The sequence below is a fragment of the Candoia aspera genome, chromosome 5 (assembly GCF_035149785.1).
Source record: "Candoia aspera isolate rCanAsp1 chromosome 5, rCanAsp1.hap2, whole genome shotgun sequence".
NCBI classification, from domain to species: Eukaryota; Metazoa; Chordata; class Lepidosauria; order Squamata; family Boidae; genus Candoia; species Candoia aspera.
In genome coordinates, this window is record NC_086157.1 from 2,783,975 (window position 1) to 3,072,332 (window position 288,358).

Below are 288,358 nucleotides of genomic sequence, written 5' to 3' on the forward strand. Positions count from 1 at the left end.
TATTCTTATTATTCCTTGGTTATGGGTTTGGAGCAGTTAAATTTCCAAATGTCTGTACTTAGTCCACTAAAAGCATTGCAGAATGAAAGTTTCCTGTGAATTATTAACACATTTGGACAGAGGCGGATAGGAACAGAGAAGATCTCCAGGTTTCATTTTTATTAAAAGTGGCTGGCTGGAGGCAGAACCTGGAATTTCCTGCATGGAAATCAGACCATGACCTACCACTGAGCCTTCTGCTTTAAATCTTCAACGATCAATTCTGTATTCCTGAACCTGACAGCCTTCCACCTGTCTTATGAACACAGATGTATTTTTGGCTGCTCTCTGGGAGGGACAATAGCAAAATTTAACTTCCATTCAAGCATTTCCATGCTGGAGGAACACTGGGGATTTTTCTTGCAGCAGAGATATTCTGAGACTTGGAGATAAACTCTAAATAGCATGTAATTAGGCACCAATGCTATCTGATCTAGGCTGCTAAAATCCAGAAGAGCACTAGATAGCAGAAACACAATCTCTTTGCTTCCATCTAGTGGTCACCTGGATCTGTATACAGGTAGTCCTCGCTTAACAGCCATTTGTTTAGTGATGGTTCAGACTTAAGATGGTGCTGAAAAAACAACTTACAACTGGCCCTCACACTTATGACCATCACAGCATCCTCGCGGTCACATGATCACAATTTGGGCATTTGGCAATTGGTTCACATTTATGACCATTGCAGCATCCCGTGGCCACATGATTGCAACCAAACTTCCATTCCCAATTATGGCCGTTAAGCAAGAACTATCTGTAGCCCAGATACAATCATCCCACTGTGAATACTCATTCATGTTTCCTCCCTTGAGTTATTTACAATTTATAAAAATAATAAAGGCAGAATAAAAAATCTAAAATAAACAAAACAAAACAAAACAAAACACAAGGAATGGCTGCCTGGTGATTAAAAAGGAAGAACTAGAGGTGGAAAAATATAGAAGGCCAGCCAGGTTTCTCCCTTGTGTGAGAGAAAGCAACTTGGAGAGTGATTTGAACACAAAGCAGGCCAATGAAAAGGATTAACTTTCCCCACTTTTCTTCCAGTGGTCTTCCATTTTCCGTTTGGGAAACAAGAAATAAAGAAAGCTAGTGACAAAATTATTGTGGCCAAGCGTCCCACCCTATCCTACCTTGCGCTGAAACAAACAGGTCAGAGGCAACCATCAAAGCTTCAATGAGCCTCTCTTAAAACATGGGCAGTTGTTGTGGAATATGCAAATTCCAAACAAGTACATAATCCATGTCTCTTTATTTAATGAGAAGGAAGAATGATAGCCTGCCCTGTCTTCCTGCCTCCTGTGCGGTAAAACTCTGCTTCGAAATGATTTCTAATAGCCAGCACCGCTTCATATTTAATAGAATTCAGCGATGCCAATCTATTAAAGGATATTGCAAATTTTATATTTATACTGACTTAGAAATGAAAACATATTGAATTGAGTAGGATCTTCTTCTGGGAAAATGGATACAGACTACAGTTTGACAGAACTGCTTGCAGTTTTGCAAGCTAATAATTTGAGCCTATTTAAGTAACACTTGTATTTTTATAGAATGGATAAGCAGTGGGATTAGGACTGAGCTCAGCCCTGTTCAGTTGTGCTAGGCCATTCTCTATCTATATCACACATTAAAACGAGATGCTCTGCTATGTCATCCTAAGTTCCTCGGAAGAATTTTATTTTGTCCTGTACCAAGAAGCCATAAATCTCAACATTCTTCATTGGATGGGCATGATGGACATTGGGATCAGAATCAGGATGGTAACTGAGGAAAACAGAATTCTTGATTAGAAATTACAACGACCCTCATCTAAACCTACCAGATCTTCACTGCCATCTAGTGGTCAGCTAGATTTTTGCAGCATAGAAATGGTAGGTCTGTCTAATCTGCAATGAAATTCTTGTGACCTTTCATGCAACTGCCAGGACAATTCCACACAGGTCTACTCAAAAGCTGCATTGAATTCAAATAGCATTTGGGTTGTGCATACAAGGTTACAACCTCACATTAAATAGAAACTGGTTTAGAATTTGCCAGTTAAGTAAAGATCATGAAATACCATGGAATAATTGCATGATATTAAAACAGTACAGAAAATTAGTCAGTCCTAGAAAGCAACAAACATAAAACAGTTTTAAAAAGCAGCAGATACTGTCCGTTGAAATATATGTTGAAATAAATGTATGGAAGAGCTTATTTTGATTTTGGATCCCGCTGTTAACAGCTGTAATACTTCGCATACATTTCTGAATCATCATTTCCCCTTTCCAATTCCAACAGTGGGGACTGCAGAATGCTTTTGCTACTTGAGCCCCATTATTTCAGCTTGCTTTTAGTCTACCTGATATTGTCCCATGAAAGTCAACAATGGTAGCTGAATTGCTTTATTTGAAGTACACTTGGGAGAAGCCTAAGCTGATTTCTATTTGATTGGGAAGGCCTCCCTGTTCCTAAGCAAACTGTTTGACAAAGTCATAAGCAGATGATGCTCTGTTCCCTAAAAGCAACAACAGACAGAAACATCTCAACCTTTAAATGCTCAGCAGGACTTTCTTTGGGGGGAATTAAAACTTGGAATGACACATCATCCAACTGAGGTCTTTCTCCCAGGATCCTCCATTTGGGAAAAGAGAACTGTTCCTCCTTGGACAAGTACTTGGAGGAAATTTTAAACCCCTGCCCCTCTGTTAGCCATAGTCCCTGTGTGAATTCACATTAGAGGCTGGAACTTGAGTCACAAAGGAATGGGGGAGAAAAAGATATCCCCAAAAAGCCATTTTCAACATGGTGTGCTCCTGACGACTTTAGCAAGGAGACTCCATGGCTGTGCATGGCAATTAAAAACACCCAATGATAATATAGAACAGATAAATAAGGAATTGGACAGTTTTCAAACAGAGAATGGGGTGAGGAAGATTAAACTGCTTGCCTGAAACATTTCTGGCACTGGCACCTCAGTAACACAATGATGTTGGGAAAATGAGCAACCTTGCTTTGTTAACCTTCACAGAAAACCTTTGGCCAAGGTTGAGTTCTTGCAGTTACATTATTTGGCAAGAATTGCATTATATTTAAAAGAGGTAGACTGGAAATATAGCCCTGTTGTGATGCATTCAGATTAGGGTTTACTCTTCTCCTTCTCCTTCTCCTTCTCCTTCTCCTTCTCCTTCTCCTTCTCCTTCTCCTTCTCCTTCTCCTTCTCCTTCTTCTTCTTCTTCTTCTTCTTCTTCTTCTTCTTCTTCTTCTTCTTCTTCTTCTTCTTCTTCTTCAATGTTTTGGAGATCTAAGTTTATTTTCTCAGGCAGAGAGCCTTTCACTCAGAAAAGGAATGGCAGTGTATGTGTTTGTGTATTTATTTATTTTCCTTGGCCATATGTAAAACAACCATATTTTTTTACCACTGATGCATCTAAGTCCATCTGCTGCATTGTGGGAAGTGGAACAGCAACTTAAAGTGGTTAGGGAATTTGCTGGAAAGAAAATAGTGGATTTAAAAAAAAACCATAGCTTTTACTAGAACATTCCCCTTGCTTTAGAAAATGTTTTAAAATTTAATATGTCTATTTTTACTTTTCCCTTTTTTGTGACATCCTTTCCCTCTATTCTCATTAAGCTTATAACTTAATCCTATCATTTTCATAATATGGTCTGATCGTCGTGTATTTTAACTGAACAGTGTTGGACAAAGTAATAACCATAGGCAGGAATTTGTTTGTGGAGAAGATCCATGTAAGACCCACTTTGTAGTAAATGTGGGTATCTGGCTGCCTTTGCATCTTTACAAGAAATTCCAAAAATGATCTGCAAGCATGCTTGATGGATATAATTCTTGAATCCTTTCCTATCATCACCCTCATCGGAAGGGACCATTTACGGACTGTAAAAATGCATGTAAATAAATGCCTTTAAAGACTTAAAATTCTGCATGCTTGAACATCATGGGGATCTATGCAGAATGAAAAGCTCACATCCTCTTGATACATCTGAGCTAAGCTAAAGCAAACAGCATTTTTTGCCTCTAATTAATCTTCACATTTTCACATTTTCATAATATCTTCTCTCATTATGCAGATTTATGCCATTAATTATTAATAGTGCAAATAAAGCAAACTCAGAGAAATTATGAGCCCACCGCTGGTTTGACATCAGGGTTAGATGGGCCAGAACTACCATTAAAACCAAATCCAAATCATGTGATCATGCCAGGAAGCTTCTGCTAGTGTGTGTGAACTATTGCATCCACTGTATATTAAAGTTTTGGGAAAGAAGCAAAAAAGGAAGCTGTAAAACACGGGGAGGGGAGGGGAAGGGCAGGTGGCATCAGGTTGATGATGATGTCCTCATGCAAGTGACATCATTTTGGTTTCTACCAGTCAACTATGCTCTGGAATGAATGGAAAACCATATATGGTAAAGGTGAGCTTCTCTCTTCTTCTTCTTTAAAAATGACCAAGAATGCTGAGGATGCGACTGCAGAGGAATCAGGATGGATTCTGTCTTCTCTACAAAACAGGACTGCACTGAGTCATTCTGGCCTGAGGCCAGTTGGCACTGCTGCTTACTCCTATTACTAATGCTAGTGTTTCAGTGGCAATTATCATGTAATATTTATCAAAATTACAGCATGAAAGCAATTTCATACTGAGTTGATTACCACCTGGACTCTGCTGCCACAGATTGGTTAAGCAGCAGATAAGCAAGGCTTGAAGAAATGAGGAAGAAAGTCCTTTTCCCACACTGGAAGCACTTCTGAGTGCATGATTACACCAGGATAAGGGGGGTGGGGGGAACTGTCATGGGAAATCTCAATAGATACTGTATGTGCAGTGGATATGCAATATTATTGTCCCAGCATTGAGCTAGGAATGCCATAAATAAATGCAATAAGCAGTTGGATATTTGGGCTGTTGTGACTTATTATGGCATCATATTAAATCAAGCTCCTATAGGATCAATTCCATTTAGGATGGATGCGTTCCCTTCAAATGGAGAAATCCCAGGGGCCTGTGTTCTTGCCTCAGTTAACATAACGGCACAGATCAAAGGTCCATATTTCTCCCCATACATAAATTCAACAGGCACGGGAACTTCCTTGGTATTTGCTGTTTCCCTCCCCGGTGAATTTCCGTCTGGCCAAGCCATGTGACACATAGTGCTTTCTTCTTTTTGCAGCAAGTGAGTCCCGGCATAAATTCTACAGGTGAAAGCTAAATCTTCAGCATAAATAACATCTCACAGACTCACAGCAAAAAGGTGAACACTAAATAAATTGTAAACACTGACTGGATTGATAGAAAGAAACTGACAACAGCTAAGCAGGATTGGACCTGGTTAGTGCTTGGACAGGAGAAAGCCAGAAACCCCTGGCTAAACTGGAAAGCTGAAAAAATATCCCAGAAGAAGTGGGACCACTCCTAGTGGTGCTGCTAAGAGAATAATATGGGTATGTTCACATAGTCCCTCGGAATTAAACTTGACTCTAGAGAAACTTCATCTTTATCTAGCTCTTAAAGCACAGTCATTACTATTCATGCCAAGTTCTCTTATTCAGTTTTTGGTTGGGCAATTTAAAGAGGGATCTGGATTGGTCTTGCCCCAGCGCAGGCATCTTTGAAAAAAAAAACAAAACAAAACAAAACAAAACTAGTGTGTGGGGGAAAAAAAAAACATTGAGAGAACTTCACATCCGATCCCCCAAATGATGTGGCTTGATAGCCTTATGCATTTTGTCATGCACATTACCATAGGAAGATATACAGTATATCACTTTCATTTTCTGTGCTTAGCACTGTAGTCTTGGAGGAAGGACAAATATCGCTCCCAGAAGTTCTGATCTACTCTACTTGTACAGCATAAATAGCCTGAGGAGGTTCATCGATACCTGATCACCCATAAGTTTGGTTCATGCGATTTTTCTCTTTGGGAAAGTCACAGGGAGAAATTGTTCCAGCGACACCTCCATGCAACCAGGCAGTCATGCAGAATGCTGACCCATAACACTGAGTCTTGTGATATGGACAGGAAAGGAAGCAGTGGGCTTGCCGCTCCAGCAAAAGATGGATATTATTAACTGGGGTAAGACATGGATGAGCGTTTGGTGAATGGCAACTGAATGTGGGAACTGAGTCCATTAAACAGCAATAGCTCTGAAGAGAAATGGACGCTTTGGGCAGTGATGAACCATTTATGCCTTAAATTCATCATGTCGCAGTAAAAACTATATACAAGTGGGCCAACATTAAAGAAAATAATACAGACGTGGATTCCTTGGCCTTTCTCTCCCACTTTCTGGAGCTTTCATACCTGATATCTATTATAGCATATAAGATGAGATAGAGATAGAGATGATAGAGATAGATAGATGATAGATAGAGATAGAGATAGAGATAGATAGATAGATAGAGAGAGAGAGAGAGAGAGAGAGAGAGATGATACTGATTATCACATTACATTTATCTTCTCACACTGATGGCAGACAGTATTAATTAGGACAGGCATACTTAAAGGAAATAGCATAAAAAGAAAACATTTTAGACAGATTGTCTAAAGTAATTGCAAAGATTGCAAAGCAATCCTGAATTGCTTAAAAAAACAGCATTAGCCCTACAGTATATTCCTTTGTCATGTTTATTTCTTTTTACATAATGCAGGAACTGACTTCTCAAGGGAAATATGAGAAGTGAAGGTTTATTTTGTTTTGGTTTTGCAGTGATCCCCAATCCCTTACTTTTCTCACCATCTAGGTTTTTTAATTTAAAAATATGAAAACTGATCTTACTGAAAGTTTAATTCCTCCTTACCCACCTTTTTTGCGGAACGGTAAAAGCAAAAGATCAAAGCTTAATCTCAGAGTCTGTGAAGAGAAAGAGATTGCAATCCATTCAACTTTGAACTTACCTGGTTAGCCTAAACAATAACAAGAAATAAAACATGATAGAGGAACTCCCCCATCCCTTTCCCAGGCTTTTCACAACAAACAACTTCTAGGATTCATTCTTTTGGATAGCATTCCCCAGCTTGGGAAGATGGGGACAACATCTCTCAGAACTGTCAACAAGTATGGTGAAGGTAAAGATCCTACTCTTCAGTAAGAGTTGCATTACATTGTGTGCAGCTTTGGAGTTATATCAGATTCCATCTCTTCACATCACTCTGACCTCAAGTTTAATTTTGAATCATAGTCCTGGAATAAGCCATTTCAACCATTAAATCCAACTTAATTAGTTTGGGAATCAGTCCTGCTCTCTACATCCAGTGAAGAGAAGCCCACCACGTCTCTGGATTATTTGTTCTGGGTACATTGCTCTGTTAAGTTGCCCTTATCTTACAAAGTTTTTCCGAACATTCAACCAGAATCTGACTTTTCCTAATTTAAGACCATTATGCTGTTTCCTGTATTCTGTATTGACAGACAACAGATTGTGTTATTTTCTATGTGACACCACTTCAGGTACTTCAAACTATAGCATCTTTTCTCAGTGTCCTTTCTGAAAGCTAAAGATCCCTCAGTCTGATTCTGTGCCATCCATCCATCCATATTCTCATTTCCATAACAGCCTCCTGGTTCAGTCATAATGATATGAATCCAATAAACCATGGTTTTGAGGAGCACAGTATACTCCCTTCTTCTGGGCCTGACTTCATTATCCTTATCTGTAAATCATGGCTGGTTGTGATGTCCCACGGAAACCAAGATATTAAATGGATCCGGCAAATTAGAGCCAAATTAGAGCCAGTTTGGTCTAGTGGTTAAGGCAATGGTCTAGAAACCAGGAGACCATGAGTTCTAGTCCTGCCTTAGGCATGAAAGCTGGCTGGGTGACCTTGGGCCAGTCACTCTCTCTCAGCTCAACTCACCACAAAGGGTTGTTGTTGTGGGGAAAATAGGAGGAGGAAGGAGTATTTGGTATGTTCGCTGCCTCGAGTTATGTATTTATTAAATAAATAAATAAAGGCGGGATAGAAAATAAATAAAGAAATAAAATTGCAAACTCAAGGTTAGGCTTCTATATAGATCATTTGTCCAAGCTGCGAGGACATTTCTTGTGCTTCATCCTCCTGGATGAAGATTTTTGCCTGTAGGGACATTCAAATGATTCTGTCTGTCCCGCCCTTACAAGTACATCTGTGGTGTCCTTGATTCACAGAATGCCTGGTAAAGATGGGCTAACAAAGTTTCCCTTGCATCAGCTTTCACCTGACCTGCTAAACTCTTCAGTACTTCCTTGCTTGGGCTTTCTGAAAGGGAAATTTGACAACCATTCCAAAATATAATCATCTCTGCTTCAGTCTTCCAGTGGGGAGAGCCTTCACTCATGGGACTATATAGAATCATCAGCATAGCATAACCAATAAGGGGAATTAATCAGAAACTAAGTCCTGGGGGAAGAACTATAGGACTCGCTAACAAAATCTAGTTACTAATGACTCAGGGGGAATCAAAGCTTTTGACAGCAGAGCTCAATAGCTATGTCAGTCAAGCTACAAGATATCCTTTTTATTAGTCAAGGTTGTTGTTTCTTAAAAAAGGAAAGTTGACTTTTGTTAAAAAGCAATGTGCTGTTACATGTTCTCTTATTGACCATTCTCATGACCATGTTGATGGTGAAAGGCTAGATGGAAACTAACTCAGATTGAAAAGAAAATGATTTTTTTTCCTCCATTAGACAGACAAAATACCTGGGAAGAGTAGGCTAAATCCTGTCCTCTGGATTTCTAGATGAAACTCAGCTCTATGACAAATAGAGATGTAAATTATTTTCATTCCGGATCCAGCTGGGAGCCATTTTTTTGTTTTTTGTTTTGTTTTGTTTTGTTTTTCACTCCCAACAGATCTATGGTAGGACAAATACTTGCAGGAATAAAATCCAACTAGTATTCACATTTTCATCCGGAAATAAAAAACTTCCCTTTGGAAAATAATCTCTTCTTCCTTCTCCTTAATGAAAAAACTCTTTACTTCTTGCTGTATTTTTTAGTCTACTGACCTATGAGCAGAGATTATCTTATTTCTGGTATGTTTTATTTGCTGTACAGAATCTCATTGACCAATGAATGAGATAAAAATACTAACCACATCAGTTGGTTTGCAGCATGCATCCATCTGCATTATAGTTTTGGACTTCCTGCAGATGTCCCCATTGTTTAAGGTGAGATAGGGCATTTCCAGAGAGAATAGAAAAAAATGCCATTGCTCTCATTGATGAAAAAGGAAAATTCTCAATAATACTGCTAGGATCATTTCTTTTCAATGTTATTTGTACATAAGTTGATGTAGGGATAGCAGTGAACTGGCCAAACTTGTGGACAGTATCACACTATTCAGGGTGGAGAAAACCTAAAGTGAATATGAGAAACTCCTGAAGCATCTCTTTAGGCTGGGTGAGCAGTCAACTCAGTGATAAGTGCAGTTGTGTAAACTGATGGACACTGAGACAAAATACTCCAACTTCACATGTGTCTTGAAGGGGTCTGGGCTGTGTGAAACAAATCAGGAAAAAGATCTTGTGGTCATGAAAAGCTCAATGAAGATGTAGAATCAGTATGAAAAGTCTGATCTGATGCCAAGGGTCTTTAGGAAAGGGACTGAAGGCAGAACTGCCAACATTATAATGCACTTCCATGGGTACGGCCACATCTGGAATACTGTATACAGTTTTGACCATCACATTTGAAAAAGGATGAAATACAACTGGTAAAATACAGAAGAGGGCAGCCCCGAAGATCAGGCTACTTGAATACCTTCCTTATGCAAAAAGACTGAAATGTTTGAGACCAGGCTTGGAAAAAAAAGCAACTGAGTGGAGGACATGTAGAGGATGGATAAAATTAGCTTTGGCCTGAGAAAATGGACAGGGAGAAATTTTCTCCTCTTTTGGGTACAAAAGTCATCCTGTGAAGTTGACAGACATAAGTCTGGGACTAGCTCACAGGTTCCTATGGAATTGGTTTTCTAAGAAATTAATATGGATGCAAAAATGTTGTGCAAGCTGCAAATGGTCTGACTGTAAAAATAAAATAAGAAAAATTATTGATTGCTCTCATGAAACAGTTTATTTGGTCATTGGAAATCTTGGTGGCCGTGGTTCTTGGGCTTTGTCTATTGAGATACAGCCAATAGAATGAAGAATGATTGGCGTTCCAGAATCTAAACATGATGTATATGTCTGCATGTGTTCCTGTATGTGCACATGTACATAACTAAATTTGGAAGCATCACCAACAGTTAAACTTATGGATATGCAATGTAACTGCTAAATGACATTGTGAAAGAGCATAATAATTCTATGTTAATTAAGATGCATTTCTGTGTTAATAAAAGTTGTATCTCAGATTGGGCCTGTGTGAAGTACTTTTGCAGCTAAACCACAAGGTCCCAGCTATCTTTGTGTAGCAGTTTGGCATTACTAAAGAATCAGGTACATAAAAGCCCCATTTTCAGATAAAGGCCACCTAGAGTTTCCATGCCAACAGAGATTATAGAAGCCTTAAATGCTTCTTAGATGTGCACAGGAATAGAGGGTCATGTCCTTTAAGGCCATCCAACCCAGACTGGTTTCTTTATATGATCAAAACAAGAATAGTAGAGCCATGTAGTGCTTCCACATCTGTTGTAGTGTTTTTTTTTTTTTTTTTTTAAGTGTGATACTAGGCAGTTGATATTTACAGTATATTTACACATCTTAGGCAGTAGAAAACTCAGTCTAACACTTTTTTAAAAAAAGATGCAAGGTTATGATACCTAAATTAATTGCTTCTTCAGTTATTTAGAATGAGATTTTTGTTGTTTATCTAGTCGCTTCCAACTCTTCGTGACTTCATGGACCAGTCCATGCCAGAGCTTCCTGTCGGTTGTCGCCACCCCCAGCTCCCCCAGGGACGAGTCCGTCACCTCTAGAATATCATCCATCCACCTTGCCCTTGGTCGGCCCCTCTTCCTTTTGCCCTCTACTCTCCCTAGCATCAGCATCTTATCCAGGGTGTCCTCTCTTCTCGTTATGTGGCCGAAGTATTTCAGTTTTGCCTGAGATACATAATGGCAAAAGAGGAGGTACTATATGTAGGGGCCGGTTGCCTAGATAGCCACTCAAAATTACTTCCAGATAGTGAGGCTTTATTGTATCAGTGAAACACCAGATGCAAAAAGCATGTAGTGTCCTATGTGCTACCATGGAAGCATGACCATGAGTAAGGGAGGTGCATTGTCCAAGGCAACATGTGTGAGTTTCCTTGCATATGTTTTGACCACAACTTAGATAAGTCTTATGGTCTACATGTGGTTACTGAAGGACTAGAGATAATGTTTTGACATGTTCCCATGGGACTGTAAAAGTCACCTGAGAGTGACAGTCTTAACCACACATACATCTGCAGAATTTAAGGCAGCTAATTAGTAGCATATATATGCAGAATGATACCATCGGAAGATGAGACCCCCAGGTCGGAAGATGGTCAAAATGCTACTGGGGAGGAACAGAGGATGAGCTCAACTAGCCCCAGACGTGATGATGCAGCTAGCTCAAAGCCGAAAGGACGGCTAGTGGCCGACGGTGCTGGTGGGGAACGGCGAATCCGATGTTCTAAGGATCAACACACTATTGGAACCTGGAATGTAAGATCTATGAGCCAGGGCAAATTGGATGTGGTTATTGGTGAGATGTCAAGATTAAAGATAGACATTCTGGGCGTCAGTGAACTGAAATGGACTGGAATGGGCCACTTCACATCAAATGACCACCAGATCTACTACTGCGGACAAGAGGACCACAGAAGAAATGGAGTAGCCTTCATAATTAATAGTAAAGTGGCTAAAGCAGTGCTTGGATACAACCCAAAAAACGACAGAATGATCTCAATTCGAATTCAGGGTAAGCCATCTAACATCACAGTGATCCAAATATACGCCCCAACCACAAATGCTGAAGAAGCTGAAGTAGAGCAGTTCTATGAGGATCTGCAGCACCTACTGGACAACACGCCTAAAAGAGATGTTATTTTCATCACAGGAGACTGGAATGCTAAGGTGGGCAGTCAAATGACACCTCGAATTACAGGTAAGTATGGCCTGGGAGAACAAAACGAAGCAGGACACAGGCTGATAGAATTTTGCCAAGACAATTCACTCTGCATAACAAACACTCTCTTCCAACAACCTAAGAGACGGCTTTATACATGGACTTCACCAGATGGACAACACCGAAATCAGATTGATTACATCCTTTGCAGCCAAAGGTGGCGGACATCTGTACAGTCGGTAAAAACAAGGCCTGGAGCTGACTGTAGTTCAGATCACGAACTTCTTCTTGCACAATTTAGGATCAGACTAAAGAGATTAGGGAAGACCCACAGATCAGCTAGATATGAGCTCACTAATATTCCTAAGGAATATGCAGTGGAGGTGAATAATAGATTTAAGGGACTGGACTTAGTAGATAGGGTCCCGGAAGAACTCTGGACAGAAGTTGGCAGCATTGTTCAGGAGGCGGCAACAAAATACATCCCAAAGAAAGAGAAAACCAAGAAGGCAAAATGGCTGTCTGCTGAGACACTAGAAGTAGTCCAAGAAAGAAGGAAAGCAAAAGGCAACAGTGATAGGGGGAGATATGCCCAATTAAATGCAAAATTCCAGAGGTTAGCCAGAAGAGATAAGGAATTATTTTTAAACAAGCAATGCACAGAAGTGGAAGAAGACAATAGAATAGGAAGGACAAGAGACCTCTTCCAGAAAATTAGAAACATTGGAGGTAAATTCCAGGCAAAAATGGGTATGATCAAAAACAAAGATGGCAAGGACCTAACAGAAGAAGAAGAGATCAAGAAAAGGTGTCAAGAATATACAGAAAACCTGTATAGGAAGGATAACAATATCGGGGATAGCTTTGACAGTGTGGTCGGTGAGCTAGAGCCAGACATCCTGAAGAGTGAGGTTGAGTGGGCCTTAAGAAGCATTGCTAATAACAAGGCAACAGGAGATGACGGCATCCCAGCTGAACTGTTCAAAATCTTGCAAGATGATGCTGTCAAGGTAATGCATGCTATATGCCAGCAAATTTGGAAAACACAAAAATGGCCATCAGACTGGAAAAAATCAACTTATATCCCCATACCAAAAAAGGGAAACACTAAAGAATGTTCAAACTATCGAACAGTGGCACTCATTTCACATGCCAGTAAGGTAATGCTCAAAATCCTGCAAGGTAGAATTCAGCAGTTCATGGAGCGAGAATTGCCAGATGTACAAGCTGGGTTTAGAAAAGGCAGAGGAACTAGAGACCAAATTGCCAATATCCGCTGGATAATGGAAAAAGCCAGGGAGTTTCAGAAAAACATCTATTTCTGTTTTATTGACTATTCTAAAGCCTTTGACTGTGTGGACCATAACAAATTGTGGCAAGTTCTTAGCGGTATGGGGATACCAAGTCATCTTGTATGCCTCCTGAAGAATCTGTATAACGACCAAGTAGCAACAGTAAGAACAGACCACGGAACAACAGACTGGTTTAAGATTGGGAAAGGAGTACGGCAGGGCTGTATACTCTCACCCTACCTATTCAACTTGTATGCAGAACACATCATGCGACAAGCTGGCCTTGAGGAATCCAAGGCTGGAGTTAAAATCACTGGAAGAAACATTAACAATCTCAGATATGCAGATGATACCACTTTGATGGCTGAAAGTGAAGAGGAACTGAGGAGCCTTATGATGAAGGTGAAAGAAGAAAGTGCAAAAGCTGGTTTGCAGCTAAACCTCAAAAAAACCAAGATTATGGGAACCAGCTTGATTGATAACTGGCAAATAGAGGGAGAAAATGTAGAAGCAGTGAAAGACTTTGTATTCCTAGGTGCAAAGATGCTGACTGCAGTCAGGAAATCAGAAGACGCTTAATCCTGGGGAGAAGAGCAATGACAAATCTCGATAAAATAGTTAAGAGCAGAGACATCACACTGACAACAAAGGCCCGCATAGTTAAAGCAATGGTGTTCCCTGTAGTAACATATGGCTGCGAGAGCTGGACCATAAGGATGGCTGAGCGAAGGAAGATCGATGCTTTTGAACTGTGGTGTTGGAGGAAAATTCTGAGAGTGCCTTGGACTGCAAGAAGATCCAACCAGTCCATCCTCCAGGAAATAAAGCCAGACTGCTCACTTGAGGGAATGATATTAAAGGCAAAACTGAAATACTTTGGCCACATAATGAGAAGACAGGACACCCTGGAGAAGATGCTGATGCTAGGGAGAGTGGAAGGCAAAAGGAAGAGGGGCCGACCAAGGGCAAGATGGATGGATGATATTCTAGAGGTGACGGACTCATCCCTGGGGGAGCTGGGGGTGTTGACGACCGACAGGAAGCTCTGGCGTGGGCTGGTCCATGAAGTCACAAAGAGTCGGAAGCGACTAAACGAATAAACAACAACATATGCAGAATGAATCTATGTAGAAGGCGGCTGCCATTTTCTTCATGCACTTGGACTGGAAAGTATTTGTCCAAGCCAACTAATGCATACTAAATATGTAAGTTCTAAATATGTACTTCTCTTCTGCAGATAATATTTTTACTGGGAGAAGTTAATGTCCAATGTGAAAATATTTCTTTAAAAAATGTAGGAGACCCATCAAAAGCTGCCTAGTCCAGCTTCTTTAAGTCCAGCACTTTCAAACATGCCAAGTGAGACAAAAAACAATTGGCAGGCTACCTCTTAATGCTGTACAGAACTAGTTTTTCCTTTGGTGTTACTCATGACAGTATATTTCATGCCCCACAATCCCACCTTGTTTTGTCTGTTTGTTTTCTCTTTCTTTTAAGACTCAGCTTGCTAATGCTCAGATGACTTCTATGACTATATGTTATTTGTTATTGTACTCGATTAATTTCCATCTAAAGTTTACCAGGCATTAACTGCATAATGTCTGGAAATGTGAGCAATGTTTACAAGTGTGCCTGGTGAATTCCTATGTCAATATGTCTTCATGTCATTCATCAAGCTCTCTGCCTGAATAATTTCAATATCCTGCAGCCCTTATTTCTATGAAGGAAAAGAAACAAAGTAGAAGACCTGGATGAATTTGTTACACTAAGCAATGGTACACAACCACAGCCCGTTCTGGGTTTTGGAGCTCCATGAGGTCCCCACAAGTATGTTTCCAAAATTCAGTGTCAGCTGGCATCTGATAAGCTTAATACACATATTGGATGTGGACATAGGGAGAAACAGCTGCTGAAGATGCCACCCTGGCATGTCTGAAGATGTCACTGCATTAAGTGCAGTATGTCCTATATTTCCTGTATTCTTCAGCCATTGGACTGGGGTGGGGAGGGGAACACTAAATCAAAAATAAATAAATAAACAATAATTAACAAAAAAAAACCCAGATCTTTTTCCTGCTTCAAAGCAACTTACTTTGATACGTAATGATAAAGGAATCACATTATATTACATGCAATGTAAGTCACTGTGCTTGCTCAGTGAAAGATTTGAAAATCTTTAAAGGGTTTAAAATATTCTGGTTCATTATTCTGTCTGAGTGCAGTCAATGAATAGTTCTGTGTCATAATTAACTGGACAAGGAAGCTAACACAAATGTGCCTGCTCATTTCCATTGACTTCTCATTCAAGTACTGTAATTTGCAAACCCATCTATGCTTTGTTAAGTGTTAGGCATACCATCCAAACATAGGTTCAAGGATAAATCCAACTGGAGCTCATCTGGGAATATAGTCATGCCTTGTTTTATATTCAGTTATAATCATGTTCCCAGGTCACCTATACAGTAGGTAGCAGCAGATCTAGTTATAAATAAACTGTAGAATTGTTTGCAAGTTGTACCAACTGAAAGAGAAGATAAAAGCCACAGGCAGATACATTCATGTTGACCAGTTGTTCTGATTTCATATGATTTGTGAATGTAGTAATGTAGTCTTTTTTTTTTTTTCCCCCTGGAGGTATCAGGTCTAAAACTGTACTCATTCCAAATGTTTGGCATTCTTGGTCTTCAACAGGAGGGTATTTCAAGAGGGCCATTATATTGCCAAGAAAAGGGAAAGTTTGTTCTGACAAGCTGGTCTGGAAGCAGTTAATCAAGTCCCCAAGGATACAAGCATTTCTGATATATTAATTTATTGTAGGAAAACTAAAGTCACCATTATGAAAGAATCCCAGTATCCTCTGTGCATCAAATGCAAGCCCTAAAATCAATTATTTAATACTTATGTCTGTTCTCCAGTCCACAAAATGTAATGGACTTGAAGGCATTCTCTTTAGGCTGAAGAAATGGTTTCTCTTCATTTAGCAGTGGACTGATCTGGTATCGGGCTGCTTGTTTGTGACTGTGTGACAACTTGCTCTCACAGCAGACAATCTTTGGTCAAGGGATAAGACTTGATAAGTGTATGGCTGTTTCTCAGAGAGACATATTAAATGGGTCAGCCAGAGGTATCATCTGTCTGATCTAGTCTGAGCTCAGAAAGTAAGCAAAGTCGATTGTTTAGACAGTCAACAAGGCCTTCCATTTTAGAATGCCTTGTGATTCCTGATCCTGTTATGGGTACAGATGGTGAGCAGGAGGGGGCCCCTATCCAGGGGGGAAAACACATGCATAGTTCAGAGGCTTTGAACTGTCCTTCGAAGAAACCCAGAACAGACCCACCTTGACTTTTGGGGTTTATCTGTCTGGGTTTTCCCACGCTCCTTCAGTTTGGTAGGATTTTCTGTCTACTATAGTCGTTTAATAAACACTAGAGACTTTCTCCTCATCTCAGCATGGTCTTTGCTTAAGCCAGGACAGATCCCTTATGTAAATCCTTAACAAGTGAGTTATTTAATAACGTTATAGCTTTATACCTTGGCTAGTTGCTATTTCTTCCTTGTTCCTCTGTGGTTTATTCCACATTTTGGAAGGATTAAATCAATTCACCACCAGATGGCTCCCCAGAAGCTGCATTGATATCTCTTCCTTATCATGTCTTGAAGCAAAGACATTGATTATCTTTTGGAAGTCTGGAGTACTACTGGGCAGCTTCTGGATTAGAGTCTTGTCTGATAAAATAATAGCTATTTTTACATTAAAGCCCTGAGGATCTCTTTGAAAGGCAATTTGGTTACTTTAATTTCTGTACCCCATAAAAGGCTGTTATCTAGTTTCTGCTTCTGTTCAACTTCCTTTTTTTTTTCTCTGAGAGACAAAGACTGACTCAGAGAATTCAAACTGATTTTGAGTTTTAAGCTTCCTGCTTTTAAAGGCTAAAGCAGCTTATCCTGTCAAGATTTTCCCATTTTTAAAGTGTGAGGAATTTGAATGTCATTGGAGTTTGTTTAAAGCTTTTGATATACAGGAGAAGGAATTATGTCTGTGGATGATGTTGGGGATAATATGAAATCATACTGGATATACACAGTACCTTGCTTATAAACTGTGCACAACTTTCATTGCCCCCCTTTTGGCACTATTTGGTTTCTTATCTTTCCGGCTGTTCAGGATTATACAATGAGAACAAAATACAACAAATCAATTTTTTTATACCTTTATTCCTATAACTAGGACTGCCCTAAACAAGTTTTTCACTCAGCCTGAGGCTTAGTAGCAAAATAATGCCTCACTCACATAAGTCAGAGTGTGTCATACTCAAGACCAGACAAGCTATGTTGGCACCTGAGAGGCACCTCAGTGAAAATTAAATAAAAAACTAAATCACTGACAAGTTGCTGTTCTTTCGTGACACGTAAGGTCACCTTCCTAAAGCAGGTGTTTAATTTTGCAAATTCTAGGGCTAACTTGACTCATCATATTAAGATACAGCATCTGTCAGATCCACATAGTTTTCTTGGCAAAAGCATGCATATGGTTTTCCACTGCCTTCTTCTGGAATGTTGATTCACCTTCCCAGGCTAGTCTTTAGCTATGGGAATTGAGGGTGACCTCCCATCTACATGCTAACCAGCTTCAGCCCTGGTGTTTTTTGGGGGGATGGGGGGGGTGGGGGAGAGATTTGCCAAAGTCAGTAGACTCTGACACCTTTGATGTCTCTTGTTGCATTATCATTAGTCAAAACCAGCAATGCAAGTTTGGACACACGAAGAGAGAAAAATTCTTAAGAGGTACATGGTAACTAACAGACAGAAATAGTAAATGAGATGCCATTCACAAGTGGTTACCCAAAATCAGAAAGAGGGACTGACGGAGAATAGACAACTGTGTCAACTTCAATTTCTTATATTTCAAAGCTTAAATTAATTTTGCATGCATTTTACTAAGCAATTGTGCCCCAAAGTACAGTACATGCACATTTTTGCATATTTTTCCCACATCATTTTGTTTTGTTTTAATTGAAATAGCTCATTACAAAATTCAGAAAAGTGAGAATTTAGAGAGACAGCTATATTTGAGATTGCATTTCTGATTGAAAATGTATATTGAAATTTGAGCTGATTAATTTTTTCTCTGATCCTTGGAGGTACTGTACATACACAATGAAAATCAATCTGTAAAAAGGAAGGGGGGGGGAACATAATATTTTTCACTCCTTCTAAAGCCTTAATGCTGCAAATACATTTTAGACCAACTGTGAATGGAGAAATCAAGATGTTATTGTAGAAGCTATGATAGTCATGAAAATGACAAGAAAGGCAAATTTATTTCCCTCTCATTAGGTTCTAATTTTACATACATGTAAGAGTGAGAAAACTTGCTGTGATAATTAATGCAGAAAGAGTAGGATTTGTGTTTTCATATTATTAAATTGTTGGCTATTTTTAATCATTATTATCATTATTCAGTTCTTCTACTATACATGTTTGTGAACTTTTCATGCAATCCATGGGTCTGATGAAACTCATTAGATTCTGTCCTATGTACAAGAATTGTCCTTTGTGACAGATGTAGAAGTTCAGAAGTTTTTAAATATGTGTTGGGGAGGAGGACAAGGGAGAAGGAGCACGAGAAGATGTGTTGGAAAATCATATTCATGGGTCCATTGTTACAAAATGGAGAGGCTCCACTTTCTGAACTGGAGAACATTCCAGTGTGTTGTTTTAACTGAGCCTGTTACTCTACCCCAGAAGAGCATCACAGTGCTTTTTGTGGTATTAGTTTGCAAGCAGAATGTATTGGAAGCAAGCAGATTCCTATGATTCTCACTAACCCTCCATTCTACCTTGGGCAACTTCCTTGCCTAGCAAAATTCAGATAAGTTCAGAATTTCCTGACTGACTATCCTTGCCCAAAAGCTTATTGATCTCTCCACAACTCCTTTTTTGTTTTCATGTAGTATGCAATCAGACATGTAGAGCTTTAGATAGATATTTTAACTCACTCAGTTTCATTTTGGTGCTAGCAACCGATCCTGAATCTTATCAGCAATCTGGACACCAAAAGATGCTCATCTGAACAACATTATTATAATTCTGGGGAATCTTGGTACATTAGTGGAATATTTTTTTTTTTAATTTTCCTACAATTAATGATAGGTGGTGGTGGTGGTGATGATGATGATGATGATGATGGTGGTGGTGGTGATGATGATGATGATGATGGACACTGGTAAACAAAATACTTAGCTAACTTTCTTCCAGACACCTCCTTAAATCCCTTAAGTAGGGAATGACTACAGGTGGTCTCCTCAGAAGTTGTTAGTGGGTGTTGATGTTCAACCTAACATCAACACCCACTAAGTCACATTGCTCAGCACAACATTTTTTCTCCTTACTTATTTATTTAGCATAAAGATTTATCTTCCTTGGGCATCAGGTGCTCATTTTATTGTTTCAGTTTTGCATCTATGATTTTTGTTCAGAATGTGGGGCTCAGCCCCAAGGAATATTTATCACCAAGGTAGCAGAAAAGAATGTATTTTTCTTTCTTTTCTTTTTTTTAAATAGTCTTTATTAAATTAGTTACACAAATAATACAAACATAAAATGACAAATCAACAATAAACATAAAATGCAAAAACAAGAGAAAGAAAAAAGGAAAGGAGAAAGAAGAAAGAGAAGAGGTTTAAAAGAAAGGAAATGGGTTTCCAACTCCATAAGTAATACATTTTTATACCTTAACTAAATAATTTCTTTTCACAATTTGAAGAATGCCTTTTTCTTTCTGAGGTCATGCAGATGTTTTTATTTAAGTGGATTAAAAAGAACAACATTGCACATATGCAGAATACAGCTTTGCTTTATTTTACTGTAGAACCTGGCTTCTCCTCTGGCAATTAAGCAAAGGTAGTAACAACAATTGATTTTAATCCATTATAATTAGATTTAAATTTGCATTTATAGAATTAAATGGAATTAAATCAAATTTAGGTTTTGCCCCAGTCCCATCCGCTCCATTTGGGAATGCTGTTGCATGCAAGACTTTCAAAGGCCTAACAGACAACTTGGAGAAAAAAAAAAAGTTTCGTACCTCTGGCCTAAATTGAGCTGTACTTCTGCTCTAGACTTCAGGAGTATAAGCAGAGGAAAAGCTGATTGTTTCTGCAGAATGGGCTGAAGTAAATGAGGAGGGGGAAAAATAACTGCTTTTGTATTCTCCACAACCTATAGAACATTTAGAAGACTTGGATTGCAGACATATCCTCTTAGGCTAGACCAGAATCCACTTTTGAGAGCCACTCGGGCATGGCATCTTTCTGTGTGTCAAAATTAGAAGCAACTGGGTCCATTCCCTACTTTTTTCCCAAGTTTTTGACCGTGCTTAAATCTATGTACAATATCATCCATAAGTTTGCAATCATGGGATCACATACAATAATACAATTGTGAAAGACTGGTAATGAATGACATCTTTTGATCTGTGTCTCTCTTTGTCTGTCTCTCATCAGTCTATTCATAAAGTTATTTCAGTTATATAACACAGTTCCAGGAACCCATGTCCCTGAGAATATTTAGCTTCAAAGTACATCATTCAGCAGAGAAAGTCTTCTGAACACCACCGAAAAGGCATTCATAAATTTCAGCCATTCCTCTAATTCCCAGCACCCAGGTAAGGAATTGTAAGTCATTATATTTGATTTGAGACATGAGGGAATGCTCATTAACAGTGCTGTCTTAATGAAATGAATCTACAGAGTCTTTATTAGTGACAGCTTTGGTGGCATTCTGATGGTAGAATGCAAGGTCAAAAACATACTGTACAGTCTATAGAAGTCAGAATAAATATAGACTGGTTGTGACAACATTCTTTGCAATATAATGATTGCTCTTATCTCATCTCCAAATGTTGAACATCTCATTTTAGTGGCTTCCCATTCTGTTTGCAGAACTATTCTGGATTTCACTTCATCTTTTATCCAAACTGCTGCATCTGCTTCTAATGACCAATCACTAAATCTGTCATTAAATTTCACTGTGAAGAAGTGTCAGTAGCTTCCTTACCCCAATAACACTTTTAAATGCATGATGACTGTCATAAAGTCCCTAGCATCCTGGATTCCACCCACATAGCCTTATAGCACCCACCCAGATGGTTGTCCAGCCTCTGCTTGGAGAAAGGGAAGTCCTTCACCAAACTCTGAACATATAGACAAAAGATCAAGCAACTTGCAATTGTTTTTGCCTGAAAAAGATATTTTTCATGGAAAAATGGACACAGTACTCAGCAAACAGAAGAGGGATATTTCCGTCATTCAAAGATGGGGCTTTTATCTAGTGCACTTCCTTAAATGAATTTCTAATGTTGATCATAGGAAAACAGCAATATTTTCCTTCATTTTGTTCTGGGCTTACCAAAGAACCTGTGCATTTTTCAGTGTGGACATGGTGGAAACAAGGGTGGTTTACAAGGGAAGAAAGATATGGAGAGATATAGTGAATGCCAGTGGTGTAAACTATGTTTCTTTTTTGTCACCTTATGCCTTTGACTTATTATCCCTTACCACTTTTCTATGCTCTGCATAATGCTGCTAATCACAGAAGATAATAGCATGATTGGTATGTCTGCATCTCTGAAAACAAACCTGAGTGACAGAATGTATATTATATATATATATATATATATAAATGGGACAGTCAAATAAATTGGGTTTATTTGCTTGCATAATCTAAATAATAATAATAATAATAATAATAATAATAACAACAACAACAACAACAACAACAACATGTGGGATCTATTTCAGTCCAACTGATTTGAGCCTCCACCACGTCTTCTATTCTTTTTACAACTCTTCCTGTTACATAGCAGCATCAGACCTCTTCCATCAGATTGTCCTACCTCCTTTTTGTAAAGATGTATGTATGTATATATTCTTTCCCTGATGGAGAAATCATGAGCTTTTGAAAGCTTGCCCTCACTATTGTATATATGTATGTGGTGCTCCGACATACTGTGTGATTTTTAAAATTGTTGTTGTTGTTCTTACATATTTCACACTGCATATAAGAATACAAATTAATTAAATAAATGAATAAATTGTAAATTTGTGGGTATTAAATAAAGAGTTAACTAGTACTAAATTATATACAGTACATGGGTAAAATAAATTGTTGCGTTTCCCCAATCCTACACAAATACAACTCAGAAAGATATGGTGATTTAAACTCTTTAGCTGTGAGCTCAGAAACAGTGTAGTGCTTATCAGCAAGTCCCATCGTTGATCAATTTCCTGGTTGAGAAACAGATTTATGGCTCACCTCTGCTTGACCTGTGGCAAATAACAGTAGAAAAACTTTTCTTACAAAATAGGCAGACAGGCAACTCAACATGAAATTTAATTAGTTTAACAGGTAGATTAAAATTCAGGAACTCAAAGAATAAAAATGCATAGGGGGAAAAAAGGAGGAGGTGTTGTTCTTGTATATGGCCTATTAAATGAAAGATACCTGTACAGTTTCTACCACAATATGCTCTTCAGTGCCACAGTATGACATTGATTTGATTCTGTAGATTGGTGCAGGTGAAAATATCTACTCCCTCGATATAGGGAGATGTGGAAATGAAGCAACTTTTAAGGATGCATTACTGAAAATAAGTCCCCCTCCTGAAGTGTCCATCAACTGCACAGGTGGGTCCCACATGATAAACATTTTATCAATAACACCTCTATCTGACTTCCTGTTATACACCATATCCAGTCTTTTGCTGACCACAACTTCAGAAGAGACGGAAAACATTTTACACAGCAGCTATGGGAAAGTTCAAGCCCTACAGTAGGTTATTTCTGTACAAAGCTTCCTGTCAAATTCAGTGATATATCACAACTTCTGGACATAATTAAAAGTGTGTTGTTTTTGTTGTTGTTGTTAGAATAAAAAATGAAGCCCTGGAAAAACCTGAGAAGGAAAGGGAGGAAGGGAAAGATTCATTGCAAGGGAAATGGCCTTCTTCAATGGTAAACAACAGTATGTCTTATTCAAGGAATTTTTGACATGTTTGGACTTACATTTCTCCTTGGAGTATCAGTTAAAAGTGAACCACATGTGATTTCCTCATCTTCTTCATTTTAATCAAGGTCAGTAAGGGCCTATATAGAAACACTACATACATACATACATACTTACATACATACAGTACATACTCAGTCTGTGCTAGTCAAGGGCTGTAATTGAGATACTGCAGTTTCAGCCTACAGTATGTGCCTGCATGAACAACATAGTAGCCACAGATTCTACTATAAAACTCTCTATTCAGAGTAACACATTTGTGGAAATAAGTTTTGGGTGTCTGGCTAACTTGTTCCTTGAGCCTTGAGAGACTACCTTGCTGTACTGATTATTTTGGCTTCTGGGTCAACTGATTATTCTTCTGTGCATATTTTTGGCTGAGAGTAATCTCTTTTTGGGAATAATACCTTGGATGATGCTTTTTGATTCCAAACTCTAATGCTACCCTAGCTGTACAGTACCCAAACATGGTGAATTTGTTTCAGCTTCTGAGCAGAAAGTCCCTCCAGCAATTATGGAGGATAGATCAGTGGGTGACTTGTGCCACATAAGAAAGGAGACATGAAACCAGGTTCTAAATCAACAGGATACACTTCTGAGTGCACATGATCAAGTTCATTCCTCAAATCTCACAGTCTGCACTGTTTAGCACAGGACCTGTAGATTCCTGTAAACTTTGCTTGGTCGTTCTCTTCTGAAACACTGAGATATATTTATTTACACATTCATATAAGGTGGCAAAATATTCAGAATGGTTTTAGATGCAGGAGTAAATGGCACCCAGATGCTGATGTGTCATGTGGAAACTACAATAAACTGCTCATAGTAATTGGGTTCACTCTAAGTATGGAACTTGCATTATCCTGGGAAGGACTATGAATAACATTGGTTGTTTCGGCATACTGATTTACTCATATGAAATTGGTGGAGCTGAAGAAGATACTTCAGAATATATAGGCACACTAAATCAGCATGCAAAATGTTATATTAACAATAATAAGTCATATTTCAAACTACTGTATATTCTTCCTCCCTCCCATTCTCTCTCTCTCAATATATGTACCCTGCCTTGCAAGAAAAGTATAGTGCCTTATTTAAGCATATCAACATCTCTGCATAATGTGAACTCATTATTTTGGAAGGAAGTATAAAATTCCCTTGCATGCTCTTTTCCACCATTTTGAAACTTTCCATCTTGCTTCAGATACAGCCAAGGAAAGTACAAAAGTGCTTGGTCCTTAAAAAAAATAATAATTCCCTATCCTTCCAGAGCAGAGTGATCATTATCACCACAAGTTTAACCAAGTTATTCCATTTCCTCAGGAAATTTTAGCTGCAAGAGGAAGGAGGGAGGGAAAGGAAGAGTGAAAGAGCAAAAGAGAAAGGAAGGAAGGAAGGGAGGAAGGGAGGAAGGGAGGGAGGGAGGGAGGGAGGGAGGAAGGAAGGAAGGAAGGAAGGAAGGAAGGAAGGAAGGAAGGAAGGAAGGAAGGAAGGAAAAAAAGAAGCTGCAGGCTTCCCATCTATAATTATATTATTAAATGACAATAGTATGCAAATAACAAATGAAAAGAAACAATAGGTAACAGTGTTTAGGCTTTATTAATCTAGAACCAGAGTTTCCAGCTCATAAAAACGAATACTTCTCTTTTATCAGGCACTTGTCAGACCTTTCCTGGAATACTTGCCAGGTTGTACAGTAGGTGCTGCATTTTGAGATTTTTTTACTGAAGCTGGAATAGGTTCACAGGAGTATAAAAAGTGATGGATTTTCTTCAAACATCCAAAGGGCAGCATTCTTTTGTACCTTAGGGGTCTGAAGAAGATTTGCTGGTCTTAAGTTACAAGATTTAAGAATCTGACTGAACATGAAGAGGAACTAAGCATTAACAAGCTGTTTGATAATTAAACCAATTACTAGAGAGGGCAAGGCTTAGCTTTTCAAACACAGACATCTGTCCCACATGTGCTAACTTTGATTTCTCTGAATTAAGTGAAGGTTGATTAGATGATACAGAGGTCAGTCTATCAGGTCTGGCTTTGCAAAACTCCTGAAGACCATTGACTGTAAAATGCTGAGCAATTGGCTTACAGGCAGACCTTGCCTTGTTTAGCGAGAGTTCACAGTTATGACAGTGATGAAAAAGGAACTCTGTGACCAATCTTGCATCTACGACTTTTGCAGCTCTGTAGAGCAAAGCTGACGTAAGATTGTAAGCCCAGTTGCGGTTTCACTTAATGACTGCTTTGCTTGATGACTGAGTTGCTGGTCCCAGTTTGGTGGCTTGAGGATTATTATCTTTGTGGCTGGTGTTTGGCCATTAATAGAAGATTAATGTGGGTATGTAAATGGATGTTCAGGTGTAGCAAACACATCCTCTGAGATAGTAGAATATATCCACCAATTCCCTCAAGGGTCTGAAGCTCATGGTACACAGGCCAAATCAACAGTTTTCCCGAGCCTCTTTTTGTAACCCTGGAACTCTTAAGTTACAATGCTAAAATGCAAGAGCAGAAACTGGGGTCTAATGTTAGGTTTCAAAACAGGCACATTATCCCCACAAAGGGATGTCATTGCACGACACATGACTCTCTTTTTCATAAAAGTTTCATGCTTTTTTTGTTGCATAAATAAATCAAGAAGAGCCCCAACTTTTCTCAGAAGTGTATAGGAAATAAGTTCATTTTAGAATAATCTGTTTTAGAACAACCCATTATATTACATGTTTTGTACACATTTTTATTACAGTCTGCATTACTGACCCAGATTTCTCACCAAACAACTATGTTATTGTATGAGTGAATTCCGAACAGGTTACCTTTCCTCACAAGTTTATTTTATTTTCTAAACTTGTATAAAAACATTTTATATATTACTTGCATACTCCCTTTCTTTTTAAATAAATATTGTCCAACTGACCCAGATTTCTCACTCAACAATAACAAATGTAACAATGAAGTAATCCTGTAGTAAATGCAATTTTAAAAAAAAAGGTGTTTGAATATTTCCCAAACATCCACCACAGTGGAAGAGCAATTATAATGACTGGCTCAATCTATTATTATTTTTTAATTATTTTTTGGAGTTCACTCTGTTTGCAATTTTTCTTCTCTGAGGGGTGGGGGGATCGGAATACAAGTACTAATATCAATAGAGAGAGGAGAGGAATGATTAGTTTTTGTGCCATAACAAGTTCTCTCTTTACCTATGTGAATTGACTTATAGAATGTGATTAAAAGAAAACCCATTCTGGAGTGGTTTCTTAGCTTCTTTTATGTCCTCTGCCTAATACAAGTGCCCTTAACAATTAATTAATCATGCTTTTACTTTATGAAGTAATGATTACATCTCTTTTTCTAGCACTTCTACTCTGCAGTTGACCCCAGCAATTTCATCCCACAATAGATTTTTTCATCTCATCATCCATTTTTTTTTTTTAATGTAAGTTCTATTTTGGCATAATACATCAATTAAATGCAGAGTTCAGATTTTCACCTTCAGGTTTTCCATAAGATGCTGGTAGTTTGTGACATTTTTTTTCTCCAATTTAAGTACTTCTTTAAAAAATCCATTTTTTAAAAAAAATCAAAAAGTGATAAGAATATGAAACCAAGAGATCCATGTCTGATTGAATCAAGACTGATGCCGAATAAAAATACTTCATTGCCAATGCTAAGGCAAAGATTTTTCAAGCTTCAGTTCAAAACTGCCTGCTGCAGCAGAGCCAGATTGGACCTTAAGAACAGGGCCTGGTGGTGAATTCATTGCCTTGGGAATGAATCCAGTGCTGCCCATTCATTGTTGAGTCAGTCACACTGCAGTGACACATGCAGCTGAGGCTGATTTACAGATTCAACAGAGAGCAATCCAAGCATCTGAAGGTGTAAAATTGATTTTGGCACTTCACTCATTGGTGAGGTCACAATATTTGATATTATTCCTGTGTAAAAACTCATTGGGAGCAAAACAAAGAAACAAAGTGCTAGCATAGTAGGACACATTCTACAACAGGCCGTCCTTCCTCATGGACTAGTATATTACATGTGCAGTAGACTTTATTTTAAAAGGTGGGGGTGTTAAAAATGTGACTGCCTATTGCAGAAAGAGTTATCTTTTCCTTTTCTTGTAATAATATCCTATCAAAAATAGACACTTGGTCTGGGATATCATATTTTCTAAGCCACCTGAGTAAAGAAAAAAAATGGCTGTGTTGCAGATAGGTATTATATCCATGCTTCTTCATGCAGAAGGCATCTTTTGGAGACCAATTCTGAGCTGTACAGTTGTAACAGAATGCTGCTCAGATAGAAACTTTCCAGATTGTTCTTCAATTCAGCATTGTCAATTTCATCCAGGTTTTCCACAGAAGCTGGAATATCACTCTTAGGAGAGACATTTCCATCACTTTTAGAGTCTTCAGTTCCATCCACAACATCCCCAATCAGATGGCACATTTTAGACCACATATTTCCACAATGCTCTGAATGTCTTGCATAATAACTTGGCAGGAATCAGAAAAATCTGCTTAATACCTTCTTTAATATCTCGGTGAAAGTCAGAGAAAGCCTGGTTAAGATCCTCCATGTCTGAGGCAGTAAATTATGGTGCCCATTACATACTTACCTGGCAGAGGTGAAATGTAATGGAAAATTTCTGAACTGAGTTAAGATCACAGACAGTTCCCCAGAGAAAGTAATGGAAGGAAAGTAAAAGCTGAAGATTTTCAAGGTTGCAAAATTCAATGGGAAGATTCAATGGGTAGGAAAAATGCAAAGATCTTCAAAATTAGCACAAAAATAATAACAGGGAGACAATAACAAACTCTCAACCCTCCTTAGTATTGGATGGAAAGCAAAATCCAAAGCTTTAAAGAAAAAAAAAATCACAAAAATAACAATAAGCACCAAGAGAGATTGTTTCTCCTTAATGTAGGAAGCCTCTCTTAAGCATTTCTCTTAGGGTAGAAATACTTAAAAAAAATAAATTGGGTGCTTTAGAAATGGGGTGGCTGGACTTAATGTCCCTTTAAGGCTGCAGAGCAGCTTGGAAATGGTGATATACCAGCCTCCTGGTGAAGTCTTACTGGTCGATCACAGATGCTGTTTACGATCTCCTGGCTGCAATTCACTGTCCAGAGGACAAATGAGTCAATTCCGAGCATTTTCCTCAGTCTGGAAAAACACTCCTGGGCTTCAGGAGGAACCAGCCTGAGCCTGAAAAAAACTGCCACGATGCCAGCTCTGCCTGTGGAGCTCGCAGATTCAGCTGTTCAGACTGCCATGTTCCCACCGGAAGTATTGTTCTTAAGATCTTTCTTAAACACTTGCTGTGATCTGTCCCTGATAAAGCCCAGTTCAGAAAGAATTCCATAAATTAGGGGCATTACAAAAAAGTAATTTTATACTGTTAGGAACTTTTGTTGTTGTTGTTGTTGTTGTTGCTAATTTCATTTCATTTCATTTTCAGTCTTCCTAGAGCTGGATGAACAGAATGGGGATTCCCAAGAATCTGACACCTCATAATATGTAGCTGATGAGCTGAGCTTGTCCTGGATATTATGCAAGCCAGAATTCACATGGCAAATCATGCTTATTTACCAATAAGGAGATGTGGAAGGGAGAGATGTGGTATAGAACAATGCTCAACCACAAGAGGCATAATTAATCTCAGTAAATCCTGAAAGTTTGTTTGAGAAGAATAGAAATGACATAACTTAATTAAAAACCAAATACCATGCATCAGTTACAAGGCAAAGATATTATGTAATTAACAAGTAAAAGAATACAGAAAAACAAAACAAAACAAAACAAAAAATCCCTTCTTACACATAAGACCCGGCTGCTTCCAAGGATGGTCTGCAGAGCAGAGTTTTGGAGATCGCTAGAATAAAATAATATTTTAACTGTTTATATCTGGTAGGCTAAAAGATAACCCATGAGCAAACCAGAAGCCATTCTGACCTGATATGGATAGCAACCTTCATGCCTTGGCTGTTGGAAACCAGGCCGCAGCATATAACCTATGGTGCATTGGTCAGTGCTGAATGATCTATGAGTCCATCCTTTGTTTCTGACAGTACTTTCAGAAGTGTTGATGTTGTAGAACACTGCCACAATTTGGACTATTGATATGGATTATTATCCAATGGACTGGATGGAAGGTTCATTTAATCTGGCATCTTTTTTCCAAAGTAGATGGTTAGGAGATATCTTCTGTCAGGGATCCAGCAACATCATGCCTCTACCCAGGTTCAAATGTCAGGATGCTTTTTGGAAAGGAATTTGCAACTGGGCAAAAGAAGCACTTAATGCATGGTTTCTCCATCATGGTTAACTCTGGGTGTCTTTGATTCAGCTAACAGACAGCATGAGAAATCTGGAAATCAAATTCAGAAACTGCAGGGTGCCAAATGATGAACAACAACAACAACAACAACAACCCTGAGGCATAGTTCTGATTCAGAAGTCACCTCTCTGCAATTTTGCTCATGCAGTCAACCCTTAAAGTGATGACAATACAATACTAGAGATAAATGTAATGGTTAGAGGCCTGGGAACTTAATATTCAAGTCCATAATCAAGGAAGCTCACCAGAGGATTTTGTCCTAAACATCATCTCTGCAAGCAACTTGTCTCACAGACCTTTTGTGAGGATAATATTAGAGGACAGAATAAAATGTCTCTTGTCTGGAGCAAGGTGTGACAGAAAGCTACTATAAATAACTGAATTAATTAGCCAATGAATGAATGGATTCCTTGAGCCCTAATCTCCAACTCTGCTGGAAATCTAGAATTTAACTAATGTTTTGAAATAACAATAATCATGTTGCTGTACAGATAAAATCTGCTTTCTGGTCCAGTGGAATTAAGGAGGAAACCTACTAAGAACAAAGGAGGCAAGACATATAATTTGAACTGTAGAAAAATAATAGTTCTTACAGTCCAGTCTTACCTTTTTTATAGTTTTCCCAGAGAACTAGGATGAGAAATTTTAGAATAGCATCTATGCTAATTGCAATATTTTGGCTTAATGTTATAAATCAGCTAGATGAATGGTGGGCTGAGAAGGAAAGCTGCTCAGTGGCCAAGGATGGTTTACATGTCTTCATTACAGAGTATTTGTATTTTTCTTTTATTGTTCTCACTAAATTCTCAAGGAGAATAAACTCCAGGGGACTGAGACAAATGTCTGAAGAGGGCTTTTGTTTTGACAAATGCAGTTTATTTTCCAAAGCACAGAAGCTAATACACAAAATAAGATCGTTTCACTTTTTTAAAGCAGAGTGCACTTTTGGAACAAGACTTGTAAAGTCCTGCTGAAGTACAAGCTGAAATCTCCACTGGTTCAAATGTCTTACATTAGTGATTCAACTAATGGAAAATAGCTTAAGAGAATAGCCTTTGGGGAAAAGTTTTAAGGGGTCTTTGGGGCAGAGGGCTTTTCAATGCTGTGATGGGCTTTTACTGAGTCAAATGTTACGGCCATTTTCCCTTGAAGGCAAACATGCTCAATGAACTGCTTATCTGCAAAGTCTGTTGAAATTAGGCTGAGGACGTAAGATGGGTTTAGCAAGAAAGGCATGAAGCTGAACTCTGCACAGCCTTTTCTTCTCAACTGCCTCAATATTCCCACTTGGACTTTGTTTCATTTCAGTGTTTCCTTCTAAAAACCTGCATTTAGTGGTTTTGCAACAAATAGCTGATACTGACAATGGTTTACAATCCAGTTAACAACAAGAACAAAACAGTAAAAGATCCACCATCAAAAATGACCAAAACCGAACATTGCTATAAGCATTTGCTTCAGAACCAGCCCAGCACCTAGAAAGGCTAAGCAGGTTCAGACATGGATGAATACTTGGATGGGAGAATGTCTGGACATTCCATGACTGTAGCCTAGATTGAGAAGTTTATTTAAAAAAAAAAAATCATGGAAGAATGCACTGACAAACCACTTACATAGCAAGTCCGAGAAAATTATATTGAGATGTCCAAGTAATCACCCAGAGCGGACTCAAAGGTGATTTTACTTTAATCTGAAAAAGCAGTCACTTTAAACCCTTGAAGAACCAGTTGTTCAACTTGGAAGGGACTTCGAAGAGAAGGGATACAATAGATTATATCCTGCCTTGGTAACATAATACTTTCTAGGGCCTCTCCTAATGATCACAAGACACAGGTGAAGTCAGTCCTTCAAATATTAAGAATCCCAAGTGTCTTGGACTTACAGAACTAGCCATCTTGGACTGATCTCTAAAGGGAAGCAAGCTCACATCTCAATTGGAGGTCAGTAGGATTAGGACTCTTTGCTAAAAAGAAAATTATACAGATGTATAATTGTTACAAGGAAAAATATACAGATGTATTTGTGAAGTCAATGGAATTCACGCCAACCTGAAGAACACTTGACTTTTTACAGCAAAGGTTTAGTACCAAGAATTTGTTGATGTCAGAACTTCTCTCTCCATTTATATGCAAAATATATGTGTGCTGATTATCTAAAAATATTTTCCCCTTTGCTTCCAGAAGTGCTGCACAGTTCTCCCTGTTTTTTCTCCTCTCTCTTCTCCAGAGTGATAACTCTTCTTGCTAACTTGCAATATATAACAGCATGAAGCACAGCATGTCATGGGAAGATTTGGAAAGATGCATATTTAGCTACTTTGACTTCTTGCAGGATTTTGCTACATGGGTCTTTGAGGAGATGTTAGAATTTGTCAGGAGGAAGTAAGCATGCCTACTTTTTAAGAATGTAATAGCCAACATTAAAAAACAAAGTATTCTGAACTTGCACAAATCAGCACTTAGGGTCATTTGACTTTGGTTAAATTATGAACTGGATTTTTTTTCCTTAAATCCACCACAGTTCATTCGGAATAATATACCAGAGTGCCACGGGGAATAACCTGTGTACATTCTCCGATGGCAAATGGTAACTTTCTTTTATTCATCTTTCATTTCACTGGCTAGTTTTTTTTAAATTTTGCATGCTGTAGCAGTTTTAGGCATAACTTCAATAATATTCACCATTTGCTGATGCAGCATTAAAAACTTTCACGAAATGGGGAAAAAATACACCAAACAAAAACAAAATCTCACTTACTTTCAAACTATCCTACTGTAATTGCCTCTAGTTCGTCTTTATTTTCCTCTTGTCTCCCTCTTGTGCTATGATTGTTCTTTCTTTTAATTCACTGAAATGGGCTCCTAAAAATGAGGATGTTCTCCTCGTTTGCCCTTTTCTTTTAAAGAAGTCCTCTTGCATGTTCGTTCACCTGTAGCCGTGTGTAGCATTTGCTTCATCTTTCCGGCGATGAGCACCTGTACCTTCAGGTGTAATGTGACCATGTAACACTGGTCAGGAGACTGCACAATGTCTCATAATCAGGTGGTCATCCTTAATGGAAGAACTCCTTGCTATTGCAAGTTCATAACTGCAGAAACTAAGAAAAGAAAAAGGAAAGGAAAGGCCATCTCCTATCCTGCCTTAAGATTTTATGGCAGAACTATTTTACCAATAGCAAGGGGAAAAAATGAGAAGAGAACCATATATTCTTGTATGATGTGATAGGCTCTGTAAATATAGGGCAAAGATTTAGACTGAGCTGCAGAATGTACATGTCTTGCTAGGTACAACTGCCTGCCCCCGATACTGTCATCTACCCCAAAGGCTACAGTAGGAACAACTGGTGATGATCTGATCAGAAGGGCCATTCTGAATTCAGGACAGATGTATTGATCACTGAATCCTATCATCCCTCTCTAGATACAGTGCTTTGTGGGAGGGAAAATATGGGGAGTGAAAAACAAAGCCTGAGTGCTATATTTTCACACTGCATTACATCCCAAGCTGTGTATCATGGCTTCACAGCGAAGTTTGAATCAGAGAGCTGATTTCCAATTTTAGTGAGTAAGAATCTATCTCCCAATCAGTACAATCCATGCCAGGTTTGGACTTTGCCTCAAGTCAGAGCTTAGTCCTAGTATGTAACTGGAAGCAAGGAGGAGGCGTTTTTCATGCAGCATGGATTAGGCTGGAGTACATAACGACCAATTTGGGAAACATCCTGAGCGAAGATTCTCTAAGATGCATTTGAGCTCATACTGGGATGGCAATTGTGTGCAGACTGAGCAAGGAATGCCAACTCTTCAAGAAGGCTGAAGGATGCAACTGGAAATTAGCAGGAGTCCTCCACAATACATAAAATCCTTCATGTTAGAGACATCCTGGGGCACCCTGAGAAATAGGCAGATTTTAACTTGTTTTTTGTTGCAGTGTGAATGTAGAGAAGTATAAAGTAAGTTAGGGCCAATTTTCATAACGCTATACTTTATTTGTAATTAATGTTGTGCCAAAATTAGCAACATTCCCTTTAAAAAAAGCATATTTCTATAATCTCCTTATTCCTTCTGCTTGCCTCAGTATTTTAATTTCCAATGGTCTGATTAGAGGACAAAATAATGAGAAAACACATGGTTGTCAGAAATCTGCTTACCCCAGGCATGCAAGTGATAGTGTTGTGCAGAAAAGTTGATACTTAGAATTAATGCCCTTCCTTCCTTCCTTCCTTCCTTCCTTCCTTCCTTCCTTCCTTCCTTCCTTCCTTCCTTCCTTCCTTCCTTCTCATAGAATTGAAGTCTTAGAAGGGGCCAATTAGTCCAAACCCTATTCCATACAGGAATGAAATGGCTGATCAGGTTTTGCTTGAATGCTGCAAGCCCACCTCTCTGTAATTGGTTCCAATGTTGAACTGCTCTGTTAAGAAACTGAGTTGAAATCTGCATTCCTTGAACTTAAATTACTATCTTTCTTGCACTCTGGATTAATACAAAGGTTCTTGGCCTTCTTCTGTGAAATATCCCTTCAGGAACATCAAAAGTGCTCTCATATCAACTTCAGTTTTCTCAAAGTGAAACATCCTTAGATTCTTCTACCTGTTTTCATAGAACTTAGCTTCTACTTCCCTGATCATCCCAGCTGCCTATCTTTGAAGCTAGTTTCAGCTTGTCTTAATTCTTAAGCATCATGGAATCATACGAAACACCTCAGAAAATTTTCCAGTTAGGCATAAACTTCCCCAGTTAATTTTCCATACTTCCTGCAACAGTTGCTGTGCATCTTCAAAACACAGATGATAAATGAGATTTCAAGCAGATGAAGCCTATTAGGCGAAACTCCCAAAGCGTACAAATGCTTCTTTCTTTCTTTGTGACAATCTAATATTAAGGATACCAAGTGGTTGTCTTAATTAGCAACCAAACAGACCTGAAGTTGTTGGGATAATTAGCTTACTTTAGACCAACAGAAGCTGATGTATGTAACACAACTAAAATACTTGAAAGTGAACATCCAAAGTATCAAGAAAGGTGAGGAAGAAACAAAAACAAGTCTTTATTGATGTCTCAAAATTGACAGAATAAATTGAAAGCTAACCATTCCAAATCCAAGTTAATTTTCCTAGATTTATGCGGAAGCTAAACAGGGCTGGGTCTGCCTAGTACTAGGATGCAAGATTATCAAAGGATTCTGGAGTGGTAAGCAGAAAGGTAGAAAAGGAAATCCTGAAAAAAAAACAATAGCCTATCACAACTACCAGGAAGGAAGGAATGACTGAATATTTCATTGAAGTCTTACATCAGAATATAAATGAAAATTTGAGAGCCAGTTTGGTCTAGTGGTTAAGGCTCTGGGCTAGAAACTAGGAGACTGAGAGTTCTAGTCCCGCCTTAGGCGTGAAAGCCAGCTGGGTGACCGTGGGTCAGTCACTTCCACTCAGCCTAAGAGCCAATCAGGTGTAGTAGGAGAGTTCTAGTCCCACCTTAGGCATGAAAGCCAGCTGGGTGACCTTGGGCCAGTCCCTTTTTCTCAGCCCAACTCACCTCACAGGGTTGTTGTTGTGGGAAAACAGGAGGAGGAAGAAGTATTAGGTATGTTCACTGCCTTGAGTTATTTATATAAAAAATAATAAAGGCGGGATAAAACTTAATTAATTAAATACATAAAAATACAATCTATAAAGCAGAATTAATGGGGAAAAATGATAATACTAATAAAATACAAAAACAACATCTCACCCACAGCAAGATGTATGGAGACAATCACAGCAGCAATTGGAAGACTGCACCATTGCAAGACCTGAAGACTGTACCATTAGAATAACTGAAGGAGCAAGTTGGGGACAGACCATCCTGCCTCAAGGAGGTCTATCTATGTGGTTGCTAAGAGTTGACACTGACTTGATGGTCTGTCATCAATCAGTATCCTTAGTCTTTAGAAAACTTAACTCAAGCTTCACAGAATTAATTCAAATCAATCTTGTGAAGTAGCCAGAAATTCTTTGGGCATCACCATTCCATAAAGCCCCCTTCCCTCTTCTTTCTGATTATGTGTTCTGGAACAGAAAACACACAGTCCAGGCTGAAACTTTAACAAACAAATCACCAAATAAGATGCTGGGGGGGGGGGATGATGCAAATGGGGGCAGCATTGTGGACAGAACTCACATACTGATTTTTGCACTCAGGGGTCAGGTAAATTAGTAGATAAATGGGAAGAAATTCTACTCAGCTGTATTGAAAGGTACTCCTGGGTGAAAAAAAAAATGGGATGAGGCCACCCAACTCCCAGAGAATAGCTGTAAATTGTTTTAGGCCTATCTTCAGAAACTCTGCACTTTGCCACCCAGGTATATTTACCATAACAAATAAGTGACCATATATTCCATCTCTGATTGATGCTAACAGTCTTTATCCTTTGTCGAAATAGCTCACGGCCCTCTGTAGAAACCCTTAAAACAAACTACAGCTACTAAGTTGGGTGGCCTAGAAATTTGACAACTAAACAAATAATGCTTTGAATTAGAGTTTTCTCTTTTCTCTGTATTTGAGTGTGGAAAAGTTGTTTTCTGAAAAGGTTACTATGTGCCATGTATGCAGAATGTCTCAGTACCTAGAGCAGCCTTTCTGGAGGCACCCTGGAGGAACCCTTGAAATATTTTTCAGGCCTCGGGGAACCCCTGAACATTCAGGCTCAAAAACAGGCCAGAAGTTAGAAAATTATTGTATTAATTTCATGTGCTGGCCTGTACAGTATCTATGCATTAACAGTGTTCTTAAAATAAACACAAAGAATGAAACTTACCTCTTTCATGTGAAGTTGCCTGAATTTCAAATATTTTTTTCAAATAAATTGTGATCTCCCAGGGAACCCCCAGTGATTGCTCACAGAACCCTAGGATTCCACAGAACTCTGGTTGATAAATCCTGATCTAGAAGTTCAGTTTGGTATAGAACATTGAGCAGAATTAAATGTTGCCTTGGTCTACCTCCCTGAAGAATGTGATAACTTGAAAATTTTCCCTTGCTACTGACTTCTCTGAGTGCACAAATACTGTACACAGTTAGAATTGACCTTTAATTGTCCCAACACAGAGAGACCAGCCATTCTGCATATATGTCAAAATGTGTTTTGGCCTTTCCCACAAGGATTTTTTTTTTAAAAAAAATAACAAATCTAATTATGTTTCTCTTTTCCATTATTAAAATACCATCTATGGTACACTGTTGGGACCTTATGGCTAGTAAATTAGCTAGATTAAGATGACACAACTCCAGATGTAACACATCCTTTAATTGTGCACAATTAAACCCAATGCAACAGAGCAGAATTTCAGTAGTGATTCAGTTTATTTTAAGAGGAATAGAAGTTTTTGAACCAGGATACTGTGAAGAAAATTAAGCTATATATAGTGAGACGTATCTCTGGTCACATCCTTGAATTACTGTAGTGTTACTGCACTAGCAGTAGCTTTCTGTTATCCTGCTGTAGAGAGCTTCATTGACTGCAGCTAATGCAGATGTGAAGGATAACATTCAATATGCCATGCTTATAGCAGGGGTGGGGAACATGCGGCTCTCCAGATGTTCAAAATTACTCTCCTACCATCCCTCTCATTGCCCATGCTGTCTTGAAATGAGGAAGGTTGTAATTCAGTGACATCTGGAAGATTATAGTTCCTATTCCTGGGCTAGATGTTGGATATACTAGCAAATAACCATGAGGCTCTGAAGCTTGTTGATTGGTAAATTCTACAATCTCTAGGATGATACATCTAGAAAATGAAAATCTCCTGAACAGATTTCAGAACCTGTGCTACTATTGCAGCACTTATTACTATGGTGTCGGATCTAAAGCAGTTATTTTTTTTTTAATAAAGCAATGAGAACAGGAAAATCCAAAAGTGGATGCACTTGAGAAGACTTTCCCTCTTCATATAGTCATGAATGACTATTCCTGTTTCTAGTAGAGGTACCTGATATGCCAATTGCAAATCCCAAGTTATTTGTGGAGTTTGGTCAAGGCAATGGAGTAGTTATCTAACACTGTTTTTTTATTATTATTTATATATATATATATATAAGGTTTGTACTTCAGCAGTTTAGGGGATTGTTCTCAAAGTCTGAGCAATGGCTAAAGATTCCATAAGCTTTCACAGAACTCTTAATTGTGTCTAGCTGCCTAGTGCAACAAAGAAAAGGTAGAGTCATCAGTGGAGAAAGGATAAAGGTGGAAAGACGAAGGAGCAACATAAATTGATTGATTGATTGATTGATTGATTACATGCCATCCAGTTGTTGTCAACTCTTAGCAACTGCATCTGTCCCTTACTTGGTCTTCCAGGTCTTCCAATGGTGCAACCATTGCTGCTGAGTCCATCCACCTTGCTGCTGGTCATCCTCTTCTCTTTCCTTCCACTTTCCCTGCATTACAGCTTTCTCCAGAGAGCTAGGTCTTTGTGTAGACAGGAAGAAAATACAGAAACTGTCCTAAATTGCTAGGACTGCAATGTAGCAAGGCTTCTTGATGGCCCTCATAAGTTGGGGCAAGTGCTTGAAGGAAAATGTACAGATCTATTGAGAGAGGATGGACAAGATAAAGATGACAGTTGTGCCAAGATAGAGGAGGACAGTTGTGGAAGATACAACCCTGGGCAGACTTCCTGTTGAAGCCTATATTGCTATCCAATTATGGAGATGCTGAACTTTAAAGTAAGGAAAAACATTCTAAAATAATAACTAATTCTTAAGTGTATTCAAGGTCATTGGAGTTAAAGAAAGACGATTACCAAGACTGCTATCAACGACCACATAAAAACTGTGTGGGTCTAGAAAACACCACAAGCAAATGTGGTTTTACTCACACTTCCTATGCACATTTTATATGTGCACTTTTCACAGTTAGGGGGATTGAAAAGGGTTAGGCAAATACGTCTTTTTTTTCTAATCCACCAAATGCCCTTAATCTTTATGTTCAATACTATCATGCTCCGTTTCCTTATTTATCTTGTTTTCTTTAAAGCTATGTTCAAATATATATGTGTATTTTCTTTGGAAATTTGCATTTACGTGTTCATTTTGACCACTGTAAATTGCACATCTGCCGGTCTGATTTCTATCAAAGTTGCCTGTATTGGCTGGAGTGGTGAGAATCCAGTCAATTTCTAATGACTTCATCAGAAACGTAACAGAAAACATTGCTGGATCAAGATAAGTTTTTGCTGAATGTGTAGAACCAGTGTATCTGACATGGTTCAATAAGTGCATCTGTAAGTTTAGTTTTCAACAAATCACAATTAGTTTTCTCTCTCTATTTGTGTGGGAAATATAGAAGAGCTATCTAAAAAAAAAAAAACATTGTATCTACTCTGTGATCCTTGAAAGACTAAATGAGATCAATGGGCAATTAACTAGCTATCACTTTACATTGCCCAGTGACCAGTTTGCTTTTCAGCTGTTTTGGCTAAGTTTGAGTGTAATGGAATCACATACTTGGGAATATCCCTTTAAGCATATGCAGAATTCCTCTGCTGTTACTATACTCATGAGGTCATCAGAAATCTTTGATGTATGTGTGACATACAATCTCTGTAGGCAGAGGACTTTCTCTTATTAGTCTACATAGGATCAGAGATTTTAGTCCCATGATGGACATTTGCTGGCTATTGCTGGCTCTCAAAACAGTTTGAAGTAGCTCATGCATATGTGGAGACATGGCTTACACACAATACTATTATTCAGAATTTAAAACTCTGTGTTTTAAGAGCTAAAAGTAGTTGAAAATAGAGTGTTTTTGATGCTGCTATTGATTTTTGTTTGTTTGTTTGTTTTCATACTACAAAAGTTCTGTTTTGTTCATTTGCGGTTTGCCCTTAAAGTTAAACGAGCTGAGTCCACAAACTGGCTTAGTCATGAAGTTAAAGATCTCTTTGGATGTAATAATGCTTGCTTGTTGAAGGGGTACAGTAATGCATAGCAAACTTTTAAATATATAATTAATCATGTCTTCTGACCCTTAAGCTAAGCAACTTATATAGCCATGATCTCTTTTATTTCTGTGTGGGGGAAAAATATATATATTTCAGAGTTACAAACTTTCACCCAGAACCTGAACATTGTGTTTTGGTTGTATTTTGATCTGTAGCAATCTGCAGGTGCTGTGTTTTTATATTCAATTTTTTGTATTATTAAAAGCACAGATATAGAGGATTAATTTAATGTATTAAAATGAATGTAATCAGCCAACAGGTGTAGAATCACAAAACATAATAAAATATAGAAGAAAATGATACAAAAAAAGCAAAGTAATATTAAAAGACTGAAAAATGTAGTTGGTCAGAATGACTGAATGATCTGAATGATGAAATTAGATTGCATCAAAAAATTGAAAATTAAAATCATTGGAGCTGATCCTTATACTGGCACTGATTCTGCAATATTTTAGTGCTACACCAAATTTTGTGACAACTGTGTACTGTATGCATTGTTTTACATCTTCCTTCGAAGTCAGGAAGGCAGGAGATATTTTACTGAGCCATTTCAACCATGGAAAAAACATTGCCAAAATAGAGGGCACTAGAGGGCACTGAGCAGAAAATACTGATACTGTTAGATATAACCTAATAGAAATTTAGACATTATTATAGGATCCATGAAAAGGTAGTTATTTAAAATGATACAGTAATGGGTGAGTCTTCCAGGCCTTCAAAAATCTGAGAACAATCTATTTGGTTTCTCGCTCTTTTCTGGCACAGATATTATTATTATTATTATTATTATTATTATTATTATTATTATTATTATTATTATTCACAATAATGTGAAATCACAGCTGCAAGTTCTTTAGCTGGTGATGGCCTTCATTCACATCAAGGTCTTCCCAAGAACCTAGGATGTCATAATGTATCGGCGTTGTACAGTATCTGTGCCGATCCAATCAGTGTGGCCTTTTGTTATTGACAGATGGAAATTTTGTCAATGCACAGATTTTCTAAGTGCCATCCAAGGCTTTTTGGTATGGCACCTAATGTGCTGATAATCACTGGGACCACCATGGCCGGTTTATACCATAATCTTTCAACTTTGATTTTCAGATCTTGATACTTTGTGATCTTCTCCAATTCTTTGTCTGCTATTCTATTATCCTCTAGTATTGCCACATCAGTTACCCACACTTTCTTGTTTTCAACCACAGTTAAATCTGGTGTGTAATGTACCAAGAGTGTATATTTGGAAAATATTTAACCTGCTCATTTTAGACAATTTTTTCAACTATATGTTCCCACCAATTTTTCATTACTGGCACATGATAATTTTTATAGATTTTCCAGTGAATCATTTTGGTGACTGTGTTATGTGGTTGTCTGTAGTCCGTTTGTGCGGTCTTCTTGCACAAGCTGAGTATATTGTATGATCTACTGTTCCTTCTGCTTCTTTGCACAATCTGCACATTGAATCATTTGATGGCTTTTCAATTCTGGCATTGATTGCATTAGTTCAAATAGCTTGCTCTTAAGCAGCCAAAATCAAGGCTTCAATTTCTTTTTTTTTAATGTTCCAGTTGTAAGACATTCCCAGGTTTTACCTTTATCCACTTTCCCCTCAATCTTTTGTAGAAATTGACCCTGTAATGCTTTTCCTTGCCAGCATTCTGTTCGTGTATTTATTACATTGTTTTTATATCCATGTTTTGTTTCCTGTATATTCAGTAAGTTCAAATTTTTAACTTGTATCAGTGCTTGTTCTTGGCTGTTTTTTAGATAACCAGCCAAACACAGCTTCCCTCCTCCTCCTCCTCCTCCTCCCATTTTATTCCACCTCTCACTCTCTTTTTATTTATGCACACACACACACACATACATACACACACACACATACATGTACACACATATACATACATACATACATACATACATACATACATATCTACTCAACATTCCCGCCTCCTACTTTTCCCACAATAACATCCTGTGAGGTGAGGTGGGCTGAAAGGGAGTGACTGGCCCAAGATCACCAGCCGGCTTTCATGCCCAAGGCGGGACTAGAACTCTCCTACTACGCCTGATTGGCTCTTGGGCTGAGGGAAAGTGACTGGCCCAAGGTCACCCAGCAGGCTTTACATGCCTCAGGCAGGACTAGAACTCTCAGTCTCCTGGTTTCTAGTCCAGCACCTTAACCACTAGACCAAACTGGCTCTCTGTGATATAGATGATTCTTATCAAGAACGAGCACACAACGTCTCTAGCCAATACTGCAAGCGTAGTTTTCTCAGATGATGTTACATGCTTGTGGAGGCTCAGAGCTACTTTGGGGTATTATTTGCCACTTCATTCACACAAGAAGAATCTCGCAAAGCAAAACTCCTGCCTTGAAACAATCTACACTCATCAGCTTCCCCTTGCTTTACGCACCTTCAGTGTTTCACTGGCATATTTTTCTGTGGCTCAGAGGCCTCGCTGCAATGAACCTTAATCAGCTTCCTTTTGTTGAGAGGCCTTTTCCTTACAATTTTCGACTCTTGGTGGAGCTTTTGTTTTATTTATAAGGCCTTGGTTTATATTGATACGCACAGGGTCCGCCTTTCCTCTGGTTTTTAATCACATGTAAAGCACTGGCAGGGCCAGGAGGGAGGGAGATCAACTGAAAAGTGTTTTGCTCAGCGTTGCAAGCATAAAACCATTTGTTTCTGCCATCTCCTCAAATATTTTTACAGTTGTGACAGTGTTGGTTCAGAGCTTCCATTTTTGTACTTCATGACAGTGAAACAGAAGTTGAAAATCATGGGAAAGGCCAGAAAAAGGAGGAATGATTTATCATTCAGTCAGTTAGTCCATAAGATTTGCCTAGACTTAATATATTTAGCAGAACAGTAAATATTCCAGTCAAAACATTATCACTGTGAAATGAATGCCACTAAATTCTGTTTCAACAATGTGAGCATTTACCAAAACTTGAGTCATACAGCCCTTGATGGTATTTTTTTTTAATAAAGACTTCTTTGAAATAAAAATATAGAAGTTATTATCCCTCTTCGTGATATCGCTCAGGATCCTGCCATGTGAGGTGTTGAATCACTCCATCATCATCATCATCATCATCATCATCATCATCATCATCATCATCATCTATTTTTACTAAATCAGTAAAAAGCTCCTACATTTCTCAGTGACCTGAGGAAGAGCAAGCATCTGGTCTGTATACCCCTGCCTTGATATAAAGACACACTTCCCAATTTTGCTCATTTTTTTCATCTTGCATCCTTTTGAAAATCGTTTTTTTTTTTAATCTGTTTAAAAGTACATGAACAGGAATATAACTCCATTATCACGCAGAGCCAAATGGCCTTGATTTTTGCACACCTGCACATTTTTAGCTTCTAGACTTGGGTACACTCAAAAAGCCTGATTAGCTAAAAGACTAGAAGCTAAGAATATGCAGATGTGTAGAAATCTGGGAATTTGGCTATTCACTGGGGGGGAGAAGAATTAACTCTAGGACTGATACAAAACAGGGGTAAAACAGAACAAGTAGGGGAATACAGGTAAGCATTAATCCAGCACTAGCATACAATAATGTACATGAGAGGATTTGATCAATTAGTCACTTGGATAATCTTGCCAAGAAAGTAGGTTTGTACTGCTAGGGGAAAGTGTTAGAATTTGAGACCTGAGGATGGATGAGAGGAGGGAAAATACTGTATTTGTTTCGTTATGTATTAATTTAGTCAACATCTGTACTGCTTCTCATACAGAGAAAAGATATCACAAGTGGAAAAAAAGTGATGCCCCCTGTTTCAAAGACAGAAAGCCTTGGTAAAGAATGAGATTATCATCTGTGGTGTAAAACACATACCATAGTTAGTGCTTATGGAATGCTGGAAGCATTCTTCAACACTTCATGACACCACAAAGAAGGACCACTTCAGACTAATTGCCAGACAGGAAACAGTAAGGCCTCTTCCGTTGGTCTCCCTGGTCCTAATTCAATGCCCAAACCACAGCACAACATTTTCTTATTAAAAAAATCTATAGAAAAGAAGAAATGATATATTTATCAAGACCATCTCCGCAGACAATAGTCATATTGAATTGTTATGTTATATTAAATGGTGGTATTTATCTATGAGATTTACATCCTTACTTTATTAAGTCTGGTCAAAGAGTGTAATACAACTATTTGATTTGATCCTGCCTTTATTGAAGGTGGTAAATGTTCCCTTGTCTTATTTTCTCCACAATAACAAGTCAAATCTGGCTCCCTTCCATGTCTGAGGGAAGATTCAAACTCATGGTCTCCATGTTCCTAGTCTGGGACCTTATGTGGGCAGGTTCGAGGTAGGTCAGACCAAGAAACAGGCATGGCAGGGATTCCAGTAATGTTCTTTATAGTTCTAGGGTAGAATAACAGCATCTTGAAAGCCTGTTAGAGTTTCTTTCTGTCCCCTCTTACACCAAACAAAATCAAGGGGAGGTTGTTTTGATTTTCTTTCTCACATGTTCCTCTTTCTCAGGATGGAGCCATCTTGTCTAAAAGTCCCTCCTTGGTGATCCACTTAATATTTAGCCAGGTCTACATTCCTTCACACCTTAACCCCTACACCAGACTAACTCTCTGTATGATATTATTATTATTATTATTATTATTATTATTATTATTATTATTATTTCCTATATGAAGTTACAAAAGGAAAGTTAATTGAGGTGAGAAGTGTAAGGTTTAAAACATGCACAAACATACCAATTATATAGTTTGAGGTCTTCATTTCTTACAGAAAAGAATATGTGCATTAATAGTTGCGTAGTCTGAGTTGTGTTTCTGAGAGATTGTCTTATTTGATTAAAAGAAAAGGAAGATGGAAGAAGTATCTCACCGTAATTAATCTTTTTCACTTGTATTTTCTATTTAGAAAATGTTGAAGGTACTGCTGATCAGAAATCCCATTTATTAGGGGACCTTTACATTCAGTATACTGTTACAGCTAAGGGGAAAAAAATATGTATATACAATATGTATATATGTATGTATGTATGTATGTATGGGAGAGAGAGAGAGAGAGTCTGACCAGATATCATTTTGTAAGGTTTATATTTGAATATTCAGTTAGAAAAAAAAATAAAGATAATAGTGTTTACCGGGTGAGAAAAGGAAATATGGTACAGGTGGCAAAGGAAAAAAAAAATCTAATTTTCCAATAACTCAGATAGATTTTTGTCATTGGATGAGAGAAAACTATTTGCTGATATGACTCTCACTAGTTTGAGCTTGGCCTTGGAAATAGCAAAGGTTCCTTACAAAGAGATAATTAGGAAATATATTAATTCTGAATAAGAAGCTAATGGATCAATTTTCTTGTCTTTAGATTTAGACCTATAAAGCATGTCTGGGCTAAGGAGCAATGTTTGTTGGGGGCTCAGTCTTTTAATCAAAGTTGCCTCAAGCTTTTCTTGAATCAGTTTTTCTGCTGAGTAGGTCAGGATCAAGTGCTTGCCCTTGTCACCCATATAAAACAGTGCCCAGATACTATAGAATATTAAGTTCTTCTTCTCCCACATGGAGAAGCACGCCTAAGTTGTTTGATCTTCTTCTCCCTCTATGTTTTCTTTCCTTCATTGCTTCTGTGCTAGATTTTCTTTTCCTAGTTTTTGAGAGGGATAAAGTTCATTTGGCCCCTCAAGGTTATTTCAATTGCAACAGTTTTTAGTAGACCCAGTTCACACATTCAATCTGGACTAAGGCTCAGGATACCTTGGGTGCACCAGTCATTGATGCTCACCAGATGACTTTGGGTCTTTCAGCTCAACATACCTCATAGGCTTGCTGTACTAAATATATTCCTACCCTGTGTCCCTTATGGATGGAAGTGTTCCTATGCCAGGACTCAGCATCCTCAGACATGTCCTTCCAGATGCATGTCTAATTTTTTTCTCTTCCACTTCCTTCTGGAGGAAGGTGGGAGGAGGTGCCCTGGGTTGCAATTTTTCAATGGGAAACATCAGAACCTAGCCTAAAACTCGGTCTACAAGCAACCCTGTTCTTCTGCTGTCACCATGGTGATAATTGTATTTCTACTTGTTGCAAGCCACTTTGAATCTTCCATCACCAGAAAGGCAAGATACAAATTTAATAAGCAAACATGTTTTTGATGACTCTGTTCTAACTCATCTTGTGTATAGTCCCAACTTTAAAAAACAAAACAAAACAAAAACTTTATTCAAAATGTTTTTGAATCAGTGCATCACCTGTCTTTTCTTGGTCAATCCTTGTGACCTTGCTACCTACACACTGTCTTGCCTAAATTCTTTGCAGACTGATCTGACTCAGATAAGGACCTTCTTTGGCATCATGTGATTTGAAGATTCCTAGTAGTATCTTTTTATTTCAGTTTGCATTTAGCATTCATTCTGTGGACTGTTTGTGGAATTCTGGTCATTGATCGCAATACATTTTGTCTCAAGGGGGAACCACAACTTTAATACTGGTACAATTATGGACAAGATAGGCTGATGATGAGATGAAAATGTCATGGTATTATGAGCTTCTGCCATGGTTAGTTGTAAGTGGGGAAAAGCCAATAGTCAGTTAACAAAAATGAAGTGACTTCATAAAATATGCAAAGACTTTAACCATGTTTTGGGGACTATCCCCATAGAACAACTAGCACAGGCCTCCAGATCAGGCAGTCTTCTCCAAAAGAACATTCTCCAGGTGTGCTTCCAGCCCAACACCCAGAATTCCTTACTGGTTGGGAATTCTGGGCACTGGGGTCCCAAAATATCTGGGATAAGTTTGGGAAAGCTAACCAAGGGCAAATAAATGGTCACTTATTGATATATATCTTGAAAATCATCAATAATAGTGAAAAGCTACCCAAATAATTCAACATTTCTGATTGGACAACAAATTTTACCATCTCAAAGAAATAATGAATCTGAAATATACTATTTAGTTTTGGGTAGATTCTATATCTCTTTCATCCTAGAATACTACCATCTGCTACCTTACTCACCTGCATTAAAAATCAGCAAATTGGGGTTGGAAATTCATCTGACAAGCTGAAAAAGGGCTGATTTAGGCTGTATGTTTGCAGATTCAACAGCTGTAAAATGGAGTGTCAGTTCACAAAGGAATACATATTTTTAATTATGTATGGGCATGAATACATATTTAGTGAAGCAGGTCCAAAGAGTCTCATTCTTATCCATCTTGCAAAATGATACTCATCTACAGTAGCATCCTAGAATCTAGGAGAATTTACAATTGAAATTCAAATCCTAATAATGTTAAAACGTTAAGAGTGAAAATGCTTAGAGTGGCAATACAAATGAGCACAGATAACGAAAATAAATGGTGTGAATTAGAGTTAAATTAACAGTTGAGGTTACAATTGGAGATCAAAACTAGACTGCTGGGTTATTAATCTTCTGAGGCTAAAATGGGGGTTTCCTCCTTTCCCCCACAAAGTTCTGGGTTAAGTATGTTGTTGCTGTTTATTCATTTAGTCGCTTCCGACTCTTCGTGAATTCATGGACCAGCCCACGCCAGAGCTTCCTGTCGGTTGTCAACACCCCCAGCTCCCCCAGGGACGAGTCCATCACCTCTATAATATCATCCATCTATCTTGCCCTTGGTCAGCCCCTCTTCCTTTTGCCCTCCACTCTCCCTGGCATCAGCACCTTCTCCAGGGTGTCCTGATTTCTCATGATATGGCCAAAGTATTTCAGTTTTGCCTTTAATATCGTTCCCTCAAGTGAGCAGTCTGGCTTTATTTCCTGGAGGATGGACTGGTTTGATTTTCTTGCAGTCCAAGGCACTCTCAGAATTTCCCTCCAACACCACAGTTCAAAAGCATCAATCTTCCTTCTCTCAGCCTTCCTTATGGTCCAGCTCTCGCAGCCATATGTCACTATGGGGAACACAATTGCTTTAACTATGCAGACCTTTGTTGTCAGTGTGAGGTCTCTGCTCTTAACTATTCTATCCAGATTGGTCATTGCTCTTCTCCCAAGGATTAAGCGTCTTCTGATTTCCTGACTGCAGTCAGCATCTGCAGTAATCTTCGCACCTAGAAATACAAAGTCTTTCACTGCTTCTACATTTTCTCCCTCTAGTTGCCAGTTATCAATCAAGCTGGTTGCCATAATCTTGGTTTTTTTGAGGTTTAGCTGCAAGCCAGCTTTTGCACTTTCTTCTTTCACCTTCATCATAAGGCTCCTCAGTTCCTCTTCGCTTTCAGCCATCAAAGTGGTATCATCTGCATATCTGAGATTGTTAATGTTTCTTCCAGCAATTTTAACTCCAGCCTTGGATTCCTCAAGCCCAGCATGTCGCATGATGTGTTCTGCATACAAGTTGAATAGGTAGGGTGAGAGTATACAGCCCTGCCGTACCCCTTTCCCAATCTTAAGCCAGTCCGTTGTTCCGTGGTCTGTTCTTACTGTTGCTACTTGGTCATTATACAGATTCTTCAGGAGGCATAAAAGATGACTTGGTATCCCCATACCGCTAAGAACTTGCCACAATTTGTTATGGTCCACACAGTCAAAGGCTTTAGAATAGTCAATAAAACAGAAATAGATGATTTTCTTAAACTCCCTGGCTTTTTCCATGATCCAGAGGATATTGGCAATTTGGTCCCTAGTTCCTCTGCCTTTTCTAAACCCAGCTTGTACATCTGGCAATTCTCGCTCCATAATTTGCTGAAGTCTACCTTGCAGGGTCTTGAGCATTACCTTACTGGCATGTGAAATGAGTGCCACTGTTCGATAGTTTGAACATTCTTTTGTGTTCCCCTTTTTTTGGTATGGGGATATAAGTTGATTTTTTTCCAATCTGATGGCCATTCCTGTGTTTTCCAAATTTGCTGGCATATAGCATGCATCACCTTGACAGCATCATCTTGCAAGATTTTGAACAGTTCAGCTGGGATGCCATCATCTCCTGCTGCCTTGTTATTAGCAATGCTTCTTAAGGCCCGTTCAACCTCACTCTTCAGGATGTCTGGCTCTAGCTCACTGACCACACCATCAAAGCTATCCCCAATATTGTTATCCTTCCTATACAGGTCTTCTGTATATTCTTGCCACCTTTTCTTGATCTCTTCTTCTTCTGTCAGGTCCTTGCCATCTTTGTTTTTGATCATGCCCTTTTTTGCCTGGAATTTACCTCTGATGTTTCTAATATTCTGGAAGAGGTCTCTTGTCCTTCCTATTCTATTGTCTTCTTCCACTTCCGCGCATTGCTTGTTTAAAAATAATTCCTTATCTCTTCTAGCTAACCTCTGGAATTTAGCATTTAATTGGGCATATCTCCCCCTATCGCTGTTGCCTTTTGCTTTCCTTCTTTCCTGGGCTACTTCTAGTGTCTCAGCAGACAGCCATTTTGCCTTCTTGGTTTTCTCTTTCTTTGGGATGTATTTTGTTGCCGCCTCCTGAACAATGTTGCGACTTCTGTCCATAGTTCTTCTGGGACCCTATCTACTAAGTCCAGTCCCTTAAATCTATTCTTCACCTCCACTGCATATTCCTTAGGAATATTAGTGAGCTCATATCTAGCTGATCTGTGCGTCTTCCCTAATCTCTTTAGTCTGATCCTAAATTGTGCAAGAAGAAGTTCGTGATCTGAACTACAGTCAGCTCCAGGTCTTGTTTTTACTGACTGTATAGTCCACCACCTTTGGCTGCAAAGGATGTAGTCAATCTGATTTCGGTGTTGTCCATCTGGTGAAGTCCATGTATAAAGCCATCTCTTAGGTTGTTGGAAGAGAGTGTTTGTTATGCAGAGTGAATTGTCTTGGCAAAATTCTATCAGCCTATGTCCTGCTTCGTTTTGTTCTCCCAGGCCATGCTTACCTGTAATTCCAGGTGTCATTTGACTGCCCACCTTAGCATTCCAGTCTCCTGTGATGAAAATAACATCTTTTTTAGGCATGTTGTCCAGTAGGTGCTGCAGATCCTCATAGAACTGCTCTACTTCAGCTTCTTTGGCATCTGTGGTTGGGGCATATATTTGGATCACTGTGATGTTAGATGGCTTGCCCTGAATTCGAATTGAGATCATTCTATCATTTTTTGGATTGTATCCAAGCCCTGCTTTAGCCACTTTACTATTAATTATGAAGGCTACTCCATTTCCTCTGTGGTCCTCTTGTCCACAGTAGTAGATCTGGTGGTCATTTGATGTGAAGTGGCCCATTCCAGTCCATTCCAGTTCACTGATGCCCAAAATATCTATCATTCATCTTGACATCTCACCAATAACCACATCCAATTTGCCCTGGCTCATAGATCTTACATTCCAGGTTCCAGTGGTGTGTTGATCCTTAGAACATCGGATTCGCCGTTCACCACCAGCACCGTCGGCCGCTAGCCGTCCTTTCGGCTTTGAGCTAGCTGCGTCATCACGTCTGGGGCTAGTTGAGCTCATCCTCTGTTCCTCCCCAGTAGCATTTTGACCATCTTCCGACCTGGGGGTCTCATCTTCCGATGGTATACCGACATATCTCTGGTTGTACTGATCCATTTAGTTTTCACGGCAAGAATACTGGGGTGGGTTGCCATTACCTTCCCCAGGGATCGCATTTAGTCTGACCTCTCTGTCATGACCTTCCCGTCTTGGGTGGCCCTTCACGTTTAGCTCATGGCATCATTGAGGTGCTCAAGCTCCAGCACCACGGCAAGGTAACGATCCTTTGCTGAAGGGGTTAAGTATAGCTTTAAGGAATTCAAACGTTTGCAAAAAGATTAGTATATGTGCCACAGGAACACATTCCAAATATTTATCCAATACGTTCATGACTAACATTTCTAACTCAGAAGCATAAAAATGGAGAATATGTTGATTCAGAAATCCAGGTAATACAATATGCAATCAGGAGTAGAACTGTTGTGTGTGATAGTTAATAAAATATCTATTTATGATTCATTCCTAAAGGATACATTATCTGCATTCCTACCTTGCCTTTCCCATTGAAAAAGTTCAATATAGAAGAATATGCTCTGGCTTCCTGGCCATTTTGGTAGGGATTTGGGGCAGCTTTTCAAGTTTTTCAACATTCTTGTATGTACCATATTCTATTCCACTGATTTGTCTCTAACTGGAGTTAGAGATTTCAATAAGCTGTTCATCGTGATCCAAATGTTCTTTTCCTGGCCTTCTTTTTGCTTTTTTCCCCCCTGGATTGTACTTTCCAGGAATTTCCTTGGAACAAACTTTAAACTGACTGCTTATATGTCCCTGGATCCCTTTTACGACTAACTAGCATTGTTGATTTTAGAGTATAAGATGGATCTTTGTGTTTTTATTCCTCTCTCTCTCACTATCTCAAATGTTTGCCTCAACATTGGTTGGGTAATGCTTTCTAACAGTTTCCCACAACCTACACTTATAAATATTAATGTATTAGCACTCTTATTAGTATGTGTGAGATAATGAATATTAATGACTACTTTATTCATGCAAAAGTAAGGGGAACACAGGATGAGATGAACACAGACATTTTTATTAGGACAAATAAGATAGAGCATATCAACACAGCCATTCATAGGTGATACAACTACTGACATTCTTCAGCTCAGTTTATAAATAATATTCAATTGTTTTACTGCTAATTACCTCCTTCGGACCAAAACCGTAACATGATTTATTAAAGATACGAACATCTTTTTGTTCAAGTGCCCTAACCAGAGTGTGATTAAGCCAAATATTTGACAACTGTTAGTAAATGAATGAACAATTGTATTAATCTTATGAAACTCCATTTCTGTGTCACTACAATTTCCCAGTCCCATTAGCATTCATTATATTCCTAAGAAAAAGGTTTGGTATTATCAGTCTAACAATCTGATATTAACTGTGTTTGCTTAGAAGTGAATTCTAGTGCTTTCCAGATACTTCTCTGGAAGCCCCATATAAATTTCAGTATATGGCATCTGTTGACCACAACTCCACCAGACTTACATATATGAAAGGGCCCTTCATGCTCTTAGCAACTTCATGCTTTCATTAAATCACCATCATCATCATCATCATCATCTGGAAAAGTTCTGCCACACTTTGCTGAAATGGCGATTCCTGAATAGTCTTCAAGGGCAGACCCACATGAAGCTTATTCCACTAGTCAAGATGGGAGGTAACTGGATGTGGGTAACTGTCCCTGCGTCAGACCAGGTGCAGCCACAGTTGTACAAGTTTGCCTCCTACCCCAGCTTCTACTGACAAATTCAGTGGCAGATGGGGGTCAAAGACTCTGTAACTGTTCTTTCAGAGAGAGTTTAACCCCATAAAAAAACAGGCTTCACTCAGTTGTTGAATCTATTATTATGTTTAAGCAGCCTTCCCGGGTATGGATTGTTTCCTCAGAATTAAGTGGTACAGAGCAATAGAATTCAGTGTTACATGTTTATAAATCAAGGTCTGTGGTTTATTGTAGCATTGAGACCAAGCTAATTATGATTTATTCAGAATGGTTGAACCAGAATCATGAAAGAAACCATGGCTTAGTGCAATGTTACATCTACAAGATCTGGGTTGCATAAATCTGGATGACCACCAGACAGAAAGACGTAAATAAACAGAATAAAGATACAGAAAACTTTGCTGGGTCTTTGCTGTCATTTAGTAGTGATCTGGATTTTTGCAGCTCAGATCTAGTAGCCTTAATTATTGTGTAGCTAGCTGTTCAGAACAAAATACATCGGAAAAAAAATCAGTTGATATACTGTACATGCAACTGTGAAACAGCTCTGAATTCTCCAGAATTCAGTGAGAAATCTGATCAAATATGGTATAAAAAGTACCCCCCACTTGCTGACAAGATTCATGTTTCATGTGAAAAACTTCCACTATATTTTAAAAATACACTTCCATACATTATCAAATCAATGCCCATATTTAACCTCTTTTGTAAAACCAACAAATACATGACTAAACAAATACAGGTGTTTCTGTATTTATCTTTTGAAAGTGTAGCATTTTTTTAACAAGGATTGTATTGTATTATGGAAGAAATTGAATTTGGAAATCTGCTTATATATCAGGGCATAAGATGCAGGCAGGAACAGCATTGTCATGAGTGCCGTTGAGCTAAAGTCATCAGCGCAATGGCACTCATGACAATGACAAGGAAATAAGTGAAGGGGCACAAGTTAAGTAGCCATCAACCCACAACGACTAACGGCTAACAAACAATAGCTAAACGAATCACGGAGCCACCCAAGCCATCAGCGGCAATACAACGGGGATCGCCCAGCTGAAAGCAATCAGCAGAAGAATGGAAACCTGAGGATGGGCGATCCTGGAAACCCTCAACCAATGGCAGGGCAATGCATGGGACAAAGGGGGGTGACGTGACCGTGAGCGAGGGGGCGCTGACCGGCGCGGGGTATTTAAACCCCGCACCGGCGCGCTCCTGTCACTCTCAGCTTTTTTCTACCAACGTTGTACCTACCCTGAAATAAACCAGAACCTGATTTGCAAACCAGCGTCTGAACGTTATTCAGAGGTAGGCAGCGCATGACATAAAGCTGAGAGTCATAAACTCAGCCTCGCCGAGCCCCACCGGACGACAACGAGCCGCGGGAGGAGTAGACGGCGAGAAGACCAGCAAGATGAGGCCGGAACGGCGCGGGCAAGGAGGGCGAGCCGCGCGGCAAGAGACAGAGGAGGACCGACCGAGGCCAGAGGCACCGCGGACTCCCGGAGCCATGGACGCCCACCCCACCCGACCCGAGCCTCAGCTCCAACCCCAAGGGGAGATGGCGACGGAGGCAACCCGACCGCGGGAGGGAGCAGCACGACTTCCGAAACCAGCGGAGGACCCCGCGCCCCACATCGCACCCCAGCAACGGGCGTGGAGCGACAGCCCCACGGTGCTCAACACGGAGGAGGACGACGGAGACACCCATCAGACGGAGGAGGAAGCGGACCCGCGGCGGAGGGACGATGAATCCCACCGGCAACCCACCCCCGAGGACGCGCCAACGGAACCGGCCCCAGCGGCGGCGCGGGCTGTGGACGAGGAGGCACGAGCTGAACTCGCGGCCATGCGGGCTCAGCTGACGGAACTCCGGACCATGCTCCAGGCGCTTATGCCCCCCGCGCCACCCAACGACGTCCCCGCACAAGCCCACACCCCGAGCGAAGCACCGAACCCACACGGGCCAGCGGAGAGCCAGCAGACGGCACAGGCGGCCGACACCACACCCCGGGAAGCGAGAGGCGGGGCCGTGCAAAACGCCCGGGCCCCAAAGGACTTCCCCATCTTCTTCGATGGGACCCCCTCAAAACTCTCGTTTTTCGTTACCAACGCTAGGGAGTTCATGGGGAGGCACGGACACTCCTATGACTCCGAGGCCGACAAGATCGCCGCCGTGGCGATCAAACTCCAAGACAGGGCGGCGGACTGGTACGTCCAACTGTACGAGTCCAGCTCCCCCGCCCTCGCCACCTTCCCTGCTTTCATCAAAGAGATGAAAAACTACTTCGAAGACCCCCTAGCTAAAGTACGGGCGAAAAGCGCACTCCAGAGACTTAAACAGGGCACACGCACGGTCCCTGACTACGCCCTGGAGTTCAAAGCCCTCGCGGGAAAGGTCTGCGACTGGTCTGAGACCACCCTGCTAGAAATCTTCAAAAGGGGGCTCAACCGCGACGTTCTCCAATGGGCCCTCTACCGCGACGACCCAGAAACGTTACACGGGTGGATCCACCTCGCGGGGAAAGCCGAACACGCGCACCGCACCTTCCTTATGACAACCACGGAAGACACAAACTACGTCGGGAAAAAGGTACCCGCACCACACGGGGGGATGGCCGGCCCCATATACCCAAAAAAGAAGTTCAACCGGGAGCCCTGCGGGAGGTGTGGCAAATTAGGGCACAAGACGGCGGATTGCTTCGCCAACCGACCGCCGACCAGCGCGCCCAAGCCCGCCCCGAAAATTAGCCCCAAACCACCCAACCCGGGGCCGCCCCCTCACCGCCGAATGACCGTGGCCACAGCGACACCGGAAGAGGGCTGGGACGCTTACTGGGGAGAAGAGGACAATACCGACCCCGACCAGCCAGCGGGAAATGCTCCCCGCTTGCCCTGAGACGCGTGGCGTGCAGGCGGTGGGACAGCAACGCGGACCACCTCAACGAAACGACAAAAGCTCCGTAATATTGGCAGCAATTCAACTCTCTGCCGGCAACGGAGCCACCACGGCCGCGGCACTAGTGGACTCGGGGTGCTCAAAAAACCTCATCCACCCCGACCTAGTCGCCAAACTCGACCTCCGCTGCTTCCCCCTCCCCACGCCGCTGGCATTCCATCAGCTGGACGGCTCTACAGCGGGAGGGAAACCAGCCACGCTACAAACCGAGCCGGTCACCCTGCAAATGGGCACTCACACCGAGCGCACATCGTTCGTAGTCACGCCCATCGGACGGCCCATTGCAGTCCTGGGGATGCCATGGCTCGCGAAAAACAACCCGCGGATCAACTGGGCGACCCGCACCTTCACATTCGGCGACGGCGAGTATCGAGCACCAGTACCAGCTGGCAAAAGCAACCCCACGGTAGGACGAGCGGAGGCGACCACACAAGACAACGCCGCTACCACAGCAGACCTACCAGAACAATACGCCGACTTCTCCGAGGTCTTCGGAGAGGCAGAGGCAGACCAACTACCCCCCCACCGCAAGACGGATTGCCGGATCGACCTACTGCCCGACGTCCCCCTACCTAGACCAAAGATCTATTCGATGACCCCGAAGGAGATGGCAACCCTCCGGGAGTTCATCGATAAAAACCTAGACAGGGGATTCATAGAGCCAGCATGCTCACCGGTCGGAGCCCCCGTCTTATTCCGGGAGAAGAAAGACGGGACCCTACGGCTCTGCACCGACTACCGGGGCCTAAACACGGCTTCCCTGTCCAACAAATACCCCTTACCCCTGGTGAAGGACATGCTCGCCCACCTGTCCACGGGCAAAGTCTTTTCCAAATTGGACCTTCGCGAGGCGTACTATCGCATCCGAATCAGAGAGGGGGACGAATGGAAGACGGCGTTTAACTGCCCCCTAGGCGCTTTCCAGTACAAGGTACTGCCCTTCGGACTCGCGGGGGCCCCTGGGGTGTTCATGCAGCTCATCAATGAGGTACTGCATGAACATCTGTTTAAAGGGGTCCTGGTCTACATCGACGACGTCCTCATTTACACAAAAACACATGAGGAACACGTAACCTTAGTCAGGCAAGTCCTCGACAAGCTCAGAAGGGCGCAGCTCTATGCAAAGCCTACAAAGTGCGAGTTTCACAAAGAGCGCCTAGACTATTTGGGGTATCGAATCTCCGGGGACGGCATCGAAATGGACCCCGCAAAAGTCGAAGCGGTGCTAAACTGGGAGCGGCCCCGCAACAGACGGCAACTACAGAGCTTCCTGGGATTCGCGAATTTCTACAGGTCCTTCGCCCGGGGGTTCGCTGAGATAGCCCTCCCCTTAACGGACCTCCTCAAAACCAAAGGGGTGGGGGACACCCGACGCGCCAAGAACCCAGGCACAGTGCTGAATTGGACTCCCGCGTGCCAGACCGCATTCGACAAGCTGAAAGCGCTGTTCACGACGGAGCCAATCCTCGCGCACCCGGACCCAGAACGGCCGTTCGTGGTCCAAGCCGACGCCTCAGACTTCTCCCTGGGAGCCATCCTGCTACAAAAAGACTCCACGGGGCTCCTGAAACCATGCGCCTACCTGTCAAGGAAGTTCTCCGAGACAGAGAGGCGATGGCACGTCTGGGAGAAAGAAGCCTTCGCGGTGAAATCGGCACTAGAGACATGGCGTCACCTACTCGAGGGAGCCACCCAACCATTCGAGGTCTGGACGGACCACCGGAACCTCGAGGCCCTACGAACGCCTAGACGCCTTAGCCCAAAACAGGTCCGATGGGCCCAATTCTTCAGCCGCTTTGATTTCCAGCTGAAGTTCATGCCGGGCAAGAAGAACTTCCTGGCCGACGCCCTCTCCCGGCTGCCCCAAGACGAAGAGCCCGCCCCAGACACCATTGGGACGGTCCTATCCGCCTCGCAACTGGGGATGGCCGTGACCACCCGAAGCGGCGCACGGAGGCAGCTCGATGCTACGGCGCAGCCGACGGCGGGACAACCGGCGACGGAAAGAAGCCAACCGCAACTACCAGGGGGAATGCGCACGGACCTCGCCGCCGCCCTCAAAACCGACCCCTGGTTCCTGGCAAACCCCGACAAGGTAACGATGGCGCAAGACCTGGCATGGGGGGAAGGCAGAATCTACGTCCCGGACTCGCAACGCCAGGCGATCTTGCATAGGTCACACGACGCCAAGCAAGCGGGACACTTTGGGTTCCTCAAGACCCTACACCTAACACGGCGCCAATTCTGGTGGCCCGCGCTCAGGCGAGACGTAAAAACCTACGTGGCGTCCTGCCCAACGTGCGCTAGGGCCAAACGGGCACCAGGCAAACCCGCGGGGCTATTGCAACGGGTGGCAGAACCCTCCCGCCCATGGGAGGAAATCTCTATGGATTTTATAGTGGACCTCCCACCCAGCCAGAAGAAAACGGCCATTTGGGTGGTGAAGGACTACTTCTCAAAGCAGGCCCACTTCATCCCCTGCATGTCGGTCCCATCCTCACAACAACTAGCCAAACTCTTCCTCATCCATGTGTACAGGCTACACGGATGTCCCGCACGTGTGGTGACCGACAGGGGCACACAGTTCACCTCCAAATTCTGGCGGGCCTTCCTGAAGCTGACGGGGACCCAACAGGCCCTATCTACGGCTTGGCATCCGCAGACGGACGGAGCCACTGAGGTTCTTAATGCCACCTTAGAGCAATTTATACGATCATATACGAACTACCACCAAGACGACTGGGCTGAACTGCTCCCGTTCGCCGAAGTCGCATACAACAACGCCGTCCACACGAGCACGGGGAAAACCCCGTTCGAAGTAGTCTCGGGGCGCGACTTCGTCCCCATACCGGAGCTACCTCAACCCCCGGAACCCCAGGTGGACGCCAGCGACTGGGGACGGAAGATCGCGGAAGCATGGCCAGTAATCACGGCGGCGCTGAAGGAGGCACAGGCTGCTTACAAAGAGCAGGCCGACAAGCACCGGCGCCAACAACCGACGTTCCAGGCGGGGGATATGGCCTATCTCTCCACCAAGTTCCTAAAGTCAACCCAACCCTCGAAAAAACTGGGGCCTAAGTACATCGGGCCGTTCCGAGTCACGCAAATAGTGAACCCGGTAGCAATACGCCTGGACCTGCCACACAACCTCCGGAGACTCCACCCGGTGTTCCATACCAGCCTCCTAAAACCGGCAACCACCTCCCGATGGCACCCAAGCACGCCACAGCCCGCACCGCTAATGATCGACGGGCAACACCACTTCGAGATCAGGGACATCCTCGACTCCCGAAAGCAACGAGGAACTCTACACTATCTGGTCAGGTGGAAACACTTCCCCCACCCGGAATGGGTGGCGGCGCACAACGTTAACGCGCCTGACCTGACCAGAGCATTTCACCGGGCATACCCCGACAAACCGCAATCAAGGTCAGCTAAACCAACCCCCCCCCCGCAGGCCCCCCCCGCCTCCCGTGCCCCAAGGGAAAGGGCCCCCCCCAAGCCCGCGACTTGGGTGGACCTTCCCCCCCCGGGACTCACTCCCCCCGCCCCGGGCCCACGGGGTGGTGACAAACGATCGCCAGCACCCTCCCCCCGCCCCCCGGCCGCGGGGGAGTGGCAAGCAAGTCAACAGGGCAACCTGGGGGCAACGCCCAGGAGACACAACAAAGGCGACGCACTCTAAATAAGAAAAGAAGGGCCCTACCTGGAGCTGAGCAGCACCCGACCAGCCACGCCTCTCGCCTCGCCGAACTGAGCCAAACAAACAGGGTGTGGTTGGAGCATGCGCACGCCAGGTCAGAACCCGAGCATGCGCACCATGGACACACCCTGGGAAGGCACGTGGTAGAGGGAGGAGCAAAGGGAGGGGCGACAACTACTCCGGCGGGAACTTTGAAAAAAAAAAAAAAAAAAAATGTGGCGTTTTGACAGCTCCACGGGGAAAACCAAGAAAACCGGGGGAGAACACTATTCGAAAAGGGGGCAGTATGTCATGAGTGCCGTTGAGCTAAAGTCATCAGCGCAATGGCACTCATGACAATGACAAGGAAATAAGTGAAGGGGCACAAGTTAAGTAGCCATCAACCCACAACGACTAACGGCTAACAAACAATAGCTAAACGAATCACGGAGCCACCCAAGCCATCAGCGGCAATACAACGGGGATCGCCCAGCTGAAAGCAATCAGCAGAAGAATGGAAACCTGAGGATGGGCGATCCTGGAAACCCTCAACCAATGGCAGGGCAACGCATGGGACAAAGGGGGGTGACGTGACCGTGAGCGAGGGGGCGCTGACCGGCGCGGGGTATTTAAACCCCGCACCGGCGCGCTCCTGTCACTCTCAGCTTTTTTCTACCAACGTTGTACCTACCCTGAAATAAACCAGAACCTGATTTGCAAACCAGCGTCTGAATGTTATTCAGAGGTAGGCAGCGCATGACAAGCATACACTGAACGGCACAACTAAGTAGCTGGCTTTGTGTACAGGAACATCTGCACAGCGTATGCACTGGACCCTCCCAAGTCTAGATGGGAGACTCCATAGAAGGTCATGGAGAATAACAGAACTAAGATCCTGTGGGACGTTCAGATCCAGATGGACAGGCAGATACTGGCCAATTAGCCAGACATTGTGGTAGTAGAGAAGGACCAGAAGACAGCGGTGGTGATAGACATAGCAGTGCCAAGTGACAGCAGCATCAGGAAGAAGGAGTATGAGAAGCTGGAGAAGTACCAGGGCCTGAAGGAGGAACTAGAGACGATGTGGAAAGTGAAGGCCAAAGTGGTCCCGGTGGTGGAAGGGGCACTCGGGGCTGTGACCCCCAAGCTGGGAGAGGGGCTCCAACAGACCCCAAGAACAGCATCAGAGCTCTCTGTCCAGAAGAGTGCAGTGCTAGGAACAGCCAAGATCCTGCACAGAACCTTCAAACTCGCAGGCCTCTGGCAGAGGACCTGAGGTTAAAGAAGACACATACTACCCACAGGGGTAAGAAGGGAATTATATATATGTATGTGTTTGTGTGTATTCCCATAAGTAGGAAGTGTAATGTGGAATGAAGCATATGGATAGAAAACTTAAACCAAGAATACTGTCTTTGGCATCTGCCTTAACCAGCAGCCAAACTGCTGAAGCTATTCAGTCTAAGAGTTTCTTTCCTCTTTCATCCCTTCCAGGGGCATCTACAGAGTGGGTCAAAATTGATGAGATGGAAGATGGAGCATTGACAATGTGTGCATATTCAAAAGAGGTGAGGCTTGCATGGTGACACCACATCTGCCATCTTGCCTCTCTAAATTTGAAATTTTCTTATTTACCTTCCCTTTTCCCTGCCTAAGGGACGCGGTGGCACTGCGGGTTAAACCGCTGAGCTGTCGATCGGAAGGTCGGCGGTTCGAAACCGCGCGGCAGGGTGAGCTCCCGTTGCTAGCCCCAGCTCCTGCTCACTTAGCAGTTCGAAAACATGCAAATGTGAGTAGATCAATAGGTACTGCTTCAGCGGGAAGGTAACGGCGTTCCGTGAGTCATGCTGGCCACATGACCCGGAAGTGTCTATGACAATGCCGGCTCCAAGGCTTAGAAATGGAGATGAGCACTGCCCCCTAGAGTCAGATTCGACTGGACTTTACATCGAGGGAAATCTTTACCTTTACCTTTCCCTGCCTGCATAACTTTGTTTTCCCAATCATGCCCATAGATGATAAGAACTTTCCAAAATTATTTAGGAATTTCTTAGAAAAAAAAATCAAATGGACAGATTTGTTTATCTGACAGAAGGGTGGATTTTTCCTTTTTCTTTAAAAAAAAAAAGTTCATAATCTTTAACAATAACATAGCAAGCTATAGAATATGGCCTCTATGTCAGTTATAATTACAGAGATAGAATCTGCTAAGTAGATGAGAAAGATTTTAATAGCCTGCTCACTGTCCATTGACAAAATATTTGCTTTGTTTGCACTTATGTTTCTACAAATCATTGTTTTTAATATTAAAATAGAGGTTTAAAAAGGATAAAAGTAGAGAGAAGAAATAGATAATTAACTCCCCTGTGCTAGCATTGAGGCAATCAAAATGGTGATGAATTGGCTTTTGATTAATAATAGAAAGCATTAAAGTGGACAGTACCTCCCAGGAATGAATTTCATCTAACATTTCTGAGTAAACATTATTGGAAAGTCTTGGCCATGGGAAAAGGAAATGTAGGATAATATGGTACTATATTAAATGCCTGTGTAAAACTTGCCTTTTTCATTCTCCATCAAATTGTAGAAAAAACAATAGCTCGGCAATGCTAAGAGTCTAGCAAAAATGGCAGCTGTACAGTTAGATGCTGCATTTTACAGAATGGGTTCTTGGAAGAAGTAACAACTCATGATTTGCATGGATATCTAACTGTAGAAAAAGTTTACAATCCACTTCCCATTGGTGATCTTGTAGATAAGTCTAAGAAGAGATGGATCAAAGGTAAATTTTAGGGTAGGCAAGATGCAAACACATTTTGTTGTTGTTGTTTATTCATTCAGTTGCTTCCGACTCTTTGTGACTTCATGGACCAGACCATGCCAGAGCTTCTTGTCAGTCGTCAAGACTCCCAGCTCCCCCAGGGACGAGTCCGTCACCTCTAGAATATCAGCCATCCACCTTGCCCTTGGTCGGCCCCTCTTCCTTTTGCCCTCCACTCTCCCTAGCATCAGCATCTTCTCCAGGGTGTCCTGTCTTCTCATTATGTGGCCAAAGTATTTCAGTTTTGCCTTTAATATCATTCCCTCAAGTGAGCAGTCTTCAGCAAAGGATCGTTACCTTGTCGTGGTGCTGGAGCTTGAGCACCTCAATGATGCCATGAGCTAAACCGTGAAGGGCCACCCAAGACGGGAAGGTCATGACAGAGAGGTCAGACTAAACGCGATCCCTGAGGAAGGTAATGGCAACCCACCTCAGTATTCTTGCCGTGAAAACTAAATGGATCAGTACAACCAGAGATATGTCGGTATACCATCGGAAGATGAGACCCCCAGGTCGGAAGATGGTCAAAATGCTACTGGGGAGGAACAGAGGATGAGCTCAACTAGCCCCAGACGTGATGACGCAGCTAGCTCAAAGCCGAAAGGACGGCTAGCGGCCGACGGTGCTGGTGGTGAACGGCGAATCCGATGTTCTAAGGATCAACACACCATCGGAACCTGGAATGTAAGATCTATGAGCCAGGGCAAATTGGATGTGGTTATTGGTGAGATGTCAAGATTAAAGATAGACATTCTGGGCGTCAGTGAACTGAAATGGACTGGAATGGGCCACTTCACATCAAATGACCACCAGATCTACTACTGCGGACAAGAGGACCACAGAAGAAATGGAGTAGCCTTCATAATTAATAGTAAAGTGGCTAAAGCAGTGCTTGGATACAACCCAAAAAACGACAGAATGATCTCAATTCGAATTCAGGGCAAGCCATCTAACATCACAGTGATCCAAATATACGCCCCAACCACAAATGCTGAAGAAGCTGAAGTAGAGCAGTTCTATGAGGATCTGCAGCACCTACTGGACAACACGCCTAAAAGAGATGTTATTTTCATCACAGGAGACTGGAATGCTAAGGTGGGCAGTCAAATGACACCTGGAATTACAGGTAAGTATGGCCTGGGAGAACAAAACGAAGCAGGACACAGGCTGATAGAATTTTGCCAAGACAATTCACTCTGCATAACAAACACTCTCTTCCAACAACCTAAGAGACGGCTTTATACATGGACTTCACCAGATGGACAACACCGAAATCAGATTGATTACATCCTTTGCAGGCAAAGGTGGCGGACATCTGTACAGTCAGTAAAAACAAGGCCTGGAGCTGACTGTAGTTCAGATCACGAACTTCTTCTTGCACAATTTAGGATCAGACTAAAGAGATTAGGGAAGACCCACAGATCAGCTAGATATGAGCTCACTAATATTCCTAAGGAATATGCAGTGGAGGTGAAGAATAGATTTAAGGGACTGGACTTAGTAGATAGGGTCCCGGAAGAACTCTGGACAGAAGTTGGCAGCATTGTTCAGGAGGCGGCAACAAAATACATCCCAAAGAAAGAGAAAACCAAGAAGGCAAAATGGCTGTCTGCTGAGACACTAGAAGTAACCCAAGAAAGAAGGAGAGCAAAAGGCAACAGTGATAGGGGGAGATATGCCCAATTAAATGCAAAATTCCAGAGGTTAGCCAGAAGAGATAAGGAATTATTTTTAAACAAGCAATGCGCGGAAGTGGAAGAAGACAATAGAATAGGAAGGACAAGAGACCTCTTCCAGAAAATTAGAAACATTGGAGGTAAATTCCAGGCCAAAATGGGTATGATCAAAAACAAAGATGGCAAGGACCTAACAGAAGAAGAAGAGATCAAGAAAAGGTGGCAAGAATATACAGAAAACCTGTATAGGAAGGATAACAATATCGGGGATAGCTTTGACGGTGTGGTCAGTGAGCTAGAGCCAGACATCCTGAAGAGTGAGGTTGAGTGGGCCTTAAGAAGCATTGCTAATAACAAGGCAACAGGAGACGACGGCATCCCAGCTGAACTGTTCAAAATCTTGCAAGATGATGCTGTCAAGGTAATGCATGCTATATGCCAGCAAATTTGGAAAACACAAGAATGGCCATCAGACTGGAAAAAATCAACTTATATCCCCATACCAAAAAAGGGAAACACTAAAGAATGTTCAAACTATCGAACAGTGGCACTCATTTCACATGCCAGTAAGGTAATGCTCAAGATCCTGCAAGGTAGACTTCAGCAGTTCATGGAGCGAGAATTGCCAGATGTACAAGCTGGGTTTAGAAAAGGCAGAGGAACTAGAGACCAAATTGCCAATATCCGCTGGATAATGGAAAAAGCCAGGGAGTTTCAGAAAAACATCTATTTCTGTTTTATTGACTATTCTAAAGCCTTTGACTGTGTGGACCATAACAAATTGTGGCAAGTTCTTAGTGGTATGGGGATACCAAGTCATCTTGTATGCCTCCTGAAGAATCTGTATAACGACCAAGTAGCAACAGTAAGAACAGACCACGGAACAACAGACTGGTTTAAGATTGGGAAAGGAGTACGACAGGGCTGTATCCTCTCACCCTACCTATTCAACTTGTATGCAGAACACATCATGCGACAAGCTGGCCTTGAGGAATCCAAGGCTGGAGTTAAAATCTCTGGAAGAAACATTAACAATCTCAGATATGCAGATGATACCACTTTGATGGCTGAAAGTGAAGAGGAACTGAGGAGCCTTATGATGAAGGTGAAAGAAGAAAGTGCAAAAGCTGGCTTGCAGCTAAACCTCAAAAAAACCAAGATTATGGCAACCAGCTTGATTGATAACTGGCAAATAGAGGGAGAAAATGTAGAAGCAGTGAAAGACTTTGTATTCCTAGGTGCAAAGATTACTGCAGATGCTGACTGCAGTCAGGAAATCAGAAGACGCTTAATCCTTGGAAGAAGAGCAATGACAAATCTCGATAAAATAGTTAAGAGCAGAGACATCACACTGACAACAAAGGCCCGCATAGTTAAAGCAATGGTGTTCCCTGTAGTAACATATGGCTGCGAGAGCTGGACCATAAGGAAGGCTGAGCGAAGGAAGATCGATGCTTTTGAACTGTGGTGTTGGAGGAAAATTCTGAGAGTGCCTTGGACTGCAAGAAGATCCAACCAGTCCATCCTCCAGGAAATAAAGCCAGACTGCTCACTTGAGGGAATGATATTAAAGGCAAAACTGAAATACTTTGGCCACATAATGAGAAGACAGGACACCCTGGAGAAGATGCTGATGCTAGGGAGAGTGGAAGGCAAAAGGAAGAGGGGTCGACCAAGGGCACGATGGATGGATGATATTCTAGAGGTGACGGACTCGTCCCTGGGGGAGCTGGGGGTGTTGACGACCGACAGGAAGCTCTGGCGTGGGCTGGTCCATGAAGTCACGAAGAGTCGGAAGCGACTAAACGAATAAACAAACAAAAAACAAGTGAGCAGTCTGGCTTTATTTCCAGGAGGACGGACTGGTTTGATCTTCTTGCAGTCCAAGGCACTCTCAGAATTTTCCTCCAACACCACAGTTCCAAAGCATCGATCTTCCTTCGCTCAGCCTTCCTTATGGTCCAGCTCTCGCGGCCATATGTTACTACGGGGAACACCATTGCTTTAACTATGCGGACCTTTGTTGTCAGTGTGAGGTCTCTGCTCTCGACTATTTTATCGAGATTTGTCATTGCTCTTCTCCCAAGGATTAAGCGTCTTCTGATTTCCTGACTGCAGTCAGCATCTGCAGTAATCTTCGCACCTAGAAATACAAAGACTTTCACTTCTTCTACATTTTCTCCCTCTATTTGCCAGTTATCAATCAAGCTGGTTGCCATAATCTTGTTTTTTTTTTTTTTTTGAGGTTTAGCTGCAAGCCAGCTTTTGCACTTTCTTCTTTCACCTTCATCATAAGGCTCCTCAGTTCCTCTTCGCTTTCAGCCATCAAAGTGGTATTATCTGCATATCTGAGATTGTTAATGTTTCCTCCAGAGATTTTAACTCCAGCCTTGGATTCCTCAAGCCCAGCACGTTGCATGATGTGTTCCGTGTACAAGTTGAATAGGTAGGGTGAGAGTATACAGCCCTGCCGTACTCCTTTCCCGATCTTAAACCAGTCTGTTGTTCCGTGGTCTGTTGTTACTGTTGCTATTTGGTCGTTATACAGATTCTTCAGGAGGCAGACAAGATGACTTGGTATCCCCATACCACTAAGAACTTGCCACAATTTGTTGTGGTCCACACAGTCAAAGGCTTTAGAATACTCAATAAAACAGAAATAGATGTTTTTCTGAAACTCCCTGGCTTTTTCCATTATCCAGCGGATATTGGCAATTTGGTCCCTAGTTCCTCTGCCTTTTCTAAACCCAGCTGGTGCATCTGGCAATTCTCGCTCCATGAATTGCTGAAGTCTACCTTGCAGGATCTTGAGCATTACCTTACTGGCATGTGAAATGAGTGCCACTGTTCGATAGTTTGAACATTCTTTAGTGTTTCCCTTTTTTGGTATGGGGATATAAGCTGATTTTTTCCAGTCAGATGGCCATTCTTGTGTACAAACACATTTATGTTGTTCTAAATAGAATTGTTCAGGGAAGGGTCCAAAGTATCTCTCCCCCCCCCCCTTTTTTTTTTTTTGGTTATATTTCATTTTTCATTTCTCACAAAAGAAACAATACATGAAATAGTTCTGGCTTTGGGACACAAATATTGATCTTGTCTTATAACAAAATATTTAACTCCATAATATTTCCCACAATATTTCTTGGGGCTCCAGAAAGAGAAGTTTAGTCTTATTTTGGAGGAAAAAAAGTTATTTATCTTTCACAGATGTATTCATTTTTTTTTTTTTTAATGTATTCTTATCATACAAGGTTCACTTGAGGGGAGGGGGAGGGAAGCATGACAAAAATCTAAGGGACCATTCACAAATAGACACACAGACACAAACCAAACACATACCACTGTATTTTATTGCAAGTTTAGGGAAAAAAAATACACAAAAATACAAAAAACCAAGCACCACAATTACAAAAAATAAACAATAAAGAAAAATAAAAGAAGGAAAAAAACATGAGTAATGATAAACAATAATAAACAAAACAGAAAAAAGATTAAAAAACTATAGTAAAGGTAAAGGTTTCCCTTGACATTAAGTCCAGCCGTGTCCAACTCTCGGGGACGGTGCTCATCTCCGTTTCAAAGCCGAAGAACCGGCATTTGTCTGTAGACACTTCCGTGGTCATGTGGCCAACATGACTACACGGAATGCCGTTACCTGCCTGCCAAAGCGGTACCTATTAATCGACTCACATTTGCATGTTTTCGACTGCTAGGTTGGCAGGAGCTGGGACTGACAACAGGCGCTCACCTCGTCAAGCGGATTCGAACTGCCGACCTTCCGATCGAAGAGCTCAGCAGCTCAGAGGTTTAACCCGCAGCACCACCGTGTCCCTCTCATAAAAAAAAAAAGAAATGTAGACAGTCTAAATATATCACCTATATATGAAAAAATTAAACAACATAGGAAGACTTCAAATGTAAAAGAGAATAAGATCTAAGGGATCATTCCTCAGCTTTTTCTTTGTAATGGTGATTTAATGTTAAAGTAAGTACATGATCTATTTATTTTTTTTTACATGTTATCTGCAAGGGAAACCTCACTTGGTTAATTGGAATCCTTTTTCTTCCTCATCTTTCTTTGAGTCAAGCAATATTCTTGTTTCTACCTGCAAGCAAAGCTGTATCCCATCTATTCTGAGCTCTCCACACATTATATGTATGGTCCAATTGTCTCTAGATGTAATAACCATTGGCCTGAGTCAAAAACATCCACCCTCTTTCATGGCCCCATTTACAAGCCACAAAAATGGGTGAGATTTTCAGTAATTGCTCCAAGAGAAATTTTACACATGTCAAAAATCATCAAGACAAATGGTAGCAATATCAGCCTTTGCCCCCTTCCTTTTAAAAAATGTGTTGGCCAGTACCTCAAGAAGCATCACAAGTTGCTGCCTTCTTACTGTTTTACTCCTTCCCAATAACAGGATGCAGACCATCGACCATGCCACTGAGTTAGTGAATATCAAGAAGACTTGGAAGGACTCACTGTTAAAAGTATATTTCAAAAAAATGGAAAATTTGGTTTAATATTACATATGAAGAACTCAAATCTGAAGTCAGCTTGCATGTTTAGTGAACTTATAGTTGGTCGTGAAAAAGTAAAAATGATTGATAGTTTGGTTGGCTTCAGTTCAGGGATAGATCAATATTGACAAAGTAATGGGGAAGTAAAGAGGACAGTAATCCTAAAGAAAAAGGCAATGATGAATTTAGACAAGTTTATGAATGGTAAGGTTATTCCCATGACAACAAATTCTTAAATCATTTTTTTCCCCCAATTGCTCATTGCTGGAAACTGGACACCAGGAAGGAAAAAGAGAAACAATATTGATGCCTTTGAATTATGGATTTGGAGATGGGATTTCAAAGATTGTTCTTATATACCGTATGTATTTTTTCCAATAAAGTTAAAACAAATTACTAGATTATAGCTGTTTATCTGGAAATAAGTCTGACCAAACTCAGTGGGACTTACTTTTTGGACATATATATATATCAATGTGTTATATCATACATAAGTTATTTCTAGTCAGTCCACCTTGTACATACAACTCCCAGGAGCCTTGGACAACATGGGCAATAATCATGGATTATAGGAGCTGTAATCTAAAAACATCAATAAGGATTGCCTTTTTATATAATTTAACATTTCAGTTCTTTTCTGACTATATAGGGCATTCTGTTTTAACAATAAAGTTAACAATGTGAAAGATAGCTTCTGCCTTTTAGGATTGGCAGTAGTTAGCAGTAAAGGAGCCAGTAGTCAAAAAATATGCCACAGACTAATGCTTGATAGAAATTCAGATGCTGTGATGTGTCTCTACCCTCAATATAAAGAATCGTGCAAGCAGTGGTTTTCCTTGTGACAATTTATAGAAATGAAAATAGACTTTGAAGAAGCAGGATAGAAAGAGTATTGGTGCTTCTGAATTTTGTTGTTAGAGAAGACTCTCAAGAATATTATGAATAGCCAAGAAAACAAGCAAATGGATCATCAGATAAATCAACCAAGAGTTCTCACCTGAGACCCAAATGACCAGGCTCAAATTATCCTGCTTCAGACACATTATGCAAATTATCTGATGAAGGTTGTAATGCTGGGGAAAGGTGGAAGGAAAGAGAAGAAGAGGACAACTAGCTTCAAGATGGATAGACTCAGTTACAGAGGCGATGGGTGGACAGCTGGAAGACCTGAAAGACCAGGTTAGGGACAGATTGTCATGGGATGAATCTATCTGTGTGGTTGCTAGTAGTCAACACCACCTTGATGGCACATAATCAATCAGACATTCTCTTCATTTAGAATGCACTAGTATTATGAGTTGTAGCTGTTTTATCAGTCCTTCCTGTTACTTTGAATGTAGACACATTGATATTATTATATGTGATGGACGTATCAGTTCATTGTTGTTGTTTATTTGTTTAGTCAGTTCCAACTCTTCGTGACTTCATGGACCACCCACGCCAGAGCTTCCTGCCAGTTGTCAACACCCCCAGCTCCCCCAGGGACGAGTCCGTCACCTCTAGAATATCATCCATCCATCTTGCCCTTGGTCAGCCCCTCTTCCTTTTGCCTTCCACTCTCCCTAGCATCAGCATCTTCTCCAGGGTGTCCTGTCTTCTCATTATGTGGCCAAAGTACTTCAGTTTTGCCTTGAATATCATTCCCTCAAGTGAGCAATCTGGCTTTATTTCCTGGAGGATGGACTGGTTTGATCTTCTTGCAGTCCAAGGCACTCTCAGAATTTTATCAGTTCATAGGCCCCTTATGTTATATTGTGAAAGTATAATTAATTGTAAAATATTCTTTCATCAATTGTTTCATCCCAGGAATATGATAAATGGAAGTACTACTACCACTGGTTTGGACAATGTGTTGAAGTTTCATTTTTAAAGTAATCATCAGCTACTTTTCTGTAGAATTCACTTTTCCTTCCTTCCCCTAAAACTCCCAGTCATAGAATTGCTGGTAGAGATTTTGTTACTTTTGTGGAACATGCTATTTTTTTATTTTGCTTTCTACATTGGGGTACAATTCTTTAAAGACCAGAAAGAAAGAAAATTTAGAAAGAGTGAGTAAATTAAGGACTTCTAAAGCATTAGTGAGCAGGAAGACACAAAGATGTAACAAAGTAATGTTTTCAAATTACCATTATAATGGAGCTTAAAGTAGTTTCAGCAGGATGGCTGAAATATGTCAATAATGTAATGGATATAGGAGCAGTGGATGATTAACATGTATTTAAAGTTGTAAAATGCTTTTGGCAATATTTTCTTCAGGAGGCTGTTCCAAGAAAGGAGGAGGAGGAGGAGGAGGAGGAGGAGGAGGAGGAGGAGGAGGAGGAGGAGGAGGAGGAGGAGGAGGAGGAGGGGAGGAGGAGGAGGAGGAGGAGGAGGAGGAGGAGGAGGAGGAGGAGGAGGAGGAGGAACTATGCTATTGGATTACAAAAAGAAAGTTGGTCAAGGCAATTTTACAACTGGTTTTCTTCCAGTTTTCCCATCTTAAATGAAGAAATGATTTCAAACAAATGGCAAACAACCAACCTAACTGAGAGCCAGACCTGGTATTATCTTTGATGGGTCAGATGTGGTTTGGACCTGGGTAATTCTTAGATGAGTAACCACCAAGAAATGCTAGACTAAGGAGTAAAAAAGAAAAGAAAAAAAAAAAAATCCAGGGACAAGACACTTCCATCTTGTTGCTGAGAAGACTATGAAGACCCCAAGAAGTAAATATGGTTCAAAGGAGATTTTAACTTAAATGAGTACACACCATGTTCTTAAATAAGATGTCAAAGATTCCAGGTGGCCAGAGAGAGGGGCTTTAGGCCTTTACAGAAAGGTAACATTTAGACTGTTTACAGAGAAGGATGAGTTCTTCAAATAGTAAAAATTGCACAATGCAGGATGCCAAGCATGAGAAAATGCAAATTAGCTTAATTTGCATGATTATACAAAACTCACCTTTTTTTAGCTGAGAATTTTGATTAGCTTGGTGTAGAATGTCTTTACATAGTTTTAATATAGCCCTGCCTATAGTTAATATACTTTCAAAAATAAAAACAATAACAAGAAAAGGAGAAAGAAAACAGTGAACAATGCAACAAGTATATATATGTGAGGGATATATATACACACAAACATACACACACACACACACACACACACACAATGTATGTGTAAACCACCCAGAGTCCCTTTTGGGAGATGGGAGGTGATAAATTTGATAAATAAATAAATAGATAAATAAATAAATAAATAAATAAATAAAATGTGTGTGTGTGCGTATACACACACACACACACACATACACACACACAGTGAAAAATGGTCAGTCTTTTTTGAAACTATTATGTAAAACTCTATGTATCTCTGTCTCTCTATCTATCATCTCCCAGGCAGTCTACTGAACAACACTTTCTATAACATTATTAAAAGTTCCCTCCACTGTTTGGTAAGGAAGTATTTCAGACCAGTCTTCTTACTTTGGATTTTAAAGAATGTCCTACTACATTCAGAGTGTCTTGTACCAGAAGACATCTATGCATCTGCTCATAACATGAATTGCCAAGATAAGTTTAAGTGATCACCTTCCTTTCATTTTTAGTGTGCATTTTTTACTGATAGAGACTTCTCAATGCAAATTCCTCATAGCCACCCCCTTTTTTTACTTGTTTGTGTACACAACTCTAAGTAGTGTATCTTTTTTCAATGCCCTTATATAACCAAAATCCAGTGTGCACAGGACATCCAAAAACATTTCCAACAGAATTTATAATGGAATTATTTTGTATCCCTAATATACAAAATAAATCCTGCCAGCTTTACTTGGTCCTGAACACTAGGTCTTGAAACAATGTTTCTATTCAGGACAGAATTGTCCATATTATTAATCTTTTCATTCCCCTAAAATCACTCCATAATTCTCATTGAGGAGACTTGTTTTCATTGGGTTCTTATTTTGGAAAAGAGAGACAGGGAAATGGCTTCCCACATTCTGAAGAAGTGGAAGAAGGAGGTGCAGAAGGAGGAGAAGGAGGAGGAGAAATCATCTTGGGTTTCTCCCAAGTCTACCTTCTTCTTGGGTTTGGATATTGTCACTGTGGTTATCCCTACACAAGAATAGACACTCAGAGAGTATATTCAGAGGAGTATATACAGTACTAACATTCCCAAATTGGTGTCTTCCAGACAAGTTAAAGCACAATTTTCATCCTCTCCATCTAGGTTAGAGATGTAGGGAACTGTAGCCAAATATTTGGAGGATTCCAGACACAGGAAGACAAGCAGGATATTCATTACAATGTATTTACTTTTTCATTAAATTGTATTTATTTTTTAGAAAGACACAGCATTTGGAATCTGTTGAAATATGAACAATTCTGTGTATATCATGCATAGTAATAGCTATAGCTATATATATAATTTGATTAAAAGCCTCTGTTGCATCTGGCTTGGAACTCTACTTTCCCCATATAAATTGGCTTTTGAATGATATGGTGGGAAAATCTAATCAATATTTCTTTGTATCATCTAGCTTGAATTTTCTAGTTACGATCAGAGGGTTCTTTACTTACTTCTTATGCATCTGTATGCCTTCTTTGGAATTTTTGTTTTTGTTTTTGTTTGCTTTATTCCTTTGCTTTATTTCTGTTTTTGCTATTATTCCTCCTCCTCCTCTTCCTCCTCCTCCTGTTCTTCTTCTTCCTAACATTTCCCCACAGGTGCAGGATCTGCTTTTCTGATCAACCAGGTTCAACTGGATGCTTTTCATGTCCTGATTAATCGTGTCTACCACCTGTGCTTTGGTCTCCCATGCCAGCATTTGCCATCGGTGTTAAAATGGTAGGCGGTGCAGGCAACAGTGTGGGGTGCTGCTTGTAGAATATGGCCATACCATTGTGGGTGTTTTTCCCACATATTCTCTGTTACTGGTGCAACAGCCATCTGCTGCTGGACTGTATCATTGTCGATGTGGTTGAGAAGGGAGATGCCTAACAAGCAATGGAGCATGCTCATCTCTGTCGCATTTAAAGGGCACTCTGCACTTTTGGTGGTTGGCCAGCACTCAGCACCATACAGTGCTACTGGGTGGACCATCATTCTATATACTTTCAGTTTTAGGTGAATTGGCATGTGCCTATCGAACAGCACTCCAATGATCCCCTTCCACTGCAACCATGTTGCATTCACCCTCGCACACTCTTTCTCATAACTGTGTCTTAGCTGAGGAGATAAGAAACTTCCTCACCGTATGTCAAACGATATTCCTCTCTGATATATACCCTTCCAAAATAAATGATTGCAGTGGTATGAGCATTTTCAAGAAATAATCCCTCTGAAAGAAGGAAGTGAAGGTTCAGATTTACTTGTTTCTCACTCTCTGAGATTTAGTGTATAGACAAAGAAAGCCATTCTTTGTACAAACAATGATATTTATTCATTCATTCATTCATTCATTCATTCATTCATTCATTCATTCATTGGTCAGAGTGTTTTTAGAGGCCCAATTGCAGCAACACCTTCACTTCTCCAGCATACCAGCCTTTACATGTAGGTTTATTCATGGTTTTTGTTTCCATCACCCACAGGGTGCAGTAAAAGTTTCTCCTGATCAAGCCACCCTACTTTGACGAAACATATTTTTGCCATCCTTCTTGAGGTACAGGCCACCTTCTGCCAGCAGTTTTTCATCTACTGTAGATGTCTCTGGAGGCAGTCCCATATTGTTTCAATTGGATATCTACTTTATTTTTTTTCCAAACAATTAACAAGTACTAATAAATAGTTCTAGGCTAATAAATCCAAATACATTTGTTCATACATACTTACATAAATACATACTAGATCTGACCTTTTCATCTATTTCATACCTCAAAATACCCTATAGAAATGCATGCTTAGAAACTTAAATTATACAGCTAGGTCTAAAAAGAAAACAATTCCTAAAGTCCAAATTCTGTCTTCAGAACTTCCAATGAAATAGACCAGATTTCCATCAAGCAGAAGGATAGTTTTCAATTCTGTAATTGAACTTCATTTAGTTATTCATTATTTCCAGAATTCCACCACTTTTTTGCTTCCATGTTGCTCAGGTATCCCACCTAATTCTTTATTGTTGCAGCAAGTAGACTACCTGGTTCACTTGATTTGGGCTTGAAAGGTCTGGTTAGTTGGATGCGATACCACCACATGAAAGACTAGATTGGGAATTATTTTTTTAAAAATCCAGGAGAAAGCAATGGTAAATTTCTTCTACACTTCTGCTCCAAACCAAACTGAATGGACCTGTTCATGTAATCACCAGGGCTCATGCTGAACTCAGAAGCATCTTTACCTTTAATTCTTAACTGTTGTTTTCCTGATGATTTGTGTGTTTTGAATTACCAGTCAGAGAGCAAAGCAGTGCCTTGGGGGGAAGGGGTGTAGGTGATAAAGGGTTAAGGGATGGTTTGATTGATGGGTGATGGCTTTGCACAACTTCTTCGTTTCATTGTCTTTCTTTTTTCATATGTTTCTTCTCACCATGCAAAAGGCAGCCTACTAATCATAACCCATCAAGTTCAAAATATTTCTGCAAAACAGCAACAATCTGTCAAACTTGCTACATTTGGTTAGTGGAGACATTCACTTGGATGGGACATTCTTCATTTGCAGTTCTCTTGTTTGTTGTTATGTGTGCCTTATTTCTTCATTGTATTCCAGTTTAAATCTTTTGCTAGAATTAGTTGAGCTCTGAGTCTGCACTATAAGCTTCCTGGCGTGCCAATTAGAATCTAGTGTAGGTATGTGCCACCTCTCTCATAAATTATCTTCTGGGATCACTGCCAGCGAAGAGGCCATGCAAGTTATGTGACTATTTGCTAGTGTTCTTTATTGTAATGTGCTGCGCACAAATTATAAAAGAACAAAGAGGTCCTGAATTGAAATACTCACCGGCCCCCACATACCAACAGGCAAAGACCCTGTGAGTTATTCTTAGAAATTATTTTGCTGTATCCTGACTCTTGTGGCAAATTTTTGGAAGTAGGGGAAGAAGATAAAACTGTTCTTAAGGCATTTCAGTTTGCTTTATCATTTGTTAAATAATATGGGCAATTTGGCAGACAGCTAGGGAACAAGCGATACTGCTACATTCCAATGAGTTCCAAATTCTGACAGCTTTAAAAAGCAAAGAGGTTGTTTGTTTCTCACATTCAGCTAAAGACCTTTCTAAGCTGGAGGTGGGGTATAAAACGAGTTGATTTTCCCTCTTTCCTTTTTTAAAATCTTGCTGATATTTCATTGTTCCCCTATGCATTCAAAATGTAAATTAAGGCTTCGCAATAAATAGGAAGTGCAGAGAAGCCAAGTTTTCTCTTAAGTGTGTGGGGGTGGGGGATACGTGCTACATAGTGCTAACAATTAAGAAGAGAATATTAGTAATGTTTGGACGTCTCTACTTTTAAAGGTGGCTCACTGCCCCCAGTGAACCTTTCTAAGCAATTAACTTCAAGGTTTATCCACCTGTTTAGCCCTCTTTTCTTTATTCTATCATCTTTAGCTGTTAACACCCATTGTTTTCGTTGTTTTTGTCGTTGTTTTGTAAAGAAAATATCTTCTGTGAAACTTTATTAGGTAGAGAAGGAACCCACTTACAGTAAGTCTATAGGGCAGGGTTTCTCAGCCAGGGTTCCATGGCACCCTAGGGTTTCGTGAGAAGTCACTAGGATTTCCCTGGAAATCACAATTTATTTAAGAAATTATTTCAATTTGGGCAACTTCACATTGAAGAGGTAAGTTTCATTCTTTATTTTTAGTCTAAGAACACTTTTAGTGCATATACTGTATACAGGCCTACCCATGAAACAAATATAATACTTTTGTAACTTCTGGCCTATCTTTGAGCCTGAATGTGGAGGGGTTCCCCCAGGCCTGGAAAGTATGTCAAGGATTCCTCCAGGGTCAAAAGGTTGAGAAAGGCTGCTAGAGGGTGAATTCACCTTTTTTTGGCAGCACATTGGACAAACTAAGTCCAAAATAGTTTCTCCACTGTCATACTTAATGTCAACTACCAAGACTGTCCTAATACCCAGGCGTCAGTCACTAGAATGCCATGAAGTTCAAGGACATTTTAACTTATTAAGGGGAATGATAGGTAATATAACTACTTTCTCCCAAAATAAGAGGCAAATAAGCTCCTTTCCTGACCTTTTTGGGCAGTCTCCTTAGCTGCTGATTTTACAAAGGCATGATTCTTTGGACCCAGTTCAAATTGCCTTCATTTTCCATAATGCTGGTTGCTCAGTTCCTGATATTATCTCCTCCAAAATGTCTGTTCTCCTCTGTTCTAATGTCATTTCTCAGCTGCCCTTCATTCTGAGGTCTGGAGGATAATATTACAAGAAGGGGATGCTGGAACACTGTCCCCCTGGAAATTTAAAGTAGCAGAATTTTTTTTCTTTTCTTTTTGCCCAAGCTCATGCAGCACCTTACAAAAAAAAATGGACTGCTTGAATGAAGAATAGAAATGGGTTGTGTTCACATGAAGTCCAAGGCACTGCCCCCAAATCATTTTCAAAGTGTCCCGAGCCCTTATTTATTTAAACATTGCATATTTAAATATTATTTAAGGAGAAATGCAGAGTTTTGTTTTTCTGCCTCTGCTCTCTAGATCCTTTGGCTTTACAGTGCTTTATTCTTGGGGATTAGGAGGGCTGTATCTACTGTATTTGTTTATCTGGCTTCTGTCCAACCACAGATAATCATCTCCCTTAAATGTATACAAGCTAGGTATATTGTCCCAACAACTCTTTCACAATTGTTAAGACTGATGCATTGTACTGCAGCCATTTAAAAAGGGGAAAAAATGGGAACATGGTAAGTCATTATGCCAATGAAGGTAATAAACTTCTTGTGGTCATCCAAGTTATACATAATTTTTATTGATAATAATGATGGTGATGACAATGATGGCTGGGCAAGTACTATAGGGATTTTCATGGCACCTGGATTTTTACTCCAAACAGTTAAAAAGTATCTTATTTTTTCAAGAAAAATAATCTGAAAACATATGCCACATTGGAACCGAGGATGACACGAAAGGCAGTTTGAGAAGATTATAGACAGGCAGGAAAATAAAAAGGAAACATCAGAGATAAAAGAGGCCATGTGAAATACATTTTTCAGACGTACAACAGGTGTCAATGATATTGTAAGAAATAAGAATGAATAAAAGTGCATTTATAACCCAGTATAAAACACCACGCTGCATTAAAATTTCAGCACTTATAAATGATACAAGCATCTCAAAATCAATCAATATAAAACCAGATTTGAGGACAACATGCATATGGACCTGAATACATGCATATCTATTTCCTTTTGGATAAGATAACATTGTGAAAAACACAGGAAAGGAGTAAGATGTTCAGGCATGAGATGGGAAGGAGAAAAAGAAATATAGCCAAATCTAGTCTACTCCAACACTATTCAATAGAACTCTCCAAAATTTTCTCTCCCTGAAAACCATTTCTGTTTCCATTATGCTCCTATCCTGCTTGATATATTGACATCAGACTGTCCATCTCTCTTTTTTGATGGATCAGAATAACTCCATCCAACCACTACTTGTCAATTTTGACTTTTCTCTCAGCCTCTCATCCATTAAGTCAAGTTCTTGACCATCTAATCCTCTTACATTCCAAGTCCCAGTCTTCCATATGCTGTGGTCATCCCTCAATACTCAGCTCTGCTGTCCATCATGGCGTTAGTCAGGGTCAGGGTCAGGGTCAGGGTCAGGGTCAGGGTCAGGGTCAGGGTCAGGGTCAGGGTCAGGGTTTCACACATCCCATTTCAGTAAGATAAAGAAGGCACAGACTATGTTACTAGCTTCAGTCACAGTCATGTCACATGCAGCATGCCCCATTGATGAGAAGGGCAGTACTGGCATGTTATGACACGTTTTGATGAGTATGCCACAAACACAATCAATGCTCAGTGTCACCCTAGAGTGGCCACGGTATTCTGTGCAAGTCAGAACCTCTACACTAGAGGCTATCTTGCAACCCAACATATTGTCCTCTAATTTCAGCAACTAGGAAGCACATGCATTGTACACACACTCCATCTGGATACTTTGAGGTCAAATGGAGTGGGTGGCTGGGGAGAATTTATAGTTTATTTCACAGGCAACCTTGCTAGAATGGACTGCACTGCATAGTACGGTAGAAGAAAAGAAAAGTTCACATGTGATAGATTTGCTGCCTGTGGCATTCTGACATGTATGTTCACATGTATTACCTTCTCTAGCAAAAGCTGAAAACATGATTTAAGCTCCTGATTCCCTTGTCACCTTAGCCTTGAAATTGACTACAAAAGGCATTGCTTAGATATAATCTTATTGCTTAATTCTTATCACTCCTAACGGAGGATAATGCTAAATGTTCTGACAAGCACCTCATTGTCAGTAATTAGCCTAAACACATGACAAAATATTTGAAAACAATAATATGTAAATTAATTCCGAACTATTCTGTTTTTCTGTGTGGGCTGTCACATCTGCTTGTTCATCAGGCTATTTTCAGCAATGCTCGATGCAAGGCATGTGTTAAAGGTTTAATCTTAAATTAATATTTTTTAATGTATATTTAATATCCCCAGGGATCTCAAGGAATTGCAGTTCTGTTAACAGAAAGGTCTGTAGGCTACCTAATTAACTTCAATTTCTAAGATTCTTTAGGGGAAAATAAAATGATACAAAATAAAGCTAATACCAGTAGGTTCTTTCATATAACTACGCAGTGAAGATAAATGCATATCTATTAGGATAATGTGTACAGTGTGAAGAAGCTCTAAGTCACATTAAACCCACAAAAAAGTCTTTCAGGGTTTCTGTTTTCAAGGACTGACATAAATTTCTACAGAACCAAATTCATAAGGGATCTTTAAGACCTTGCAATACTTTTCAGTCCTTCACCAAATCTTTTAGAATAAGATCTGTGTTTGAGAGTTGTAGGACTACTACACATTTTTTCCTTAATCCACCAGAGTATTATGCTGAATTATTTTTGATAATCCTTGCTCCTCTGTCTGCACTCTCTTGCAGAATAGTTCACAGACAATATTCACAAATAGTAGCAATGGATTTGATAGTACGTATTTTGTGAATAAATTTTTGTGAGTAAATTAATGTGAAGATCTAAACCTTAGCCACAGTTGCTGGGATAATCACACAAATTAAACAAATGAAAAGAAGAGGGAAATATAATTGGATGCTGGGCAGGGATTTCCAGTTGTGGGGAATCTGGCTTTAAGACAAACACTAAACAGGAATTCAAATGGGTTCTGTTTATTTCATTTTTTCTGTGTTTATCAGTCCTAACAGCAAAGCCATTCAAATTTCACAAGAAAAGGCAACCGTTCAGGGTCCCTAAATTTCTTCAAACCAAGCTCTCTCTGCAACCATGTGATGTGATGTGATGGTCTTTGCTCTGAGTTCCTCATAGTCTGCTTGCCTGGGGTCTGTGTTAAGAATGTCTCTTCCTACAAACCAATCTACCTGCCCAGATGCAAGGTATTGCTCAATTTTTCACTTATCTGATGACCAAGCAAATCTGTGGGAAAGAACAAGGTTGGTGTCCACATTTAAGAAAGAACTGGAGGAACTGCTGCTACTGTGACTCTGCAGTAATGGCTCCCACCCTATTGGCATTTTGCAGAGCCGTGAAGACCCAGCTGATCACCCAGGCTTTTGACATGGGTGGTTGAAGCCCCTTCTGAATAGTTACGTGTTTTCATTGTTGTCCATTTTTGCCATCTGTTGGCTCTTTCAGTTGTATGGTTTGATTATTTTCTCTGTGTCTTTTTTTTTTTTTTTTAATTTGTGAACTGCTTGGAGCCATCAAGAATTAAGCTGTATACAAATTAAATAAATAAATAAGCAATGAAGCTGTTCTGCCCAAGGGTTTAGGTTTGTGCGCCTTTTGCTTTAATGTAGTAGATTTTGTTAGGTTTATTTTTCCCCCTCCCAAAATTATTGTGTTTTCATTGTGAGCTGAAATGTCCCCTGTGCAAGCACTGAGTCATGACTGACCCTTTGGAGGGATGCCGCTTTCACTACGTTTTCTCAGCAGACTATAGCAGGGTGGTTTGCCATTGCCTTATAGAGCCTTATTTTAAGTATTTATTAATTTTCTCTATCATTCACTCGTTAGAGTGAAGCACCATGAGAAACTGGGGAAGAAAAGATGCAATAGCTTTAAAGTATACCTAGATAAATAAACAGGGTGACAAATTAGAATCACCAGTTCAATAACTGAGCGCCCAGTAACTCATTCAATTTGCAACACAATCCAAGGTGATGTAAATCCAAGTCATGCTTCTCCTCTTACTGTAATGCATTGCACTTTGGGAAAGAGATGGGAATATGAGGAGATAGAGCTGCAAAAGTAGTAAAAATTCTTGCTTCGTGCTTTGTGAAGAAGTTTCTATTGGATGAAACTGTTTGCTTGCAATTACTCTCTCCTTCCTTCCTTCCTTCCTTCCTTCCTTCCTTCCTTCCTTCCTTCCTTCCTTCCTTCCTTCCTTCCTTCCATTTTTTCCCAACCTATGTCCATTTTGCAATTTGCACCATGGGAACCCCCAAAGATATGTTTTGCTGAGCCATGTCTTCAAGACCCTCCCAAATAGCTAACTTCACTTCAATGTACTTGTAACTCTGAAAGGTTAAGAATATTTGCAACCTTTTTGGAATGACCTGAATAAAAGCATGCATATAATGGGAGGTCTAGAAAGAGAAAAAGAATTACAAGCATTCTTGACAGTTGAGACTGCCTACAAAACTCATCTTAACAGGTAAAAGAGGCAAATGTGGATTTATTTAATTAGGGGGAAAAAAAACTCTATATATGAAGAATAATTGTTTCAAAGAGATACTTAATATAAGCATAAATTACTTTTCCTTCATGGAAAATTAAGTCCCCCCCCCCTTTCTATTAGCATTTCAATTGAAAATATTTCTACTCATTTCCCTCTTAATGGAAGTATATAAATAGCAATAGCCATTAAGTACTGCATTTTTTTCTAAAATATTTTATTATATTTGTTACATTAAGAACCTTAATAAAGTCTCAAAGGAGCAGCACAAACAGTGTACAAATGGAACAACTAATTTCAGTAATTTAATAGATATTGATTTTGCAAAGATTTGTGTTTATATCCATTAAAAGCCCTTAGATTATTGCTTTTAGAAAAATAATGGTTACTTTAAATAATAATGAAAAATTCCCAGAGGATTACAGTGGCATTTGTGGGAGAATTTTTCACAATGTGTAAAGTTTGGCACATTCTGAACCATATGGATGCTATAGAAAATGTAACTCTATTTTCTTGGCCTTTATGGAACAAGATCATTGCAGATCTCAACCTTTCAGATTTCACTGAAAAAAATTGTTATGATTTATTTGTTTATTTTACAGTCCAATATCAATCATAAAGACTAGCTGGGGGTTGGGTGGCATATTATTATTATTATTATTATTATTATTATTAGCAAATTACATCAAATATGGCAAATAATAGAAAAAAGAGTTAATCTACCATGCTCTTCAATGTGTTACACTTTGTTCTTTACTTTTTTATATATTTTTTTTCCAGGCACATAAAGCATGAGTGTGGCAAAATCTACAATTTTCACAATTTTGCATTACAATTGTCAATTAAAGGCTATGTAGAAAAATACATGCATTTAAGGAAAAGGAGTGTACAATTTATATATTAGAAAAGAAAGGTTTTGACAAAAATGTTCCTCTGCAAATAAGGTGCACGCAATATACGTGCAATTCTTTTTTTTTAATAATTTTTATTGCTTTTTAATTCATAACAAAAAACAAAACAATAATAATAATAATAATAAAGATACATACACTATCAAGAAGAAGAAGAAAAACATTAAAAAGTGCTATTACAAAAACGTGAAAAAAATACAACAAAGGCCAAAAAAAAAAAAAAAGACTTGGCATAGTACATCTTTTGTAACATAGTTACAATCAGGAATAAACTTGGTCTATTTAATGTTTGTTGATTTGTTAGACCTTGTGTCCTGCTTTTCTGGTTAGGGTATCTAACCAGAATCTGGTTAGGTACCCTATCTTATATGGGAATATATCTTTTTCACATTATTGGTCCTCTGGGGTAGGTTGGGCTGATAGCAACTGGCCCAAAGTCACCCCATAAGATTCCCTGTGGTTGAGCGGGACCTTGAACCTGAATTTACACAATCCTCTTCTGACAACTTAATCAGGACAGTGAACTGTCATTTGGATAAAAATAGAAGGGGGAAATCAAATTCCATATCTGCTTCTAGGAAAAGTAAGGAAAGACTTAATACTAGCATGATAGGAGGAAAAAAAAATCTGGCTCCTTTTACTTCATGAACAACAGAGAGAATATTTATTTTAGATTATCCCTTGTTATATTACAGAATGTGTGTCTGTATATATATATCCACTTCTGTATAACATATACCTCTGAGAAATGACAATCAAAGAAAGGAAGGTAAGAGGGCGGGGGGACCAGCATTAAAAAGGAGTGGATTGACTGAAATATTGGAAGGAGTCCCGGGAAGCTGAGGATAAGCTTTATTTAATAAAATATGAAAGTTTGAACAACACATTTATCATTTTAAGGAAGAAAAAGAGCTAAAAATACTATAGGGAGTGAAAGGAAAAAAATAACAGAATGAAGTTAAATATATTTGATGTGAAAAAAACAAAGTATAACCAGACTGAGGACTCCTTGGCTTTCTATTTTCCTCTGTCCTGTTTCATTCATCTTGTCTAGTAGAATTTGTGTCCTCCAGAAATTAACTGCAATGCAGCAATGAGGTTCCTAATGACATTCTCACTTCAGCTAACTCTCATTCTGCGTCTGCTGTAAGACATCTCTAATGTTTGGTAGAGACATTTCATAGATAATGGTGTAGGTGTTATTCAACATACTGCTGTAGATCCAATGTTTCAGTTCCATGTGGCCCAGTTTGAGAGTACAGTGGTTTCCAGTTGATTATAAAAAAAATATTACCTGCATACCCTTTTATTAGTACCAGGCAGGACATGAAACCCACCATTCATACTTAACCCAATACATTTCATCAGAAATATGCAGGAGATGGATACTTTCAAATCTGTAAAGGCCCTAAATATCCTAATCAAACTGTTCAAGATGACTTTCCTATTAATCATTCTGATAGGGGTGGGCGTGGGGACCCACACCCTTCATGAAAAGGCACCATTATTCCTTAAAACACTGAATATTCTTAAAATCCAGCCTTTGCAATCTTGTTAGCTTGGAACTTTTGCCCTACATTCCCTGTTAACTCTTTGCTTGAAAACAGCAAAGCCCATTATAATTAAAATACAGTATTGTTTTTTTCTAGGATGGAGACCAGATGGATATCACAGCCCACATTTGTTACTTTTATCCTTCCTTGTATCCACATCGGTTACTGCTATTACCAGAGCCTTTGGTCAATTGGCAGGTTTTCATTCATCTTCCAAAGCTCTCAGGAAAAACATATATATCCTCTGAAAAGATGCAAAAACCTGAAGCAATCTGCAAGCACATAAGGAGCACTTGGAGAGCTTCTTAATGATTGTGTATTATACATGCATGCGCACACATGCTCCCACTCACACAAACACTCAGCTTCTAAGATATATTTCTGAAGATAGCATCCTTGTCTGGCCTCTCCAAGTAGCCAAAATAGTTTTCTCCACCCCACAGCCATGTCACCTGTACATCAAACCAGTAAAGAAAGTTAGACTGAGGGATATTCTTGTACCTGAATGAACCGAACCTCACTGTTGAGCAGGTTTTGAAGTTTGGTGTTTCTGACTGGGTTCATCAACCCAGCCCTCAGAAGACACATTGCTCACTCTCTGTACCACTGTCTTGATATAAATAACAGTATTGTATTTAAACCTCAAGATACGCAGACTTCTAATTACTTTATTTTTCTTAAAGATAGACGTTACTTGACTTTCCAGGTTGCACCATAACTTGTCACTGTAAAGAGTTGTAGCATATTTTCAGCATGTGCTGTAGCCCACTGAGTAGGAATTAAATATGGATTCATTTGTAACATGAAGTGCATGAACTAAAATTATGTGATTTAATATGTTCCAGAAAGTGCAGCATCATACATCAAAGATAAATTCTCATGAAAAGTAATGTGAAAGGCCGATGTTTTGGCATAATACATATACATATACATGTGTATATATCTCCTTTTGAGGGAGATGGGTGGTGATAAAAATTTAATAAATATATATATATACATACATATACATATAAATATACATCACAAATATAATTAATCACTGAACAACCACAGGTTTCCATAAAATGAGCAAAGTTTTCTTGTTAGCTATATATTCCTGAATACCCAAAATGCTAAGTTTCAAAGATGGCTGAGCATCTCCTCTTTTCCTTACTAAATATCTTTGCTTCCTACCCTCTGCTATTATCAGAAATGGTCCTTTTGATCTGTAGCTGTTTGGGGAGGAAGAATTGTATGAAAATAAAATTCCCCAATCCACTTTCAGAATAATATTGGAAAGCTATTGGTTTCTGTTCAGTAGATTGACTACTTCCTACTGCTGTGCTGAATATCTGCTTTTCTTCATTCTACAATCTCTTTCATGGGATGACTCCTCTTCTTTTTTGTTTTTTTGTTTTTTTTTTCCTTCCATCTTTTTACTAAGTATTTGTTCATACTGTTTTGTAATTATTGAGGAATGGAACCTCTGAATTGGAAAATTGCTGCCAATGATGTCCCATGGAGGTCACAGCCTCCATGTCTGCCTTAATTAGAGCATGGAGAAGACAACATCAGAGCTAATACATTCTAGGACTAAAAGGCTACTTCAGACTTCCAAAACCTGGAGTGGGACTTTATGGAACTTCAGTTCAACTCCCCTTATTATGGACAAATGAATAGAAGGCAACAAAGAGAGAAGGTAAGAAGGTGAGGGCGTGTCAGGAAAATCAATGAAGACTCTCTGTAAAACTAGCATAACCTATTAAGACATTGCAAGTTAGGAGAGCAGTAATTCACACTTGGCAGACTATGAACTTCTGCATCTCCAATTATAACCTTTGTCAGCAGCCCCAGGAATGGACTGGAAACCATTTATACTTGTCAGAGCGGACTATTTGAGTAGTGAACAGGGGTCACTGCTTTTTAGGAGAAAGCAGATTGTGCTCACGGACAAACATGGGCATTTTGTAACCCTTTCTAAGCATTATAACTCTTTGTAAGCCTCCCCCATTTTACATACTGCTGCTCTATTTTCTATCAGATAATATAAATATTTCACCTTGGTGGTTCTTCCTTTTTCCTTGCACACAGATGGATAAACAGATACATGTCCCCATGCAATGTAAATTCTGTAGGGTCCTTAACTTTTTCACAGCCTGTTATTTCAAGAAGTTACTCCGGCTCATTTTATGTATTCCTCTCTAAAGTGCAATTTCCACACCAATCTCCTGACTCTCTTTTCATTGTCTCCAATAGAAAACGTTGAGAACTGTCTTGGGCATTGGATGAAGTGCAGTGGAAGTAGGCTGAAGTGATAAAACCCTGGACTTGACCATTTCAGACTGTAGCGGGTGCAGGAGACAGAAACAGACTTCTCTGCATTCCACATCGGAATGAAGCAGTTGCTTCTGCAGTGAACGCTCCAAATACCTCCTTTATCCAAAGAGTTGGTATGCTTGGAGCCCTATTACAGCGTTCTTCTACCCCTTCATTGTCCATAACTTGGAGAACTCATCTTAATTAAAAACTTATTTACAAAGAGTCAGAACAAAATGATGATTCATATTAGGGATGTCATTTGCATGTTTGTTACTCCAACAGTTAACTGATTGATTAAATAACGTCTATTAGAAAGACAACAGAAAGGCACAGGAATAATTGGGGAGGGGAGGGAAATATGGCAAGTACAGATGTCTCTCATTCCAGACAATCTCGTGAAAGCTGATTATTTATTCATAAATTTCATTGATGTTTATGCCTGAAATTACATCATGGCGTAGACTGGGAATTTTTTTCCTCTGCCATATCTCACCTCCGCTCCCTTATTAGTTATTTCTTCTTTAATTTAACAGCCAGACTGAGGGGGTGGGGGGACTTGGTCAATTATTTATAATCTTATGGTTGGTCCTGATAAATGTGACCTCTGTCAAGGTTCCGGTTATTTTATCCTGCAATTATTTCTTATGCAGACCAATTCACTTTCAAGCTGTATTTTCCTGGCCTATTCATGACTAAATTATTATTTAATGGTAGTAATGTGTTAATACTTGGAATATTTTGGAATCACCAATCTGAGGATTAGCCAGGAAGCTTTTCTTTGTTATCCATATTAAAAATGTTTCCATCATGATTTTGTTCATCTGTTTCTCTGAAGGGTATACTGACTAACCCAAAGCTGCTGCCGCCTCCTCCTCCTCCTCCTCCTCCTCCTCCATTCTTCTCCTCCTCCTCCTCCATTCTCCTCCTCCTCCTCTTCCTCCTCCTCTTCCTCCTCCTCCTCCTCCTCTTCCTCCTCCATTCTCCTCCTCCTCCATTCTCCTCCTCCTCCATTCTCCTCCTCCTCCTCCTCCATTCTTCTCCTCCTCTTCATCCTCCTCCATTCTTCTCCTCCTCCTCCTCCATTCTCCTCCTCCTCCTCTTCCTCCTCCTCCTCCATTCTCCTCCTCCTCCTCCTCCATTCTCCTCCTCCTCCTCCATTCTCCTCCTCCTCCTCCATTCTCCTCCATTCTTCTCCTCCTCCATTCTTCTCCTCCTCCATTCTCCTCCTCCTCCTCCTCCTCCATTCTTCTCCTCCTCCATTCTCCTCCTCCATTCTCCTCCTCCTCCTCCTCCTCTTCCTCCTCCTCTCCTCCCCATCTTATCTGCATCTATAAGCAAGCATGACTCCATAGAATTTGTGTGTGAAGAGAGAAGGAGAGCGGGAAACATATCTTCATATAGGTGTTAGACTAGTAACCCCACCAGTAACATAGCCTGGAAATGCCCCTGCAGACTAATGCCCTGGTCCACATTGTCCTTTGCCTTACCTGACAGTTTTGTCTATGTTCAAAAAGCTTTTGGGCTGGCCATTACTGAGAAATCATACCGTGTGCAGCATAGTAGTTCTCCAACACTTAGGGATATTGTCTGGGGTTCTAAGAAAAGGAGCAGCCCAGAATTTATTCTTCACAATATTGGGCATTCTGTACTCCTACTGCTTCTTCCGTCCATCTAATCTGACAAGATTTGGGCCATCAGTATGTTGATGCTATACTTATTCCATAAATACCTTATACAGCAAATATCCTATAAATGTGCTCAAGCACGATTGGTGCATTAGACACTTTCCATCCCATTTCCCACAGCAAGAGAGTTGTGCCCCCACCCAGAGTTTCCAGTAATCCAGTAATCTTCTCCTTTTGTTGTTTGGCCCCAACTGCCATTTAAATATTAATATAAATATTATTTTAATTGTTTCAATTAATTAATTATTTTTATTTTTATTTTATTTTATATAAATAGCTATGCATTATTTATCTGGAGAAATTAAAAGGGGTGAAACGCAGCAGCTCAAATTGTGAATACTGTCAAACCAGCAATTTCTACTAAGCACAATTTTCTTTCAGTTATAAAGCTAATGTTAGCAATAAAGCTAAAATATTCTTCATGGTTATTATAGCCACTATCCCCACCACCCCTGCACTTTTATCCAGTAACACAGATAATCCCTTTTTTTTTTCCCCTGCCATTCAGGGGCCTTAATATTAAGCCTTTGTAAGCATCCCAGCAATGGTTGGAAATTGTCACTTCTTGTGATCATCTTGTATATATTCTACTATGGTTAAGGATAACACACTACTGCAGGGTCAAGGAGGAAAAGACAGTCTTCTGGAGAAGAATGCCTATTGTCAGCTTCTCTTCAGGTTCCCACCACTGTGCAAGGAAACTGAAGGAGAGGCAGCACCCATAACTTCATGTAAGGTACTGTATGTTCGGGAGCACCATGGCCCTGTCTAGGTTTCCCTGTGGACTCAATGATCAACAGTAAGCAGCAAGTTTGTTTGTGTGACTGGAGGCATTGAGGTTACCCAGTGGGGAGGAAGGACACATGAGTTTGGAGAACAGTGAAGTCTGAGGTGTCCTTCTCTTAGACTTGTTATGAAATGATGAAAATCTTCACGCAATAAGAGGTATGGTAAGTACACTTTTGTTGATGTTTTACACTGCTATGTGACATCTGTTTTATTTGCCCATCTACTATGATTCCAGAGAGCAGGAACACAATAGGGACAAGACCTCATAGATGGAAGGGGTCCCACTTTCCCCGGCTCTAAAAGCAAAATATGAAATAATTTCCCATTTTTTTCAGTCATTATGTCTTCCCCTGTTGCCATCATAGAGCTCTTCTTTTCCAAGGATATTTGCATTGTGTAGTCAAGGGAGAGAGTGCTTAAAAGCTTTCATGACAAGAGACAGGTAGTCCCTACTACAGCTCAGCCAGACAATGAAGCTATTTTGCTTTCTGGGTATATCCTTTGAAAAGGCTGAATCAGTTAACTATGTTTGCCATGGCAATAAACTTTGGAGATAAAACTTATTTCTCCCCATCTCTCAATTCTCCCCACTGCCTAAGAGACGAAATGCTTGGGGGCTTCCTTATGGGTAGCTGATATATTTCTATTCCTTGTTTGCACCACGTTTATACTTATACATACTGATATATTGACCTGGGGTCTTCTCTCAAATAAAAAGCAACCAGCTCTCATCATTATTTATGCTACGGTAAGTTTTTAGGTGCAGTGTGGCCATGCAACCCTCCTCCAAACTGGGTTGCCCTGAACAAAAGCTGCACTTGATACAAATAACCAAAATTCAGACTCCCCCTCACCCTGAGCTGCTGGCTGTTTCCTTTTCAGAGTGTTCATTAACCATGATTCTAGGTGAAAAGGACCAGAAGACAGCAGTGGTAATAAGATGTAGCAGTGCCAAGTGACAGCAACATCAGGAAGAAGGAGAATGAGAAGCTGGAGAAGTACCAGGGCCTGATGGAGGAACTAGGGAAGATGTAGAAAGTGAAGGCCAAAGGGGTCCCAGGGGTGGGAGGGGCACTTGGGGCTGTGACCCCCAAGCTGGGAGAGTGGCTCCAATGGATCCCAGGAGCAACATCAGAGCTCTCTGTCCAGAAGAATGCAGTGCTAGGAACAGTCAAGATCCTGCACAGAGCCCTCAAACTCCCAGGCCTCTGGTGGAGGACCAGAGGTTGAGGAAGACACACACCACCCATAGGGGCCAGAAGGGAATTCTGACACACACACACACCACACTACAAAAAACCACACCTAGAGAGAGAGGGACACACACTATACTATATTCCTCATAAATACAAATTTATTGAATAAATTTCCTTCCCCGCCCCCTCTCCCCAAACTCAGGACTGCAAATTTGGAGGAAAATGATTTTGGTAGATTTGTTTAACTCCTATTTACAGATTTATCCTATTCCTAATCCATAAGAAACAATTATTGCAAAGCCTGAAAAATCTCTCAATTTTTCTTTCCATGTGCATACCCGTTATATAATAAATTTAATGGAGAATTGTCCTAAATAGACATGGGGTTGAATTTCAGTTGGATTAAGTAAAGTAAAGCATTTTCCCATTTTCCACATTCTATAATTACGTTCATTTAAACTTTCTATCTTATTCTCCCCCCCCCCCCCCGTCATATTCTTGTTTGACAACACTAGAGATCCTTTCACAAGGAAATAGATTCAGTCTGGGTTAAATAATAATGAAGCGAAATGTTCTTCATAACTTTTTAATATCAGCTTTTCTGTAATCAATTTAATTTTAATGACTGAAGTTACAGTTACATAAACTTAAGGCAACAATATGATTAGCTGAAATTTTAAGTAAATTACCCAGGCATTTGCAGCCACAAGACAACTGTGAAATAAGTTGATTTAACTAATTTTCAGTTGATTTAGCTCATCAGCTCTTTGAATATTTGCAAAGAAATGAAATTTGTTTATAAAACAGCAAGAACCATTTTTCTTTTTCTTCTACAGGTAGCTGGAATGGGAAAAGAAATGAATGCTTTCAAATGCTTCTCTTCCAGCCATAACTCTTGCTATCCAGCAACATTTTTTCTTTGGGTTTTCAAATTCCTAAAGGTTCCCAAAAGTTCCCTATTTCCCACTGAATAAACAAAAAGTTTAGGATTTTGAAGATGGTGAAGGTGTTCGAAACAAGCACTCTAAAATGGTCAGAAGGACAGCAAAAGTATTAGTGATTAGCTAGAAAAATGTTTCAGAAAGTGAAAATGAAGATGAAGGAGAAGAAGAGAAAGAGAATGGAAAACAACAGAGCAAAGGATTTATTAGCAGGGGAACTTCATCTGTGTAACTTTATTGCCTGGATATACATTAAAATCCTTCAAGTTTCTGTTTCTGATGAGACACCTAAGCATATTTTAATTTCAGTCTCCTTTTGATTAACTAGGTTGTTTCTATTTTCTTTTATATTTCCCAACCGTTGCATTTCAATTCTATTTTTGTTTGTTTGTTTGTGTGATTGTGATTCTTAATTAAATCTTATGAAATTCTTGATATTTATTTCTGCTTTTGTATGAATCCTTAGATGGGACGCGGTGGCGCTGCGGGTTAAACCGCTGAGCTGTCGATCGGAAGGTCGGCGGTTTGAAACCGCACGGCGGGGTGAGCTCCCGTTGCTCGTCCCAGCTCCTGCTCACCTAGCAGTTCGAAAACATGCAAATGTGAGTAGATTAATTGGTACTGCTTCGGCGGGAAGGTAACGGCGTTCCGAGTCGTCATGCTGGCCACATGACCCGGAAGTGTCTATGACAACGCCAGCTCCAAGGCTTAGAAACGGAGATGAGCACCGCCCCCTAGAGTCGGACACGACTGGACTTTACGTCAAGGGAAACCTTTACCTTTACCTTATGAATCCTACCTTTGCCTTTGTCCTTAAAAATAAGTTTTTAACATGAGCATCAATAAATACATACTGTACAATACATGCATTCCTTGCATATTTATTTATTTAATTAATTAATTAATTAATTAATTAATTTCTATCCTGATTTTATTATTTTTATAAATAACTCAAGGTGGTGAACGTACCTAATATCCCTTCCTCCTCCTATTTTCCCCACGACAGCAACCTTGTGAGGTGAGTTGGGCTGAGAGAGAAGGACTGGCCCAAGGTCACTGTCATGTTCCCTGTTGCAAGGCATTTGTGCATCACAACAGGGAACATGCACATTAGGTAAGAGGAAAGGATAAGCGTAATCCCTTAATCACTCACATATACCCCAAACACCCATATCCAGAAGGGAATCACAAACATAACAGAAAAGCCCCTAGACCAGAATTGGCACCCATCAAGAGATAGGGGGAACGCCTTCCCATTTCCCCAGGGGATGCACTCACTTATCCCTCAAGCACCCATATCCATAGAGGAATCTCCAACACAAGGGGAGCACCCTTCGGACCGGACTCAACACCCATCAGAGGATCGGGGGAACGCCATCCCATTTCCCCAGGGCACGCACCTGGTCCGGATGAAGGCAGGGAGACAAAGGAGATCGCCGGAATCTCCCATCAGCTGACGCATCACAGTCCCAAGCACCCATCCGGTCCTGGCTCGAGGGTGGAGAAGCACAACGTCCGCCACCGGGGTATAAACAGGACACCCTGTCAACACATAAGGATTCCTGTCTTTTTCTTTGCATGCGCTCCATTCTAATAAAGCCAGAAATCCTTAGACCCTCTAAGTGAGTCTGTGTTTTATTTAGAGCGTGGCTGCCCTGACAGTCACCCAGCTGGCTTTCATGCCTACTAATGCAAACTTGGTTTATGTTTTAAAAACATATGGAATTTCTAAAACTCCATTCACACTTTGCCTTAGAAGGTATTGTTGACGTTGATATAGAAATATATTGTTAACGTATTGTATCATAATGCAATGCATCATTTTATTGGAAATAATATATCACTGTTAGAAATAATATTTTATTGTATTTAATTCCTAATAAGTTGTCAAAAATGTTTAATGGTGTAATGAATGTCTGTTGGAAAAGTTTGCAGGGTGAAGGAACCTTTTATCATCTTTGGTGGACCTGTGAAAAGGCTAAAAAAAACTGGGACCAGATATGTATTACTAGTCAAAAGATTCTTAAAGTGAATATACAAAAAAAAAAAACCTAGAACTGTTTTTATTCCGTTTCATGGAGAAGGATCTGGGGAAACAACACAGAATTTTGCTTTTGTATATGATTACTGCCGCAAGGTTATTTTATGCACAATGATGGAAAGATCCACAGATACCTACAGTGGAAAAATGGATTGTTAAATTAATGGACCTGGCTCAAATGGCAAAGTTAACAGCTTTAATAAGAGATAATAATGCTTCTGGATTTGTCTCTATTTGGCATTTTTTAGATTACTTGCTTGTGTTGGGAAAAAATGAAGTTTTGATTGTGGGTTTTAATAATTAAAAGGTTTTTTTTTTAAATAAAATAATGTTAATATGGTTTAATTAATTGTAAGGGATTACATTTTTAATTGTATTTATATCTGAATTGGAGGAAATCAGAAGTCACTTTCTGGTTCTACTTCCCATCTATTTCTACCTTTTTATAGTGTTTTTTCTTCTTCTTTTTTCTTTAGTTCTAGTTTCTATCTTTACTGTACTATTTTGTATTTTAATTATACTTGGAAATATAATCACGTTCTTATAAACAAAGAAATATTTTATTGCAAAACCTGAAACTTAACAAAGGCAACTTATTTCACCTCAACAAAGAGATTTCAACAATGCAGAGACAGCATGACTTAGTTCCATAAAGGTGTACCCCCAACACCTCAGCGTACCCTCAGCTTTTACCCAGTGAGAGAAAGCTGCAAGGAAGCATCCCACCTTCTTCAGTGGCCAGCTGCCAGCTTTAAACCCAGAAGAGGCTTCCATGAAGATGCTGTGCAAGGAAGCATCTTGCAGTGTTGGGAAGTGCCAGAGGAATGTGAGGAGGGACTGCAAAGCAGCAGGTTATGAAGTGACCCAGTTGTTTTGCTCTGCTCATAGAAAGAAAGAGGCGGAATCGTGAAGCAGCTTTCAAGAGGTGCTTTGCCCACATCTGCACTGAAGCCAAGCATTCCTTGAAGATTTGCACAGCTCTATTGAAGAATATCAGATGTTTCATTAGGGGTACACTTTATCCTGGTTCCTGCTGCTGGCTGAGGAATTCTGGGAGTTGAAGTCCACAGTTCTTAAAGTTGTCAAGGTTGAGAAACACTGGGGTAGTCAAGGGGTCTGTCACATAAATACAAAGCTACAAAGGAAACTTAAAGAGATCTAGTGAGGAGAAGAAGATTAAAAAAAAACAAACTTGTTCTCATAAACAGTGTTATTCGTGCCTTCCTACTGCAAGGTAATTATTGTAAGATGTACCTCAGGCCCAAGTGACAATATCCATATCTGATAAAGTTTCCCTTTTAATCAAGTTTCTATTTTGCAGCTTCAGAAGGGCATTTTTTGTCATCTTTAAATCAGACATTCTAATTTTGGGTCATTTAAGGTAACTGTCATGCATTTTGATTTTTGAAAAATCCCTATCTGTACATAAAGAAAAATGTTCCATCCTCTTTCTGTCTGTCTCTCTCAGCCATTCATCAGTTTTTGCTTTTTTTTTTTAATTCATGCAGAATCGGTTGTAAATGTAAGGTTTCATACCCATGCAAAAACAGAACTCACGCAAAACAGAAATTGCCTATCTCCAAATTTAACTTCATTAAAAAAAAAAAAAAACTCATCAGCAATTACACTTCAGCTGTATTTTCTGTAAGTTTTTGTCAGCATTTTAAAAAAATAGCTGAACTCTCTTAGATTTGAAAGATAGTAAAAGTTGCAAATAATCTTTTTTTTTCCAATTTGTTTAGTATGTCACAAACAGTATTAACTTGCTGATGAAGGAAGATTACATTCTTCTCATAATTATCTAATCTATTCCCCAGATTTAACACAAAGAGCCTAATCTATTCCTAAGAGAATCAGAGGACTAATATGAAGCAGAAATAATTTTTGGAGGTCACATAACTATTTCCAATTGGAGCTTCTGATTTCTTGAAAAAGAAATCTTACAATGTTAGAAAGGAAGGGTACAATTATTACTAGTTCCATGGTTCCTTTTCCTCATTTGCTGATTATTTTAAAATGTGTGGATGTGAACTGGTTATAATAAACGTTTAGTCCTGATGGGAGGTCAAATCAGAATTGCAAATGGTTCACAGGAGACTGACTGCTGATCCATGGACATGTCTTGACAAACTTTCTAACTTGCTTCCTGTGTCCCCAAAATTATGTGGATAAAAAATAAATGCACCAGTTCTAAAAGCTGGAGAAACAAGGGCCCTTAATATGTAAAAAACAAACAAACAGTGTAGAAATTCAAACATCCAGTGTGGTAGGAGATAAGTAATGTGGAGAATAAAGAGAATGTTTTACAGCATATTAACTTGGCGATTTCTAGTCCATTCTATGGGTACTTCACAGGTACCCATCTATTTATAACAGAATGCTCCATGTCTCTGAATGCTTGCTGAATAAAAAAATAAGTAAGTAAGTAAGTAAGTAAGTAAGTAAGTAAGTAAGGAAGGAAGGAAGGAAGGAAGGAAGGAAGGAAGGAGATTATTTTCACATTGAACATAATAAAATAAAATAAAATAAAGCAGGACTTATAATTAACTAATAGTGCAATCATTTTATTAAAAAACAAAACAAAAATGGAATTATGGTTCATAAGTTATCCCAAATCTCTGCTGGACCCTGATGGGCCAATTTTCCACTAGCCAAATGCATTCTATGTAACTGTAATTCATTTAAATTCTAGATATCATTACTTTTTTGTAATTTTAGATGTTTTTATAGTTATATAATTTTAGTGTCTACTTTATAATTTAAATATAGACTGCACCGTGGATCTCATTCATAGATGTGAGGTTGTTTTATAAATGTATTTTAACTTTGTCTTAAATTTTATTTTGTTTCTTAACTATTAAGATAGATTTATATATATTCACTGAGCACTCTGCTTATACTGGTCTACAACTGAATTGAACTGAACTAAACTGAACTGAATCAAATTGAACTGTATTGAATTGAATCGAATTGAATCAAATTGAATATCACTAATAAGGAAGAAGAATGTGACCAGTGATTTATATCAGTGGACAAAATGCTCTGAGCAGAAAACATCTTGAGCCCAAAATATTGCCTTATGAACCCAAAACATTGTACCAAGTTCAGAAAAGCTGTTTTGTTCTCACTGGAAGTGTCCCAACACTGTCTTAACCATTTCAGAAATGTTCTAAGGTCAAAACAGCTGTGATTTCAGTTGGAATCACATCTTTTAAACTTGACACACTTCCATATGGTCAGGACAGTGACTGGAAACCTCTAGTGGAGTTGAAATGGGATGTTTGGGGTTTAGACCATTTCAGAAGCAGTACAATTTTCACATTTCTGCTAATTTACTGAAAATGAGGCTTCCTGGACTGGACTTCAGTGCATGGCACATTGTCTTATTGCTGATATCTACAAAAAACATTCCCTCTTTCTTTGTATCTCTCCAAAGAAGCTGCATATCAGGGTTTCTCAACCAGGGTTCCATGGCATCCTAGGGTTCCACAAGATGTCACTAGGGGTTCTCTGGGAGGTCACAATTTATTTAAAAGTTGTTTCAAATTTGGGCCACTTCACATTAAAGAGGTAAGTTTCATTCTTTATTTTAAGAACAGTGTTAATGCAGGTATACAGGCCTACCATGAAACAAATATAATAATTTGGTAATGTCTGGCCTATATTTGAGCCTGAATGTGCTGGGGTTCCCCCAGGCCTGGAAAATATTTCAAGGGTTCCTCCAGGGTCAAAAGGTTGAGAAAGGCTGGTCTAATCTAACATATTGGGGTTGACGTTTGGAAGAAAAGTCTTGATGATATTCACTAGCAATGATGGACTTTTCTCTGACCTCAGGAATACCACTGATCTGTAAAAATTATATAACATGCATGTGTGTTTTTGCCTGTTTCCAAAGGAAAACTGCTATAGAAAATTGTGTGGGGCATCAGGCTGACTTTTGAAGGATTGAGAGCATCTGAAACTGCTCCCGGTCCTGTTACCAGGATCACTGCCTGCTAAACAAATAGGGCAATTTGTTTGCTTATTAGGTGACAAAAGCTTCAAATTTTCCTAGGGAAAAAAGAATGATATTTTAAAAGATTAATTACATTCTTAAAAGGGGCTAGATGCAAGGAAAGAAAACCCATTAAGGCAAAGTACATTCAGTCTATATTAACAGGCACATCCTCTTATGTCCTGGAGTAGCCTTGGGCAGTTGGTGTAGCCTAATTGGGAAATAAGTCTTAATTTTAAGGTAAATTTGTTGTTTAGTGTGAAGCCCCTGGTGAGTGTTCTCTGCCAAAGCAGGTCCCAAGTCGTAAAAGATAAATGATTTGCAGACACATGCTAATTAATTTGTCATATATTAGTGCTAATGTTCTTCTGTGAAGCACAATGAGTTTTCATGAAGTACACTAGAAAAACAGCCAGGCTCTTCCTTGCTCTAATTCAAGCTCCCGGCAACTAATATTTATGCAGGGCCATAGAGGGCAGATCCAGATGATTGAGGAGATGAGAAAGAATAGCCACTCCGTGGCATTTGCTCTTCTCTTCTGCTAATGCTTAGTGTGACATCTCTTTACTAAGGAGTAAAACTTGTTGCTGTCATTTTGTGTGAAAAAGACAGCAAACAGAAAACACCTTTATGGCTGAGCATCTTTTGCTTTGGGTACCTCATTAAGGTAGCACAAAGTTAGTCCCGGTCTTAGTTGAGCATCTTCTTGGCCCATCTGCAGAATCCTTGTCTCTTCTTCATGTTAACAGTATGGACTATCTCCTTCCTATTCTGTGGTTAATTATAATCTTGCAGAGAATTTAAACATATCACTTTCCAAATATAAAGCTGTTTCAAGTTTGTCCTTGGACTTTCCAACCAATAAGATTTTTTTAGTCTAGAAAATTTTCCCCTGTCTTCATTTATCATGCGCACTTTAATAGCATCTCCTGTTGACCGGATCATCTGGACTGCCTACAGAAAGCCCTTTACTCTTTCCAGACCATTAATTTTACAAATTTTAATTGTGCACATTTCTGACAGCTTTAATTTTCCTGAAATCCTGGTATGATTTTATAATCAAGATGCAAAACTTCAAAGCAGAGCAGTACCTTGTCCTGGAAGTTTGACTGAAGAGAGACTTTTCAGACAAAGGTGGGCAGAGAAATATGGCATTACTAAGGCTTAGAAGTCTTCAAGCCAAAGGAACACCTATGAGGTGGAACTGCCCATTACAGGTGAGGCAGAAGTAAGTCTGTGGATCAAGGCAGAATTTATGGGGGAAACAGAGAGACTGCAGAATTGAGATTTATAGTTGGAAATAATGCTGTTTCACCATTCCTGTAAGACAAATGTATTTGATCCTGTCAACACAAGACGCTGTTCTAGTGTACATAACAAATTTGTATCTCCTCCTGCTGACAGCAAGCTGAACATGGTGATGTACACACCTCCAAATGACTTAGGAGATACTCCAGTCTTAATAAATAACCAATTATACTCAAGGTCTGCTCAAGTAGGTCACTTTCCCCATACCCTGTTTACCAGATTTCCTCCAGCCAGGTCAGGAGCACTGTTCTGCTTCAGAATCTAAATGCTGTAAACAGGATAGAGGTTACCACATTGTTGGAAGAGTTTGTAGGAATATAATCATTTAAAGCCTGCTGTTTGGTTCAAAACTTATCCCTTATAGGGCTGGTTTGTTTATTTCAATTATTTAAAATTGCCTTTCCGAAGACAAATTCTGCTTTCCAAGCAGCATTAACAATTATACATAAAATAGCTTGCTTATTCATCTGTATAGAGTGTCTAAACCAGTGTTTATCAACCTTAGCAACTTTAATAGTGTGGACTTCAACTCCCAGAATTCTCCAGACAACCCTGGTCTAAACCAAACCCAAGTTCATGGAGCCATATCAGTGAGGTAATGACCCCTGGTGGGAGGAAGGAGGGAGGGTGAAAGAGAGAGACCATAACAATCATCTCTAGACTCATGTACCAGTCAGTGGTCATTGTAAAGCAACTTGTCACATGTATAAAGGACTGAACCCCTTATCTTTTCTTACCACAGTCTGACCATCTAGCTCAACTGTGCATCATTCCAATCCATTTCCCTTCCTTGATTCTGTTACAAAGAGGGAGCTTCTTGCCTAAGGAAGAGCCCAGCTGCCAGACTTCTGAAATTTACCCTTCTCTGAATGTTCCCATACTGTTTCCCAAGTTACACAACCCAAACATTGAGGATATGGAAAAGACTGCATAAAAATTCAAGTTGTTGAGAAAATCATGGAGAAAAATGCATTCTGAGAAGAAAAATTGTTTGTAAACATGATGGATGTTGAAGACCAATGAAAACCTAAATGTGTACTTTAAGAGACAGTACATACTGTATATTAATATATATATATTAATAGAAACTAGTATTGAAATAGGATGAGCTGAATTTCTGAAAGAAGGGGGAAAACGTGAGGAATCAGCACTGATGGATTTTCCCAACCCTAGCCACAGTTTGATCCCATGGGTTCTCATAGGGTAGTTAGAAAACTGACAGAGAAATCCAATTTGAATGACATTTCCTAAAACCCTGTTTAAGTCAGGAACAACAGAGTTAAAATACGAACAAGGAGGATTTGCTGAGATTTTCTGTTGTTTTTTTTACCTTGTTTGAGGGGTTAAAAAGCCCTCTTCCATTACATGCAATGTGGGAGGGAATAAATTTAGACCAGGCCTGTTTGAAGGTATATTTTATTTATTTCCTTCTTTGTCCTGCATTTCATGAAGCAGGGACAGGGGAAGAGATGGATTTTTTGCAAGATTATGGAGTTCTAGTTTCTAGAATAGGCCATCTTGGGGCAAGGTAAACATAAAATCTTGTTCAAATCAAGACTGACTCTGTTGTCTTGCCCAATAAAGCAATATACTCAGTCTTTGATGTTAGAGGTCAACAATCAGAATACTACTTGGAGACACCTCCATGTGGTTTTCTTGGCAGCGATATAGAAGTGGTTTGCCACTGTCTTCTTCTGAGATGGCTTTCTGCAGTTTCTCCTGCTACTCTGCAGTTTCCCTCATCTAACCCTTGGAGTACTAAGCAGAGCCAAGCCTGCTTAGCTTCTGAGCCAAGACATGGATCAGCTGTGTCCAGAACTGGCAGAATCCAATATTTGTCTGCCACATCAGAGATCTTCTTGGCATGCTATATGGTTGTGGCATGTTACATCCTAACTGCATCTATTTCTCATGGAGAACAGTGTAGCATTAAAGAAAAATATTTAAACTATGACATACTGTCCTTCTAAATCAGTTAACTACTGCTGTTTTCTGTGTTTCTCATTGTTAAGGGCACCATTGTAGAAATTATTATTTTTTTATTTCTTAGCTAGTATTTTATTGTTTAATGAACATGTGGCTTAATGACAGTTGCCATAACAATGGAGGTTTTAAGACAGCTGTTAGTTTCAGCTTACATGCTGTTACTATTCACTGATCACTGGAGTTAATACCTTTCTTTTAAAAGGAGCTGTGATCACTCTTTATCAATCTTTAGCAACAAATATTTGAAGTGAGATTATTTTCACCACCCACATTCTTCTAAAGGTGACACACTGAATATTTATGGGCAATCACACCTTTTTTTATGTGTCCTCTGCTACTTTTTCACTTTAATTACAGGTTCAGAAGAAATACTTGATATGCATCTGGTTAGAGTTTTCTTTAGCCCATCCAATAACAAAAAACACACAGAAAGTGTTACACCTTTTCTTTTTCTCTTTTTTTCTGAAGAGTCTTCCCCTCAAAAGATTTGACTTTCAAATGAAATTTAGGCTACCATTCTAAACATATTTATTTTCAAAAGGAATGCCACCTTTTTTAAAATACCTCTAAAGCAACATTGAATTGGAGAATAATGCAGACTGTTTCCTGGTTCCACTGGGCAGCTTTTAAACTCTGTATCATATTCAGCTCCACTGTCTTAGGCCATCATCCAGTGGAGAAATCACTGTTATTCATTAGCACCCAATACAACATTTTGCAATTTATCAGTGGTCCATTTAGTGAGATCGTTGTTGTGATTCTTGTTGGTTAGTTGATGGATTCGTTTAATTCAGCTGACTTGGGTTTTTTTTTTTTAGGCATTAAAATGCTGAATTGGATTATTAGTAAAGTGACTGTTCTTATGAGGCACCACAACTTTAGCAGAAGGCATGGATAAAATACCATACAGAATTTGAAATAATCTGTCCACTGCTGATTTAGCAAAGGATTTTCCAACTCTTGACTTTTTTCTCTTAACTGCTATGATATACTAATTTCCCCAACAGTTCTGGTGTGTTTTCCTTGATGTATACCTGGTTTTCAAATTAATACATATGAATACATACAAAATGCAACCTATTGTGTCATCTACAGGAAAATCCCCTATAAATATGGCATTGTAAAAAAAAAAAAAAGTTTTCACATTTTCCAACCCTTTAAAAAATTACATAATCATACCAATGCATTGTATTTGAAGGAATATAGTAGATTTCCTCTTACTTCGCCTATAAAATTGAAAATAGTTACAAGAAGTCATCTGTTCTTCATTTCTTGTATCTTTGATCCTCAAGTTCCTTAAATGGGAAGGGAAGAAAAAAAAAGTGTGAACATTCAGTACTAATCTTAATAATGTAAATTGTATACAACACTTGATTCAAAGGATTGTGATCTAATTTTATTTTAAATATGAATTAATTTCCCCAGCCCTTGTCTCACATGCATAGTTTAGATCTCTCCTGTTAAAATATAAGGACATCAGGAGACTTTGCTGCCTGAGGCATAGCATTGAATTCTACGACATTGCTAGAGGCAAAACTGGAAAGCTTATGAAAATAACTCCCACATCATTTGCCACTGGTTATCCTGGCTACAGCCTGTGGGAGGTGAAATCTGAAATGCCTTGAATAGGATAAGAAATTGTATGCCCTTTGCACAAACTTAACTCTCTCTCTCTCTTGTTCAATGTATTTATTATTAAAGTATTGAAATACATTGAATATAAAAAGTAAATATGGAATGCAAAGAAAAGAGAAAAAAAGCCAGATGATACCAAACAGATTACTACATTTAAATTTTAAACAGAAAGCTATAGTGAAAAAACAAACAAAACAAAAAAAACTGGATTACACCTTCCCCTTCTCCACCATTTGTATTCACAACCACGGATCATAGTTTAGATATATGTGCCATCAAATCATTATCAACTCTTAGTGACCACATAGATAGACCTTCTCCATGATGATCTGTCCCTAACCTGGTCTTCCAGGTCTTCCAACGGTGCCCCCATCGCCCCTGTAACTGAGTGCCTCCACCTTGCTGCTAGTCATCCTCTTCTTCTCTTTCCATCCACCTTTCCCAGCATTAGAGCCTTCTCCAGAGAGCTGGGTCTTCACATAACATGTCCAAAGTAGCATAATTTGAGCCTGGTCCTTTGTGCCTCAAGGGAGAACTGTGGGTTGGTTGGTTTGATGGTCCATTTACTTGTTTTCCTGGCTGTCCACAGTCTTCTCAGGACTCTTCTCCAACACCAAAGTTCAAAAGCATCAATGCGCTTCCTGTCCTGCTTCTGCTTCAGTTCTTATCCCACTTCCTTATATATTTGAAGTATGCATCAAACCATAGTAATTGTTGTTTTTATTTAAGTCCTAAAAGTTGTATTCCAGATATCTAAATCTCTCTTGCTCTGTGATGATATACTGTATGTAAGGGAGCCATGCTTGCATGAACTTAATTAAACTTCTGTATATATTCTTTCAGTTTTGCCATTGAAACATGCTCTCTAATTTTAGTCTCCCGGTCTGATATCATAGGCAAGATTCCCTCCCCCACAAACTTGTGCTAGGTTTATTCTTGCTGCAGTCAACAGGTATCTTAGAAATTAACTGTCTCATAAAGTCAACCCTTGTGCATGGAAATGGGTCTGTAGATGTCAGACTGTGGACAGGAAAAGGAAGTGGGGTGAGGGACGGTGGAATTTTCCTCTGTAGTTCTTTACCTCAGCATTGCTAAGCCTTCTTCATTCACCCTTGAAAGTGAGTGGTGTTTCTGTTTTTTGTCTGGTTCTACATCTTTATTTTTGAACTGCCTTCCTTTTAAAATAATAGGAATGAAGGCATCTCCAGCACTACAGACGTTTGTGGCATCCTTAATATTAAGGCAATCTGCCTTAATGTATAATGAATAATACTGAAAACAAAGAAGCCACATGAAAAGGATAAGTTTGACAAGTCCTAATCTCTGCTTCCCAACTGAATGCGCTCTGTCATTTACTTTCTTTGCAACATTTATTTTTTGACTTTTTACAGTGATTATCCTTCAGATTCAAAGAGGCTTTATCATATATGGGGAATTGCATCAGTAAAGTTCCAAATAAGATCTGTTGTTTTCCAGTTTTGAAATGGAAAATGAAGGGTGACAGCTGCAGGTAAATGTCAATAAAGCAACAAGTGTTAAAGGAGTTAGCAGAATTCCATAAACGAAACAGAGTAAAAATGCACTTATTTTTCAGCTCTGATCATTACCTGCCATGGATAAAAGAAGCCCAATTCTTCATTTTCATTCAGGTTTTGTTTGTTTTTCTAATAATGTTTTAAGGAGTGAATCTGTGAGCCACTTGACAGAGATCAGAAATTAAACACAGCTGTCAATACTTATATGGGAAAGAAAATGGAAATATTTTAGTAGAAAGATCCATCAGAGAGGGAAAGAGAGAAGGAAGATTTCACACATTCACATCAATTCAGATAACCTTTTTCTGTGGATTGCTTCCCACTCTCCCAAAATGTAGCATACTCTTGCTTTATTGGACAGCTTACAAGACCAGTTGGCATCTCTTTTTTCCTGGTATAAAATCTACCAGTAGTGACTGAACACTCAAGATCTTCATGAGACACATTTATGGACACAATATTGAGGTTGTACCTGTTCACCTACATCCAGTTTCAGTCTATCTGCATAGCTACCCCTGCCTCATTTCTATGCATCTTGGAACCTTTGCAAGACTGGCTAGGTGCAAAAGTTCTCTCCAATCTTTACTCAAGCACAGGGAGGTTGGCATTAGGAACAAGGGATAGGGTCTTTTTTCTATTTTCCCACTGATTCTAAATAGATTCAACCAACATCAGCTCCCATGCAGCCTAAATCTTGATAGAAGATCCACTCATGAAGATCTTGAATAGCTATCTCTAGCTATTCCAGCTGTTTGACCTCCCAAGTTTAACTTCACTTCCAATCCCTGCAGCATCAGCTGGTACCCCTGGTCTCTGAATTAAGCAAACAAATTTACAAATTTACAGAACTATTTCTTAGTTTATTGTGTGGGGTTAAGACACTCTGGCTTTTCAGACGCTGCTGAAATTCAGTGTCCTGCACTGTTAGCAGGACTGTCTAGAGCAGCCTTTCTCAACCTTTTGACCCTGGAAGAACCCTTGAAATATTTTTCAGGCCTCAGGGAACCTACTGCATATGCAGATTCAAATATAAGCCAGAAGTTACAAAATTATTATCTTTGTTTCATGTGTAGGCCTGTATATACAGTATGCATTATCAGTGTTCTTAAACTAAAAAGAAAGAAACAATAAAGAAACTTACCTCTTTAATGTGAAGTTGCCCAAATTTGAAACAATTTTTGAATAAATCATGATCTCCCAGGGAACCCCTAGTGACCTGGTTGAGAAACCCTGGTCTAGAGCAGCAAATCTCCAGAACGGTCCACAATTCATGTGAAAATGCCATTCTAACTGAAATGTTGAGTTTCCTCTGCAAAGACCTTACAGACAATTCCTAAATTAAGGGTTTCATGGCTGGACCCCCATTTTTTTTTTTAATTTAAAGCACATAAAAATAAAATGCATGAAGAAAAATGATTGCCTGTCCAAATATGTATACACTGTATTTCAGGGATATTATAAACTCATTCCTGAAAGGCCTGGTGAAAAACAGAAGATTCTCTAGCAACATGGATAGGTGGAAAATGATTCCATCAGATTGATTGGTCACAGGTCAACACAGAAGAAGTTAAGGAAACGTCAATTTCACAAGCTGTACATTAAATTGCCTATTCTACTAAAACTGGTTAGAGACACAGTATGTATTAATACTTAGTATTAGTGTCACAGCTATCCCTTCCACACAGAGAAAGTAACAGAATGCAACTTATCCTCTTTTGTCTTATTTCAGGCTTTACTGGAATTTTCCTTCAAGACTCAATTCTGGTTTATGTTATGTTAGTAATCATATTGGAGCTAATGCCTTACTTCAGCATTACAAAATGTTCAGGAACAAGTGAACAGATACTGAAAAGGCCACAGGATAGAATTAGCTGAAGGGGAAAGTGAAGACAGATTCAGGACAGCAAGAAAAATCAAGCAATAAAATATCTGACAGAAAATTAGTTAATTATCAAGATTCATTTATTTAAAAGGACACGTTATAAAATTCTGGAGATTTTCATGAACGCAGTCTTGTGAGAAAGACGTTAATCTTGAAACATTTTGGAAAAAAGGCAATTCATGTTGCTGATATTGTTTGAATATCTTCCTCACCCCTCCAAAAATGCACAAACTTACATTCTGGTTGATGCCACCTTTCCCCCACTCATACACAAGCTTTTCCAATTTTGGGCCAAAAGGATGCTAAAAACAATGCATGCATATGGAGGAATATCTTGTTGCAATTGATTGATTGATTGATTGTTCATATTTGTATAGGCCCCATCTCACAAGAAAGTGACTCTGGGCAGCGTGCAACACTCAATTAAAATAATCAATAAATACATATAAAACAATCATTAAAACTATAAAAAAACTGTAAAAAACATACAAAACAGGAGAAGATGATGGTAGCCATAGTAAGGGGGCCATCACAAATATAATATAATATGGGCAGTGTGAGCACTCAAGTTTTTTCCTGTGTCCCAGGTATACAAGTTTGGATTGAAGTAAATATTGACACATAGGAATGATGAATCAATGCCAAGGACTTTAAGCAATCTAAATAAGCTTCTCTGTCAGAGCAGAGGATGGTCAAAATGTCAGCATCTCACACCCAATCCCTTTCATCTCCAGTGAGGAGGCCTTCAGATATCATGACAGGGAAAAATGAGGTATTAGCCAAGCCATAAAACCAGTACTAGCTTGTGTGTTCCAGTGGTCTGACTAGGCACAGAGGTGGTCGCTACATAACTTTTTTGAAATGTAAATGGCACAAAACATCTGGATCAAACTGGGATTTGCAATGAAGACAAAAAGTTTAAGCTAGGGCTCATCTAGGTTAGTGGAACACCATCATGGCTGAGTAGCACATCAAAGCTGCAGTCGGGAAAGTTGCTCGGGAAAGGACAAACCTTAATTTCATCTAAGTTAAATTACATTTAAACTTACATTAATCGGTATAGTCAGTATGATTAAGCCCCTTCTATATATTTGATGATTTCTCCTTCTTTCTCATTAAAAATGAACATCTGGCTGCAAGATCTTGATAGGCTTCACCCCAGAATTTGGAGAGTCAAATAAATATCTGAGGCTGTTCTAGAGTCAAAAACCAACAACCAAATAAATATGTAGCTGCCACTCACTTCTTTGGAGTAACTTGTAATTTGGGTCCACTAATTCCCTAGTATCTGCTCCAGGCCAGATTGCTGCGTTTAGTGTATATACAAAAAGGGATCAGAAAAGAAGCCCATGTGCTGAGCCCTTAAAACTTCACGTTCTTGGACCTTCGTATTTCCCTAATGAGGCAGAGTAATGCTAGGTTTCCGAAAGACATAATTCACACAACACACTGGGAAGTAAATCAGAGTGGCAACCATGGTGTAAAAGGTGTGGGGTTTTTCTCTCCTCCCTCTTTTGCTCACAATTAAAGACTGAAATGCAGTGCAATGCAGGGAAGCAGAAACACAGTACATTCTTACAAACCCACACTATATAAGACTTGCCTTGTTAAATATTTCTTAAGCAATTTTTAATTGACAACATATGTTGAACATCACATAGCAACATGCACAAAGCACTTTACATCTGTCATAGTCTCCTGAAGCTAATCCCTCTTTAATGTTCTGGCTGCCTTTAAATGCTGTAGGGCTTTGTTTCTGTTTACTGTCTACCCCAGGGAAGGGGGTAAGCGGGCTGTCAGCAGAAATGGGTCATTTTACAAAGATCTTAATTCTGTTAATCGCTGACTGCCTTTTTTTGGAAATCATCTGCAAAGGCGAACACTGTATTCTGGAAGAACAAGCCAGGGATTCAAATGCAATAAAGGGGGAAAGATCAGACCTGCTGATAATGATTCTTCTTCTCTTCAATAGCAGTAGGGCAGTGTGATGATTCTGTTTCTCGTTGATAAAAGTCAGTGACTTGAAATTTGCATGGGAAGCAGAATGAACACTCACACACACACACACACAGCATGATTGCACTGAGTTGCAACTTGAACAAATGGGAAATCTGGACATATAAAGAAATCTATTTTCCCCAAATTGAAACAGGTGAAAGCCAGAATCTGGAGTAATTGCATGTGCCCAATTTCAGCATCATGGGAATGCAATGGGGATCCATCTTGTTCCATTGATGGATTTATGTCTCCCTTTCAAACTGCCCTGATCTACCAATATTCTATGGTGATCAAGCAAAATCTATCAAAAAGGGATCTGGCCTCTTCCTGTGCAAGTGGTTAAGGAAAAAAAAATATTCTCCTTCTTTTTATTATTCAGCATCTCTAATTGTATGTGTTTGAGTAATTGGGAACTGGGACAGATTTGAAAAACACAGCTCATGAAAATTCTTCAGTGAAGATGGTGAAATGGAGATGTATGGAAGATGTAACCTCCTGGCTGTTGCCCTGATAGGCCAGCTTTTTTATGAGACTGTGGATAAATAAGCAAATATGAATAGGGAATGGATCATTAACTGGCATTCTGTCCATTACTCCCCATCATCTCTCTTCGTATTAAAGGCATTTCCCTGCATTGTGTTACACTGTTGGGTGATTAAGAATGGAAAACTCAGAACTGGGCGATGAAAGAAACAGAAAGAAATGTGCCACTAAAAGTGGTCATACCTTTCTGTTGCTTCCTTGTACCCTTTCAAAGATGATGGAGATGGAGATGGAGAGAAAGAGGAAGGCCATAATAATTTAGTTTACTGCAATATCAAGCATCCACATGATTGTCCTCCACTCTGAGAATGAAGTGCAGTCTGCTGCAACCATGCAGAATGTATCTCTCCCATGTGGGGGAGATGGGCAGTGATAAAAATATGATCAATCAATCAATCAATCAATCAAATAAATAAATGTATGGTTTGATCCAAGAGTGCCCAGTGGACTAGACAGTGTTGAGCCCAGGTTCTGAATGCAGAAAACTGAACTGAGCTTCCAGTTGTGTTGGCAGAACCAGCGCTGAAGTGTGACATTCCATTAGCACAGGAGAGAGCAAAGCTAAGGTTTTGTGGTTGCTGATTAAGCCCTCAAAGAGCTTAACAAGATGATAAAGTTCCTTGGCTGGCTACTCATAACAATGTTAGAGAGACCACTGTTACACCAAAAACAAAACAAAACAAAACAAAACAATTCCCTTCTCACGTCTATGGGTGGTGTGTGCATTCCTCAACCTTGGGTCCTCTGCCAGAGTTTGAGGGTTCTGCACAGGATCTCAGCTGTTCCTAGCACTGCACTCTTCTGGACAGAGAGATCTGAGGTTGCTTCTGGGATCGGTTGGAACCACTCTCCCAGCTTGGGAGTCACAGCCCCAAGTGTCCCTACCACCACAGGGACCACTTTGCCCTTCACTTTCCATATCCTTTCTAGTTCCTCCTTCAGGTCCTGGTACTTTTCCAGCTTCTCATACTCCTTTTTCCTGATATTGCTGTCACTTGCCACTGCTACATCTATCACCACCACTGTCTTCTGATCGTTGTCTACTATCACAATGTCTGGTTGACTGGCCAGTACCTGCCTGTCTGTTGGGATCTGGAAGTCCCACAGGATCTTAGCCTTGCCATTCTCCATGACCTTCTGTGGAATCTCCCATCTTGACTTGGGAGGGTTTAGCCCATACACTGTACAGATGTTCCTGTAAAGCCCTGTGTCTATGGATCTGGTGCTTAGTGCCTGTTCTTCTGCTGCTATGATCAATGCTTCTTTTAGTCCAGCCCTTTCCAGACACTGGTAGGATTTCCCAAGGTCAGCCACCTCAGCTATCTGTTGATGGTACATCCCATGCAGGGTATTGTCTTGCCATGGCACTTCCTCTGCTTGATCTTCCTTCCAAGTCTGCTGCTGCCTCAGGCATTCTCTCAACAGCTCATCTTTAGGTGCCATCTTACTGATGTACTCCTGGTGTGTGTGTGTGTGTGTGTGTATGTATGTATGTATGTGTATATATGTGAATTTTCAACACCAAACTTTACAAGCATCTCCAATGCAACAGAACATCACCCTTAAAATAAAATTTTGTGGTCTGGCTAATAACGTGACTATTAGAGCTTGGAAAAGATTTGATGGAGAAACTGTCAGCTAGAACTCTGAATATTTGATCTGAACATCTGTGAAAAGCTGATACAATTAACTCTCTGAACTGAATAGATCTCCAAGCTCAGTGATAATTCAATTCAAATCATATACCCCTGGATCAATTTGATTCTGGTTGGTTTGGATGCCTTTCATGCACACATGAGGTTCAGTGTCTGAATTTGTTGTGAATTAATCACCCCAGGTTCAAGCTATTTGGGTTGAATCAGTTCAGATTGAAAATGAATCAGTGATTCAAATTGGATTGGAGCCAGTTCAGACCATTTTCTACCGCCTGCTGCCCCTTGGAATATGGTCCATATGGAATATGGACGTGAGAGAATATGATCATGTTTTAACTACATCTCAGATAATGTTCATTTATAAGGCAGAGAATGAGATAGGAACTGATGAAGTGGGGAAAAAAATTAAGAAGCCTCATCCATCTTCCATAGAAGGATTTCAATTTAAAATGCAATTCCTTGTCCATATTTGTTGACATGGAGATTGCAGAAAACCATAGAGAATTTTGTACAATTTGGATATTAGATTCAGCTGGGAGATAAAGGCTAATGCAGTCTAAGAGTGTGCAAAACTCATGTACAGTATATTAATTTTTAATTTCCTTGTTAAGCTTTTTGATAAAGGTGCTGTCTCACAACCTAGGTTCCATCTCCTCCTCCTCCTCCTCCTCCTCCTCCTCCTCCTCCTCCTCTTTTGCATAAAACAGATTCTTTAATGAGACTGGTTAATGACATAACAGAGAATTTGCAGAAAGCGAGGGAAACCTGTAATTCCCAAAACATACTTTGGAGCTTGTAGAGACACAAACTTATTATCTGTTTGCAAGTGAATCTTTTCCTGCACCTGCACATCACCTGCAAAAGACATCCACAATATCTCAAGAAAAGACCTAAGGAATTGCAGACAGGAATTATGTTCCTGGACTTGGATGACATGAAGTATCTGTCTAGGGCCCATGTTTGCTGCTTCATACATTCTTTCTTGGAATTGAATGTGAAATAGAGTCATACCGAATAAGCAAAAGCGAAGCATCCCTAAGATTTCATTCTTCATTGCTGGGACAGCTAGTTGCAAGAATTAAATTACAACACATAGCATAACAATGTATCACCATGCTCAGGAAAACATCTTACCCAATTTGTATTAGAAGAAAACAGGCAAGTTGATCAACTTCCTTGCCTCCTATCACTGGTGTGGAGCATTTCAAATCCGTGGAGTAATATTTTGTGACGGATAGAACAGTTGCCATGAAAGCAAAGGAGAATTACTCATTCCCTCAGTTCCAGGCTTTGAACGATGCACACTAACATGTAGCATTATGGAGTCATTAATGCTAGCAGGTTGCTTCAAAAACATTAACAAAGGTAAGATGGCCTTGCCCTTTGCCTCGCAATACATTTTCACTTACTTGCACAATTAACTTTGTAGAACATCAGCCTTGGTACTAGGATACATTGATGACTTTAAAACTGTGCATCTTTGTAAACGAGCTGTTCATGCCTAGAAGCAATGTTTGGAAATGTACTTGTTTGAGTTTAAGTAAAGTCTAGGGCTGGAGACAATCACCTATGGTGAGTCAGTAAGGTTAAGGGTTAGAGAACTTTCCCGAGCAACCTGGCTTTTAGAAAACACTGCTTGAAGAGTGAGACTGTGAATCTCAAAGCATAAAACTGAGACTTATAGAGAGACTTCCCTGATGATTTTGATGGACTGTATAATAGGCTGCCTTTGAAATATGCTCAGAAATGTTTCAATACCAGAAGAGGGTTGTTATTCGTTTAGGTCCCTAAATGAGTGGCTCTAGAATTTCTTAAGGGTACCTATTCCAGTGTTTCCTCCCCCCTCACCCCAAGCAGAGAGATCAGTAACAGAGGATGCCCAGATGGACTATGGAGTCTAAATGGATGGATGATAGACAGACAGACATAATGTCTGAGTTTTGAACAAGGTTGTGAATGAAGAACATTTATCAGGAAAAGTTGTCAATAAAATAACTATGTATATAACATAAAACATGATAGAGAATTTAGACAATTGATACCCACCATTTTCAAAGAGTTCAGTTTGGGGTGTTTGTCTTTCAAGCAGCGTAAAAAAATCACAGCTTCTAAGCGCCTTAGAGACGTGAAGCGTGATAGCTGCCAAACCCTTCTGGTGACGTTTCTTATTTTGATTATTTTATTGTTGTACTGTTATTTTTCATTTCAAAAATTTATTTATATCAATGCTAGCAAATGGATGGTTCTTTTAGATGGGAAGGAGGTTATGACTTTTTCAAATAAATAATTAAATTATGCGAACACAAGCTGAAAAATAGATAATCTTTGTCAACGTTATGTATTTTTGAATTTTGTATATGCTATAATACTCCAGTTAACAATTGTCTTCAGACTTTGATGTGTTGCTTCTAAGAACACTAAGTTATGTAGCAATCATGGATCACCTTTGAATCTTTAGAACAAAAAAGTTAGTTTCCACAATGTAATGCAGTTGTGAAAAAAAAAAAAAAATCTATCCACACAGGTTAGAAAAGATGTTTAAAGATATCCAGTCAGAAACTTGCTCTTCCCCAATTAAAGATGAATGTGACTGGTTGAAAAATATCAACCTAGAACTGAGGCATTCAAGAAGGAAATGCATTGTTAGAGTATAGCTAAGTAAATAAAATATACTGTTTTCATTTCATGAATAACACTAACCCCATCAACGGTTTTTTACATAGTTTTCCTGAGAATGTAGTTTACTGGGGCTTTTTCCCCATTTAACCTTGATCAATTGTGATGGATTTTTTAAGCAGTATTCCCCATTCTTCTATATTTCAACCTTATAATAAGAAAGTTTGAATTTTCACCTCCATAGCACTTGTGAGAAAATATCTATATATGTTTACTTAAATATATATTTACTTATAAGTAAATAATTATAAATATACAGTAAGAAATGCTCTTATCATTGGTTATTTTTACATGACAAAGCTCAGATTCAGGTGTAGCTTGTAACAAGAAATCTACATATTATTTTGAGGAAAAAGAAGTCCATGTGGATGAAACCTTGGGGGTTAAACAAGCTTCTTTCAAAGTGGATCAACCCATTTGTTAAAGGGTAAAGGTTAATTTTCTTCTAATCAAAGGTCCTTAGTGCAATTATTTCTTATTTCAGGCATTAGGCAATAGGAAATTGTTTTACTCCATAACCTGCAGAACAAAATCTGAAAAGGTCACATCTGAAAAGATCATGAAACCATGAATATATTAGTGCCTGAGATGAGCATTAATTGCTTTAAACAAAGAACATTCCAGTAACAGTTATGAACAATTATGAAGGAGGAAGAGGAGGAGGAGGAGTAGAAAAAGGGAAAAGAGATGTGATATGGAGCTCACAGAATCAAAGTGAGATGATAGAGATGGATGATAGATAGATACAGTAGACAGACAGATGATAGATGATAGATAATAGATTGATATTCATTCATTTTCAAAAGGCAATTCTGTAAGCTTCTGGGAACAAAAAAAGTTTTTGGGACTCTAAAATTGACTTAAAGCTAACTAATTTAGAATATTAAATACAACACACAACGTGTGGATGGAGGTAAAAACAAATAGGAGCTGGAATTACAGTAAATGGCAATGATATAAGGAAAAAACATCAACCGTTCAATGAGGGCTAAAATATATGTGGAGATCATTGCTGGTCCTGATAAGACAAACAGCTTATCAACAGGGGGGTTCTGGCCCATGAAAACCTCTGCCAAAATGAATGGTCAGTCATTAATATGTGAGGAGCCTCAGTAGATTTCTGAGTTTTAAAACCCCAGAATCAAGCTACTGATGCATCACTTTTACATCCAACTCTGTGTATCCCAAAAGTCCTTTCAAAATCTGAGGCAAAAATCTCAGAAGACTGCCATTTTTCTCCAGTCCTGTCCTTCTCACTGGCTGTGGATTATTTCACCTATGCCTGCAGATCATGCTCTCCTGCTCCATCCCTCGTTTCTTTAACTGCTTATTTTGGTTTGCTGCCTTCTCAGTAGTTGGTCTATCCTTTCAAAACCAAAGGCTTCTACTGCACATCCCAGTTCTCAGCCAATCAGTGCTTATTGGTGGTTCCAGTGGTTGGGACTGCCCTTCATTCCCTTATGAGTGTTCCCAATCTTATTGCTTTCTTTGCTCCCCACATAGTCTTGGGAGGCCTAAAATGTTGCAGGAGTGCTGTCTTTCTTATCCGTCACTCCAGGCCCTGGGAAACAGCCCTTGACAGAAAAGCTGAAACAGTAATGGATGGTGCAGAGGAGGTGTTTGTATAAACACTGCAGATTGTGTTTCTCTCCACACATGGCAGTACAGAGGGAGATGGAACAGGAGTGTAAATAATGAGAGTGAACAAATTTAAAATCTTAGGAAGGACAGAGAAACTCCAGCCAAATGAACACAGAGCAAGCAAGAGACAAAAGTTGCTGAAAGTTAAAATTAAAAATCTCTATCAAAATGCACAGTAGATGCCCCTTTATTTATTTGTCTGTTTTTATCTGCAGGATTTCTAGGCTGCTGTGCTCCAAAATGGCTCTAAGGCAGAAAAGAAAAAAAGAAATAATATGTGGATGTTGCTGTGCAGTCAGTATATGTAAAGTTGAACCACAGAGGTCCAAATACTTGGAATTTAGAGGTACTTTAACTGTTGTCATATCCAATGTATTTATTCATTACCTTTTTATGTCTCTGAATCTGTAAGTCTCCTGGAAGTTTATAATGAGGTAAAACACATTTTACCTCACATAGACAATGACTCTTGGACTTCCAGGGAAGAAATAGCAGACGGAAGACAGCTCTCAGAAGTGGACCGGCTCTTTGATGATTCCTCTCTGGGCAAGGAGAGGACTTGAGATTGCCCACTAGGGCTCCAGACAGCTGCTCCTTGTGTGAGGAGACCGCAAGACAGCCATCTCCAGTGAGTTTAGAGCTCTGGGAGACGAGGGAAGAGCCATATTTCGTAAGCCTCCTGGAGTCACTGTGTGTGAGTTGGGTGGCCATACAAATTTGTTAAATAAATAAGTACATACATATATAAATAAAATCTTGCTCAAACCATGGTAGGCACCTTTGAAAGGACATTAACTTTATGTACCTCCATTTTGAATCACTTACAAAAATCGCTTCTTAACTGCTTTCCAGCTGTTGGGAACCTTTGGACCAGCAAATCTGAAAACACTGGGTGAGTTTCCTTCAATCCTTAGTGAAAGAAGTTTTAAAAACAAGTTTAAGGACTTAATCTTTTATTTATTTATTTTTAAATTATTAGTATTAAACAGCAAAAGGGTGATTAGAACTTTGATTTTGGAAAGTTACTAATGGACTAAGGATCCAGATGGATTTGAAATATGATTTTGGAATTAATTATAAGAATCCTTCCTGTGGGAAAATGCTTTTATTTTGAATTATTATTATTATTATTATTATTATTATTATTATTATTATTTAAATGATAGGATGGTACTTTGAATGTTGGGCACTAGAGGGAACCAGAAGAAACTAAAGACTATAATTAAAGGAGAAGAACACCTGCATTTTATTTACTAATAAAGAATGAAGCAAACTATTTTAATATTGGACATATTGAAGGATATTTTTGAAAAATGGACTCAGAAGTTAATATTAATAGTGTCAACAGAGACATCCACCCCTATGGAGAGACTGTGTTTAAAAGATGTTATGGAAGAGGAACAAGTTCTACCTGAGAAGATCAAGACTGAGTTGAAAGTGGATTTACAAATGACAGGCTACAAGAACGTCATGGAAAAATATATTACACTGGACATACAAAAGAAACCAGCTGATGTTTTAATAATTAAAAGGGATATAAAATCAACAGACCAAGAGAGTGAGCTGTGTAATTTTTCCTATATTGGATTTACAAAAGAAGCTTGTTAAAGTTTTGAAGAATTTTGTGGGAAGGGACAAAGAAGAAATGAAGAGAAATCAAGTTCTACGACATTATTTGAATGCACTAAAATTTAAGATTGTTAAGGAATATGAAGTTGGTTCTGACTTTCATACTGTTCAGTTTTCTGTCAGCAAACAGAAACTCTTTTTTTGTCTGTTTGTTTGTTTCCCTGTTCCTTTGCATTCAGGACAAACCTGGAGAAAATTTGCCGCAACAGTACTCCAGCTGAGGGAGCCTTCATGCTGGTGTTCTCCAACTGTTGCTGAAGTAACCCAAAAGTAGATCTGATGCCAAGTAAGTTAGTGCAATTGATATGCATGTTTTTATCTTGCAAATAGCCATCAAGAGGAAGCCTGAGAAATTGCAACCATGGAGGGAGGCTGCCCATAACTTCCTTCTGGCCAGGTTGCTGTTTAGTGTCAGGTCACCATGGAAACAATGCTGACTAGCATTGTTTCCATGGTGATCTTGCAGAGGAACAGCAATGCAACTGGAAGGGATTCAGAAGGCTGGGGAGAAAAGACTTTGGGTTTCTTCCAGATGCATTGCAGCACGTGATCAGCAGTATTGCCAGAACACGGTAGGGAGAGGAGCGAGCCTGGCCACCACTGAGGGTAGCTGTCAGTACTTCTTTTAACGTACACATAATCACAAGAAGGGAAAGAACCCTCAGTCTCCTCATTTGTTAAGAAAGCAGAAGATCCCTGCTCCCCAAATCCTGATAAAGTTCTCCCAATCTGAAGTAATTTGTTTTCAGCACTCCACAAACTGTGCCTAGGTGTGTGGTCTATGTGCACGAGAGAGAAAAGGTTGGAGAGAGAGACTTGAATGTAAATTCAACAAATCTTACATTTGAAGCAAGTAAGTGCATTAGTTCTATTACTAATTAACTGCCATTCTTTGTCCATTTTAATTCAATTTAACACCTGGAGTGGGATTCATGTACCTGCCAAGATCCTAATCCATGTACATGGTGTGTTAGTCTTACATGCAAGCTACAAACATGCACTGAAGTTCTGAAGAAAGTTATCTGTAAGGGTTTTATTATTTTTTTTTTCCCTCCAACAGCCAAATAGGCAAGAACCATGTGTGAAAAGAGCTTTGAATCTTACATGCCCCGCACCGTTTTCCTAGGGGTAGAACCCCAAACCATTTGAGCCTAAAGATCTCATAATTGAAGGCTTTAGATTTCCTGCTGATCCCCGCTCAGATGAAAATCTATTGCCGTTCTCTCCCTTGATATAATCGGGGTGTTAACATATTCCCAGTGAGACCCGTCTTTCTTTTTCTCCTGTGATAATTCTTATTGTTTCCAGTCTGCAATTTAAAAGGAAGAAAATTGATTTAATAGAATACAGCTTGGGGGGAAAGGAAAAAAAACAAAACAAAACAACACACTGTTTCTCCATTAAGAACGGGATTAAAAAGTGCAAAACTAAACTCGTCCACTACGTTTAGCAGTTATGTTACAAAGAAAGCTATTGTTGCTTCTTCAGCCTAGAAAATCTTTAGTGTGAGTATTAATGTGTCAATAGACTGTCTGCAGCGCTGGAGGTCTAGTTAGCATTTTTATTGTACTAGCATTTGCAGCAACAGACTTTTATTAATTACCAATTTAAATCCATTGGTTATTAGAACGGGTCACAAGTTAATGGATCATTTTGACATGAGCAGGGTGTTCTCTCTGTGTGTACTGTACATAGGTGTGTGTTTTCACCAAGATGCTTAAGCTTCATCAGGTTTTGCTGGTAGTAATTAAAATAAACATGTAGCATAACCTATTTATCATGGCAAGCCGGAAAGTGTAAGACACTTACGTGGCGTCACTTTTCATGAAAGGTAGTATCTGATGGCTGTTGTGATAACCTTTTCATTTCTCATAATCAAGAGAAACTGGTTATTTACCTGTTAGTAAGGAAGGAGAAATAATTTTCAGTGGGAAAGGCAACCTGAGTAGATATAATCACTAAATTCTTGCTGGTCACCATGGGAAATTCCACACAGTGTTAGATTCCATTTAAAATGTTGTTGGCAATTCCACCTCAAAGCATAGCTTTCTCCTGCATTTCCAATTCTGCTAAAATAGAAAACAGACTCAGTTTAAAAGGATTTCAAAAGGAGAAAGGCCACTGTGATCTAAAAGCCTGTGAAAGATCCACTATGTTCACTAAGAAGCTGGGAGACCTTTCTTCAAATCCATCTTCAGCCATGGATAGTCACTGATTAATTCTCATCTGAAAGTACTTCACAGAATTGATACCGTGGCAAGAAAGGAAGGGATATCATATACTGCATGTTGAATACCTGGGAAAAGGTGGGAAATGAATTGAATAATAAGTAAAATATAGTTCTGTGCTTTATTTCTTTACTTTAGGGTTATCCTGCTTTGCATTCAGGGGCTCAAGGCAGCCTACACAAAGCTCTGTCCTCTAATTTGATCCTCACAGAAATGTCCCTTTTGTGAGGAACAAATTAAAAATGGACATAACTTGGGCTGAGAGAAAGGACTGGTGAAAGTCACCCAGGGAGCTTCCATGACTAAGGGTGGACTAGCACTTTGGTTTCCCTCCACAAACACCTTCACCCTGGCTCTTATTGTGCTTAACTTAGAGTCATCACATTTTAACTCTGCTAGCAATCACTTTTCCAAGAATGCATCTAATACTCAAATATTCATTTCTATAACCAGGTAGTTACAAATGTTGACCCTTCAGGAGGCCCAAACGTGTGTGTGTGTGTGTAAATTTAAAGAATTGAACGTGAAACTCCTTAGAAGGGCTCTCCTTTAGTGTCTATTTATATGTAGTTAAACATAAGTTGCAACTTTTCTTTTTCAATTCAAAAAATACTAAAGTTACTAAGAAGAATACAGTATTTTGTGGGAAATATGTCCTACCTTACAGACTGCTGACAAATCAATTTAAAAGTGAAGCAAAGGTGTTCTTGGATACTTTCTGGCTATAACTCCAGAATAATATTGGTTCCTTTGCTGCCTGGATGTTAATTTAGGAATGCAAACATTTCAAATAAATAAATACATTCATAAATAAAGTGTTATTACTAAATTTATCATTATTTAATTATGCACTTATTAATAATGCATTAATAAAGCAATTAATGAAGAGTAATTGAAAGGTAAATACCTCTACTGCATCCATACTGGCAAGAAAATAAAAATGTTTTTTTTTTTTCCATTGCTTTCTTCCAAAGTATATTTTTAAAACTTCCTAACTTTGTCAAAGTTCCAGGTAACCTTCCACTCAATTATTAACCATGACCAACCTTCCTTAGTTTTGTTTATATAGATGGATACAGATATAGTTATACAAGGTTTTAATGCAAATAGAAGCCACAGATAACGAACTGAGCAATACAAATCTTTATTGCCTCAATATTGCCTCAATGTCTTGTTTTAATTTCCTCTGTATCACTGGATTATTCCTCTTTCTGGTTTTCTACCTTTCTTAGTCTGTTCTCTTGCTGTGCTACAATATTCTGCTATACTATTTTATTTTCACTTCACCAACTTATGAAACCTTTTTCTTGGAAGCACTGACTTTCTCATGAGCAGCTATTTACATCAAGGTGGTTTTCCTAATACACACACACACACACACACACACACACACACGCTATATTTTTGTTGTTGGCACTTCTGTCCAGCGTTCAACCTTAGCATAAACCACTTTATCATAGTAACATAAATCAGTCTTTCATAGTCACCAAATCTCTCAGAAATTGAGTTCTATGGAAACAGAAAAGGGGAAGAGAGAGAATAAGGGGGAACTATTTCTTCCCAAAGTGCACATTTTAATCATTTTTTTGGCTATTTTAAGTAGCTAAGATTAATTTCCTTTATGCACCCTAAGCTAAAAAGAAAGAAAACTGTCTTCTCTAAATAGATCACAAATCCAAGACAGGATGGGAAATTTAGGCCAACTATAGAGGGAGAATAAATCAAGGAAAGCAGACTGTAAGCAAAATCCTTTGTGCAGAGCACTGTTCTGTTTTCCTCACTATTTATTTTATATCAGGAAACAAAAGCACTAAACACATTCTTTATGAGCAAAACAAAGGGAAACATTAGCATGGGAGGGGAAAGTAAGTTTATTGGGTCATTATTTGTTTATTAAATATAAAAGCTATGTGCTTACAAATAATCTGTAAATGTAGTAGCTGTCCCTTCTTTCTTTAATCTTCAACCATTCATCTATTCTTTGAACCACTTATGACCTTGGGGAATTCCTGAAAAACTTCCTCCTTCTCATCTTCCGTTTTCACCAGGCCTCAAGTGGAGCAAAAATCTAAGCCAGGATGAATAAACCTGTGGAGATCACAGCTACATTTAAATGTTGGGAGAAGAAGGACACTACAGTGCAGGTAGAACCATATCACACATACTTGTAGGGCATTTTTCAGGTGGGAGAAATTTGTCTAGGCCTACTGTACCTGGTCTGCAAAAATGCAGGCAACTAGATGCAGCAAAGAGGTAGACTTTTCCTAACTTTTTTCAGCCCAAATATGTTAGGCCTCACTACTGTGCACCACAGTTTTCATCTGCTTCACTTCTCAGAATGGCAGAAAATGGTGCCCTGAGTTTTCAGCAGTTCGTGATCATGGGCTACAGAAAAGGAACTTAGAAGCTACATTAAGACTGCCTATCCCTGTCCTAAGTTATGCAGATTTCCATCTCAGCTTTAGTCTTGAGCAGCTTTATTGCTTGTTGGAGTCCTCAGTCCCACATTGGAATACTCTCTGCTCCTTTGCTCAGGAATGGAGCAAAATCTAAAGTTAGATCTCCTTTCTCCTTGTTCACATTTGTTAAGTATACTTCTTCCAGTGTCTTCTGGCTTTGAAAGTTCCATATAAGAATGCAGAGCTGTTACAAATTATTAAATCAGGATTTATCGAGGATATTTTTCTCGCACAGCATGTCCAAGACCCAGTCTGGCTGCTCTGACACAACACCAGTCTTCTTGGTGGCAATCACCTAGATGCATTCTAAGGTATTTCAGCCTTTCACCGAATGCCCTGACTTCAATAGATTTTGAACAGGCCAAATCATTATTTAAGCAGTGTGCCATAGATACCGACCTTCAAAATGATCTCAGCCAGGCTCCATTTTAGTTTATCCAAGAGCAACCAGGAACAAAGGGTTGTACCTGATCATTATTTGTTTCATTTCTGAAGAACAGTATCTCTGTCCATGAGGTGAAAAGAAAATGAAAACTGTGGGTCATGTATGGTTTTTTACAGAGTTACTCAGGCTATATACCTTTCCCCGGTTACAACAGACTATTGAGGGAGGACTGAGGGTGTCTACCTCAATCTGCTATCAGCTGATCTGAAGGTGGAGATCTCAGTTTGTGTAGCCAGGTTCTATACACTGGCTATGATGAAACATAATGATAGCGTCAACTGGGTTAGGTCCAAGTGCTGTCTTGCATTAATAGAATTTTACATGCATTCGGGTATATTATTTTAGCCATATTATGTTTCAGTTCTGATCTATCCATTTTATTATTATTTTATTCCTAAATTGCTCTGGTTTATGAGTGCAATAATAGGTTAAACTAAAGCCCCTTACTTTCTCATGTAATTTTTTTCCCAGACGTGTGGCCAAAAGAGGTGCAGCTCACTCAATTTTTCACTGGGGTTTCTGCACATCAGATCAAACCTTGATTACCTTCATAAGGCTAACAGTCAGAGAGTAGTAAAAGGTAAAAGTGGAAATCTATAAGGCTAAAAAGAAATGAGTACAAATGTTCAGATCTGTCATGTTCACTGTTTCAATGTGCATTGTACATTGTAACGTTTCACATGCCATGGCGCTGATGCGCGTTTCTGTTTGGGAGGGAGCTGCTGTGAGACCTTGTACCAAGCTCTGTATCTATATTCATTTCAATGGAATGTGTTTGGGTTATGTTCTCTGTTCAAGGACTTTTCCCGCAGACCATCAGAAGCAGTTAGGAGCACCTGGGATTGTGAGCTTGGGAAGATTCTACGGGGGGAGGGATCTCATTTGCACCGAGGGTTTTTAGTTTGCATTTGGTGCGCTTTTATCATTCTCAGCTTTCTCTGTGATCTTGCGTACTATTCTTTAATAAATCAGATATCTTTGAATTCCTGCTCATGAATCTGATAGTGTTCTAGAATAGGCATTCATTACACTCTGGACCTTGAACACAGAAACTGAGCCACGATGGACCTATGGCAACTTGCCACTTTTTACAATCCATGTAATCATCATTATCAGCTGGCCTACAGGAAAGAGGTGACAGGTTCCTCACTGTTATTAAGGGTCTTTGTAAAATGGCAATAGAAATCAGAAACATAGTCACTACAAGGGAGGTTAAGCAGGGAAAGATATATGAGTGAGGATGAGGGTGTGCATGCATATGCAAATGTCCTTCCTGGGCCTGAAATGGTGTCTTTGAACTCGGGATAAGTGCAGTACACCAAAATACCCATACAAGATGCTACACTGCCAGAAGAATTGATTGTTAATGACCCCACTCAACTTTCTTTGTGATCCTGCATACTATTCTTTAATAAATCAGATATCTTCGTGAATCTGCTTATGAGTCTGATGGTGTTTTAGAGTAGGCAGTTATTACAAGATCCAAGGAGAGATGGCGGGTGCATCCTGAGGCCCAGAACTGGGTGACTTGTTTATTTATATTTTCGAATTTTGTCTCCGCCCACTCACTTAAATATATCTGAACAATTGTCAGACAGGAGAAGCAACAGACAGACATTAAACAGTTATGTTTCTAAATGTTTCCAGAGTTGGTCCCTTGAATGAGGCTGAAAGCAACCCGTCACTAGGTAGCATAGCAATAGCAGGATCCCAGATGCTTATTTCCATGCGGAAAAGTTCAACTGATCTCTGAGGTCAGAACATGAGAAACTGTTACATTAGAGGCTACTTTCAAGTCAGCCTTGAGTTAGTTTTAATGAAATGCTTTCCCTCACAATAAAGCTTTTTTTTTAAAAAAAATGTGACTCCTATAAATGTTAATCATTATGATTTAAATCACAGAAGTTGTTCCAGTATTACTGAAAAACATGATTGAATTAATGTATTTTACTTTGGAAATTCACCAGAGATATATGAAAGCGCATTTGCATTTCATACTTGAGTGGTTCTTGGTTAACATCTTTCTTTTATTTCCTATTAAAATGTACTTGGTTGAGTACTTTCCCAAGCATTAATGCTAGTCAGTTTTAAATATAACCTTTCTGTAGAATATCAAGTTTATACACACATTTTTGTTTAATAAAATAATTTTGGTCCTCATTCAGAGAATATTAGGGACATGGCATGTTTTGTCTAGTGCTAAACTGAAGAAATGTGAACATGTATTTTTAATCAAAACGTCTGATTCTTTAAGATGATTTGGAAATATCAATATCTGCAGTCTGGGAAATTCGCTTTGCTCTGAAAAGTATGGGAAAGTTGGGGAGAGATCCCTTGTACCAAAACAATGGAGTTAACATTCCCATCTTGCTGACTGTGTTTTACTGTTGTCAGGAAAAACAAATACAGGACAATATATTGCTGTGCCCTGTTGCTTTAGATCTCGTAGCTCACCCATTCAAAATGAAAGTATCACAAATCACTTCATTGATCATCAATAACTCTGTTATGCTTAGCATTGTCTTATTCTCTGCACTGTTACCCAAATGATTAGTCTTGTGCATAAACTGAGAACCTTAATTGTGACAGGCGTTGATAGAAACAGAGAATGATAGAATGTGTTTGCTGCCACCATGGGGTGTCTATTGTGTTTTTTTATGGTTTTTAACTCTGTAAACAGCACGGAGTCACCATGTGTTGATTGGGTGGCCTTATAAATATGTTTAATAATAAATAAATAGAAAATAAAATAGTGCCTTGGAAGGCGACATGCACAGGTCTGTTATGTCGCACACAGAGCTTGAGACAAAGTAGATTTGGGTACCAGTAACTGTACTGGTCTAAGACCACAATAAACTATTGGTTGATTGGTGGTAGTAACTGAATGTTCCCAAAAGTCTTTTTAAACTGTTTTGCTTATCTAGAAGTTGGAGATTCTGAATAATGCTGCTAAAAGGATATTTAAAGGGGGGGGGACCTTTATTGGAATTTTTCTTAAATTTTAGGAGTGATGAAATATCTCTTTCACTCCTGAAGTCAATGGAAGTATTCACTAGCAAATATTTAATACTGTATTTGGCACAAATAAATCATGTCATTGATGTCGATACTGTAGCTATTTAGCAGGATTCAGTTTCTCCAGCCTGAGATCTTTGTGTCTCTTGTATATTTCAGGTATTCTATAGAGCTGGTCTCCAGTTGCCTTTAGGTACTACCTGTCTTAGAGGAAAGCTCCAGGCTAAGTCAGACAAATGCAATACTTGTTATAGCAGACTATGGATTAAATTAAATTACCATAAGGCAAAGTTGGTAGTTAAGTTCACCTCCAGGAAAATTTGGTTGAGAATTTGGAAGGTCTTCACCAGGTGGCTATCCTTTAGGAATTCAAGACAGAGGAAAGTACCCTGATAAGAAAAGAAAATGTTTCTAAAGTTGCTACCCTAATGTCTTATATATATTATTTTCTGTGAGCTGGATTTTCTCCATCATCAATTTCACCAGTCTTGTCTTGCCCCTTCCTTCCTTCCTTCCTTCCTTCCTTCCTTCCTTCCTTCCTTCCTTCCTTCCTTCCTTCCTTCCTTCCTCCCTCCCTCCCTCCCTCCCTCCCTCCCTTCCTCCCTTCCTTCCTTCTTCCTTCTTCCTTCTTCCTTCTTCCTTCTTCCTTCTTCCTTCTTCCTTCTTCCTTCTTCCTTTCTTTCATAGCTTGCAATTTCAGCTCTCAGCTTTCCCACCTTCTTCTGCAGCTATTTGCATCCTCTTCTGATGACCACTAAGATAAGCAGCATTCAGAAGGCACTGAAGTAGAGACCCCAGGAGTATCTGCAACCCTTCTACTGTATGTGAATAATAAAAGTGTCCAAAATACAAAGAAACTTAAATAGCACACTGAATGAGAGCAAATAATGAAGGGTAATAGATGAATTTCAGACTGGTACATGTAGTGAATGCAGGGAAATTTCTATCCACAGTGAAAGGTTTTCTCACTAGTTTGGGAGGAAAAAATCTAGAGAAGACCATGGCAAGCAGGTATCATCAATCTGAGCAAGAAAGTCCATGAAGAGCCTGTTCCATGGCTTTTAGTACTATAATGGTTCTACATGCTTTAGATCAGTAATTCTTCTATTATTCTAAACAAATAATTTAGCTCCGTTATATAAATTGTATCATACTATGTTTATGCCCCAAATTCTTAACTTTTAACTTACAGTTTTACTGGTATTGTTATATGCTTTTATAGCTTGTTTACTCTAATCGGTTGTGACTCTTTTGCTTTGTTTTTGCTGGTCAATGACTGAAATGAAATGACTGACTCCATGAAGAATCCTTCAAAGTGTCTGGATTCACAGTGTATTAAGCTATTATGTGGATTGTTTAGGACTTAATATGTTATGTAAATGTACACATTTGAGATCTGTAAGTAATTGTTTATAGTCTAACATGTACTGCAAACCCAGCTAATTGTGATTATTCAGTAAAATATGGTTAAATAAATGATATAGCATGAAAAAAGAAATGTTACCTGACCTGTCAGTCTGGGTAACAATGGTAGACAAATGAGGTCCAGGAAACGTGAACACTGAGGAGCCAACCATAAGTTGGGCTTTTCCTTTCAGGGGATTTGATAAGAAGGGAGGTCTGTTTCCCCTTTCATTTTTTCTTTTGGTCTGTGTGTTTTCTCCTTTGAGGCTGTCTGAAAGCAGAGAAGGGGAAAAGTCCCTGCAGTCACTAGCTGGATCTAGCAATTTATACAGCTAGCTGGATCTAGCAATTTATACAGCTAGCTTGGGTCAGTGAAATTGGTTGAGATATGAATTCTGTTTGAGAACTAAGATCTGGGTTGTGTGAATTTTGGGTGGGGTCTGTGTGTTTGTGTGTGTGTGTCCATGTGTCTATGTGGGAGACATCCATGTCTGAAGCTGCAGCCAAGCTTGAAGCTGATAGTGACTGAGTTCAACCTTTTCAGAAAGAAATTGTTCATTCCTTTTCTATTTTCTTTTCTTCTAGGTCTCTGACCATGTGATATAATAACAATTTAGCATTCTAATGAACCGGTGGTGCTGATTTTCAGAAAGTGGTGAGCTGACAGAAAGGGATCACTCGAAAGCCTTTAGCCTGTGTGGAATCACTGATATCAGGCAAAACTGAGCATATCCACTATTGTTCCAGTGAAGAAAAGGCTCTTTTTATAGTAAATAAATATGTTGACTATACTACAAAATTGAATCCCATTGCAACAATATAGGAAATGTCACTCTCACAATATTGCTATATTGCGACATTGCAGTACTGCGAGAAAATAAACACAGTAGAGCCACTGAGGAAAGACAGAGAATATGACTAAACAAGGGTATGAGCCTTCATTAGGGATTGTACCATGGCAATAAAAGTGTCAAACCACAATTATTTTTCCACCTGACTGTGGCTGCTGGTGGTCTGCTTCAGGATGGGTCAGAAAATAATCTTAAGGGCCCCTGTGAGGATGATTCCAGACATCAGCTGAACAAAATTGCTGGGATTCCACTAAGTTGGATTCCAGCTGAATAGATGCAGGAGAGTTGACAAGGATATGGTCCTACAAGATTACCTTAGATGAGCTGGAGTTGTTGGCAGAGGAAGTAGACAAGGATCTTAGAGTTGTTAGTTTGGACTCCTGCATTTTAGGCCCATGCCCCTCCTTATTGATCAAGGCCTCCCAGGAGTGGGTGGATTCAAATGTTGGCAAATTCATCCCTGAGGGAAGGGGTGGTTCTGCCCACACTTAGGGAGAGGTGGTGTTCCATCTGCTCCTCAAGCTACTGCAACTTCTGAATCAGCTAAAACAGTGCTTGTACATTTTACATAATTCACATTCATTGCGTGTGAATTATACAGATAGGTAAAATGGACAATGTACTGCATCTATCCTGTCCCTCCTTGGTCTCTTCCAGCTTCTGAAATTGATAAAATAATTAAATAATTGTATGATTCCACCAGAAACTGAGGTTATGATTCAGTCCCCAATCTCCCTGGTGGTAACACCAGACTATCTCATGATTATATAGCTTACTTCCTTTGGCAGTTGATTCACAGCTCCGTCTCAAGAGGGATCTTTTCAAGCATACTGTATGAGTTGCATGCAAGTAGACAAATGCATTAATATAGATCTGTGTTTCTCAACCTTTGGAACATTAAGATGGATGGACTTCCCCCGTCTGCTGGCTGGGGGAATTCTGGGAGTTGAAGTCCACCCATTTTAAAGTTCCTGAGGTTGAGAAACACTGATCTAGAATGTAATTTTTCAGAAAAGTAGATGACTGAATTTCAGATGATGAGAACAATTTTGGTGACTACCCACACTCTATCTTGGTATCAAAATGTTCCCAGGTTGCACTTAGGTATCTTCTAACTGTTTTTGGAGTAAACAAGCAAACAAAAAATTTGGTCTCTAATTTTTGAAAGGAAAACCCCCACTGTCATTCTGAATTCTTGAAGGTGCTTATAACAGAATCTCATCGACCTTTTTCTTTCTTCTCTCCCTTTGCTTTGCTTACTAACATGCCTGTTGAGAGGTTTTGAGAACTTGCAAGATATTCTGTGATCTTGCATTAATCTAATAAAAGTATTGCCTCAATATGGCTTCAAAGATCTTTTTGTGTTCATCAACATTATCCTTGCTGAAGTACTTGGATATCCAAAACAGACTCATCTACATTCTAATGGATAGAATTGTCAACAATATTGCTGTGATTGCATCAGCAGGAAAATATGTTCCATAATCAAGAAAATTGTTGCTGATCACAAGTCAGTTGATAGCCTCTTAAAACCTTCTATCCAGCATGGCTCCTTAGGTGCAGCTGAGTGAGAGAAATAATGTATGAACTTGTGTAATCATACTGACCCAGCGGTCATTCATGTATTTAATTCTTCACAGTGGTCATTTTGCTTATGAGCGACAGATAAAAAAGTGTCATCAGGAGAAATGAGAACTGCTGTCAGTGTATGGACATCTGAGGATGCCTTCTTTTCTTCTAATAGAATATTTTAGAATCTGAAGACTACTCCAAAATATTTTATTTATTAGTTTCTAGTCTAGCTATAGAAGTTTACAACTGACGTGAGCAGAACAATGAAGTGATAAGCACAGCTGACACTTGTATAAATATTTGGGGGCCACATGTTGGCTGTGATTTAAATAACCATTCTGATTTGGTCAGTTGATCTGGTGCAATTCACTCTTCATCTACCAGTAAATATTTCATGTTATCAACCTCCCATTCAGCAGACTTCATATGCAATTGTCAAAATCTGAATTCAAAATTTCAATCCAAATAACAGACAAAGGCTATCATTTCCAAATCAGCTAAATCGATGCTTGAGCATTTTACATAATCCACATACATTTACATACATTATGCAAATGAGGCAGAACTATTATGTGATTTACATAAAACCTACATAAATTATGCAAACATGGTGAACTGTTTAAACTCATATTTCACAGAAATATAACAGAACAGACTTTTCTCCAAGTGGTCCATGCCAATGAGGTTTTGATGCAATTCAGAAAATCAAGTCAATTCAATTTCTCATTTAGGAAACATAAAACAAAAAATAGAGCTGCATGTGCAAAATGAATTCATCAGTTTGGAAGAAGCAATTCAAAATGGCCATTCCATTTGGCAATTCAATGAAAGGCTTCAAATCACTCTGTCCCATCCCACTGGAGCATGACTCATGTTCTGTCTTCTGGTTACCCACTAAAAATAGGCTACAAAGTCTGTGCAGGCCCTTCAGCTTTATTCATGTGATAGTTAATAAGTTGAAGACTGGGAAGAAAATATCCTGAACTCATTTAGCAACCGAGTAGAGACTGGGATTTTCAGGGTGGTCCCTGCCCACAAAAACCTCATGAACCATCTTACCGTCTATGAGTTCATCTAATTCCCTTAGAAAGCCATGCGGGTTGGAAGACCGTCACTTGATGATATCTGCAGTGTTCCACAATTTAACTTTGTGCTATGCGAAGCTCTTCTTTAAACTGTTTTATATCTCTCAACTTCACTGGATGATCCTGAATTCTAACATTCTGAGAGGGGAGGAAGGAGCTCCTTGCCTGCTTCAGTTATTTTATTCACACTGTCCACATTCCCTTTCTTTGCTTTTCTCTTTGAAGCTAACAAGTCCCAAACATGGTAATTTTTTTTTTAATTTATTAGATTTATCGCCCACTTTTGGTACAGGAGCTCTAGCATACATGGCGTTCTCGCCTCTTTGACCCCACAGTAGCATCCCTGTGATGTGGATGGGGCTGAGAGAGAATGGGGTGGAGTAGAACCTGGGGGTCCGCATCCTCATCCAGCCCCTCCACCACTATATCCCATTGGCTCTCCGTGCTTTTTCCTTGTTAAGGAGTTGTGACAACAACTTTCCTGCCTCCCTTCCATGTCTGCGTTGTTTCATGTTAAAGGTTTTTATTTACACTGGTGAATCTTCAGCTTGTGCTTTGAGGGCACAAAATCACAACAGTCTGCAGCATGGCTACTTTTCTTTAAAGGCTAGCCATCACTGCCCAGCTGTGCATTTCATCTCTGATTTGCATAGCGGTGTGTTGATGGAAAGCCTAATATTCCAAACATCTTGGATGCTGATCCTCAGGGCAGCTCAGCCAGCAGAAATCCTAGGGACTAATAAAACCATTCCTGTTTGATGATTGGGCCATAAAGACTGCTGATATCTTTAATTATTTTTCAGATGGGAATTATTTCATATTCCCTCCTGTTTTATCGAGAATCTTCAGGGATCTGGTATCAACCTGTAATTCTGGATATTAAATGTAGTTCAAGTCTCTGATTCCTACTACTTTTATATTTCTTAAGACACTTAATGTCCCTAGGGGGGAATATTCAGTTTTATTTTGGCAAGCAGGAAAAGAAAGGAATGACTCATGATGTTCTGGAGAAAATCCAGGAATTTGCTGTCCTGGAAGAACCTTGGATAATCTTGCATAACTGTAAGCCTTAGATTTGTTTTTGTCCTGAACAAAGCTTGCTTGGACGCATGGCATCTTCCATTTCAGAGTATCTGTCTTAGAAGTTTTGGGTTACCTTATAAAGGCATCTTATGTTGATACAGTGTAATAATAAAAAAAAATTCTCAAGGATACCTGCAGGCACATGTTTCCTAACACTCTTTAATATTCCCAACCCTCACTTCAAAATAACTAAGTGGGCTTCTTTGCTGCCTTTCTGTCAAGAAACATTTACTCCTCAGAGTAGGGATTTGCCTCTTCCTCCCTTTTTTTGGTGGCCACTGAGATTTTGACAGTCCAGATATGTTAGCCCTAGGTCTATTCTGAAGTTCCCCTTAGGATCCCTCCCCCTGGCATGAACACATGGTGGTCCAGTTGAGAACAGGAACATCATTTCATGAGGACATCCAGATAACATCAACAATAAAAATCCAATTTATTAACAAAAGAAGAAGAAAAAACAAACAAACTAGTAAATAAATAATAATGTTATGACACAAAACAGGGCAAATGTTTTGTCCACAACTGGGTTAGTTTTATTTGTGTAATATACTGGGGATTTATTTTTATTTTTTTGGAAGACCTGAAGGTACATAAAACTGTTTAAGTAGTGCCATCCAGGAAAAGCTATATTATTTTGCATGCATAAACCCTTTCACTGACTAAAAGCAAACGATAATGCAAGCTAAATCATTGCCAGCCAGCTTGACTTCTTCCTTAGAATTCCCAGGACTGGGAATCAGGGCAAAGTCTTCCTGCATCTATTTGACTGAAGAAACAGTTGGCTAGTCTAATTAGTTGGTAGTTAGTGAGCGAGGTTCAACTCTGCTGCTTTCCTGGACAAATGCTTGCCCCCAGATCTGTCCTGCAATTTCTTTGATGCCTTTAATCTCCTTATCCACCATCTTCCTTTTCTTCTACTGCCCTCAACCTTGCCAAGCCGCATCTGTTTTGAACAATCCTATATAAGTCCACAAAGACTGCAGCCTTAACAAAAATGCTCTCCAGTGATTGGGTTGTTAAATGTCTTTTTCTCAGCTGTGTATCATTTTTACAGCTTTACGGAGGTCTTGCACTTGGATTTTGCCTTTTAATTGTTATTGCTGTAACTTAACACTAAAGTCTCTTAAATTATTCATCTTATGGGCATCATTATTTAGAAGCTTGACCTCTGCTTTTAGGTTGAGCAGTTTAAAATCCCAATTATCAACATTTGCACAACTGCTTTTCCTTTAAAGAAGTGAGTTCTTTGCTTGTACGTTTGATTATAAGATCTGAGCACAGAACTTGGTTTCAGATTAATTTCTTGTACTTTGGAATTCTTTGATATGTTCCATTCTGCCTCCTTAGAGTATTTTGAATTATTTTATGTCAATCAAACCTTACAGTCAAGTCTCTGAGTCAAGCTCAATGAACATATTTAATGAAGAATGTTTGACTCCGGTGATTACATGCATACAACAAAAAAAATTCTTCGTAGCATTTCATTCTTCAGGATTTTTTTCTTTTTAGTTTCCCAGTTATCCTGGCACTCACCAGGGCTAATTCTGCTTAACTCTAAAGCCCAGACAGGATAGCCAGGGACTATCATCTGTTGTGGCTTTCAGATCAAACAACAGATACATTTATATATTTATTCATTCATAATTAGATTTATATCCCACCTTTATGTTTGGTCAAATCGAGGGGATGGATATTCCCAATTCTCCCAACTCCTACTTTCCCCACAACAACAACAACCCTGTGAGGTGGGTTGGGTTGAGAGGGAGTGACTGGCCCAAAGTCACCAAGTTGGCTTCCACACCTAAGGCGGGACTAGAACTCAGAGTCTCCTGGTTTCTAGCCTGGAGTCTTAATCACTAGACCAGGCTGGCTCTCAGGCATGTTCTGTGTGTGCAATACACAAATACGATATTTTAAATATCAAGACGGATATCAAATTGGAGCAGAATTACATTAACAATTGTCATTTGTCCAAGTCATTGTCTCAAATATTTGAAATGATGAGAACATGGAATCCAAACTGCAGATAATTCATAAGGTTCTTACGCCATGCCACTAAGCTTCCCAGGCAGTTCCCAGGGATTCACCAAGCCATGACTGCTTTGGCATGACGGTAACATCATCTCCGTCACCAAATAAACTTCCTTCTGGCACAGTGTGAAAGAGCTTCTGGCTTTGTCCAAAATGAATGGAACTCTGTGAGGTGGTTTCTAAGAGTCCACTGTGAATGGCTGAAAAGACAAATTAATGTCTATATTTGAGTACAAAAGTTCTATCTTCCATATTCATTCCATCAACTTTTCTTAGGTAATCAAAGAGGAGATTGACTTCCAGATAGGAAACAATAACGCAGGACCAAAAACTGGCCTCCGTTTTCAGAAAGTAACTTATTCTTGCAAATGAGATACTACCACCCTCCAATATTGTATTTTTTTCAGAAGTTTTCAGTTAACATTTGAAATAAAATTCATGAGGGTTTTCCACCTTTCTTTAGGACGTGAAAAAGCCCAAGTTATGCTTGCTGGCTGACACAATGAAGAGGGAAGTTTGCTACCCAGGCAGCACCAAGAAGAATCACAAAGAAGATGGGGGATCTGAAGACTAAGTCTTGTGAAGAATGGTTAGAAGGGCTTTAGGGTATGTCTGCCCTAAAGACAAGAAAGCTAAGGGGAAATGCGATAGCAGTATTCCAACATCTGAAGGGCTGTCACAGAGCAGAAAGCATGGAATCGTTCTCCATAGAACCAACAGGAGCTTTACAGAGAGAGAGAGAGAGAGATCCAAACTCTAATTGAGGAATTTCCTGATTGTGAATGCTATTAAACAATGGAACAGCCTGCCTCTTGATTTGTGGATGCCCCATCACTGAAGGTTTTCAAACAAAGGTTGAACTGGCATTTGTCTGTGATGGTCTGGGGATTCCTGCCCTGGACAGGGGGGTGGTCTAGAAGACCTTTAAGTCCCTTCCAATTTCATGATTCTATGATTCTATGAGTGTTCCATGCTCAGGTGACCAAGAAACATTGGACAAGGGGCAGTGCAATGCTATTCAGACAAGCATGTTTTCTGGAGAGTGACAATGAGGATAGCCCAGCTATACTGCTGTGAGTGCACACCAGTGCTTTTTTTTTTTTTTTTAATCACACATAAGGTGGCCTCGAATGCACCATCAAGGTAGAATTCTGAATTCTACCATAATTCACTTTCTACATGCTCCTCTTTGCATCTGAATTCTTCACAATACTGGTAAATTATGGAATGCAAGGACCTCGTGTGGCCTAGGATCTAATTTTTTTTCCTACCTCTGGCCAAAATAGCAATAATCAGAATGCTAGACTGGAATGGACTCATCCATTGGTAGTTTCTTATGTTTTGTCTTTTGACCAATATAAAATTTGACCTGACTCCTTAGAGATGGTCTAGGAATATATGAGAATGTTCTTTGCATAATACAATAGGTAGGTAGGTAGGTAGGTAGGTAGGTAGATATACAGTAGATAGATATAAAAAATATGATAACTGGAGCTTGAAGGATGACACTGGCATTTTTTTAAAAAAGTAACAAAATAATTTGCTATAAAGTGCTAAAGAAATAATAATAAAAAAAGCTAAAGATTCATGTGGCTGGGAATCAGAGCATAATGCCATAAAGCAAGAGATGAAGAAATTCTGGAAGAAATGTTAAAGGGACTTAGATTTTTTTATTATTATTTCTGGGGGCAAACGAGGAAAAGGGAGAACTGGGGGGGGGGGGGGGAGGAAAACTCTTTATCCTACACAGCTTAATTTCTGTATTCAGAAGGAAAGTACTTAACATGTCAAGTAGTATTTAACTGCATTAGTAGTTCTGTCCTTTCCACCAAGGATTAGCAATCCCTCCTCATTCAGTGTGAATAGCAAACTGGAGAAATAAAATGAAACCAGCAGAGTAGAATTTGATTTGGCTGGATTTGTGCTTTTGATTACACGGCTTAATAAAAGACTGACCTATTAAAAAATGAGGGATGTGCAAATATATGGTTCCTCAGGATGCAAAACTCTGATGAGAACTGGAGCACTGAAGCCAGTTTTAAAATATTTCTAGAATCTGAATTTAGGAGCATGAAAGAGATGTGTTCTCACTGTCACTGATGAAATAATCACTGCTAGAGAGGGAATTCAGTGGGACTGATTCACTGATTGATTTTGCGTTCCATCCATTCCCAAAGACTTTAGCTGGCTAACAATGTAAGCATTTTACATACACACACACACACACAAACACACACATACACAGACCACCACCACCACCACCACCACCATCACCAAATACATATATTGAAAGATCAAGAAAAATACTGTTAAGAGCCCACAGATACAAACACCATGCCTTTGCAACTCCAGTTTCAAATTACAGGACACCCGCTTCCTGTGCAAGATAGAGCAGATAGATCTTCACAGGTCTGATTGAAACTCTACCAGGAGGGAGTTCCAAACAGTGGGGTTGTCTCCTGAGAATGCCTGCTCCCAAGGGCCCATCAGGTGACTCTCCTCTCCCTCCACCATTGACTGGAACTGAACCGACATTCTGCAGAACAGTGCCTCCCACTCCAACCTGCTGGAGATAGCCAAGAAGAAATCAGTTGATGGTATCAAAAGCTTCCAAGAGGTTGCAGGGGGTTTCACTTCCCCAATCCCAGTGTTTCCAAAGGTCTTCTACAAGGATAATGAATGCAGTTTCTATGCTATATCCTGGCCTGAACCCTGATTGCCAGGGAACCAAATAAAATACTTTGGGTTTTGTGCACCCTATTCCTCTTTAGACAAAGGTATTTGGGCAAATTACACAAAAGGTGACAAGCACAGAAGAGTTTGCTGAAGAGTCTTGATAAAGGGGGAAAATATGACATAATTTCTCCCCCTCAATCACCTCCACTTATATTTTAGCAATGCATTCTAAATTAAGATGTGTTGAAAGTGGAAATAAAGGAAGAGGTGGCCATTTTTAAAATGGATTAATGGATTTTCTTTCTAGGGTGCTGGAAAAATATGAATCTGGGGAAAAAAAGAAATAAACAATTTAAGTGTCGTGGATTTCAGAGTTTTATCACCAAACCAGGTTGCATGTTAACAATTCAGCTTTTCCATTTCTTATCTCTCTGACAAGGAAAACCAAGAATCAAGAACATCAGTTTTATAGCCTCTTATGCTAAAGAGGGTTTTAACAAGGGCTGGTAGAAGTTGTCATTGTCTGGACTCTTTGTTTATCAGCAGTATGGAACATAAATGGCTGGCAGTTGAGGGAAATATCCTGCAGCTGCAAGATTTCTGGCAGCGATCAGATTGGAAAGACTGACCATTTGGGGGGTCCAACTCAGGACCTGAATCCATGCCTGTTCTTTGATTGAACAGTATAGCTAGCTCAGCCTTTAGATGTCTAGGAGTTTTTAGGGGCACCAAATGTAACAAGATACAGGAAAGGGTTAACCGCAGGAACAGAGACCCGGCCATCAATACTTAACCATAAGAGCTGGGAACTCAATGTTTTAAGATAGGGGCTGAGCTAATATAACAAACTGAGACATCCATTCTTACAGCCCCTTGTTTACATAAGAAGGAACACTGCCTTATTACACATTCCAATAGGCATATGAATTAACCCAACCTTATCAATCACATTGGGGAAAGCGGTGGCACTGCTGGTTAAACTGCTGAGCTTGCTGATTGGAAGATTGGCGGTTTGAATCCGCGTGACGGGGTGAGCTCCCATTGCCAGTCCCAGTTCCTGCCAACCTAGCAGTTCGAAAACATGCAAATGTGAGTCGATTGATAGGTACCACTTCAGCGGGCAGGTAACAGCGTTCCATTTAGTCATGCCGGCCACATGACCACAGAAGTGTCTTCGGACAAATGCCGGCTCTTCGGCTTTGAAACGGAGACGAGCAGCGCCCCCTAGAGTCGGACACGGCTGGAATTCATGTCAAGGGAAACCTTTACCTTTACCTATCAATCACATTGACTACCATACCCTATCACATGACTAATGACTATCTGTAGCTTTGACCATAGCCAAACATATACAAAATAATAATTTGCAAAAGTCTATAAAGAAGGTTTGTAACTTTACCCCTCTTCAGGCTTTTCTATCCTGTCTCTGGCACCAATACTGGCAACAAGCCAGTTGGCAGCTTCAGTGTAATTGTGTCCTGATCTCTGGTTCAAACATACCCCTGAGAAATTTTGCTTCATAGCTTACAATTCCATTTTCCTGAAATGACCATCATATGTTTTTCAGCTTTGTTTGCAAGGCTAGAGTTTACTTCCATAGGATGCAAAAGAAACCAGGGCCCTTTGTTCTTCATCAAGGATTCATCAATAACATTCAAGTTTTAAAGAAGGGATCTACCATTAAAAACAACTTTAACTGTAGAACTGTTACAATGTACTACTGGGGCACATTCTCTATAATCGCTCTGGCTTCACTTAATCTGGGGAATACCAGCAAGAATCCAGTTCCCCCAGTGGAACAGTTTTCCTGTAATTAGATGTGTCAGAAGAGAGCTAACATAATAATATCGTGGAAGCATGCGAGGCCATTCTGAAATCTAGAGTGTCAGGTCACCTGAGACTTAGTTAAATTTGATGTATCAGTAGTGAAGTATTAATAAGGCAAGCACCACTGTTTGTCATTGCTGCTTATGGATACTACCAGAAAGAGAGAGCTAACAAGAATACTTCTTAATAATTGTTGGGCTCCTCTCTTGCACTATAATAAGACCATCAGTTTTCTTCATCCTTTAGAGCTTTATAACACCCCAGCACACATAAAACATGCAATTATATTCAATGATCTGAATACATGTTTGGAAAATGGGTAAAATAATACAGTATTACACTGTGGTTCATAATACAAATGAGGGAAGGAGGGACAAACACCTTCCAAGCCAGCAGGAGTAATTCAGTTTAGCTGCGTTTGGAACATTTACTTTGTTAGCATAAACAGTTCAGATAATCATCAAGATCACTTCTAAAACTGTGTGGTTGTTGTTTTATAAAAAGTCATATTTCAAAAAAAGGGGATGACATGTCACTTCAATTATAGTTTGAAATTCTCAGCTGAACTAAAGTCTGTGAAACATTTTATTGTTCATTCTGTTTTATTCTAATGTATTTTAGATTGCATTTTTTAATATTTTAACAATATTTGTTATATATGGGTATGGGTGTGTTTTAAATAATTCAGTAATTTAATCAGAATTCTTTAACCAGCCTTTGAAAAGTTAATTCAAGGGAAATATAAATGAGGAAATTTGGAAGCCAGAGTGCAGCATCTGAAAATTTGGTCTAAAATTTAATTGAAGACCACATAATAATCAAAGACTATTTCTATTTGGCTCTTCCATTTTTGGCAAACAATTCCTTAACCTTATCCCTTTCTTATTCCCTGGAGGAGATTTGGAGGAACTGTCATGGCTAATCTCATTTATTTCTCTAATGGAATAGTATCAACAATAAGTTGAGAGTTCTAGCAAAATGAATAAAGAAAGAGATAAAAAGAGAATATATGTTTAAAATTGGCCCTGCCCTACAAAGAGAATCTTTCCTTTCTATCTGTGTAGGTGTATCCTCATTACTGTAACTGCCTGGATAAATCACAGCAATGGGTGTCATGCCCCGTTCTAAGGCATACATGCCTCACAATGTGATCATGCCTTCCTGCTGGAAGGGAGGGGCAGGAAGCATGCATAGGCTGTCCCCCTCAAGAACAGATTGCACGGGTGGCATGCCCAAGGCTGGGCGGCCATCAACATAATTACCGGCCACTCCAAAGGGCCCCAGGGCATTCACCTGGGGTGCACTCAGAAGGAGGATAATGGCAGTTGGACGGCCCCACCCAAATCACCCATCAAGAGGGCCGGGAACGGACACACGGACGGGGGGGGGCAAACAGGGGCAAGGCCTACACGCATGTATATAAAGGGAAGGAGCCCAACACGTGCTCATTCCCGTCTTTCTCTAGTGACCATATCCTTCTCAATAAACCAGCTTTCCTTAGCAAGCCTAAGTTCGAGTCTGCGCCTTATTGGGGAGAAGCTACGCATCACAATGGGCTTCTTTAATATCTCTTTAGCTTTGTGGGGTGTCAGTACTTAGCCATTCTTCTCTGGGTTCAGAAGATGAGCAGGGTTGGGTCTCATATGTTCTCAGGTGGGACATGACAGGGAACGGTAGTCTGTAAGATACAAATGGAAGCAAAAAAGCCATTCCAGAATAAAGCAGTGGTGAACCTCTAAATGACACAGGTGTGTCCATATGCTCATCAGAAGTCAAGCTTGATTCAAGCTCATGGTTTTCTGTAAATATAATCACTGTACAAATAATAGTATAAAGTATCAGGGAAAAAAAAAAAAAGTTGAGTGATACACTCATAATGAGCCCAACTGGATGATGGTTTAAATTTAACACAGTGTAACATAGCCAAAGAGCCATTGTCTTTGTTATTCTGTTGAAGTTTTGTTGTTCCACTGAGCAAATGTGATATGAAGTAAGCAAGTAAAGTTTATTGTTGTAACCACAGGTCCTAACACAGGAAAATGTGATATGAAGTCTTAGGGAAAAGGTCATGTAGATGGAGATGAGGGATGCATCATATGAATGAATGAATGAATGAATGAATGAATGAATGAACGAACAAACGGACGGACGGACGGACGGACGGACGGACGGACGGACGGACGGATGAATGAATGAATGAATGAATGAATGAATTCTTCCTGTGTGAATTTAAATCAGCATCTTACTAATAAGTTTGTTTAGAAATAATAGTAAAGCTACAACCTTGAAAAGAGGGAAAACTTTAAATGATTCACACAAACAGCACCATCTCACACATTTGAGGCACCTTTCTTCTCCTACCACCTTCAAGATTGGGGGCAACATTTTCCCAAAGACATTTTTTCCCCCTAAGCAGCATTCCTTCAAGTTTGCCTTTTCTAATACCCCTCCCCAGTGTAAACAGGAAGTTCTCCATTATTTTCCCAAACATTCACCACTAGCTCCTTCCCCAAAAGCAGAGTGTCCTGGAACAAAGCATCATTGTAGTTCTATCATAATAGTAAATTACAGGTAATCCTTGCTTAATGACCACAATTGGACCAGAATTTCAGTTGCAAAGCAAAACAGTCATTAAGCAAGTCCAACCCGATTTTATGACCTTTTTGTGGTGGCCATTAAGTGAATCACTGTGGGTGTTAAGTGAACCACATGGTTGTTAAGCAATTCACACAGTTCCTCATTGATTTTGCTTGCCAGAAGCTGGCCAGAAAGGTTGAAAATGGAGATCCCAAGACCATGGGATGCTGCAATGGTCATAAATGCAGTTGCCAAGTGCCCAAATAATGATCATATGACTGGGAGGGAACACTGCGATGGTTGTAAATGTGAGGACTGACCATATGTTGGGTTTTTCAGCACCGTTATAAGTCTGAACCATCACTAAATGAATGGTTGTTAAGCGAGGACTACCTGTAGTGGCCAATTTACTCCAGACTCTAAAATCCCAAAGAGAAGCCACACATCTGGTTCAATGGGAGGTGGCCATAGCAGAACATAGATATTCTTCTCTATAACCAAAAGCTTTTTGGTACTAAGCCATTGTTGTTTTTCTTCTTGTCTGAGCAGATACAAATCTCAAAACATGGTACATGTAACGGCAAACACCATGCTAGGGAAGAAGCAATCACTTTCATTTGACTTCCCTGGGCCACTTCACTCTTTTCTTTTATGTTAATTAGTTCTCTAATTGTTGTTCTATAAAGGATGGGCTCTTCGTTTGACATCAGTGGCTGTGTTTTCTCTTCTCCTTCTCACATTCATAACTATTTATCTGTAGATTTTGATTTATATAATTCAACCAGTGGAGGGAACACAAATAGAATTTCCACTTTCCTGCCCATCAGCACTGAGCAAGATGGTTTAGTATCGTCAAGATCTACGTGGTGAACCATAGTTAAAATCATGGTTATCATGATGCAATTATGACCAGTGATCAGTTATCAGCAGTGAAAGTCACTGGAATGGACATTACAAAAGACAATAAACCTAGTTTGTGTTGATCATTATCTGCAAGAGCTTGTCATACACAGTATAATTTATTTCTTCTTGAAATAATAATGTTACCTATTAATCTTCTGGATAAAATATAAAGTGACCTTTAATTGAGTTCACCTCTTGGCAACTTTGTGGACATGTCGATGTGATCTTCTTGGCAGGAATATGGAAATGGTTCACCATTCTAGTTTCCCCCATGCCCCGTTTTTCCAACTAACTTCTGCTGGTCTGCCATTTAGGTATTAACCAGAGTCAACCTGGCTTTGTTTTGTAAGATTAGAAAAGTTTTGCTAGGTGCTATCATCACCTTCATGTTTCATGTGGTTCTTTATACTTTTTACAGCTGAGAATTTCCACACCTGTTCTCTGCGCCTATCTCTCTTTGGCATATGGCAATAGTGGGTCTAAATACTAGTATTCAGTGATAAACTGTGGGTGCTACCTATTGTCCTCTTATTCCCTAATTCCCAGCATGATTTTGGCAGAAGCATTTTACATTCCTAAAATGTTATCACCCCATACTTGAAAGGCCATCTTCAAAAGGCCATATGAAATAGGAACATCTTGCATGTGACTGGGCTTGGACCCCACCTGTTGAGGTCATCCCAAATGGAATTAAGTCTGAATTACAAATTGGTGGAAAGGAGGATTCAAACATTATTGGTTTAGAAACAGCCTTTTTGTGAGGACGGGTGAAACAAGTTTCTGATGAATTGCAAATCCTTTGGAAAGTCCTTGGGTGGAATACCTATACCTAACGAATACCTGGGGTGTATAATTCTCCATCTGGAGCAAATGATTCATGCATGTGTGTTAAACGATTAAGCATACCCTGTGAGAAATTTATGCTAAACATTAGCATTTGGTGTCTCACCATGGGCAGGAAATGACAGTCTGAAGTTCCCAAAAGAAGTAATTTGTACCAATGATCCAAATCCTCATCCAAACTGGGAGATCAGTTTGAATCATGTGCATTTGACCCACTCAGGACCTCACTGGTTCTTAAAAGACACGGTAGATGTCTCCAGAAGTTTGCCCATGTAGTGAAGGCTTTGGAAGCTACTTAACATATGGAGAATGGAGGAGCAATAACAAGTAATCACCAGATCCCTCCAATCAAAAGGTTCACAGAACCCCTTATCAGAGCATCTTCCTTTGGTCTCTTATCATTGGGAAGAGACTCTGTGTTGCCAGATGGGAGGGGGTGCTGGGTTGGAGTGTGAAGTGGATTATTATGGCTAGGGATTTATGGTGTTCACACGTCAAGGCCAGAGAGAAGAGATTCACCAGACAGCCACCTGGATTGCGAAAGGGGGGTGACATGCTTTAGTGGGGAGTGGGGGGAAAAGCAATTATGTGAATGTAGTTTTAAATGTAGGTTTTCTGCAGGAACTTTCCATCCGCAGCTTTGCTCTTGTGCTGGTCATTTCACTTCATTAAATCAGTAAAAGGAGTTTGGACTCTAGACTGTAATTGTGTGAATGCTTGAATATGCCATTGCTTACAGTAATTAAATGGAAGTAAATAAACAGGACCATAAGGAAGGCTGAGAGAAGGAAGATCGATGCTTTGGAACTGTGGTGTTGGAGGAAAATTCTGAGAGTGCCTTGGACTGCAAGAAGATCAGACCAGTCCCTACTCCAGGAAATAAAGCCAGACTGCTCACTTGAGGGAATGATATTAAAGGCAAAACTGAAATACTTTGGCCACATAATGAGAAGACGGGACACCCTGGAGAAGATGCTGATGCTAGGAAGAGTGGAGGGCAAAAGGAAGAAGGGCCGACCAACGGCAAGGTGGATGGATGATATTCTAGAGGTGACGGACTCATCCCTGGGGGAGCTGGGGATGTTGACGACTGACAGGAAGCTCTGGCGTGGGCTGGTTCATGAAGTCACGAAGAGTCAGAAGCGACTGAACGAACAAACAACAACAAAATAAACAGGAAGGTTTGACATTCCAGTAAGGCCAACGGGATATACTTTTGTTTATCTTTAGAGGAACTTATTCCCTGGTAAACATATCCAGATGGATTACTTCACTACAATGGCCTTTTTTTAAAAGGAGAACCTTGCAGGCAAAACGTGGATGGCTATTAAATATAAGACTTGCTATTTAGAGCTACCTGTATATCTCAACATCAGACAGTGAGGATTTTCAGAAGCTCTGAAAATAATAATAATAATAATAATAATAATAATAATAATAATAATAATAATAATAATAATAAATAGTGGACAAGAAGAATTTTGATCTCTTCCAAAATAGCTTTTTTTTAATGCCTTTCTTTTACTTTGTTACTCACTCCATATGCTTTTTAAGTAGAAGGATGGGATGAAATATTGCAAGTAGGTTCTAAAAGGTTTTCGATGCAGCCTGCATAAAACTATTTTCTAGATATACTATCAGAATTTCAAGCGTATTTCTAGAAATGGACAAGATGGAAAATTGCATATTTGACAAGGCTATCCATTCTATTTGGCTGAGTTGTAGCCTATGGTAATGTACAGTCAAAACAGACAAGAGCTGAGAAAACATGGTTTCTAGGAGAGTTCTGGCTGCAGGCAACAAGGCTGGCATGGAAAGACCCCGTGCTTCTACATGGCGGTATCGATGATTCCTCAAGGCAGATAAGTGGAATTCGCTCAAATGTCAAAGAGGTGGAAAAAATGGAAGTTGACCCCAACATGGTAGAGGGTCCCGTTATTAGATACTTCTCTGGTTCTGGGCCTTGGTTTTCACATTTCTCCTGCAAATATGAGTTGGACATAATATGCTGCTTGGATCCCATGCCCACAGAGCCCAGCTATTTCTAGGTGTGTGCAGAAGTTGAGGAGACAGAATGACACATAAATAACATCTGTGGGTGGAGCTGCATGGTGAGGTTGCATTCTTGTTCATGTTCCATGTTCAGTTAATTGAACTGAATTTGATACTTGGTGCCTAAATGAACACCTCTGAGTAATTCTCCTGGAACGACATAGAAGTAGTTTGCCAGTATCTTCATTGGGGCTGCTGCTGATGATGATGATTGCAACTTCCCAAATCTATACTTCTAGGATTTTGTGTCAGTTGTACATCCAAATACTAACCCGGTTTGACCTTGTGGAAGATCAACCAAAACCAGCTCTGTATTAGGATAATATCTCACATCTCACAAATAAAGCCTTGAAAAGATTTACAGCTTCTAAGGAAAAGAATATCAAGTTGTATGATGAACAGTATGTGGGCACTACAGAGATGAGTGGAGTGAAAAAAGTTGTGTTGTTAAATAAAGTAGATACTACACTTGATCTTAGCCCAGAGACCATTCAGTAAAGATTTTTGTCTGTTATTGTCATTGTTTTTAACTCACATTCCCAAATGTGCAGTTTCAAAAAAGCTGTTTTTCAAATTGTTACAGGATAACAATTGAAAGAAAAATTATTCAGCCAGAATTCCATATTGCTGCTTAAGCAAAACGATTGCCATGATTTTGTGTTCCAGAAGGCCGCCTCACATTTTGGATCTCTGCAACATCCTCTTAGAGTGCTACGTAGCTTCTTCTGTATGATTTCATAGATATTTTAATAACAGATGGAAATGTTTTTCCATGCTTTGGCAAATATAGGTCAGGCTTAAAAAAGGAGAAAGGGGAAAAGGTAATTTGAAGTAATTTATACTTAGTTTCATTAATTCAGATTATTATTATCATTTGCCTCCTCAAGTCCTACATTTCCTTTAAAATAGACTCTGTGGAGTATTACACCCTGGGAGAAATTATTCAAAAGTGGCACTAATGAGTGTCAAGCTGCATTGGAAGGCAGTCTGAAAATTGTCTTATTAATTAATGGTGTAATTAAGCTTTTGTCATTGACGTATCATATTTCTGACAGGACTAGCTGCCCTATGGATGCTTCTGCTAGGCTGCGATCCAGGCACTTTCTGTGCATAATAGATGCAGCAATTTTCTGCAGGGTTACCATGATGGGGCCACCTGCACTGGAGAGAGCTCAAACAGCATACCAAACAGTTCTTTGTGTCCAATCTCAGTCAAATCCCTTAGCTTAGATTGATGGAACCCTCCCTTGGATGACACATAAGCTCCCTGCCATTAAACCATTAAAAAAAAAAAACTGGTTCTTGATGCTTTTGTGACAAAAATGTCAATTAATTTCCAACTTTCATTTCCGTGCAATTTTGTATCCCTGGTTCGATTTGCATATTAATGTGAATGTGGTATAGAACCATTAGATTAGAATCCCTTGCTAAACTAATTGCATGTAATGCATACTTATGGGGCAAAATCATCACAAAAATATAAAACTTTCCAAGAGAATATATTGGGACAGTGCTATCTTCCTGCAATGGAGAAAACAATACTAAGCTCTCTATGACCGTGAGTAGGTGACATAGCCAATGGTGTTGCCTAAAAATAGATGGTGAATTGAGGATAAATATCTGAGTGCAAATGATTGCAATATAAGCCATTCTATTCTGTTCTTCCCTTGGCAACAGATCTCTATTAATTCTAACATTAATAATTTATAGCCAGTGCAGTTAACAAGGACTTAGAATTCAATCTTAAGGCAAAAGAACATAACTACCAGACAGATTTTAACTTCCTTGTGCCTACATTGGCTGTGTGCTTTGGATTTATTGCTGCATGTCCATGACTATGCATGTGCTGTTTGCAAACCTAAAGAGATAATATGTTTTTCTGAGACAGAATAAATGTAACATATGGTTAAAATAAGGTAACAGTAAAAAGTCTGCTGCATTTATTCAGGAGGTTTAAATGTGTTTTATACCCTGGCTCAAAATTGGAGGAAGAAAGATCCCCCCATGTGTCCTGGAAAGTTTCTTCAGAACAACTTATTTATATCTAGACAACTCATTGTATTTGCACACTGATAGATGTTTGTATTAGGGTAGGGCATGTTTAAAAATAATTTGGATAAAGTGCTTGAGGCGTCATGCAAGTAGGAAAACAGGGAACCTTTCTGAAAATAACCTGACTTTGGTGTGAATCTGGAAAAAAAAAGTCTCTGTGTTAAAGAAGGCGCTCACTAAAGTTTAATGGGACTCATTAAGCAACCACACCCTTTTTAACAGGTTTCCACAGAAGCTTGGGAAAAAAAATCAGGCTGCTTTAATGAGGAGCAGAGAGGTGCTGTGCAAGGTCCAAAATGCTTCTTCAGAACCATTTTGGAAGAAGATACTGCCTAAGGTTTGCTATTGACAGAGCGGAGGCTCAGAACACTGGGTGGCGTCACCTTGAAGAGATGACAAGGGTAATTTCCATGGCAATGAAAAGGCGCCATGATCCTCTGGAAGAAGTCCATCGAACAGCAAGAGAAGGAGAAGGAGAAGGTGGTATATGATCCTGGATCTCATGAACAGCCCAGAGTTCATGCAGAATCAACTCTCACTGTAAAACAGTTCCTCTGAGCCCACTAACATAATGGTGGCAACATAGTGTTGCAAACCAAAGAGAAGAGGAGTCCAGCTTTTAAGAAACAGTGACACAGGAACAATGGTGTACTTGAAAGCCTGCAGCTCCTCCCACATAGTCCTATGTCCTCAGGTTGAGCTTGGAGCAAGGGGATGGGACATTTCCTCTTTAGAAGTTTTTGGCTGAGATTGGCCAGAGTGGAGCGTCAGCAGCATTCATGCTTTGGAGCCTCTGAATTGTGCATCTATAGCTTACAAATGATTTTTTGAGCAACTCTTCTGCTAGTCAGCCTTTGAACTGGCTACTTGTAATATGCCGGTGTACTTGAACTTGGGACATTTTTTGATTGCATCTTTGTCTGGCAGGCTTTTTGGGGAGGGTAAACATGGATAATTCATCCATACAGTATTTTCCTAAACTTTATCTCAAAAGCTCATTGCTGGAAGCCTCAGACAGGAGCTGCAGATAGTCTAGGTGAGGTGAAAAGTCTTATTGAAGTACAGCTTGTGATTTCATACAGTAGATACTTTTCTTTTCTCTTCCACACACCAGATTCAGCCAAAGGCCAAAGACTGATTTTTTTTTTCACTTGGAGAGATGGTATTATGCGGTCATATTAACTGCTCTTTTGTTATTGCGTAGTTGATCAGCTCTTGAATGGGGGTCAGGAAGAGCATGGAGGCCATCCTCTGACATCACACATTTGATGTCATTCTCTGGTGTCTGTGACATGTGTACATTGTTTACATTTCTGAGGAAGAGGCATTGCTTATATAACTATTTGTCTAGAGGTATCCACCTGTCCTGTGCTACAGGAACCCTGACTGGGTTGCATCACACAAGAAGAATCCCATCTATGGAGATTCCCTTTTCTAGTATACAAGGGGAAAAAAAGTGCTGCAAAGAAGAAAGCCAGGCTTTCAAAGTGCCACGAACTGCTGCACAAAACCCAATTTTCATGTCTCTTAGCTGGTCTCACATTGCCTAAGAAACTCTCTTCTTACTAAGGAAGAAATGTGAGTTCTTTTTCTTCAAGAATGGATCCTCAGAGAGTCGGGATGAGAGAACATTAACCAGAGGCAAGAAGCGGTAGTGGAATTTTTGTCTCGACTTCTTGTTCACATGCAGAAGCCATGCAGACTGTGCATCTTAGAGCCATTCCCAGAGCCAAAATTTATGTGTTTCTGATGATTGCAGTAGCCAGGTATGACCATGTTATAGCAGGCTGGATGGTATGTGTGCCAGGCATAATTATGCCTTGATCTCTTCTCAGGCTCATAACTCAAGAATGAAAATAAAATTGCCTGCTGCAGAGATAGCTTCCAGGATCTCTATCCCTAGAACTGAAATAAATCTAAGTTACAATCTGCCAATGCTTTTTTTCTACCTAAGGGTCAGCAGGAAGCCAGATTACAGCCATGTCCTGCAGTTACTGCCAAATTTCAAAGGTGATCTGGGTGAAGATCTGACAGTTTCCTACTGAGTGAATATACTTCAAAGCCACTGGAGACATTGCATCCCTTTTGATGGCTCAGTAGACGAACAATGTATTTAAATTAAAATGGTGCTTCATTACGTCGGATCAGACATGGAATTACTTTGCCATTAATTATAGGTAATCTGCACTCTTACATTAAGTCCATTACCAGTAATAGACTTTTAATGTGGTACTTATATTGTGCTTAAAGGGTGAACATTGACACTATTTGGAAATGGGAAGGAAGATTACAAGATAAGAAACTGGGTGGGGAAGAAAGTGATGAAGAAGGGTAACAAGGCAGACCGACAGCTTGTACAAACACACTAGAGGAATCAGTGATGTGGAAGGAAAAAGGTTTGGATCATAGTAAAATAGTCCATGTATTAATAGGTATTCAGAGTTATAAGAAAAAGCCAACAGCTCAGATTACCTTCAAAATAATTGAGGGCCATTTCAATATTATTCAGGGAGTATCATCATCATCATCATCATCATCGTCATCATCATCATCATCATCACCATCCTACAATTCAAAACTATAAATTAAACAAACAACACCTAAAGAAATTCTACCTGTAAAAAAACAGGCATATTGGCACCATATTAGTACAAACTAAGTGCAAGTAGACAGCCAGTCTGGTGCAGTGGTTAAGGCACCAGGCTAGAAACCAGGAGACCATGAGTTCCAGTCCTGCCTTGGACACAAAGCCAGCTGGGTGACCTTGTGCCAGTCATTCTCTCTCAGCCCTGGGAAGGAGGCAATGGCAAACCACTTCCAAAAAACTTTGCCAAGAAAATTGCAGTGATTCGCCCAGGCAGTCTCTGAGCATCGGACACAATTGAATAGATTAAAAAAAAAAGTACAATTCCACTGTTTGTAGTTTGTTTTCCCAATATACTCTTGAAAGCCATGGAAGGAGAGCAATTTCCTAGGTATGCATTTTAATATAAAACCAAATAACTTATCTTCACAAGAACTGGAGTGTGATATTCTCTCTGTCTCTCTGCACGTTCGTCAACTTTTGTCATAAATACAGTTCAATTTAAACCTTACCTTAAGTGCGTATATAAGTAGAAAATTTACATTGAATACAAATAATAACATACATAAATTAACATATTTCAGGGGAACAGATAAATCTTTGGAAAACTGCATATAATAATAATAATAATAATAATAATAATAATAATAATAATACCTTGTAGAATAAGAATGCACACCAAAATGCATGCTAAGCTCTGAAAATGCAAATAGCAATGCACAGGGAAAAGATGTCAGATTTCTCTTATAGCAACCTGGACTGGAAACACTTAATGCAGGGATGGTGTTTCTCAGAGCTCTGATTAGTAATAGATATTAGAAACAGAATTAAGTTTACAATTCCAGCAAGTGCTCTATTCTCAAATGAAAAACCTACATATGGGCAAGATGCCAATATAAAGGGGGTGCACCTTTCTTTGCTGATGGCAGGGCAGTCTGCACCTGTGGATCATTTTCTGAATAGCTATTAAACTTTTTGTTACTATAAGAACCAGCCCTTACAATCAATCAAAAAGAAAGGGAAGGAAGGAAGGAAGGAAGGAAGGAAGGAAGGAAGGAAGGAAGGAAGGAAGGAAGGAGACAAAAGGAGTTTGCATTTTGGGAAAAAAAGCAGAGTAAAGAAGAAAACTGCAGACGTATTCATCCAGACCTGAAGTTAGATGTGCCTGTGGAAAAGTGGGTCTATACAGGAGGAATGTTATGATGGAATTCAGACTGAGAGAAAGGACAACTAAATCCACAGAGAGTTTTATAGCTCTAAGAACATAGATTTCCAGAATGTTCTGTCACCGATTGTCATTTTGATGGGGAAACAAAAGAAAATGGCAGGGGACAGGAATCTTTCCATCATCGTTCTACCCATCTCACCAGAGCAATGGAGAGACATTCCATTGGGAATGAGCCCCTGTTTTTAAGTGCAGCTCCCAGCTATCATTTTCTGAATGATTAACAAATTTCCCACATGCCAACATTCTGGAGGAAAGTGATCAGAAACTGAGAATCATGACTACCAACTTTCTCAAGACTAACTGTTGGCTTGAAATGTTCCCCTCTCTCTGGGTTCTCTGAAAAAGGCCTTTTTATACGCAACTTCTCATATTGTAAGATTCTTCAAAGATAAGCAGTCTTTCAGAACAGATATTGTGCTAGAAAATTTCTTCGGGGAAGAGCTGGCCAACTGTTTAAATCCACAATCTTTTCACCCTTCCATGATTTCAGTGTTTTCATTTGTTCTTTGACTGAAAATAAAATTTGTTGTTTATTCGTTTAGTCGCTTCCGACTCTTCGTGACTTCATGGACCAGCCCACGCCAGAGCTTCCTGTCGGTCGTCAACACCCCCAGCTCCCCCAGGAGTTAAATATTGACAGTCAAATCAAAGTATAGCCAAATTACAATTATCATGCATATTCATTAACTACAGACTCCACTAATCTTCTGTATAAAATGTAAAGCTTCCTTAAAATTGAACTTTGTGGGCATGTTAATTAATTAATTAATATAGTCATGCAATTTTCTTAACCAAATACTGCACATAATCATTTTGCCATTTTCTTCTGGATTTAAAAAAAAACAAAACAAAAAAAACAAACCTCTCAAGATTAGCCTGGTGGCCTCTCATCCCATTACTAAGGACTTCTGATCAGCTTCTGAGATCAGACATGAGCAGGAAAGGGCTGCTACTTGTTGAGGCCAGTCTTCTGAGACAGACCGGGCATTTAAAGACCACCTTGACAGGCATTGCATCCAACCTAAGAGTCCAGCTTTGCAGCTTGTATGACAGACATACCAGCAACTCAAACACTTAGTTCAACAGTCATTTTCATACTTCTCACTATCTTTCAGACATGATAGCTGAGTTTTCTGTATTGTCATATATTCCGCATTGGGCGGGGGGGATGTGTTTTAATGTGCATTGGCATAATCTCCACTTCTTGAAGTAATACTCACATCAGAATTGAAGTGGCCCTACTGTCTTGGCTGTTTTCAGAGATTTGAAATGCAGTTCTCCAATTGGGGGGGAAAAAAAGCCTACCAAAAAGTGTACAGTAAGAGACATTGTACCCCAAACAAATGCATACATGTTGGAAAATTGTGAAGATAGGTAAGGAACGTTAGTACAAAGCTTTGCATAATATGAAAAGTGCATACCAGAATTTGTCTGGTTCGATATTCAAAAGCCCACATGAAAATTGGTATACATTTTTATATTCAGTTTAAAAATAATTGGAAAGAGTTGTATGGAACGACTCCATGCTTGAAAACTGTAAATGCAATAGAAAACGAAACAGACAGATCTGCCTAAATCTGTACAGGATTTCAACTAAAAGAAGTAGCATGAACAATGAAATGGTATACAAATCTTTGTCACAAATACATTGCATAAGTAAATCTTCCTAATTAAAAAGAAGCAAAGTGTAACCAGCTTCAGTCAGTATGCCTGACACTATTTTAAATGTGATCTAAATTTGCAAAAAACTTTGGAAGGAAGGATATTGATGGTGTTGCGAATGCCGGCCAGTCTATACCCTACAGTCAACTCTTTTTTTCTGCTAGAGACTGAACCATACATGCATTTGGAAGAAGACAGATACTGTTGCTCCATTTACAAACTAATCTAGTAATAAATTAGGCAAGAGAGACCTATCTGTGGATGCCTCTGTTGGTATTTGTTTTTTTTTCTGCTTTTGACTGTAATGCCATTAAGGTTACTATGGTAACAAATCACTCTGGCAGGGTGAACAGGTCAAACTTAAGTATCCTTAGTTTTGGGGGTGAAAAGGCATTGCCTTATAAGGTAAAAGCTCCTGGTTTGCCTGGAGGACAGCTTGCCTGGGCTTGTTAGTTTCATTTCCCTTTCTACACTGCCTCATCCCAGTCCCCTCTGAGCGCATCTGAATGCACAGCTTGAAAATATGCTTTTGTGCTTTCTGTAAATAAATTTATTTTTATAGAAATGCCTGGTGTGTGATTTTTCTGATCTCTCGGGCCAAACGCTTTCCAGCACACTCTGGCAGCGTTGACTGTCAGAAGCCTCTGCCTAATATTTAGAATTGGGCCTTCTCTTGTGTTACTCTCAGTTGTGCTTTGTAGCCATCACTCTTCCTTTACAGTGTACATACTGTAGGTGTCTTCCATTAGGTTTTTGATTTCATCAATGCAACACTTTTTTAAAAAAAAGTTTACTTTTTGTACTTCACATTTTCTTCTTCTTTAGAAACCTGGAGTGCTCAAAATTCATAGAAATTTGGCAATTATAAACAAACAAACAAACAAACAAGCGCCATTATATGACTTATTTCTGGATTGACTCCAAATTCTAAAAATATTACATCTGCCTTTATTGTTTCAAATGCATATTCATTAAATCCACTTTATTTTAACACTCCTTTGAGTTTCACAGAATAGAAGTCTTGTGGTTGATAACACTGAATTAAGGAGTTATTCACTTTGTCATAAATAATGGTGGTACAGATGCCGGATTTGAAATTGTGTAACTCTATCCAAATTTCTTATGGTATTTCTACAATGGAAAAACTTTTAGACAAGAAGTAGGCATATTGGAAAATGCTGTGAAAATATAATGTTTGAAGGATGGGGATTGCTACAGTAAAGTCCACAGTGCTTTAAAAGAACATTTGGTGTTCACAATTCACTATCTTCACTGTTTTGCTTAAAACAGTCTGATGTGCAAAATGTAAAACTAAAGAGAAAACACAAAGAATGGTTCCTGTTTCATTGTTTTTATCATTATGCTTTGGAGTTTGACAAATTTGCAAGAGGAATTTTGAGCTGTAAAGATTTGCACTTCCCCTGAAAACTGCTTGTTATTTAAAGCATTTGTAAAATGTTAGATGCTGCCTCCAGCCATGTTTATTATGTGTGAAAGACAATGAATTTTAAGGTTGTCTTTAATCACTTCCCCAACTTGCTTTCCTTTCTAGCACTCACATCTCCGAAGTACAGTGCTAGCATCACAAGACTTGAATCAGCTGGAGACCTATTTAAAAGGAGTCAAGCAAAAGAGGTGTGTTTGCAGACTGAGATGTTTTCCATTATCATCTATCAAATTGTGTGGCAAGAACAATTCTAAAAATGGAAATGTGAACTAAGAAAAGATAATGTGACTTTGTAAAAGGCAAATTGGGCATATCTGAATATATTTCCTTCTACTTTTATATAGTTCAATGTCCACCTATTTTATCTTCTTAGTTTGAGTTTGCATGCTCAGAAAGGTAAGGAACCTTAAATTTATCTCCTTCTTCGATCATTCCTCCAGTTTCGGACATTTCACTAGACCCATCTAGCTGGCAGATGGCTTAACTTAATAAAGCATGAAAAAAGGAAAAAAAAAAGTATAGAAGTTGTAGGCCAAAACATCTAGAGGGTGCTAGGTTCATATTTTTGTACTATTAAGGAATGAGTGGACAATATATGGCCTTCAAGACTTCAGTTTACTTCTTGTGAGCATTAGCTACCCCTTCTCTACAGCCAGTTGTTGTGGGCAGGGAATAAAGGTTTTATGAAAGTGCAAAAAAGATAAATCATACAGAAGAAGAGATTTGGTGCTAAATTTACTCATTGCTGGCTTCATTGCAGGCTACCTCACTGATCCCTTGAGGGAATGCAGCCATTGGCAAGAAGACATCCATACCTGAAATAAGGGCTAGAAAGTTGCTTCTTTCCCTGAAAGCTGAGTCTAAATTTGGGACCCAAACCTACCTTGGACCTTCACACATAATTTGGTTGCGGTGATCAAAAGCACAATGCATACAACCATCAATGACAATATAAGCTGAAGCTTTGACAAACCATCATGATTTTGAATAAGTACAATACACATTTTAAAAGAGGGCAACAGATTGGGCCACACCTTTCTCTTTCAGGAGTTCAGTATATTTATTTAATTTAGTAAAAGATTCTTTAATTTTCATTTGCAAAATTATCTCTTATTCAGGTTGCATTGAGCTTCAGATGGATTGCTTGATTCAGCCAATGGGTTAAGCACCCCTTCTGTGGCTAAAAGCACACTTTGCAAATGTGCAGAATGAGGGTGGCCTGCCCTGAAGCTTTGATTAGATAATGAGCAGCTTAATTTTTCAGTTAATGTGCCACCATCAGTCATATTGGTGTAATAGTTGAGATCTAGCTGATTCCGTGAGGTGGTAAAGGGTGAGTTTTCCTAGGCCTAATTTCTGAATCCCTCACCAATGGGAAATTCAGAGGGTATAATGCAAGGAAAAAAAAAATATTTAAAATGTTTATGGGCCATTGTTACAGGCAAAAGAAAATCAGCTCAAGAAAGGTTGCAGCACAGGGAAATATCAATATTGTAATATTACAAGCAGAGTCAATTGTTAATAAGAGTCGATAGTAAAAATGCTAAGATCAGTAACAAAATAAAATGAATTCCATTCATCAGGTCAATAAAAACCTTAAGATCAAACCACAAAGAATAAATGAGACTTTCAGTTTCCTCTGAAGAACAATAAGGATTGATCATGATGCCCAAACTGGTAATAATTTCCACACCTATTAAAACATTGTCCCCAAATTTTCTCTTATTCCCACCAATAAAATTGTTTTCAAGGATTGGTGTATAGTTAACCACTTCTGGCCAACACTTATCCCAGTTCAAATGATGGAGTATCTATAGGAGGGATAAAAAAATAATCAGTTGCATGGGCATAATGATATGGAAAACACACACACACACACTTTTGTCTTTAGTTCTCATGCCATACACTTAATTGGGCTTTAAAGACAAGTGTTATGCTTCATTTGAAAAGTTGGATTGGAAACAACAGATATTAGAGGATACAAGAACTGTTGATATGTAGGCTTATTGTAGAAAAGCTAATGAAGCTGTTGAAAAGAACCCCGATGACTACTGAGTATCATATTCAAGATCTACTGTATTCATAATGAAATCAAGCTTCAAATTCCTGCATCTTTCTTCCACTGACATGACATAATGGGACAGAAAACAATCTCAGCTGGAAGAGGAAGGACAAATTCTACCTGTCTCTTGTGTTGGTAACAAATGAATCTGGTATCAAACTGGCTGGCCAGACTGTAGGACCCATTACAGATGTGTGTGTGTGTGTGTGTGTATGCACTTCATCTGAGTCATATTTGACTCTTAGTGACTTTGTGGAGACACCCATGTTGTTTTCTTAGCAACAGTACAGAAATGTCTTTGCATTCTTTAGGGATTTTTTTTCTCATTGGTCACCTATCTAATTACTAAACAGAACTAATCAGACAAGTTCAGCCAACTTCTATCACCTGCTAAGAGCAAAGGTAATTTCAAATTTTCCATTTTCAAGTACTGTTGTGGATACTGTTGTGGTTCTCTACTATTTTGTTTTATATTCTGTCTCTCAGTGCAATTGGGAAGCAACTAGAACTATACAGAGCGTAGGTCAGATGCAAAATAGGGAAATCGACACACCCAGCAACCTACCCATCCACCTACACAGACTCCTGATGCCAATTGCTGAAGCAATGGTTGAGCTGGGATCCTATGAGTCTGCACTTTCAGTTGTCTGTGGAGCTGTCCATGGTGCTTGTCTACCCTGAATGCTAACTTTGCCCATCTGGCTTTACTTTGAGAGACTTAACTTGTTTTCTTTCAGCAGATCCAGATTTTGCTCTATATTGCCAGTCTTGCTTTATCTTACTGAGCCTTCCTGAAACCTGGACTTTATCTTGCTGTTCTTTATCTTGCTGTTCTCCTCCTGTCTTTGATTTGCTTCAACCTAGACTTTGCTTCAACCTTTCTGATTGGGTAAAATTTATTTATTTTTTAAATATATACTTTCCTTTAAATAGTTTAGCATTAATTAAGGGAGTGAGGGAGGATGGATTTCAGGACATAACTTATTTTCTTTTAATCTTCCTGGTTTTTCTTGCAGTCTGAATTAGGATCTCACTTAAAAAAAAAACAAAATCTCCAGTCCAGTATTTTTAAAAAAAAAAATCCCCCCCCCTTCTCTCTCACATACACACATGACAGACATCTGATTTGTTTTGAACATCAGTTGCATAAGGGATTACTGGATTTAATGAAAGTACTGACAAATCATTCCTTCTAAGACCCATGAAGATAAACCATAGATATATCTATCAGTTAGCTTTCCATGACATCCTGGTTGTTCAAGGGAAAAAAAAAAAGCTTAGAGTTAAAGAAAAAAAAGAGTTTAAAATAATTTCTTTAAAAATACTGTAATGTGTGGCTTAACATTAACATGTTTTTCTGTAACATGATGGTATATATTTTATTTTATATAAGTGTAGGAAGGATTTTTGTTTGTTGATGGCATTTTTATGCAACCTTCACACCACTGGGGGAAAGCAACCTGTGCATTTCTTCTTTTTAAAAGGTTCTGCTCACAGTTCTGTGGTCTGTTACCAAAAATGATAAGCTTAATGATCAATGATCAGCTGTTTTCTGCAGCAAAATGTCACATTTATGCCCCACTGCTTTGGAGCTTATCTTGCTTAAAGACCACAGGTTTTCATATTCAGTATTGTTCTCCTAAAGTCCTTGCTGCTTGATTAGAAAATGTGGGTTTTGGTCTATCCATGTGGAACTGTAACCAGGATATTCAAATCTATGTTAGCTAACTTCATTTTTAACTCACTGCAGGGAGCTAATAACATGGTGTGATCACAGTTTAGCAGACATATTGCAAAAGCTAGCAGCAAAATCCTGCACACAAAAAGTCCAGAAATAAACATTTGTGGACACACACAAACACACAAGCACACATGGGGAAAGGAGTGGGGTGAAGTATTCTACACATTTTATGATTCATTCTTATCTGATGGGAGGCATTTTGTGATGCAGACCACAACTATCTTGTTTTGTAAATGTGTTCCTCTTCTCCACCAAAATGGAGGATCAAAAATAGCAATTCTGGCAATGACTGGAGAAATCTGTCTAACTCATGGCACAGGAGCCATTGATCGGATGGCTTCTAGATTAAAATCCATATGACAGTATTGAATTTCGCTGAGGAGATCCTAAGCCTTTGGTCTGGGAGTGTCCAGTGTTAACTCTGAACCTAAAAATGGTTTCCATGTTAATTCCTCACAAATGAGAATTAGATTTGGAACAATATTATTTTTTTCCCCTTTTTTGGAAGCAGGAGACAAAAAAAAATGAGCATACTGAAAGTAAATTTGATTAATTTTCAGTGAAATAGAGGGTTTATTATTTATGTTTTTTAAGGTGATATGGCAGGATGTTTTACTATTCCATTCTTCTCCTTGAAATGACAGAGGATAGTCCCCAAATGGAAATAACCCAACTGCAGCTGTTTTACCTGGGGCATTTTAAGAAAAAGAAATAGCTACCCTCCCCACTGTAGCTTTTTAAATAAATAAACAAATAAACAAATAAATAAATAAAATATTAATCTTCTCTACCATTTCATCTCAAATGTTTGTCTTCCAGGAAATTGCTCGAAGTTGGTACTGTCCCTCTGAAAAATATCTGAGAATATTTATTCCACTTTTGCAGAAGATAAAAGGCCTTAATTTTGTTTTCTCTTGCTTCTAATCCCATGGTGCAATTCATGGCAAATATAACGGAATCTAAACAGTGCTGCAATACCTTCTAAATATGTCCATAAAATGCATTAACCAAATGTTCATCAAATGGACAGTTGGTACTTGAAAATTGGCTACCACTTATATGCCAGTCCTGAGAAGCTGAATGTCTCTCATCACAAACTCTCCTTCCTTCCTTCCTTCCTTCCTTCCTTCCTTCCTTCCTTCCTTCCTTCCTTCCTTCCTTCCTTCCTTCCTCCTCCCCTCTCTTTCTCTCATCTCCAAATTTCTTCAGCTTGGTATGGCAGAAAAGGATATTCATTTATCTATAAAGTAGAGGAAATGGCTCAGATGCCATTTGGATTCTTGCTCCCAAATGAGGTCTTTCTTTCATTCTGAGTAGCAATATGATTCATCAAAGAAAAGGTGAGTTGATAGGCCATGGTTTGGTGTCCTGCTTATGCTATTACATTAGGACCAGAGAGAGGTTCAAGTCTACTCAGAGTGATGGACCTCCACAGGGGACTTTGTGCTGGCCAGTGTTACTCAGGGCAACCTACTTGGAGGCGTGTTATAGGGATAAAATAAAGGGAGCTGAGGAAACCTGTTGGAATAACAATTTGAGTATAAATCAGGAAAGTCGAAATCTTTTTCCCTCGTTTCTAAAGGGAGTCTCCTAACACCTCCCATGCCTGATCTCATGTATTTATTTTTATATATATATAAACACATTATTCAGCTGAAACTAATCTACCGTTAACGTTAAATTCTCCTAAGCAAAACCTAAATCCCTGGAAGCTGATAAATCCTTTCCCATTTCCTGTCACAGATCAAAGTAAAGAACACCTTTTAATCTTTCATAAACTTGTGTTTAATGAGAATTATAGCCTCAAATTGCATACCTCTCCTTAAATTATTTGGCCTAGGAGCAACTCATACAATCCAACTTTATTTATTTGGAGGGGAGTGGATTTTTTTTTTCTGAAGGATCAGAATGCCTACATGCTAAATAGAGATAAATTAGTAAAAAAAAAAATCAACTGAAGAAAAAGGACTTCATAATCACATAATACATACTGTATCTTGCAAATAATTCTAGCTCCTAATAGGAAAAATAAAATCAGAAACGCAATGTGTGTGTGTGTGTGTGTGTGTGAAATGTCAATAGGACCAGAAAAGGCAATTCAATTACTTATAGCAAAGATATCTCTGCTTATAATAATAGATAAGTATGAATAAAGGTAGCCCACATTCCCCTAGCACTGTTGCTGTGTGTTGCACAAGGTTTCATTTATCTATCTATCTATCTATCTATCTATCTATCTATCTATCTATCTATCTATCTACAGAATTTATATGGCCACCTTTCTCATACAAGGACTCTAGGCAGCTCACAATAATCCATAAAACATAGTTAAAGGCCTACCCTTCCTCCCAGATGCCAGACCGAGCATCCTCACAGCTCAACCTCTCATCCTAGCCCAATGCTTGTGGAAAAACTAGGTCTTCACAGGTTTTGAAGCAATACATTATCCACATTAAGCATTTCGCTGCCTGATTCAAGTGGCCTATAAATTAATAAATAAATAATAATTACACAATAATTATGGGAAATGATATTCACAAAAACATTATATTCCTTTGAAAAAGGTACGTACACCATTCTAAAAGGCGCCACACCATCTTTGTGCCACCAGCTTTCACATTTTGAATGTTTTGAATGTTTCTTTCTCTTAAAAATAGTATTCCAATTCCTATTTTTAATATGAAACATTATTTATTTTTATGGCTTCTGCTAGGGATGGATGAATTAATCAGATTTAATTTCACGCGGCTTATCATTTTATTTCATTTTTATATATTTTTCTTTTTTTTTAAGTATGAGCATTTATGTAATTTTTGAATTCCATTTATTTTAATACAACTATATCTGCATGCATTATCTCATAAATATGCATTTTGGTATGTTATTCTTACCACTATGCTTTATATGGACTCCTTCTAATATACATATAGCTGTATGCTTTTTGTATGGCATGGTATAACTATGTTTCAAGTTGGACATTGCTCCAGGTAGTAAAAATTAGATACAGTCATATTAAAATACAAATATTTTATCTTTATCCCAAGTTTCAGTACTGGGATATCTTCACATGTTTTCCCAAAAGGTATCTTGTAGAAATTCAGAGAGGAAGGAAGGAAGGAAGGAAGGAAGGAAGGAAGGAAGGAAGGAAGGAAGGAAGGAAGGAAGGAAGGAAGGAAGGAAGGATTTAACTGAATTAAATAATAAAACTTTGGACTTGATGACAATGAGGTGATTGCAAGTGCTTTGCATTTTTAAATGAAAATTTTCACCAAAGCTTCTGTCAAAGGAAACATGTTGCATTGTGAAAGACAAGCTTCAAATCAACTTACATAATGTGTATGTGCCTCCCAGCAACCCTGAAATCTTTGTCTTCCTGATTATTACAGTATTTGTCCCTCACTCCAGCATCAAGTTGAGTGTCACAACCTGTCTGGCTTCTGTTTAGACATGGAATTTCCCCTTCATTTGAAATGGCATTTGGTGATCAAAACTATATTTAGCAGAAAGCATTCAAAAAAAGAAGGTTGGGAGGAGATCTAATCACAATCCTTCTCAAATGCTCACAACAGTTTAAGGAATTGCCTGTACCCATTCTCTCTTTCTGTTCTACTGTATAGAGGAATAGTAGTTCAGTACTAACTATTGGACTATTGGGTCAATGTTGTTGTTTAGGATTTCACATCATCATCATCATCATCATCATCATTATCCTGCCTTTATTATTTTTAAATAACTCAAGGCAGCAAACATACCAAATACTCCTTCCTCCTCCTATTTTCACCACAACAACCCTGTTGGGTGATTTGGGCTGAGAGAGAGGGGCTGGCCCAAGGTCACCCAGCCGGCTTTCATGCCTAAGGTGGGACTAGAACTTTCAGTCTCCTGGTTTCTAGCCCATTGCCTTAACCACTAGACCAACTGGCTCTATTATTATTATTATTATTATTATTATTATTATTTCAATAACCAATGTTCTGGGCAGACTACATTTCCTAAAAACCTCTTACAATGTTAAAAAAAATAAGACACCAAAATGCAATGATATTAAATAGAACAGGAAACATAAAATATGGGTGTGTAAAACAGATGTGCTTTTTCTGCATGGCTGGATTTAGCAACAATTATCTTTGCCTTGATCACAACTAATCTTAATACAGCAGCGGGCTCTACATTGCCACTGAAAAGTCTCCAGATATTTGGTGGAAAGGCTGCTCACTGATGCAAGGCGAAGGGAACATCTGATGCTTGTTCTGAAAAGTCTGCCTTGGTTACCAGTGGTCAGCTGGGCATCATTTAGGGAGTGAATGTTGGCTTTAAAGATCTAAATCCTGTATTTGGAGGGATTATTTGTCTGGTCTCTTAGATAAGTCCTACTTGGAAAGGCTGGTTCTTAAGTACTTGGAGAAGAGACTTCTCTTGTGTGACTGTGGAATTAATCAATCAATCAATCAATCAATCAATCAATTCTATTTATACAGCCACCCACCCATCTCTCTCAGCTCACTGCACCCCATCAAAAAACTTTGGGAAATGGGGTGCCTAGCATCATCCTGTCTTCCTTGGACAGATACCCAGGTTCAACCAAGTTAGAAGAACAACATGAAGGCGCCTGTGGCAAATTAATTATCTACAGTTAACAAAACAAACAAACAAACAAACAAATGCCAATTGTTGAGCTTGACACAAGGAAACTTTACAGAGTAGCTTCTTCTGTAGACTGTGTTAAGGAATAAAAGAGTTAAATTTCTTCTCCAGGCCTGCTGTGATCGGGATAATTATCAACTGTCCCAGCTAGTATTATCTGATTTTTTAAAAGCCTACACATTAAATGCAAAGATGCATTTAATGCCATGTGTAGGTTGGCCCTGAGTTAACAACCTTAGCCTGGAAGATACAACATTGTATTGTTTATTAGAGCATTTTCTGTGATTGTAAAAGCCTGGAAACTTTACATGAAATCAATTGAAATAATAATAATAAAACATTTTAAAATACTATTTTTTTTCCCATTTGCAGTATCAATACTGAGGATTTCATAATGAGCAGGGGACACACTTTTTTATTATTCTTGATGCTGGATAAAATTGTTGTGTTTTCATTTTTTATTCAGACATAAACAATTATCACTCCCTTAAAGCTAAAAAATAAATAAATAGTAGATTGAACTTACATGCTGAAACCCACACTTTTCAGACTTTTCTGACATAGTTTGCAAGTTTAAAAAAGTGCAAAAATGTCTACATTAGGAAAGCTGCAAGAAGATGCATCACACTATGTATGATCTTAACATGCACCCAACAGGCGTTATGAAATGCCATCCTTTGCTGGTGAAGCTGAATAGAAAACAGCCAGAGGAGTAACTTCTTCCTTATGGTGACATTATAGTGTAGTACAAATTTCTGAACATTTATTAAAAATAATTACATAAAGTGATGCAGAAATGGGTCAAAAACAAATTTAACAGAGAAATCATGCAATAACTGAAAGTAAACTTGGTCAAGCTATTTATCCTGGCTTGCAGAGTCCTCCTCATGTTATGCTTCTTAGCTTCAAGAGCTCTGTTTTGAAAAGTTCTGCTGGTTTAGCTTGCTGACTTTCAACCTAGTCTGCACTGCTTTCCTTTACTTACTGTATATCTAAGCAAGTTTGGACCATCTTCTTAGGTTACCTTTCCTCCAAAACATAAATCCACACATACAGTATTTTATTCCTTTATTTGATTACTAACCGCACCACAACCCCAGCCTAAATTGATCTAAGCCTGATGTGGTAGTGATGGCTGTGTTGCTGGGGTTATTACTGTTGCTTGAAGTTCCAAGTTAGAATGGAAAAGAGATTCAGGAAATGACTTTGCCATATCTTTTGGGTAAACTGGCAGAAAGCATTGTCAAAGCTGAAATTATCAAGCTTATAAAAGGATAATTCTTTTGGAAGGAAAACCTGTGGGGGTTTTGCCATGATTGGAAGACCAGAAAGACCAGGTTAGGGATAGATCATCATGTGGTCGCTAGGAGTCAAGAATGACTTGATGGCACATAATCAATCAATCAATCAATCAATCTGCAGAGGGAATTCTTGACTCACTGACCTTTCACGGTCCTTTCAGACTGTTTCACATCAGCATATCCAGTCACAGTTAGAGACTTCAGCATCTTGGAACAAGTAAAACAAAGGAAAGCCAAACCAAAGCCAAACCAGAACTAATCTAGTAAGGTCGGACAGGTGCAAATTGACATGGGATATCACTAAACATTGTGACCGTGGAAGGAGCAGATGCAGGTAGTGGAACTTGTCTTTTGAGTAAACCAGAAATGGAGGAAGTCAGCAGAAACCACAGGAGATATCCAAAATTGCATCAGTCTGCAGTGACTTTTTATGAGAATTCTATCCATGCATGCTGAAAGATACCAGTTTAACAGACCCTGATCTCTGCCTATTGTGTTATAAAAATGTCCTCAGAGAATTTCTGCATTTTGTTTTCCTTTGAGTCATTGCTTGACATATCAAAGAAGTTAGTTGCTGTCTTCAGATTTGGGAGGCATCTAACACTGGTAGCTGTTCTTTCCTAATGCCTCATGGGTACCCAGTGAGATCAAACACTGTACATTCACACAAAGAGGAAAAAAAAGGCAAGCATCATATTTATCAACCAGGAAAAAAGTCACAAAGCAGGACTTTGACCATAACTGCTATGCTTCACGTTTTACTTCTAGCCAGCAACCCTCAGTGCCTAAAGCCAATGAATTCCATGTGCTTTACTCTTGGTGATGATCATTCAAGTTGGCAGTGGTTTCAAACACATACTGTATATAAATACTAATTAAAATGCTTTAAGAATTCTTATTCCCCATTGTGCAATGCTATTAGTAAGGGGTTGTTTGAACAGTTGCCCAGTGCCCACCTCATCTTCTCCGGGATTCTCAATGAGGGTCCAGCTCAAGAAAATCAAGGGTGTTGACGGCAGAAAATTCTCTCTGAGTTCACCATCTTGCTCTGCACAATTTACCTGCATTTCTTAAGTCTGGTTGAAGCAATGTGACATCTGGCCTAAAGTAAGTAAGATTATTTTAATATACTTGTCTTTTATTTGCTTTTGATCCTACCTTTTTACCCAGAAGGTACTGAGGGATGGTGAAGATGAATGAGTTAATCTACTTGTAAGTTGTATTGTGTGGTTATTTATATAGTTACTTATATATTTACAATTATTTTTAATACAATTTTATTAAAGGTTTTTAAAAGGAAGATAAAAACTAATACAAACTAATATAAAGGAAGAAAAAAGAAAATAAAAAAGGAAGCAATCAAAAAGAAAGCTAAAAGTGCAAGAGAGGAAAAAAAGGAAAAGAAAAATAGAAGAGAAAGAAAAATGATACAAAGAAGTAACTTGTAATCTTCTTTACAGCAGTCATAAGTACAATTTAAGCTTACCTCTTACTCTGCGGTTACAACATACTGTGACTCTCTTCTTTCTATAATCTATCCTATCACTTATCAAAACAAGAAAGCATAAGTTCATTTTTTTCTGCTTCAAGCAAAAAGTCTATAAGGGGTTTCCAGTCAGCAATAAATGTAGATATTGTCTATATATTTATAATTTTGAGTGGCGTGACAAAAATTAGAATATGAAAATAAATAAAAACAAACACCACAAAACATGTAAGTGAAGATGAAATGCCCACCATCAATCCATCCCCTTAGGACCAAAGAAATTGTGGAATAAGAACTTTTTTTCCCCCAAGTTCCATGCACTTCCCAGGGAGAGGAGGACCTTTCATTACACCTACAGTACTTGAGATCTTTAAAATCAACTTTGGCAAGGTAGTGCCTGACGAAACTTGTTGCTATTTGCATTTGAATATAAAAAATAATGAATGAATGAATGAATGAATGAATGAATGAATGAATGAATGAATGAATGAATGTTGGGTGTTTTTGACCGCCGCATGCAGTGCAGCCTGGTGGTCAATGCAACTGAAAAATAGCACACAGGACATACACTGCATAAAAAAGAGAGAGAGAGAGAGAGAGAGATTCTTCTCCCTCCAAGAGGGGGAGTGGAAATCATGCAAAACCCCATACATGAGGGCATGACAAAATGTAACATCTGTATCTCTTTGCTCCAACAGTTTAAGGGAAGATGGACTATATCCATCCATCCATCCATCCATCCATCCATCCATCCATCCATCTATCTATCTATCTATCTATCTATCTATCTATCTATCTATCTATCTATCTATCTATCTCAGTATCTATCATCTATCATCTATCATCTATCTCATTCTGAGAACTTCTAACTATGCTTTCTTGCAATCACTGAGCACCAGGACACGGATAGCTGCTGAAGTTAATCCACTGTACTATAATAGTCCATGAGTTCAAGTCCTGCTAGGGTTTTTTACCACATAAAATAATATTTGACCACATACTGTATATCTGACAATTCCCAATAGAGATGAAAGTAGATGTGTGTTGCCTTGTGGTAGTCAATGTATCTGAAAAATTGCCCAAATATATTTTTTTTCCAGCTTAAAACCTTAAGAAAACCTCGGAAGATGTGGTAGGTAAAAAGAATATCAAAGCACCCAGCCTTAATATTGTGTAACATGTTGACTGAGTCACCCAGAGTATTTAAAGGAACTGGGGGTGGGGGGAACATTTATGTTATTTCTTTTGGGGGATGGACATGTTTGATAACAGAGTGCTAGCCTAGACAGATGTTCACTTGGAGAAATCAGAGTTACATTCTCACTGTTTCCTCTAGATATTAATTTTAATGTTTTCATTAAAAAAAAACCAAATACTTTGGACAACCTTTCTGCATCTGGGTGATAAGTAACACTCATTATGGACTACTTTCACTTACCTGATTTATGGCCCTGAAATTAATATATATACAAGTATATATACTAACACACACACACACACACACACACAGTATTAGCAAGGTGTAAGGGAAATACGATTTCCTTACTCAGGCAACTAATATTGAAATGGATAAAACTAGAGATAAAATATAGCCAGGAGACTATAAGTCATTGATAGACAGATAATTTGGTTCTTCATCTGCCCTTTTGAGAATATCCCTATTCATGTAACTCTTATTCATATAACTATCCATCTATTTATCTATTCACAGAGGTTGACTATAATAACCGTCAATAATATTACTTAACTTCTGACATCCTCTTTCTACAAAACAGAGGGAGCTGGAATCTAAAGTGCTGAAGTTGGATGCATTTGAAAACCATGCCAGTAAATGTTTTGTTGTGCATGGTGGTATTTTAAACAAATGTTTGACAACTGAGATCATATTTTATTCTAGTTTTTATTATTATTGTAAGTGATCACTGCTTCTAAGGGGAAAAAAATGGAGAGTTTATTTCAGCATCTATCCTCAGCAAATGGGTTAGATTTATATTATTTAGTTCTATCCTACCATTTGGTTCTTCTTCATTTCTTCTTCCTCTTTCTCTCTAGCTTGCCAAGACTACTTGGAATCTTTCAAGTGTCTTCCTGGAACAGCCTGTTCTAATGTTTATTCTCTAATAAAGATTATAGATGGGAAAGTGTTTTGAACAAATGCTTACAAAGCTTCTAAGCCTTTTATTGCACTGACTTATTCTTAAAAAATTATATACCACCCTTCAAAACAAAAACTTTTTTTTCAAATTTTACCTCAGACATGTAAACCACAAAACAGCAGCTGCAAAATACATTATAAAACAAACAAGAATAATTTCTGAGCAGTAGAACTCAAACAGCAGGTATAAAATGAACAAAAAACTATTAATAATGAATCAATAATAAACACCACCAACAAAGTAAAATGTAAAGATTTATGTGGAGATTTCATTTATCCTCTAGCTTTTGACGTTTTTTAAAAAATAGCACATTGCAATTTAACCCTCTTTATCTTCTGCTTTTTATAATCTCAAATTGTTTCACACAACTTTTATCTACAGTGATTCAGTGTTTTACAATTGTTCTACAATGTTTTATTTATAGGCATGTCACATTTGTTAACTGATACTTGCAGGTATTTATTAACTAATTTGATGTAACAATCATAATAATCTATTAAACTTGTTTAATATATGTTAATATGTATATCTTGCTGAATGTGTATTGTATTAATGAGTTATTTTTTTTTCTTGTGAAACAGTACTGAATTAATAGAATGATAAAAAGTATTTTTTTTCCTTTTTTTTTTTTTTAAGAAGCATGTCATTTATTTATTTTCTCTTACCTTCAACTAAACCCATAACCACTCAACACATTATTTCAGAAGGATTCTAGTAACATCTAGCTGACTTTGGCTGATCTCAAAACTAAGCTGTGTTGATTGTGGTTGGTGTAAATCCTGAGGATGCCTTGGTATGACATAGGAGATGAGGTCAATTTACTTTCCAAGTTTCTCTAAGAGTAACATTTTTTCCCCCTTGTTTGGGTGTGCAGTTCCTTTTTTTTTTTTTGACTTGGACCTTATTTAATGCTAATAATAATTTCTCCGATATAGCCAGTGGCAGGATGTCTTTAGCAGACCTCAGAAGCAAAGCGGGGTTGGATGAGATTAAAACTGGATAGGAGACCAGACCAAAATCTGGTTTGCAGGCTAGAAAAAAGACAGTGTTAGTTGCAACTTATGAATACATACAGAGATTGGATTATTTCACTCAAATAAAGGAATCCTTTCTTGAAACCATTGGGCAAGACTTTATATACATACATGTATGTATAATTTTGTTGTTGCTGATGGTTTTTATTTTTATTTTTTGCTCTGTTTCCCCCCCACTTTTCCCATTACTTTAATAGTATTGTTTGGTTTAATGAAATAAATAAAGGCCAGCCATTTTTAAAATATCTACCTGTCTGGAGAGCCAGAATTGCATCAACCACTAAATGGTAGCAAAAGCACCACAGAAAACTTTTAACTCTTGGCTGCCATCAAGTGGTCTTCTGGATATATTCTCATGATATGTTAACTTGCTCTAACCCCTCTTTTTCTCCTCTACAGGGAAGATTTCTGTATGGACATCATATCACAAGATGCAATGGCTCCTCCCATCCTTCTTAGTCATTTTATTTCAGTAATTGACCAGCAAAATAAAAGAGAAGGCTCACAAATTGATTAAAGTAAAACAAGCTATAAAATCATATAACAATACAAGTAAAATGGTAAGTTAAAGCTTACAAACTTTAAAGTTTAAGAACCCTTCCTTCTTTTCTCTTTTGTTATTCCAGCATGGTTCCAGGGCTCCAACTCCAAGCACAATTTGTAGAGAGTTGGCTTCATTGAATAGAAGTGGGATTACTACTGAAGTAACATCAAACAGTACAGCTCACTTCCTTAAGCTAAATTCATTTAATCAATAGGACGTGCATCTGCAAAAATAAGCATAAGGCTGGCATTTCTCTGTGGGAGAAGAACGCAGGATATATACCCTTTTTGAGTTTGTGACAAAGAGATTTGCAGACATTTTCTAGGAGATAAACTTAATCTCAAAAGAAGGCACTGTCATGCCACACTTCTGTGACTCTCTTCTCCTTTGTATGCTATTTTAAGGCAGTTCCCTTGTGCTTTTTCTCATCTTTTGTTTTTCTCTTGTCTGTTCCATTAGTTCTACATTTTTTTATTGTATTTGCTATTCTTCTTTTGTTTTGGTTGTTGTTAAGCTGTTATTTCTTGCATCTGTTTCCCTGGACAGACACTTTACAGCTGACTATGCACCAATTACTTTACTCTTTATTCTCTGTTCCACTTATTTCTGCACTTATTCCTGCATGTTTCTGCATGCCCCCCACCCCCGGGCTTTTTGACCCTTAGCTCTATAACCATACCCTTTTATCTCTTGGAAGCTGATATTTCCAAATCTGTGATTTGAAAAAAAAAATGCATCCAGTTATTTATCCATTAGTTATTTGTTATATCCATTAAGCTGGACTGTTTCCAGTGGTTTCTACTGTCTTTTCAGACAAGTTTCCATTAGATTTGTAACCATGCTTAGGGAATGCTCAGCACCTATTGTCCCCTCTCCATTACCTTCAGACAAGATCCTGCTTCATGCCAGGAAACACATTTTTATTAGAAGCAGCATATTTTCTATAGTTGTGCCATCCATAGACAGCATCTTGTTCAGAGTTGACTTGCTGAGCTCATTCTCTTGGCATTTTATGACTGTGCAGCATTCAAAAAGGCCCTTTGGAGTGAATGGGACATACTGTAGCATCTGTCTGAAACTCTTTTTCAGATGGGAGACCAGATAGCTACCCAAGGTCACAGAATCATGAAGAACTATTTAGGTCATTGGGTTCAACCCCTTGATCAGTGCAGGAAGTATATCTGGCAGAAAGCTGACCAGGCTGCAAGAAAGCTTCCACTGAAGTTGAGCCAAATTTAATCTCTTTTTTATTGTTATTATTTATTGTTGAACTACTCTTCCTATTAGAAAATTGCCCCTTGTCCAAACATTCAATTGGATTCCATAAATTAAATCCATTATTCTATTTCTTGCACTCGGCAATGAGAAGCAATAAGTATTCACCTTCTCTTATGGCATATCCTTTCAGGTATTTGAAAAAGACTATCATATTTCTCTTTGTTTCCCCTTATTCATCTTTAAGCAAACCAAACTTCTTCCATTTTCATAGATGTTAGCTGCATCTTCTCTAAACCTGTTCCATTCACCTTGAATCCTTCTTAAATTTTGATGTCATCCAGAATTGAACACAACACTTGAGGCAAGACCTGACCAATGCAGAGTGGGATCATTAATTCCTGTGAAATTATAGTTGCAGCCTAAAACCTCTCTCATCTTTTTTGCAACCACATCACACTGCTGGCTCACATTCAGTTTTTGTTGATTTGTTTGTTTATATACTGCCAGTTTCCCAATGGATTCATGGCAGTGTACAATAAACCAGAATACAGAGAGTAGTAATGTAGAAATAAGAGAAAAATAAAAGTAGTTAAAACCATCAAATCATAACATACATTACTTTCACAAAAAAGAACAGTCATATCGATGACAAGTCTTAAATTCCTTTTTAACAGCTTTGTTTGTAAGGCATTTCTAAAGATCAGTAGTGACAGAGTACTGTTCCAAGATATTTTTCACAGGTACTATTCCCAAGCCAAGGGATCTCCTATCCCACAGCTATGTGTTTGATGTTTATTTCCTAAGTGAAGAACGTGGTGCATGCCTTTCTTTCATTGTATTATTATTTTCAGCCCATTTCTCCAACCTGTCAAGATCATTTTAAACTTTATTTCTGTCTCCCAAGGTGTTAGCTTTCCTAGTTTTGTATCATCTGCAAATTTAATAAGCTTCTCTCTACATCTTCATTCAAATTGTTGAAGACTGGAAGTCCCAGGACTGATTTTTGTGGCACCTTGCTTAATACTTCTCTCCAACCTGATGAGAAACCATGGAGGGGCACTCTCATAGTAGACTTTTCAAGTCAGGGATGCATCAACTTAATTGCCATGTGATCCACTCCACATTTAGGCAGCTTGCCAATCAATGTTACATGAATGCATCTTAGATAGCTTTGCTCAAATCAAATGTATATTATATCTACAGCATCCTCACACTCTAATAAGGAAATTACTCCATCAAAACTATGAGATAATTTGTTCTTAAAAAACACATTCTGACTTCTGAAAAGTATCACATTGTTTTCAAGATGCCTACAGATCAATCCTTTCATGACCTACTCTAGAATCTTCCACATCTTCTTTCCCCCATGCTTCCAGGCCTTTGCAGTAACAACAGTTCTGTGAAAACACTGATTTTTGCTGCCCACTGACTCTGGACTATATAAGGAAAGGCGATGTACGAACTGGAAATATTCTGCAGCTGTGGTAGATACAATACACTCAGCCTTTGCTGCATCAGATAATGTTTTCCTCAACTCCTGGCCAAGCACGTTTTCAAAATGTGTCCTTAGCTCAATTCAATATTTTCACACCTGTTAGAGTTTCTGGCTACTGGGAATAAAACTGAGCATCCATTATGAGAAGTAGGATGAAAAACAGTGAGAGTTCATTTCTGCCTTTTCTTAAAGTCAGGCACTTAAGTGGACTGTAAAGTAACTTTTAATCTTAGTAGAGACTACTTAAGGTCTCTACTATAGTCTAAGTCAGCGCATGTTTGATTGAACTCTAAGATAAGCAGTAGTCCTGGGGAGGCTTTGTATTGGTACAGCGACCCCCATTTCCCTTCTGTTTGTGGTTCTTTAAGGCACAGAAACATATGTGGTCTTTGGATGGGGGATCTACCGTTTTTGTCCCCAGAAACCTGCACTACCACTTCCAATTTATTATGCTGACACCTCAGATTAATTGCCAGCTTCTGTCCTACTGAACTCCACAGCAATCCACTTGTGACTGGAGCAGATGTTCCTTTACTTCTATTGAGCTAAGAAGTTTCTTCCTCCCCCCTCCCTCCACACTAAATTCACTGCAACAAGTTCAAACGTGTCAAGCAAATTAGCTAAAACAAACACCACCACCAAGCGGCAGGTGAGAGGAGAAGAGGAAGGAGAAAAAGGAGGAGGAAGAGGAGGCTTAATTTGAATGCACGTGCTCATGTACTCTCATTTTTTAACAATTGGAATGTAGGGTCCCTGGTGGCAGTTAGAAGCGATAATCTCCACAAGGAGGTGTGGCGGGGGGGGGGGGGACTTTGTTCAACTACTTTCCTGAAAAGTGGAAAACAATATCCCAGTCTGCTTTAGAGGCAGTCTACCCAAGCAGTTAGTCCCCCACCTCTGTGGCAGTATGAAATTTCTCAGAAAACAATCTTTCTCCTAACAAGAAATCTTAATTTCCCCCTCATCCCCCTTAAAAAAGACAAGAAAAGAAAGAAAGTCACTTTGCAGGATGGTTTCTTAATGTGGCCCACCATTTGGAGGGATTCTGATTTTTGAGTGGTTTCTCTCTTCCTCCAATGGTTAAGTTTTTTAAGGATGTAAAATAGTGGTTAGATTGCTCAAATCGATTCCATCTTTGTTCTAACACTAACTGAGCAATACTTCTGGGACTAATTTGCAATAACAATTTGGCTGTACTTCCCAAATGTACTGTGCCATTCCCACCTCCTAAAATATCTCAAAATACGTGGATTCTTTTAAATGGTAGTTTAAGTGTTAGTTGCAAATGTTTCCAGCAGTGCATCTCGTGAGTGGTATATCCACTTATGACCAGATGACCAAGCATATCCTGGATTTGCTTGGCACTGCTTAACATAACTGTAAACAGCCCAGAATTGCTCCTTGAGTGAGATGGGCGGTGAATAAATTTTAAGTATATAAGTATATAAGAAACATTAACAATCTGAGATATGCAGGTGATACCACTTTGATGGCTGAAAGTGAAGAGGAACTGAGGAGCCTTATGATGAAGGTGAAAGAAGAAAGTGCAAAAGCTGGCTTGCAGCTAAACCTCAAAAAAACCAAGATTATGGCAACCAGCTTGATTGATAACTGGCAAATAGAGGGAGAAAATGTAGAAGCAGTGAAAGACTTTGCATTTCTAGGTGCGAAGATTACTGCAGATGCTGACTGCAATCAGGAAATCAGAAGACGCTTAATCCTTGGGAGAAGAGCAATGACCAATCTCGATAAAATAGTTAAGAGCAGAGACATCACACTGACAACAAAGGTCCACATAGTTAAAGCAATGGTGTTCCCTGTAGTAACATATGGCTGCGAGAGCTGGACCATAAGGAAGGCTGAGAGAAGGAAGATAGATGCTTTTGAACTGTGGTGTTGGAGGAAAATTCTGAGAGTGCCTTGGACTGCCAGAAGATCCAACCAGTCCATCCTCCAGGAAACAAAGCCAGACTGCTCACTTGAGGGAATGATATTAAAGGCAAAACTGAAATACTTTGGCCACATAATGAGAAGACAGGACAGCCTGGAGAAGATGCTCATGCTAGGGAGAGTGGAGGGCAAAAGGAAGAGGGGCCGACCAAGGGCAAGATGGATAGATGATATTCTAGAGGTGACGGACTCGTCCCTGGGGGAGCTGGGGGTGTTGACGACTGACAGGAAGCTCTGGCGTGGGCTGGTCCATGAAGTGACTGAACGAATAAACAACAACATATAAGTATAAATAAATAAATGCATTAAAAGTATGTATTTTGAGAGGATAAGTGTTCAGAAAAGGAGGAACCCCTGGTGTATCTGTGTGTGTGTGTGTATAAACATATACAGTACATATGTACTTTTGTACATATATTTGTATACATGAGCCATACTATCAAGTACCTCATGACCGCAGCAGTCTAAAAATCTTATAAAGAAACAAATAGATTAATCTTATTAAAACTCAGTTGTTAAATTGAAAGTGAGGGCCCCGATTCTATATACTTTATTGGTGCTAAAACTAGTTTTCAATATCCTTATTGGTTCGGCCAAAACATTACCTAAGCTTTCTTGTAGTTTCCAAATGTTTTCATGAATTTACGCTTTCTTTCGTTTTTTAATGTTTAAGCTTTTATTTCAAAATGAAACAAACAATGTATATGTTTAAGAGAAATACATTTTTAAAATACACCTGCAGCACATAGACATGTTCACTAAATTTGTCAGCATTTCACAAAACTTCTTTCAAATTTAGGCAACAAAACATTAGCTTCCTGTACGTTTTTATGTTTTTTTGTCAGAATACATAAAAGCATAGCAAAGAAATAAAAAGAGAAAGTTCCTTGGTTCATAATCCACAATAAATTGAATATCTCATATATTTTTTTTGGTTAAGAGAAATAAAGTTTTCTTTCTTTCTTTCTTTCTTTCTTTCTTTCTTTCTTTCTTTCTTTCTTTCTTTCTTTCTTTCTTTCTTTTTCTCTGACAGTTCTTCCAGAAAAAATAGAGAGATGTAACAAAAACCACACCATCCTTAAAGAAAATAACATTTGCCTAATCATTTTAACTAAACTGTAGCATTTTCCTTTTTTCATGGGGCATTCACTTGAACTCCCTGAATTTATCCTTTGACTCCCTGAATTTTTTCATAAATTTAATAACTCAATCCAAAATGAAAACTTCAACAGAATCAATTATTGATCCCCCCCCCTTTTTTTTTTTCTGTGACAGAAGACACAGCTGGGCCCAACAATTGGCTACCCACCAGATGACCAATATCACTTTGGTCAGCCTCCCAAATGCAATGATTCAACTGAGCTATTTTTAGTTACAAAAGCAACAAATGGTGCATTAGTCCTTCTTATGCCATATGTAAGAAGCAAAAGAACACCTTTTTCCTTTTCTGTAAAACTCCTTCAGGATCAGTTATGACTAATTTTTCTTTTCCTGATAACTGAAACATCTGGACTTGCATCCCTATGGCCACAATTTTCACATGTCTATAGAAAACGTAGGAGAGTTTTCCACACCCAGTGGAACAAAACTATTTTCTTTCTAAATTCTTGGGGTTTAATTCCTCTATGAGGTCTTTAGGAGAAAAAATGAGACATTTGTGGCTTCCGTATCCTTTGTGGTGGGATATAATTCCATTTCTATCTATCAACCTCCCTTTTAAATGAATGTCAACCTGATGAAAAATGGAGAAGTTTCCTTAATATTTTTTCAAGGGTTTAATTTATTCTACTAATAGTGTTGCTCATATATGAACTCAGTCTCTCACCCCTACCCAATGGACCATTGTGTGATGTATTTTAAGTGTTAGCTATTAAATATCAGTGTTTTCTTAAGACCATGAGGGGATATCCTAGTATAATGTCTCAAGTTGTCCCACTTAGATTTCTCATAAAGCCCATGAAATATAGTCAATATTTAAGTTTTTGTTTCAACACTCACCCCCCAAAAAAACACCCCATTGGTGTATGTGAAGTTTTACTTTCTCCTGTCTACCTCCTTCCTGATTTTTTCCATCATGTGATGGACCGTTATTACTGCAATGGGCTCACATGTGTTTAGCAACTGTGTTAATGGGAAATCTTAAGAGAGTTATTTGTTTTGCAGCTATCTTTTTATTTAGACTCATTTTCCTGCTTTTACAGCTTAAGTATGTAAATGTTTGCACATCTGGCTTTCATTCCTCACAGCAGATACAGCTGTTCACAAAGTGCCAGTGATGTCAGAAATCAAATCTCTTTTTTATAGCTACATTTCTCCTAAGTGAGCAGTGAGCAATGTTCATTTAGCAAGAGCTCCAGTTCTAAATACCATGGGAAACAAAACAAATAAAAACAAAACAAAACAAAACAAACCTATTGCTGTCTCCCTGAGGGGTCAATGGGATTTTGTAGCAGAAAGAAAAACTGACCCCAGGGAAGAAGCATAGGGATAGATATTTGCATAGAGTAAAGAGCTGCTCTCAGATTTTATACTGTTCAGAACTAAAAGAAATGTCACACAAAGGTACAAAGTCCATTCCTTTTACATGGCTCAAGTTGGAAGACCTGACATTCTAGATCATGAATGATGAGTTCTACATCACGGGGTCAGTACCTTAGAAAGATAAGATGAGGTTGCTTTCCAGGAAACAGAGAAGGAAAATAGGTCTGAAGAGAGGGGGTAAATTGCAGAATTATGAAAAATCAAGTAAAAGACTTAACAGATCAGGAAGCAAAAACGTGGAAAGAAATAGTAATTATAGGAAAAATAAATTGTGCCACTTAACAAAAATGCTTTCTACTGTAATTTTTTTTTTTTTGGGGGGGGGGGATGTACTTTGTATTGAAAAAGTTTGCTTTGTCATCATAGGTGTTGCAATTGTGACTTACACATTTTGTAAACAGTGTGACTCATAACAATGAACAGTAAGATGCAGTGCCCATCTTGTGTTCCTCTATTTCTGTAAGCCATCTGGAATAGCTGGGATTTGACAATATGCATATCCTGTATACAGTAAATCCTGAAATAAAGACTCTATTGGGGTTGGTGGCTAATAAGTTCAAAGGAAGGAAGGAAGGAAGGAAGGAAGGAAGGAAGGAAGGAAGGAAGGAAGGAAGGAAGGAAGGAAGGAAGGAAGAGGACAAGGACCGTGAGGGCTCTTATTTGGCTTGTCAAAGGTCTATGCTTTGCTGATAGAGCCAACCAGACAGGACTTTAAAAGCTTGTGTCTCCAGTTCAGTACAGTCCTCAATCCAATCTGGAAATTAAAATCTAAAAGCCATTGTATAAATTTTCTCAAGATTCTGAACAAGACACAAGCTTTGTCACAGTAGGAGGCTGGATGGCAAGATAATAAGCTACTTACATATCTGGTTACACCTAGCATGTTCTGAGCCAGATCTGTTTCAGAAATAACTACAGCATTCCTGCCAGAGTTAGTGCTGATTCAGTAGTCTTCATAGATTCCTTAAATGGGAAGAACATTGGCTGATGTACCAGCAGAAGGGAAAACCAGTGAGACCTTTCCTCAGCTGCTGAACCAATAACTGTCCTTCAAGGACATTGTAACTCAGCCATTAGCTTGATGCTAAGGTCATGTTCCTTCTTTCTAAGAACCCCCAGGCTACCATATCTATGACTTCTATTTCCAAATGGCTTAACTCCAAACCACTAGGCCAGGAGAACCATCGGTAGATACCTTAATGTGCTTGCATTCCACTAGGGTCAACATCACACACCTTTTATTCTCATTTTTTCATCCTTTTCTTCCCATTCCTGCTGCCAACATCTTAAGCCTCTTAGGGCAGGGATATTTTTGTCTGAATTAACTTTTAAGGGACATTTTTTAACACTGTGCTCCTGCAACTGGAGTTTGATAATTTAGTGTTGACTCTTTTATAAATGTATACACAGTTGGCTCATTTATAAGTTAGTAGCATCACAAGGTTTGGGTCTCAAGAAAAAAATTCTTCTGGAAATTAGCATACCTGTTTGTGATATATTGGAGGCACTTTGGACTCAAACTTAAGGCAATATTTTTGAGCAGCATTTCCTGCACATACTGTATAGTAACTAATTAGTAAACGACTTGCCACCTCACTTGGGGTGGGAGGGGGAGTAATCACTCCTGGAGATGGTTAGTGCCCTAAATGGCCTCTTAGACATATGTGAGCAATTTTCCAACTAGCATCGTCATCTGGATTTTATACTGTATGTATATTTTTTAATGGTATTTTAATGTTTTATCCTGGATGTAAACTGCCCAGAGACCCCCTTTGGGGGGAGATGGGCAGTGGCAAAATTTGATAAATAAATTAAACAAACAAACAAACAAATAAATAAACACTAACTTCAAGGCAAATTTAATCGATATCCACATAAAATGTACTCTTCTTTCATCAGCATTTTATACATATACATATACATGTATAAAATTTCATTGGGTCTTAGTACTCCCTTGGCTACTTGACTTCCTCACTGATAGACTTCAGTGGGTGCGAGTTGGAAACAATATCTCCAGCCCTATTTCCTTGAGCATTGGCTCTCCTCAGGGCTGTGTCCTGAGCCCACTGCTGTTCACCCTGATAAACCATGACTGCTGTGCCAGATTTACCACCAACTCCATTGTGAAGTATTCAGATGCAGTTAAAGACTCTTAGCCAAATAGGAATACCATATATTATTTGAGAGAGAGATTTGGCTTTGAAAATTCTAATTGCTGCAGGTGCAAATTGGTTACCTCTTGTAAAATAAAATTGTTTAATCTGAGCAGCCAAACAATTGGCCAAATGAATTATCTTGTTACAATGAGTTACCCAGGAAAGATTGTAACTAAATGTAATGCCAAGATATTTAAAAGTTTTAACTTGTTCAATTTCTGTACTGCCCATGAACCATCTCAGTGAACACCATCTTTTGGCAAATATTATTACCTTTGATTTAGAGAAGTTAATGGTGAGTGAGTTACGTTGACAATAATTATAAAATGCCTCCATGTACCTTTGAAAGCCCACTCTAGAAGAAGAAAGGACTGTAGTATCGTTGGCATAAAGTAACAGCGGGGTGGGAAGACTGCTAAGACTGGGGGTGCGGAAGGGTTACCATTAACTGAGCTTAGGGAGTGAGCCAAATCATTCAGAAAGAGGTTGAAAAGGTGAGGGGCAAGAACACAGCCCTGCTTAACCCCTTCTGAGTGGGTATTCTCTCCATTAGATGATCCTTGTTCGAATATTAAACTTGACAAGAGGTATCCATGTGAAGTTTCTGTAATAGAAACAACAACCTCGGGTCGATTCCTTGGTTCTTCAATTTGGTCCATAGTACATCCCTCGGAATTAAATCAAATGCACTTTTGAGATCTATAAATGCTACAAAGAGCTTTTTCCTTCCCGAATTCAAATATTTTTCTACTAGGAAATTCAATGTAAGGCAATGATCAAGCACAGAATTTCCTTTACAGAAGCCTATCTGTTCAGGACCAATTACGTCATTTGTATAGATCCAATCTAGCAGACAGTGTTCAAGATGTTTAGCATAAAGCTTGCCCAAGGTAGATAAGAGACTGATTGGATGAAAAGTACTTGGCTGATCAAACCCTTCTTTCTTGTAAATTGGGATTATTATCAAGTTGAGCCAATTATTTGGCATTTTACCATAGTGATCAATAAGTGTGAACAAGAAGCCAACCAATTAACATGTTTTTTAAATAGTTAGGTTGGAAGCCCATCTGGACTGGACGATTTTCTTGTTTTTAAATCAATAATTAACTCGGTAATTTAATCTGTACTCACAGGAGCTCACCATGGTAGATCTAAGAAAATGGAGTTGTTATCCTCATTAAAGGAGGCTACAGGGGCATCATACATTATTGAAAAATGTGCCACCCATTGCTGAGGTGTAATAGCAGGAGTGGAAAAAGAAAGGTTATCAATAGAATTACTTGAAGTACAGTAAGTTTCCAGAAAGATTTGCTGTCATTAAATGTTATAGCCCTATACAGTTGGTCCCATTTACCATGAAATAATAATTTCTTTTTTCCTGGTTGTAAGATCTTGAAAGCTTTTCTTGTGTTTTAAAAATTCATTATATTTACTAGAATCCCTGGATTGACATAGTTCTTTAAACTTGCATCTCAATCTCTTTTTTCCGCTATGACATTCCTGATCGAACCAAGTGGTAGATTTTAAGACAGCTACCTCTACAGGTTTAGCTTTTAAACTACATTTACTAATTAAGCAGGAGTAAATAGAGAGCTTCTTCAACCAAGGTTGAGTTGGTTAATTCCATTCGCAATCTGGTCATTGATTCAGATCCAAGTAAAATATGAAAATCCTTTTCTGAAGCTGTAGACCATCTAATTCTTTGAAGAATATTATCTGAATCATGACTGTTATAAAGTGGTATATGATCATGGTTTGATAGGTTACATCTTAAAACTATAGGTAAAGGTAAAGGTTTCCCTTGACGTAAAGTCCAGTCGTGTCCGACTCTAGGGGGCGGTGCTCATCTCCGTTTCTAAGCCTTGGAGCCGGCATTGTCCCTAAGGACCCGTCCGTGGTCATGTGGCCGGCATGATGACACGGAACGCCGTTACCTTCCCGCCGAAGCGGTACCTATTGATCTACTCACATTTGCATGTTTTCAAACTGCTAGGTGAGCAGGAGCTGGGACGAGCAACGGGAGCTCACCCCGCAAAGAATATAATCTATCATATTTTGATCCCTAACAGAAGTAAAAGTGCACCCCTTTGAATCAGGAAAATGACTTAAACCATTTAGAATTATCATATTATACATGATGCAAAGATCTAGCACCTTCCTCCCTGTAGTATTAAAAACTGCATCACTAGACGAACGGGGTAAGCACAGAATCGGCAGTAGAAGCTCTTCATCATCAAAGCCTAACTTTGAAAATCAGTCATGAGTGCTATTTCCAATTCTAGTATTAAAATCACCAGCCTTAAGAAGTAGATCTGTGGGAATTTTTTTAGTAAAAAATGAAATGTAGTTAAAAAGCTCATCCCAGTTGGCAATATAGTCACCACCTTCTGCAGAGTGGGGCAAGTAGACATTAACAATAACATTTATAGAAGTTAACCAGCCTAAGTGTTTGGGCTATTGGGGGACATGAGTCTAATAACCGAATCTGTACATCAAGGTTAGCATTCACTAAAATCGCCAAACCAAACCAGCCCTATGACTGCCCTTACTAAAAAGTCTGTAGGCTGGAAGAAAAAAAGTTTCTAAAACCATTTAAATTAAAAGGGTTCACTGACCAAGTTTCCTGTAATAAAACACAATCAAAGGAAGTCAAGAAATTAATAAAATCTGAGTCATAGATTTTGTTTCTCCACCCTGCTATATTCCAGGAAGCCAAACTCAAGGATTTGGAGAAGGTATGTGTTCTTAGTCAGTCCAACTCAGTTATCTGATTCAGGGAATTGGAAGGATCATCAAATATGCAGCCATTTAGAGAGATGGACTTTGGAGCAGAATGTACGGCTTCCATATTTACAAAATTGAAATCAATCAATAGATCCTGGGTGTTAGGGATGGCCTGGCAGGACTCTGAGACTTTAGGAGTCATTAAAATAGACTTTGCATAGAGCCTTGATAGGGAGAAGATCGTGGTCTCTTCGTTATTCGTTAAGGAGCAGGAAGCCTCATCTCTTATACTTTGAAGTCTATTTTTTTGTAAATTCTAATCTTTCTAAAATCGTTTGTTGGTCCAAGGTAGGTAAAGTTCCAAAAGAGTGAAGAAGATCCTCTTCAATTGAGTTCTCTAAAAAGTTATAGAGTGTACCATTCTGAGCTTGAGTCCGCTGTTCACCAGTAACTTCTAGCGGCTGTTGGGATTCTTTTGCAATCCTGTCAGTCGAATCAGTCAAAGCCAGATGAGGCAACATTGACTCCCACCGCTCTAATTGAGATTCTTTGTTGGTTGGCTTAATTGCCGGTGACTTCAGGAGTAGAGCTTTGATTATTGTGTTGACAAAGATATGTGCTGGAAAAATCCCTTTTGTCCAGAGGTACTTTTTATGTTTTTGAATTAGTGAAGGCAGTCTAGCAGACTGAAATACTAACATAGTTCTTTGTGTCCATGGGGTATAATTAAGGAGTTCTATTAATACCAAATCAATCAGTTGAAATTTAATACGAAAAAGATCATGAAGATGGAATTTAACTTCGGATTTATATTTCCAGCTTGGTATTTTCCCTTTATAGCTGCAAACTGTTAAACATCCTTTGGTTGGTTGTAGAACCAAAGATTGGATGTTGTCTTTACACTCTAACAAAATCTCTGGTTCACTGCTATTTATCCAGGGTACTTCACTCTCCTGACAATAAAGTGGATTTTGAAATAACCGCTGGGTTCTTGGTTTAGATGGTGGAGAAGGAGTCTGGTGATCCTGATATATTTGAGCAATTTTAATATAAAGTTCCTTCATTTCAGTGAAAAGACTGGAGAGATGAGATTCAATTTCTTTCATATTCACAAAAATATGCTTCACTGTTTGAACGATTAAGTCAAAGTGAGACTGCTCAATGGCGAGCATGTCCAACTCTTCCTTTTGTTCTAACTTTTTCCCATTTTCTTTCTCAATTCCCTCTGACTCCAGCATCCTATTAGGAAAAGATGTACACTGCTTCTTTAATTGCCCCTCCCCAGGACTGGCTTCAGTGTCTGCTTGCTTCTCCAGCACAAACCTAGATACCTCTCTATCATCCGGCTCTGCAAACTCATGCCGCCTCTCAGCCTTTTGGCTAAGATCAAGTATATATAAATACTATAGTAATTAGGGTATTTTTATTTTATTGCTAAGCCAATGTAAGGACATTTCATTTTAATGTACACTTTGGTGTATAGTGAAATGACAATAAAATTCCTATTCCATCCCATCCCATCCCATCCCATCCCATCCCATCCCATTCTATTCTATTCTACATATGTACATACATGATGCATATACTGTAAAAACCAGGGTTTTGATGCTGACATTTGTTTGACAGTTTTTAATCTGGACAAAAATTTCAGTTTTTCAGCCCAATCCTAACCAGATACTCTGGAAGCAAATCCCACTTAGTTCAATGGGATTTATTCTAAAATAAATGCATGTGGGATGCTTGGACAGTATCTTGATACCAAGATTTATGTCCAATACCATAACAGGAAGCTGGCTAGGCAGAAATACTGTTTCCTTTAAATTTCCCAAAGGGGACTTTGAGGCTACCTGCTTTTCGTCTACACACACCCCTCCTTCCATTTGTTAGATGACACTTCTGGGGCCTAGCTTCCTACCCTGCTGAAAATAAAATATAAGCTATAGTTCTGTAGAGTGTTCAAAGCACAGCACAAATATTATCCCAGTGATCATAAATTGTGACTATTGAACACTGTCAGAATTCCTCTAGTGGCGATTTTTCTAAATTTCGGAATCTGTAGGTAACCAACCATTGCTTAGTCAATACCGATAGTTATGGAACAGCTATAGAAAAAAAAATCGTATCATTAAAACTTTCATTCAAAGGAGTGTTAAAATTATCCAACATTGAAAATCTGATGAGCAATGCCCACTGTCTACAGCAGGATGACTTCATCATTTAACTTCTCACCGAATTGCTGATTTATTTGTCATTGCCTCTCTATTTATTAGTGTGGGTAGCTTTCAATCCTGCCTCATTAAACAATTGCTTTGATTTTTGGTGTTCACCTTTATATATTTCTTAGAGTGGATATCTCAGACCAATAAAACACAAATACTGAATTTAAAATTCAGAAAGACCAATGAAACACAGATATAAAATTTAAAATACAGAACAAACAAGACAGAAATGCTCTGAAACAGTTAATAACAAAAAGAGGATATTGTGCAGCTTCTGCAAGCTACAGCTATTGCTTGTTATATACCTTTTCTCCTTGTTCTTAATGAACCCTGTTCAACTTTTGTATTTATTGTTTCCAAGGAGTGCTGGTTTTGTTTGAGATTTTTTTTTTTTTTTTTTTTTGGTAAGCCACTCTAGGCCTTTCTGGGAAGAAAAACAGTCTAGGAATAAAATAAACCAATAAATAAATAACTCCTGCCAGCTTTGGGCTAGATGTATTCCTTAGTTTAATCTCATGCATCCCTCAAAAGCTTTTGCAGGTGATAATTTCAGATCTTTAGAAAGACCTATTTATCTTCCTTGGGGGTCCACTGCTTTAGAGAAAGAAAAGGAGGAAACAGAAAGAAAGAATAAGAGAAGAAAAAAGGGTTGTAAGAGAAGGAGTATCCCTGTCCTGCTTGAAAATTTCCTAAGATTACCATGATGTTCCTCGAGGTTTGTGTTACAATCTTTGGGGTGGGCTGGGTGTTCAAAAGACCATGGGTGCTACAGCATCTTCTGCATAAAACATTTCCAAGAAAACTTGCTAGTTTGATGCAAAAGTATGATGAATGCAAAGCAATGCAATGCCAGGATTCCAAAGCCCACTACGAAGCCTGAATGTTCTTTATCTTTGCTTGCTTGCCTTTCAAAGGTGGAGTTTTGCAAGCTGCAGAAGTTTAAGAGATGCTTAAGAGAAGCTGATTTAACACAAGGAAACACTCTTTCCCCTCCCTGCGCCCCAGTGTTTGTGACTGAGCCAAGCTGTCTCAAAAGCAAAGCCCAGACTTCATGAATTATGCAAAAGCAGACAAGTCCAGCCTTCTCCTTAAAGATATGTTTGATTTTCTTACTTTTGCTTTTTGGTTTGTATTGGAAACAAACAAACAAACAAAAAAACAACTATCATTATTTTATTTGATACATAGATTGAAGTGTAATTACCAATCCTAAGTGCTATGACTTCCTGAACCCTAACCCTAACCCTCATTTTATTCATTGCATTGCGCAAACACATTTTCTTATTTTTTGTGATCATGGTATTGATGAGGTTTGAGAGGCCCTGCACTAGTAGAGTGGGGAAGGGAAGGGAAGGGAAGGGAAGGGAAGGGAAGGGAAGGGAAGGAATTCTGCTCCATAATGACCCAATGGCCTTCCCTGAAGTACAGGAAGAATTTGGTTTTTAGAGACTTCAGGGGCATCCATGGTGGGGGAGGGGTGGGGTCACAAATGTAAAGATCAGCTGCCTGATTCAAACTCTTCCCTCTTCTTTTGGTACATAATACATGCAACACATGCTTAAAAGGGGTGGGATTTGGTTGCAAAGTCATGCCTGTCACCTTGACTTTGTTGACCACCCCAGTTTTTAGTCTGAGTATCTAAAATTTGAGAGGTATAAAAAAAGAAGAAGAATATGACTTGGAAAGACTGTTGTTCTTTAACGTTATAACTCTGAGTATGACATATTCACCGTGTTTCTTACAAAGGTATGTCAGGCCATAACATGCAGATGTTAAGACAGATCCATTAATTGAAAATCTTTTCTTGAGGATGCAGGAAAAGGTTGTGGGGTTTTGTTTTGTTTCTTTTGTTTGAGCTCATGCTCTTTTCCCTGATGGTGAAATTCAAGACTTTTGATTTTTCAGTCTGCTTAGTTATTTATATGATTTCTGTGCTAAATTATTTTTTGCATGTATTGGTTCTTATTGCACAGTTGAAATATTACAAGAGTTTTTATTTCAGTCTTTAATTGGATTCAGAACTCTCTTACTGATGGATGAAACTTTGCTTTATGCAACCTTAACCTTTCCAGTCAGATGAATATCTGTGGTCACAAATTTGGATTCCTGGTGAAGGTTACACCGAGTTGCAAATCAGTTAACACTTAACTTCCCTGACTTGGAAAACCACTCACTTTACTAATCAGCCCATTTAATTCATCACAGTTGTTCCTATTAATTAGTGAGCTTCACTCTCAGAAAGAAAGTTAAAGATTAATCCATTGTATTCATAAAGGGGAAAAGCCATCAATAAAGCATTAATGTATTTGAATCACAGGTACTATTCAACATATTGGTAACAGCAAGAGAGGGGTAAAAGAATAAACGCCATATCCAAGGTTAAAAAATAAATTATGCCCCAGTTTTGTTTAAATTAACTTCCCTTATTATCTTAACTGTTTGGAACAATGAATCAGTAGGATATAAATTTACTGAAGCAAGGGCAATTTGATATTCACATTATAAACAAGAAAGATAGCTAAGAAAACAAACCCTGCTCTCATTAGAAGGTGTTAGACTGCAAGATGGCTTGACAAAATTGTCTCAAAATGCAGAGGTTACGAAGATCCCTTTTTCTCAGTAGAACCATTTGCAAAGTGAAGGGCTTGATTTCAATATGGAAAGAGAACACAGATATTCTACTTTGCTTTTTTCTCGTTTGGGTTCAGGAGTAAGAAAGGAGATTGATTTATTCTGGTTTTTGATTTGGGGTTGGTTTTAGTTTTGGCTGGGGTAGGCTGACAACCTGGACTTGGAAGAAGCAGGATAGGAAACAGACAGAAGATGCTTTTGAAGCTGGTGTTGGAGAAGGCTCCTGAGAAGATTGTGGACAGCCAAGATAAGAAACAAATGGATCATCGAACAAATCCACCCAGAGTTCTCACTTGAGGCATAAATGACCAGGCCCAAATTATCCTACTGGACACATTATGGGAAGGCCTAACTCTCTGGAGAAGCTTTAATGCTGGGAAAGGTGGAAGGAAAGAGAAGAAGAGGACAACCAGCAACAAGGTGGAAGGAGTCAGTTACAGTAGTGATGAGTGTACCATTAGAAGACCTGAAGGAATAGGCTTGGGGACAGATGATCAAAGGAAACTCCATTGATGTAGTCACTAGGAGTCAACACAGACTGGATAGCACATAACCAACCAATCAGGCAACATTATCCTATGGAAGTACATTTGGTGATCATGAATGGTCCCACCAAAATCAGGTTTTGATTTAGCAGTGCTTTTTAGTGATTGCAATGATGCTTTCCTATGATTTGTGCCCCTCATTCTTACCTACAGCATGTGCCTGTTTTCTTGTTCACCACCTTGGTGATGTTTCTGGAAAGTTGATCTATCCATGGCACTGATAATAGCGGCATGATTAAGAATTCAAGTACCCAGTAACAATGGGGAGTGGGTATTGATTTGACATGGTACAGCTCCATCTCCAACTTGGCCCCATTCCTGGGAGAAGGACTGTGCCATGGGATAAGTTACACCTCTTTCTCTGGCTCCACACCTGTGTCATCAGCCAAGGTGTCTTTCAGGGCCATTTCAAACGTCACTGAGGATGAGTGACTGCACAGAGTTCCCCAGAGAGGGATTTTGCATTTGAATGCTCCCAGTGTGAAATGCAGAAATAGATTTTACAGAAGGTAATTAAATAGCACATCAATTTAGCATCATGTCTTTCTGCTCAGTTAGCTTTCTGTGTGCAAGTTCTTCAGCCTAGGAATAAGCACTCTAAGGATGGGCCTCCTAAAACTGCTGCCTTCAGAATTGCACTTCTTAATGTGTTGCCTTATTCTGTGGAAGACGTAACACTGTTATACTCTCCAATAACCTTGTGGCCATTTTCCTCCAGGATGCTGAGAATCTGCATCCCAGAAGAGAAGCTAACACAGCTTCCAAGCTAGTCTTAGGCTGAAAATTTATTCTGCACCTTAAAAACAAAACAACAACAACCAAACAACAACAAAAAACCTCTGTTTCATGGGAAACTAACTGTCCTTCTCTTATTTTTCTAAGGGGGGGAAAACAGTGACATTTACATGGATGACACTCAGGTCCCTTATTTAAAGTGTGGCTTGGGTGTCCTCTCAAGGCAAAATAGACATTTTCCGCTGCTTTGCAACCTACTTGGCTTCCTGCACTTAAGGAAAGCACGGGGGACCTCCATGGAGAGAAGCTGTTTATAAATCTCATTAACTAATCAAATCCTTCTACGGATCAGGAATTATGGGCACCCGAGAGGCTACAGTGTGATGCAGAGAAAATAAATAAATAAAACCCCAGAAGCAGCGTCACAAAAATAACAGAAATACAAATTATCACTAAATGACATTGAGATCCCTCTTTGGAGAATGAGGCAGAAAAACAAAAGGCTCTTTTGTACATGAATTGGGGTGGGGGTAGGAAGTAAACTGGTTCAGGCCAAGCTCAACTCCTGGTGAATGCACTGTGCTGATTTTATGCTTGTAAGCTGCTGAGAGTCAGTTAAAGCCAGCAGGATATAAGGTGAATGAATGAATGAATGAATGAATGAATGAATGAATGAATGAATGAGTGTTGTTTTGGCAACATTACAGAAGAGATTTGTCATTGCTTTATCCCTGAATGTTTTTTTTTTTCCCCAACTTGGTTTCCTTCTGGTCTTCTTTCCCAATGCTGACTCACTATTTCAAACACCTGACCCTATTTAGCTTTTGGGGATGAACGAAGGTTGACTAGATATTGCCACCTACAGTAGCTGGATGGAGGAAGAAAATTTCTGACAATCTGGAGGGCATCTTTCAGCAACATATATCCCAGATCTTAAGAGAATTAGATTACAGGGCAATGGGACATTTGTGGGAATAGGTGGCACACACCAGAGCTGATATTCTCCATTGAAACTACATCCAACTACTTCATCAGATCCAGGAAATTATTCAGTGATTTATCTAGAAGTGAGAAAGTGTTGATACTTCCAATCCCTGCCAAATTAATATAATGTATGATTTTTCACTTTTATGTTTCACTGGTGGGGGAGATGACAGTGATGGGATCAGGATGTAGCAAGGGTGTGTTCCATCTGTTTAGGCCAAAGTCTAATGTACCCATCATGTAAGTTATTCAACTAGACATCTGAAACATAAGCCATAGAATGGTTTGCTGCCTTCATGCACAATTTAACAATTAGCTATCAGGGGACCCAGGACAGCTACAGTAGCATGCTGGCAGTGACAAAGAGAAGCAATTGTTTTACATTCACTAACTTTGGGGAGAACTCCAGCCAAACTGATTGCCTTGAACATTTCAAATCTAATTAAGGGACAGACTGTGGGTAGGCGCTGACTGAGTGGAGTAAGATGCAGGTGGTTGGGAAGGGAATCAGTTTACTTTCCCTGCACGTTTGATTGAATACATTTTGTCTTAGGATGTAATGCATATCTGTGATTTCCTTTTTTCCTAGAGTAAAACTACACACAGGCACTGACAGGCATGCCAAGAGAGAAGTTAGAGGTTTGCAAAGATTCAGCACAGATCTGATTGGAGTCAAATTGACTTTCTGAATCAGATTTGCAAATTGATTTGGAAAACAGAAGGGCGCTGTTGCAAAGTTTTTAATCAGGGAGACAAATAAAATTGACTCAGTTTTGTGAAGTGATCCAAAGATGCAAAGCATGCTTGCTGTATATCACATACATACCTTTTAAGGCTCCAGGATAAAAAAGCTTGACTGTGGCCCCCTACAAATCCCAAACACTGTCATTTTTATGCAGCAGAAACAGCCTGTGCAGATCCTGATTCAAAGGTGATTGCTCATCCCCACAAGGGGACAATAAGGTGTAGATAAAAAAGTTAAGGATGTGCTCTGCATCTCCTCTTTGTCTATCATTCTATCTGGTCTTTATCTTCTGACTTTCTTTCCAGGAATATATGGCCAAAGCTCACACTTCTTGAATCTCTTCCTGGTGGGATCTAGTTTGCTAGATGGCTTGCTTTGCCCATCTCTGCAATGTATTTTCTGTACATTAATCCCTTTTCTATTATAATTATAAAACCTGCTTCCCTAATTGTTTCTCAGTTTCTCAGACTTCCATGCCAAGGGATGTTCACATGCATACCCAGAATGCTTCAGTCCCCAACAAGAGGCAGCATTCTGATGGCATAGCGGTGAAGATATTAAACTAGAACTGAGAAGATCCAGGTTTAAGTCCAGCCCAACCTGGAGGTGACCTGGGTGATTTGGGGCCAGTCTTTCCCTTCAGGACATTCAACTTCATAAAGTTACTGTGATGGAGGTGGAATAAAAGAAGATCCCCATGTATGTTGTCTGCAGCTCCCAAGAAGAGGTGAAATATAAATTTGACATCAAAACATATCATGATTTGGAAGCAACATCATTAAACTCAGCTTCAATTGATTTGGATTTAAATCACCTTCTTTCAGATCAGGAGGCTGCCAAGTGAGAGAGATATTAAAAGAAAAATAATCCCAGGACTAAAGAAATCAAGGAAAACTTTTGTTCCTCTCTCTTGCTTCGCTGTATTTCTTCAAACCCTCCTCACTCAACTTGATCATTATCCGTATTTTCATTTCAGGGAGCAGGAAGAGTGAAGGTCAGAGGAAGAGGCATGGAAATATACTTGTATCTAGATCAGAAACTCTGTCCATAACAAGGGGCTGTTTGATGGGCTGGCTAATGCTCAGTGAACATTGGAGCCCCTACTGAATTTTCAACCAATTTTTCAACTGACTATCCTGCTTCTCAGTGCTGCAGAAGCATGTCAGACCAGGTACACAGTTCCTGAATGTTTTGTAGCCCAAACTGAACTACCGATACACTGCAGGGGAAAAACAAAAACAGGAAGCAGACAAACCACACTTGATTAATTTTGCATTTTACTCACCGAGCCGAAAGAGCAATTGTTTGATTCATCTTCAGTATGACAAGCTAACTCAATGACAAGGCACCTGAGTTTAAAGATTTGTGATGAGATTTTAAAAATCAGGAGCAAGAAAGGCACGACTGTTGGCTGCATTGTGTATCAGTGTCTTGGTGAAGGGGGAATAATCATTTCACGCTCTTCAGAAGACCATTTCCTGAGTAAATATTTGTCACAAGGACATGATTGTCTTAGCATGAAGTCCTTGACAAGTGGTTAAGTAAAATACATTTGATTTTGTGCTTCCAAGTTTAAGCTAAAATAAATGAGTTGCAGATGATTTGCCATTAAGCTTTGAAAGGTGTTCTTTTTTGACAGAAAGCAAATGTAGGCTGTTGCTGCTGTTCCTAATATAGTCTGTGTCCAAGAAGGGTATAAGTAAGCTTGGGGACACTTTCCGGTTTGCAGAAGTGCAACAACCACAACCACAACCACCACCACCACTCTCAGCGTGCTTGGGACTCAGGCAGAATATACATGTAATAAACAATACAATACAGTACAGTACACAGTAAACACTCCCATTTTCCTGGAACGGGGCAGAGATAAAATCCAAAATGCAGCATTTTGTTGCAAGACTCCCTCGTCATCCAGTTGTTCAGGCTATTAATGCTGATGCTTAAATAAGGTTATAAACCAGGTTTCATAAGAACCTGAAAGAAGAACTGATTTTGTTCCTACCAAATGCTAGCAAGATTGATTATGCTCAGGAAAACTAATGGGTGACTATCAACTGTTGGCTTCTTATCTTTCCAACCTTGAGTTATTTTTGGCTTGTTCATATCTTTCTTTCTCCCTCCCTCCCTCCCTCCCTCCCTCCCTTCCTTCCTTCCTTCCTTCCTTCCTTCCTTCCTTCCTTCCTTCCTTCCTTCCTTCCATCCTTCCTCTTTTTCTCTCTTTTTCTTATGTATAAAGCCAACACATGCATATGCATTTTCATCTCATTTTTCTACATTTAAACATTTTTATGCTTTTGCTTGAGACATGCATTTTGCTAGTGATTTTTCTGCTGTTTGGATTCAGGGGAGGGAAAGAAAGCAGGAAACATTCCCTGAGGGCTTTATAAAGGGCTTGTAATATGTGCAATTTTCCCCTAATGTACCCATTTGGTATGCTTTCTTTCCATTGCCAGTCTACCCAAGATACTTGGATGAAAAGAGGGGAGGAGACAGAAACCAAAGTATTAAATACAGAAAATGCATCTGGAGTCATCAGCCAAGAGAAAATGATGACATTAAAGTCCTAGAAGGGATGAGAAAAAGGGAAGCAAGAAAGAAGGAAGGAAAAGAAGAATATTAGAATATTAGAAGAGTATTAGGTATGTTCGCTGCCTTGAGTTATCTATAAAAATAAGGCGGGATAGAAAATCTAAAAAAAAAAAAAAGAGGAAGAAGAAAGAGGACAAACAGATACACTGGGAAAAGAGGAAACAGAAGCAGCAAGCTTCAAAAACTGCGAGAGTGAGAACAGAATAGGCCCCGAGTTTCCCTTAATTCTTCTAAAAAAAGAAAAGTCTCTGCTGACCCAAGCTTAACTTGGTGATTTCAAAGGGAAATGGCAACTAAATAGAAGTGGCTCTCTGTTGCCTTCTTCTGGGCTGTATTTCCACTTCCCAGACTAGGCTAGAGCCCAGGGAATGCCTAGAACTAAGCAAGCGAAGTCTTCTTTGTTTCTCACCCTAGACAAATTCCAGTAGGTACCGCCAACCACTGGTGCCTTTATACCTCGCAAATTATGCCCTCCATGCTCTGACAGATAAAGTTGCTTGTTAATCTTCTAAGTGATGATTTGCCCCTGTTACAGTCTAGGTTATTATGCAACACTTGTTTGGTTTCAGCTGCTTTTATGCTGTTCACAAGGGAGGTGATAGGAAGCTTTAGGGAATCTAAGTTTTGTAATATTTATAATGCCCTCTGCCCCTTTACAGAAGAAAAATTAAAAGACAGTCAGTTCTAGTAAGAAAACTGCTCATAAGAACAAAAAAACACCAATAAAAAAATTCAGAGAACAGCAGATTTTTTAAATGTAAAGCACCCGCAATTTCAGATACAAGCATCCTACATTAGGTAATGTTGCTTATCATTTTTTAAAAATTATTTTATTATGTTAAAATTAATCAGTAGAAGAAGGAAAAGTGTAGACACACATAATCATATTAACAACACCGTTGAGGATCCAAAGTAATATTCATGATAAGAAAAGAAAAGGATTTTTTCACAGTTTTAAAATTTATTTTTATAGGTATGGTATTGTACGCTGGTCTTTTATTGTGTTTCTTCTTGGACTGTAAATAAATTTTGATTGATTGAAGAAATGATTTATTTTTTTTTAAAAGAGGGAAACACCTGGCAAATTATGTTACAAAGATAGCATAAAAACTCCATTCTTTAAAATGCCCATTTTGTTTCAAAGCCTTGTTCACTGCCCCTTTATTGAAAGAAAGTGATTCAAAACTTGACAACCCGTATCAACGCCGCTGCAAATGGAGTAAATCAAATAAAGGACAGAGCAGCTGTAAACCTCAACCAGGAATGCTCACATTGCAATGTTTTGTAAAAGAATCCCTTGTTCACAGAGTTAAGAGTCAGGGCAGATTAAATATTATACAATAGAGAGCTTATTTGGAAAGCCCTGCTGATGGCTGAGGTCCCCGTGTGCTTGGCCTGCTTTATCGGATCAAGGTCAGCAGGTTTCTGCAGAGTAAGAGAACAGCCACTTCACCATTAAGACCTTTTCCTCCACTGACTCTGGCTGTGTGGAACAAGGTCCCACCAGGATCACTCTTGGAATCAGACCATTTAACATTTAATAAAGCTCAACAATGCTTCCTTTTATGCTTCCTTTTCATGAGTCCCAATGAACTTGATTTAAAATAAATAAATCCTTTCCTGTCAGCTTAAATGAATAGAGGTAATGATTCTGTGTTATGGACCCTCCTTATTTTACACTATGATATCATGATTAATTGCAATGTATTAGTCTTTCAACCATTAATTATTCTACATCTGACTACCACTAGAAGCATACTACATGCATGATAAATCTACTACTTTTACTGCTCTATTATTTCTGCCTAGGCTTGGGATGGATCATACTCTATGCCATTTATTTATCTGATATAGTCTATATCCTTGAAGGGACAGAATCTCTGCTTCCCTGTGTCCCTGTTCCATTTGGGGACATTATTTGCCATGGAATTAGCTCTTGCATCATCACAGCCATGCATTTGGAAGCTGTAGACTGGTTCTTCCAAAGCCTTCAGGAAGGAAGGAAGGAAGGAAGGAAGGAAGGAAGGAAGGAAGGAAGGAAGGAAGGAAGGAAGGAAGGAAGGAAGGAAGGAAGGAAGGAAGGAAGGAAGGAAGGAAGGAAGGAAGGAAGGAAGGAAGGAAGGAAGGAAGGAAGGAAGGAAGGAAGGAAGGAAGGAAGGAAGGAAGGAAGGAAAACCCTATGTAATGGTTGCCTAGTCCAAATACTCAGTCTCACAAGCCCGGGCTTAAAGATAACTGATTTATTAAAGGAATAGTATGCAAATACAGAGAAAGCTGAGAATGAGCCAAAGCGCGCGAAATACAAACTAAATACCCTCGCTTCAAACCCAATCCTGCCCCTCACCCCACCATAGTAACCACCCCCTCCCAGGTGTTGGCAACCGTCACACATCGGCCTGGGAAAGCAACCTTGAATACATGTCATAACCCAAACATACATTCCTGCAGAACAGCAAGGAGATTACAGCCTGGCACGGCTGAAATTCCCCTCCCCGCAAATGACAGACACGGAACAGGAAAGTGACATGTGAAACGTTATGATGTATTCAAACCATTGGAACGATGAACATGACACCCTATTATACTAATGGAATTTTCTTGTTCCTGTTTCAGGTGATTATCTTCTTCAGTTAAGCAGCATTCAAATACCCATCCATTAGTTACCTTTCACTGTTGTTAGGAGCTTTTCTTTTAGTTTCCATTTTTCTTTCACAGCCTGTATTATATTTCCTGCAAAATGAAGGTCGGTTTCAGTCTAAACCCAGACAGTTGTCATAGAAATCAGTGGCACTAAATAAAAACTATGTATATTGGAAGAAGTTGTGTCTTCATTAGCAGGGTTAAATAAAGCCCCACATATGACTGAGAGAAGCTTCTTTCCATTACGGCCTAATCTTAAATGTGTAAGAGTGTGTACTTTTCTTATCCAAGAGGCAAAGTGGGTAAGAAATGCAGGGACATGGAGTAATGAAGGGAGAATGCTTTTCAGCCCTCACATAATAATTAAGAAATGTCTAAATTGTGGCATACTATGCTTGTCAGAAAGATTTAAATAACTGGACATTTTTGAAACTATCAGGAAAAATGGTAATAGTAGTAGTAGCAAGAAAGAGGAGGAGGAGGAGGAGGAGGAGGAGGAGGAGGAGGAGGAGGAGGAGGAGGAGGAAGACTATATTGATCTTGTCATTAGAAGTCAATGATTCCTTCCTTTCCATTAAGCAGACTGAGATATGTCTTTAATGCATATCTGAACAAGTCAATCTATTTAATTGCCTATTTAATAATCCATTTATAAGAAGAGGATCTGATACTAGCTTAAGCTATTTCTCCATTTAGACTTCCAACACAAATTCTCTCTTAGCTTCAGTTCTCTCTCAGTGATTTGCTAATTTGTTCTTTTAAATGGATATGACAAGGACTAAACATAAGAGTTTATTTAGACAAAGTATGACTCTCTCAATTATCATTACACCCCAGATATAGGATCATTAGAATGATTTTCAAAAGATACAGATACGCCTAATTAATATTATCTGAAGAACAGTCACAGTTCTTTGGCTGTGAACTACTTTCTTTCTTTCTTTCTTTTTGGCTAGTCTTCCAGTCTCAAACCACCATTCTTTAATTGGGATTGTTTTATAACTATGTCCTGTTCATCCAGTGCATGCAAAGCTCTCAGGGATTTTTGGAGACATCAGATTAGGAGACCATCCAGTCTGATTTATGTGCATAAATCTCAAACCAACAATCTTATTATGGATTTCTTTCCCAAGAGAACTGCCCCTCAGCCTCCAACAATTTTGGGAAGCATTTCAGAGAAGGCAACCCTTGGTAGAAGAATTGCAGGGTGGGAAGAGAGAACATTGATCAGGTAAAACTCAGAATGTATTTTGTAGTAACTGAAGTACTCCTTCCACAACTTTACATGGGATAGAATTGATATTATGAGAATTGTTTCTTCTTTAAGCTTCTGAATGATGTTTGACTTGGAAATAGAGTCCTGGATATCCCAGGGTCGCATCTCTGTGCCTGCAGAAAGCAACTTTTATTGACTACTATTTATATGTAGATAACAGTCACTAAATCCAATAGAATTGTTCTTACTTTCCCCTAATGACAAATTCATTATGTTGCCTATGTTCTCCAATTAATGCAGTTAATGAGTTTTATTCCACAAAAGTTGTATTCTATTCAATTTTGCACCTGCTGGTTAGTGTTGGCAATGTTTATTAATAAAAACAACTTAACATATAATTGCTTTGTTTGGGTGAGGAAAAGAGGAGCAGCAACTGCTACCACAGAACAAAGGATATTGCATTAATATTACACCCAACACATTTCTCACTCTGAAAATTCACATCCAGTCCTCAAATGGCTTCCATTTAAAAACAGTTCTGAACACCCAACCAATTCTTTTTTCTTTTTCCCATCTGGGATATTTTAGCAGCACAAATCATTGTGTCATACAATGCCAGGGCTAAAGACTTAAGTGCCTCAATTACAAGTTCTACTCTGCATTTTCTAATCAACAGTGAAGTAAATAATTAAATACTATGCTCCTTCCAGAGTTCTTTATAGGCAATAAATGTCTCTATATCTCATTATCTATTCTAGTTAGGGACAGACAAAAAAGTGCTTAATTTCAGTGCTGGTTTTACCTCTCACTCTGTCATTTGCCCTTAATGTTCAAATTTCAGACCAAACAACGTCTATTGACTTTTCCAGAAAATTGAGCAAGATAGGCAACGTATTGTCCAAGGATATAGTTGATGCTTCCTGGAGAGACTGAACATATAAACAGTATGAAAGTGTAGAGAGAACTGCTGTTTATTTTATTCTTGTCTGTTTTGTTTTATTGTTTTATTGCTACTGTTGCTGCTGCTGTTGTTGTTACACCATAAAGAGTATGCTGATGAGCTGGGGATATGATAGAATTTTGCTGGAATCACACCTGCCTTATCCTTGATGGAAGATCTGTTAATCTGCAAATATGGAACATGATGTGGTGAATGAATGACATATCTTCGCATGTTTAAGTCTGCCATTGGTCAGTTGGAGGAATGCTTCCCACTAGGGAGTCTGATCTTGCATCAAACCAATTAATTTTGAATTGTGTTTCAAACTGGGGTGTGTGTGTGTGTGTGTGCTAGGTCCAGATCATTACTTTTCATCGGTGGAAGTAACAATGAATGTTTGCAAGCTCTTTTAAAAATTGCCCCCTCGCTAATATGCATGCATTTATTAGACTACATTCTTATATGCACTTACCGCATTGAATGAATAAACATGTGTAAAATTAAAATTTTAAGAGTTTCTATTAAAAAGTCATATATATGTATTTATATATACATCTCTGTGTTTGTGTGTATTTAAAATTAATTAAAACTCCAGTTAAAAACCCAGTTTGGTGAAATGTTAAAATGTTTTATTCACTATTTGAAAAGCAAGGCCACCACCCTAAAAGAGTTCTGTGGTGTACTCTTCTCAGTGGTATCTGCAGCACATGGCAAAATGAAATCAAGGCAGTGGTTGCAACAGGGCAACCAAAGCTGTGTGATGCACACGGACGATGGACAGAGCTTTGATCATGCTGTCGCAATCACCTTCTTGACATTTTTGGCCATGCCCTGCAACCATCCCTGATTCCTCTACAGACATCAAGAATGCTTAGAAGCTGTGGTTGCTTATCCATGCTGGATTGTCATAGAGTAATTCAGAAGCCATCCCTAGGTACTTCTGCCAGCCCTTCGAGGTGGACCAGACTTGGGCACCAAAGTTATGTATACTAAAACTAATTTTATTACAGTATAGCATTACAGTAACAGAAGTTTGCAACTCTGAATGTCCCTTCTCCCTTCCATCCCTTATCCTTAAGGGAGCTACGGAGGGTCACATCTGAGACACTTTCTCATTCCTGCTTTGGACTCAGATTTCTCTTATCTGACCATTGCCTTGGCTGCTGCTGTTCCTCCTGTTCCTCAAGATTACTCTCACAGCTGATTACAACTCCCAGTATTAGACCTTGCAGCTTTAAAATTATGGAAGCAAGCAATGGTCCCAGTTCTACATTACTTACTTACAGTGCTTACTTGATTTAATATACTGCCACTCCAGTGAATTCTACGTAGCTTACAAAAGATAATAGTAATTAAACAAAACAAAACAAGACATCCTGGACTGAAGACGACAGACAACAATAACAAACCAAGGACAACAGCCCCCTCACACAACACCTTAATCTCAGGCCTGGGACCGAAGCCAGGTTTTGAGCTTTCTAGAACCCATGTGTCAGCCCTCCCAGGTAGACCAGACAGGAAACGACCAGATGAGCCAATTCTACTTTATTGTAAGGCTACATTAACAGAATCTTGCAAATCTGAAAGTACAAAACTTCCGCCCTTCCTATTTACTGCCTGAATAGTTAGGGTGGGCCCTTCCTAAGTTTCTTTCTCTGGCCATTACTCTGTTGTGGGTTCCTCCCTCTCTTATCCGATCATTCCCCAGGTGGCATCTCTTCCCCGCCCCCATCTTCCAAGGTCACCCTCCCATCCCATCACACCAGGAGAGTGGGCACCATCTGTATCTCTGGAAGGGTGCTTTTTTCAGATGGTGAGGACCATGACATAGAAGCCATGCCTCCTAGCTCCCCTAAGGTGACTACATTTAATAGAAGGGACCTGGAGCTTATCCACTGTGCCTGGACATATTGGGCAGGCAGAAACAGTGGGACACACACAGTCCCTCAGGTAACAACCAGCACCCTGAATTGTACCCAGAAGCCAAGTGGCAGCTTACATAGCAGTGGTGGCACTGGAGAAGTGTCCATTGCTGCTCACACCATTGCATTTTGGTGTTGTGTAAGGGGGCTGTTGTGCTTGGTTTGTTATTGTTGTCTGTTGTCTTAAGTCCAGGATGTATTGTTTTATTTTGTTTAATTAACCCTATCTAGAGTACATTGCAGTAGTCTGATCATGAGGTGACCGGGGATGAGTGGCTGCCTGCAGAGTCTTCCCCGTGAGGAAAGAGCACAACTGGCACACAAGAGATACCTGTGCAAAGGCCTTCCTGGCCACAGCTGCCACCTGCCCTTTGAGCAGCAGCTGTGAAGGGTCCAGCAGGACTCCCCAAGTTCCATGCCAGTCTTGAATGGGCAAGTGCAACCCCAGCTAAACCCATGGTGAAAATGTCTCCAACCCGGGGGGCGGGGGGTGTTGGTGGTATCTTGACAACTTCATTTGTACAGTGTGGGGTAGAGATGTAAAGCTGGGTATCTCCTGCATACTAATGATACCCCAAATGAATGGGTGACTTCACCCAGTGGCTTCATGTACAGTAGATGTTAAACGGGGGGGGGGGGTTGTGCTGAACCCTGGGGCATCCCACAAGTGAGGGATTGTGGGCATGACATTTCCCCTCCTTAGACATAGCTTTCTTTTGACTTTGTGCTACCCATCAAAAATAACAAATAGTGGTGCCAACAAAAGCTGTGGAAGCAATTGGTAGGACATGTCTCTAGATGTGTAGCTGAAACTATGGATCATATCTGGTAAGCAATAACAACCACTTGGTGTTCCACACAAAAAGAAATGTGTGAGGACATATAAATTTCCATATGCAAAACAGAAGACAATGGGTAATGTTAGTTCAGAATTAATTCTAAGCCAATTCAACAGAAACCACACTGTATTCAGGAAGCTGTGAATCACATTCTTTGTCTTTGCTGGGTATACAGTAGCTCTGCTCCTTTGCAGCTTTCCTTTTCATGATATTCTAGAGAATAAAAATTAGAAATCCAAACACGTCTGTTTGTGCTGCAAAAAAAATGTTCCCAAAAAGATTAATTATTCCCAGCTCCCAGGCTCAAAATGCCGACTTACAGATACTGTATTTTTAATCACATTTCAACAAACAAATTTCAGCAATTTGCATATTTGATTCTGAAATGTGATCTCTTTTTTTTCCAAGTTTACTGTACAGTGGTAACTATTCCCATCACAATCCCCTTCCTACTCAAAAAAAAAAAAAAAGTTGATGAACTTTGCACCATTAAAAGTCCCGAAGTATTTTCATCCATGCAACTAAGCAGCAGAACATGCATTATTTAGAAACTTCTTTTTATTGGGAGGGTTATAAATATAGTAAATGCAACCCACTGGTTAGTTTGTTATTCCTTTACCTGACTTATAACTGTAGCAATTTTCTAAACACTGCAGCATATGTAGTTCCTGGTAAAATTTACTCCCTTGTTGTTCAACCCTCATGGGATTTAACTCAACTGTAATGTAGCAATCATGTTGGTTGCCTAAATCATTCTTATTAGTGGTTTGTGGGTTCCCAAAAGTCCAGTGCATCTTCATCAAGGGCATTCCCAGATCATGTGCCCAGGCATTGTAGGCCATAGCAATTTGTGCTGGTTAGTTATCACATGGAGGGGGGGGGGGGAAAGGATGGGGGGGAACATAATTTTTTGGCATGGAAGACATTGAAGCACCCCTTGGTATCCTATTAATGCAATATCTTTTGTCCTGTGACAATAATTGTTGCCTTTTTTTATCCCAACCAGAAAAAGCCATTGTAGCACTTAGTTGTTTTATTAATAAGCATTGCTGAGGCTAGCTAGCAATAGCATACAACTTTTGTGCAATAAAACTCATTAATTTCATTAATTGGAGAGCACAGGGACCATAATGAATTTGTCATTAGGGGAAAGTAAAAGCAATTCTGTTGTGTTTAGTGACTGTTGCCTTCATCTAAATACTAGTCAATGGGGCTTGCGTTCTTAGGGCCCTCCTATGAATTTGGGAGGGTAAAATGGCAGAGTGAAAGATTGTTTGGTTTATATAAATTGGAAACTAATCTACTCTGCACTATCAGAGCTATTATGCAAAGCAAAATATATACACTTTTTTCTAGTGTTCCATTTCTCCAAACTTCCTGATTTTATTTAAAGATATGCAATAATTTGAGTGAGTTCTATAGCTCTGCAAATAAATGGCCTCTATTTGGGGCAAGCATCTGCAAAAAAAAACAAAAAGGTCCACATGGAGGGAAATTGTATATAGAACAGTGTACAGATTTTTGCAGAACTGAAAACTCATATAAATTTTGGGCAGACTTTAAAAAAAATAATTAATATAATGCAGATATTGGATGGCTGAAATTATGTTTGTTTAACTACATTTTCCCGCAGAAAATAAATGGATCTGAGGAATTGCAACTACTGCCCAGTCTTATGTGATCATGAGGGCTTTGCAAATCTTTTAGAGGAGCACAATTGTTATTGTGATGCCACAACCCGAAGTATTACTCCTGAAACACGGAGGAGATTACATCCTTCCAGAGTTTCAAGACAATCACTTTGAAAGCCTTTGCTTTGCTAAGTAGAGAATGTTCAGAGTGCTGGAAAGCATTTGGCCCAAAAGATCAGGAAAAACAAACAAACAACAACACACCAGGCATTTCTATAAAAATAAGTATATTTATAAAAAGCATAAAACATAAACAGTTCTCATATCCAGATCCATGAATAGGCACAAACACTTTACAAGCTCATACATTCACACACGCAGAGCTGGGAGAGAGGCTGCTGAAATGAGAGGCTGCAAAAACGAAACTGAAACTTCTTGTGGCAAGTCCAGGCAAATTCCTCCAGGCACTCGGCAGCTTTTGCTTATATGGTCATCCTTTTCACACACCCCAACCTGAGGACAATTAAGTCTGACCTGTTCACCCTGCCGATACTTAAGAAAATATTCAATTACCATGGTTACTTCTTTGCAGCTAAAATTTCTTGTAGAAAACACCACATACCAACAGAGAATGCAGAGTAAAACTTGCAAAAGTGATTTCTCTACACCTCTTCAGATTTGTATGGTCTTGAAAACTAAAGTGGGTCAGGTTAGTACTTGGACAGAAGACTCAAATCCCAAAGTGGAAAACCAGGGTGGACGAACAACCTTCGCAGAAGGCAATGGCAAACCACTCTATATTGCTGATAGGAAGGGTCAAGGCAGAAGTGATGGAGAGTTTATTTGTAAGACATTTTTGCAGTTGGCGTACCTGTATGTATTTCCACATCAGCTTCCACATAATTGGATTTATCGCCCCACTGATCTCAATGATGAGCTGAAGGCCATTTAACTCTGGGGGATTTGAAAACAGGTAACTTTGTTGGGCTGCTGTTGGACCCATAAAAATGCTTCTCACCCTGTTGCTCAGACCCATTTGTGTATTGCAAACCCGAGGCTTTGAAAATCCTCACAAAATACATTTATGTGTGGATCTAGAATAACAGGTCATTAATCAGGAAATAGAAATTAAAAAAAAAAAGTTAATTAAAGACACTCGAGGCTATATTGGGTTTTGATTTAACCTAAAAAAATATCTTGCTTTCTGGGTCATGTACTGCAAATGAACATGACCTTCACATTCACCAGAAGACTATGGAAAAATAGGCTTTCAGATTTACTAATTATATTGAAGAATATGCTGTGCTGCATTGCTATTTGACTATGTGAAGGGAAGTGACATGTGGAAAAATTCAGTATACACCACGGATGAGAGGGTGACCTGGCTGTGACATCTGTCAGCCCACTGATCGCCAGGGTTGATTCGGCTGATCTGGCTGGCTAGGCAGGTGTCCCCTTCCTCCCTCACTGCTCCATGTGCTGCGTGCTTGGTAGAAGAGGATGACCATCCCATATAGAAGGAGTGTGCCGATCTTCGGTCCAGAGTATATGATAGCAGCATGCACCAGACAGAGTATTTACTAGGTCCATTTTATACATCCCGGAATGGCTTGAGGATGCATGCATTTGTCATGTTGCATACAGTTCCAACAGTCTGTTCAGCCACCTTCTAAACCAGTATGCAAGATTTGGAATGTCAGCTTGAAAATTCATTTCTGTGCATGTTCCTTGGGATGTATGCATTTTCCTATGTACTTTTCTTGCTTAGTGAATTGTCTCACCTTCTCACTTGCACCCTGTAGACACGTTTGGGCATATTTGTTCCTTGGAAATGTGTACTGTGAAATTCATAAAAAAACCCCCAAAAACTATGAAATATTGAGGGACAATTGAAGATTCTTTTCATGTGACTGCAGAGGATGTAAAAACGTGGTCTTTTAATGTTAAAATTAAATGGAGGCTGATGGCCAATAATAGGCCCTTTTCTATCATGAACCCTTATTTTGGTCTTTATGTAAAGAACATATTTATGTTTAAAGGATGTATTTATGTTATTTATGTATACTTGATGGACATTCCATCTACCAGGCTAAGCCCAGCTTATAGCAAGGCAGCAATCTCCTCAATTTGCCAAGCAATCACGAACTATACAACAACAACAACAACAGCAACAGCAACAACAACAACAACAAAGCAGCACAATTTTACTACGGGCTAGTATTAGTAAAACAGGCTAAAGCCTTTGAAACTACTGATAGGTAGGCTTTCCTTGCACATCCTAAGTTTCAGGATTTTACATTTTAAATTAATCTTTAATTAGCATATTCTGCAGTAGGTGACACCCCAGTTTACCCTTAGTTTCGTTGTCCTTCTGCCAATTTTCATTCCTGTGGATGTTCATGTACTGTAGTATTCTTTCACTTTCAGGTGAGCTTAGCGCACCACTGAACTTGACTAACTTGGAAGCTCAGTAGAATTTAATTTGTGCTTGGGTGGAAGACCACAAGGAAGTCCCAGGAGAGGTTTTCTGGAAGGCGACAATGACCATGCACTTCTGCAACACTGCCAAGACAGCTGCATGGAAAAAAATTATCTTAATTTTTTGAGGAGGGGAAATTGATATCCTAACATTACTACATGTGTGTAAGCAGAGGAGAAGAAATAACTTGGGCTAGCTTTTTCAAACATACATACACAAGCACAAGCACAAGCACAAGCACAAGCACACACACACACACACTTTGAGTGTCCCAAAGAAGCAGATGAGAACTTCTTTCTCTTTTCAAAAAAGCTTGCAAACCCATCAGCTTTAGAGAGTTTTCTGTTCTTTTTTTTTCTTTTCCTAAACGTTTTATATAGCCCCAGAAGGTTAACCTGGGTTACATGAAATCTCCTTCCTTTTTTATAGAACTATATTTATGAGCACAGCTATGAGTCATTTCCTGCTCTTATTGCAGATTTTTATTTGTCAGGAGAAACAGAGAGTATTTGTCAAGTGAGTTCTTGCCTATAAAAAGATCACGAAAGTCAGAGGTATCACCGCTAGGAGAAAAACCAGGATGAGTGAATGTCAGTAATTCCCTCCTATTGCCAGAATTTCTTTTACAATGTCATTAATATTTGGGTGCCCTTTAAGAGACCAGACCTGGAAAGAAGCAAGTAGTGATTTCAGAACACTGCCGTGTAATCGATTTTTGAACAAAAGCACAGGGTTCTTTTTTCTCTTCATTTTCCAATTGGAAGGTGTTTGAATGCACTCTGAGAAACTCTAACAGTGGCTGAGAGAGAGAAAAAAAAGGGGGGGGGGGAGTACAACAATGAAAAAAAAAAATCACCTACTTCCTACATTACAAATCAGCCCTGTCACTCACTGATTAAGGAATGCTAATTTTCTAGAATTACCAGACAGACTGCTATAAATGACAGGGCTTCATTAATTACTCTTAATATTCTCTTTTTTCTTTTTTTCTTTTAAATACTCTTTATTAAATTACTTATATAAAAAAAACATTAAACATAAGAGACACCTACATACAAACCATAAAAGAGAAAGAAAAGAGGGGAAGAAAGAAAGAAAGAAAGGAAGGAAGGAAGGAAGGAAGGAAGGAAGGAAGGAAGGAAGGAAGGAAGGAAAAAGAGAATTTAGAAGAGGGAAATAAAAAAAAAAGTTCAAAAAATATTCTCTTTTTCAGAACAGAGACCCCCTAAGCACAGACTCCAGTGTGGGCAAAGGAAATCCACAGTGTTCAAAGGTAGAAGTTAAATTGCCATGGAGAAACACAATGACCCCTCAGGTTTATTTTTAGAATTAAAGTCAAGATACACAATTTTGCATTAGACACAGTCTCCATTCCCCCCACTTTACTGGCCATTTGGGAGAGGCAATTTTCCAGGTGGGTGGGGCTGAAACTGCCCCACACTGTGTGGTTGTTGGTCCTCAGCCATTTTAGAAGCTTTCACACTTACATCTTCAGCAAGAGTGATCCAACGTTCCTTTACTGCTGTTGGAAAACATCAATAGGCTTTCTTGCTTGGGGGAACTCATCCTGTGTTTGGGATGAATATTGCATCTTTCACCCATTGCAACATTGGGCATATGTCTGGGTTGTGTCCTCCCTCTTTGCTCACAGTGGATAAAATGCTTTGTCATGGTATAAGGTGTATATTTTATTTTCTATTTATATATTTTACACTTTATACCATGACAAAGTATATATCTACTGCTGGTGCATTTGGCAGTACTAAACAGGGAAATGGTCATAACAATAATCTAGGTAGCCCAGTTCTTCCGTTGCCTCTATTAAACTCTTGCTAGGATCTAATCATCTTTGAGTAATGTAGTATTGATAGCAGAGTCTTCTTGAAATGGTAAGAAATATGAGCAGGGACTGTGAAAGCTGTATCATCAGTTGTGTTAAGTTAAGCAACCTCTGCTGGAAGCTAATGACATTATAGTGGCAGTCTGGCTCCCGGATTCTACCTCTACACCAATTGACTTCCTGACCTCTAGCAAGCCTTTCAGCAAATTAAAATGCACACATTGTTAAAGTAAGGCAATGTGCCTCAATCTACCTGGAAAGAACTCTATTTATATTAGAAGGATCTCTTAGAAGTTTAAATAACTAATGCTTTTAAAGTAATCAGAGACCTTTCTATTTCACTCCATCCTAGATTCCTGTCTTCATTTTATGAATGGGCAAGCTAAGGCATCTCTAACATACTATAAAAGTATTTCCCATGGAAAAAATATTTCCCAAAACAAAACTATACTGCTATCTGGTAAATTTCATTTTTAAATATAGGCAAGAATCTCAAGAGCTCAGGTTTTCACAGTTCAGAGCAACCTCCCCTAAATATACCCTTTGGAAAGGGAATATGGCTATAGAGAGAGAGATGCTTTAGCACACTGAGTCCTGGAACAAAAGGTGAACTTGAAGTTCAAGCAATCCGTATGTGCAAGATTCTGGAATCAGGATAAACATGCAAACAAAAAGTGATCTGACTGTAGCTCAGATTCTTCATCTGTACTCTGAATAAGACTGGTATCCAAAATGGAAAAAAAAAGGGAAATTTAGCTCTGGCCATTCAAAATCCCTTCACGTTTCCAGAGATCAAAGCCTCATGAACATAAACAACAACAATAACACAACAGCTCATATGCCTTTGATTGTTTCCTCAAGGACAAGCTGTGTGAGAGATTAGGGTTAGAGGTTAAAAAAAATACTTGCTTGGCTTAATAAGGATGGATTAAAACAAAACAAAACATCTTGGCTGAGTATTCAGAATCTCAGAATCTGAGGAATTTGGATTATTTAATGTAGTTTTCTACATAATTCAGTTTCAGAAGCAGATGCCTAAGATAAAGATGCCTTCCCCTGAAGCTTGATTGCTGGTCATACCATCTGTACAACTGTCTTGGCAACATTATGGAAGTAGTTTGTCATTTCCTTCTTTCATTTTTTTAAACTTTCCCTTCTAGCCAGTAACTCTGGTGGTGGTCTTCCATTTGAGTATAAATCCTGCTGAGTTTCTGAGGTCAACCTTGATTGGTTTGTCCTGCCACATGCTGAAGTCTAGACTGATGTTGGAATTTTAGGTACAAAGAGTATACAGTATATTATATTGTTATATTACATTATATTAAATGGCCAAGCCTAGGCAGTGAATATTCTGTTTATCAATTTAACTCAAAGGTGAGTCAGCTGCATCCCTTATTCAACTTGAATAGTGGTTTTAAATGGTCAGATCATATAGGGTGTCACTGAATCCATTTGTACAATTTCTGCAGAAACGTATTTCCAAATCAGTTGGGAAATCCAAATCAAATTGATTTGATTTAACATCTAGATCTGGAAGTCTAAGACAAGTTAATCTTTTGAACTGAAGCAGAAATTGTCTTCCAAAATGAGACTGATGGAATCAGATTGATTCTGATAATTGTTTTGTTTAATTCTCACCCAGCACTCTGGTTTTTACAATCAAACCGACTCTTCAGAGATTCAACTGTTTCAGTTGTGTGTGTGTGTGTGTTTAAATAATTCTCCTTCTTGTTTGTTCATCCATCCATAACTATTCATGATTTATTATTAGCTTCTATTTTTAAAAAAACAAAACTGTTAAGTATGTTATTATGTAACCACCATGCAATATCTTAAACTTGATAGTTTTCTTTTTTTAAAAAAATCTCAATGCATTTCCATTAAATTTTGAATATTTTTCCTCCTATTTGTTTGCTGCTTGTTTCAAAGCAAGGTAAACTAGACTCTATGTGAAGTTGTTAAAAGATTTAGGACCAAATTGGCACTGGACATATGATATGCAGCTTTGTGGTAATTATTCATTAAGCAAATAATGCACCATCAAAGACTTTTTCAAAGAACATTTTGTAACAACTCTTTTTTTTTTTCCTGGCAAGGAATCTATAAAGGATCATTAGCATACGGTTTCTGTCCCACTACTGCCATAACTAGCTAGATGAAAATTTCCAGTCTGTTTTTCTGTGCATGGTCACTGCACCAAAACTGTGTTAAATAGGGCTTGTAATGAGTTATTCCACCATGCTGCCTTTGGTTCTCTGATGGTTTAAAGTTTACTTGATCTATTTACATCATTTAATTCTATTGGTCCTAAATACTTCATTTCTGGCTGCAAGCAAGTAACTTTAAAAAAAAAAAAACATTTACAAAGATATCTGGTGTTTTTATGAATATTTACTTCAACCTATCACTTAATAATTCTACCAAATTCAGAACTGAATGTTGCAATGTGGCTTTCACACTTGTGCTCAAGAATTATAAGCATAAAGGATCGGATCCTCTAAGCTCAGTTATGATTTTTGCAATTAGATTTATTTCAATTTATACATTATTTCTATCAATTCTTCCTAGCTGGGCGTCTGCCTGATACTGCATCTTTCTGGCACTTCCCAAAGTTCCAAGCCAACATGGCAATTGATGGTACTCCTGGGAGTTTCAATCAACTGGCAGGCTCCAGGCAGGGGAAAGCTGTTTTACACAGACCATAAGCTGTCCCTGTGTGTTGGTTTAATCTGTGACTTATGCACTTCCTCTGTTTATGCGTTCACACTTGGTTCAGAAGGAAAATATTTAAGAACGTTCTTCAGAGCCATTTCTGAATGTTCTCACTATGTTCTCTTTTCTTTCAGAGTTATCCTAAAATTATACATCATTCATTCCATATTATCTATCATTTTCATAATATTTTACTGTTTTTATGACTGAATATAGAAAAGTTTGTTTTCTTAAGATTGGCTGGTATCTCTTGGGAAGGGAGTATTGTCAGAAAGAACACACACACACACACACACACACACACACAAACCCTATCCTTTTTCATTGGATGGGAGAGAAATAGGGAAGCTCTCTTTTTGGAAGAAGTTGAAATAAACAGCCGAGGAAGACATGAAGAAATTTGTCAGAGGAACTACTGACAAATGATGCCTTTCGCAAAGAAAATTGCTTTGAAATGCTTAGAGCTATTAAGCAAGATCTGCTGAGCCCACATAGTTCTTAAGTGCCTGCCTTTGTCATACATGTCTCTACATGTCTTTTCTCCCCAGAAGGAGTTATCTACAAGTTGCTTGCTATGGAATGAAAGCTTTCTTCAAATACTGTATACTGCAGAAGATCAGTGGGAAGATAATATAGGAAGGCTTCTACAGCCCCTTTAGGCTCTCAGCTGGTGAAAAAAAAATGACATCACCATTCCTTTGATACTGTCGAGAAAGCATTGTTTTAAACCACAATAATTCCAGGACTCCCATGTTTTTGCAAGTCTCTTTTTCATGCGGGTGAAGAAAGGCCTCATAGAAAACATGCTTCAGGATGTTTTGTTTAAGGAACTCGGTAAGACAAGCTTGATTCGTTTTAGACACCTATGATTTTTCTGCCACAGGTTGTGACAGTGTAATATTGAAAGGGGGTATCAAATAAATATGCTGGAAAAATTCCAATAAAACAATTGGACATTTTTTGAAGCACATTGTTACACACACATACTCCCAAATTCAGCTTATGGTCAATCACTCACAGTCTCACAGCCAGTTGAGGGATGTGGATCTTGTCAGACCCACTGGCTTTCTACCTGGTTTTCCAGGTAGGTGCGGTAGAGCAGACAAGACCCACAGCCCTGGTCAACAGCCGGGAAGTAATGAGGGACACCCACAAATCACTTGCAACCGAACACTGAGGCACAACAGGTTCTTTGGAATACACGGAGACCCACTGAATTTAAAGTAACAGCTTTATGGGTTGCAAGGTACGTTTGCTCTTCCTCACATGCACACACACACATGCTCATCCACATTTACCTACATCCTTCCAGTTAGGCTGCCAGCCACTAGCAAGAGGAATGGAAGCCGCCAAGTCTGGATCCAAAAAACGACTCAAGGAGTGGGTGGGCTCTGGGACCCCTTTTATCCCCTGAAGTCCTTGCTTTGCTGATTCACAAGACCAGCAGGTACTCTGGCCTTGTTAATTACAAGTCTGGTAGCTGTTGATGGGATTGGGGTGCGGGTTTCCATGTGCTCAGGCCCAACTTCCTTTCTCTGGTTCAGATGAAACTTTTCCTTTGTTTCCTTAATGACTTGCTTCCTTCTTGTCTACTTCCCTGAAGGGATCTTTTAGACAAGTTTCCTGGCTTTGTCCTCTCTGCGTACGTGTCTGCTCCATCTTTAAGTAATGGCAGCGTCAGCCTAGTCTCACACATCACTTGGTTAAAGCCATGAAGATAAATTGTTTCCTTAATTTGGTTCAGTTTTATTTTTCTTCTCCTTCGCCACTTACTGAATATTTTAAAAAGAGAGAGAAAATTAGAAAGTAAATTTCATGGAAAAAAAATTAATATCCTGTCTTTCAAAAACTGTTTTACAATATAAAAATAATTACATAATAAAACAGAAGACAGGGATATGCTGGTGGGGGTCAAAAAGTTCATAATATACAATGATATGATCATGAAGTTGTGGCAGCCATCTTGACTTTTTTGAGCCCCCTTCCTGGACATCCCTGGTTGGAAGCAGGCAAGAAGCCTACCCAGCATGCAAAACATTCAAGTATTATTCAAAAGATCAAAATCACATTCTGTTTATCAAAGTTATTGGATGATTAGCAACCTTCTTTCTTCTTTTTGAATTGGTCAATGATTATAATAAATATTTCTATGTACTAATCATCTATCAATCAATCTATCATTGATTGATAGATGATTAGTACATAGAAATATGCTTTTGACACAGTTTCCTCAACTTCACACAGTCAGTCACTGAAAGCCAGGTTAAAACTAGAAGAAACCGATTTTTATCTAGAAGCATTTGGGATGGCGGGGTGGGGGGGGGAACATGGTCCTAAAAAGAAATCAAAGAAGTTTGAATTCCTTGGATATAAATTCCAATATCAATTTTCTTATGAGTGAAATAGTCATCATACAGGGCACTAATCTTGCAAAATAGTTATAGTTGGGTAGAACTGCATGTAATATTTCATGAAAACCTACAGTATTTGTGAAAAAGACCTTGACTGTTCTGAAAATACAGTTCAGCATCCAGCCTTTCCATTTTCAGTTTCAATGTTCTCCTTCTACTGTTAACTGTTTGCAAGATCTTGCTTTAAGCCATTATCCTTCCTAAAATGTACTTTTTCAGTAAGCAAGCAAAATGGTGCTGGATCTTGGGGAGTACGCCGTGCAGAACTTTCTTCCTTCCTCCCTTCCTAATTTTAACTTGCTACTTAGGCAGAAAAATCCTTCTCCTATAAAACTCACACAGGCTATCATTCCATCTATCAGTTTCTTTAAGGCAAAGTGCATGCATTTGTGCTGATTTAGGCATTCATTTCTCTCCTCATGGAACTGAATTCCACCTCTTGAGGACTGAGCTGCCTCTTCTGTGACATCATGGTCCATCATGATAAAGAATACAACTTGTGAGTAAATGTGTCTTTATAGCAGAGCTACAGCCAGTGAGGAGAACTGATTCATATAGAAATGTCACAATCCAGCCTCTTAATTTTTCAGATTTCAATTTTGAAAAGGCAAGCAAAGTGGTGTAGTTCACTTTTTGGCAAATCAATGAAAGGACATCATGTGTTGTTGTTTATTCGTTTAGTCGCTTCCGACTCTTCGTGACTTCATGGACCAGCCCACGCCAGAGCTTCCTGTCGGTCGTCAACACCCCCAGCTCCCCCAGGGACGAGTCCGTCACCTCTAGAATATCATCCATCCATCTTGCCCTTGGTCGGCCCCTCTTCCTTTTGCCTTCCACTCTCCCTAGCATCAGCATCTTCTCCAGGGTGTCCTGTCTTCTCATTATGTGGCCAAAGTATTTCAGTTTTGCCTTTAATATCATTCCCTCAAGTGAGCAGTCTGGCTTTATTTCCTGGAGGTGGACTGGTTGGATCTTCTGGCAGTCCAAGGCACTCTCAGAATTTTCCTCCAACACCACAGTTCAAAAGCATCAATCTTCCTTCGCTCAGCCTTCCTTATGGTCCAGCTCTCGCAGCCATATGTTACTACAAGGAACACCATTGCTTTAACTATGCGGGCCTTTGTTGTCAGTGTGATGTCTCTGCTCTTAACTATTTTATCGAGATTTGTCATTGCTCTTATTCCAAGGATTAAGCGTCTTCTGATTTCCTGACTGCAGTCAGCATCTGCAGTAATCTTTGCACCTAGGAATACAAAGTCTTTCACTGCTTCTACATTTTCTCCCTCTATTTGCCAGTTATCAATCAAGCTGGTTGCCATAATCTTGGTTTTTTTGAGGTTTAGCTGCAAACCAGCTTTTGCACTTTCTTCTTTCACCTTCATCATAAGGCTCCTCAGTTCCTCTTCACTTTCAGCCATCAAAGTGGTATCATCTGCATATCTGAGGTTGTTAATGTTTCTTCCAGAGATTTTAACTCCAGCCTTGGATTCCTCAAGGCCAGCTTGTCGCATGATGTGTTCTGCGTACAAGTTGAATAGGTAGGGTGAGAGTATACAGCCCTGCCGTACTCCTTTCCCAATCTTAAACCAGTCTGTTGTTCCGTGGTCTGTTCTTACTGTTGCTACTTGGTCGTTATACAGATTCTTCAGGAGGCATACAAGATGACTTGGTATCCCCATACCACTAAGAACTTGCCACAATTTGTTATGGTCCACACAGTCAAAGGCTTTAGAATAGTCAATAAAACAGAAATAGATGTTTTTCTGAAACTCCCTGGCTTTTTCCATTATCCAGCGGATATTGGCAATTTGGTCTCTAGTTCCTCTGCCTTTTCTAAACCCAGCTTGTACATCTGGCAATTCTCGCTCCATGAACTGCTGAAGTCTACCTTGCAGGATCTTGAGCATTACCTTACTGGCATGTGAAATGAGTGCCACTGTTCGATAGTTTGAACATTCTTTAGTGTTTCCCTTTTTTGGTATGGGGATATAAGTTGATTTTTTCCAGTCTGATGGCCATTCTTGTGTTTTCCAAATTTGCTGGCATATAGCATGCATTACCTTGACAGCATCATCTTGCAAGATTTTGAACAGTTCAGCTGGGATGCCATCGTCTCCTGTTGCCTTGTTATTAGCAATGCTTCTTAAGGCCCACTCAACCTCACTCTTCAGGATGTCTGGCTCTAGCTCACCGACCACACCGTCAAAGCTATCCCCGATATTGTTATCCTTCCTATACAGGTTTTCTGTATATTCTTGCCACCTTTTCTTGATCTCTTCTTCTTCTGTTAGGTCCTTGCCATCTTTGTTTTTGATCATACCCATTTTGGCCTGGAATTTACCTCCAATGTTTCTAATTTTCTGGAAGAGGTCTCTTGTCCTTCCTATTCTATTGTCTTCTTCCACTTCCGCGCATTGCTTGTTTAAAAATAATTCCTTATCTCTTCTGGCTAACTTCTGGAATTTTGCATTTAATTGGGCATATCTCCCCCTATCACTGTTGCCTTTTGCTTTCCTTCTTTCTTGGGCTACTTCTAGTGTCTCAGCAGACAGCCATTTTGCCTTCTTGGTTTTCTCTTTCTTCGGGATGTATTTTGTTGCCCCCTCCTGAACAATGCTGCCAACTTCTGTCCAGAGTTCTTCCGGGACCCTATCTACTAAGTCCAGTCCCTTAAATCTATTCTTCACCTCCACTGCATATTCCTTAGGAATATTAGTGAGCTCATATCTAGCTGATCTGTGGGTCTTCCCTAATCTCTTGAGCCTGATCCTAAATTGTGCAAGAAGAAGTTTGTGATCTGAACTACAGTCAGCTCCAGGCCTTGTTTTTACCGACTGTACAGATGTCCGCCACCTTTGGCTGCAAAGGATGTAATCAATCTGATTTCGGTGTTGTCCATCTGGTGAAGTCCATGTATAAAGCCGTCTCTTAGGTTGTTGGAAGAGAGTGTTTGTTATGCAGAGTTAATTGTCTTGGCAAAATTCTATCAGCCTGTGTCCTGCTTCGTTTTGTTCTCCCAGGCCATACTTACCTGTAATTCGAGGTGTCATTTGACTGCCCACCTTAGCATTCCAGTCTCCTGTGATGAAAATAACATCTCTTTTAGGCGTGTTGTCCAGTAGGTGCTGCAGATCCTCATAGAACTGCTCTACTTCAGCTTCTTCAGCATTTGTGGTTGGGGCGTATATTTGGATCACTGTGATGTTAGATGGCTTGCCCTGAATTCGAATTGAGATCATTCTGTCGTTTTTGGGGTTGTATCCAAGCACTGCTTTAGCCACTTTACTATTAATTATGAAGGCTACTCCATTTCTTCTGTGGTCCTCTTGTCCGCAGTAGTAGATCTGGTGGTCATTTGATGTGAAGTGGCCCATTCCAGTCCATTTCAGTTCACTGACGCCCAGAATGTCTATCTTTAATCTTGACATCTCATCAATAACCACATCCAATTTGCCCTGGCTCATAGATCTTACATTCCAGGTTCCGATGGTGTGTTGATCCTTAGAACATCGGATTCGCCGTTCACCACCAGCACCGTCGGCCGCTAGCCGTCCTTTTGGCTTTGAGTTAGCTGCGTCATCACGTCTGGGGCTAGTTGAGCTCATCCTCTGTTCCTCCCCAGTAGCATTTTGACCATCTTCCGACCTGGGGGTCTCATCTTCCGATGGTATACCGACATATCTCTGGTTGTACTGATCCATTTAGTTTTCATGGCAAGAATACTGGGGTGGGTTGCCATTACCTTCCCCAGGGATCGCATTTAGTCTGACCTCTCTGTCATGACCTTCCCGTCTTGGGTGGCCCTTCACGGTTTAGCTCATGGCAACATTGAGGTGCTCAAGCTCCAGCACCACGACAAGGTAACGATCCTTTGCTGAAGGGACATCATGTACCTGACAACAATTGGGTGCTTCATGTTAAAGGATTGTTTATTAGCATCACATAAATGCAGTATCAAAAGGCAATTTTTGGTCAGTGTGCTACAGGTTTTTGCAGGCTGATGGAGACCACCATACCTTTGCTGAAGCTGCTGGAGTTCTACCAATCCCCATCCCAACGGGAATTCTACTCATCCGCCGATACTTCTAATGCATTAATTATTGTTCAATATTATCCCATTTGCTACAGTATAGATTACATTTTGAAAATCATGCAGCATACAGATACAGACATAACTATATAGATCAGCCTTTCTCAACCTTCTGACCCTGGAGGAACCCTTGAAATATTTTTCAGCCCCAGGGAACCCCTGCACATTCAGGCTCAAATATAGGCCAGGAGTTACAAAATTAGTATATTTGTTTCATGGGTAGGCCTGTAGGTATGCATTAACAGTGTTCTTAAACTAAAAATAAAGAATGAAACTTACCTCTTTCATGTGACTTTGCCTGAATTTAAAATATATTTTTTAAATAAATCATGAACTCCCAGGGAACCCCTAGTGACCTCTTGCAGTACCCTAGTTGAGAGACCCTGATATAGATATATGTGTAAATAGAAGTTTGATAATATTTCTTCTTCCTTTTTAACTCTTTTACTGTATTTCTCTCCACTTACTTCCATTAAAAATAATTCAAGATTTCCCACTAGATTAGCATCAGATTTTTTTTTCTTAGATTCTTCATTAGCACTTTTTTATGAAACTTGAAAAAAAAAAAGCTAAGCTCTGACTAAGCAGAGATTCCTAAAAATAATCTCCCTCTCCCTCTCCCTAAGACACAAATCCAACTTTCAGGCAAATGCTATCCTCTGTCTCAATATCTTTCTTAGACAGACCTTGAAATAGTTATTCATACATGCTAATTTTTCAAAACTGGATAATTTCTATTATTGATTGGCTCTCTTCCCTACAAGCTCTTTCAGAGATTTCCAGCTGCTGAAAAATTTCACTGCCAGCAAGCTCCTGAAAAGAGTATGATTTGATCATTTTTGCCTATTGAAAAGTTTGCACAGATGGCTGCTTAACCGATGCATTGATCTCTGTATGAATCTTTTTAATGGCAGGATACTTAATACTTAATTGAGCCAATAGATTGGTAGCTCATTTTTAAGATCGTTGGTTATTCACATAGATTTTGCTTACATCTTCCCTACATTGAGACAGTGATCCAAATAGCATTTTCCAGGTGAGAAGTAACACTGCATGTGTGCATGTATGTATTCATAGAGGTTTTCTTCAATCAGACCAAAGTGTGATGATGCAGAACCCACCTGGAAGTGGCAGCAAAGTTATGTTGTAGAAAGCATTTTGCATTCAAAGGATTTTTGTACAGTAGTGTTAGCATTGTGTCTTGCCTCTAGAGAATGAGTGGATTATTTACTTGTCCTATACAGCAAAGAGATGTTGAGATGAGGACCAGGTGTTGGATAGATGGAGGTAATTAGCTCTATCCATTCATCATTATGACAGATTTGACCTTTTGATAGTAGTCAGACAATATAAATTATTATCAAAGAAGCTCTGTCATCTGATTTTGGCTACCTGGAAATACTTTAATAGTAATAAGTAGTAGTGTCCAATAGTCAAGCTTGACTCACGGTAACTACAAGGATATAACTCTACAGTTTTCTTTGCAACAGGGCAGAATTGATTTTTCATTGCCTGAATGGGATTGCCTGGTGATTAACTCTCCAAGGAACTCATCATAATGGATTTCTATAAGAATCCATTCTTGACATAAATAAAGGCCATCTCACAAATTCATATAAGACAGATTCTTCTCACTATAGAACTTAATCTGGCAAGACAGACTTGTCCATTATAATCCACTGGGACCATAACATACAGTAGATACCATGGAAAATAAGGCTGTCCATTTTCCAGTGCATTATATCCCCTGGATTTATGGCCTCTTGTGCTCCTGGGTTATCATTAAAGGCATATCTATTGCATCCTATCCAATGCAATGCTTTTCAGCAGATCCAGTGTGCTATCAACAACTGAGTGAGGCTTTCTCAAATGTAGAGAAATCAAGTTCTATGTATTTCTGTAATCCTTCCTTCCTTCCTTCCTTCCTTCCTTCCTTCCTTCCTTCCTTCCTTCCTTCCTTCCTTCCTTCCTTCCTTCTTATTTGAGTTATATAGCTGCCCATCTCACAACAGTGACTCTGGGAAGCTTACAGAATTTAAAAACAATACAAAAACTTTATAAAATATAAACAATAGCTGAAGTGCCAGATCAGTCCAAACAAATAATAACCACACCAAACTCTGACTCAAATCCCTGTGCCCCAGAACGTGTATTGATATGTGGGCCAGATATCAACCAGCTTTCAGGAATAATAATAATAATAATAATAATAATAATAATAATAATAATAATAATAATAATAATGTTAGTTTGATCTGCAGGACTTTGGACACTGTTTTTAATTATGAATATGCTTAACATAGCAAGAATAATAAATAGCCATTTTAAACCTAAATGACTGACCTCAGGACCTCAGGCATTTATTTTGAACAACTGAAACTTAATCAAAATTACATTAAGCTTCCACATCACTGGACACCTGTAGAAATGGCAAGTTCCCTTTGAAAACTGTCTAAAACTATTACAAATCAAGTAACAAATAATAATCAAAATATTTTAGTTATCCAGTCTGGAAGACCCCTCAAAAGAGCTGCCATCTCACATTTCATGAACTTTGCAAAAGGTGGTTGTGTTGGCAGTAAAACAGGTACTGAAACAGAAGCTGAAGCAACACAGAGTTTGGTTCAGTGCTCCAGACTTCATGAAGTGGCTTGGAGGGTACAGCTGGTTGAGAACTTTGGAGAAGTGAAGTACCCATGCACATGTTTGGAAGCCTTTTTCTGTGCCCGTAGCAAGAGCTAATTGGGTGAAAACACATCCCTTCTTCTTGCACACGCTTCATATATATCCAGCATTTACCTAATCCAGAAGAGGAGTAGCAGTAAAAGAGGGCTGTTTCAGGACAATCAGGTTTTGGATTCCCAGTTACAGTAAATCTGATTGCCCATTGCTTACCTTGAAACCCTGAGCTAGAACAAGAAACAATGTAATTGTCTTAAGAGTGAATTTCAAAGCAAGGAGTGGAAATGCAGCTTTCTCTCCTGCCTCCCCACAATAATCATTAAGGAAAGAAAGAGAAGAATAATTATTACCTAAAATGCACAACCTATAAAACAAAGGGATGTATACCATACACAACAGAGAATCATAAGAATATTTATGCAGTTAAAATGCCACAATCCACACCCAGAGGAAGAATCAGAAAAAAACAAATATTGTTTTAATTAAAATAATAATAATAATATTTTTCCCCCATCAGAAAACAAAATCACTAAAGTAACACCCCAGTGAAAGCTAAGCTCAGTCATGTGGAAGTTGGATTGGTTCTTGGAAGGCAATGTAGGAAAACTGTAGTGGAGAAAGAGAATAGAATGAAAAATCTTGAGGGCTGCATGGAATCTTCATGAAATCCCAATGGAAGTGTGTGTTACAACTTAGTTGCAACTAAGGAACCAATAGAGCAGATGAGACCATTCACCCATGTGGCTTGGATCCCTGACCCAAGGCAAGGTGATCTCCATATCAATGAATCTATACCTCTAGGCATCACATCACCACTTCATATTATATCACATTTTGAATAGTCTAAAACCAGTTGGCCATCATTCAAGATGAAAGGCAGTCCAGGAAAATAAGAAAGCTAAAATATAGAGGCAATTAGAGAACATGGTTATAACACCAGTCTAGGGCCACTAAAGGTGAATGAATATTAACATGGTTCAATAAACAGTAGCAAATAGGACATCATGCTACCATGGATAAGGGATAATTGAAAGGATGGAGAAGGGGACTTGGGGGAAACTTTCTGGGTTTTAGTTAGGGTTCAGATTTTGGGAGAATTGGTTAGATTCCCGGCATTCCTGAGAATCCAGGGGACACTTCTGGTTGACAAGAAGCTTAGCTGGAAGAAAAAGAACAGCTACAAATTATACCTTGTCCATTTTACTGTAGGTACAGGGTAAAAGTTGCAATGGAAAATTCTGAGAGACTTTCCATAGGATGCATGGCTGATTTCACAATTACCTTTTTTTGTCCCCAAGAAAATACCCTCATGTTGCTATCAATGTTAACATGAACCATCATTCAGAGCCAGTTAGAAGCAATACATAAACAGCTATGGGATTTCAAAATCTGGAGTGGAGGGAGCACCAAGATGGGGAAAGTCAAAACGCTCTGCAAACTTTGCTGAATGGAAAATGCTTTTGAGGAGGAAATTCAGCCAAGAAGAACATGACCCCAAAACCTGTCTTTCATTTCAAGCTTCGTGCTGGGTCAGAGTTTACTTACAGCCCCTAAGCCACTGTTGCTGATTTTTCTTTTCCCTGGGGAAAAAAAAAAAAGGAACTATATGGCCTTTTTTGGCAGCCCATACACTTTAGCATTATATAATCTGTCAGTGTTTTTGCACCCTGCTGGCTGGAAAGATTATGTTTCTCAGTTTCTTTTCATAGAACAGTTCATTTTCCATGATTTCCATTTTTCCTGGAGCTTGGAAGCAAATCGTTTTCATTTCTAGGCTTAAATGAGAGAGAGAGAGAGAGAGGGAAAGAGAGAAAGAGAGACAGAGGTCCTAAATAATGCCTGCAAAGGTTCCATGGCATAGCAGCTCTGGAAGAGCGGTGAAGTGATATTTATTTACTATGAAAAAATGGAACCACACACCATTTAAGTCTAATAGTTCAAGGGGTGAATCCAGGACAGTTTAGGTTTTTCTTCTCCTCTGGTATGACTATCTTTTTTTACTGGCTTTAAGGTCTTATGGTGTATGGAATCTGCAACCTTTTCAGAGTTAAAAGGAGTCATTAAGGGTCATTAAAATTTTCGTCATAGCATCAAAGGAAAACATGAAGAATACTACATACAGCTTTTGAAAAAGGACAGGCTTGCAATAGGTATATACAACTTCTACCATTGAACGTCCAATTCCCCCCGCCTAATATATACATATACATATACATATACATATACATATACATATACATATACATATACATATACATATACATATACATATACATATACATACTGTATATAAGCGTGTGTGTGTTTGTGTGTATATAAAATAGAGGAATTGCTACCCAATGAAACAAGAAGAAGGCCATAGCAAACGAAATCTTAAATATTTAGTCATCCTTCCCTAAACTAATTCTCCTTGCCATGCAGATATTTATTATTTATTATTTATTAAAACGTTTTAACTACCGAATAGCTGAAGCTCTCTGGGCAGTTTACAATAAAACTTACCAACAATATGATCTGAATGCAAACACATACAATAAAACCAGGCAAAAGGTAAAATGAAAACACCATACAAAGCAGACAGCAACAAGGCAATCATTCCACATCTAAAATCAGATTAATTAAAATACAATTTTAAAAAGCCAATTAAGAAGCCTGGGAAAAGCCAAGGCTGGCTTAAGGGAGGAAGGACCTCCTTGGCTTGCAAGATTTCTATCTCACTGGTTTTGTAAGAAGTCAAGGCAGCTACTATGGGAAATTTCCTTCATTTCATCCCCCCAACACAATTCCTCTGAGGCAATTTGTGCTGGGAGAGTGTTACCCATGGGTGAAGATGGAATTGAAGCTGGGTCATCCCCATGTTAGTTCAACACCTTAACCATTATACCTGAGGAGCCATGGAAGTAAGAAAAGGTGCTGGTTGTCACCTTTAAAACTCTTCATGGCTTGGGACCTGGTTACCCAAGGGACAGTCTTCTCCCAGTTGTTTCTACCCATCCAATTCTGTCCAGCAGGATGGGCATGCTCCAGGTCCCTTCAGCCAAGGAAAGCCAGGTGGTGGGGTCAAGAGGTGTACATTTTCTGCCATAGCCCCTACCCTCTGGAAAAATTATCCAAAAAAATATAACTAAAATATGATAAAAATATGATAAATAAATAAACAACCTCCCTTCAAAGATCAGGTTGTCCCTGACCCTGTTGGCCTTTCGTAAGGCCTTGAAAACCTGGCTGTGTGCCCGGGACTGAGGCCCTGAGTGTGTTAAGGGCCCCGTTTCCTGTCATATTAATATTTATGGTTATAAATATTGATATTTATGGTTATAAACATTGATATTTATTGTTATAAATATTAATATTTATGGTTATAATTTTCTTCGCTGATATGTATGTGTACATGTATGTATGTATGTACTGTATTGTTTTTGTATTTGATTTTAATTGATTTTATGATTGCTCGCCACCCAGAATCACTTGTCTGAAATGGGTGGCCATAAAAATTGAATAAAAAAGTAAATAAAATTATGACACAAATCCTACCCTAAAGCAGCATTCTGGGGAAGGGATGTAAGGAACAGAGTGTGTAGCAATGTCGTGGCAGGCTTGGACCTGCCATATCTTGACTTGCTGAGAATGCTCCCGATCACAGGTCAAGCTAAGAAAAATAAAACCAAGCAGTAAGTTGAGATGTGCAAAATTATCTAATGCAAAACAAGTCAGGCTTCAAATATCTTGTTTCAAGCTCGCAACAGTAGTTCTGGTTTCACTGGAAGTTTGCAGCCCACTGTTTTGATGCTAATATGTGTTCCAGCTTGAAACAGGCACTCTAGGAATGCATACAGTATATGAGATGGGAAAAGAACATTTCAGACAAGAAATGGTTTGAATCTGAACACATGACAGCCAAGATGAGATAAAACATCAAGACTGCAACTGTAATACTAGTTTTACTTGGTTGAAAGAGACAACGATGAAGATTTGTTCCAATCCACTCATTCTGGATAAAAAAAAACTTTATTGCATTCAGAACAATGAAAACTGCCATAGTAAAGAGAGTAGCATTATAAAATAACAAAGGAATCAAATGTATCAATCAATATCAGGGAAAATATTTATCACATATAAAAGCCACTTTCCTCACGTTATTCTAGGCCTTAAGACCAAATCTTTAAAGATTAGCACCATTTATTTTTTTTAAGACGGGTCTAGAAACGGACTTATTATCAAAGTGCTGTTGTCACACGTCTACAATTGTAGCTTTCCGAAAGTTAATTGAACCAACTGCTTATTAGAAGAAGTGCAATAGAATATCAAGAGAACTTATCATTTTAAATTCTGCGTGTTGTGAAGATCTACAAAAACTCTTTTAATCTTCTGCTAGCCTCCCAAAAATTGGAAACTCCATACGTTAAAAATATGGTTTTCTATCAACATGGCAATATGTACTGGGAGAATGACATCCTTTTAGATTTCACATTTTCATTAGATGGATAAGAATGGCAAAGACAAAATGCTATCTATCTATCATCTATCTATCTCCGTACCCTTCATAATGGTAGATGTTTCTTATTGTATCACCTTCACTTTGTGCAACGTTTTATAATTATGACATCAATTCATCTCAAAAGCTAAATCATTCAGGGAGCAACATTACAAAAATCAATAGTTTCCATCCATTTCCCCCCTTTTTGTCTAGAAATATAAATTTTCAAAACTGTTTCAAACATCACACATAGTGCAAACATCGTATGGTGCAGCATGATAAGAAAATAACCATCAGAGAGATATTAAATTACAGTCAACCATCTCAAAATCCTAATAAAGATCTGTAGATCAATATATATAGTCCAGAAAACAAAGTTGTCTTAGTTATTTAACTGTTTGAAAAGAAAGACATCTTTTCATAACACCATAAGTTCTAAACCATAAGACTGCAGATATTAAAATATATAGTTACTTTTACAATTTTTGTGCATTTCTTTTCTTACCATAAGAAGCAAATATGAAGGTTGAGAAGGATTTAAACTTAAAATGTATGGTTAAGTTGTAAAGGATTTAAGTTAAAATATATAGACAAGCGTAACCCTGAATTATATACTTTTAAAACATCATAGAATAAATGTTGATTAATGTTTTTTGGATGAATATTTTAAACCAAAGAAATTAATGAATCCATTAAAGTTTTTTTTCCCCCCAGTAATATTATATTCTCCAGTTAAAGTTCAAAACTGAGATAATGGTCCAAGCATGGAAGTAAAATGTCTAAGTCATCTGTTAAATCAAAAGCTTCTCTGTGCTTTGCCAAGAGAGATGATTCTTCAGCTTGCCTTGCCTAAATGTTTATCCTTAGAAACTTGGCATGAAGGGCCTAATGTAATGCTACAATGGACAAAAACAACTCACTGCTTTTCTGCTTCTGGAAAGTTTGGATGTTAGCTGATGGTCAAATAAATTACAGGCAAGAAAACCAAAGGATATATTGAAACTCTACCTGACTCTTTCGTATATATAAAGGAATAAAACATACAAAAATCCCAAGATAGCAGGACAACAACCATCATTTAGCCTCATTCAACCACTTTGCAGGCTCGCCATGGGATCCCCAGGGTTGATGGAAGAACCACATTTTCAAGGCTTTCCAGAAGGCTAACAGAGATGGGGCTAACCTCATCCCAGGGGGAATGATGTTCCAGAGGGCAAGGGCTACAGCAGAAAAGACACATCTCCTGGGTCCTGCCAGATGGAACTCCATTGTGGATGGGACAGGAGCATACCTTTTCTTCTAGAGCTGGTGGGATGGGTAGATATAACCAGGTCCATCAAATAACCTGGTCCCATTCCATATAGGGTTTTTAAGGTCAAAACTAGCACCTTGAATTGCACCTGGAAGCAAACTGGCAACCAATGCAGCTTGCAGAACAGAGGTGAAACTTCTGGATGCTCTTCAAGGGCAGCCTCATGTAGAGCACATTACAGTAATCTGTTCTGGAGGTGACCAGGGCATTAGTGACAGTCAGTAGAGCCTCATGGTCCAGGAAGGGGTGCAACTGGTGCACAACTCATAGCTGTGCAAAAGCCCTCCTAGCCATGACTGCCACCTGCTCCTTGAGCAGGAGTCGAGAGTCTAGGAGGACCCCAGGTTGTGCACCAGGTCTGTCTGGGGTAGTGGAACCCCATCCAGTACCAAAGATGCTAAGTTCCCAGATCTGGAAGGCCCCAAAACCCAGAACCACTCTGTCATGCCAGGGTTCAGCTGAAGCCTGTTGTTCCCCATCCAGACTCCCACAGCCTCCAGGACAAGACATCAACAGCATTGCTTAATTTGCCTGTGGCAGAGATATACAGCATAACTGGGTATCATCAGCATGATACTGTGACAACTGGGGGAGGCAATGGCAAACCACCCCACTCTATAGTCTGCCAAGAAAACCTCGCAGAAGTGGCATCCCCCCAAAGGGTCAGACATGACTCAGTGCTAGCACAGGGGACCTTTCACCTTTCACCTCATCAGCATACTGATAATACCTCACCCTGTGGAGATGAATAATCTCACCCAGTGGCTTTATGTAGATGTTAAATAGGAGTGGAGAGTGGAATCTCACATAATAGGGGTCAAGGGACCTCTCACTCCCAATCAACATCAATTGGTACTGGCCCCGCAGAAAGGAAGTGAACCAGTGCAAAACTATGCTGCCCACTCCCAGCCCATGGAGCCAATCTAGAAGGAAACCATGGTTGATGGTATTGAAGGCCATCAAGAGGTCAAGAAGAGCAAGAACAGATGCACTACCCCTGTCCTGCTCCCACCAGAGATCATCCAAAAGTGTAACCAATGCCATCTCCATCCCATGCCCAGGCCTGTATCCTGACTGAAAGGGGCCCAGATAATCCGCTTTATCCAGGGCCTGCTGAAGCTGCTGCATACCCACTTTCTCTACAACCTACCCTAAAAAAGGGAGGTTGGACACACAAAGTTGTCCAGAATGGTGAGATACAGCTGTGGTTTCTTGAGGAGTTGGTGGACCAACATCTCTTTAAGGGGCAGCAGAACCCCCTCCCTCAAGGAAGAATTAACCACTGCTGGGATAAAAACACACAAACATCCTGCTAGCAGCCTTAACTAGCCAGGAGGGGCATGGATCTAAGGAGCAAGTGGCTGAGCTTACAATCATAAGGACCCTGTCCACTTCTTCAGGCTCAATAGGATCAAACCATTTCACAAGGGTGAGATCTGATCCACAGCCGCCCTCATTCCAAGCGACCTATTTATCAGTAATGGTTCATGAGTACATGGAGTCTTCCCCTGAAGATCCTGCCCTGTAAATATGGATGCCACCTCTTTACCTATATCATCAGAGCAAACAGGAGAGGAGAGAGCTGCTCACACCTTCCAGCAGGTTGGACTGAACTTGTGGAGATGATAAGTCCAGAGACTGACTCTCTTTCCCTGGATGTGTTCAGTCCTCTTACAAAGGTTCTGTGGGAGTGAGATCTCCATCAGATCAAGATCTCTATTGGCAAAAATAAAGAAGCGATCTGTGCTTTGCTTGTCTGGAGTTCAGCCAGATTAGCTGAGTGCTGCCAGAATAAGAGAAGAGGCTGAAGTGGCATTTTGTAGCCACTACCTCGAGTAACCCTCCTCCTCTTAACTATCCTAATGGTGCAAAGGGTGAGAGACCTAGAAGATGCAGCCAGAGACTCTTGTTCAGACCCACTGGGCTGTGACGTTTGCCTGCTTTCATTACTTCCCCACCTCCCTTCTTTGAAATTTAGAAAGCCCCCATGATGGCATGCCCTTCAGAGACCAAAGTGAAGAAAAGGGCATTATGAACGTATATTAACAACGGTACTTCCTGACATTCATTGTGCCGGGGACTTAACCACACAGTTGGACATGCAGACAGGATAGCTGTTGGTGGACAGGCAAGATCAAAGTGCTTAGACTAAACAAGCAAGTATGGAATGGAGAAAATTTTCAGCTAGACATGCCTTCAAACTTGCAACAAGCAGTTTCAAGGGAGGGATGTGTCATGGTTTACTGACAATGGGACATAAAATTTTCCAGGATCCAAATGTATAAGTTCAGGAGATTTGGCATTTTCAATGATACATGATATTTGCTTTTTATGTGATTATTCTTTTAAAAATGAGGAGCTAAAAATACATTGGAATTGCATGTCATTGTTTTGTTTGCCATCCAACATTTCAATAAAAATCTTTTTTTTCCCTCCACATGTCACAACTTCCTTTAAATGCAACATTCTAAGCTCAAAACATTTTAATGACAACAATAAATAAAGTTGGGCTGTCTCTGGATATTGAGATAAATACACTAATTATAATCCTATTTATTTGCAAAGGAATTTTTGCCAAAACCCACTTATCTGTTGTGGCATGGTATACTGAATGATGGTGTAACACTTAATACATGGATATTGGTAGCCAGAGTTGCAAACTTCCATGAGAAATGGATATAGGTACTCCTCATTTAATGACCCAATTGGGACTGGAATTCTGGTTGCTAAGTGAAGTGGTCATTAAGTGATTTTATGACCTTTTTTGCAGTGGTCGTTAACCAAATCACTATGGGTGTTAAGTGAGCTATATGGTCATTAAGTGAATCACACGTTTCCCCAGAAGCCTCCCGGGAAGGTCAAAAATGGCGATCATGTGACCACAGGATGCTGCAATGGTCATAAATGCAAACCGGTTGCCAAGCACCCAAATTGTGATCACGTGACTGTGGGGATATTGTGACAGTCATAAGCATGGGGACCAGTCCTAAGTCCATTTTTTCAGCACCGTTGTAAGTCCAAACCATCACTAAATGACTGGTTGTTAAGTGAGGACCACCTGTATGTTTTCAAAGTAATTCTGAAGTGGAACAAGATATACCACTTCATTCCCAACCCAGCAAAGCTTATATTGGCCACAATGTGGAAGATTCCTATGAGATTAAAAAAAAACAACTCCTGTTTATTAGAAGAAGAGAGAGTTTTCTCATACCAGCTCCAACTTGTCCATGATGAGAAGCCCAACTCAAGTTGGTGATGGAAGCTTTCTCTTCTGAGATCCTCCTCCTTCATACAATTTTAACCTCCATACCCTTCCATCCATCAACAAGAAGGTGAGGGTGACTCTGTCAGTTGTTTTGGAAAATGTTCCTGGACATTTCTACACTGCAGTTCTCTGGTGCATGAATAATGGGGATACTGATATGGGAAAACAGGTTTTTCTTCAGTGCACACCAGCAAGAGATTAACTGCCTTCTTTGTGTAAATGAATTAGTAAAGTGTAAGGGGATTTCAAAATGCTCAGCTGAAAGCTGTGTTATTGACTTGCTTCACCATGTGCAATTAAATAATGTATAGGAATGTGTCTGGAATGAAACCAGGTGGTTGTCACCTTGCCCTCAACAACCTGATCCCATATTTACCTTTAATTGCTCTCTGAAAGCTATTATTTTCAGCATTCTAAACCAGGTCTTTCCTGCCCAAGGTAGCTAATTAAGGAATATCTAGATACTTGTGTGCACACACAGGAGCACTGAATAATACATGAAGATTGACTGAAGTCCATTTCTTTACATTTTTATCTTTTATTCATTAGAATTTTTTGCTTTATTTTTTCCAAAGAAAGTCACAGTTGTGGCTCTAAAAAAATATTGAAAAACAATAGCAAAATTTCATAGTCCTTTCTATTATTATTATTATTATTATTAGCCTGAATATCTTCAGCTGGAAAGGAATGGCACATAAAAAACTGTTTCAGCTACCCAAATTGACAAGATTTGCTGTCTCTGTGTAGCCACGGCTGCAGTCCAGCCTTGTGTATCTGTTGTCAACAAAATTAAATTCTAGGAGATAGAATGCACTGATTTGAGCTTCATTTTGAGAAACAGATTGTGTATAAAATAACTACCTTGACTACAGCTGTTTTGCAACATTGATGATCTGAAAAGAAAGAAGCTTAGCAACATGCTGTAATCCATTATCTTACATCTTGGTTCTATTCTGTTTCCTGTGGGTTGCTTGGGCTGTTTGCAAAGTGCTATTCAGTCATCCTTCTTGTTCCGATGCCTTCTGGTAGAATCCGGGTTAATTTTATGTACCTCTTCTAACGACAAGTTGCATTCCCTTCTTCCTGAGGAAATGCAAAGCTTATGCTCTGTATTTAAATGTAAAGTTTCATTTATAGCAAGAGAAAGACAAAAGGCATTTCTGCCTATAGGGATACCTAAAGCCACTGCATGAAATATATTTGGAATAAATATGCTGGTCATACTTATCTAGGTTGTATAGCTTTACATTGGCTGTATGAACCCAGCTCCTGTAGTTTGTAAACTGTGGTTGTATCCTACCATCTTGGGTGCACCTAATCAAGTGGGCATTATTCCATAAACCATGATTAAACAAATCCTCTTATAGGGCTTTTCTGCATTACAGTCTTCCATGTGTAAACCGGCCGGAAATGAAGATGGCTTATGAGACATCTATGGATTTCAGCCTTGTCCTCCACTTTGGCCATGGTGGTAAGAAGGTCTTTGTTCAGAAGGTGCTTAATACCCTCCCACCCTCCATGATTGATGGACCCCCCCCCCACTATGTTTTTCCCCTTCTGCATTTGTGCCAGGAAGAAACCAGTTTTAGAGTACTTTACTGTAGCTCACTTGGGCTAGAAAGGGAAACTTAGCAGAGTTGTCAATTGTACATAGTGAAAAGGAAATCCAGAACCCAAACAAATGGCCAGCATTTCATCTTCCACAACTGAACCAGAAAACAAAACAAAACAAAACAAGCGGAAACAGCAAAAGTCCAGGCTTCCATGGCACGTAGCCCTTTTAAGGCAGTTGGAGACCCAGTGTGGGGAAAGAAGGCATACCCAGCAAAGGTCACATTTGTCAACTGGAATGGAGTGATTTGGAATGAAGCCCAGCAAATGGATTGAACTCCTTGGCTTGTGCCTGGAGAGTGGGGAAATATACTATTTCTCGTATGGAGAAAAAAACTCAAGTAAGGTTCACCTTCTCATCAGCTTAGGAGTGGAATGAAGATGACATCACCTGTTCCCGTCCTCCCAAAATGGTAGGGGGGGGGATGTCCTTATGCTAGGGCCATCAGGAAGTATGGGTAAACCCAGTCCAAGGTGAAGAATATGTTTGGCATAAGAAAAGGTAAGCAAGAAGTTGGACTGTAATGTTAATACTGCCATCCATTCCAGGCAAGACTTAAGTGGCCAGAACTATCTGTTCCAAAGGTTTGGCAAGACATTTCTGGTAGGGAAATGATCATATGTGAAACCCACTGGTATGGTCTATACGTGCCATGTTAAATCCTTGTATTAATGTCCTTTATGAGTAAGTGTGCATTAGTATACTAAATTTGCTAAGAACTTATAGCACCTTTCTTTCTGGCTTCTGTGTGTTGGCTTGTCCTTCCTTGTAGCAATGCTCTTTGGCAAGTGAATTATTGTATCTTAGGGCTGCGTCTATTTGGAAAAACACTTGGAGGAAATGCTCCAGTTCCTGCCTCTCTTTGTACTTCATTGAAACAGACCACCTTTTTCCAGGCTTCACAGCTTACCTCAAACCATTAAAAGTAGTGTGACTCTTAAAGCAGCTGCATCTTGTATTTGCTTTCTCCCTGCTAGCACAGAATCTGAAAAAAGATAGGCTGCTTTAATGAAGAGCAGAGCGATGCTATGCTGAGTGTGGGTCCAAAGCACTTCTGTCGATCATTTCCAGAGCAGGTCTTGTTATCTACCACTATGATATTCTCACAACTTTATGGCTAAAGACATTTCAGAGTTGGGAGTAGCAGAGATGGCTTCCCATCCTTCCCTGGGAATTCTAGAGTTGCTTAGAGATGTAATCTAACTGTGGGCACTGAAGCTATTTATGACCTTCCATGGAGCCAGACCACACAGAGAAAGTCTGGTTGACCCATTCTTATCACACCAGTGCAGTTGTTTCATTATTTGTGGTTCTGCTGCTTCACTTCTTATTTATTAATTCAGTTGTCCTTTCACTGTTGTTGCTTTTGCTTGCTGGCCATTGTTAAGAACCTGTCGGCAGGCTATAATCACAACAGTAATATGTCCGTAATACAAAAGAAGAGAGTCACTAAAAATTAAACCAGAATAATACCATAAAACATTAACCCCCCCCCAAAAAAAACCAATAAAAAGATGCAACAAAGTCTATGAATCAAAGGCCCTCCAACCCTTTGATGTAGCAGTTGTTGCTGCTGCTGCTGTTATTGAAATGGAATTACATGCATCAAATAGAATTAGAAAAACCCTTGTGAGCTAAGGCTCCTATAATAGATTGCCACTAGAACTTTTCTAAGGCAAAATTTGAAATACACTCCAGGTTTTCTTTTTTCCTCCATAGAAACATCTGGCAACTATTGATGTTTCTCATTGACTCAGCTGAACGTTCTTTAGAGAAATTTGTAACAAGCAAGCTAATTCCTTTCCGCTCAGCTCCAATTCACTCTTCACAAGATGGCATTGAAGCTCCCAACTCTCACCCATGGCAACTATTCCCCCCCACTGTACAATTTTCACCTTTCACGACTTTGTTGTCACTTCTCCTATCTCAATGAAATAATGACCTTCCCATTTCTATCAAGTGGTGTTTAACGTTTCTGTTCAAAGCAGACTAACAATTAGCAGAGAGCCAACAAAGGTTAACATTTAAAAAAAGGAAAGGAAATCAAACATGACTATTGTTTATTTTTCCTGTTCTGAGTCTATTTGAAAAGCTGCTTTGGGGTATTAACATTTTTATCCAGAAAGAATTCCCTCCTATGGTAACAGAGAAAGGTCATTTGGTGGTTTGCAAATTATTTTCATAAATGTATGTATGCTATAAAGGGAAACTGCCTGGTCAGGACACATAAACCTTCTTGCTGATCGTAAAGTATTGTTCCCAACAGTGTAATCAGACTTTTTTTTCCAACCAAGTATGAAGACATCAAAGAATGAATTGTCCATCACATGATATAGGAATGGCATACTTTATCTCACCATTAGAATAAAAGTTGAAGACAGATATGAATGGCTGGAGCTTGACATGAGAAAAATTGGAGTGTGGTTCCCAACACCCACTCTCCCTTAAATATATTCAGTGAATATGTCTCAGAGAACTGAATATACCTTATGCCTAAGGAGACAATTTGTGACCTTCAGGGGTCACCCCTGACCTCTGTTATGGCCTTAGGAATTTCCAAGCACCAACGACTGAACTCTAGCAGCAAATTGCTCAGTTGTGGTGGAATAATTCCAAGCCAGTGTTTGGCTATAAGTAAAAGCAAATAGGCTTAAGGCCTATAAATGTAACAAAAATCTCTAAACGCTCCAAGCTGACATCTTCCCCCGACACCAGTTCTACCCCAGCCTCTTCTAGTGCCATTGTCCCTGTCCTGTCTCCTATGAACTCCTCTCTCGCTCTTTCTCATCTTTCATAAACACACAGTCCCTTAATAGCTCCCAGCCCTTTCTGATCATAAAAGGATGGCCAACCCTTGGCTTAATGGTTCTTCCTTCCCAAAAGCTGATGAGACTTTTGAGGTGAATCAAAAACCCTTTACTAAAAGTAACAAAACATTCTCTGTGAGAGTCTGCTACATCTCCAAGGAGGTTGAAGTCAATCTTTTCCAGGTTTACCATCCCAGAATTGGTCTTTGGCATTCAGAAGTCAATCCAACTTGTTCTTTTTTATCTATTCCGTGGATAGGTCAAATTCTGAGGGGTTGCTGGGAATCATTTACACACTCAGCTGCATGGAAGCCTCCTGGGGTCCAACTTGGGATGTGGTGAGTGATGTAGTTGGAAAGAGTGTGGCTGGAAAAAAAAATAAATACTAGAAGTGGCTCAAAATTGCACTGACAAAATTCTGCCATTTTGCAGCCAAATGTCAGCAGCTCAGTCTCAGGGGAGGACTACAAATAGTAGGCTGGACTCCAAGTTCTCTCCCTGGCCATGGTCTTCCCATCCCTGATCTATAATGACCAAGTGCACCTTCTGGGTATTGAGACAGATTTTTTTTTTCCCCTTTTTCTCAGCCATCCCTGCACATATATCTCACTCCCCTCACATGTCCCTGGCTTCCCCTGGTGATTGGCTCTGAAAATGGGGGAGGGGGGGGTTGCTGTGATTTACAAACAGCCAATCTGTTCTATGTATGTATGCTGTACTATATTCAGGCAATGAATGTTTGGAGACCTTTCTCCTGTAGGTTGGGAAGATATTTGGAAGGGCAGAAAATAGCTAGTTTGATCAGAAGACAAACAGGGATGCCTTCAGTTCTGATATCTCCCATGCAGACTCTCCCAAGGCAACCACTGACAATAACCGGTTGGCTTTAGAAGATCCATCCATTTGAGTTTTGTTTTTATTTTAAGGATAGAATATTTCCTAAGTCTTCATAATGGTGATTTTAGAGAGCACATACGTGATGCAGTCCACTTCACCAGGGATACACAAGTGTTGATTGAGTGGGAGATTAAAAGTGTACAGTAGTATGATAGAGGAAAAAAAAATGATATTCTAAATAAAAACATTATTAGTATCACAAAACTATGAAGAGTTAAATAATAAGTCTCTCCTCCACTCCAATTCAGATACATGCTTTTGTCTTTCCTAATATATGTCTACTTCAGTTTTCCCTGCCTCCTCCTGTGGTCCTGTCAAATTAGTTTGGCTATAATTTAAATACATACATGCAATAAATAAATAAATATTAAATATTGCTGTTGCATTACATGCATTAACAGAAAAAAAACTAAACACACATTTCGGGAAATAACACTTGCTTTATTTTTTTGATCCTGCTTACAGATGCTATCTTTTTCTTTTCTTTTTTCTTTTATGTTTGTGCTACAGTACTACTTGTGTAGTACTTTATATTGAAACACACTACTGTGAGACAAGTTCTCAAGCAGAACAGATGCATTTGTACCACAGATGACACAGTACAGATTCATTTGAGTGAACCCATGAATTGGAAACTGGCTGTTTTGTTTATCAGTAACTGCAGCTGCCACATAGTCTTGCATATATGGGCTTCCAGTGGGAGACCATCATGTAGGTATCTATCACACACAGAGACACACAACCGCAGCTGTAGTCCCAAAGTTTCATTTAGACTCTGTATCTTCATGCATTCCAATTCATTCCTGTGTCACTACGGTTGAGGTGTTGGTATTCATGAACTGCAGGATTTTCTCCCAGTGCTTTCTCTGAGTGATCAGTGAAAAAATTAACTCTTGACCCTTCTTAGTTGACCATACTTCTAATGCCTTATTCAGTTTTAGTTTTCTCTGTAGGTTAATTGTGTAATATATATGACTTTATATTTTCAGCAACATATTGAGTTTGTATTATTATTATTATTATTATTATTATTATTATTATTATTATTATTATTGATTTACACTTCCTCATCCCCTAAGGAGTTTAGAGATTATTTCTACAGATTTAGAAATGAAAAGGGAGGGGGACTCTTATCCTCATAATGATCAAGCAAAAATAAATTGGGCTAAGGAAAATAACCAAAACAAGGATTTCAGTCTGAAACTGGTCCTACTATTCACATTAAATCTCACTAGATTACGATGATTACTACATCAGATTTGTTTTTCTAAATCAGCTAGGCTGTGCAATATTTCATGCTCTCTCTCAAATGTGTTTACTACAAAAAGGTAGAAACCAAATACATTTGGTTTCCCTTCTCCCTCATTTGAATTTTTTAATTCTCAAAGTGTCCTGATGCCCTTCATGAAGAAGGGGTATCTTTGGGTAGAGGTCTCTGTAGGAGGCAAATGCCAAAAGCAAGCTCCATCCATTTTGGATGCCAGTTTGGTCTAGTGGTTAAGGTGCTGGGCTAGAAACCAGGAGACCGAGTGTTCTAGTCCTGCCTTAGGCATGGAAGCCAGCTGGGTGATCCTGGGCCAGTCGCTCTCCCTCAGGCCAAGAGCCAATCAGGCGTGGTATGAGAGTTCTAGTCCCGCCTTGGGCATGAAAGCCGGCTGGGTGATTCTGGGCCAGTCACTTTCCCTCAGGCCAAGAGCCAATCAGGCGTGGTATGAGAGTTCTAGTCCCGCCTTGAGCATGTAAGCCGGCTGGGTGATCCTGGGCCAGTCCCTCCCTCTCAGCCCAACCCACCTCACAGGGTTGCTGTTGTGGGGAAAATAGGAGGAGGGAGGAGTATTAGGGATGTTCGCCGCCTTGTTATTTATAAAATAATAAAGGCAGGATGGAAAATAAATTGATTAATAAATAATAAATAAATTTGCATGTGCATCATGATGTTACAAGGGGAAGACCTTTGGTGGTGATGGTGAGATGCTGCTTTTGTTGTTTTGTGATCATCCTGTGGCCACCTCTGTTTTGGGAAGGTTTTCATCAAAGACAGAACCAAAGAAACTTCTCAGCCATTCCTGAGGCATTACGTTTAGATTAGATGTGTTCTTTCTTTGTGCCTCTAAATTCCCTTGTTTTGAAAGTAAAAGGCCTGTCTCTAGGCTTTTGATCATCAGGTAAATATTTCTTAGAATGGATTCTTCAGTATATTTGTTTTCCCCCAAAAGTATTGTTAGAGCCATCCACCAGCCTTGGATAGGCAGCATGAGTATCCGGTTGAAAATATAAATATTTGAATTTTTTTGAATAATGCTATAGTCCAGCACGAGCTTGCTTTAAGTCCACTGCAATATCTTAGTTTAAATATGTTTAACTTTGAGCTGGATTATGGCTTAGTTTTTGAAGAAGAAGGGGGATATTCCAGCAAGGATATAACATTCTGTTTCAATAGAAGGAAATTGGAAACAATTTTGCCAATGAGTCAGAGTTTGATTACTGGCTAGCTAAAGAAATTATCTGCATATTTTCTCTCTGGCAGATAGTCTCTCATTATCTAATGGCACTGTTGGAATCTGGCCTGAAAACATTCTTTTCCCCCATCCCCTGACTCAATGACTGAATTCTGCCAATCATTAGCAAAATAATCCAAAGCTACTTCCACGCTCAGACTTTTCGACAAATCTGTGATTGGCTCTTTGGCACACATATTCAGGCGTAATTCTCAGATGACCTGGTATTTACCACTACATTTACAAGCTGCACTTCTTCTGAAAGGACATGAGCTGATAGAGGTCTCTCTTTGGAAAAGTCAGACAAATTAACTCAATTGTCACCAGTGTTTTCACAGTAAGGTAAATAGCAAAAGACTTGTTTGCTGCAAAATCGTCATAGCTGATGCCACTGAAACTTCTGATGCTCATCCAGCCCATGAGAAAGGCTAAAACTCATTAAATCAATAAAACTAAGCAAATCATGTAGGTAATAATTGCAAAAAATAAATCTCAGCATTGTATGAGATAGATAATTAATACAAAGTATTATTTTTCACCCAACATTTTGACCCCACCAGCAGAATAACATCTTAATTCTATGAGAAGCAAAATTTACTGAAGTTCAGTAAATTCAGGTAAATTCAGTCCAAGCAAATGTTCACGAGGTTCCCCATTTTCAAGTCCCAGGTCATCAGCCCAATTTTAATCTTGGGCAATGCATTCTGCACAGTGATTACAGGAAATATCACTTTTAGAGGAGAAGGCACATCCCTGCTGCAAGAAGACATATGAGTGAATATGTTCTCTGTGGACTTCTGTTTGAAGGAATATTAGCTTTTTTACCTGGAAGATTATACTCATATGTCCCTGTTGATTGGATGCAGAGGTTAGACATCCCTTTCGCTTGAATGACAGAGCTGGAAGCTCCTACCAAAATAATTTGCAACATCTATAAACATGATCCCCAGGGTACAGATCCCTAATTTTTAAGGTAGACCAAAATGAATGGTCTCTCTTGTGAGTTGGTGAAGTCCCTTGTTATCCTGATCTAGATAGTCTAAGAGATTTTCTAACCCAACTAATTCTAGCATTTATAATATGGCTTTCGTATGATGTTTTGTTTTCATTGCAAAGGTCACCAACATGGAAAATGAAATATAGACAGCAGGTGTTGCATCAATTGTATTCTAGCACTGAGGAATTACTCTTTGATCCAAGAGAAATAATAACGCAAGTACAAATAATCTCCATCTTATTCACAACAGTCGCAGCAGAATGCTTGGACTAATCATTTTATTCATCTACTAGATTTGGTGCTTGAATTACAGGAGGAAAAACAAACAAACAAACCAACAGTGAGGGATTTAATGAAACCTGACAAGTCTCCAGTTTTAGCCATGCCATATCTACTTCAGTAGCTTAAAAATCGACCAAGGCAAATGAATTCAATCAGGTCCTTTTGTCCATCTACTTCACAACTGAGTCACTGGATTTTGGCTGCATTGCTGACCCCACCCAGGTACAAGAACATTGCCACCCCATGCTAGATCTCAGTCCTTCCACCTAGGAATTCTGTCTGTGACCCAATCCATGAAATCCAAACTGATGATATCATCATCATCATCATCATCATCATCATCATCATCTTCATCATCTTTTTGTTCATCAAGAAATAACACATTGCAAAGAACAAACATAAACCATCACATCCTTTAGCGAAATTGAGCTTCAGATAGGAACCTAGGAATTATTCAAGTAACATCATAAAATATAGCATTTGCCCAGCAAGATTATTACTATTTTTTTTGTAAACCCATATGGATATAGCTCAATTATTTAGTTTAATTTGTTTAATCTGTTTGTTATTTCACCTAAAGCATCAATAACTATAGACATGACTTTGCAAGGTCCTTTTCATAATCTACTGGTTTCAATTGCTAGATTATGCTTCACATAATTTTCCAGTTCTTTTTCCTCAGTCCTGCTTTTTGCAGGGATAACCCCATCTGCAAAAATTACTGTTTTTCTTTTCAATTATTGTTATATCTGGTAGATTGTGTTCTAGATGGTGATCACTTTGTATGTGAAAGTCCCATAAAATGTTAACACCATAATTTTCAACACCTTTTTCAAACCAGATCATATTATTGTTATTTCCTATTATTAATCTATTGTAGTCCATTTTTGTTTATGTCACCTTTCAACTCTTTTCTCTTTCAAAGCATTCCATGGTCTTTTATTTTGCTGTTAAAGACAATAATTAGATCTCATAACCTTTCCGTTACTCTTCCCTTCTTCAATCATTCATTAGATTAGCATAAATAATTTTGTTTCTGTGTTTGTAGGCTTTTGGACTTATTTACTTACTTACTGGGTTTATAGGCCACTCTGCTTGTGAACAACTCTGAGTGGCATATGTTCTAACATATATAAACTGGGTTAAGATATAAAATACAGTATGAAAATAAAACTATATTAACATCTAATACAACAACTATAACACTGGGAGCATCCATTGCTTGCCAGAAACAATGATATTCTACAGACCCTCTGAAATGGGAAGGGTCACTTCCATGATCCCTGAAGATGACATTCTCTGAGCAAAGATATGCAGAGCGAGCCTACTTTCTCAAGTCTTACTGGAGATGAGGGACAGTTTCCAATGGATCTTCCATCCCATGGTAGCAGTACTGAAAGACAGGCCTGTTAATAACATAAGACAGTCCTGCTCATCTTGTACTTCTGGCCATATTCACAAAGGCTTTTAAAATATATATATAGTGAGGTTGTTCCAGCTTTCTCGAATGATGCTGAAGGTTAGAAGGCTGTTAGGATGAGCCTTCCAGAGATTAACACAAAGTAGATTGTCTCACTTTCTGAATTGAGGATCTACTTTCAAAGCAGATCTAATGATCTTTGCTAATTAAGACTAGATAACTGGAAATAGCCAATCTGATTGGTTTCATTCTTTAAGCTTATTTCATTTATAAAGATTAAGCTTCATTTCTTTGTTGTGTTTTCCCAAGTGTCTTATTAAATTCCAGAATCAAGAGAAATGTAATGTCCCAATTAAAGTCTTTTGAGACAGGTACTGCAACTCTGTCTGATAAATCTGACTGTTTCAATCAACCTTTCGTTTCAATCAAACTTCACACCAAAGATTGCCCTTTCTTTGTTCCTAGTAAGTAAAATGTTCACAGGCCAAACCTTCATACAAATCAGAGTGTGTGTGTGTATGTGTGTGTGTGTGTGTGTGTGTATAGTATGAACAAGAAGTATAATGTTTAAACTGTAAAATATTAGGCTAATAACCTTCTAATGTGAAAGTGATCAGTCACATCCAATTTAAATCCTGTTTCCTTATAGCCATGATGAATACAATTTTGCAACCTCTTGAGACATTATCAAAGAAAAGCACATTGTCTTCCATAAAGCAGCCCAAATGATTAACAAGAAGAGTGGTACAGAGAACCATAAATGGTCTATAGGCAACACAACAAAATGCTCAAAATGGATTCTAGCTCACTGTCCTGGCAAGGGCAGAAAAGGTCTTAGAAGAGGGTTGCTATCATATTTCCTTACCAGAACCAGGTATAGGAAGACATTATGCCTGTTGAATATAAAGGCTCATCTGTGCCCCTTGGTCCTGATAACCCTTATAAGCCATTACCCAAATGAAAGGGAATAGTTCCTTGTTTTTAATAGGATGAGGTAATTTGGGAGGAGAATGAGAAATCTGTTTTCAGCTGCTAATATAGGGGTATTAATCAGGGCCACCAGATTAATTAACCTAGCTGAATGACAGCTAGGAACAAAGGCTTAATATTTTCTGTATCTCATTTCTGTCATCTACTGGTCATTGGGTTTTTTGCAGCTCATGTCTTTTTTAATTAGGATTTTTGTGGTCCATGCTCATATCAACCCTAAGCCCCTGGGGTCACTGGAGAAGGAGAAACACATTAACTGAATTTGTCCAGCTCCAGCTCTCCCTAGCTTAATAGACAATGTCATTGGGTTGATGGAGGACTTCTCCAAAATGAAGTGAAGAAGTTTCCCACCCAGAACGGGAAACTTTTGAAAGCTAAAATTATGTATACATACAGTATGTGCAGCCTCACTCAGTACTGTATTCATTTCCTTGAGGCTGGAAAGTTAACCCATCTCTGGGCAAGGCCTGTAACCACGTTCTTAGGTAACCCCTACTGAACTCACTTGGACATCTTCCAACATGTCTGCTTATTAGGACTTAAGGCAAGAGATCCTGATCTTGCAATGCTTTGTGCCTTTTAAATTAGCTACTTGATAATCAGTTTTTTGACTAAAGAATCAATAATCAAGGAAAAAAAAATCCCCATGCTACCTTCCAGATTTCATTCTATCTTCCAGCCCACAAAGTGGTTCTGCTTGCACTGTTCCTGATACACACAGAGAAAAAGAGAGTGCAAAACACTAATAGTAATTAGCATTTTGGCTGGAAGGCCTTTTAGATTACAGAAATGGACTTCAGTTTCAGGGTACCTGTAGAAAATCCACTTTTCCCAAGAAACTTTATGAAATATTTGTTGCATCTTTCAAAATTTCTTAGGACCAAACAGAAACATTCTGGATGTAACTTTCTGCATATGAAATTAATTGGGAGTCCATTCAGAAAAAAACTAGGTTCCACTCCACCACCACCATTTGCCACATCCGATGCTGGTATTGAGTTAGCATGAATTTCCATCTACCCCTCTGATGTAGAGATGGAGATGAGAATGAGGATGGGGATGGGGAGAGAGAGAGATGGAGATGGAGATGGAGATGGAGATATCTGAAAAGTCCAAAATAAGATTTATGTCTTAAGTATTTATTTAATTAAAATTATTAGCTCTGCATATTTCACATAGTTAGCAGAATATTAAAAACTTCTGGAAATAAAAATCTATGCAGTTTGGAGAACAAAGGACATAAGAATACTCCTAGATGTTACTAGGAGTATTTATCAGAGATAATAGTATGTTACAGCAGAAGATGAAAATGATGAGAAATAATCTTAACAGCAACATTCACAGAACAACAGATTCATGTACCGATTTGAAGAAAATGATCCATTCAATATTTCTGAGCCCTGCTGATAGAATCTTTCTTTTTTCTTTTCATCTGTAAGAATATAATCCTTGCTGCAGCTATGTAAAGCTTCGGCAGATTCATAGAAAATTATAGATTGGAGGAACTGTCATTTAAATTGGCTTTCTGTCAATCCATATAACCTCACCTATCTCATTTAATTGTAAGACTATTATTTTTGGTGCTTGGCAGATGAAATAATTAGCATTTCCAGAAGTGGTGTTTGTGTCAGGGTATATCTGTATAAGCACCAAGGGTAATCTATGAGGTTCATTATGAGTAAATGTTCTTGTTTACTCTACTAGTGATATTAAAAAAAAAAAAAACTTTCTCAGAAAAAAAAAACATAGAAATGTCTTGCCACCAACAGAAATTAGGTGATATGCAGACTCCAAAATATTTAACATATGGGATGTGCCCATTACAGGTATATATTTTCTGGTAACATTTTAGGTGTTCACCTACTGTAAATGTTTTCTTCTGTAGGTTATTTTTAAGTTTGCTTGTTTGTTTTTCTGACAGCCAAGTTAGACCCAATTAATTAAGTTTTGGATCAGGCACAAATGCAGTCAGTCTTCTTATTCTTCAAAATCTATGGGATATTTATAAGTTTAAAACTATCCTGCTCAGTTTGAGAGTCTGTGCAAAAGCCTCTCTTTGAGGGTACTTAATTTCTGGTATTTTAAAGTTCTACTTTTGTTTGAAGACATCTTCCCTTTACAGCTTCCTTGACTCTTTTTATTGTATCTCGTGCTGTTAATTACTTGGAGACAGAACTGTTTCTACCTAAGCTATATATGTTTATATTTAGAAATTTCCCTTTTTTTTAATTAAGTGTAACTTCAGTATATTGGACTTGATTCACAATTTTCCATTTACATATAAATTAAATTTGATAGCATGGTCATGGCTCCCTTGTCTATTCTACTTATCACCATTCTAGATTGTGGGTTTCACTTAAAAGCAAATCTAGTCACCTCTCATTTAATCAGTACCACCACCAAATATTCTAGGGCATAGTCCTTTATGATAGTTAAGAGGGATACACAAAACCCATCATTCTGGAAGTAGAACATCCTGGTGCTCCCTAGAGCCATTCTGGGGCCAGCCAACTTCTGGAATTTTATAACCCACTTTCAGTTCCAAACGATTTTCTTCTGTACAGCTACTAAACCATAGCCCAGAAGGGCTGGATTGGTACCTTCTGAAAGGAAAAAAATGAAACATTTTAGAGAAAAAAGGACCAAAAGAAAAAATGGAGATTTTGGACAACTAATATAAACATCATACCTTGCCATGATTGCAGCATGCATTTATCTAGTCTATGGAAAGGAATTTGAAGGTACCAGTTATTGTATATCCTTTTCCTTGGGTTTTTCTGATTTGATTTCCATCTAAAGCTCACTCTAAGCATTTGCAGTAATGGATTGAGGATATATGCTGACATGTCTTGGGGGAAGAGGACTGGGATTAATATGTGAATCAGGCCTAGGTGTGAATTATGGGAGAATTTTGAATGGTGCTGGAATCTCTAGAAGTAAAATTACTAGAAGGATAAGAATGTTGCAGGCCAAAAAAGAGCATATCTCCTTCAAAGGAGAGTCTCACCCAGGACAAATTTAACTAAAGGATCATATCACTAAGAAGTCTGATAATTAACTATTTAAACAGTGAAGGTTATTTACCAGATATTGAAATCTCTTCCCATTACCATAGTATAAAGGCTGATCAAGATCACACTCCATAATTATTTAAAACTTAGAAAGTATAAAAGTAAGCACACATCAATTTTTGAGCACTACAAACTTAATAGTAAGGAACTAGGACAATTGCATCAATTTTATTTGACAAAACAAGCAAATAAAATATTGAAGTTTTGAATGCTGGCAAAATGTCAGCTCCCTTGGTTCTCTTTTTCTGGCATGTAAAGTAATAAATCCAGCAGGTTATAGCCAGTGATGGGGGGATTTACCTTAACGGAAAGTAATGCCGCTTGTGAACATCAGAACATCTTTTTTTTATTATTTTTTATTGGTTCATTCAGGTCACTAATGATCCTTACATGTCCTCCACCATCCTCAATCCCCCCTCCACAAAAAAGAACTATTTCCAGAACAGTATAGGGTGTAGCATAGAGAAATGCAGTGGATAGGAGAAAACAACATTGGCGTGTGTGAGCAGTAGGGATTTCTATTAAGTAAAGCCACTTTTATATCTAACCAAACACTGCCATACATTGGTATAAAAACTGTTCAGTTGTATATAGTGGATCAGCCTATGTTTCTCTGTTGATTCAGAAACTGAAGCTTTTGGAAAGAGATTTGGTCAAACAAATAAGTTCAATAAAATGTGCATTCATAACTGAATATCTAATTTCCATTTCTTAAAATATATGAACTGGAGCAAAGAAAAACATACATAAAAAGGTTTACAGATATATATATATATATATATATATATATATATATATATATATATATATATATATATATATATAAAATACCTTGCTGAGAAGCAGTTACAGCCCACAAATTTCAGTGTTTCAATCTATTTATCCCATTTATCCCACAAACTACTGCAGAAATCAATGAAAAGCTATACGAACTACTGTTTGGCTAGTTTCCAGTATCTAGTAAAAAGAGAGATTTTTGTGAAGAACTACCTTGTAGCACTTGTAGCTGATCAGCTATGTTATTATCCAGGTAGTGAAGCATTTGCCAACACCAGCTCCTGTCTTTTATAACATGATTCATGACCTGGAAAAGAACAAAACTATTGCCATTCTGAACACTGTCTGTCTGCATTGTAAAATCCCATCCTGAAGTTTCTTCTTTCAGCAGAGAATGCTAACAGACTGTCCACAGGTCATAACTAGACTTCAGAACAATTTGGAGTGACCCTTGACATCCCTTGAACAAAACAAATATTAATCAAAAGTGCCAAGTAAAAATTGTCCATGGCTTTAACTTGTGATAGAAAAAAACATAATTCATTACTAGAAATGAAAGCTTATTTGTTATGTAAAAAATAAAGAGAGGGTAGGGATAGCTAATGACCTCAGATATGTTCAGTGCTATGCTGGGATTCTAAAAGACTAAGTTAACCTTCACTTGGAAGATGTGATTTGGAACCAATCCAGCTTGAATTGCCAAATTGAATTGATTTCCTGAGTTTGAACTGAGCTATCAAACTGACATGATTCAATATTTCACAAAGGCTTTTGTGCATTTTGTAAAATTGATTTGATTTTCTTATCTAACTCAGTTCTATTAATCAGATCTGAATCAACAATTTCAATCTGAATTGAACTGATTCAAGTCAAATTAGAACCACTAAAGCTCCTGATAGTTGATGCCACCTTTAAAATGGGTCTCATAACTCACAAGGGGTTCTGTCTGTTCTCTCTGCGATGCGCACACACACCCACACAGTGTGTGCATTGGAATGATTTTGCCTTGATTAGCACACCATTTCATTTCATTTCACTTCTTAACACTTTCATTCTTTTGAGCAATGTGATGATTTTTTTTATTGCACCTCAAGACGTACAGTAGTTGAGATGGGTAAAATGTTCCTTCCATCCTAAACATAGGGCCTCTCTCTCTCTCACTAGCAGGATGTCTTTTTACCCCATTCCTAATAATAAGTTATATGCTCACATCTATAGAAAATCCAGATCTCAGGGTTCCTCATAAATACCATAAAAGCTGAGTAGAATTGTGGTATATCAATGAAATTGGCTTCAGAAAGTAATTATCAGACAAATATTAATCAAGATTGCAAAGAAGTCTTCGACCAGGAGCATCCACTAAGAAAAATCCATATAAATAGTAGAAGAAAACTAAATACATTGAACTATCTGGAATTGCCTTATTTTGATTGAACATTATGATATTATTCAACATTTCGTTGAATAAGCCAGAATGACTCGGTTTACCCATAATCAGTTAGGTGCCAATTAAGTGCCATTGATAGTAAATATAACCTGTTCATCCCTCCTACACATTCTCTTTATTTTCTTCTACTTCCCTTCCTTTTTTTTCCCCCATCATCCACTCCTGCCATATGCCCAAGGTATGTGCATAGTTGCTTGTTCCTTCAAGGGAATAATAAACCTTTATTTCATCAAAGACCAACTTGCATGTTCATCTGGCAGTCTATGGTACTCTTAGCAGCCATCTCCAAACCCATAATTAAAAGATGACCATTTTTTTTTCTCTCATTCTTTCTCAATGCCCATCTTTCATAGTCATGTGTTACCATTAAAAATGCTTTAATGATTCTGATCTTTATTGTGATAGAAATATCCTTCATGACCTTGTCTAAGTATGACATTGCTTTCCTCCCGAAGATTAATCTCCTATTTACTTCTCAAACACACTGTCCATCTTTATTTATCTTTATCTATCTTGCAGCCCAAGGAAACAAAAATAACTACCACCTTCACTTCTTTGCTGTCACACATCACAGTCTGATATAAATCATGCTTAACACATGTTTGGGTTCATGCATCACACTCAACAGTTGCAAGGATCCTTTTGCAACCAAGAGGAACATTCTTTCCTCTATATTTTTTAATGATCAAAGATAACTCATTCTCCTTCTTTCCAAGGTTGGACTTTCAGTGGTATGATTTTGTAGGGTTCCAGAGCCGCCAGATGACCTTCAGACCAACTACACCCACTCCCCTGGTTCAGGACCGTAACAGCCGTATTGTGGCTCAAGGTGATGTACAAGCTCAGTAAACGGGGAAAGAGTCAAACCCCAGCACACCCACATTCAAGGATGATGCAGTTCCATCCAGTTGTCAGAATACAAGCAGTTTCTTATGGGAAAGGTAAACTCGCTCTTTACTCAGTACCTGGGAATATAACCCTAACCCTTGCATATCCTGTAAGGGTTTAAATTATACACTGTTGAAAATATGGAATCCAAGGAAGAAAAAAATAAAATAAAATGATATTGCATAGACAGATGAGAAATTGACTGACCTGAGACAAAGTTTTGTTTGTTGGTCTCTTTTCCAATTTGTAGAATCATAGAGTCGGAAAGAACCTTAGATGGCATCTATTCTAACATCCTGCTCAAAGCAGTCTTCAATGCAGCATCTCTGACAGATGACCACCCAGCCCCTGTTTGAACGCCTTAGCAAAGAAGAACTCCCCACTTCATGGGACAACCTGATCCACTGCCTCACAGATCATGCAATCAGGAAGTTCCTGGATCTTCTTCCTTGTAATTTTAATCCCTTGGTTCTGGTCCTGCCCTCTGGAGAAACAGAGAATAAGTCCAATCCCTCTTCAATGTGACAACTCTTCAGTTCATTTGGAGGCAGTGTTCACACAGCAGAAAAGCATCTGGATCCAAGCCAATGGCCCTAATATTTGATGGACCCATAATATATATTTGCCTCTCCTTCAGCGGGCCTTACAGTAGATTGCCTCTGTTGACACTGTTGACACTGCTTCCATCTGTCAACATTGCAATGAAAGTGTCCAATTTATCAACATGTTATGTATCTGCATGTTAGAATGTAAAGGCTCCTGATCTTCCAAAACTCTTTTACTTACAGCTACCAGTGTTTTAATCCTGGAAAAATAAATCCATAATTTATTTATCGATTTATCCCATTTTTCCTTCTGAAGTTGAGGTTAGCCTGCATGGCACTCCTTCTTTCAGTATTTTCCATCACTGAAATTAATAGGGAATTTGAGATTGGGACTGCCTCAAAGCTACCCAATGGGATCTCGTAGCTGAGTTTGGATTTTAATAGATATCCAGTACCTTAACCACTACAGCATACAGCCTCTCTTATGTACACAGTATAATACGTGGCATTGTAAGTGGTCATAGCAAGGGATCCATTTTAAAATGCTAAGATACTGATATTGTCTCTTCATCTAGAGATCACCAATCCTAAATTAATTTTGAGATTTTTAGGTTATGGAATTGAACCATGACTGATTAAGTTGAAATCATGAAGACTATGGTTTTTTCAACAAATAATGTTGGAGGAAATGGCTGAAAGCTCTCTCAGGTCTACAATCTTCATAGCAGCTAAGAACTGTAACGGAGCCCATAAGAGAAAGTCTATTGCCCAACCTTCTCTTCAAGTAGCACTTCTAGACTGAAGAAGATCCCCCACCTGAATTATGCTACTGACCAATTGAGCCTTGTTCAGTGGCACAGAAATTTTGCTTCTGACATCAACTGATTTCAAAAATGCCATTCATGATGCAGAGTTAGAGTCAAAATGGAATATATATGTGTGTGTGTGTGTGTGTCTGTGTGTGTTTTGGGAAAATAGACTAAATGAATCTAAAGAGAAGAAATATCCTGTACCGTTTTGTCAGTATAGTAAGCCAACATTCGATTTCCATCTCCCAGAAAAAAGAAAAATAAAACTTTCTCACTGTCATGGCTGCTCAAGGAAGCACAGTTGGCCTGATGGATCAGCAGGGAATGGAAGAGGTAGAAAAAGCATTTGTCTTCAGCATTTGGAACCTGACATAAATAAAAACTAATTGACCAGCAGAGACTTTTGGAATCCAATTAGTAGCTATTAGTTTTGCCACCACAGATAAAATGAATGGCAATGTGTTAATTATAGCATAGGAACTTTATAAGTGCAAATAATTAAAAATATTGTTGGCACAGATCCTGATGCATTTTACAGAATTTTTATTTGTTTATTTGTGCTATTTTTCCACTGAAGAACAGATTGCTGGAAACAAATCCACCCCAGGTGGGAACAGATTAAGAATTCTGAAAAGAAGAAAGGTTGGAGAAGAAGTTGGTTTCTGATGTAAAAGGAAATGCAATAAAGCAGCATATAAATGAAATAATGTAGAATACTTAAAACAAAACAGTGATGAAGCTGAAAGGTTTGTGAGTAGCTCAGATACAGTATTATAGCTGATAGGTAAAGGATAGTCCTTCTGAAGATTATTAATCTAATACTAAAGAAGAAGGCGAAGCGTGGGCTGGTCCATGAAGTCACGAAGAGTCAGAAGCGACTAAACGAATAAACAACAACAACAACAAAGAAGAAGGACAAATTACTCCTTCTCAGGAATGGCCTGGAGTAGGACAAGGAGGCCGAATTGAGAACCTTTGTATAAGGTAGTGATGCTAAATTGGCAGAGGTCTAATTTTGTACAGAAGAGTAAGGACAAGAGTGATGGAGTTTTTAAGTGTTAATAAAAAAACTCCAAGCAGCTAACAGCAATCTTGCAGAGTAGAAGTGTGAACCAAAAAAGAACTTGCACATTAAGCTTAATTATGTTCAGAAATAAATTCAGTCTTCACACTGTCGTTAAATGAAGAAAAATAGAGTTAGCTTACTTTTATTCAATAGATCTGGATACAAGTAGATTCATAGCAGAAAGCACTTAATCATCACTGGTTCTTTGTAGACACTTTCTATGTGGAATAGAAAGTTTGTGAGCAGGCGAGATGGTAGTGGGAGGAGCTCCATGCAGCACCTCCTGCTTGCAGGTGTGCCAAAAGGGTAATGGAGATTGTTAATCCCCAAGCCCAAGAAGAAGGAGGAAGTGGAAATCAGGTGACCCATGTGACATCCCACAAGCACAATAGAGATGTGTTTGCTAGAAAGACCCCCTTATGGTTATGAGACAATGCTGAGTTGACCCCTGATAATTCCAACAAAAAGTTAGAGAAGGTGGGAAAACACAGTCGTTACCATTTCCTCACTTGATTCCACAGTGGCATAGAGAAATTGCCACACCACAAGGGCCAATCCATATTGACTTCATTTCTCATGACAGAAGATAAGGTCACTAGTGGTTGTCACAGGTCATTCCACAATCTCCATTTCTGTCCAGTAACAGGAAGGATGCGATAGCCCTGGGGACAGCATGACAGACAGAAAAAAGACCAAGCCCTGTTCTCTCTCTAAATTCAGAAGGCAAGACTCAGAATTATACTAGGAAGACAGATCCCAAATGATGTCTGGGGGCGGGGGGACTTCCCACAGTAAAAACAGTGTCCTAAATAACTGATGGATCCTCCATTGCTAAATGAATTCAAATGAAGGATGGACAGCCACCTGTGTGAGATGTTTAATTTGGATTTCTATACTGAGCAGGGGTTGGACTCAGTGGTCCCTGTCAACTGAAAGATTGTGGGACTCAGTGTCTGAGCAGATACATCAGCCCAGTCCCCAGGCCAAGAGAACTAATGCGGTGGGATGATTCATGCATCAGGAACCTGCTTCTTTACGTTAGGGGGGAAATGACTTCTTCCCAGGTGCATAGTCCTTTCCTCAAACCATCTGAATACCTTTTTTTCCCCCTCAGCCTCCCTGGAAGAGACATTGGTTGTGGTTAGCAGAGATAGGAGAACTGTGTATACAGAAGTGGTCTAGCCCAAAGGGTGACTTTGTCACAAACAGCCTTTATCCTAAAATCCCCATGGTTTATAAAAGAAAAGTACTTATGTAGGACGTCAAATTGGCCATTGTTTTAGGTATCACTTTCCCCCCTCTCTCACTGCAGCATAAAGAGAGAAAGCCACACACTTAGAAATGCTAATGTGTTGTTTGCAAGCAAGCAGTTTATCACAGAGGAAAGTGTTGTTGGGCGATTAACATTTTCAGTGGCTCTTTAAGAAGTACGTCAAGATCCATTCTGAGATAAAATACTTTATTAAACATTTCTAAGAGCTTTTTGTTGCAAATGTTTTTGGCATAAATTGTTACAACTGTTCATTCCCGTCTCTTGGGGTAAACTAGACAAGGAGCTGGCAGAGCATGGAGTGAGATTTCCTGCAGATCTTTCGAAGAATTGCAATGGATCAGCGAGAGTTTCTGACTCCCAACAATTAAAAAATAACACCCACAAAATGCTATTTCTCTTTTCTTAATTAGCCAAGGAAGCTTCAAGAAAGAAAGGAAGCTCAGAGGAAAGCTGTGACTTGAGTGAGAAAGGATTTGTGTGAGAGCCCTGAGAATGAAAAGCAACATGTACCTTCCTGATCCAGTTCTTGCCAAGAAGCACTCTCCCTGGCAGACCTCACAGGAGAGGTTATTATAGACTGAAGAAAAGGCTTTATATGTGTGTTTGTGTGTGAGAGAGAGAGAGAGAAAGAGAGAGAATGAGAGGGAGCTTTCTGGTGTGAGAATTGGTGCTACAAGCATGCAAGCAGGTACTCTTATTCCACTGTGGTTTTCCTCTTAAATTAGATGTAATATCTAGTATCTAGATTTGCCAGCTAGCACAAGGAGCTCTTTTGTTAAAGAAAGAAAGGGACTCACAGCTTAGCAAAAAGCTTTTGGCACATCGTTGACTCACGCTAGGGGAAGAGGGCAATAGACATGAACGGCCCACCCACAGTGATTAAATATTGTAAAGGTGCTTTAGAATGTCACCAGTATTATTTAGCAGTTGTAATGTCTCATGAATGAAGATGTAGCATAGCATAGCATATATATATATGTTGTTGCTGTTTATTCATTCAGTTGCTTCCGACTCTTCGTGGCTTCATGGACCAGCCCACACCAGAGCTTCCTGTCGGTCGTCAACACCCCCAGCTCCCCCAGGGACGAGTCCGTCACCTCTAGAATATCATCCATCCACCTTGCCCTTGGTCGGCCCCTCTTCCTTTTGCCTTCCACTCTCCCTAGCATCAGCATCTTCTCCAGGGTGTCCCGTCTTCTCATGATGTGGCCAAAGGATTTCAGTTTTGCCTTTAATATCATGCCCTCAAGTGAGCAGTCTGGCTTTATTTCCTGGAGGATGGACTGATTTGATCTTCTGGCAGTCCAAGGCACTCTCAGAATTTCCCTCCAACACCACAGTTCCAAAGCATCTATCTTCCTTCTCTCAGCCTTCCTTATGGTCCAGCTCTTGCAGCCATATGTTACTATGGGGAACACCATTGCTTTAACTATGCGGACCTTTGTTGTCAGTGTGATGTCTCTGCTCTTGACTATTTTATCGAGATTTGTCATTGTTCTTCTCCCAAGGATTAAGCGTCTTCTGATTTCCTGACTGCAGTCAGCATCTGCAGTAAAGTTCGCACCTAGAAATACAAAGTCTTTCACTGCTTCTACATTTTCTCCCTCTAGTTGCCAGTTATCAATCAAGCTGGTTGACATAATCTTTGTCCTAACAACCAGGAAACACACTGAGACAAGGAACTGGTCTCTAATATTTATTGCTAGTACTTAACAGGAATCCTAACAAACTGAAGAAGCGTGGGAAAACCCAGACATATAACCCCCAAGGGTTAAGGCGGTCCCGATCTGTGTCTCTTTGAATGGCTGAACAATTCATCAGTGCTATGCATGCGCTTGACAGTCTGGATGGAAGCCCCCTGCTCGGCATCCTTACTCATGACAATCTTGGTCTTTTTGAGGTTTAGCTGCAAGCCAGCTTTTGCACTTTCTTCTTTCACCTTCATCATAAGGCTCCTCAGTTCCTCTTCACTTTCAGCCATCAAAGTGGTATCATCTGCATATCTGAGATTGTTAATGTTTCTTCCAGCGATTTTAACTCCAGCTTTGGATTCCTCAAGGCCGGCTTGTCGCATGATGTGTTCTGCATACAAGTTGAATAGGTAGGGTGAGAGTATACAGCCCTGCCGTACTCCTTTCCCAATCTTAAATCAGTCCGTTTTCCGTGGTCTGTTCTTACTGTTGCTACTTGGTCGTTATACAGATTCTTCAGGAGGCAGACAAGATGACTTGGTATCCCCATACCACTAAGAACTTGCCACAATTTGTTATGGTCCACACACTCAAAGGCTTTAGAATTGTCATGAGTACTGATGGTGAGCAGGAGGGGGCCCCTATCCAGGGGGGAAAATGCATGCTTAGTACTGAGGAATTCAGCAGCCATTCAAAGAGAGACAGATCAGACCCACCTTAACTTTTGGGGTTTATCTGTCTGGGTTTTTCCCATGCTTCTTCAGTTTTTTAGGATTCTGTTTAATGTAGCAGTAATAAATATTAGATATCTACTCCTCGTCTCAGCGTGATTTCTGACTGTTAGGACAAGAATAGTCAATAAAACAGAAATAGATGTTTTTCTGAAACTCCCTGGCTTTTTCCATTATCCAGCGGATATTGGCAATTTGGTCCCTAGTTCCTCTGCCTTTTCTAAACCCAGCTTGTACATCTGGCAATTCTCGCTCCATGAATTGCTGAAGTCTACCTTGTAGGATCTTGAGCATTACCTTACTGGCATGTGAAATGAGTGCCACTGTTCGATAGTTTGAACATTCTTTAGTGTTTCCCTTTTTGGGTATGGGGATATAAATTGATTTTTTCCAATCTGATGGCCTTTCTTGTGTTTTCCAAATTTGCTGGCATATAGCATGCATTACCTTGACAGCATCATCTTGCAAGATTTTGAACAGTTCAGCTGGGATGCCTTCGTCTCCTGCTGCCTTGTTATTAGCAATGCTTCTTAAGGCCCGTTCAACCTCACTCTTCAGGATGTCTGGCTCTAGCTCACTGACCACACCGTCAAAGCTATCCCCGATATTGTTATCCTTCCTATACAGGTCTTCTGTATATTCTTGCCACCTTTTCTTGTTCTCTTCTTCTTCTTTTAGGTCCTTGCCATCTTTGTTTTTGATCATACCCATTTTGGCCTGGAATTTACCTCTGATGTTTCGAACTTTCTGGAAGAGGTCTCTTGTCCTTCCTATTCTATTGTCTTCTTCCACTTCTGCGCATTGCTTGTTTAAAAATAATTCCTTATCTCTTCTGGCTAACCTCTGGAATTTTGCATTTAATTGGGCATATCTCCCCCTATCACTGTTGCCTTTTGCTTTCCTTCTTTCTTGGGCTACTTCTAGTGCCTCAGCAGACAGCCATTTTGCCTTCTTGGTTTTCTCTTTCTTTGGGATGTATTTTGTTGCCGCCTCCTGAACAATGTTGCAAACTTCTGTCCAGAGTTCTTCCGGGACCCTATCTACTAAGTCCAGTCCCTTAAATTTATTCTTCACCTCCACTGCATATTCCTTAGGAATTGTAGTGAGCTCATATCTAGCTGATCTGTGGGTCTTCCCTAATCTCTTTAGTCTGATCCTAAATTGTGCAAGAAGAAGTTGGTGAACTGAACTACAGTCAGCTCCAGGTCTTGTTTTTACCCACTGTACAGATGTCCGCCACCTTTGGCTGCAAAGGATGTAGTCAATCTGATTTTGGTGTTGTCCATCCGGGGAAGTCCATGTATAAAGCCGTCTCTTAGGTTGTTGGAAGAGAGTGTTTGTTATGCAGAGTGAATTGTCTTGGCAAAATTCTATCAGCCTATGTCCTGCTTTGTTTTGTTCTCCCAGGCCATGCTTACCTGTAATTCCAGGAGTCATTTGACTGCCCACCATAGCATTCCAGTCTCCTGTGATGAAAATAACATCTCTTTTAGGCGTGTTGTCCAGTAGGTGCTGCAGATCCTCATAGAACTGCTCTACTTCAGCTTCTTCAGCATTTGTGGTTGGGGCGTATATTTGGATCACTGTGATGTTAGATGGCTTGCCCTGAATTCGAATTGAGATCATTCTGTCATTTTTTGGGTTGTATCCAAGCACTGCTTTAGCCACTTTACTATTAATTATGAAGGCTACTCCATTTCTTCTGTGGTCCTCTTCTCCACAGTAGTAGATCTGGTGGTCATTTGATGTGAAGTGGCCCATTCCAGTCCATTTCAGTTCACTGACGCCCAGAATGTCTATCTTTAATCTTGACATCTCACCAATAACCACATCCAATTTGCCCTGGCTCATAGAACTTACATTCCAGGTTCCAATGGTGTGTTGATCCTTAGAACTTCAGATTCACCGTTCACCACCAGCACCGTTGGCTGCTAGCTGCCTTTTGGCTTTGAGCTAGCTGCGTCATCACGTCTGGGACTAGTTGAACTCATCCTCTGTTCCTCCCCAGTAGCATTTTGACCATTTTCTGACCTGGGGGTCTCATCTTCCGATGGCATATTGACATATCTCTGGTTGTACTAATTCATTTAGTTTTCATGGCAAGAATACTGGGGTGGGTTGCCATTACTTTCCCATTTATCGCATTTAGTCTGACCTCTCTGTCATGACCTTCCCGTCTTGGGTTGCCCTTCACGGTTTAGCTCATGGCATCACTGAGGTGGTCAAGCTCCAGCACCACGACAAGGTAACGATCCTTTGCTGAATAGCACGCATGCGCATACACACACACACCCACACACATATATATATATGTTGATTTTTATCCTGCCTTTATTATTTTTATAAAAAACTCAAGGAGGTGAACATACCTAATACTCCTTCCTCCTCTTATTTTCCCCACAACAGCAACCCTGTGAGGTGAGTTGGGCTGAGAGAGAGTGACTGACATTATCTATGTTTCTATCCATCCATCCATCCATCCATCCATCCATCCATCCATCCATCCATCCATCTATCTATCTATCTATCTATCTATCTATCTATCTATCTATCTATCTATCTATCTCAGACATCCATTATTTCCTAGAAGGGTATTGCACTGTAAATATATAGCTATTGTCCTGTTCCAAATATATATCTATGGTTCCTGTTCCAATGTTCCTGAAACATTGCAATGAGTTCCCATGCCATGCTGGTGCTGACACGTGTTGTTGACCAGGAGGGGGCTGCTACTGCTTCTTGGTTCCAGGCAGGGAGCTGGATGATGCGAGTCTAGAGGAATGCATGTTTGGGCTAACTTAACTGGTCAAGGACATTGCCCGAAGACTGCCAGGAACTGTTAGGAATACCTGCAGGCGGATGGAATTGTTCTGACTCTGGGGGAGTGGTTTGGGATTGCTTGGGAATTAATTGGGAGAAATCCCACGCTTTTGGTATTCTGAGCTTTGCCTGTGTTTTTGCATACTATTCATTATTACATTAGATATCCATAGAATACCTGTGTGAGTCTGATTGTTATTTTGAATAGGCAGTCATTACAGTTATTTCAGACAAATACATTGTAAATAGTTCACCCTCTTTCTAGAAAAGTGAACTCAGTGGAATTATGTAATGAGGTTAGGGTTAGGGTTAAGTCTCAAGAGAGAAAATACACATACACACACACAAACACATTTTTTTTTGTACATGCCTTCTGTTTTCCTTCCACAGTAATTTTGGAGGTTTTCTTTTCCTTTCTAGAGTTTATTCATCAATCCAAATGCCCTTAACTGCCTGTTTGGCAGGGCTGACTCCCATTCTGTCAGCTCTATGTCCAAAATTATAATAAAAACTAAGAGACAAGTTTGTTAGTTCATTGATGAGCGGTGGGAAATGGTATCTCGTTTCATAAATGTACAATATGGTTGGAGACCTTGACCTTTTATTATTATTATTATTGTTCAAGGCAAAAATCATCCGTACATGCTTATAGAAGCATGGGATGCTTTTGCTGGAATCTTCTGGTTCTTTCCAGCACTTCCTGGAATGATCATGTGACTGTGAATTTCTGCTATGCAAAGGGGGGTGGGGAAAATGTCAAGGATTCCTGCCATCTTGTGCTTTTTCAGAAATGAGTCAGACACTTTTCCTTGAGAAGGACAATTGCTAGCTGCACTCCTGTCATGGTTCGACCTACCATAAATCCACTGGGGGAGTAAAATATTTCCTTTGTGGAATTGTTGAGTATCTGTAGTTATCTCCTTTAAAATGCTAAGCCAGCTAATAGAAAAGAAATGCTTCTTGTTTAGTTGTTGATAAGCATATTTATCTGGTTTGGCTTACAAGAAGCAGTCTGGATAAAGAGGGGGATAACTTCTTTACCCAAATGTTGTCCCTCTTTTTATTTTTGTACAATGCAAGACTTGATTTTGGGGGCTAAGGACAAATCTGAGCATTTGTACTTGGTGGTGGAAACTTGAGATGGGATGAGGATTTTCCTGGGATTCATTCCATGCCACTGCCTAACATTCCCCTTGCCTGCTGATGGAGGGGTTCTAAAAAGTATAGAGTTTTAAGCCATTTTGTTTTCAGATAAAGGATTCATTGAGCCATCATCATTAGTGTGCCTAATGTCCAAATGATGTCTACCTTTACCTGCATATCTTTCTGTTTAGGATAGGGCTTTATAGGATTCTTCTACTTGTTGCTTCTTTTATCTTTTTGCTTACCAGAAATAAAGAGTTACAAAAGAAAGAACAGTATTAAGGGGATTTCATGCTGTACAGCATAATCCTTCACTGTATAGGTTTATCTGGAAGCACAGTATATCTCCAAACTGAATCAGATTTCTGACTAAGTAAATATATGTAGAACTACAGCCCAATTTACTAGCTCGTGCAGAGATGAAGAGAAAGAAAGAGGGGTGTGTGAAAGAGAGAAATTAAGCAATATTTACTAGTTGTTCTTGAAGGGACTTTTCTGAAACCTATTGTTCTTCCTTTTGACATTTTGGATTTGCTGTACTGATGGGTGCCAGGTGGTTCTCTGAATTTAGTAATGGGCTTTTTTGACTTTGCTTCTTTCAAAACATTATTTTTTGGGGGAGTTGGGGGCTGAACTCCCTGACTTTTCTTTCTTTTCACTTTTATTAGCATAACTCTGACATATACAATTTGCCAGCGGCGAACTGTAAATAAAATGGGGCTTATTTGGAGGTTGGAATTAATGAAATTAATAAATGCCAAGGTTAAATCAAGGGATAGAAAAGGCTGAAATTTACTGCAACTGTCAGCTATTCTAAGTCCTAATTGCAACAGCTATGAGGAGCAGCTACCTAATTCTCCTGAAGCCTCTAAGCAGAGTAGGAGCCTTAGGACTTTATGTAATATTGTTAAAGTTCCTAAGACAGATAGGTGGATTTCTGGCTGAGCGCAAATGTTTCTAATCTTTACAATCATGCAGCTTTCCAGAAATGAGAGCTGGAAAGAAAGAAGAAGGAAGGAAGGAAGGAAGGAAGGAAGGAAGGAAGGAAGGAAGGAAGGAAGGAAGGAAGGAAGGAGCTCATGCTTTTTCCACTAAACTCAAGCCTATCTTTCTCCATACTCAGTATTCATATATTCTCGTAATATTTACGCAGAATTAAAGTCATATCCAAGTTCTTTGCTGTTTCTTTTTCTTCCCACATTATATTTAAGTTCTTTGTTTTCTTGATACAGGGCCAGGAGCCAGAAATGTACAGTGATCTGTCAACCTGGTATTGTTTCTTTGAGGCAATGCACCCTACTTAGGCTCCTCTCATTTTTATCCTGTCTCTTAATTTCTGTTTTACCTGAATATCTGTCTGGGTGTTGTTTTCATGGGACAGGGGTGGTTAATTAGCAAGCAGCTTTCTTCTGGACTGAAACTCCGCCCTGGAGCAGGACATGTGGTGTCAACAGCAGTGAAGCAATTTAGTACTGTCGTAGGTCTTCATTGTTGCTGAGGGAGACTCCTGTGTGATGCAGAAGTTGATGTTCCTCAGTGAGAAAAAAATCCCAAGGTCAGGACTGAGCAAGAGGAAAGAGACTTGATGCAGATATGGTTTAAATATCTTTCCCTGCCTCATCATTTTGCTTTCATTCACTACTTAAATGAATTGTTTTTTTTCCTTTCTTTTTCTTTTTTCTTTTGTTCTATTTGTTTTTTTAAGAAGTTAAGCAGCTGAGAATCATTCATTCATGTATAACTTATGGTTAGCTCTTTGGGGCATAAACAGGAAAGCAAGATGGTAACTGAATGAAGATGGAAACAATCAAGCAGAGCAGAATAAACTAAATGTCTTAAGACACAAGCAGTCTTCAGAAGAGTCTCAGAGCCAAGGAAACATAAGTGTGGGGAGGTAAAAAAATAAAAACAAGAGCGATAAGACAAACTAATCAAATAGATAGAAAATAAACGGGAAAAAAGTTATGAAAAAGGATGTTCTTTATCATATCAAAAGTCCCAGCTCATTTCAAGAGAATACCTCTGGTGGGGACTGGTGGAAAAAGAATGAAACAACATGTTTACAATATATGAAATTATAACCTGAGACATGCATAAAACAGACATTAATATACTCAGAAAAATAAGCATGGGCTTCTATCTGAAAAGGAGAACAAAGCAACAGTGTGAAGAGATTAAGACATCAACAGAATGCGGGATGCAAAGATAATTCACATTTTCATCTCAGAATGTAAGGAATACCGGACCGTACCCTCAGATGTGTCAAGTTGAACTTAAAAGACTGATTCTCACACTGGAGATGTGTAACATGTATGGTATTCTTTATACTACTTGTAGCCCATCAGTACCCCTTTTCTGCACGCCGGAATGACTGGGGCCAAACCTTTTGGCCTTTTTTGCACTGCGAGCATCAAGGGGCAAAATGGGTGCTTGAAATCTTGTGGCTGCAGAAGGGACCCATTTCATTTCTTAAAACTCTCAGGGCCTGTGATGGAATGTGAGGGTGACCTTGTAGAACAGAGGGAAAACACGCTGCCTGTTGAACGATCAGATAAAAGGAAAGGGAGTCTGAGAGAGGGTGACGGTCTGAAGAAGAAACTTAGGGAAGACCCGTCCTGACCACTCAAGCAATAAGTAAGGAGGACAGGAGATTTGTACTTTCAGACTTGCAAGATTCTGTTAATGTAGAGTATTGGGAAGCTTCAGCTGGTCCAGAATGCAGCTGCGCAGGCTATTCTTGCTGCCCCTAGATCGGCACATATAACACCTTTGCTGCACCAGCTGCACTGGGTGCCAGTTTGCTTCCGAGTCCAATTCAAGGTGTTGGTTATCACGGTTAGAGCCGTTCATGGCATGGGGCAAGGTTACCTGAGGGACCATCTCATCCCTTAACATTGACCCGTCCCACCTGGTCATGCAGAGAGGGCATGTTACGGACCCCGTCCATAAAAGAGTTCCATCTGGTGGGGTCTCAGAAGTGGGCCTTCTCTGCAGTGGCCCCTGCCCTTTGGAATATCTTGTCCCTAGAGGTGAGGCAGGCCCCTTCACTCCCAACCTTCAGGAAGGCCCTGAAGATCTGGTTATGCCGTCTCACTTGGGGCGGGAAGGTGGGCAGCCATTCTTGGGGGTGACTCGTGCCTTAGAGCCCCTCCCACCAGATTGGAATTTTTATAGCCACTTGGATTCTATATTTATTTATATTGTATTTTATATTTGTAACTTGTTTTTATTTTTTATGGGATTTTAACATTTATTGTTATAGCATTAATTTTATTGTAAACCTCCCAAAGTCCCTCTTTTCAGGGAGATGGGTGGTAACAAAATTTGAATAATAAACAAATAAATAAAATGTAGCCTTACAATAAAGTAGAATTAGTTCATCTCTTCGTGTTTCCTGTCTGGTTTACTTGGAAAGGCTGACAAGGCCACTTCAAAAGTTGAGAATGTAGCATCTCACTGAAAACATGGTATAAGTTTCAAGCTGACAGATGTTGTGTTGTGGGAGTGATATTCACAGCCCTCATACCTTCTGGGAAATGTCTGAAGGCTTTTTTCAAAGTAGAGGTCAACTCAAAAGAGGTGCTCTTTTCACTTTCACTCCCCTATTCATATTTTACCATATTGTTGAACTAGTCTACTCTTTGTTTTCTAATCTGGGTTGCTTGGCTTTCAAAGTTTGACTAATGGTGACCATGGAGACCTGTCAGTGAAACACCAGATGTGCATTTGAGCCATTGTAGACCTCTATCTGAAAATGCATTGCAGTTACATCTGACAACAGTCCCAAAATGTAAGCGTGGCCAACTCTGATATCCACAAGGAATATTTGCTGATAGATTTAATATTATACAAATATTTTAAAAGTCCTTTTAAAAGCATTTTAGTGGAGGAAAAGTATAGAAAACTGTACAGTACTGTGTTTTAGAAAAAGAGTTTTCAAAAGGCAAAGATTGGAAAGAAATTGGAATTTTCCTCAACAGCTAAGGATCTAGGGGCCAAATTACCCTAGTATTCAAAGTAACAAACTTAATTTTAGGAAAATTTTATTCCATGCAACATATGCTGAATCGGAATCATGCTAAGAGTATTTTTCTATTCCTTCTTCCCCAACATACTGTAAGTCTCCAAAGTCTTGATAAATTTGAAAACAACAACACAAAATTAAAGCACAGAAATAATAATTAGATGAAATTGGGAAGGTTGGAAGTTTTTCTCTTTCTTTCCTAAAGTAATTCAATTCCTGGAAAGAAGGTTGTAGAGATTTTTTTTTGGGCGGGGGCATGATGTTCTGAAAAGGAAATGTTTAGGGAGTGGGAACATAGGAAAGATGACAATGAAATATGTAGTCATATGTCATAGTTCCCCAAATACTTTTAGATCAGTGGACAAATATGGGATTTTAAGAGCATGCTCTCAACATATGGACAAAATGGCTACCATAAGCATGGGCAGACCCAAAACACCTACTTACAGAACTTGTGACATTAATTATCACTATCTCTCTTGTTTTCCAGATGCCTTTGATCCTCTCAATGTTTCTATAGATAGGTGAGCTGACTTCCAAGCAACTCTTGGATCTGCAGCTAGGACTGTGTTATGTTTCAGAGATGGTTCCAGACTGGTGCTTTGTAGCATTCGGGGGCATAAATGTAGCATCTGCTGGTGTTTGGTGCTCCTGCACGCTAAAGCTTCCATTTTATATATATATAATGTAATGTATGTATGTATGTATGTATGTATGTATGTATGTATAATGGGACACGGTGGCGCTGCGGGTTAAACCACTGAGCTGTCGATCGGAAGGTCGGCGGTTCGAAACCGCGCGGCGGGGTGAGCTCCCGTTGCTCGTCCCAGCTTCTGCACACCAAGCAGTTCGAAAACATGCAAATGTGAGTAGATTAATTGGTACCGCTTCGGCGGGAAGGTAACGGCGTTCCGTGAATCATGCTGGCCACATGACCCGGAAGTGTCCTATGGACAACGCCGGCTCCAAGGCTTTGAAACGGAGATGAGCACTGCCCCCTAGAGTCGGACACGACTGGACTTTACGTCAAGGGAAACCTTTACCTTTACCTATGTATGTATATGTATATATATGGGTATGGAGGGTGTGGGACAATACGTTTGTGAGCAGATTGATGCCCAAGGGTGCTATTGTGGGGACCCCCATGGTATGTCACATACTCACACTTCCAAGAATGAAATACTTGAGACTGTCTCCATTCATACCAGGTGGACAACCTGACTGCTGTATGCTTCACTTTAAATACTTTTAGCTGACAATTACTTTTTCCTGATACACATTTCCAGAACTAATTCTGCACAATACAAAGGAGGGCTCAGCCTTGCTGACACACCTTGTGCCCATATGTGTGTTTTAAATCGAAGACAAGATTCAGAATAATGGCTGGCATTCTGCTTCTTGGAAAAGCTGCATGGTGAACAGGGTATTAATTACTTCATTTTGAATGCATTCCAATATTTCAAAGATGAAAGTATGCTTCTGTTTCTTAACATTACACACTCTAACAGAAGAAGCACTTCTAGGGGCTGACTGTCATCTTACGTCTTTTTTATTAAATGTTCATTACGTTAGTCGAGGAGTTCATTTTTCTCTGGCAGATTCCATAATAAACTGCTATTGAAACCATATCCGTTTCGGTATTTGTTAACAATTTGACTAATTGTTACAACCCTCTACAGCTCATGATGTTCTCAATGGAATGGAGCATGTTTTCAGCCTAATGTGCAATTAATTCCTCGTTCCAGTTTGCATTCCTCATCCAAGCCAGTCATTTCAAGGTTTGTTAAATGTCTGAAACAAGTAGCTATTCTTCTACTCCCAAGGAGGTCCTCAGAAGTAAGGACTGCCTTTGTCCATGGAGATTACTTCTAAGTCTGCTTGTATGTTAGCCTGTAGCCTCAGCTGCTCAGTTTTGGAGGCAAGGCAGAGGGTAAGCTCCCCAAAACCACATCTCCTCCAGCGTTTTTATTCCTTGCAGAGGACTGCTTGGTTCAGACTCAAGCCAACTGCTCTGATACAATGGTTGCAAGTTAGACACCATCTTCCTTCTTCCCAGGATCCTGGAAGTCTTAAGCTGCTGTGATTATACTGTATATGATTACATTGGTCTTGGTTTCCCATGGTGGATAGAGATGACTTATTTGCCTCTCCATCAAGTTCAGTGTAAACGAGGACTGAGCAATCTGCGACCTGCAGATATATCTGACCCTGAACCCTTTTTGATGTGACACCCACTGCCTCCAACACACTTCCTAACTTTTTCTTCTATTTTATTGTATCACCAGCTGTGCCTTTCTGCTATATTTTCTTTTCTCTCCTGAATTATTTCCTCTCCAACTAACTTCTTTTGCTGCTCTTTCATCACTCCTAGAAGCCTGGGAAGCATTACTTGTGTGTATTGTCCCTGTGTGTGTCTGTGTCTGTGTGAGTCTGAAGGGGCTGAGGAGAGAGGGAGAAAGCCTGCTTAGCTTCACGTTAGAAATTCTGGCTATGTAGGGCACCAAAACAACTCGACAGAGAACTCACCTGAGATGAAAATAGATTGAAATATGGACCTTTTTCAACAGGTGGTAGACAGATTGGTCAGCAGCTACCAGAAGAAAAGATCGGAAAACACAAACAGATAGAGGTGTGGGACAAAGGGGTTCAACAGCGGAAGAAAAGTACACAGAGGTCATTGGAAATCTGGCAGATGGATGAGGTGGAGGAGAGACTTATCAATGATCTGGGCAGTCATCACCATTATAAAAAAGGTTAAGTCAGCATTACAGGCAGGGGAATAAGCGAAGGAGAAAAATATACCAAGACTGATAAACGGCTGGATATATCCCACCGCCCATCACAAGCACACGGGCTGTAACAGATTATCCATAAGGGAACAAAGTCCTTGATAGTGAAAGATCCCTCAGACATGCATTTATATATCATTACGATCCACTGGAGTATACTTGATTCTTTTTTGTCAAATTACTAGTCTCCAGTCAATCCCATGGAAGAGATGTGATTATAAGCTCAGCACCAGCACCCAATATTTTTTTCTGATGCAGCTGAAGCCTCATGCTTTGTTAGGGCCTGTCCATGATGCCAGACCTACTCCAATTTTCTTTCCCATAAGCTGATCTTCTTCCTGATGTTGTTGTTCGAAGGAACATCCAATCATTGCACATAGGGTAATTTAAATGAGGACTCCCAATCTCCCATCACTCATTCTGAGTATTGCAGCTAAAGTATCACCACTACCAGATAAGTCCACTGAGTCACTCACCAGGAAGTAGTTGCTTGAGACAGCCCTGACCTTCCCTGTGCATCTTCATTCATGTCCACAGCCTCTCCATTTTTCTAGAAACAGTTTTTCAGGACTGTCCCCTGCCTCAGTTTTACAACTTAACAACTTAACCTGTACTTTCTAGCCCTTGGTACTGAAATCCACCTTGCATTAAAGAGTTGTTGTTTTTTTAATCTTGATCCTGACAAAGTGGTTTAGAGAGTTTAGCCATGAAATGAGTTCTAAATGACCAATCACATAGTACAACTGCAGCTGAAAGCTCTACTCTTATGCTCAGCTATATTTTCATTTGCATGATCCCTACCATTTCTGGGAATAATGATGCAGTCTACCAAAAAAGGCTTTTCTAATTGTTATAAGGAAAGTGTATTAGAAACATATCAAGGCTAAATATTCTCACTACTAAGTAGGCCAGCACAGAAAGATTAGCTAAAATCTTAAGCATTTGATATTTCCCACTTTACATGCCTGCTCAGCATTTCTTATTTTTATCTACTTGTCTTCTTAAAAAGAAGAAAGGTTCTGACTTTGGAATTTTGTAGCACCAGGAGACATGGAACAATTATTTAGAGAATAGGAACCACATTCAAATCTTTTTCAGCAGACTTTTTTTCAATCTTCCCAATTATACAGGGCAATACTGGATGAAAATATTTTTATGGAGAAGGACATCCTGCATTTCATTTTCCCCTTTTAGTAACTGTCCACACCATTCTCCTTTTTGGGGGAAGGAACTGTGCAAAACATCTTGACAACATTTTTCTATTTTGCAGGAGAATCTCAAAACTCTGAATTTTATCCTAGGCAAAACTGAAAGACACACTAAATCAGTTGGGTAACATTTGATGAATCTGAGATTCTGACGTACAGAAAATAAAGCAAAATGATTTTTTTTTAAAAAAAAAGTATTCTTTTTTTAAGAACTATTTTAGGCTTTCTTAAAATGGAAATAAATCACTGATTTTTTTAGGAATTACACTGTCAAAATTTGGAGTGCTCTTGGGGTCACTTAGGACACATACAATCCTGGGGCTGCAAGTTAGCTCCATGATCTAAAAGTATAAAAATAGGGATCTGGTGGGATACAGAGATCTCCAAAGAAATGTCCTAATTCTGGGCCCCATGTCTGGACTGTAAGAGGCTATTCAAAGGAAGTGCTACCTCAAAGACCAAAGATGATTAACTGCACAGGAGTGTTACTATGTGAATGAATGCAAGCTACATTTCAAGAGTTGGCCTTTTTAATGTATTTCATCTGTGTGTGTGTGTGTGTGTGTGTGAGTGAATGAATGAAATACACCATTATGTCTTCAACCCTACCTGTATGACAATCTGAGCATCTTTCTTAATACAGCTGTTTCTTTCAGAGAACTTTTAATGTGAATTTAAATAAGTCAGTAATCTCTTTGCTGCCTCCCCATCTAAGAGAAGGAAACAGACAGATGGAGAAACAGGTGGGTTTATGGAAGATTCAACATTTACAAGACACTGGTTTTTTGTCCCCCTCAGGTCATTTCAAGAGACTAAAGACAAAACTACTGGATAAAGACTTCTGTAGTTCCAGCTTCTCAATTTTTCATTCTAGCAAATCATCAGCACTCCCCACATGAGGTCTACCAAAGGTAAGATTGTCTTCAGTGAGATGGACTCCCACTATAATTGCAACCTAAAGTACTATCTCAATAGATACTCTTCTTGTTGATGCTGATTTCTTTGTTCTTTCATTTTGGCACTTCATCTATCAGCTGGTCTGATTATTTTGAGCATCTGACATCATACAGGACATTGAGTAGAAGGTCAAATGCAACCAGTGTAGAGCTTGGTCTTCATTTCCTGTCTCAATATTCCTGCTCATAGATACATGTACTTAGGCTGTTAAGATCAAGCTGGGGAGGGGGGGGTAGTCTGCTAGCAATACTCCCCTCCCTTCCCATAATCTGGTGGCTTTTCAAAACAGGGAATGATAAATTACTATCAACTCAGGACAGCTTTCTGAGCTGTCCCTCTGTATACAGGAAGCTGAGCTAGACCACCTGAACTCATTTCTCTTAGGATTCTGTACAACTATAAAAAATGATTTTGTTTTGGACTTCGTAGGCCCTAGAAATGAAAATGCCAGTGTATCGAGGACAACACATCAATCTAATTTGCTGCCTGGGCTCCGGATCGTATCCTTGCCCTCTCAAAATTGCTGAACATCATGAGACATGAAAACAGCCACATTCCAGTATTTAAACCATCTTTTCCTAAAAAGTGACTCTTTAATCCTTTCCAAAGCTGAATCCAGATAATTGCAGTATTACTATTAGGATCAGACATATAATTAAGAATGAGCCCTAGTGTGGAATTTGAAATTCTTTGCTGGCAATTAGACCTGAGGAAGAACGTAGCATTTAATTGTGGATCTAAACTCATGAAACTGTGATCTTCTATAACTGAAGGAAGGTAAGAATAATGCAAGGAGTTCACAGTTTTCTTCTTTTATGAGTTTGAAGTAGCCATGAAAAAAGAACCAAGCTTCTCTTGTGCTCTCTCTCTCTCAAGAATATATATTGTCTAAAGGAGGAATTCCTCTTTAAAAGGTTAGATGTCCTCTTTTCATTGTACTGGAACATGGTGCAAGGTTCCCAAAGATTATCCTGATTCAGGTTTGGCTCTATTCTAAATAAATATTGGATGTAGGTAAATATTGGATCTGTCATCTATAGTATATGAAATCCTTTATGTGTGATGGCTTAAACCAGGACATCCTTAATGTGACTCCTTAAAGCAACTGCATCTTTTCCAGACTTTCCTGGTTCCACTGGTCTAATTTCCAAGAGACAGCAGGAGAATTATACTTTCAAGATTCTGTTAATGTAGCATTACAGTAAAGTACAATTAGCTCATCTGCTCGTGTTTCCTGTCTGGTCTACCTGGTATGGCAATGTTGTTGCAAGTTGCAAGTCTGAAAATATGATTCTCCTACCATCTTCTTTACAGCCCAAGAAACTAGGGAGGGTCCCTTCTGAGTCTCTTGCCCTGCCCACTATCCAGCTGAGGGCTATCCTGTCTCTTATCTGACTATTCCCTAGGCAGCATTACTTGGCCCAGCTTCCCAAGACTTTTCCCACATACCATTAAACCATGTCAGCATTAGGGAACAATTCTTAAAGGAAAAATAGATTTCAAAAAGTCTGAATTTCTAATATTTAACATCCAGTTGCATAATAGAACAATAAAAGCACAGAGATGCAGAAAAAGATTTAGAGAATACTGATAAGACTAAAAAAACAATTCATCTTTAACTCTCCTAAGCATGTTGTTGTTTATTCGTTTAGTCGCTTCCGTGACTTCTTCGTGACTTCATGGACCAGCCCACGCCAGAGCTTCCTGTTGGTCGTCAACAACCCCAGCTCCCCCAGGGACAAGTCCGTCACCTCTAGAATATCATCCATCCATCTTGCCCTTGGTCGGCCCCTCTTCCTTTTGCCTTCCACTCTCCCTAGCATCAGCATCTTCTCCAGGGTGTCCTGTCTTCTCATTATGTGGCCAAAGTATTTCAGTTTTGCCTTTAATACCATTCCCTCCAGTGAGCAGTCTGGCTTTATTTCCTGGAGGATGGGCTGGTTTGATCTTCTTGCAGTCCAAGGCACTCTCAGAATTTTCCTCCAACACCACAGTTCAAAAGCATCGATCTTCCTTCGCTCAGCCTTCCTTATGGTCCAGTTCTCACAGCCATATGTTACTATGGGGAACACCATTGCTTTAACTATGCGGACCTTTGTTGTCAGTGTGAGGTCTCTGCTCTTAACTATTTTATCGAGATTTGTCATTGCTCTTCTCCCAAGGATTAAGCGTCTTCTGATTTCCTGACTGCAGTCAGCATCTGCAGTAATCTTCGCACCTAGAAATACAAAGTCTTTCACTGCTTCTACATTTTCTCCCTCTATTTGCCAGTTATCAATCAAGCTGGTTGCCATAATCTTGGTCTTTTTGAGGTTTAGCCGCAAGCCAGCTTTTGCACTTTCTTCTTTCACCTTCATCATAAGGCTCCTCAGTTCCTCTTTGCTTTCAGCCATCAAAGTGGTATCATCTGCATATCTGAGATTGTTAATGTTTCTTTCAGCGATTTTAACTCCAGCCTTGGATTCCTCAAGCCCAGCATGTTGCATGATGTGTTCTACATACAAGTTGAATAGGTAGGGTGAGAGTATACAGCCCTGCCGTACTCCTTTCCCAATCTTAAACCAGTCTGTTGTTCCATGGTCTGTTCTTACTGTTGCTACTTGGTCCTTATACAGATTCTTCAGGAGGCAGACAAGATGACTTGGTATCCCCATACCGCTAAGCTCCTAAGCATATCAAAAGCTATTTACTAAACTGATAAAGTAGATCTCAAATGAACAATAGAATCATTCCCTCCATTATTTTGCAGATGGGAATAGGACCAATGCTTTCAACACCCCATTTGATTTTGGTGCAATCCACAATTTAACTTAAAAATCAATCCAAATAAAAACAACTTAGAATAATAATATTTGTTATACATGTACAATGCATTAAATTGGTAGAGGCTAATGGGTAATTTTCCAATTATTGAGAAAGTTCTTAACTGTGAGGGGTTTTTTTGTTTTTGTTTTAATATTCCTGTAGGATTAGTTACTTAAAGAGAGGACAAATCCAAAGTTTAATTTTCCCCTGTCTTCAATCTGTTTTAGATTTCAGAGTCTCATAGGTACCCCATGTTATCATGTTGTTTGCTGCTGAAATACTGAAGACCAGTAATGGAGATGGAAGAGAGAGAGAGAGAGGAAGAAAATTATAGAAGTATTTCATAATGTAAATATAAGATTCCTGCACTTTTATAATTAAAAGAGCCATCCAAATATTTAATACCCTAAAGGTAACCCTCAGAAGGAAAGACAATCCCGACTGAATCTCTGCTTTCAGAATGAAAGCACTGGAGGTAATTATGTAGCTAAGTCTCTGAAGCTAAGAATACTTAACACGTTGGATGCTTGAATTAGTACAAGATAAAAGACTTTGGATGCTTTCCAAAGACAGGAGCACAAAGGAATTGTATGGAAAATTTAACTCTGATGACCTAAATAAGCTAACAAACAAGCCTGTATTGCCAAATAAGAGAGAGAAACTCAACAAGGGTTGAATCATCCCAGCAACGAAGAATTTCTTGCAAAGGATAAATTGCTGTGTTATGAGTTGAGTTATGCAAAAGTTGGGGACCTGAAACATTCCAGATAAGAAGCAAAGCTTCACTACCATTATCTTTGTTTCTCACCAGAGAGATGCAATTATATACAGTACTAGGTGGACTGGGTCCAGTTTGTTTCCACATATTCATTTTTTTTCAGAAAATGGATTGAATTCAATCTGGGTATTTACCTTGATTTGGGGCAAATCTCCAAATCAGACACTGACTATTAAACTGAATGTGCATGTTTGAGGACAGCATTTAGATTGATCCAAGTAGACTGAGACTTGTTGAGGCCAATTCAGCCAAACCAAACTTATTGAATCCAGTTTTCCAAATCAGACCAAATCTATTTATAGAATTGAATTTTAGCACAGGCCCAACACATGCTACAGAATATATACCAGTACAGTCTGGGGATCAGATCTGTTTAGTCTGCATTGGTGATTAAGATTCTGTTTTGCGTATTCACATAGACCCTGTCCTCCTATAGGAGCTTGGTTCACAGGACACCATGGTTTTGTTCACCATGGATTTTGAATGAAACACAATGGGATGGATTCATGCCTCTTTCCAAGCCACAACCATGGTTTTCAAACCAGATTAGGTTGTGCTGCACAAGGAGCCCAAACTGAAGGAACTGTAATTTAGCTTAGTACAATATATGAAGCAGCTGTTAAAATGCATCTCATGACAGGTGATAGGTTGGTCTTGCTTGCATAATGACTTAAAGTTAATGGGGGCTGCTTTTATGATGAGAGTTGGTTCCTAATTAGCAAACACTGATTTAGCAACATTTATGACCAAGAAAAGAAAAGAAAACAGTCCATTCAGGCAACCTTACAGGTCCCCAATTAGAGAAGTCTCCTAGATAAGCTTTTTACATTTTGCCCTCCCATTAACTGTCAGATTCAGGAATGATGAGGCATAGCAAGTGCTACGGCACTTTGTCATCCCTGTTCAGGGTTTCGCTTCTCGATCAGCAGTGCCTGGTTTTTTTGCTGGAGCACAAGATTTGTGCTATAGGGGAACATGATGTGAAAATGAATAATGTGACCATAAATGCTCATGGCTTTGCAGAGGTTCCAGAATAGTGCTCAGGAACAATTATATGCCCCTTGTTTTTTCCCACACTCGATGAAATTTTGCATCTCCAAACTTTTCAATAGGATTTTTAATCATTCTGTGCATTGTGAGAGATTCTTAGGTTTTCTTCTCAAGCCAGAAATAACACCCATGGAAGAAAAACCCCAGTAGCCATACTGGGGAAATGAAATAATACTATTCCAGACAACACTTTTTAAATCCTCATAACATGGAACTGTTTCCATTTCAGCTGGTCATTATAGGAACTCTACAATTTAAATAAACGGTATCTCTACTTACACTTCCTTTTTTTCCCCCTTTCTCTCTCCACATTCTTTTATCTTTTTGTGTCACAACTTTTATATCTTAAGAGAGGGACCATTCTTGGTGGTGGTGGTTGTTTTTAATAGAGTGTAATGGCTTTTGAGTTGAACTGAAAAATATAAAATGCTATGTTTTGCTCAGTAAATTACTATAAAATATTTCTCTTTAATGTTTGGAAACAGTCAGAAAACTGATCATATCAGTTGTATAATAACAACAACAACAACAACAACACAGATTTCTGCAAGGTCACTGGCATTATTCCTCTGCAGGATTTACAGCAGTCCTGGACTTATTCAAATCAAGATTAGGTGGGACCATTTAACTGTTCTGAGGTGAAGAAGCTGCTTGGTTCACAAAAGCTATATTTTAAACTAAGCCATACCCCAGGACAGAATAACTTTTTGCATCCCCCTGACTATTTACACACACACACACACAGTACACACAAACACACAGTTGCTCAAACTGGTGGCATGATTTCCTATAATTTTCAAGAGGAAACAGATGAAGACAGTAACATAAGCCATAAAACAGACACATCACAGTTGAATAAACAACGAATCTCACCAAACTGCCTCCAAAGCTCCACACCATATGTGTGATGTGACTCCACCTACAATATGGTTCTCAGCCTCTTGGGAAATGTTAAATGAAGCTCTTGACAGTGACAGTATTGGTCCTCCTGCCCTAACCAGCTGAGGTGTAAAAAGAGTTGGGAAGCTAGTCATAAGTGTTAAGAAATGCCAGGTTCTTAGTGATTGTATAACACAGCAAACCCCAAATCTGCCACCTGCATTTTAGTCTATTATCTTCTCAAACTGAGCCCATGTGATTAATGTATAGTTAAGTGTTCTGGACAATGCCAGATGATTGTGTTTATTGAGTAAACTGTGAGTAAGTGTGTTGCGTGCAAAAGTATCCAGAGCCTCAGCTCCAGTGATAAAGCAATATGGCAAACAATCAGGTGAAACAATGAATTAAGCACCATATTTTAAGAAAGATTCAGAGAAACTGGACAGATCAGAGAAGGGTAATGAGAATGTTCAGAGGCTGGAAACTGAGACAGATTAAAAAACACTAGGAATGGTAACTTTGACCAGGGGTTGTGGGAAAAAGGAGATGATAATGCTTTTCAAGTGGAGGGCTATCACAGAGTCCTGGGCAAGGAACATTAGTCATGAGTTACCCTAAGGGAGACTCCAGCTGAATGTTAGGAAGAACTTTCTAATGGCAACCACAGTAGAACCAGGTTCTGAAGGGAGTCTTAGGTATCATTTGCTGGATGCACCCAAACAGACTTTGCCGTGTTTGTGATGCCTTAATTTGGATTTCAGCATTGAACAAAGAGCTGCTCTCACTGGCCTAAATGACTCTAGGATTCTATGAAAGTCCTTGGGGACTATCAAGTAGAATGCATGCCAATGCATGTCATAAGTGCCAGATTATCAGAAAACGTGTGTGTGAAAGATTTAAAGTGTACACACCTTCTGAACTATCAGGGAAGGAGCTGGATCCATCAAGACCAAGATACTTACCTGGAGAATTTAAAAGAAATTTATGGCTAAAACTTTTGAGGATATCAAATTCTAGGTTATTGTTTTCTGGATGTTGTAGTGATTGAGCATCTCAGGGAAGAAGAGGTTCATTCCAAGGGAGAGAGAAATGCCCCCTTATTAGGGAGTTATTCATTTGGGGATACTGATTTTTTTTTTCTCCCTATGGAGAATAAGGCTCCAGAGTTGGTAGGTGGCAACCTCTTAGGAGAGATAATTAAAAATACAGAAGGAGGGATTGGTGCTGGGCATATGGACTGCATGGGGTTTGACTGCCTGGTATAAAAAATAGCAGATGCCACTTGTTTCTTTGTTTGTTTTTTCCCCTGGCTGGTAGATGGCACTGGGGAAAAAAGAAAAAAACAGTGTTTATGATCAACAGTAACACAAATAACACAGTGGAATATAATTGTGCAGCTTTTAAAGCAAATGCAGTTAATTCTTTCACAGGGCAAGGCAGACAGTGCATATTTACTATATTGTATAGTTTAAACCGCATTCCTGCTTATCCTGCAGATAACTTCATAGACAACTTTCTCTTCTTTTGTCTCAATAAGGACCATGGCTTTGCTGTTTTCCCCAGTATTTTTTTCATTCATGTCAGAGTTTAAATCTCCATTGGTACCTATGGATGATTTTAGAAATTTATGCAATAGATTTTTAAGGCACAAATGCCTTGATGGGAAAATATCAATTTTCCCCAGTGTGCAGTGATCCCAATAAGGGCTACAGACAGAGTGTTTCTTCTAAGAAAGGAAAGAGGATCTGCTGCATGGGGTGATTCCAGGTAGCACCTATTTTGCCTCAAGAACGCATGTTTTGATTTGTTATGTACTAACCAGAGTTTTGAAAGAACATGGGGTTGAACCAAAATGGAACTTGACTTCTGATACGGAAAGGCAGCGAGCGGTCTGTCTTACCAGCCAGGAGATTGGTAACATGGGGCCTTCTTGAGGATGCTGAATTTCAGATCTCAGGAATTCCTGCCAGAGTGACTGAATAAGAAAGGATGTTAACAATAGTTACTCATCTGGAACACTAGGGGTTCCCTGCTTTCAATAATAACAACAACAACAACAACAACAACAACCAGGAATGAGGAATTGGGGAACACATGGCATTGGATCTCCTTTAGGAGACGAGAGTGAAAATGTTTTGGATTGTCAGAATGGAGGTACAGCAGAACACGCTCCCTGGCTAGTGTATTTGCTTTGCAGTAGAAAATAAAACATGAATAAGAATTACGAATGCAAGACAAATTACACTTAGAATATATACTGTAAGCAATATCCATGCACATATGCAGATACATGCACACAAGCACACCTGGAATTTGCAGACTCCTCTGAGAGACTTGTAGCGGTAGCTCTGACGGGAAGGACTACATTTGGTTCTTCCCAGACAGTTCCTATATTTATTCTTTATTTTTAGAACTACCAGAACATCACTGATTTTATTACTGACTGAGGGATATTCATTTCTGAGTTCCATCCAGAACCAAGTTAATGATTCCTCCTTAAATACCTCCCTCCACCAAAAACAGAAGCTTGAGAGGAGGGTAGATTTGACACGTGCCACTGCTCTAACAGTAAAACTTTTCAGCTGTGAGAATGAGGTCTGCCTTTACAAGGGAAGGAGGCTAACCACAAGATATGTGGGGAAGGCTCTCCTCTAAGCTGGCAAATGGTTATGCTGCACCACCGGCTTCTAGCTTGCACAGTTATGCATTTCTTGAATATAAATTATAGAAGAAGAAAGGACATACTCTAAAAACAGGAACAAATTGTCCCGAGAGGCCGAAGCACAGCTGTTTGGTATAATACCTTGCAAGGTCAGAAGGAGGGAACTGGGCAGGAAAGCTACCAACATCCAAACTCCAGAAATGATAAAATACCAGAAGAACAAAAGGGGAGAGCAGTAAATAACAGTTTAACTGATATCCAGCTACACTGGCTTTGAAACCTATCATTAGTATTTCCCAAGATAAGACTTTCCCAAAGTGTAAGAACCATAGTAAAATCTTTTTCTTTGGCGGTGGAGAGAAGGAAAAAGTTGAAAGCCCAGCGAAGCTGTATGTCTATGTAGAAGGAAAAAAAAATGTCGGTGTTGAACTGCTGCAGCCAAGTTACTGGTTTTTGAACATGCATTTTCAATGTTTTGTTTACCAACACTGCGTTATCATATTGCACATTTTGATTTCGTAAACTTCACAGAACATTTGGAATAGAGGATTCTTACTAAAAAAAAATGTTGATGATTACTTAAGTGTTTCTAAAAATCCAGAGTAGGGTGAAAAATCAAGCTAGAAATTTAAGTACTGTTCACATATTATTAGACTGTCCTCTGTATTTCAGCAAAGTCACCAAAATCCCAAAGTATTAGCACACGTACAGCGGTATTTTGAGATGGGCAGCCATTCAAGTCAAGTCAAGTCAATCAATAAAATCCATATTGTACATGCAGTCCCTTGCATTGCGTACAATTCTTTTTTAAGTACCTCTGAAATTACAACTTGGTCTACTTTTCCAGCAAATGTCTCAATCTTTGCCCATGGCTTCTATGAATATGAAGGCCACAACAACAAGGGATGCTTTTATGAATGAACATTTGCCACACATACTCATCATAGGGAGCCTTGGTTTATTTTAATTACATTTTGTTGAACTATTGATAATGGCCTCCTTCACAAATAACTCTAAGTCATAAATCATGGCTTATGAGTGAAAATGGCTGCTATCAGATGTTATATAAGACTGAAGAAGCAAGGCATACTATAGTTTAACATGATAATGAGAACCAGGTCATTCTTCTTGACCCAGCTTTCAGACTCTTTGGGCTGCAGTGCAAGCATTTCACAGACAGTTATTTACTTATAGCTGTAAGTCTCTTTGGTGAACTGTAAGCAAAATTTGTGATCCACTTTGATCTATACTGTATTTCTAGATGAAAGGCTGAGGATAAAAGAATAGTTGTCTTCAGCTTCCTTTCTAGAAATCTTCTGGTTCTCCATACCTCCTGCATTGAGGAGAGCAGCTTGGTAGTTCCCATTACCACCTCTGTCTTCTGGCATCTTCCCCCTAATCCTACTGTATTTATAAAACTCAACCTGTGGCATGAGTCAAAATGCAGATTGATGTAATGACCCTTCCTGGCCATAACAGATATAGGAATGTGGCTAGAAGATTCAGACCTTCCTTGGACACCAACCAATATGACAAGAAACAATTGTGTGTGTGTGTGTAATTGAAAACAAACAAAAACAAAAACAAAATAGAAAAGCCTTTTTAAAATTTACATATTAAAATGCAAATATTCAGTGGGGAAGGAGATAAATTACAAAAGCTTTTGAGATCACAGGAGCATTAAAAAATGCAACGCTCTGACAGACCACACAGTGGCAAAGGTCTGCTACAAATGGTTTGTTTTATTGCCAAAGTCTCCATAAGAGATTTCTGGGATGTTTCAGATCATATACTTTGCATCAAAAGTATGAATAATAGTCTTACTTACTCAGTGACATAATTTCCACAGAGGGGAAACAAACAAACAAACAAACAAAACATAGACTTTGAGATTTGACTTAGCACCCCACAGAAAACAAATTAAACCAAGCAGTTTTCTAGCTATTTCTCTTGCCTGTTTCCACAGATGTCGGTCTACCTGAAGCATCTTTATTTCATTTTATCTGGACTTCTCACTTCATGGAAATTCTAAAGTTTAATTAGAGGCTGGTGGGAAGCAATGTTATTCTTGTGATTTTCCCAACTTCTGAAATTCTGGCCATAGTTTTAAACTGATTAGGATCCCCCCCGCCCCGTCTCCATCAGAGATAGAAAAGGCTAGGGTAAAATTCACTCTATATGTGACCCAACACACACACATCCTCTGGGGATGTGTATTGCCAGGCCATTATGAAGTGCTATATCCACGATATTACTGGGTTACATCTACAAAATTTGATTTTCATGATTAAGAATTCAAGTTCTGCGGTAGAAAAGGATTTCAACACTTTGTCTTGGAAAGATGCTTGGAAGAGCCAGAAGTGTCAAGAAGAGAATATGGGCCCTCATTCATTTCAGGCTTCAACCCCAGCTGCTACTTCCTTTAGCCTGCCAATCCTATGGCCTCCAATGGATTACTCCTATCAAATTATGATTTTCCACCCAAAAAAGTTTGTCCACTCCTAATCTAGATTATTTTTTTCTTGACTTCCTCATCCCAGTGGAACAACGAAACTAGGACAGATTTAGACTAAGCAATCCTTATTACCATTAGATGGCAGCAAAGAACTAGTGTTTAGTGTTACTAAACACTGGTTGCTACCATCTAGCAATCATGTGGATGTTTGCAGTCCAAATCAGGGGTCAAAGAAAGATTGCCTTTCACAGGTTGACAGTTTTTAAATAGCTGCCTTGGCAGCATCTGCCAGACCTGATCTGGGTTTGGAAGCTAAGCAGACTATCAGGCTAAACAAGGAAGATGAAAAACATCCCAGAAGAAGGCAATGATTTCCATAATGTTGCCAAGAAAACTTTATGAATATGTCCACAAACCCACCAGTTCTTTATTCCAAGGTAATGTGAAATCTCCTTATTTTGTAGAAGGAATGCACAGCTTTTCCATGGCTTCCACCCTGCTGACTAACTATTTAAAGAGGGTTGCATTGCCTGATTATGTAGATTTTTTCAAAGAATAGAAAGTCTCAATTCCCCCACCCGTGCTCAGGAAAACAAACAAACAAACAAACAAATAAATAAGGCTATATAATGCCTTTTGCCTTGAATAGTTCTACAATGGAGTAAATGAGTTGGAGGCAGAATGCTATATTACAACATCATATTGGTAAATCTCTAGATTTGGGAAGCTTTTACTGTACTATCTTGTGAATAATGATCATTCTATAGGCCTAATTTCCATATAACCTGTGCCTGGGGATGTTAAGAAGGAAACAGAGCAGTATGTAATATTCAGATTATCATATTAACTAGCATCTGAAGTACAAAAGCCGCATATTTTTGGCTGCAAACGTCTTCCAAGACACAGTGGCAAACCTGGATTGATTACTGTTTATATTAGCAATAATCCCTCAAAAATCAGTCATTAGCACAGCTAACAACTAATTTTACAGAGTTTCAACTGCCCTTGGCATTGCCTGAAGCGGTTTTCAAGCTTGTCATTAACCGTTGGCTACAATTGATTTCTTTGGGGCCTATTTAACAGAAAGTTGATTTTAGCTCAGCACCCACTGAGCCGAATCGTCGTCCAGTAAACAATCCCCTTTTTTCCCTAGGTTTTATTCTTCTCACATTTTTTATTCAGTTTGGCAGATCATTCAATAGGTTTGGAGCAAGCAAAAGCATTTCTTCATGTGCAGAAAGAGTCCTGCAAGTACTTATGGGAGTAATTTATTTCTGCAGCTGGCTTCATCTTGCCTATTCTGTTTCAAACACATTTAAAAAAAAAAAAAGAGAGAGGACTACCAGATGCAAGCTACAAAATATCCAGACCAGACAGAGTTAGCATTTTCTGTATCTCTTTCTTGGTATCTGGTGGTCAACTGGATTTTTATGCTGCCTCTGGTGGCTCTAAAAGCAAGTCAATCATCCCAGCAAGGTTGTATTAAAACAAGTATATAATTTAAGGAGAGCAACATAGGTAGAATCAGGGTTGGAGGAATCAAATCACATACAGAAGAATGAGACAGCAAGATGTGTTTTCCTGAAAACAGAAATGCCAACTGACCAGGGGAAAAAGGTGGGGGGGCGGGGGCTTGCTGATCTGTATCACCCGTATTTAATAACAGCAGGATCAGCAAGTCCTGATTTAATAGCATAGAATTTAACACAATCAGTTGCTGGTATCAGCCAATGAAATTACTAACCATACAAGACAAGGGAGCGGTAACAACTTTGGAAGAAACATGATGGAGTTGTTGTCAAGGGAGAGAGCATTCTGTACTGTGGCTAGGAACATCTGAGTCACACGAACCCTGGATTATGAAAGAAAATGTTATGTTCAGATTCTAGCAGAAGAAGACTGAGAATCTGAATGTCCCGGGAAGAAACATGAAGAGAGGTGGAGGAAAACAACAGGAGAGAAGAGAAGCAAAGATAAAAAATAGCAGAAGCTAAAGCAGAATAAATTTTATGTAGTGGAGGAAGGCAGAGGAGTGAAGTAATAGAAGTGACACTATCAATAAGGCATGAAGAAAATGTACAAGCATTTTGCAGACTCAGAGCACACCATTGCTCTGGTTTCTTGATAAAGATTGCTCAAAGGTAGATGCTTACCGGAGACTGGGTGACTGGGGGAGAATATGGACAAAGCAATAATTTTATCACCATGTGTTTGCCAGTTGCCTAGGACAATTGATACTTACCTCCAGGAGCATTAATTGACTGCAATTAATGCTTTCAATGACCCTCTACAAACACAAGCACAAATATGCAAGTATCTGCAATAATTGCTATGTTTGCTGTGCCATTCCCCTTAGGACAGTGTGCATTGGCACAGCAATTTCTGTGCCACTTGGGGTACAGGGAAGTGGTTCCCAAAAGAAACATAGTGCAACTCAAACAAGCATATGCCCTAGCTGTGTTCCATATGTTGAAAAGCATGCCTATGCTGCAGCTTCTTGGCCTGAATTTTGGGGATGTTGGTGAAGGATAGCAGATAGAGAAGGATAGCGTGGTAGTGACAAGGTATACAAATGGGTAGCTGAGTGAGTGCAACCAAGTTTAAATGTGATGTTAAGCAATGTGGAATCCAGAGTGGGAAAAAAATGCTCTTATCCTTTGTCTATTTTAATTAAACAACTCAGCCTTCTGTTCAGTCAGGCTACTGATTGACTACTTTGTAGGTTTATATATATACACAGTGTAATCATCTTGGAGATGGCTTTCCATATCCTACAGTAACTGTTATGCTTTATTAGGACTATGGTCTCACTCAGTGCAGAATCTGAACCTGATGCAGAAAAGACCAAAGTGGAATACAATTGGACTCATCCAGGAGACACGGGGGATCCAGCACCATTTATTTATTTATTTATTTAGTTCAGTGCAGTGCAGTTCTACCTTGCCACAATCATAAATAGACTCTTGACGGAGAGGAGTTTAAAAGTTTTGAAATGATACCACCTGGCACATGCTTAATAAACTCCTTGATGCAGAGCACTGAATTTAAGGATCAACTGCTTGCAGTCATTTTAAGCATATACTTTTGGATGAGTGATGAAATCAGGGGAGGCTGGATAAGGAGAGAGAGTGAGGTACAGTATATTGTCGCTGCAGCCATAACTTCCTGTTTCCCAGGATCTCATTGTGGGTGTTTGGAGAGGCATGGCTCCAAATGATGCATTTTTTCATCATCCATTTTCTCACTTGATCTTCCCTTGGTTAGTCCCACCACCACCACCTGGACCCCTGGGTGGGTATAGGTATGTTTGATAGTGTTTCCAGAAAAAAAAGGACAGGTGGAAGGCAAGAGGGACCAGTCAATTGTTCTGAGAAAAAATGATTAGCTCAGCATGGGGCAACACCTAGCAGATTTCATCATGCAGGGTCAGGCCTTATGTGTGTTTGGATAGGAAGCCATCAGAAAGTATCTTAGGTGTAGACTAGATTGTGAACTCAGAAGGAGGTTCCAACCTCAAACTGGTATGTTAAAGGACACCAGTAGACAATAGTAACTGATTCACAGGAAGTCAAATAATCTGGAAGGAGTAGACTGAAATAGTGTACAGTAGAGAGGTCAACATCCAAGATACCTTAGAAGATATTCCTTACTTACAGGAACCTCTAATACTAGAAGATGTAGTTAAATTGGCACTCTGGTCCTTACCAAGTTGGAAGGCTACAGAAACCAATGGGATACTCACTGAAACATGGCAAGCAACAGAAGAAGAATCAGTCAAGGTTCTAACCAAGCTATACCAGCAAATCTGGAGAAGGACATTGTGGCCAGCCAATTGGAAAAGCTCAATCTACATTCCAGTATCAAAAAAGGAGACTTAACAGAGTGTGCATACAATATCCTTAATTTCACTTGCTAGCAAAATAATGCTTAGGATTGTCCAACACAGATTAGAGCCCTACATGGAAAAAGAGATGCCTGATGTTCAAGCTGGCTTTAGAAAAGGCTATATATATATATATATATATAATTTTTAAAATGTATTTTCAAATTTCTATTACCACCCATCTCTCACGAAAGAGGGACTCTGGGCAGTTTACAATATGAAACATTATTATTGATACATGCTGGATAATTGAGAAAGCCATAGAAAAAGAAGTCAGTATGTGCATAATCAATTATAGAAAGGCCTTCAATTCTGTTGATCACTTCAAGCTGTGGAATGTGCCAAGAAAAATAGGAATGCCAGAACATCTTATTGTCCTCATGTGAAACCTATATACCAGTTAGGAAGACACAGTACAGATAGAACACGGTGAAACAGACTGGCTCCAGGTTGACAAAGGAGTGTGACAAGGCTGCATACTGTCCCCTTATTTATTCAACCTACATGCAGAATATATATTAAGGGAAAGTGGATTGGAATAAGATGAGTGTGGTTTTAAAATCAGAGGAAGAAACATTGATAACCTGTGCTATGCTGATGACACTACCCTGATAGGTGAAAATGCAAAGGATCTAAATAGTAATAAAAGTCAAGGAGCACAGTGAAAACAATGGGACTAAAATTAAATGCAAACAACACCAAACTAATGATAATAGGTACAACGAACAGCCTTAGAATTGACAAAGAAGATGCTGAAGTGGTGGATAGCTTCTGTCTTTTAGGAACCATCAACAAGCAGTCAGGCACTACCCCACAGACTAGCACTTGGTAGAGCAGCCATATATAGTCATAGCTATCTAACTATATTTTCCAGATATCTTGGAAAAGATAGTTAGATGCCATGACTACATATGTATATACCTACAAAGAGATCAGAATCATGCAAGTCATGGCATTCCCTATGGAAGTGTAAGTTGGATTTGAAGAAGCAGGACAGGAAGAGGATTGATGCTTTTGAACTTTGGTGTTGGAGAAGACTCCTGAGAATACCATGGACAGCCAAGAAAACAAACAAATGGATCATTAAACCAATCAGCCCAGAGTACTCATTCAAGGCACAAATAACCAGGCTCAAATTATCTTGCTTCAGACACATTATACAAAGATCTAACTCTAACCTTGAGCTATTTATAAAAATAATAAAGGTGGGATAAAAATCAAATAAATAAACAAACAAACAAACAAACTTTCTGGAGAAGGCTTTAATGCTAGGAAAGGTGGAAGAAAAGAGAAGAAGGTAAACAGCAGCAAGGTGGATGGACTCAGTTCCAGTGGTGATGAGCACACCATTGGAAGACCTGAAGGACCAGGTTAAGGATAGATCATCATGGAGAAAATCTATCTATGTTGTCACTTAAGAGTCAACACCAATTTGATGGCGCATAATCAATCAACTAGATTGGGAAGTTTAAAAAGAAAAAAAAAATGGATAAGGCAACGAGAAACCCAGTTCTGTATTATTTCTAAATTAACTATATGGCTGTGTCAATTTGCTAACAGAGAGTTAAGCTGAACTCAGAGGTGATGTTAGCCTTTTTTAAAGGGTTTCTAGGAAGTAGTCTGACCAGGGGTGAAAAATAGAAAAAGGAGTCTGTGGACTTCTGTTGCTAAACTGAATTGCAACACTCCATAACTCATTTTACTTCACTGGGAAATGACAAACCACCATTTGATTGTTCTTGTTCCTCATAGGCTAAGATCGTGGCAAGTCATTTTCTGGTATGAATGAGAATACATGTGTGTGTGTGAGAGAGAGAGAGAGAGGGAGAGGGAGGGATGGAGAGAAAGAGAGAGAGAGAGAGAGAATCTGGCTATTATTCTTGCACTGTTCTTGCATTCTCCTGACTATTTTGACCCTGCAGTTCTAGAAAGAGAGAGGAAGTTAAAAAAAATAAAAAAAAATAATAAAAAAAACCAATCTGAATATCTTTATTTTGTATGAAGAACTTTAACAAGGCAACTTCCTAACAAAATAAGTATAGTAATTAACCTTGTACAAAGAAAAGGAATTTGTCACTGAAACTAAAACCACACATTTTTGTGCCTGAATTAGATAGAGTTAATTGTTACAAGAACACTGGTTCATTAGTTACTTTTTTTTTTTATCAGTAGCATAAGATTATTTGGATTTAAACCTTAAGGGATTGGCAAACAATGTGTGTTCTCCAGCTGGGCTATCACATTAAATGGTTTCCTCTACGGATAACAAAGAATGATCTTTAAAAAGGTGTTAACATTCTCCTAAATCTTTCTTAAGCAGCATCCATATTTGAGAAGATGTAGATGCCCACACTTTATGGATAGCTCAACTCCTCGTGGTGGACACTGAGATCAAATATGTTCATTTTCATTCTTAGAAGGGGCAGAAATCTGTTCTTTTCACCACCATTTGGTGGAAAGAGAGTGGAGGATAATGATTGATTCCATCCTATGTTAAGAGCCTGGAGATGAAATGCTGGATTTCAGCAATGAACTAAACACTTCACTTCTAATATCAGAAGCCAAAGGAATGACAGCAAGAGATAGGAGTTCAGCTTCCAGCGGCAGAAAAGCAATAATCAGATGTCAGCAGTGAAGAGTCAGTCAGGAAACAAAGCTCTTAAGATTGAAGAGATTGTTCATACAAGAAGATCCTCTTTGCTAGAAAACAAGAGTCTAATGGCACCTTAATAACTAACACAATTTAGCCACTGAGTACATACCGTATACAATGGAGTAGGAAGAAGATGGATGGGTAGATATTTTATATTATGTTAAGGAAGGAGTTATTGTCAGCACAGAAAAACAGTAAAGGTTATTTAAACACAAGCAAGGAGAACATTGAGAAGAAAGGAGAAGGGGAGACTTTTGTCACCTTTTGATAAACTGCAAGCCCTACAACCCCTGAAGGATTTCCTCCAGACCATGTGAAATTGTAAAAAGATATAAATTCTCACCTAGGCAGTTTGAGAATGTGGCGGAGAAGAAGAGGGGAACTTGTTTCCTGATCACCTTAAAATAAATTGCTTTTGAGTATTTTTTGTTCAAAGGAGAAGAAATGTTGGCAAAAGCTTTATGATCATGGGACTGAGTTTCCTGGATTTTCTTAGTTACAAGGTGACCAAAGACTGGGTGAATTTCTTCTTCCTCATCAATCTATGGTTTCTATAGCTTGTCTTCCTTGCCTCCAAGGAACAGATCATGAGGGTGTTTCTCCTCGTTGAGTCAGTGGCATCCCCAGCAAACCACGATGAAGTCAAAAGAATGACAAACACAGAGTGAAGTCATTATGCTAATTCAGCCCATAAGTCATGACATTTGTGCGATGACATCTTTCATCAATCCCACCCCCCACCTCACCTCTGTTCTCTTAGGGATGCTCACAGTCTGAGATTCGAAACAGGATAAACTAAGGAGGCTGCAGAATGATGGAGAGAAATGCAGATGATGAGGATGATGTTGATCATCATCATCATCATCATCACATTTTTAAATTGTAATAAATAATTTTAATCTGGAAAAGCACTGAGGCACAATAGGAATGGACAGAATCTCAACTCATTGGTTACAAAAATGTGCCTTTCTTGGAACAGCACATATATTACAACAATATCCTTGGCTATCCTAGATGCTTGGAAATAATAATAATAACCCAAATCATTGGATAAAAACTTTTTGGGGAAATTGGAAGGCAAATTTCAACAGTGTCAGCTCCAACATGGACCTGGTGGAAATACCAAAGCTGAAAGAGCTCATTTTCATCACTGCTGGGTTTATCTTACCTCTTAAGGTAGCTGGAGAATCAATACTGTGTGATATGTGAACAAGTTTTGCTACTGGGTGAGAACAAACATCCATTTGTTAAAGGAAGAAAATGTTGATACCTCAGCACAAATTTAAAATTATATATATATACACACATACATACATACATACATACACATACATACATACACACACACACACATACATACATACATATACCATCTGAAAAGGCAGAAGGTATACATGGGTGTATCATATGGATGATTCACACCCACACAAAGATGTTTTCTACAAAGATGGGTGTATCATATGGATGGCTCATGTTGGCAAATTCTATTTTGCTTTCTTTTATTCCAATCATTTAATCAACACTAAAACATTTAACCATTCATTCCAATTGCTATTAAAACTATTCTGCAATAATATACTATGAAGGTATGTATGCCATGCCTTTGGAAAATTACTTAGAAATACAGCATTAGTTTATCAGAAAAAAGCAGTGACTGAGGATCATGAGGACTTGCAGATCAGGACTTGCAACCTTTGCTATGTCTTTTTTATCATCATTATTTTACTCAATATTTGAATGTAATTCAGGACTATGATAGAGACATACTTACATTACAAAGATCTAATTAAGTTTTGCAAGATTTGATGACTGAGATATCAAATGACTTCCATTACAGATAGAATACTCATAGTTTTCATGTTATCTTTATCATCCCTGGAAACACAAGATTTTCATTAGAGCCCCTTTGCTTGCTTTCCTCCAGGGATTAGCAATCATTTGATATTGATGCCATCCAGATTTGTTATCTAACAGGTCTAGATAAATTGTGATCCTTTCCAAAAAAAGGAAATGCAACAAGACTTCGTAGTAATCAGGCATTATGAAAACCAGTAGTACATTCCATGTCAGTTTTGTCAATAAGCCCATTTCCCACTGATATTGCTCAAAAGAGTCCCATTAAGGTCTGTATTCAGCTAATAACAAGCTATCAGGAACTCATAATTATTGCCCTGTTCCAGTTGGGGGACTCCAGCCTGGCTCCAATGCCCAAGGAAAATGTCAGGTTTTCAGTGTCTTTCTAAAGGCTAACAGGATCAGGGCCAACTGTATGCCAGGGTAGAGATCATTCCAGTGGGCAGGCACTGTGAAGGAAAAGGCATGCCTCCTGGGACTCATCAAGTGGCATTGTTTCAAGAAAGGGCCCAGATGCTGGCGTGTGTGGGATGGACAGATTCCATTGAGGAAAGGTGGTCTGGCCCTGGGATCCAGGGGCCCAAAACCCACACCCAATCAGTCTTAATAGGGTTGAACCAAAGTCTGTTCTTCCTCATCTAGAACCCCACAGCCTCCAGACACAGGGATAGAAGTTTGCCAAGTTCATATACTTTACCAGGTTTGGGAGCAAGATGGATTAATGTCCCAGTTTACCTATTACAATTTACAGCATAAATCCTGATTTTCAAATGGATGTGAAAATGATTGATTATCTCTCAACATAGTTTAATTAAAGTGAGAAAGAAAGAAAGGAGAGAGGAGAGACCCAGCCACTAGATAAGGAAAGGGAAGGGCAGGACAGTGGGTGAGCTCCAAGGTCATAATAAAATGATGAGTTTTTAGAAAATTGTGATCCCTTTCAGGTCTAGCTTTACTTCCGATAATGCATCCAGGTAGTTTTCTTGGCAGCCACTGACTTCTTCAGCAAAGGATCGTTACCTTGTTGTGGTGCTGGAGTTTGAGCACCTCATTAATGTCATGAGCTAAACCATGAAGGGCCACGCAAGATGGAAAGGTCATGACAGAGAGGTCAGACTAAATGCGATCCCTGGGGAAGGTAATGGCAACCCACCCCAGTATTCTTGCCGTGAAAACTAAATGGATCAGTACAACCAGAGATATGTCGGTATACCATCGGAAGGTGAGACCCCCAGGTCGGAAGATGGAGGAACAGAGGATGAGCTCAACTAGCCCCAGGCGTGATGACGCAGCTAGCTCAAAGCCGAAAGGACGGCTAGCGGCCGATGGTGCAGGTGGTGAACGGCGAATCCGATGGTCTAAGGATCAACACACCATTGGAATCTGGAATGTAAGATCTATGAGCCAGGGCAAATTGGATGTGGTTATTGGTGAGATGTCAAGATTAAAGATAGACATTTTGGGCATCAGTGAACTGAAATGGACTGGAATGGGCCACCTCACATCAAATGACCACCAGATCTACTACTGTGGACAAGAGGACCACAGAAGAAATGGAGTAGCCTTCATAATTAATAGTCAAGTGGCTAAAGCAGTGCTTGGATACAATCCAAAAAATGATAGAATGATCTCAGTTCGAATTCAGGGCAAGCCATCTAACATCACAGTGATCCAAATATACGCCCCAACCACAGATGCTGAAGAAGCTGAAGTAGAGCAGTTATATGAGGATCTGCAGCACCTACTGGACAACATGCCTAGAAGATATGTTATTTTCATCACAGGAGACTGGAATGCTAAGGTGGGCAGTCAAATGACACCTGGAATTACAGGTAAGCATGGCCTGGGAGAACAAAACGAAGCAGGACATAGGCTGATAGAATTTTGCAAAGACAACTCACTCTGCATAACAAACACTCTCTTCCAACAACCTAAGATTCGTCCCTGGGGGTGCTGGGGGTGTTGATGACCAACAGGAAGCTCTGGCGCAGGCTGGTCCATTGTAATGAATGCCTATTCTAAAACACTCTCAGACTCATGAGCAGGAATGCAAAGATATCTGATTTATTAAGGAATAGTATGCAGGATCACAAAGAAAGCTGAGAATGATGAAAGTGTGCCAAATGCAAACTAAAAACCCTCAGTGCAAATGAGATCCCTCCCCCCATAGAATCTTCCCAAGCTCACAATCCCAGGTGCTCCTAACAGCTTCTGATGGTCTGTGGGAAAAGTCCTTGAACAGAGCACATAACCCAAACCCATTCCATTGAAATGAACATAGATACAGAGCTTGGTACAAGGTTTCACAGCAGCTCCCTCCCAAACAGAAACGCATGTCAGCGCCATGGCATGTGAAACGTTACGATGTATACCGTGCATTGAAACAGTGAACATGACATCCATGAGGTCACAAAGAGTCGGAAGCGACTAAATGAATAAACAACAACAACAACTGACTTCTTCCAGATTGTTTTCCTAATTTCCTAGCCAGGCCTACAATTCCAATATTCCTTGGAGGTCTCCCATATAGTCCTAAATTTTCCACCCAGAGTCACAATTGTGAGATGGACAGCTATATAAATCAACATAATGAATTAGATAAATAAATGAAAAAAGGCCTGAGGCATCATGCTTTCCACCAATGACAGGGCCTAACATTCCACATCTCTTTTAGGGCTTCCAAAGTGCTCAGAACATATACATGCTATGCCTAGATCCTAGCAATGCCTCTGAAAGGACTAAAGGGGTCCTGTACAAGATGTCTTCTGTATCTGCCCACATGTACACTGTTGGATACCCTCCAATTCTCTCCCTTGCTCCATTTCTCCCTTCCAAAATTCATCCCTCCAAGCACAATTTGTCAAGGCAGCCTTGCCTCGAATAAAACACGGACTCACTTAGAGGGTCTAAGGATTTCCAGCTTTATTGAAACTGAATGCATGCAGAGAAAAAGACGGGAATGCATGAAGGGTGGCAGGGCATCCTGTTTATACCCCGGTGGTAGACCTTGTCCCCTTCCACCCCCTTATTGTCCCCCCAAGCCAGGTCCGGATGGGGGATTAGCGTGGTAATGGGTTCGGTGATGGGTGATTCGGGTGATTTCCGACGATCCTCTTTGTCTCCTTGCCTTCGTCCAGTGCAGGTGCGTCCCCCTGGGGTAATGGGTGGGAGTTCCTCCGATCTGCTGATGGTCTCCAGGTCCAGTCTGAGGTGCCCTTCTATTGTCCTGGTGATTTACTTGTGGGTTTGTGTGCTTAAGGGATGATGCGTGTGTTTAAGGGATTATGGTTCTCCCTTCTTCTTTCCTGATGTGCATGTTCCCCGTTGTGATGCACTTATGCCTTGCAACGGGGAACATGACACAATTCTTGCTGGGTGGCTGTACTGCCCCTCTTCCTTTTTAATTTTTTTTAAAGAGCTTGGAGATGTCACAGAGGAAAGGTGTTCTTCTGTATAACTTCTCCAGACCATCTCTAGGAGAGAGAACCATTGAAGAGAGATAGGACAAAAACTCCAAAGTATTGGTTGGGCTTTAAACACACACACACACATTGCATACAATTCTGGAATGCTCCTCACTCTGGGCTCTTGATCTGCACTCTAGCTCAAACATCAGCTCTTTCACTGCTCCTGAAAATGTGAAATATGACAGCCATCTATCTATGCTTGGTATCTTTCAAAGGTAGTTCCTAGAAGTTCTGTATCCTTAAATTAGGTTTTAGGAATAAGGTCTGATGAACAAAAAGTTGGCCAAAGCTCGCTAATGTTTAGAGAACCAAAACTGTGGCATGTTGCAAAGTGGATGAAATACTGTAAACTATACCAAGTACTGTTGTAAGTCTATTTACTCTGTGTACTGATGATGCTCCCCAAGTGCTCAATGGAAAGGTTGGATACAAATCAGGAGGAACAGCTTGGTTGGCCAGCCATAATCTTTCTGCATTTCACAGATCAGAAAGGTGAAATATATGTATATGTTTCCAGAAGTTGAGAAGATAGATCACAACCATGCCTTCTATTTAGATGCAAAATACTAGATGTGTGAACTTATAGATTTTGCCAAGATTGCATTGTTTGCTAGCTTTCACTTCCATAGCCCATGTCCACAGCAAAAACCCCAAGTTCTCATAGGTTCCAAAAAATCAGGGCAGGACATGATAAGAATTCAAGGGCACAAACACATATAAAAGTGTATTGTACATCTTGCAGCCAGCAAACAGCAAAGCCTTAGTGTGATCGATCCCTGGCAAGGGGACTGCCACCAAGCATTGCTCAGACACAATGCAAGGGTGGTTTGCTTGGGTTATCTGGGGGAGGGAGTAAGGGATAAAATTGACTGGCTCCTAGATAGAGGAGATAAAATGTCACATTTTATCTTCTGGTTGCTATTTTGTTCCAGAAGGGAACAAAACCTTTGCTGTTCACCTTCCCAAGAGATTTGATCGAAAAGATAGTCACTGCTGATATAGGGTTGAAGGCGAAAAACTGCAGTCGAGTGGAAATTTTTGTCAGCACCTTAATCTCTGATTTGTAGAAGGTTGTTCTTTGGGATATTTGGTATGTCTGAGGATTGCCACCAAAGAGCCCTTCTGTTCTTTAATGGCAGTACTAAATCTTAACCAACGTGAGCATGAAAACTATTGTGTGACACTTGTGGAACATATATCAAAGTTATATTTTTCCAAGCACGGGAAAGCAGTTGAATCATGCATGTTCTTGATGGGGCTCTGATCAGACTGATAAAGGGAGTTCAGCTTCAATAAATGCCTTTCTAAGTGAATGTTTTGAAAAGCAAAGAGGAAATTCAAAGCTAAGGCTGTAGCCAAACAGCTCCCCTAACACTTTGATCACACTGCCACTGACATTTCATTGAAAATGTCTTGTTTTTATTGAAATGTTGGCATCTGGGACAGAAGAAAGTTAACTGGAGTCACCAAGAATATAAGCTATAGTTTTGTTTTTTTTAAACACACACACACACACATACACAAACAATAATTCTGAGTGACATAACTTATCAAGTACTTTATCCATATAGTATACTTTATCCATTTTATATTCAGAAAGGAAAGTTTTCTCTTTAGGCTCAGGCACAGATTTCCGCTTCTCTAAAAAGAAATATATATTGTTAAAAAAAAGAGACAAGCACAGAAGATAATTCAAACTAGGACTTCTTTGCAGAGGGCGACCAAACCCTTATAACAGAAGACTTTTTTTTCCCAACAAAAGAAAGGAATCCACTAATTAAAAAAAAAAAAAATTGGGATGGAAATAAATCAAGCACTGGAGAAAGACCATGCACTGAAGCATTGTAAAAATATCAGTATTGAGATAGTTATTCTCCTTGTCCTTTTGAAGGACATCAAGAACCAGTTGCCACTGAAAACCAGGTTCTTGTTCTTTTCCCTACAGAACATAAATAGGCTGCATGTAAATCCAACCCTGTATGTTTCCCTCTTTCTCAGGTATTACAGCTTATTTTACTTAGCAGGCAATTATCACCATAATGTCTAAGGCCAGCGTCAAAAACACAGGCTACTTGTGAATTTACAAGACCAGCAGGTGTGGCAAAATGCTACCTGGGGTTCCAAAGCAAAATGTCAACTATCTCTGCATAAGGCTCCCCTAAAATACTGCGTCATATGAGGACACCAGCGTGAAATGGGTCTGTTTCAGGAAGAGCAGGGCACAGAAGAAAATAATTTGAAACAAGAAAAAGATACCCAGTTAAGTTTCTTTCCTCTCTGTTAGGAAAATCTATGTAATTCTGCATCTGACTGACACTGATTTGGACTAGATCAGCTTGTTCTTTTGGGTATGTTCTACTTGGGAGCAAATGTTTTCCTTCATCCTGGATAGCGATCCTTGCTAGATCTCTGCTAACTTCTTGGGAATTGACTCTTAACAGGACTTTGGATATCATTGGAAATAGCAGTTGATAAACAGATTAAATATAGAAAGTAATATGGAAAGTAAAATGCTTAATGTCCAACAGTCCTTAATACTACAAGTAGACTGGGTAAATTAGCATTAGTCTTTAGAATACATTATTCTCTCCAGTCTGTAATTTCTTCATACTTCTTGGGTCCCCCCCCACCCAATATTCATGTGCTGAAATAATAATAACTGTGTCTTAATTTGCTTACTATAGAGCAGAGGACCCTCTTGCTGCTGGTGTCCCAAACATGGTGCCCCTTCCTATGTTAGCCGTTTAACATTTTGTTTGTGGTGGTGAAGGTGTTAGACCCAGGTTCTAGGCTACCCTCAACTATGGAAGCTCACTTTGGACCTGACCTTCTCTTTCACAGTACTGAATCTTGTGGAAAAATCAGAATAACTATGCATACGATGATTTCCTGAGAACTAATCTAACAACAGGCAGAAGCTGGTAATCTGCAAAGGAAAGGGTTATTTTCCATTACTCCTTTGGGCTCCAAAATGCCCCACTGAATTTTTTGAAAATAAAAAAATGATGGGACTCTGCAGCCCATTGCTTTCTTTATAAGGGACAGATCTACCAAGAAAAGGGATGAATTTGCTGTTAAGATTCACCCTAACTGTAACACTAAGGTTAAGACTAGCATCACTTTCCCTGTTGTCTTGGTACATCTGCTAGGTCTTTACTTAACCTACTTAAGCATGTGGAATGAACACAGACAAGCTATTATGAGTGATCTGTGCATGTGAAAAGGAGTGAGAGCAATTTATTAGTATATCCTCTGTAAAGAGATGAATGCATTCTTCTCTATCACACCAAGTAATTGTCGATGTGTAACTTTCTTAAACTAGCAGCGTGCTTCCTGAATATAATTCATGGGTCACTGAATTACAGAAATATAAAAGCTAGAGGAGTAAAGGCACCCTTATTAAGAAGTTAACTTTTCTATGCCATGGTTAGATTTCTTTCCCCCTTTTCTTTAGGAGTTTTATCATGGCTATCTACAGTATTTTCTCCATTTTTCACTCTCTCAGCTGAACAGTCTCTTAATCCTTGTTCACACATTGTTTTATACCAGACCCCTAGCGGGTCTGCAGAAATTAATATACACTCTTTCTGTTGAATTCCAGAAGTTCAACAGAAGAGCAGAAGGCTTTCCAAGGCAAAGTGAGAGGGACCTCTTTTGAAGCATTTTAGTAGCCAAAAGTACATTTTTTGACTATTACCCCAGCAAGGGCTCAGTACCTTCAGACATTAATTGACAGAACCACATACTGGAACCATAAGAACAGCCTATGTTACTTCCTCCAGGGCACAATTACATATGTGGTAAATAGAACTGTTAAGTTTATAGTTAGGGCTGTCCAACTGAGAACACAATTTATAGAACGCATTGGGGTGGCATGTAAAGGTGACGAATTCATCTAAACTCACATTATTTCTGTATTTTATTACTCATTTTATTATATCTTGCATTTCTATCTTACAATTTTATCTCTATTTTACCCTACTGTATTTTGTCATATTTTATCTCACCATAGTATATTTTATCTAATTTTACTGTATTTTAGCTGTTTTATGGTCTCATATTTTATATCTTATATCTTATAGTGGCTGATGCCCAACTTTCTGACATGGTCATTTGACTAATCAATAAAGTTATTCATTCATTCATTTTGACTATTAAATGCATTAAATAAAAGCCATTTTATTATTTTTGTAAAAAATCAATGTTGTTATCTATTTTTGTTTTTTGTTTTTTTTTAAAGATTTGGGCAGAGAAATCACTGGGTAGGTTACAAGATGAATAAACCAGCTCTGAACTCAGGCTGAATTCTCAATTTTTGCATCAGGATCTCTAAGGGTAGAAGTCAATTTGGCCATTTAGATGGCACTGTGGGGTTACATATTAAAGGGAAGGTTTTCAGCACTGGAGCCGATGCTCCCAAAACCTATTAACATCTTGTTCTGAAAGACAGTGTCATTCCCCACCTCCTCTCTGCTTGGAGAGAGCACTCAGATAGGTGAAAAGTCAACTATAAGTAAGAACGATGGTGTTATACCATAGCACATAGCAATAATTATAGGTTCCCTGGATGAATTTTCTATTCTGTTACTGTAGCATGAAGTGGTCACTTACAAATGTGGCTGAATAATCTTTACCTTAATTACAAAAATCCCTGGTCAGCTCAAGTCAGGCAGAAAACTCTTCAATAGAGTTGATGAACATATTAACCTGCAACTTGCAATGGCTGAATCTAGCCAGTTGAGACTGCTGGCATTCTTCACTACTTGCTAGATCCCCTCTGCCTGCCCAATTTTGATTTGGGATCTTGGCAACTAGAACCTGACAGTCACAGGCCATTATGGCCAACATTTTAGGTTTCTTAACATGCCATGCCTCTAAAGTTCTCTGTTTAGGTGACATTGCAGTAAGAGGAAGAATACACATTGTTACCCAAACCCACAAGGGTGGCAACTTTCCTCCATTGGGGTACACACTTCCTAGCCAAAATAGCCAAGACTGTTAAGTAGTCTATAAGCACCTGGGGTGGATTCCTCAGGATGGGGCATAGTGTTTGAGAATCAGTTGAAACCCATTGTAGAGGTATCAAATTGGGGGTTCAAAGCTCCAGAGGAAGAGAAGATGACAGCAAAGCACTAGATTTTTATGTATCCATGCATTGCTTTCTAGTGATCACCTGAATTGTTCCACCCTTTATATACTCTTTTGAAGTGAGATGATTTTCTTTCTTTCTTTGTTATTTGTTTATCTAACTAATGTATATGGGAGGCCCAACTTGAAAAGCATAAATCTGGGAAGTGGGAAGGGAAGGGAAGGGAAGGGAGGGGAGGGGAAGAGAAGAGAAGAACCAAGATAAAAATAATATGATCATGTGAACCACCTCCTCTAGTGTGATTTCTGGAGTGAACCAGATTTCAAACTGGTTGTTGACATTGAAATCATTCACATGTGGTTCTAATACCTTAGCAGTCATGCCAAAGTTTATCCATTAATTACAGCATATTTGAGGGAAGTAGTCTAAATATTCCATAATAAACTCTTACCTATCTAAATCGAAATTTGTTACAATTAAGGGATCAGAAATATGATATAGTTTACTTTTTCAGTAAAGTAAACATGAAATGTTGCTGAATTCAAAGTCCCAATTCACTTTCTCAATGAGATTTCAGTTGTGACATTTTGATATTTCTGGAACAGGATTGGGAATCCCCGGCAGAATGTGGGGGATTCTCTAAAAGAATACCTTCAAAACAACCCAATTCTGGAAACTCACTTTCAAAGAAAAAATGAAGGATTTACTGAAATAACATCCATCAAGTGTTAATTAAAATGGCAAATTCATCTCATATTAAGTTCAACTATGCCACTCTAAAATTCACACCTGCATAACTGTGACCCAATCTGTCTGTGTGCATTTCCTTCTAACTTCACAATTTCATTATTTCACAACTTTATGAGACTGCTTCTGGTGATTTAGGAGAGAAAATGACACTAGGGCAAATATGTGCAAAGTGCTGGCATCTGGAAACACAGTTGGTGACAATGAATATGTTGTAAATTACATTAATATTACAGAAACAGAGAACTGGAATGCTTTATGGTTAGTATTAAAAATAAGGATCACATCATCTCTCTTTCCCTCTCTCTCTCTCTCTCTCCCTTTCCCTCTCATGCACATTCTCTGTGGGCATTTAATGTATCCTACAAGGGATATATTGTTCCATTTTTATCTTAGGCTTCTTAAATCAACACCATAATGAACAGGAAACCTCCATCATTCTGCAAGGGACAAGCTGCCAACTATTCTACATAACCGAGTTTACATCTTTCAGCCCCATAACGTCTTGGGTCCAGTTACCACAACTTATCCCGAAGTTGAGTTGTAATTTGTAGTGCAATAGAAAGATAAAGTAAATTAGTACTGTATACCGGCTGTAGTTTTATGCAGTGATTTCAAGTTAATTTAATTATATCAAATGTACTGTAGGTTTTCTTCTGGTTTCATCTGCTTCATTGTCTGGCTCCTTTTTGAAATGCAGTTTCAAATGCTGAAGAAATTAAATCTCTGAAAAAGTCTGTGTGTCCTTGCTATAAAAGCTATTTCTATTTATGTCCAGAACAAATATAATTATGTACATTTTGCACTCCTCCCCTGGGAACAATTCAGTCTGTTTATAGGTTGTGTAACTTCTGAGAGTTTTGGCTAGCATTTTCTATCCAGTTGCTGCAATAATTTGCATTAAAAATCTATCACGGACTTTGTATTTTAAAAACTTTTAAATTGTAAATATATTGTTCTCCAAAGTGCACATTTTTAAACATGTT